At 38.2% G+C, this 288358-nt stretch overlaps 4 protein-coding genes across 5 annotated transcripts in view; 3 read left to right on the top strand and 1 right to left on the bottom strand.

Moving 5' to 3' along the window:
- LOC127644045 (protocadherin-7-like) overlaps window positions 1-15416 on the top strand; it is a 51645-nt gene extending 36229 nt beyond the window's left edge. The window contains exons 3-4 of the mRNA XM_052127053.1: window positions 11957-12155; window positions 12293-15416. Coding sequence (XP_051983013.1) covers window positions 11957-12155; window positions 12293-12795 — 702 coding nt within the window. The 3' untranslated portion in view covers window positions 12796-15416. The remainder of the gene's footprint in view (window positions 1-11956; window positions 12156-12292) is intronic.
- Window positions 15417-45866: 30450 nt separating this feature from the next.
- LOC127644050 (heparan-alpha-glucosaminide N-acetyltransferase-like) lies at window positions 45867-70273 on the top strand. The gene is made up of 18 exons (XM_052127062.1): window positions 45867-46178; window positions 48654-48769; window positions 49001-49137; window positions 49665-49783; window positions 50005-50074; window positions 51862-51931; window positions 56061-56158; window positions 56556-56632; window positions 56958-56988; window positions 60638-60798; window positions 63460-63575; window positions 64044-64165; window positions 65483-65609; window positions 65774-65860; window positions 66047-66124; window positions 67461-67531; window positions 67833-67945; window positions 68286-70273. The coding sequence occupies exons 1-18, from the start codon at window positions 46085-46087 to the stop codon at window positions 68465-68467; spliced, it is 1869 nt and encodes a 622-aa protein (XP_051983022.1). The 5' UTR covers window positions 45867-46084; the 3' UTR covers window positions 68468-70273.
- Window positions 70274-71155: 882 nt separating this feature from the next.
- LOC127644053 (phosphatidylinositol 4-kinase type 2-beta-like) lies at window positions 71156-97936 on the top strand. Its single transcript, XM_052127066.1, has 10 exons — window positions 71156-71647; window positions 86404-86555; window positions 87986-88186; window positions 88336-88467; window positions 88639-88792; window positions 89872-89936; window positions 90273-90372; window positions 91236-91369; window positions 92588-92647; window positions 97165-97936. The coding sequence occupies exons 1-10, from the start codon at window positions 71314-71316 to the stop codon at window positions 97336-97338; spliced, it is 1506 nt and encodes a 501-aa protein (XP_051983026.1). The 5' UTR covers window positions 71156-71313; the 3' UTR covers window positions 97339-97936.
- Window positions 97937-104071: 6135 nt separating this feature from the next.
- dlc1 (DLC1 Rho GTPase activating protein) lies at window positions 104072-260470 on the bottom strand. 2 transcript variants are annotated; one of them, XM_052127050.1, is made up of 18 exons: window positions 260116-260470; window positions 257109-258642; window positions 224651-224806; window positions 224315-224455; window positions 203762-203795; window positions 128400-128471; window positions 126037-126118; window positions 124903-124966; window positions 121484-123042; window positions 120900-121079; window positions 116147-116306; window positions 114019-114226; window positions 111256-111469; window positions 110126-110240; window positions 107926-108138; window positions 107218-107435; window positions 106900-107073; window positions 104072-105953 (listed from the first exon to the last, which is right to left on the bottom strand). In XM_052127050.1, the coding sequence occupies exons 2-18, from the start codon at window positions 258564-258566 to the stop codon at window positions 105857-105859; spliced, it is 5145 nt and encodes a 1714-aa protein (XP_051983010.1). In that variant the 5' UTR covers window positions 258567-258642; window positions 260116-260470; the 3' UTR covers window positions 104072-105856. The 2 variants fall into 2 exon arrangements, with proteins under 2 accessions (XP_051983010.1, XP_051983012.1); XM_052127052.1 differs by lacking the exons at window positions 203762-203795; window positions 224315-224455; window positions 224651-224806; window positions 257109-258642; window positions 260116-260470 and adding an exon at window positions 136029-136345.
- Window positions 260471-288358: the final 27888 nt, after the last annotated feature.

Raw genomic sequence — 288358 nt, 5'->3', positions numbered from 1 at the left:
TCACTGACCGTGGCTGACGAAGGCTCTGGCTCGCAGACCGGGGCAAGCGAGGGCTCTGTCTCGCTGACCGTAGCTGTCGAGGGCTCTGGCTCGCAGACCGGGGCAAGCGAGGGCTCTGGCTGGCTGACCGTAGCTGACGAGGGCTCTGGCTCGCAGACCGGGGCAGGCGAGGGCTCTGGCTCGCTGACCGTAGATGGCGAGGGCTCTGGCTCGCAGACCAGGGCAGGCGAGGGCTCTGGCTCGCAGACCGCGGCTGACGAGGGCTCTGGCTCGCAGACCGGGGCAGGCGAGGGCTCTGGCTCGTTGACCGTAGCTGGCGTGGGCTCTGGCTCGCTGGCCGTGGCAGGTGTGGGCTCTGGCTCGCTGGCCGTGGCAGGCGTGGGGTCTGGCTCGCTGGCCGTGGCAGGCGGAGACTGGGGAGCAGAAGCCTTTCCTCTTCTCCTCCTCCGCCGGGCAGACGAAGTGGACCCCCTTGGTCTGTCTGCCCACCACAAGCTCCCCCCCAGTCAATGGACATTTTTTGTTTTGTTTTATGTTGATCGTCTGGAATCCGATCCTTGAGGGGGGGCTATGTTAGGAATTCCTTGTCTTGTTTCACTGTTGCCCTCTGTCTGCCATTTTTGTCACCTTTGCATTCCATAGTTTTGTCCCTTGTTTAGCTCCACTGTCTCACTTGTCATTGTTTAGAACTACACTTCCCAGAATCCACCTGCCATCATCACTGCCATTTTGTTCATTGTTTTCACCTGTGTCTCATTCTGTCATCACTCACTGTGTATTTAAGCCCTGCTTTTTGTTCACTCCTTGTCGTTCGTTGAATGTTGTTGTTAGCCTGGTATGTGTTCCCTGCCCGTGTTTTCTAGTTTTATGTTTTATTTCCCCATTGAGGGCTTTTCCTTTGTTCCCGTGTTTTGTGTACCCGCCTTGTTTATTTTTCTAATAAAGTTTAAACTGCTTTTGGATCCGCATCTCCTCGTCTGCTTCGCTGCCTCCATTCATAACAGAATGGCAGTGATGATGGCAGGTGGATTCTGGGAAGTGTAGTTCTAAACAATGACAAGTGAGACAGTGGAGCTAAACAAGGGACAAAACTATGGAATGCAAAGGTGACAAAAATGGCAGACAGAGGGCAACAGTGAAACAAGACAAGGAATTCCTAACAGTAAGGCATGTTTTAATTACCACAGAATCACACCAAATCTTAACTGTCACCAAAACCAGAGATTTAAGTCCTTTTTTATTATAGATTCCACCCAGTAGGTTGTGATATGCACAAAGAATGTGGAAGTGAAAGTGGGGATTTAATGTAAACAAATCACTTAAATATTGATCTGTTTCTCACCCACACTTATCATATTGCTTCTGATGATATGGATTAAGCCACTGCAGTTTTATGGATTACTTTTACACTTCCGTAATCTGTTTTTTGGACCGTCAAATTGTTGGTACCCATTCACTTGCATTGTATGGACATAAAGGGCTGAGATATTCTTCTAAAAATCTTAGTTTGTGTTCAGCAGAAGAAAGAAAGTCATACGCATCTTGGTTGGCATGAAGGTGAGAAAATGATCAGAGAATTTTAATTTTTGGGTGTACTATACCTTTAATTGTCTTTCTCATATTCTGCGCATATCTTGGTCTTAGACACATGGACACAATTTCATTTCAACACATAATAGGACTGATTACACTATTTTTCATTCAAAGTAGCCAAGTATTCACCTAAACTAGATTTTGCTGGCCTTGTTTGGAACAAATTATTGCGGCAGTACTCTGTAGTAGAGTGAGTTTGCATGAAACCTCGTAAAAGAGTAGGTGAAACTCAATTCAGTGGGTAATTTGTTGAAATCCTTCAGGCACTTGTGTGCTTCACAGTTGGGTGCATAAAATTATGCTCTAGAATTTTCTGAAATGTTCTCCAAGAGCTTGGATTTAAAGGCTATTGGTCTGAGCACAGATAATGCAAACTAACGGAACACACGCAAGGTACATATAATTTTTTTATTTAATCTATTCATCAAACAATTCAAATGAACCACTTTGTGTACATGTGGGCTTGGGTAATCAGTATACAGTGGAATACATAAGCCAACTGTGCTTGGCAATTTAACATGAAATTCCCTTTAATCTGCTTGGTTCCACTGTGTCGATAAAACAATTCAGCAAACAGGATTATATTCCCACCCATGTTACTGAGCCTCTTATCCCACCCTCATACAGTCAAATGAGTCAACTGTGTACAGTTCTCATATAATGCATCTATAACTGAAAGATACTTCCATCACAAATGCTTTTAATGTAGCAACAGCTGATGTGGGAACTGGCTGTACAAGATCTCTACTTATAATTAAAAGGCAGAACTTCTGAGAAAAGTGAGGACTGCAGTTAGTAAATGATGGTGGGGAATAATTGGTCAATAAAACAGCATACCATTGAGACTTGCTAGATGGGTCAAGGGCACAGCATTGATTGGCTCAACATAAAGCATAGTAGTGTGTGTGCATTTTTATCTGTCTCTTCAGAGACACACTGGGAAAAGGGTAATGGAAGAAGTTTAATGCTACGTTCACACCGGACGCGAATAGCGCGTCAAATTTGCGCCTACCGCGTCTAGTTATACGCTTGACCACTTTGAATCCATTCGCGCGTCAAGAGCGAAATTGACACGCGTAAAACAAAAGTTTGAAGCGGAATTGACCCGCGTGACGCGCGTTGGAGGCGAAATCCGATGACGGCCATCTTTTTACAAGATGGCTGATGTTGATCGAGCATTCGTGGAGAGAGTCACCGCTCTGTATTTGCTCTGGAGAGCAGAACAGCGGCGTATGGGTCGTCGTCGCCGTACTTGGGTCCACCAGCGAGGAGCGGGACATGCTGGAGAGGAGCCACTGCCAGGTCTGGGTCGGGTTGCGGCCAACAACTCCTCCAGAGGGGCACTCGGGTGAGGGATGTCTTCATGGCACACTTCTCGTGGAGGGAGCAGTACCATGGCAGCCCGACGGAGTAGCGTTTGAAGTCCTCCTCATGACTTCCCCACAACGGCTCTTTTAAGAGCCACCCACAAACCTATAAAGAGCTAAATATCTAAAAATAGTCCATTATTATTATATTTTGTATTTATTTTCCCAGGTTGTCAGCCCCAGTTCCAGGATGTCAGGTCCACAACATGCACATTTATTAAGTTGAGACTTTTTAAAAATGTCAGGTTTTCCATGGTAGTATATCAGGTTAAATTATTTATTTATTTTTGTTTTGATGATAAATGGAGCCAGCCTCCAAAAGTAATTAACCTGTCCTGTGTTTTTTCCTTATTCAACACTGTCCAGACACTAATGTTGGTTGTCTTTACATTACAATAATAATGAAAGATTCGAGCGGGAGTTTACGTCACTTTACCTCCTGAGTGACAGCAGGCAGCTAGGCTCCTGATTGGTTAACGCGGCGAATTGGCGCCAAAGTTCAGATTTTTCAACTCGGGCAACAGACGCGAATTCTCGGCAAACGCGTGAATGCACAAAATGCACCATTCGGCGTAGCGTGCCAGACGCTCAATTCGCCATTGCGAACTTGACGCTCGAATGAGGCGTATTCGCGTCTACCGCGCCCTACGCCTCATTCGCGCCGCAGGAATTTTTTACGCGCGTAACGCGTCTTTGCATTGACTTAACATTGAAATCACTCGCGCCTGACGCGCTATTCACGTCCGGTGTGAACGCAGCATAAAAGAGAATATTAAAGATTCCAGGATCTTCCAGGAATTACTGTATGTTTGTGTTGTACCTTAAAAAGGGAAAAAGTAATGGGAGACGGTTGAAGAGACACACACGCAGCTCTCGCCTTCACTCATCTGTATAGTTTTAAACAGTGACCGATTTACTATAAACTCTATTATAACCATTAGCTATTATAAATGAAAATAAATTACATGTCCCAAAAATGGAATACTGTAGTACTGGAATAAACTTCAAAATGAGATTTGCTTTTAAAATAGATTACTTGGTATCAAAATGAGTTATACTTTCACATACCACTTGTCACATACTCCCCCTCAAAACAGATGTTGTCCCTAACATAACCTTTGACCTTTAGTGCAAATAAGGGGTTAAACCATACACTATACATTGACACACAATGCACCATTATTTCAGGTTAACACTTGTGCTACATTTATCTTATTTATATAGTACAATATTACAGACTGGAACTCTTTTCATACATTCCTTCAAGCACAGGTAAATACCCAATGTCCTTCAATGTCTTTGGTTTCTCTTTTGGTCTTTGTTTTGTGTCCATTTAGACACATTACTGCCTTGTTAACAGTTCTGTTTGTGCAACATGTTCAAGTCAAGTACACTCTCCTTTAACAAAGGTCCATGAGTGTGCCGTGATTGACTGCAACAGTGTCATATAAATGTGTATGTAGAGAGTAACCACAGTCCATCTTATGTTCAACAGTCCATTTGAATGTGCATCCTGTGCTGAACAGTCCCTTTTGAGTGTAATGTGTATGCATTTACTCAGTTCAGTTTCTACCTTTCATGTTCTTAGTGTTGGAAGTGATGTGGCTGCACAGTGTATGTCCATGGCACCACCCAGTTTTGTTGTTGTAGTGTCCTAATGTTGTGGTAGGTTGGTGAACCAAGCCTATTATATGTGAAGACCTTGGGCCGTCTGTGCTCTCGTCTAGGCCGCTGAAGCTCCTCACCACTGGGGTCACTTGAAACAAGCAAGGGGACAGCTTCCTCCAAAGGCATATCCTCGACAGAACTGTCCTCTCTCTCCAGTGAGTTTTCCATTTGGTTTGTCGCTCCTTGTTCTATATCTGGCTAAGGTGGCATGTTTTCCTCAGACTGTATGCATTCAAGCTCCGGAGGTGTACTACACACAGGGTTCACTGTCTCAGGTGGGCAGGTCTGAGTTCATAAACAGGTATATCTGGACTCACTTGGCGCACAACTGTGTGGATAGTATCCTCCCAGTGGTTTCTCAATTTTCCTGGACCACCACGGGGTGTCATGTTCCTGATTAAGACACGATCTCCAAGCTGTAGCACCGAGCTTTTAACTTTACTGTCATAATGTCTCTTACTTCGGATCGTAGCTTTGTGAGCATTTTCTCTTGTGATCTCATAGGCTTCTTCCATGCCCTGCTTCCACTTTTCCATGTAGTGATGGTGATTACTGTTTCCATGTTCTGCGGTCAAGTTGAATAACATGTCAACTGGCAACCGTGGGGAGCGTCCGTACAGCAAGTAGAAGGGGGAAAACCAGTCACTTCACTGCAAGTACAATTGTACGCGTAGATCAGTTTGTTTAGTGAGTCTTTCCAGTTACTCTTTTGTCTCTCTGTGAGCGTCTTTAACATCTGAAGTAGTGTTCGGTTAAACCGCTCTACCTGTCCATTCCCTTGGGGGTGGTAGGGAGTAGTTCTCGACCCACCAACTCCACAGTACTTTTTCAGTTGTGTGAACAGTTGGTTTTCAAATTCACCACCCTGATCGTGGTGTATCCTTGTTGGGAAGCCAAATCTCAGTGCATAGTCATTAAAGATTTTGTCTGCAGCTGTTTTTCCTGATTTGGAAGTTGTGGCGTACGCCTGGGCAAAACGTGTAAAGTGGTCAATGATTACAAGAATATATTCATAACCACCTTTACATTTGTCAAGGTGCAAGAAATCCATTGAGACAAGTTCGAACGGTTGAGTGGTCAGCGTCAGCGGTGCTCTTGTCTCATGGCTTGGCTTCTTGTGTTTGAGGCACACACACTTCCTTGCGACATAAACTTCTATCTCTCGTTGCATATAGGGCCAGTAAAACCAGTCCTGCATCAGTGACGTAGTCTTGTCTACACATTGGTGGCCCATTTCATCATGAAGCTCCTTTAATGCAGTACTTTTATGTTTTTCTGGAAGCACCAGTTGCTTTCTGCTTGTAGTTTTCCTGTACAATACTCCACTTTCATTCATTTCCAGCTTGTCCCACTCTCTAAGAAGGCATGTGATCTGTGGACTGAGCTGTCTTAGTTCGTGACCTGATGGTTTATTTCCTGCCAGTTTGAACTGAACCCACAGGTCCAACAATGGGATCATTCCTCTGGTCATGTTTAATTTGTCCTGTTGTTAGTGGAATGAGTGGTGTGTCTGTTGCTAGTTCTGCACATTTTACTGAGACACCCATGGACCAAGACATGTTGTACTCATCCTGACTTTCCACTGCTTGTGTCGCTGCTCCAATCACATCATATGACATTTCCTCTGTACACCCTTTCATAAACATCTCCACATCCAAAGGCATTCTGGACAGACTGTCTGCATCAATATTTTCTTTACCAGGGCGGTATTTTATTGTGAAATGGAAATATGCCAGTTCTGCTACCCAACGGCAACCTGTTGCATTCAATTTAGCAGTGGACAGCACGTAGGTAAGTGGGTTATTGTCACTGTAGGTGGTGAAGAATGGTGCATAGTATAGGTAATCACGAAATTTCTCTGTGACTGCCCATTTAAGGGCTAGAAACTCTAACTTGCCTGAGTGCAAATGGTAATTCTTCTCTGCTGCAGTTAAAGTACGTGAGCCATAAGCAATCACATGTAGCTTTCCACTCTGTCTTTGATATAATACCGCACCTAGCCCCTGGTTGGAAGCGTCAGTATGGAGGATGAATGGCTGTGAAAACTCTGGAAAACCTAGAACAGGAGGCTGAATGAGACAGTCTATCAACCGTTCCAATATTGCCTGATGCACATCAGTCCACTTAATGGGTGTGTTGGATGGAACTCCTCTACTGTTTCGTTTTGTTTGCCACTTCCTCTTTTTGTTTTGCAGAGTCTCAGTCTTGACAGGTGCTTTAAACAGGTTATACAAGGGGCTGGCAATACGTGAAAAATCCTTGATATACTGCCGGTAATAACTCAACAGTCCTTTTTGTCCTGCCTCTCTTTTCCATTGGCACATGAAATGTTCAGTTTCTCCAACAGCAGCTCATCTGAAGTGTCCGTCTGCAGGAGGTAGGGAGGCAGTTCACCTTTAATATTGTCACTCTGGAGGCCAGTTAGGACTGTATGCATAAATAAGCTATGGACTAGTACTGGGTCATATTTTAGACTTGAATCAGCTTCCTGAGAAGCAAACAGGATTTTTTTGTCTCAGGTCTATTGCCCTTATCAGAAAGTTTTGAGGGGTCTCTTTACTGTTTTGGACCTCAGAGGTGAGTTGTTTATATAACTCTGTTGCGCCTCTCTCCTGGTAATGACATCTGAGGATCCGACGAAGGGCAGGCAATGTTCCCTTCAAGGTAACTTCGTAACTGCAGGCCTGGTGTGATAGCACGGATTACAGCATCAATAATCTCTGACTCTGGATAGCCTTTGCTGAGCCCACTTTCAATTTGTTTGGCCAGACTAGAAAGTGTTAGCCTATCTTTTTGCCCTGGCACGCCTGTCTGGCCAGATATCTTAAAATCTTTGTGCTACATGGAGCCATTAGGGGGTGCTGGGGCCATATTCTTTTCTGGCCTGCTGGGACTGGCAGGGGGGTTCATGCTTGTTTTCATAAGGTCATACATTGTGTTCTCTTTTTCTTTCAATGACAGCCTTAGCGCCTCTACCTCTTTCTGGAGGTTTTCCTGCGACTCAGTTTGACTGGAGATTTCACATTCAATTAAGTTTGTTGCTGTATCGATTTTGTCTATTATGTCATGTACACTGAGGAGGTCTGACATACCCTCATCCTCTAGGTCGGCCAATTCTTCCCATTCAAGATACTTTATTACATGTGAAATCACTTGACTGCGAGTTTTACCAGTTACATGTTCTTTTCCTGGTGCTGAAATCTGCAGTGCATTGCATACTTTAATCAGCTGTTCGACAGTCATTTTGTAAAACGCTCCTTTAATCTCCAGTTGCAGCTTCTCTAATTCAGACTCCATTTTATCAGAGGAGAGGGCATAAGCAGTAAAATGGGGGTAAATCTGACTTAATTGGCTTTTTGCTGCGACCTAGTGGTCAGTTTTCTCACTTCAGGATAAAAGTTGCCAGGGTCGTCTGAAGACCACTTCCACCACCTTGCTGAACTCTTTTCTCTGATACCTGGGTTGTTTGAAGGGATGATTGACTCGAAAATGATTGATGGATGATCGACTCGAAAATGACCTGGCAATTATATATACCAGGTTGAATACAGATAAAATGACTTGTCATTGAGATGAATGGCAAAAAGTGTCCCACTTTATCAGTAAAATTATATATATAGCACGGTACAAACGTTTTAGGCACTTGTGAAAAACGTTGCATAGTGAGGATATCTTCAAAAATAATGGCATAAATAGTTTTCATTTATCAATTAATGTCATACAAAGTCCAGTAAACTTAAAAAAGCTAAATAAACATTCGGTGTGACCACCTTTGCCTCAGCACCAATTCTCCTAGGTACACCTGGACACAGTTTTTCTTGGTTGTTATCAGATAGGATGTTACAAGCTTCTTGGAGAATTCGCCACAGTTTTTCTATCTATTTAGGCTGACTCAATTGCTTCTGTCTCTATGTAATCTCAGACTGACACGATGTGATGAGTGGGGCTTCGTGGGGGCCATGACAACAGTTGCAGGGCTCCCTGTTCTTCTACTCTAATCTTTTCTATTTGCAAAAGCAATATTTGGGAGTCTAACATTTATATTTCCTATTAACACACTAAAGCTGAAGAAATAAATAACCATCATAAGACAAATGTGTTTGTGAAGCATCTTATGTGCCTAAAACATGTGCACAGTACTCTACGTATATATAGTATATACTGTATACACTCACTAAACACTTTATTTGGAACACCTGTACACCTACTTATACATGCAATTATCTAATCAGCAAATGACAAAAATCCTCCCCCTTGTAAAACTGCCATCCCACCTTAACATCCCTATTAGATCAATTGTGTCATATGTATTACTTAGAACTAATCTTGCAAGAAATCTTAATTCTTTACGTATGAGAATTACATTGATTAGATGAGACTTGTGTAGGTTTAGACTTGTTTGGAGTGGCCAGATATCAAGAGATGCAATACACTAATCAGATCTTTACACTTGCATAGTTTGAAAATGTTCTGCCATTGTTATGCTTTATTTGAGCAATCTGACAAACATGAGAGCGTGACCTCTGTCTCTGTGACCCACACACACACACAAGACGAGACAGTCACAATGAGAATCAAAACTGCTTTATTTGCAAAAAGCAGGCGAAGGTACAGTGGGGAAAATCCAGATGGAGAATGGTCGAGGAAAGCGTAGGGTCGAGAGCCGGGGAATCAAGATATAAACAAGGGAACAAATCCGGGAGAGAGAAGTCAAAGGGAGCGTGAGGTCGAAGCCGGGGAATCAATATACAAACAAGACAAGCGAGAGGAAAACACAGGGGAACAAGGGGGGCTGGCAAGCTAAGGGGTAATCGAGAGGAGTACAAAACTAGACGAGACTAGCGGGGGGCGAAGATGCGGGGTAAACTAGAACAATAACCAACACTGGAGAAACGAATGCGTGTGGAATATATAGTGACGAGTACAGGTGTAAACAATGAACAGGAGTGCAGATGACGCGAGTGCAGGTGTAAACAATGACGTGGTGATTGGGACGAGTGCAGGAGGTCATAATGTTCTGGATGAGGCGGGAAGCGGCGAGTGCAGCTCGCTGAGTGCATGTGTGCCCGGGGAGATAGTCTACGAGCATGTAAGCTCGTAGGAGCAAAAACGAGCGTGCAAGCTCGAACGAGCAAAACGGCCGTGGAAGCCCGAGGGAGGAAAAAGAGCGTACGAGCTCAAGGGGGCGGAGCGAGGGAGCGGGGTTCGTGACAGTCTCTCCTCTGCGAAAACACGGCAGTGTTTTCTGTTGGATTTTAGCAATGAGTTGTCATGTCCTTTCCATGAAACTTATGCCACTGAAGGTAATGTAAGTTTATGTCAGTTTTGCAAACTTTAAAAAATGGCAAGGAGAACAATTCAAGGTAATCTTGACCTTTAACAAGAAGAGATGGTAAGAGACTGCTGTGACTAGTGTTTTGGAAGATTTCCAGTGATTTAAAAACATTAGAAAATACCATGGTTACAACATGTTTCTAACTTTTGAAACATTCAGGTTTTCGTCCTCAATATGTGTGTAGAACTAATTTCAGATGCCACTTTTAAGCATCATGCATAGAAACAACCCAAGCTTCCATTACTAGTTCAGTTACTAGAAAGGATAGTGAGTAACTGTGTGAGCTAATGAGAGAGAGAGAGAGAGAGAGAGAGAATGATTTTTAACTGCCATTAACAGGTGCATATTATGACCACTTAAAAACCACAAATCATTGCCCTGAATGCAGAATATAAACATTATAAATTACACAAAATCTACTGCTTCTAATGTGGATAGAATGAGGCAGAAAGAATATTATTTATAGAATATGCAGTGTGGAGAAAATAACATCAGCCGTGACAGCTACATACTGTAATACTGCATAAATAACAGTGGTTCTCAACTAGTAGGTTGCGACCCAAAAGCAGGTTACAAACTGCTGGGAAAAAGGAATGCTAAATGCAAAAAATTAAATACAACTAACCTTGTGGTGATATGGTGCTTTGTTAGGAAAGCAAAATAAATAACCTTTTTAAAGATAAGAGAAAACACATATACCTTTATCTTTAGTTGTTGATGTCAAAGGCAGTGCATCCAATCAGACGCTACAGGATTATGGCACAAAATTAATGTATCACATAGTAGAATGTATGTATCCACTTTACATTTTGTTTACTTTTGTACGATAAGTAGCAGTGAGTGTGTTTATATGCACACTAATACTTTGATAAATTACAAAATCTGCTTATCAGAAAAATCCTTCAATCCAAATAAAACACATTTACATTAGACTTGAAATCATTGTGTTTTTTTCTCTCCTTTTGACATCAAATTCTAAATCGGCATGCACACAACACTTGCACACATTGGATAAACTGGTAAGAATTTTGGTAACAGCGTTTAAATGCCACGCAAAATTAGGGAAATGGGCAAAAATGTGTGTATGCTGATCGGTTTATGCTTAAAATGTTTATGACCTTACCCAAATAAAAGAAAACAGCTTAAGTTATTTACATGACCTTATACATTGTCAGATTATTCTTTTTTTTTCTTTCTTTTCTCCAACTTTTTTTTAACACATCTATATTTTGGGGCTTGCTGTTGGTTGATTTGAACTAAAACAAGTCAGCAAAAGCCTCTCAAATGTCAGAACCATGTCAGACGTGAGATCGTAGACAAAACTGATGATTTGTTTTATTAATGTTCATTTGTCACTTGCTGGATTTGACATCTGACACCCATAACGACTGATTCATCACCCTCTCTCATATCTGTTACGATTTCACTTCCCACCAGTGAAAAATGAAACCATCAGTTAATTACTCTGTTCATTTAGCTCCCTCTCTCTCTCTTTTTCTCTCTCTCTCAGTTCACATTGTCTTGATTAAGGCAGACATTGGAGCATATAAATTTGCTTCTCATAAGGCAGTGCTTCTAACTGCTGTCAGTCATCGCTCCAATAGTCACTGAAGAGAAGATGTGCGGTTCCTGTGGTTGGATTTTTTTTTTACTGAAATATGCTAATTTCTCCCTTTGGCTTCAGACAGTCTGAACAGGACTTATGATTTTTTATGAGACTTTGAATGTGCTGATTTGTTGGAGTAAGATGAGGTTGGGTAGATGGAGTCACACAGGCATATAGACGGTGCCATTAAACGCATGCTATAAATAATTCCACACTGTGGTTAACAGGTTCTGCATAGTATATGATACTTATTCTAGGTATATTTTATATATCCACAGAGTGTATATCCATGGAGATCAATGTGAAATCATTGTGAAGTCAGTTCAGTGAATAATCCTCATTAGTCATTAAAATGTTTTAATCCCATGTCTCTGTGTCTCTCCGTAGCCCCTCAGAAGGGTGACATTTTCGGTTGTGAATCAGGCTCCTGATCAAGGCTTCTATGATAGTGGAGTGGAGGACTCAGAGACCCCCAGCAGCAAAAGTTCCTCTGGACCCAGACTGGGATCTTTACCGCTGCCTGAGGATGGATACGAGAGAACAACACCAGAAGGGAGTGTAGGCGAAGAGGAACATGTGGAAAATGGTAACTGTTAACTCACTAAGACAGACAGATAGATAGATAGATAGATAGATAGATAGATAGATAGATATCAACCTACCTACCTCACAGTAGAGAAAGTTCTCAGGCAGGAAATCCTTAAACTGTCTGTCTTTTTCTAGATCCCAGGCAGCTTCCTGATGTGGCTCTGACGGGAAAGTGCACCCAAGAGTGTGATGAGTTTGGTCATTCCGACACCTGCTGGATGCCTGTACAACCATCACCACGGAGACGCATCGAACCACCCCAGCTCTCCACATTCACCTCGCCCGGCGATAACAACAACAACACAGAAGACGACAGTGACCGCGAAGAAGATGGAGATGGAGCCACGGATAAGAGCAGCGGAGGCAGCGAGGAGGTCCGAGATTCACTTGCAAATGGAGATCCACTCGGAACTCTCAGCCGCCGTGACCGCAACAGGAACATGGGCGACCACAACCGCAATCTCCTGAACCGTAAAATGACTTCAGCATCCTATGACACATTCAGCAGCGCTGGCTTCGGATGTCGGCAGGATGAGGAAGACTCACACCCCCCAGAGGTCATACCACTTACGAGGACGGGGGGCGACTATAAGACCACATCGTGCCTCACTCTGTCTCGCAGAGAAGTGTACCTGTGAGCTGCAGTTAACCTCAGCGGAGGGCGAGGGGTACCAGATGACCTCTCCTACCACCATGGAACCCCCTGAGCAACTTCACTGCATTGGTGGATCATTGAGATACTAGCACATACCTGTTCAGTACAGGTTTTTTCTCCTTGCCAAAAATTTATTATTCATTAATTTCTCTGGATGTAAAATATAGAAATCAAAGCTGAGGAGAAAAAGTGCATCGGCTTTTATACTTCCCTAATAATTGAATGACTTTGGTCACATTGTTAACGGCAATCGGTTGCATGTTAGGCCTCTGGCAGACATTAATCTGGCTTTTGGGATTAATGGCTAGTTCTCTGAGAGTTTTCCGCTCAATTTGTTCACATAAGGAAACAATCCAGTAACAGTCAATCTAGATCTGGACAATCTGGACAACGAATCAGACTGTGGCACAGTACGAAATTATAATTTACCATGTAGCATCAAGACATAGGATATCCCAACCAATCATATGGTGATACCTGACTATTAATCTCAGTAGTGTTCTGTTGCTGTGCCGGTACAGTTATTTAATTACAGTCACATGCAGTGTAAATTAATTCTTTAGAGACTTTTAGAGAAAAAGGTGAATAGGTTTCAAGTTGTCAATTTTTTCCCCCTCATTTGTAAAGCTATTTGTTTTCCTTTTATACAAATATGGGAATATACTGCAGCTTCCATTACTGGAATTCATTACTATTTCACTTCCGTAATGGAGTGATTATCACAATGACTGTTAAATTACCATCTCATCAGACCTTAGAGTTTAAATAAGTCAAATTACACAACGCAACACTCTGTACACAGCACAAACACGTACACACTCAAACGCTTACAAACAGACACAAGATACGTGTTCTGTATGTATTCATTTACACGCAGGTGTGTATGTGTACAGGTGTGTATGTATAAAAAGACTGACAATGTTGGCATATCTGAGGTTTCTTTAAGGAAACAGTTTTTGAAAGTAGCTGTAGCATTTTTGCCTGCTTGAACTTCAACTAGTATATAAGACACTGACATGTATTTGAATAACTAATCATCTGTGTAAAGTGCATACATAAAGGTATTAAACAATGTTATATACATCTATACTATACTATAAACAATGAATATACTGTATCTCATCCCTTTTAAGTAGAGCTCATATGTAAACCAAATTTCTTTAAAGGCAACACTGCATGACAATAAGCTAATGCTTATTTTGTTAAATAAGAATCAGATTTTTTGTTTGTTTTCTTAGGATATAATAACCTTTTTAGGAGTGGAGCGTGTGTGAGTGCACATGTGTATGAATGTGAAGTAAGAATGTCTTTTCATGAATCGATGGAAGACAGCAGTCTTTCATTTAGTTGGATATGTCCCTCAAAAAGCTAAAAATTAGTGTTCAAAACAAGTCATACAATTCAAATACAGGCAAATACCTGGTATTATTACAGTTAAATGAATCAAGGCAGTTTAATGAGTCTTTATTAATCTTGTATCACAGCCATGACCTGTTCCTGGCATTGAGTGAGTTTTATCAAACCTCTTGAAGTTTAACATTGAATTGTGAAATGGCTTTTTTGATCTCTTCTTATGCATTGTAAGTACAATCTGATTGATAAAAACAAACTGACATGTATTTCACCTCAGGAAACTTGAGATTCAGTGTGTGTCCTCAGCCCATTTTCAACACTGAGCTTTAGTTTGCTCTCTGTCTCTGATCAATTTGTCCTCACAAGGCCATAGTTTGGGGGGCCTGTTTTCTTGCTCTCTCTTTTTTTTTCACACACAGATCTTTCTCTCTCTCAACTGTGTCGGAAGTGTGTTTTCTGGTTTTCCATAGTGAGAATCACAGACTCATCCCTCTCACTTCACGGAACAGCTTGGGTCTGGAGCACGACTGGTGGACTTCAGTCCATCTATGCCAAAATCCAGTTTTACTGGAAGCGCTGGTGCACAAACTTAGGCCTACCTGAAAAAGACTAGCCAAGAACCTGCAGATCAGTGCCTGGATGTGGGGAAATTGTCGAACTGGACAGAGCTCCATTGAACAGGGTTTGTAAAACCAGGCCAGGAGGACTCGAAAGAGGGAATCTGTTTCTAAAAATGGGTCCTTTGCCAGGTTTATAGGCTAAAAATGCTGTTATACAGCAGTTTGTAAGTAGTGTACAGAACGGGGTGCATAATGTTAATAAAATGGTGTGTCTTCTTTTTTAACTGCACGTTTACCTAACAGTTCTCACTTCCTGCAAAATGGGGATGGGAGGGCAAAATAACATTGCGTAACATTCACTTGAACTTTTTTATGCGTTAAATACTGAACTCATGTACTCGCCCAACATCTGCCATTTTACTGCTACCCTGTAAAGAAATGACCACTGAACTTTGAACCTGAAAGGCATGTTGACGGTCTTTAATCTTGCACCTGTGAGGAAAAAAAATGTTTTTTATTTCTCTGTTTTTATGCTATGTGAAAGATGAGTTTTTGAAGCTCTCTCTCATGTAATTAATGAGTTCATTGCATTTGTTATGACAAATAACAAATCAAAAGGGGTTTGCAATGGTTAGAAATATTTGGTAATGTGACATGTAAAAGTTTGATTTTGACATTAAAAAACCTTTAAACCGTGTTATGTTGTGTTTTTTTTTTTTTTTTTTTTTTGCATTCGTCAACATATCCATGCATACATGTTTTTGCACATGAACTGATCGCCATTACTGAATTCGTTATAACAGTCATGAAGTGGTTTATTTTGAAAAGCCTGCCCCCTACTGGTAAACGAGAAAATTGGTATTCCTTTGACACAGCAAAATCTACTGAGGCTGCTCTCAATGTCTTCTCATAAAAAAATTAAAAAAATATATATTTAAAAAGTGATAATAATAACGCATACACAATTTTGGTCTGTCTATGTGCTTTTCACACTTAATGTTTTTCAACAAGGTACGGGTTAATCTAATTCTGGGTTATCTTGTTCTGTGTACAAAACACATGAATACAATGGGGCAAGCTAATAATATAATGAGGCATGCATTGTTTACTTTATATCTGTTGCTAAACAACTTGCTGTGATATTCTGTTATAGTCACTTATTACGTTTCACACCGAATTCATTCGGCACCACAATTCGGGTATTCAATTTCTTCGGCGCTGACCCATTTGACATCTAACTTTCTGTTTGTATTGAAGCTACTCAGAAGTAGGGCTGTTCGCTTCCAGAAATTGGGGAATCGAATCCGTTTCCCCAAAAGTCATTTCCAGACTAAGTTTTTACTAAAGTAAGTTAAGTTAATGTTAAATGTGGTAAAGTTAAATCTCATTATAAACGGCTCACTTCAAAGTGTTTTTGCACTATTTATAATAGCATGAACAACACTGTATTAATAGGTCCATTCTAAAATTAAATCAGATTTCAGATTCAGGCCCTGATTTAATTTTAGAATGGACCTATTAATAGTAAATACAAACAAACAATTATAATAATCTTAAAAGCACCATTATACCAACACTAAAATTGTCTGTTACCATTCATGAGTTCTTGTTTATAAAGAGGTTTAAATTTTAATGTACAGTAATTGTCGACTACCTTTTATTATTATAATGTACCTATAATTGTCGTATACACACACACACACACACACACAATAACATGTATTAAAAATTGTGGTTTATTAATTTGCCATCACAAAATAATTTGAAAGTAAATGGTGTAAAATGTAGGCTAGTCTTATATATATATATATATATATATATATATATATATATATATATATATATATATATATTCAAAATGTTTTAAAATTCTGTAAAAATGTTGAGAACGAACAGAGAAGCAATAGATTCTCACTTTTATAAGTGCAGCACTTTGATCATTTAAACTTTAATATACTGATTTATTGATGTAAACTATGATGCTAACTGAACTCTGCCATCTCCTTGTTCTAGACTTGTGTTATAACCAGAGGTGTTTAGAGTAGCCAAAAACTGTACTTAAGTAAAAGTACACTTCTAAAAAAAATTACTCAAGTTGAAGTAAAAGTGCTAATATAAATAAATACTTGAGTAAGAGTAAAGTATCCAATTAAAATAGTACTCAAGAAATGAGTACATAATACAAATTTAACATGTATTACAGAATAATAATTATTATTATTAATTGAAAATGAATGGTGACCGAGACTGTCAGTCCTTAACATTCTGTCTAACATATTGTTGTGTTTTGAACAACATAAGGGTAGGTTAATGATGAGAGATTAAATTATGGCGGAGTTATCATTTTAAAAGGATAGTTCACCCAGAAATGTAAATTTTCTCATCATTGCCATCCCAGATATGTATGACTTCCTCCTCAGAACACAAATTATTATTTTTAGAAGAATATTTCAGCTCTGTAGATCCATACAATGCAAGTGAATGGATGCCAAAATGTTTATGCTCCAAAAAGAACATAAAGGAATCATAAAAGTAATCCATATGACTTCTATAGTTAAATCCATATCTTCAGAAGTGATATGAAAGGAGTGGGTGAGAAACAGATCGATATTTAAGTCATTTTTTGCTAGAAATTCTCCCAGCCCAGCAGGGGGTGATATGCAGAGAAGAATGTGAATCCCCAAAAACTCAAGAAGATGAATGTGAAAGTGATCCGTTTCTCATCTATGATTTCACACCTATCACATCAGTGGAGTCTTATGGATTATGTTTATTCTGACATTTGTGATTTTGAGCTTTAATATTTTGGCACCCATTCAATTGCATTGACCTAGAGAGCTGAAATATTTTTCTAAAATAACTAATCTTCATTTGAGTTCAGCAGATGAAAGAAAGTCATCCACACCTGGCATGAGAGTGAATAATTAATGAGAGAATAAAAATTTTAGGGTGAATTATCCCTTTAAGGGCTCATGTGAGATCTGGATGAATTTGTCAACAAGACGATGTTTGGAAAAACTTCTAGTAATTATAACTGTGAAAACGTGAACAATGCCCCACAGGGACATTCTATATAATGCTGAAATATAAACTAAAGCAAGATCATGCTTTATTAATGCCTACTTTTGCTTTTAGTTCTTAGTTCAGTGTAGTTACAGTTTTCTGTGTAGAAAGAATTTATATCTTTAGCTCTGTGCACAGTACCACCGCTCCCTAAATACAGAGTACGCAGCCTGCATAGGGCACCAACTCGCGGAACACTCTTCTCCATACAATCACATCACGCCTGCACATCTCTCAAGCGCACACCTCGCAGCACCGTGGCAGTCTTGGGCGCTGGCTCGCTAACCGTGACAGGCGTGGAGTGAGGAGCCGTGGAAGGCGTGGAGCGTGTCCATCTTGGGAGGAGATTCAAAGTCCTCATCCTCCACACCCACAGTGAAAGATAAGCCGCAGAGCCTAGTCACCGATCGTCCAGTGAGGACCTGACGGAGGCATAAGCTCCTTCAATGCTCTATTTAGGCTAGCCCTGAAGGAACTCACCAGCACATGGTCACCATAGTGCACCAAATTCAGAGATGGAGAAACTCACACATGTGAACCTCAACTGGATGATCTCCTTGTTTGAGGATGAGGATTGCTACTGCTGGCGGTATATCCATTTAGCTCGGTCAGTCCTTCTTTAACGTTGGGATCTTGGAGAGAAAGAGAGGAGATGTAGGAGTAGATGCTTTCAATCTTTTAATTATAAATCCTGGAATGGAACAAACGCTGGAGTGGAACAAAACAATAAAGCTAAACATCACAACAAACCATTAAATGTAACTCATCAAGAACTGACAATCGCATGAACAAAACTAAATGAGGGAATGGAATACAGGTGAAGATTATGAGGAGCAGATGGAAGTGATGAGGGCAGTGAACTGTGGGTGATGTAGTCTGTGGGAAAACTTCAAAATAAGAGTCCTGGGGAGACATGAGGGAGAATGACTGTGACAGGGCCCCACAGTGCAAAAATTGTTCTAACTTTAAAACATATAAAACAACTGTAAATGTGATGAGTAGATTTTTTAGAGAAAGCACTGAAACAAACAAGCTATAAAGTGCCCAAACACTTTATAGCTTTATATCTGTATATACAGATGTTAGGTTAAAATGTACATGAAAGTACAAGGGAAAGTGTGTATTTTAGGTGCTGTGACAAGCCAGCTTAAAGATCTTAATCAACTTCTCGGCTTCACTCACTGTCACTGGATCAACCGCTCCTTCCGACTGTCATTTGACCAATTCTGCTCATTCATCCAGGCCCCTTGGACTCTGCTTCATGCCAAGAGGTGCCACACACCTCAGCTTATGTCACTGACAGTGAGGGTATGGAGCTCACCTGCACCTGATAGGATAAATCATCATACCCTCTGTTTAAACTGCACATCCAGAGGGCTCATGCATGCTTTCTTGCCGAGGGGAGCCACCCTCCTCTGCTTCACTCACAGTCATTGTGACCATGGATCAACCACTCCCTCCGACTGCATTGACTTAAGTCATTTTGTCACTGCTTTTGCTCAGCCGTTCATCCAGGACCTTTAGCCTTTCAGACATGGCTCCCCGGGACGGATACTGCCATCATTGGCTCTGGTATCACCAGGACTACCGTCGACCCAAGTGTGGGGCCTATCCAACCTCACTCGACTGAGATGCGCATCTATGAGGGTCCATGTTAGACATTCAGCCACTGTGGTGGGCACTGCTGAGGGTTCCCGGCTGGAAGTGCCTCTATCATCCACGAGGGGATGTGCAGAACTACCATCTGCCCAAATTTGGTGGGGATATGGGCATGCCCGACAGTGCTGTGAGGCTAAACGTGAAGGTTTTACAAACCCTGCCAAAAATGTAGTCCAAAAAAAAAGCATGTTCAGACAGCAAACGACAGCAAAGCAGGGCTTCATAACTGAGTTAAAGGAAGTTGACCCAAAAATGAAAATTATTTCATTATTTACTCACCCTCATGTCATTCTAAACTTGAGTGACTTTCGTCCATGGAACACAAAAGGAATTTTTAATCTTCACACATCTTTAAATGAAAGTGAATTGTACCTCAGGGTTGTCAAGTTTCATAAGGTAAACACACACACACACACACACACACACACACACACACACACACACACGCGCGCAAAACACGCATAAAACCACACACAGAGCCCCTTAGAGGACATGGTGGGAATTTTGTTTTACATTCCCTCACAATAGTTTGCTAAACCTCATAATAGGTTTTGAGTGCCCTATCAATACATTTACCATGGTAGTAACAATGACTGTTATAGTCTACCAAGTGTCGTTTTTTGGCAGAAACCATGGTTTTTCTATAGTAATATTGTTGTAACTGCAAAAAGTACTTTAAGTATACATGTTTTTTGGTGGAAACCACATTTTTATAAAGTATACTGTATCCATAAAGTAACCATGTTTTTACTACAGATTAACTATGGTAATTCTTGTGTATACAAATACCATGGTATTTGTAGTAAAACCAAATAAAAACATCATTATTATTTTTATCACCATAGCTGTCACTTTACCTGAGACTCGTAGTGACGGATTAATTGACAGCTGCTGTCAGACTCTATGTTATTATTATTCCTCACACGGTCGCAAGACAACATGTACATGAATCTGGCGTGGTGAGCTGGAACCTGCTTACGTCAGCTGTCACCGCTTACGTCACGAAGTACCGCAACAGCCAATAGGAAAATTCAACTGCAGTAGCCACAGTTCAACCTGAAGAGGGCAGCACTCAGACGTTTTTACACCATATATTGTAGAATTAAAACACTTCATACACAAATGTCAAAAAAATTACTTGAATCAATGACCAGTACTAATAAAGCCCCATGCTTACAGATCATTAACTAAAAAAAGTTGGTTTAGGGTTTAGTTACCCTTTAAATATTTGTGAGGTAACCCAGTAAACACAGAACGTTCCCCTAACGTTCCCATATGGTTCTCATTTGGTTATTTTTTGGGGAACCAAATAAGAACGTTCTAGGAACGTGCTCTGTAGGTTTTCTTTTTTATAACCTAAAGAGAACGTTCTGGGAACGTTCCCTGCAGGTTGTTATTTTATAACCTAAAGAGAACCTTCCCAGAACGTTCCCTGCAGGTTGTTATTTTATAACCTAAAGAGAACCTTCCCAGAACGTTCCCTGTAGGTTATTTTTAGGTTTAATTTTTATAACTCTATTTCTAATATAAATGTATATACAATGTACGTTACGAGATTATTTAGACTTTAACAGAGATTATTTCATTCTATTTCTAGGAGCAACACAAAAAAACTTCAAAACACTGAAGGCGACTGAGGTGGAAGACCAAATTGGATTGGCCCTGAAATTTGCCCCACACAGGACTTTAAAATGGTAAACACACTGTATCAGAATTTATTATTTATTTATTTATTATATGCGTTCATGTTAAGTGCATTTTTGGGAAACGCACGTGGATTTGCCGCGAGCGTTCGTAACCATGCACGTAGAGAGCGCTCTCAAGAGCTAGATAGCCTACATCGTTATCGGAAAACCCGGCCCAGACTAGATGCGATTGTCACTTCATGACAGAAGATTGTTTCTTTAATTGTTCATCTAATTGTTTCATCTAATGTCCATGTAATGCGTTGTCTTTTCATTTTCTTGTTAAATTTGCAGATAACGGTGTTGGGAGTAGGCTATACACGTTTTGAGCGGATCGTGAAGATCAGCACATTGTATATTGTATATAAATTAATTGTATATGAATCAATTTTGGTGTACGTTATAGGCTACAGTTTGCAAAAAGATAGTTTTAATTAAAATGTTTGTGCAATTTTATTTATTGAAATATTTTCATGTTAAATATTCCTGTTCCTTAATAAAGTTTGTTAACGCTGTGTTAGTGACTTATTTTAGGTTGATAATTAAACAATGAATCAACAAAAACATGGATTGTGTGCTGATTTAATTATTTAATACAAACTGATTTAGGCCTACTTATTTTCTGTAATATATTGTAGGCTAATAATAATATATTCATAGGATTCTTAATTGTTTGAGAATAAAAATGTAGAATATGTTGTTTGTAGACCTATAATTTGTGTACAGGCATATCAGGATGTAGAGGTTAGGAAAACGTTCGAGGAACGTTCCGGGAACCTTCTGAGAACCTTCCGGGAACCTTTCGGGAACGTTCCGAGAACGTTCCCCTAACCTATAGGAAACGTTCTATTAACGTTAAGAAAACTTTCCTAGCTAACCAACAGGGAACGTTAGAATGTTTGTTCAGGGAACGTTCTGGGAACGTTCTGGGTACCTGAAAGTAACGTTCTGGGAACGTTCTGGGAACCAAAAATTGTTAACTGGGTAAGACCATACGATAGGGTGACCACCTGGCTATTGCTCTGTTGCAGGTCAGCAGACCTGATTTTGCAGGACAATGCAGGACACGAGGGAGAGATAACTTACTATTATTGTACTAGGTGAATAAATATTGATTTTATATTAGATGTATTTTTGCAGTGATGTTAAATGTTAATGACGGCGCTGTGAACGTCACTCAGTTTGGCATAAGGTCTACGATACAAACTCATTAACAGCTCAGACCTACTCAATGTAAATATAATGAAGTGAAAATAATAATCTAATCGTTAAAAAGCACATTTCCAAATAAGCACATCAATTCCATTATTAAAGACTAGAAAGATTAAATGCGTTCTTACCAGATTTAGTGCATCTTGAATTAAATTGTTTTGTCTGATCTGCCTGCTTCGAGTAGGGCCTTCTCATTCATTATGACTGTAGAACTCCTGGCAGGTGTAGGTGTTCACTTTCACCAGGAGTTAATTTTTCATGAGGTCCACAGATGCTCAGTTCCTTGTCTCTGTCCACGCAGCGGTCATCAGTGAAAACACCCTCTCTATGAACGAGTTGGTGACAGGAATGCTCAAAGCCAAAGATATCAGAGCTGTCATGTTTGGGGCACTGAACTGCTTCAGCAGAGCTGTCCATGAAACTTTGGATGCATACCCTGCACTCTCCTTTTTTAGGGTCACCTGTAACTGGTTTTAACCATGTATATATTTTCTCCAATTCTTTATTATACGAACAAAGACACTTTTTCTTCTCGGGAGCTCCGGATAGACCCATTTTTCTGTTGCAGTTTTTTTTCCAGTGTTTTCCCACTCTGGCAAGAAAAAAAGGCTGCGCTGCGCATGTTCAGTGTTTTCTTATTAACTATTTTTTATAGTGATTTTGTAATTAAATGACGATGAAATAAAATGATGCCGAAATAATAATAAAGATAAAAAATTATACAGACAAAATTGAAATGCGGGACAATGCTTATGACTTGCGGGACGCGGAACAAAGCTCCCAATTTCGGGACTGGGTCACCCTACCATACGACCTGCGTCAGACATGCTTGTGTCGCGTCTTGGGTGTGTTGCGTCATAAAAATAAAATGTTTAGGTCACTGTGTCAAGATAAATATAGTTTAATACTCAAACTTTAAACACATATTGAGATCCCTTAGTTCGCATTTGAACCCTTAGTAACGCATATCTCATACCTGTCAAGTATCCCGTTTTGGCCGGGAAAGTCCCGTATTTTACCCTTCTTTCCCACCGTCCTCCCGTATTAGTATTTTCCCGTAAATCTCCCGTATTTTAACCTGCGTTATTATAAAATCATACCCCGGGCCCGGGCAGAGTAAAAAAAACATTCCCAATCTGAGCTCTGTCACTAGCCTCGCGATAACTGCCACCTGCAGTAGCCTACTACAGGTACTGTAGGTGGCAGTTGTCGCGAGGTTAGTGTGTGAGGTCAGATGATGAGTGACAACGCGGGAAAAAAAACAAAAACAGAGACGGAGACGGATGATGGACGCTATGACAGAGACAGAAGGCACTCCTGCCAAAAAAACAAAACCCTCATGTAAATACCACGATCAATGGGACAGCAAATTTACTTTTCTGAAGAGGAGCCGGGTGGGGGACAGTCACTCGTTTTGTAAGTTTTGTAACTGCGACTTTAGCATCTCACACGGGGGAAGGAATGATGTATGTCAGCACGAGAAATCCGAAAGTTATGTGAAATGAAAAGAAAAACTGTAAAAAAAAGCAATATGAAATGAAAAGAATGTGTGGAATGAAAATAAAATGTAAATGTAAAGACAAGCAATGTTAAATGAACAGAAAATATGCAAATAAGCCTTTAAATAAATGCTCTTCATATACACCCTTTTGTGTTTTCATTTAGGCTATAACACCTGTCTTAAAATGTAAGGGATTCTGGAGCTTGGTTGGGGTGGTAGGACTGCTCGCGGTGGGCGCTGGAAAAATTCCCTTATTTTCAAATCCAGAACTTGACATGTATGATATCTGTGTTGTTTTCTTCACTGTATAAACTGTGTTGCTCACACAGCTGAAATTTCACTTACTGCCCTCTGGAGTATACAGGTGGTACTACAAGCATGCGATTAAATGCGTTAATAATTTTAACATGTTATTTTTTGTATAATTAATCGCGAGATATTAACGCATTAACTCGACAGCCCTTATCATAACGCAATGGTGTTTGATGTTCTTTATGCGTTGAGTTGGTTAATGATTTTATTTGATTGTATAGTGAATATTGACTTAAATAATTACTTATTAATATTAATCAGAAAACTTGGAGAATAGTGCACAACTAATAGTGTACAACTTAGTTGCATCAACTAATTTTACTGCAGTTTTATGGTGTCTTTTTGTCCTTTATGGAGCTTTACAGCCCAGAGTCACTATTCACTTTCAGTTTATGGAAAAAAGACGAAAGTGAAGATTTAAAAAATTTCATTTGTGTTCCAAGAAATAAAGTCAAACAGGATTGGAGCGACATTAGTATGCATAATGACAGAATTTTCATTTTGGGGTGAACTATACCTTAAAAGTTAACTATATCTTTCAAAATTACAAGTGTAAAACTTTAACCCAAGGTTAAAATTTTTTGCCTGGGGATAAAAAAATGTGTCGGCCCAGAGTTAAGCATGGCATGAAAAGCAATATTTTGAATGTACAAAACATGCAGGACAAGAAATGTATTACTTTGGGCTAGTGGTTTAGAATTCTGTATGTAGAAAAATACCAGAGAAAGTTGTTATTTTTAACAACCATTTTTATGCTGCACAGTAATCAAACAGTAGTATACTTGAAACGATTCACCTCAGCTACATCCTATGCACAAGTTTCTTTAAATGAGACTGATTGATGAAATGTAGAAATAATATGTAAATCTTTGCTTTAGAATTTGAGTTGATTTTATAAATTACATTCAACTCCAGAATTATTGTTGCCGTTTGAAGCAGCTGTGTCTGTGCTAAAGATGTAGCGAGGTACTGCCTGATGTAATAGAATATCTAAATATTTTGGCAATAGCCTTAGTCAAAATCAAGGAACTTCCCCCTGAAGGCAATTTCAATGAACCGGGGTTCTTTGAAGAACAGAGCTGCTCAGGGAGGATGATGTTTTTCAAGGATTCCACCTTCCCAGTGGAATATCGAAATGCTTCTCTGGAAGTGGAATCAGCTCATTTAACTTTGAAATTTTGATGCACCTCCATTTTGAGTGTGTAGTAGTTTTTCATGCCAATTTTGTGAAAAATCACTCAGCATCTTTGGGGTTTTGATTTCAGAAGAATAGACTTTATTATCACACAATAAAGCAGAGTTGCCTACGGTGAAACCACAGTACCAACAACAACTGAACCATCTCTGGTTTGGTTTTACTTAAATACACCTCCTCAAACAAGGTGGGGTTACACGTATTATCATGCTCTTCATTGACTCTGGTCTTGACCATATTAAGAAGTAACAGAAAGTCCTTTGGAAGAGATTACTTCTCCCCCCTAAGTAATGCTATTTATGTTTCTGCACACACAGTCAAATAGTCAAACATATGTGAGCACATATTCATCACGTCTGTAACGGTTACCCTCTCTTGTCCCTCTGTTGCCCTTTGTTTTCCACCTTGTCACTTTTCACTTCTTAGTTTTCACTTTAGTCCCTTATTTAACTCCGTTCGTGCTCACTGTTCATTGTTTACACCTGCCCTTGTTAATTTGCCTTTGGTTTCTGTTAATCACCTTGTTATCTTGTTTGATGTTTGCCTGATGTTTGCGTCTCTCCCTTGTTCCCTGTCTGTCTCTACCGTGGTTACCTTATCTAGTTTATGTTTCTTTTCCCCATCGTGGGTTGTTCTTTTGTTCATTTAGTGTTTTTGTTATCAAATAAACTCAAACTGCGTTTGGATCCGCATCTCCTCGTCAGCCTCATTATTCAGACGTTACAGAACGATCGACCACACAATGGATCCAGCAGTTTTTCGAGCGAATTACGATCTGCTCAGCCTGAAGCAAGGGGACCGACCTATAGAAGACCACATCCACGACTTTCTGGCTCTGGCAAACGTTTCAGACTTTCCTAATTACTCCCTCGTGGTCTTCTTCCGAGGCAACCTGAATGACGGGCTGAAGGAGCGGCTGCCACCGGCAACGCCGACTGGACACTTCACGCGTTCGTTGAGGAGACCCTACAGATCTGCGGTTCTCATTTAACAGTGGACATCATCGAGGAGAACCCCGTAGCGCCTCCGCAGAATTGACCCTCCATTACGCCCGTGGTTCGTCCTTTCGCGCCGGTCAGCGAGCCAGCGGTCCTCTTCGTCAGCCCGGAGAAGGAGGAGAAGACAAGCTTCCGCCTCCCGGCCCATGCCGGCCCCTGTCAGCGAGCCCGTCCCCACGCCAGTCGCCTTCCACGAGCCAGCGCGGCCCACTGCGTCTGCTCGGAGGAGGGAGAGAAGACGGGCTTCCGCCTCCCGACCCGTGCCTGCCACGGTGAGCGAGCTAGAGCCCACGCATGTCACGGTGAGCGAACTAGAGCCCACGCATGTCACGGTGAGCGAGCTAGAGCCCACGCATGTCACCGTGAGCGAGCCCGAATCCTCGTCAACCATGGTAACCCAGCCAGAGCCTGTAGCCTCAGACGTCAGTGAGCCAGTGCCGCTAGCCTCAACTGTCAATGAGCCAGTGCCGCAAGCCTCAGACGTCAGTGAGCCAGTGCCGCTAGCCTCAACCGTCAATGAGCCAGTGCCGCAAGCCTCAAACGTCAATGAGCCAGTGCCTGTAGCCTCGACCATCCCTGAGCCAGTGCCTGTAGCCTCGACCGTCCCTGAGCCAGCGCCTGTGGCCTCGACCGTCCCTGAGCCAGCGCCTGTGGCCTCGACCGTCCCTGAGCCAGCGCCAGTAGCCATGACCGTCCAAGAGCCAGTGCCCAAAGCCACGACCGTCCAAGAGCCAGTGCCAGAAGCCTTGACCGTCCAAGAGCCAGTGCCAGTAGCCATGACCGTCCAAGAGCCAGTGCCAGAAGCCTTGACCGTCCAAGAGCCAGTGCCAGTAGCCATGACCGTCCAAGAGCCAGTGCCAGTGCCAATGGCCGTGACCGTCCAAGAGCCAGCGCCTCTCGAGCCCCCTAGGGTTCGGCCTCCCAAGTCTCTCGAGCCTTCCAGGGCTCCTCCTCCCGAGCTTTCCAGAGCTCAGCCATCCGAGTTTCCCGAGCTTTCCAGAGCTCAGCCATCCGAGTTTCCCGAGCTTTCCAGAGCTCAGCCATCCGAGTTTCCCGAGCTTTCCAGAGCTCCGCCTCCCGAGCTTTACAGAGCTCCGCCTCTCGAGCCTACCAGGGCTCTGCCTCTCAAGCCTCTCGAGCCTACCAGGGGTCCGCCCCTCAAGCCTCTCGAGCCTCCTAGGGCTCCGCCTCTCAAGCCTCTCGAGTCTTCCAGGGCTCCGTCTCTCAAGCCTCCCGAGCTTTCCAGAGCTCCGCCTCCCGAGCTTTCCAGAGCTCCGCCTCCCGAGCTTTCCAGAGCTCAGCCTCTCGAGCCTTCCAGGGCTCTGCCCCTCAAGCCTCTCGAGCCTACCAGGGGTCCGCCCCTCAAGCCTCTCGAGCCTCCTAGGGCTCCGCCTCTCAAGTCTCTCGAGTTTTCCAGGGCTCCGTCTCTCAAGCCTCCTGAGCTTTCCAGAGCTCCGCCCTCCGAGCTTCCCAGAGCTCCGCCTCTCAAGCCTCTCGAGCCTTCCAGGGCTCCGCCTCTCAGCCCTCTTGAGCCTACCAGGGCTCCGCCCCTCAAGTCCCTCGAGCCTTCCAGGGCTCCGCCCCTCAAGTCTCTCGAGTCTTCCAGGACTCCGTCTCTCGAGCCTCCCAAGCTTTCCAGAACTCCGCCTCTCGAACCTGCCAGGGCTCCGCCCCTCAAGCCTCTCGAGCCTGCCAGGGCTCCACCCCTCAAGCCTCTCGAGCCTACCAGGGCTCCGCCCCTCAAGCCTCTCGAGCCTGCCAGGGCTCCGCCCCTCAAGCCTCTTGAGCCTGCCAGGGATCCGCCCCTCAAGCCTCTCGAGCCTGCCAGGGCTCCGCCCCCGAACCTCTCGAGCCTGCCAGGGCTCCGCCTCCTGAACCTCTCGAGCCTTCCAGGGCTCTGCCCCCCGAGTCTCCTACGGCTCCGCCCCCAGAGCCTCTCGAGCCTCCTGCAGCTCTTCCTACGGGGCCTCCTACGACTCCGCCTCCAGAGCCTCCGATTGCTCCGCCTCTCGATCCACTCAAGCCTTTGACGGCTCCGCCCCCAGAGCCTCTTGAGCCTCCTACTGCTCCGCCTCTCGAGCCACTCAAGCCTTCGACGGCTCCGCCCTCAGAGCCTCCCGAGCCTCCTATGGCTCCGCCTCCTGAGACTCCTCCGGCCGCCTCTCGAGCCACTCAAGCCTTCGATGGCTCCGCCCTCAGAGCCTCCTATGGCTCCGCCTCCCGAGCCTCCTCCGGCACCGCCTCTCAAGCCACTCAAGCCTTTGGCGGCTCCACCCTCAGAGCCTCCTACGTCTCTACCCCCAGAGACTCCAGAGTCTTCCTGGTCTCCGCTCCTAGAGCCTCCCACGGTGCCGCCTACCTCGGCTCCGCATCCTGAGCCTCTTTCAGCTCCACCTCCTGAGCCTCCCGAGCCTCTCCCGGCTCCGCCTCCGAAGCCTCCCTTGGCTCCGTCTTCAGAGCCTTCATCGCCCTCGCCTCCTTCGGCTCCGCCTCCTTCAATTCCTCCTCCAGAGCCTCCCGAGCCTCTCCCGGCTCCGCCTCCGAAGCCTCCATTGGCTCCGTCTTCAGAGCCTTCTTCGCCCACGCCACCTTCGGCTCCACCTCCAGTGGCTCCGCCTTCTGAGCCTTCTACACCATCGCCCCCCTTGGCTCCGCCCAACACTGTTCCGCCTCCTGACCTGCCCAAGGCCTTACCACTTGAGTCTGCCATGGCCCTGCCTAAGTCCTCCTTGGCTCCGCCTCACACGGCTCTGCCAGCCTCTGTCCTGTGGCCTCTCCCCAGACCTCCTGACCTAGTCCCAGTCCCGTGGCCTCTTCCCTGGTCCCCCAAACCTGTCCTTGCCCTGTGGCCAGCTCCCAGACCACTGAAACCTGTCCCCGCCCGGTCGATACCACCCCGGCCTCCCAAACCTGTCCCTTTGTGCCCCCATGGACTGCCTGGTTGTCCCTTGTGCCCCCGTGGACTGTCTCATCTCCCTTTGTGCCCCCGTGGACTGTCGCATCTCCCTTTGCGCCCTCGTGGACTGTCTCATTTCCCCTCGTGGCCCCCGGACTTCCTGCCTGCCCTCTGTGCCCCTCGGACTGCCTCCTTGTTCTTGTGCCCCCCTGGTCTGCCTGTCTGCCCCAGATTTCCTGCCTGCCCAGTGTTCCCCCTGGTCTGCCTGTCTACCTATGTGCCCACTTGTACTGTCCGTTTGCCCCTGGTGCCCTCATGTTGTTCTTATGGACTTTTGTCTTTTGTTGTGTGTTTGTTAGGATCGTCTGGAATCCGATCTTTAAAGGGGGCTATGTAACGGTTACCCTCTCTTGTCCCTCTGTTGCCCTTTGTTTTCCACCTTGTCACTTTTCACTTCTTAGTTTTCACTTTAGTCCCTTATTTAACTCCATAGTCCACCCTGTCTCGTTTCACTGTTGCCCTCTTGTTTACCATTGTTGTCACTTTTGCACTTCTTAGCTTTCACTTTAGTCCCTTATGTAATTCCATAGTCCTTGTTAGCGTTCGTGTTCACTGTTCATTGTTTACACCTGCCCTTGTTAATTTGCCTTTGGTTTCTGTTAATCACCTTGTTATCTTGTTTGATGTTTGCCTGATGTTTGCGTCTCTCCCTTGTTCCCTGTCTGTCTCTACCGTGGTTACCTTATCTAGTTTATGTTTCTTTTCCCCATCGTGGGTTGTTCTTTTGTTCATTTAGTGTTTTTGTTATCAAATAAACTCAAACTGCGTTTGGATCCGCATCTCCTCGTCAGCCTCATTATTCAGACGTTACAACGTCACAGGCCTTTACATACAGTAAACTGCATGTTTGCCCCTCAGACATAACTGTGGTATAAATCAACAATGTTTTCATTGATTATTCCTGATTAACTTGATAAAAATATACTACATATTCCCTCCTCTGTGACTTTCTATATTCACAAATTAACATATTTAAGCATGTACGTGCTCCTGGTTTGGTCTTGTTTTTGGTTGTCAAAGTTATGTAGATTGCATTAAACAAAACATTCATCCTAAATTTAAGAGTTCTTGATTGTAGTGTAGATGTCTTCAACCCAGATGCTTTGCGCATCGTAGAGGATCACCCTTTGGGGAGAGGTTAACCAGCACTTACACCCAGGGCATGGTTCTTCATATCTTCTTATATATTCATTGAAGGAATCAATTTCCTCCCAAGTTGGTCTTTCTGTCCATTCAGGGTAGTTGCCATTGCATTGGGCCATTCACATCAATCAAAGTCATCTGCTTTACTGTTGCTTGAATCCAAAATTATTTTACCAATGATCACATACAACAGAATCTTATTCTTCCCACAATGTTATTATCCAGATATTATATTAATTTTAGTTAATTGTGCACCCCATTCTTTTGGCAATCAGGCCATGTTAATTTTTAGTCACCACCATATATTCTTTTCCATTCTTCATTATTATTAAAATGTACATGAGTTCAATAAAAGCATAAACAAAAATAATTTTCCAATCGTAATTCTTCATCATGCAAACAGTCCCAGGTTTGCTTAATACTTCTTTAATAATTTAGGCACTTCTTTGTATGTAATGGTTCTCAAAGCTTTACCTCCAAAATCAATCTATTGGTCTTCTACACAGGGTGTGATCCCCTGATAACACAGTGATAGAATGCTTGTTATTCATCGCTGTGATATAATATTTTAATAAAGTGGTTATTAAGACACAGTTGGGTTGAGTGGAACTCACAACTTCTGGCAGGTTTCTTCTAGACCTCCCTTTTGATGCTTCTTTCCTAAAAGCATCCATCCACTTCCTTAAACCCAGTTCACCCTTCTTGGGCATGTTTCCAGGGCGGTGGCGCCCTGTCTTAGGCAGCTCTCATTTTGCAATTGGAGAGTCTTTACCCGTCATTGGGTCTTCACCTCTTGCCACTGGAGAATTTTACCCATCATTGGGTTATCATCTCTTGTCTCTGGTCTCGGTACCGCTCAGTCTTATTATCCAATCTTTAATAATCTGGTATCTGTAAACAGACATTTTCCCTTGTTTCAGGGAGTATCACCTGAGAACCGTCACAGCCAATGGAGCCATCTACAACTGCTCAAACATTGAGACAGTCCAAAACATGGTTAAATTCACAAAGCATTATTCAAAGTTCAACAATCTATTGACATTGTCCAAATGAAAAGTAAAATGCAACAATTGAACTCATCTACAGTTCACTAATTTCCATTCAAGTTGTTATGTTTTTTCCTTTAGCAAAGGTCACAAAAGACCTTGTCTCTTGGTGAAGACTAACCATCAGAACAAATCAAAATACAGGGTAATCTCTGTCAAGCTTCTAAGATGCTTAATTTAAATCATCACTTTAATTTAATAATTTCTAAGTAGTTTTAGAACCTACATTTATTTTCCAGAAGTACATTCAACCAAATCTCTTATCTTTAGTATGAACACTTCACTTCAAATTGCCCTCTGAAAATAACAAATCTTTAATCATGATGAGGAAAGCTGTTTGAACCTTTCCTTCATATTACTGTATCTAACATTATTGTCAAATCACATCATTTTCCATATAAACGAAAATAAAATCAAAAGAAAATAAAACAATTTAGAGATATGGTTTTAGCCCACTTAAAAACTTAAACTGAGAGCGAGAGGGATAGAATTTGAGGGAGAGATTGCACTCCTTCACACTGTTGTTACAGTTATTCCTTTTTTTCCCTTAGAAAATCACAATAACACATTTATGTAATTCTACAACAGTGAGAATAGTGATAAATGTAATTTAATAAAATGATATAATCAAATATATTTTATTATATTATCTGCTTTCAACCTTTCCATTTTAAACCATCTTCAAGAAAACTTCTAGAATTTCTACTCCTCTTATCCCTTCCCTCCTCGCGCAATAAAAATAATGCGCATTTGTATTCAGACCATTGAGAAATTTAAGTTTTCGTTTTAAAGCAATAAACTTTCTAATGATTACTTTCTCCCTTTTCTTACGTTTTCTCAGGAGTAGGAACTTTCATTATGTCAAATAAACCAACATAAATTAACTTTTTTTAAATTAACAGAAAATAAGTTAAAGATTTTAAACAAAATAAAATAGTAAAGTGGCACAATGGAAGTTCAGACATATATCTTGTGTTTTGCAATAATTGATCAGTAAAATACATTATGTCCTTTGAATTTCTTACAAGTCTCATTTTTTATATCCTAATGTTATCATCCTTTAATAATATGATTTTTCAGTTATTATCGTTTTATACTTATCAGCATTTCATGATCAATTATTCAGTTAAATAGCAGAGACAGATGTCACTGTGCATAAACTGTATACCTTTATGGTTGTATTTTCATGGATTTAACTTAAAATAAAAAATAGCTTATTAGAAATAGACACTTAATTAACTCCTTGCAGTACTGATTAAGCTTTTTCTTTAAAGTGAGGGTAGTCTTTGGAAATTTTAGGGGAGTAAACAATCCAATACTTTGCCATTAAGTTTTAATATTTAACCTTCACATCAACAAATTCGCAATTAGATGCTGGATTTAAATTTAGACCCTCAGAACAATTTAGTCATGGATATTGCACCCATGGATGGCAGTTGGAGAATCAAACATCCAATTAGTCATATATGACTGAAATCAACTTATCAAGAGAAATTTGAATCCACAATTGAAATGTCAATTCAGTAATATTACCAGCATTCATGATAGTAGGAGGGCCAATCATATAACCGCCCACATACTGTATTTCTCAGTTTTTTTCTTTTCTCCGGACTGTCTCCTGTAATATAAGCTTCTTCAATAAATCATCTGGCTCAGCAATCTGCAATGGAGAGAGACTGGTTCCAGAATGAGTTATTGAAATGACTTACACAATGCTGACAACAGAAAGAGTAAAACATAGTTAGCATCAATTTCACACTGAATAGACACATGAACATCAAATTATTTATGGTATTCAATTTAATCTTAATGTTTCTCTATGGGTTTCACCTAATACCAATCTCCAATTTTTCCTTAGCATTATCAATATTTTTTCAATCAAATACACCAAATATTGGGAATTATTTCAATTCTATCTGGCATGACTGGTCTAGAACAAACCTTAGAAAAACTTCTCTAAGCAAATTTGAACAGTAGAGAACATGAAATGATTTAAATTATTATTTAATTCTAGTCTCAGTGACAACTTTCAGTGTACCCATGATCAACCAATGCCTACACTATATATAAAACACAAAATAAAAGAAAAATGTCTAATCTTAAAAGAATCTGCTATCTCTTTTTTCTAAATTCGGGGGCCCCCTGTGTTTGACTAGAGACATTATGAGAGACACCGGGTTTAACCTCTCTGTTCACTACCAGGTTTCGCTCAATTTCTCCAGTCAGACATTTTCTAACAAAAATAATAAACACTATCTGTCTTATTTTTGTTGGTTGATCAAGTTTACACTAATAAAGTTGCACACACGTACATTGTTCTCCAGACATATTTAAACACATGAAAAATAAAACGTATAATCCTGGTTAAATGTATATATCAAGACATTATAGTTTAATTTAATATTGTTATAAATGTTATTCTCTCATATTGGACTAGACAGAACATAAAACAGACACATGAATGTGACATTTTCACATTTAAGATTTACTTTTCATATTCCAATTTCAAAATCTTTCTTTTTAATTTCCTTTCCCATTTTCTGTGGCTTTGATAACTACTGGCCTCACTAAGAGAAATACCATCCACATTCTATCTAAAATATTTGGAGCTGACCTTTGGGGTCACATAGGGAGGTATTTTTAAAAAGGATCCTGTCATTTTACCCTTCTCTGCATGCTCAGGTTTCTCATTGAACTGGTCATAGCTCTTGATTCTTTTTACTTTTCCTGTTTTTAGTTTTTACTCTTATCTTTTTATTTATTGATTTTTTAACCTTTTAATCTAAATGTGTTTCTAAATAATTGTCCTTATCTTCTTCTAATATATGAATTATTATACCCCATTTTGAATACATTTCCTATATGTTTGTCAATTTACCTTTAGGATCAGTCTTCATCTAGATCTTAGTTTTTATTTCTTCACTGGTTAGTTCTTCATTTTTACTTGGCATATAAAAATGAAAAATTATTTTAGCAGCATTAATTTAGATAAATCAATACATTTAGAGAATAAATGAATCTCTTATTTCTTTATGTATTTCCTTCTACACTAATCTTCAACAGCAATATTTTGAATTTTTTTTTCCAATTTCTTGCACCTTTACTTTTTAATACACAAAGTTAATTCACATCACTTTATTATTTATTTATTTATTTTGCTTTCTCATTTCTTTGAGATTTTACACAGTGGACTTCTAGATTTTACTCTTTCCACTGGAGTTTTACCTTATGTAATATAACAACACTTATCTTATATACAACCTTTGTTTAAATTCCAATTTCTTAGTTGACTTCAGTTTAATGCAATACACTGGACCCAAAGCTTTAATTCTTATTCTTATTATTTATTATTTTATTTTTCTCCTAGCTATTTTTGATTTTTCAAACTGATTTTAATTACTTTACAGTTGTTTAATTTTTTATTTCAATTTCAATTTTTTTATTGTTACTTGTCCCTGTGCTTTAAAGGTTAAACTTTAAGCACAGATATCTCTTTTGACTTCACAAATTCTCCATATGAAGTTCACTTGTCTTCTGTGACTGACTAGTTCAGAGGTCTGGCATATTTTTCAGCTGCTAGTCTAAAAAAAAAAACCTCAGAAGCTAAGAGTTAACTTTCTGTCTACGCAGCAAAGCTAAGTCTCTCTATCTTGTTCACACACCCAACAATATCTCTTGAATGTATAGATTCTCTGTATGAAGTCAAATACATTTCTATGCTACAGTCTAGTTTAGGAGTTATGCTCTAGCCCATTCCAATCAACAGCTGCTAGACTAAGAACAGCCAAGACTAAATGTTTTCCAGCCAGTTGTGAGTTAACTTTTTATTTCTTTTTTCCTAATTTCGTTTTACATCTATATTATCTCACTGTTTTTATTATTTTCCTTATTGTTTGTTTATACTCTATTAATTGTATTTTTCTATCTATATCTTTATCATTGGTTTTATCTCCACTTTGCAATATTTAGAATATTTATTAGGTGCCTTTTCTGCCTGTAATTATCAGCTCTCTTCTGCCTCCATATATTGATGGAAGGTTGAAAATAGCCCAAATATATTTTCTCTGCTGTAAATTGCATATATACACCTTACTATTTATGTAGCACAGGCTGATATTTTGGAACATTTTTAGTTTTCTATATTTTAAAAAAGTTAATTATTCCAAAGTTTCTCAAGACAGGCTTTCATTCCAATCTTTGTACTGGGCTTATGTCTGTACTCAGTCATACACGTCCATACACACTTGCTCATTACACACTTTCAAACACAAATACAGATACTCTCACAAACCACAGAAATGACCACACTTTTTACAAACACAAGGCCTTTATAAACACAGAGCTCACAATAACACAAAATAATTCTAGAACGCAACTATTCTACCACTCCTCTTGAGTGACCCGTTCCTACAGGATTTATACACACACACACACACACACTCCTCTTGAGTGACCCGTTCCTACAGGATTTATACACACACACACTCCTCTTGAGTGACCCGTTCCTACAGGTTTTATACACACAAACACACACTCCTCTTGAGTGACCCGTTCCAACAGGATTTATACACACACACACACACTCCTCTTGAGTGACCCGTTCCTACAGGTTTTATACACACAAACACACACTCCTCTTGAGTGACCCGTTCCTACAGGTTTTATACACACAAACACACACTCCTCTTGTGTGACCCGTTCCTACAGGATTTATACACACACACACACACACACACACACACACACACCCCTCTTGAGTGACCCGTTCCTACAGGATTTATAAACATACACTCTTTTTGAGTGACCCGTTCCTACAGGATTTATACACATAAAACAATTAACAAAAATTTACTGTTATCCATCAAGGCCCACATAACAGTAGAAAACAATTTACAACAATTTTACTGTTATCCATCAAGGCCCACTTAACAGTAGAAAACAATTAAGAACAATTTTACTGTTATCCATCAAGGCCCACTTAACAGTAGAAAACAATTAATTACATGCAATTATTTCTTCTGGAATCAAAACCCGTTATTTTTTCTTATTTTCCTATTTTTATTAGTTTAGAAGAGCTTTTTGAGCGTTCTTACCACCACAGGCAAACTGGCAAGTAACACAAACGTTTATAAGCAAAATATGCTTACCTCTTAATGGTGGCCACTGTGTTTGTGTTCGCCTTCCCAGCCAGCCCGCGATGTAACAACTCTGCTCTCTACTGTCGCTGTTCGGGCGCCAATTGTAGTAGTTTTTCATGCCAATTTTGTGAAAAATCACTCAGCATCTTTGGGGTTTTGATTTCAGAAGAATAGACTTTATTATCACACAATAAAGCCGAGTTGCCTACGGTGAAACCACAGTACCAACAACAACTGAACCATCTCTGGTTTGGTTTTACTTAAATACACCTCCTCAAACAAGGTGGGGTTACACGCATTATCATGCTCTTCATTGACTCTGGTCTTGACCATATTAAGAAGTAACAGAAAGTCCTTTGGAAGAGATCACTTCCCCTAAGTAATGCTATTTATGTTTCTGCACACACAGTCAAATAGTCAAACATATGTGAGCACATATTCATCACGTCACAGGCCTTTACATACAGTAAACTGCATGTTTGCCCCTCAGACATAACTGTGGTATAAATCAACAATGTTTTCATTGATTATTCCTGATTAACTTGATAAAAATATACTTCAAGTGTCACCTTTATTGCCTGTAGTTGTTGGCCATCATTGGTTTCCTATAATATCTGCAATAAAGACTGTTAGCATTTTGAGCTTTGATTTGTAATGGAATCAAATAAAACATGCAAATACTCAAACAGTACCTGCGCTCCCTATAAGCAGACTACGCAGTTTGCGTAGGGCACCTATTCCCTAGGGTTGGCACCATCTTACCCTAGGAGGACACCAGAAAGTCCACCGGTTGCGCTTACTCGCAAGTTATACATTATTCAAGGACCCGAAAGCAGTTTCGGAACACAGATGATCGATTCGTGCTCATATCACGCAATGTTAACTAATGTTAATTACATGTTTAATAGTCATGAACGCATGTCATATTTACTTTTGTAAATGATTGATTGCTTACGTAGATAATGTTGATGACAACGAATGTCATGTCTCTTGCACCGTTTTCAATATATAAAGGTTCATGATTAAACATTCACTAGTATGAGCGGGAAGTTTGTAAGAATCTTCCACACAAAGGATTGTAAATCAACCTTGAAAAGGACAAAAAAGTTGACCATGTGACTCTGAAAAGCCACTTCTGATTGGCTCAGGACACCTTTGGAGTGCAGCCAATATCAGCTCAAAAGATTCCTACCAATGAAGAATTAGCTCTCGGTCTCCTCTTCTCTCTTGGTCTCCTCTTCTCTCTTGGTCTCACTCTCTGCTCTACGGTTCACACTCCCAACAGGAGTTGCAAGTCTTCCTTGTGCAAGGCCTCACTTCAAAGCCCACCTCATGATCCATCGAGACAACGACTATCAATGATCATTACAGAGTCCAAGACATCAACGGAACAAACTTTCTACAAAGGGCCAAAGAACCAAGCCATGCAAGGAAAAGCAACGCAAGAAAAATGCAATGACACGCAAATAAATCTCCTGGCTTTTGTTCAAAGTAATGGTGTATTAGTTAAATACTTTGGGTAATCCGATTGAAAATCAGTTTAGACTCAAAGAAGGATAAATATTTCTTAAGGCATTGTCTACAGACTCCATAAAGTTAATTTTCTCTGTATTGATCATTTATTTCACATTCTTTCACTTTACACACCAACCTGTTTCATGTTGTATGTTTTAGATTAGTTTATGTTTAGAATAGCAATAAAGTTTGTCTATATTCAAAGGTAGTTTGACTGTGGTATATTCTGATAAATAATCTCATCCTTGTTTTAAAAAGATTTTGCTTCAAAGCTATACCTAAATATGTGTAATATTATTTTCAATAAGCCATGAGGATAATATTACTCCAGTAAGTGAATTAATGATAATTCCCTCATTAAAGCTAATTCCTTACAATAGAAATTGTGAACGGATACAACAAGACATTGTATAATGATTTTAATGGTTGAGAATTTTTTCAGACAAATAATCTAGTTATTTGTCATTTATCTTCATTTATAATTGTTGTCGAACGCAACTAATTTCATGATACATTTCCTTACATAATAATGTTGTAGAATAAGGACAGTTTAAATTTAATTCATAGCTCATATACTGTTCCTACACCAATTCCCACTACTTAGTAGTTCCTCGTGGTGGCACAGTTACTCACCTCAATCCAGGGGGCGGAGGACAAGTCTCAGTTGCCTCCTCTTCTGAGACTGTCAATCCATGTAATTTAGCACTTGGCTGACACCGCAGAGACTCCAAATGTGGACGCTCATGCTACTCATGCTCAAATTGAGAGCAAGAACCACTAATCGCGACCACGAGGAGGTTACACCATGTGACTCTACCCTCCCTGGCAAACAGGCCAATTTGTTTGCTAAGGAGACCTGGCTGGAGTCACTTGGCCTGCCCTAGATTCAAACTCGCGACTCCAGTGGTGGTAGTCAGCGTCAATACTCGCTGAGATACCCAGTCCTCTGTAATAATACATTTGTTTACTGCTTGTGCAATTAATCTACACTAAATTTCAGTATTCATTTCTTACAGCATTTAGATTTACCCATGCTATCATGATGTGTTGCCACTTTGAAGGTTTAGACTTGTATATTATGGCTAACTCATACAAGACAGAAGCTTGGCGCAACTATTCTCTATTTCTGTTTCCCATTTGTTTTATGTAAATGTATCGCATTGCCATGGCAACAACGTTCTATATATCAAAACTCTGTTAGCAATTTAGTGTCTTGGCATGATGTTGCCCACATTTGGTACTTGTAACATAAAAATCCCTAGGAGAAGTATTTAAAATTCCAGAGCATGCATTTTTCAAACAATCCAAAATGGCCGACTTCCTGATGGGCAGAGCTTATGACTGTCAGCATGAAAGTTGTCCGGCATGATGAGGTCTATATGAGTTCAACTTTTTGTTTTTCCATACCCATATGATGTATGTAACGAGGATGCAGATGAGGTGCAAAGTTTTAATAGACAAACTCGTAGTCAGATGCAAGCAGGGGTCACTCCAGAGCAAGAGAACAGGTGAACAGAATCCAATACAAAAGGCAAAGGGAGAGTCAAGAAACAGGCAGGGTCATCAACAATGTAGCAAAAAAGAAACAGAGGAAAACGATTGGAATTGCAGACTATAGAAGAACTGATGAGACTTTGCAGATAACTGTAGGGAGAGACTGGTATATATATAGAGAGAGCTATAATGAACAGATGAACAGGTGTGTGTGATCATGAAGAGAGTGATGCTGGGATTTTGTAGTTCAGTAAGTTGGAGAAGTGGATCTTGTAACATACGGAGCAAAAGGAACTGGAACAGCTGATGGTGTGACTGTACTTTATTCTGAACACAAAGATGGATATTGGGCAGAATGTTATGAGGATAAGTCATACTGTTTCTTTATTTAAAAAAATAACAATTCTTCTCAATGACCTATGAAAGATATTGAGTGTTTCAACGTGAATATGCTGATCACAAAATTCTATTGTAAATTAGAGTTCATTTTTGTGATATTTACAAGTACTATAGAGGTTTACCCATAGTGGATTCTGCCAATACCTATAACTATGGTGCAGTGGCGGCTGCTGGTCTTTCAAAGAGGGGAAGCTCATTTTCGGCCTACATTATAAACTTATTTACCCTATTTTTTGCACTAAATCAATCTTAGGTGTTGATCTGCCCTGCTGTTTAATTCAAATTTTTTCCTCGTAAGGAAGACTTTCAAATGGCTTCGCCAAAATCAGGTCGACAATATTAGCACCGTCTGCCATCGTGCGCAGTTTCACCTGTACGACGCTAGCCTAGCCTACTGTATGAATGAATGAATGAATGAACGAACGAGCTAACGAACGAGCGAACGAGCAACGCTCTAAAACAAAATATATTAAACTTGGTAAAACTGAAACAAGGAATGTGGTGTATAATTGTGTGAAATGTATTATGCAAATTGACTAGCAATTTCAGCCAAACAAATATAAAGAAATAGGTTGCAGCAGTTTGTCTTTCGACTACACTTGAGAAATCACGATGGGACTGAGTGTGAAATAGCTTCAGTGACTTCTTATAGTACAGATTCGCTGTCAGTCAAAAGGAGATGCAGTCTTTCGACAGATCCTCCAATCATCACGCTGAAGCCCGAGTCCGGGCCAGCCCACTCCTCATTCACCCCCAGAGACGCTGAGCGTCTGTGGGCGGGACATAATCGCAGCATTTATCCAATGACCATCTATTTTCGGAGCACTGAAAAAAACTGTTCAGAGCAGCCCCATTGAAGTCAATGGACGCTCGGCTTCAACAGGGAAATGCACTGGCGCTTACGGGAATGTATGAGAAGTAAATCGAGTCAGCCGACCTGCTATATGTAATGTAGCTGATTCTGAACGAACTCGTCTTCGAGATGAACGTGTTCTAACGCATTTTTAGTCAATAAATTGTTTACACAATAGTACATATTTGACCATTATTTTTTTGACATTATAGGGGAAGCTGAGCTTCCCTTGCAGTCTTAAAGAAATCCCCACTGCTATGGTGGTGGAAAAGGCTGATAACCACTAAATTGTCGATAGTTGTTAAAAAATATTTGTTAGTCTTTCCTTACTGTGACAGGCACAGATATTGAGGCTAAAAGAGTGCAAAATAAATACAATCCCAAATGCAGAACTACAATTAACTTTATTTGTTCAACCAAAATCCCAATAATAAACATGCATAACATGAGACTCTTACTATAAACAAGCCCCAAACACACTGGGGTCCTCTTATGCCAAGTTTACATTACACGATTTTAAGCCTGATTTTCGCTCATTGACAGTTTTGTGGAGATTGCTGACAAAAGCATGAAATCGTGGGCAAATCGGAGCTCGCTCCTGTAAGCGACGATCGCAATGTATGAACTATCAAAGACGCGATTTGAGAGAATTGCAGATGTCAGCGAGATATCTAAAATGTTAAATATCTGTCTGCGATTCCAAATCGTGCAGTGTGAAATATGTTTTGACTGAATACAACAGCAACGTTGACCTACAGCCAATGAGAGAGCAAGAAACGGGGCACGGGAAGTTTCAGTGGGAGGAGTCCTGATGTACCTGCAACAGAACATCAACTAACATGGCTGCAGTATCAAGAAAGTCTTATTGGACCGAAGAAAAATTTGTGGAACATTGGTAGGAGAATTTGATGTTTCCTCTGAACTGTACCACAACCAGGTGGAGAAAGAGAAGTGTTGGAGAGAAACTGCCAATTCTCTTGGACAGTCAGGTAAGCAAATAGGTAGATTTTACAGTAGGATGTAGTTTTTCATATTGTAACCAATAAAATATATGATGCCTTGAAGTGATTAAAAACATAAACATCATATTCTGAAATGCATAACATATGATCATGCATTTGTTTTCATATCTCGTATCACTTCTTGCATGTCTGCTGTGAAAAGTTATTTGGAGTTCAGGGAGTGTCGTCTGGGATTCATCAATAGTAAAATTGTTTTCTTTTTTTGTAACGTGTTCACCCCTGTTGCAGATTCGTCGTGTAATTTGAAAACGCCACGACTTCAGTGACAAGACAGACAGTTGTGTAATATGAATGGTACCATGATCCGGCATCTTTGAAAGTCATGTAGTGTGTAGGAGCCATTAGAATAGTGCCTGTAGATACAAACAGGCACAAAAAGCTGCCAGGTCAGCATATTTTAGCAAACTTAGAAAATAACCACAACAATCCTAGGTGTTTATTTACTGTGGCTAAATTGGTTAGGAATAAAGGCTCAACTGAACTGTCGCAGCACAATAGTAATGACATCATGAATTTCTTTACTGATAAAATTTCAATAATCAGAAATAAAATTGGAATTAAAAGTGAAAAAATTGTCTTACAATTTTCCTCATGTGCAACTTCAATCCTTCGCTGTCATAGGTCATGAAGAGCTAGCAAAACGTATCGAAACCAAAAGCCAAAACATGTATCTTAGATCCTCTTTTTAGAGCTTGAAATCCTCTTCTTAATATTATTAACTATAATCCTTAGGACTATCCTTAGGACATGTCCCAAGAAACTTTAAAATGGCAGTTATGAAACCGCTTAAGAAGTCACAATTTGATCCTGGAGAACTGGCTAATTAAATAGTATATATAAACCATTTCAGTCAGGATTAAGGCCCTATCACAGTACAGAGTCTGCACTTATCAGAGTTACAAATTACTTGCTCTTATCATCTGATCGCAGCTGCATTTCAATTCTAGTGCTTTTATATCTTAGTGCTGCCTTTGACACAATAGATCATGACATTCTCTTGAATAGGCTAGAGAATTATGTTGGCATTTGTGGAGTTGCATTAGCATGGTTTAGGTCCTATTTAGCAGACTGCTACCTCTCTGTCTATGTCTATAAGGAATTGTCCTCAGCTGACAGCTTCATTGAATTCGACCCACTCAACACCAGTTTCATGTACAACAGTAAAGAGAACAATTGCGGTGAAAGCTTAATGGGAAGAATTGCAAATAAAAGCAACTTTTGAAACAGAAAAACTAAAATAAAAGGTTAGAGTGGGCAAAAAACACAGACATTGGACAACAGATAATTGGAAAAGAGTGTCATGGATTTGAACCCCATTGAGCTTTTGTGGGATCAGCTAGACTGTAAGGTGCATAAGAAGTGTCCGACAAGACAGCCACATCTATGGCAAGTGCTACTGGAAGTGTGGGGTGAAATGTCACCCAAGTATCTTGACAAACTGACAGCTAGAATGCCAAGAATCTGCAAAGTACCAATTTCTTTCTAGAAGAGCAAAATCTATACATTATTCCAATCTTTTGGCTGCCAGGGTATATATAGAGCATTCAGAAATTATTCAGACCCCTTCATTTTTTCACATTATGTTATGCTGCAGCCTTATACTAAAATGCTTTCAATTATTATTTTTTCACATCAATCTATACAACATACCCCATAATGACAAATCAAAAAACAGATTTTTGATAACTTTGCAAATGTATTAAAAATAAAACACTAAAATATCACATTGACATATGTATTCAGACCCTTTGTTTTGACACTTGAAATTTAGGTGAATCCCATTTCTCTGAACCATCTTTGAGATGTTTCTACACTTTGATTGTAGTCCACCTGTGGCAAATTTAATTGATTAGACATGATTTGGAAAGGCACACACCTGTCTATATGTTTCACAGCTAAAAATGCATATCAGTGCAAAAACCAAGCCATGAGGTAAAAAAAACTGCCTGCAGAGCTCAGAGACAAATGTGAAAGAAATTATAATAGTTAGGCATATAACATTATTATTTATGTTTAAAATAATTTAAGCTAGAAAATGCAGTGTTGGAGCAGCCCTGTGTTTTGCATATGAGTTGAAATGGATGACCCGTCTGTTTTTTTAAGGCAGAAGACAATATCTCTTTGTTCATACTGCTAAGTGTCCGATCATGTGACAACTTGTTTGTTCAATGATATACAATACATCCCTAACAAATATTTTGCTGAGTTCTTATCACATGAGAAATCTGCTGAGTTCAAATCACATATAACTTGTTAACAACCTATATATATGCCTGCCATGTATGTGTGTTCGAGAGAAGCCGCAGGAGCTTCTCTGCCGGGACGAGTGGGATGAATAAAGCGCTGAGAAAAAGACTGCACTGTGTCCTGTAATGTGTTTGGAACACTCTCACTCGTGTGAATTCCAGGTGGAGAATTTCCATGACACAGGATTGTGTCACGGCTCAGATCTGGGGAAGGCTACAAAAAATGTTGGATGCATCGAAGTTTCCCAAGTGCACAGTGGCCTCCATAATTCTTAAATGTAAGATGTTTGGAACAACCAGGACTCCTAGAGCTGGCCACCCGGTCAAACTGAGAAATCGGGGAGAAGGGCCTTATGAGAAGTGACTAAGAACCCAATGGTCACTCTAGTTGAGCTCCAGAGATCATGTGTGGAGATGGGAGAAACTTGCAGGAGGACAACCATCACTGCAACACTCCACTGATCTGGGCTTTATGGCAGAGTGGTCAGATGAAAGCCTCTCCTCAGTGCAAGACACATGAAAGCCGTGGCGGCGGCCAGTCGCGGCATCCTCCACCATATTCTCCCCAGTCGACGTTCTAAGAAGGTGCACATGAAAACACATTCAGCAGGAGATGCTGATGTAAACACAGAGAAGGTGCACAATAATTAAATCTGTCCGTGTAGTGCATGGTGATTGAGTGTGAACGAGTGTGAACGTCTCTAATGACCCTAAGCACACAGCCAAGACAACACAAGACTGGCTTAGCGACAAATATGAATGTCCCTGAGTGGCCCAGCCAGAGCCTGGAATTGAACCCAATCAACAACTCTGGAGAGACCTGAATATGGCTGTCAACCAATGGTCTCCATCCAACCTGACAGAGTTTGAGAGGATCTGCAGAGAAGAATGGCAGAAAACACCCAAATCCAGGTGTGCAAAGCTTGTCACATCATACCCAAAAGTACTTGAGGCTGGAATCGCTGCCAAGGTGCTTCAACAAAGTACTGAGTTAAGGGTTGAATACTTGTGATATTTCAGTTTTTTTCTTTTAAATACATTTGCAAAGTTGTCAAAAATCTGTTTTTTGCTGTGTCATTATGGGTTATGTGAAATAATAATTTAAAGCATTTTAGCATAAGGTGGTCTGAATACTTTCTGAATGCACTGTATATAATATATAAACAGGCACAATTCCAATTTAATTTTAAGGCCTATCAATTAATATACATTGCTTATCTTTGTACGATTTTGAATCTATAAATAATATGTTTAATTTCTGAGCAGTGTACAAGGTCACATGTGATTTAGAAATAAATGAATGACAGTATGGCTGTTTTTCAACACCTAAGATTTATATTTATATTTAATGTTGGATTTTATATTTAACATTTATTTAACATGTATATATACCATTTATATTTAGATAAATAATTCAGATTTATATTTGAGTTTTACATTTTGATTTACATTAGATTTAAAATTGCAGATTTAGATTTAACATTTAGATGTGATATTTGTTTTTTAAGTATTTGTTACACAATAAATTGATTGAAAAAGAGAGAGGAAAAAATATCAATATCAAACGCTTTACGTAAATCCGGCTAAATTGAGCAGATTTTGTTGTTAAATTTAAACAGTTTTTGTAACGCTTTTTTATTTTACAAACGGCGCCCCATACATAGTTTGTTCCGCTTTTATGGAATTTCGGAACTTCCCAAACGCGTCTACGATGCAGAAATGCAGTCTAGGCACTGTAGGCAGCTCATTTGATTTTGAGAGTCAGCCCATGAGTCTGTACTTTGACCTTCTTCTCCTCCAATACTTGCTCTGATAGGAGGGAGGAGGGATCGGACTCGGACTCGGAAGTATGTTGTGACGAAAAAAGGAGAAATCTTTAGATCTAAAGAGCATCGAAAGCCGGAGGCAGTGAATCTAATGTTATGGCATCTGATGGGGAATATAGGTGGACGGTTTGGGCTATGATTGTACTCATGTTAGCTGCATGTGCAGCTCATATGACAGACCGACCAGCCTGTGAGTGTCATTTTCCGCAACACCAACGTTGTTCTGATCTCATATATATTAAATATTAAACATTTCTTAATGAGGTGGTTCGTTTTGTTTGTTGCTTTTGTTATGTTAGCCAGCCAGCCAGCCAGTCAGCTAGCATCACTGTTAGCTGTTTTTAGCATATGCTATCTATCCTATATATATATATATATATATATATATATACACACACACAGTTGATGTCAGTTTACATGCACTTATCGACAGTTGAAGTAATGAACACTCCTTTTTTTTTAATCACTCCACAGATTTAATTTTAGCGAACTCTAGTTTTGGCAAGTAGTTTAGGACAACTACTTTGTGTATGACAAGTATTTTTTCCAACAATTGTTTACAGACAGATTGTTTCACTATTAATCGACTATATCACAATTTTAGTGGGTCAGACGTTTACATACACTAAGTTAACTGTGCCTTTAAGCAGCTTGGAAAATTCCAGAAAATTATATCAAGCCTTTAAATGTTTAATTAATTTCTGATAGAAGGTGTACTGAATTGAAGGTGTACCTGTTGGTGTATTTTAAGGCCTACCTTCAAACTCAGTGCCTCTTTGCTTGACATCATGGGAAAATCAAAAGAAATCAGCCGATACCTCAGAAAAAAAAGATGTGGACCTCCATTAGTCTTGTTCATCCTTGGTAGCAATTTTCAAGTGCCTGAAGGTACCAAGTTCATCTGTACAAACAATATTATGCAAGCATGAACACCATGGGACCACGCAGCCATCATACCGCTCAGGAAGGAGATGCTTTCTGTCTCCTAGTGATTAACTTAATTTGGTTTGAAAAGTCCAAATCAATCCTAGAACAACAGCAAATGATCTTGTGAAGATGCTGGAGGAAACAGATAGACAAGTATCTATATCCACATAACCCTATATTGACATATACTGAAAGGCTGCTCACCAAGGAAGAAGCCACTGTTCCAAAACCACTATAAAAAAGCAAGACTACAGTTTGCAAGTGCACATCGGGACAAAAATATTTTTGGAGAAATGTCCTCTGGTCTGATGAAACAAAAATCAAACTGTTTGTCCATAATGACCATTGTTATGTTTGGAGGAAAACAAACTTACAAGCCAAAGAACACCATGTCAACTGTGAAGCATGGGAGTGGCAGCATCATGTTGTCGAGGTGTTTTTCTGCAGGTGGGACTCGTGCACGTCACAAAATAGATGGCATCATGAGGAAGGAAATTTATGTGGATATATTGAAGTAACATCTCAAGACATCAGCCAGGAAGTTAAAGCTCTGTTGCAAATGGGTCTTCCAAATGGACAATGACCCCAAGCATACCTCCAAAGTTTGGCAAAATGGCACAAGGACAACAAAGTCAAGTTATTGGAGTGGCCATCACAAAGCCCTGACCTCAGTCCGATAGAAAATGTGTGGGCAGAACTGAAAAGCATGTGCAAGCAGTTCTGTCTGGAGGAACAGGCCAAAATTCAAGCAACTTATTGTGAGAAGCTTGTGGAAGGCTACCCAAAAGGTTTGACCCAAGTTAAACAATTTAAAAGCAATGCTACCATATACTAACAATGTGTATGTAAACTTCTGACCTACTGGGTATGTGATGACAGAAATAAAAGCTGAAATATCTAATTCTCCCTACTATTATTCTGACATTTCTCATTCTTAAAATAGTGATCCTAACTGACCTAAGACAAGGAAAGTTTTTATACTATTAAATGTCAGGAATTGTTAAAACTGAGTTTAAATATATTTGGCCAAGGTGTGCTCAAATGTTTGTTTGTGTGTGTGTGTGTGTGTGTGTAATATATATATTGAACTTCACCCTAGCATTTTTTTTAGATAGTTTGTTTTGACTTGTTTGCTTTTATTCTTTGTCAACTAGATACTTGGTTTTACTCAGTATGATTCTCCAACAGTATTTGCACACAAAAAGCCACAACAACAGCATTTTACAAAATTCTAAATGTTTCATGGTTTCAAATGTCCCTCCTGAGACAGATCTGGGCAGTTTTGTGATGTTTCTTGTGAGGCAGATTAGTGAAGGCATGTGACTGCAGGAGAGACAAAGTCACTATTGTAATGTTGTAGAGAGCACTAAAGCAGCTGACCCTTTAGTTTCATTTAGGAAACCTGCAGTTAGGTTGAATTGAATTAGAGGTAGACACTGAAGTGTACAGAGTGGTGAGTATATTTGGAAATTGATTCTTACTGTTTTTCATAGAGAGACATAGTGAGCTGCATAGCTAGACAGCATTTGTTGGGCACTAAATGTGCATGTGATTTTTAAAATGTTGTCTAGGTAGACAGCTTTTGAGGGCTTGTCGTTGTAGTCTCTGATCATATGGGAATATATATACAGTAAATAAATTGCACTAGATCTTGCTGCAAGGTTAAATGTGATGTATTTGTGTGCATTGCAAATGCTTCATAATGGTGAAAATCTATTTGTTTTTTCTTTTCTTTTAGCATCTCACCCTCACCGCAAGTCTTACGTGCTAAAAATGGACGAGGCAGCCCTTTCAGTCATAAATGAAATCGAGAATGAGATAATGCTCTTCGTGCTGTCTGATCACTGCTATCAGGTATCAGATATGTGTGTTCTATAGATAAATGTACAGTTTACTCACCTATGTCATGCATCCACATTATATGCCTGATCTTGAAGTTAATACATAATACAGTAAGGATACTGTAATGATACAATGTAATTTGCTAATACCAAAATCCTAATGCCATAGTATTTTTTCTCTCTCTTTCTCTCTCTCTCTCTCTCTCTCTCTCTTTCTTTCTCTCTTTCTCTGTGTGTGTGGTAGTGTTTGCCCCAGCCATTAGGGATAGTACCTGCTGGCCCAGGTCCTGGGACTCCGACTACAGTGGGGTTTGTTGTAGGCACACAACATCCTTTGACATTGCAGTTAAACAGCACCCCTGCCAACCTAGAGCTGTGCAAGTGAGTCATGCATTTATACATTTAGTTCGCCCAAAACACAATTCTCTCATCATTTACTCACCCTCATGCCATCCCAAACTCGTATGACTTTCTTTCTTCTGCTGAACTGAAACGAAGATATTTTTAAGAGTGTATTAGGTGTGTTTGTCTATACAATGCCAATGGGGTCCAAAACTATTGTTTATAGTTCTCACCCAAAGCGATCATAACGCTTCAGAAGACATGGATAAAATGTATTACTTTTATGCTGCCTTTTTGGAGTTGTATGGGCAAAAACACCTCATACATTCTTCATAATATCATTCTTTGTGTTCCGCAGAGGATTGTCATATGAGTTTGGGATGTCATGAGGTTGAGTAAATGATGAGTGAATTTTCCTTTTTGGGTGAATTATCCCTTTTAATACAGAACAATGCCAACTGGTGTACATACTGCTGTATTACTTTTATGCATGCATGTATTTGAGAAAGATGTATTTTGTTTTTAAGCTTTTTGTTTTTTGGCCTTGATGGATTTGTTTTTTTCAGAATTCACTTCCACTTTGGGGAGCAGGGCAACTATTCTTTGTGGGTGAAGAACCTGAATAAGCCGTCACAGGTCAGCTGCACTATGGTGACTGATTCAGAGCCTGTCAACAACTACCTGCGTGAGTCTGATTTATATCTTCCTCATTCCGTAACTCAAAGGTGCAATTTTTTTGTTTGTTTTTTGGTGTTGTAACAGAAGGTGCATTTGTACACAATATTGACCATTGACAGTGCTAGATACAATTGCTGTGGAAATGTATCAATTTTTTTATTCTACTAAAATGATCTAATAATTTGTTAAAGATCTGACTGAGTGGTTTTCTCTCTTTGTTTTTTTCAGCCATTTTGTTTGCGTTTCTGGTATTAGCTGGATTGGCTGCCTTAGCTATGATTTGGAACACCGTTAAAAGGTACACACATCTTGCTATATCTGCATTTTCTTTTCTCTTAAAGACCCCATGAAATTGCTTCATGAGCCCAGATTTCTTTCTTTTTTTTTTTTTTTTACATCCTAATCAAACATAAAATTGGTTTGTGACACATTGAAGGGTTTGTGCTCTTTTTAAAGAGCACACACTGATAAAACGATAATTTGCTATTGCTAATCAGAAGTTGGTTGTATTAGAGGGAGGTGACAGGAGGAGAGCATTTTATTGGACCTAAATTAAATATAGATTTTTGGTCCATTTTTCCAGAAGTGAAAGACTGTAAATTTTAAATGTGCTAAAATGTAATTTTGTTAACGAAGATACTCACTAACATAAAGATAATCACAGAAGATGGACTAAAAACACCAAAACTCCCATTTGGATTTGCTTTTAAGGTGGAATAATTTTTGGGAGAACTATTCCTTTAAAGAGCAACATGCAGGTTGAATTTATAACTGAATTAATACTTTATATTGTCTGCAGAGGTCTTTTAAAAACACATATGTAGAAATTACTAATGAAATCTCATTTGATGTAGAGATTTTGATGAAAATGTGCTAGGCTCTGGAATACGCCTTTCCCGCTATCAACGCGTCATATGACGTAGGGCGAGGCAAACAAAAGAGCTCGCGGTCAGCTCTCTGTGACACCCTCACAGGAAGGAGGACAAGAAACGGAGGATACAACGTAAGGTAAGGAATTTTTATTCGTCTGTCTGACAGCCACTTTATATATACACACACACACAAGCGCACTCAGTTGGCTTGCTCTGTTCCCCTCTGTCTCTGCTCTCCGGCTGTTGGCCTTTTAACCGCTCTCCTCACTCTACTGAAATTAGAGACAGGTGTTAGTCATAATTTGGCCCAGGTGTGAGCGCCCTTACCGCTTCTCTCTCCCGGACGGGCGCTCGACCACGCCCCCGCTGCCACACTCTCATTGTGGGTGTTGATGTAGTTAGAGCAGTACAGAAAGTTTTAGAGAAGCCATAATGGTAAATTATTGTGTTTGTGCTGGTTGCACGAATTCCAGCCTGTCAGGACATCGTGTCCATCATTTTCCTTCTAGAAAAAACAAGGCTTTTCGGTCTTGAGTGCGTTTTGTGCAGGTGAAGAGAGCAGACTTCACTGCCGCGTCTGTTACCACACACTCGGTCGTTTGTGGCGCACATTTCACTCCGGAGAATTATCGACCTGGAGATTTGTTGGAGTCTCGGATGGGATTTCGGAGTAAGGACCACGTGAGGCTGATTACTGATGCTGTTCCCTCGGTGCACTCGATGGAATCAAGTCCACCGTCAAAGTGTACACCGGATTTTGGCGCGGGCTGGACTGGAGGACAAAGTGCTAACGTTAGCAGACATTCTGTGCAATCTAAAACGAGGACTTAGCAGAGTAAGTCTTACTTTTAATTATTTTAACTCTTAATTTGCTCATAATTATAGGCCTGTGGGCCATCATAGGCATGTTCGTCCACACCGGAGAACTCGGTTTCTTCATTCGCATCCATTGTAACCTGAGCTTGAACTTGACCAGACTCCCTCGCCCATTGTCACTTCCGGTTAGTGCTTTATAGACGCGGAAGTTATTTTATCACAATTTATCTCAAAATATCGTTAATGGCTAAATAGATATTACTCCAGTTCAGAAAATCTAGTTGTTTTATCATCAACATACACTATGCTATATAGGGGTGTCCAACCTGCATGTTGCTCTTTAAGCATTTCAGTAGTGTGATGTGATGAACATTTTTACATTTATAACACTTTTAAGGCTGGATGTTGTGAGAAATCTTCTACTTCACTTGGGGAGCACAGTGGAGACTGAGAGACTGATAAACTCGGTAAGAGCTTGTCACTAACACCTTTTGTTTGCTCTCTTGATATTGTGAGATGTCTCTGCATGCTTTTCACATAATTTAAAGCAGATCCTCAAAGCAACAAATATAGCATTTTTGTAGCAGTTGAAATACAGCATCATCACTCTTTAATGGAATAGTTCACCCAAAAATGAAAATTCTTTCATCATTTACTCGCCCACATGCCATCCCAGATGTGTGACTTTTTCTTCTGCAGAACACAAAAACAGATTTTTAGAAGATTATCTCAGCTCTGTAGGTCCATACAATGCAAGTAAATGGTGACCAAAAATGTTATAAGGCAGAATAAAAGTTCTGTTTCATTCCTACTGACCGCCAGAGGCAGTATTAAACACTACTGGATTATCGCAGCGCCAGCCAGATAGGTCGAGAGAATATACCAACAAAGTCACATAGTGACGTATGCTGAGCCCTGGGGGTTATAAACCACAGCCGCTCAGCACTCTGCCTCTTTCGCTTTCTCGCCTGGTTGAGATAGGTTGTTTTTACATAAGTGATTGCGCTGTCAAGTGCAGCTTACAAGAGCAGCGAGATATCATCCTCACAAGCTGTGTCAGCGCGCATCTATGCCACTTCAACGGATTTGAAGTGTTTTTAGCCGCATTTTGGTGAGTTTTCATTCTTTTTCGTCGGTAACACTCTGTGCCTCTCGGTGCTATCCGGTGGCTGGTGTTTTCCGCGCTATAAGTTAACGGTCTCCCGTTGACATTTTCATTATTCACGGTTGTTCTGAACTTTTTTCCTCGAACTTATGTGATACTCTGCGCCCCTTGGTTTAATCCATCGGCCATTTTAGACATTTATTAATTTTTTCGTGAGATATTCTGGACATTACCTGTCTGTTCACCCGCAGGAATTATATAATATTTTTTTTTTTCCTGTATTCTGCTTCGTTACGATCATTCTGCTTGAATTAAACCTTACGGTTCTATCCGAAGGTGTTATTAGCGAGTAACTATGGCTCACAGCTCGATTGCCACTGGTTTCCCACTGACTTGTAAGCTGTGCCCTAATAATCTCCTCCCGGACGACGGTCATGACATCTGCCCGTCGTGTTTGGGTGTTCAACATCTGAGAGAGGCTCTCACGGACCCGTGTCTGCACTGCAGTCTTTTACCTATGTCGGAACGGCGGCTCCGTCTTGCTGAGTTAGACCCCAATTCAACGGTGAAACTCGGGCAGTTGGATGTAGCCCCTTCTCGCACTCAGAAGCGTAGGGCGTCTGCGGCAGCCAGCGCTCCCCTCCCATGTAAGAGGAGGGCCACATCGCGAAGTGATGAACATTCGCGTGTCGAGGAAAATTCACTCTCTAAGACGGTTTCTGTACTTTCTTCAGAGATGGCGGAGCTGAAACGCCTGCTGCACTCGCTTCAGCCTGTATCATCTGCTACACCTGTGAAGATGACACAGGAGGATGAGAATGTTCTGAATCGTGGAACCAGGGAAGAGTCGCTTGATTCCCCTCGTTTTTCACATCAATCTGACTTGGATGTGCTTTCTACGATTGCTTCTGACTCTTTTTTTCATGATCATGGGAATGCTGTGAATGCTGTGAACCATCACCTCAGGATGTTTTCGCTGGTTTTCCAGCAACGGAGGGGTCGAGTGGGGGGTCAGTCCAGTCATCTGGACAGGCCCAGCCCTCTTCTGATGATACTTTGGCTGTGCTTCGAATGGCTCTTGCTCGTCTAGGACTTGATGAGTCACCTGTCCAATCTGCCCAAACCAGTGTCTTTTTCAGGCAGGCCACAGCTGCGACTTCTTTTGCCATGCCACCATGTAAAGATTTTTTGGCCGAGTTTTCAAATGCCCTCACTGGTTCTGGTCTGCCTAAACGGCGCTCAAAGATTGCTCGGACGTTAGCGTCTATGGCTGAAGCAGATTCCATCGGGGTCAGTCGTGCCCCAGAAATAGAGCAGCCTGTTGCAGCTTTGGTGGTGTCTCCTGACGAGGCTCTACGAGGGAATGTGCGATGTCCCAGTGCGCAATGTGGTCGCACAGATTCATTACTGAAAAAGGCATACGAGTCTGTTGCTTACGTAACTCGTGCATAAAACACAATCTGTCAGTTACTACTTGCTGCTACCAGTATGCTAGAACCAGCAAATGTTGATCCCTCAATTTCACAGTTTCTGCAAACGGCTCTTTTGGCAACGGGCCACGTAACCCGCGAGCTGGGTAGTCTTGCAGCCACGCTTCTGGCAGCCCGCCGCCAAGTGTGGCTTGCCCAAGCACGGCTACCTGAGGACTGCAAGAAAACCTTGAGAGATCTTCCATTCGTTCCCGGGCATCTTTTTGGTCCTAATGTTCCGGAACTTTTGGAAAAGAGGGTAAAGCTGTCTGAGGCCACTCATCAACTGACGCAGGTACAGCGCAACCCTACCTTTAGGATGCCAGCAGGTCAGACCCGACATCGCTATGCCACACCGGAGCCATATTTCCGCCAGCACGCTATACCTCAGTCGCAGCCCCCTCAAAGGCCTCGGGCTACTGATAATGCTAGAGTTTTTCGGCCACCTCATCGGCATTTGCCAGGAGGACCCCGTCAGCGCCCCACCGCGACCACTAAAAGTCGCACACATAAAGCCTGAGACACACAGGCCGGCGGTCAATCGTTTTTCAGTAGAACAGATAGAGTACTGGAGGACCAACACCGCAGACCCTTGGTTTTTGACGACTCTGAGCAGGGGATATACTCTACAGTTCCGACGCCGGCCTCCCAGATTTTCAAGAATCGTTCCTACGGTTGTCAAAAATGCAGTTTGTTCAATGGCCCTCTCTCTGGAAATTCGTTCACTGTTACAGAAGGGAGCCATAGAAAAAGTTCATTCCCTAGTTCAGGAAGAGGGGTTTTATTCAACATATTTTCTTGTTCCGAAGTAGGACGGTGGTTTCCGCCCAATTCTCGATTTGAGGCATCTGAATTTGTTCCTGAATGTCCTTCCTTTTCGAATGCTGCGCACAGCTGACGTTCTTCGGTCTGTGGCAGCAGACGATTGGTTTGTAAGTGTCGACCTGAAATTCACATCCCAATTGCTGTTCATCACAGAAAGTTTCTGCGTTTCAGTTTCCTTAATCAAGCCTACCAGTTCAAGGTTCTACCTTTCGGTCTTTCCCTTGCTCCTCGTGTCTTCACAAGGTGTGTGAGCGCAGCTCTGTCTCCTCTTTGGATGAGAGGTATGCGTATTATGCCTTATCTGGACGACTGGCTTCTTTGTGCCCCCACAAAACAGCAGACTGTGCAAGACTCCAGACTGCTTTTGAGACATGTGCAGAAGTTGGGGTTTTCTGTGAACAAGAAAAAGAGCTGTCTGAATCCAACACAGACCACTACGTTCATAGGAATAACCCTGAATTCTCGCCTAATGTCTGCCTCCCTGTCTCAAGAACTAAGGCAGAAAAAAAGTTATCCATAAGACTCTGAAGCTATCCAATTGGTTTTAAGTGAGAACAAACCAAGATGTAACACATTTTTTACTCTACATCTTGCCGTTGCAGTCTCTAGGCACAATCATGATTTCAAGCTCAATTACACTAGTGCTTTACAAATGCACAGAGCGTTTGATGGTGCTAGGAAATGTAATCAAGCTTGAAATCATGATCACCAAGGAGACTGCAGATGTCAAGATTTATATTGAAAAATAAGTTGCATATTGGTCTGTTCTCACCCAAAACCAATTGGATGGCTTCACAATTCATGGATTAAACCACTGGATTACTTGTATGCTGCCTTTTTATATGCCTTTCAGAGGCTTTTAAGTTTTGGTCACCATTCACTTGCATTGTGTGGACCTACAGAGCTGAGATATTCATCTAATAATCTTTGTTTGTGTTCTGCTGAAGAAAGTAAGTCATAACACATCTGGGATGGCATGAGGGTGAGTAAATGATGAGAGAATTTTCATTTTTGGGTGAACTAATCCTTTAATTTACTGTGTCTGTGCTGAGTGTTTTTGCAAGGAAGAGCTGTGATTTCCAAGTGGTTAAAAAAATCATTGCCATGGAAAGGAATCTTAATGATCTCATCTCTTCACTCTCATTAATTTGCCCTCTCTCTCTCTCTCTCTCTCTCTCTCTCTTTCATTGTCTTTAGGAGCTTGGCACTCCAAACATATTGGTAGATGCCTCCACTGAATCAATAATTCCATCCACCACTGGACGGAGGCTTCGCTCTTTGGACACATTCCGTGGGTATGTTGCTCTTTCACTAATTATCTTAAGGATTGAGATGAATATTATTATACACAGAAAGGAAACTGCATTACTCAAAGTGTGAAGCTGGTAGTCCACAGGTAATTAGCATTTTAGTATGTGCGCTATACTGAAACAGACTAATTAAACTGACTGACATTGAGGCAAATATTATACATTTTAGTTTTTTTATGTTGTTTAACAAAGTTGAAAGGTTTGCCAGTTAATCTTATTTAACAATTGGTGCTTGACTGCAGTTGGCCTAATTATTCTGAGGATAGTTCTGATGGTGAATATTTGTTTGTGAAAGAGTTTATATTTCCTTAAATAAAATATGTGTACTGTAATGATTACATTTTTAATCCAATGACACAAATTCCCTCTGTTGTCTCCACAGCCTGGCTCTTGTCATTATGGTGTTTGTGAACTATGGAGGTGGACATTACTGGTTCTTCAGGCATGAGAGTTGGAATGGTAAACTCCTATCCAAAATCATCATTATGAATGATTTGACTTCTACCTTGTTTGTTACTTTAACCAATCTCGGAACCTCTATTTATAACATTGAAGATCATTTACAAAGCCTTTACATTTAATGTATGCATTTTAGGAAGTGATCTTTTATTTATTTATTGTATTTTTTATTTATTGTATCTTCAACTCAAATTTAGTTGAATATGTCTAACAAGTACTGCCAAATTAATAAATGTAAATGTAAGTACTTCACATGAAGTTGAGATAAATTTAATAGATAGTAATATGACAACAGGAAGTTAAATATGTGTTCTTCCTCTTGCAGGTCTCACAGTGGCTGATCTCGTGTTTCCTTGGTAAGCAATGCAAAAGACTGATTCTTCTCAACAATGCATAAAGCTGCTCCCCTACTGTCTGCTAAATTTGAGTTGTTATATTATACGGTGGCATATTGGGCTGCAACAACTAATTGATCAAATCAATAATGAAAATAATTGACAACAAATTTCATTATCAGTTAGATTAATATATGCTGTGTGCATGGAGAAACTAATTCAGTGACCTCACTTTACAGCTGTGAAAAATATGTTTGCATGATAACTCGCACAGGAGTACTTTATACATTTCAAATACGAGCAGAAACATACATTTTAATGTGGACCGCTTGCTGCATCAGGTGCGTTGACAGAGTGCTTGTGTTGTTTCATGCAGTTCTTTCTTTCCACATAACTAACATTTTAATATTTACATTCAAACTTTTTGTATTTACCACAAGTGAGTATCTGTTCACTTAGCGAGCTAGCGTGTAATTCTGCATCAATTCAAGTGTTCGCAACAGAGAAAGTGTGCACAATCATTTTGATTAAAATGCGCTTTGCAGTTTAGTAGTCCTGCAACATCATATTGTTGCATTAGTTTCAATGTTATAAATTGCTATCATATCGATGTCTCAGAGGTCAAAGTCTGCAGGGTTTTTGTTTTTGTGATTTTTATTTTTTTTCTCCCCAATTTGGAATGGCCAATTCCCAATGCGCTTTAAGTCCTTGTTGTGACGTAGTGGCTCGCCTCAATCCGAGTGACGGAGGACAAATCTCAGTTGCCTCCACATCGGAGACTGTCAGACCATGCATCTTATCATGTGGCTTGCTGAGCGTGTTACCGCAGCTTCCACTCACAACTCACCATGCGGCTCACCAAGAGTGAAAACAGGGTTTCCGCGGGTCTTAAACATTTTTAATTTACCCTTCCGCAAAATAAGGCCTTAAAAGGTCTTAATTCGGAGCAACAAGTCTTTAATTCATATGGTCATGGCATTAAATGTTGTATGAGGGATTGTTATCTCATTGCATTTAAGTAGGGTGACCAGACGTCCCGTTTTGAAGAGGTGTGTCCAGATGTCCCGACAATTTTCTAAACATTATAATTATGTCCTGGTTTCTGTTGGTAGGCTCACTGATTTTTTTCGAATTATATTTGATGTATTAATTTTCCTCTCGCTAGTGTCTTTGGTATCGTTTGCAGAGAAGAGAAGCAATTTTGATGCGTTGCACGTTGATTTGACGATACTTTCATTTTAGTCTTTCTGCGAATCTGCTGAAATGTATCTGGATACCATGGTAATGACATCATATGCTTGGCGCATGCTCTTTGTAATCTTGTCAGTTAGCACAAATAGAAACGCACCAATAAAAAATTTGTTTTCAACAACAAGTTGAAAGAAGCCGATCCATTTCTTCATGCAGCACGTGAATATTTAAGCAAGTATTTACCTGTAATGTTCATTTCCCCACGAGCACGGAAGTAAATCAGACAATGTCACATTTAAAGAGCTACACTGCACTTTTTATGTAGTACAAGCACTTATATTGAGATGTGGGGGTTGTATTTTGAATTTTTGGTTACAATTCTGTGGATTTTTGTGAAGTGATTACACATGCAATATGACATCATTTGGATAGGATAGGCTATAAGGTTAAACTTTGAAAAAGCTAAATAAAAAAAATTTAAAATAAAAAAAAAATTAATTTTCTCAAACTATATAGCCTATACAGTTAAGTGCAGAAGTTTGCATAACACTATTATTTTTATAAGTTTACACACCCCTTTCAGAATGTATACAAATAGCCTATAAGAGATTATATTGTTTATGTAGCATTTCCCTTCAAAAACTTCATAACACAAAATGTACTCTTATTTACACATCATACTGTTTAAAAGTTTGCACCACTTGGTTCTTCTTATGTTGCCTTCTTGAGCATCAATAATTGTTTGCACCTTTTGTAATAGTTTTGTATTAGTCCCTCAATTGTCAAAATCTGGACCTCATATATAGCCGCTGTTGTGAAGAACTCCAATGTGCAGAAGATGCTGAGAAACCAAATAGTTTTACTGTAGTTGGATATTTATTTTAAGAAAAGTGGACACCTTCACTGGTCTACAAAGCAGGGATTCATGAACAATTATTACACAAACAGTCATTGATCCTCGAGAAAGCAACACACCATATTAGAAACCAAGGGAATGTAAACTTCGTAGCAGGATCATGTGTGTAAATTCAGTTATTTTTTTGTCTTTTGGAATATATGTTATGTCAAATAGCTTCTTTGGGGCAGTACTAAATAAAAACAAAATGCAATTTTTATGATCCCTTGTTTAAAAAATGAGGGATACCCCCCTCCCCCACACACACGCACATTGATTCCTTACATTTTCTTTAGAAGGTCTTAAAAAGGTCTGGAGAACCACACATTATAGCGACCATGAGGAGGTTACCCCATGTGAATCTACCCTGGCAACCGGGCCAGTTTGGTTGCTTAGGAATCCTGGCTGGAGTCACTCAGCACACCCTGGATTCAAACTTGCAACTCCAGGGGTGGTAGTCAGTGTCAATACTCACTGAGCTACCCAGGCCCCAAGTCTGGAGGTTTTAAAGTGTTTTAGATGGTTTCTCCTCAAGCGCATTTTGTCAGTGCGAGAGAACCAATGCCTGAGTTGAAATTTGAGAGTTTATGGAAGTTTACAGATTAATAAACTATAGTAAACTACTGTACATATACAGTAGTATATTCATCTGCAAACTTTCATTTTCTCTCTCGCTTTCAACAAAGGCAATGATGAGTATAATGTATAATAATGCTATGGGGAAATATTTCATGGTCCTGATAATGTCAAATGTCTGATTTCACCAGTAAAGTTATATTATGGCAAAAAAATATTTTACTGGATAAGCATATACTGCCATTGGCATTGAAACACTTATTCTTTATATGTATATTTTTTTTTCTTCACATTTTAGAATAATAGTAACGTCATCAAAACTATGGAATAACATAAATGGAACTATGGGAATTATATTGTGACTATAATATAATAAAATAGAGAACATTCAATTTTTTTAATCTGATTAATTGATTAGCAAATAATTGTTAGTTGCTCCCCTAGTGGTATAGTTGTGAAACATTTTATGAGACTTTCAATGTTTTTATTTGATCTGCAAGGCACATCAGCGCTGGCATAAGTGATGGTGTAACTGAGCCAGTTGAGTTTAAATGGGTGGTTATTACTGCGGCTAAAAGGAAGTGGCATAGTAAAAGCTAAAGGGTATAAGGTGATGTTTTACATCAACAGCAAACCCAATAACCTTTATTTCTGCTGCGCAGCTGAAGCAAGCATCTACTGCAGTAATAATCAGTTTAACTTAAGTCATGAGGCCTTTAAACTCATTTCATCAAAATTCCTCAATTGTTTTATCATTTACTCACACTTACGTCGTTCCAACCCTGGATGATCTTCTTTCTTGCATGGAACAAAAAGGAGATATTTAGCAGAATGTCCAGGCTGCACCCCCATTAAATAAAGGTTAATGGTGACTACCCACTTTCATTGTGTTGATATAGCATCATGAGGGTGCGTAAAGGATGAACAAATCTATTGGAAATCACCACAGAAAATGCAGCATCTTAAAACAGGAAACTGAATTTCTGTCTCCCTTTCTCTTTCTCACAGGTTTGTGTTCATTATGGGAACATCCATTGGTCTGTCCTTGAGTGGGTCGTTGCGTAGAGGCATCAAACACACTCATCTTCTGTGGAAGGTTTTCTGGAGGAGCTTACAACTCTTCCTCATCGGCGTCATCATCATTAATCCTAACTACTGCCAAGGACCCTGTAAGCAGTAACACATTTTTCCACTTTTTCTTCTTCTCCTTTGAGCTCAAAAATGGTATACATGTACTAATTTATGAATTGTGTAAACTGCAGTAAGCCACATCATTAGTTGAAACATGAAAGAAATTAAGTTCCTGTTCATTAGATTACATGCATGTAATCAGTGGAATGTCCCATGTACACTGAAACGTCCCCATTAAATCAGAATGTGAGTTTTGTGGCTTTTTGTGTTGAGGTCATCTATATGTTATTGTTCTCTTATAAGTTGACATACAGATTTACAATTTACAGTCTTTGGCAGGCTGTGACATAAACTAAAGGCTTTTGGCGTTCTATAAAAGCACAAGCCCTTTCAAATGTCCCACTACAACTTTCAGAAGGAAAGACATCCACACAGGAAAGAAAATTGTGTTTTCTAAGAAATGTCATGTGGTCCTTAATATTGTCATTTCATTATACACTCACTTAGCACTTATTGTTCTAATAAAGTGCCTTACGTGGTCTTCTGCTGTTGTATCCCATCCATCTTAACCCTCTGGGGTCTGAGGGTGTTTTGGGCCCTGGAGAAGTTTTGACATGCCTTGACATTTGTGATTTTTTTCAGTTGCAAAAGACATATTAATGGCTAAAGTCTGATGAATATGGATGTATTTCACTCCTGTGGAGACAAAAGACCTCTCCCCTGGGCCTATCAATGAGGAATGTGACAGAAAGAGAATGACTGTGAGGAGACTTAATGATCAAAATCAAGTTTTAAGTTAAAAGAATTAATATGACTATAAATTTTCTTTACATAAAGACTTTTTTTTTTTTTTTAATTTTAGACCTACACTACCATTTAAAAGAAGTCTCTTCTGCTCACCAAGACTGCATTTATTTGACCCAAAATACAGTAAAAACAGTGATATTGTGAACCCTTTTTACAATTAAAAAAAACAGTTTTCTATTTTAATATATTGTAAAATGCTATTTGTGATCAAAGCTGAATTTTCAGCATTATTACTGCAGTCTTCAGTGTCACATTATCCTTCAGAAATCCTTATAAGATGGTGATTTTGTAATATGGGCATATTTAAAGTGCATTTTAACATCACACCCAAACACATATTTGCAAGCACAAGCTTTGATGATGATAATTAGGCAGCATAAACACTAGATAAAATATAATCTAAACATTCATATTATTTTTATATCATATTACATACCATATTTTTATCATACATCATACAATTTAAATACCTGCTTTAGCCGAAACAACATTTAAATGTAACTAAAACTTGCTTATTAGGACATATTTAAAATTTCAATACTCTTAATCCTGGCTGGCAAGTCTGGAAACAGCCCCACTAGTAAAATATGTACATGTTTATATAAAATAGCATGTCAACTAATGAAAACTAAATGACATACTCTTGAATTGTATCCTCAGCTGGATCAAGACTCTTTTCAAAATACAAACGTTCATTGGGGTCCCACTCTTCTTCTGAGAAAAATGTTAACTCTTCGTCATTATCCAGGGATTTCCTCGCCTGTGTATCGTGCTGTCTTTCAAACATGCATAAAAGTGAATAAACTGCACAGTCGGGGGCTTTCACCATTTGCATTGATCGTCTCAGCACATTACCGTATGAATAGCGCCCTCTGTATGTAGGTGTGATCACATTAGAGATAATTAGCTGAGCCAGTAAAAACTGTATATCGCTTCGTTTCAAACAGATTACATTGCAGGAGAATATTTGTTTTGAATATTTTTATTTAAAAGTAGACATTTTAAGCTTTCTTTTAGACATATGTTTCATGTTTGTGTGATAAGTATTCGCAGAGTTTCAGTTCATTTTTGTAACGTGTTTCAGATATATGCTCTTGAACATAGAGACTGCTGTAAGCTCACCCTTTTTATTTTACAAAAGCACAAGGTTTTGTTGTTATTGAGTGTACACAAATAAAAGTAGACCCTTTATTAGTCCCTAATGATCTCTTACACTTATCTGTATGCCCCAAAATGCCGAAGTATTTTATGTTGTTTCTGCTGTAATGACGAAAAAATCCAGCAGGATGCACCGACGCGTCCGTCGACCCCATAGGGTTAAGGGTCGACGTGTTGTGCATTCCGAGATGCTATTCTGCTTACTACAATTTGTGGTTATCTGAGTTACCGTAGCCCTTGTGTCAGCTCGAGCCTGTCTGGCCATTCTCCGTTGACCTCTCTAATCAACAAGGCGTTTCTGTTCACAGAAGTGCAACTATCTTTTTGTTTTTGGCACCATTCTGAGTAAAGTCTAGAGAATGTTGTACATGTAAATCCCAGAAGAGCAGAAGTTACAGAAATACTCAAACCAGCCTATCTGGCACCAACAATCATGCCACAGTCGAAATGACTGAGATAAAAAAAATTCCCTATTCTGATGGTTGATGTGAACATTAACTGGAGCTCCTGACCCATATCTGCATGATTTTATGCAATGCAATGCTGTTTAGATAATCACATTAATAATTAGGTGTACAGGTGTTCCTAATGACGTTCTCAGTGAGTTTATGTTAAAGTTTAAGCAATGTAGACAATATGAAGGTGGATTATGTTATGAAATGAAATATTACAATGAAACCATGTATTTAGGTGCTGAAGTGGTGTTTTATGCATGCGTACATGTGTCTGTGCAGTGTCTTGGGATTCCCTGCGTATTCCTGGTGTATTACAGCGTCTGGGCTTCACCTACCTTGTTGTGGCTGTTTTGGACCTTGCTGTGGCCCAGGACCGAGTCCACAACCTGTCAAGTGTGAGTGAAGTTATCTTCTCCAGTCCAAACATACTGTATACACACACACACAGACACACACACACATACACACTCACAAATAATCTTTTTACACACATGCATATTTATACAAACTCTATAAGTCTTTGACTCTTAACAGGGTTCCCATAGTCATTTTTATTTAAAATAAAAAATGCATTGTAGAATTTATAAATATTTCAAATAGTACTCAGCTAGTTATGCTCAGAATATTTTTTCGGCTACAAATTGATCTTTTTGAGAACAATCATTATAAATATATTTTGAAAGATTCTTATCCAGTATTCTTGAATGACTGGAAAGGTCATGGAAATTCCATACTCATATAGTGTGGGAACCCTAACTTAATCATTAAACATGTTTGATGTCAATTTGTAAAGTATAATCATTTGTTATTTTATTTGTTATAATAGTCATAATTTCAAATGTCTATCATCTTTTTGTTCCTAGGAGACATGCTGGTACTCCGTACATGAAGTCTGCCTCTACTGGCCTGCATGGCTGTGTGTGATTGCTTTGGAGACAGTGTGGTTATGTTTGACCTTTCTTCTCCCAGTGCCAGGCTGCCCAACGTTAGTAAAATATTTCTCATAATCTTGAATGTATTATATACCAAATGTCAGTCTCCACATCCCTTGCCATCTTTCACAGTCACAAAGAGATAATATAACAATTCTTGGCAGAATCTACTGTTTTGTGCCTTGCTAAATTTACAGGGCACTTGTATATGAGTGTGTATTTGAGATTTGAGTGGTATTTATAAATGGAAAAACTGAAGCTTAGCTTTGAAACAAATCCTAGTAAATCAGAAATAAAAATACATTTCCTTTTTTATCCTGTAATATATATTGATTTAAAAATAAAACATTGCTAGTCACTTGTAATTGTTTACATTTGATGCATGAGTTACACTGTACAATAAGGTGCTATATTAATTTTGGATAATGTTAATTTATAAATATATAATTGTTAGTTCATAATACGTTAAATGTATATTTCAACCAAAAATGAACATTCTCATAATTTCTTTAACCTTATGCCATTCCAGATGTGTATGACTTTTTCTTCTGCAGAACAGAAATTAAGATTTTTAGAAAAATATCTCAGCTCTGTAGGTCCGTTCCTTACAATGCACGTGAATGGTGACCAGAGATTTGAAGCTCCAAAAATCACATGAAGGCACCATAAATGTAATCCATATGACTCCAGTGGTTTAATCAATGTCTTCAGAAGCTAAATGATAGGTGTGGGTGAGAAACAGTTTAATATTGAAGTTATTTTTTACTATACATCTCTACCTTCACTTTCAGAAAGTGGGGATTTATAGTAAAAAGGACTTAAATATTGATCAGTTTCTCACCCAAATTATATCGGCTGAAAACATTGATTAAACCACCTTATTATTTTATGCTGCCTTTGTGATATTTGGAGCTTCAAAGTTCTGGCCACCATTTTTTTGCATTGTAAGGAGCTGAGATTTTCTTCTAAAAATCTTTGTTAGTGTTCTGCAGAAGAAAGTCATACACATCTGGGATGGCATGAGGGTGAGTAAATGAGATCATTTTCATTTTTGGGTGGACTATCCCTTTAATGTTTATGTACATGACTTCTAATATACACAATCTATTAGTATATGTAGAAATCAACATTAACCAAAATTAATAAATGCTTTAATGTATTGTACATTGTTAATTGCGAATTTGCGAACTAATGTTAATGTAAATATATAATTGTAAAGTGTCACCAGTGCATGGCTGCTGCATACATCAAAATGAAATGCAACTGAATTGCATGGTTTATGCCCATCTATTGTACAGAAATGTATCTTGCTTATTAAATTCATGATGCAAACAATGCTATTTTGTTCTCTTGATGTGTCTCTCCTGCAGTGGTTATTTGGGTCCAGGGGGCATTGGTGACTTTGGCCAGTTCCTAAACTGCACTGGGGGGGCTGCGGGTCATATTGACCGCTGGCTGCTCGGAGACACTCATATTTACCAGACGCCTTCATCACGGGTAAACAGACACAACACAATAACTGAGAAACACTTTGTAACCAGACAGGAGCAAGTATCTGCAAGTCAGGCCTATTTAGTCAAAACTGGCAAAAAACACACACTCGTTGTGCCTGTACTGTACTAGCTGATGCAAGTTATTGTGTGTGCATGCATGCATCGCAGGTTGTGTACAAGTCCATTGCACCATTTGACCCTGAGGGTGTTTTGGGAAGCATTAACTCCATATTGATGGCATTTTTGGGACTTCAGGTGAGTTCAGTTGAAAGACACTTCTTTTCTTACACCTCATTATAGATGACATGCTTTTTTTTGTTATGCACACAGCAACAAACTGTTTTCGTTTTTAGTGCTCTGAAATCACATTATTAGAAATCACATGATTAGAGATCACCTCCATTGCATTCAATAATTGTCCAGCTCTAATGTGTGTTCCAGGCAGGAAAAATTCTGCTGCATTACAGGGACCAACACAGACAAATAATCACACGATTTCTCATTTGGGGATCCATTTTGGTATGTAAACCATTTTGATATTGTTTTTGTAACTTTTTTAACATTTTAAAGGTGCACTCAGTAATTTTTCCTCATTAAAAAAGTTTAACTCCTAAAGCCATGAATTGTCATTTTGCAATATATGTAGGAAAGCATGACCACTCACATTAAAATGAAGACTCCAGTCATATCAGTGACCTTATAAAAGCTGTTTTATTCTACATGGAAAGGTTGCGCACATGGGAACTGCCATTTCAGAATCACATGACCAGCCGAATACTAATCTCAGTAACTGTCTTGTTATTTGACACTTTCACTAATTGATTGACGTAATTATGACTGTCTCTGAATATAACATTTCTACAAATGCATCTGAAACTGAAAACTATTGATTTTAAATGATGCTGCATCCAAGCCGCTAGGTGCCAGTGTGCATACAATATGACACAAAGACAAAAGTTACTGAATGCACGTTTAAAAGAATAGTTTTGAAAACGTTATGATAATTCACTCACCCTCATGCCGTTTTTATTACATACTGTATGATTTACGTTCTTCTGCATGACACAAAAGATGACATTTTAAAGTATGTTGCTGTCAGTTATTTCCATAAAATATCAGATAATAGTGACTCACTTGAAAGCTTAAAAAAGGACTCTTACATCATATTCCAAGTCTTCTTAAGGCACACAATAGGTTTTGGTAAGAAACAACCCAACATTTTAGTTATTTTATAGTGCAAATTTGACGTCCGCATTAGCTCTCCATTGTGGGTTCATGGGTCCATGAAAGAAGCTTACATTAAGAATATAAATATGATGCTTCATGGCGTTTCTATGTATTATATTATGTAATGTACTATTACAAGCCTATCATCTAAAAATTACAAGTAAGGGATAATGCACAGTCAGCTGGTCATTATCGCAAAATAAACCAAGAAAGGGTGATTGCCCTGAGGCGAAATGGACCGGATGACTGTACATTTTCCCGCTTATTACGCATCTTCTTTCCAAGCATATAAATAAATGTACATGAATTATTGAATTGAGTAGAAATTATGTGAGAAGAGACTACAGATTGATATGAGAGACATGAATATAGCACAGCTAGTTACTGACTGCAGAATGCCATGATTGACCAATAACAATGCAGTATTCCAGAAAGCCATGGAATAGTGTTTGTTAATGTTATTAGTGAAAGTTAAGTGTTTTATGTGTTTTTTTTTTAATTTTTTTTTATTCAAATTGAATTTGAACTCCTGCATGTCAGTAGATTAGATTAGTAAAATCTTTTATTTAGAAGCTTTGTTTGAAATTTAGAAGTGTGAAAACTTCATGCTGTCTGTCTTAACATTAAGGGGATCATCTCAGCTGTGCTGACCAAGTGCTCCAGAAACAATGGCTTCATTCCTGTTAACAAAAACTTGTGGTAAACCCGGTCTCCCTATAGATATAGCACTGTATTTTTTTATATTTTTATTTCACCATTAGATATGATGAATATTACCATTGACGTTGTTACCTTTTTTGGTTAAAACTGTTCAAGGTTAGTGCTTAAGAATGAAGCATTTCAGGTTTTGTTCATGCATGTAAGAATGTAGCTCATTTATGAGTAGGAAGTAGGATACCAAATTTGCTTTCCTATTAGAACAGGAATGTGTAGCTTGAGCTGTGACATGTTTGCTGTGCTGATTGTAGGACTCTTTCCTGTGACTTTTGTTTGATTTCAGGTCATTGTCCTATGTGACGACTCTCAGCAGTTTTGCTTTTGTGGTTTTGGTGTTTTTTTACTATATGGTGGATGTGAAGAAGTGGTGGTCTGGCGCACCCTTCTTTTACCCTGGTAAGAATTTTAAAGCTCACATTTCACAAGCAGAATGAATGTACCTTAACCAAAGAATACACCCTCTTCCAGCATCAGTTCATTGGATACTTGCATTCACAATTTGACTTTTACAGCTGATTGTAGTACTAAAATTGTAATCTATCCAAAAGGATATGCAAGTCACAGTCCCATTGTACATAATGTGTGTTCATCATTCCACATCGCTGGAGTAGCTAGAAGCCTTTGTGTTCACATTCTTGCAGAAAACATGTTTTGGGCCTTAATATTTATGTGAACATAACAGAAGTATAAATAAAACCGTAATGTGACTGGATTGTATTTTACTTTAATTTGTCAGGTATGAATTCCATCTTGGTGTATGTGGGCCATGAGGTGTTTGAGGAATACTTCCCCTTCCGTTGGAAGATGGCAAACAGCCAATCACATGCTGAGCATCTGGCACAGAACCTCCTGGCCACTTCTATATGGATGTTTATAGCCTTCCTGCTCTACAGAAAGAAGATCTTCTGGAAGATTTAAGGGTGTATCTCTCTTCTGCAGATTTTCATGGGACCTGCACTACATTGTGAATTCAATCATTGGGATTATTTTGAACATCTCATAACATTAGTACCTCGTTTGCAAATCGCAAACAGAAACTCATGGTCTAGGACTTGATCTTGGATAAAGAGCAGAAGTAAGAAGAGCACATGTGGCAGTGCCAAGACCCCTCTGTGGACTCAGTCATGTTCTCAGTGGAAGATAGTGAATGCCAGGAAGGAAGATTCTGATTTCACATTGGATTAATGTTTATCCTTATGCACAAAGAGACATTGTTATTGAATAATGACATTTCTAAATTGTTCCTTATATTGGAGAATTCCAAGAGTCTGAGATGAAACTCTGATTATGTACTAGTTTATGAAATTTAGGTTTGTTAAAGGGTTAATTCACCCAAAAATGAAAATTCTCATAATTTTCTCGCACTCATGCCATCCCAAATTTGTATGACTTTCTTTTGCTGGACACAAATGAAGAATATTTCAGCTCTGTAGGTCCATACAATGCAAGTGAATGGTGACCAGAACTCCAAAAGCTCCAAAAATTCATCATAAAATAATCCATAAGACTCCAGTGGTTTAATCCATGTCTTTTGAAGCGATCCAGTTGATTTTAGGTTAGAACATACCAAAATGTAACTCCTCTTTTACCTGTACATCTTGACATCAGCAGTCTCCTTGGCGATCATGATTTCAAGCTTGATTACACTTCTTATAGTGCCATCTTGCACTTGCTGTCAAGAAGTAGGAAGTGTAATTGAGCTTGAAATCATGATGGTGCCTAGAGACTGCAATGACAAGTTAAAAAAGGAGTCACATTTGAGTCTATTATCACACAAAACCAATTAGATTGCTTCAGAAGACATGGACTAAACCACTGGATATTTATGGATTACTTTTATGTTGCATTTATGTGCTTTTTGGTCACCATTCACTTGTATTGTATGGACCTACATAGCTGAGATATTCTTTTAAAAATCTTCATTTGTTTTTGGAGAAAGAAAATCATGCACATCTGGGATGGCATGAGGGTGAGTAAATTATGAGAGAACTTTCATTTTTTGGTGAACTATTGCACTAAGGTACTCATGTATACCATTGTGAAACAGAGCAAATGAGAATGAGAGAAAACCTCACAATGACAAAACATGCGAAAAGGTCCTTAAAACCTGCAGAAATGATGCACCCTTGAAGTAAATTAAAATTACAGTTTTAATTTAGATGTCATTAAAACCCTGAGGCTGCTTTTATAGGTTTGTCTTTTCTTTTTTACTCTGTGGACTTTTTGTTTTTCTTTGGATACTGTTGTTTTATTCTTCATACAGTAGGAAGAATGTATTATGATTATAAGGATGTGTGTTTGTGAGAGAGGAAAAGATAGAGTGCCCTACCTTCTCAAAAACTCAGGAGATTTGCACAACTTGGAGTGCCAAATATAGTATGCTTTACAAATGCATGGTTATATATGTTTACTACAGTTCATTACAATTTACCAATAACATGTTACACCTCTACCATAGAAATCAAATTACAGGAAAAAAAAAATAACACTTATTACTGACATTATTTCCTTACACATTGCTGCTTGTACAAATTATTGTTCCAAGAGAAGGGAAAATATTGTTGCCAATTCACAAAATCAATTCCATCTGTATTCCATTGTTTTTTTTCTGATTAATTTTAATTGATATATTAAAGATTTATTCAATTTGTATTGCACGTCCACATGTATAACTTTGTTTTATACTTTACAACATGGGACATGGTGGGAATAAAACAATTTTTTACCACAAGATCTTTTTATCTTATTTCTCCCTGCTTCAATAGATCTTGTTCACAGCAGCGCCAGCTTGAATTTTTCACAGGACTGACAGAGGCTGTAAGGGATAAAAACAACATGCAGTCTTTTCAGTGGGTTGTACTGTTTTGTGTGTGTGTGGATAGTTTTGCTGAGGAAACATTGAAATAAATATAATTCCAAGAAATTTCAGTTAGACAAAAAACTATTTTTGATAGCTTTATACTGTGCAGATCTATCCCTCACAGCCTCATTTACATTCATATCAAAGATGGCGTTAGAGTGAATATGGTATATTGCTGTTTACTGACAAATCAGGTTGTGGTGGCTAAAAACAATTCACAGAGGCTAGAAAAAGAGATTGAGAAGTGTCAATGGACGTCAATAATTTCAGTGAAAAATTACGTAAAGATGTTGTTCCTCACCATCACCTGTCTTTAGAAGACTTGGAATATGAAGCATGAGCTGCATGGTCTATTTTAATGATTGTGTGCTCTTAAGCTTTAAAGTGAGTCAATATCAGCTTCGATTGTATTAAATAGACAGACTGCGATATTCATGACTTTCTGAAACGACAGGAGGGTGAGTAAATGATAAGTATGAAAATCAATAGTATTAAAGGAAAATGTATTTTGATAATTACATTTAACTAATATAAGAATAATAAAACGTTTTTATTATCAAGGGGAGTGAAATTATATGTGACGCAATCTTGTAACAAGAATTTTGTGAGCTAAAATGACATCACTAAAATTCCATCACCTCTTCGTTGATTATTTAAAAGTCAAGCGTTACTGTACCTTTAAGAAAGCTGCCCGACGGCGTGGATAGGAAGTGCGCATGCGTGAGACTAGAGGAAGTCGATAATGATGACGAAAGATGTAGACGTGAAACGACTCAGAGCTCGTCTTTACGGGAAAAATACTCTCTTAAAGACTGACAGCCGGCTATGAAGCGGGGTTCATAAGAGCTCTATCCGAGATTTTTGAGTTTCTCTGGACAGAGACAGAATCAAGCCACTGCCCAAGATGATGGCAGAGTGCGATCCCACCGACGGCGTGCCGGAGAAAGGCGGCGGAGATTTAACTAAGGAGAAGAACTTTCCCCCTTCAGAGCTGCCCGCGGTGCTGTTTGAAAAGACCCGGGCCACACCGTCACTGGGGCTGTCGCTGAACCCCGGGGCAGCGGTCCGGATCTCGGACTCGACGGAAAGCGTTCTGACGGAGCTGGAAGCGGACGGTTGTGGGGAAGAGGCGCTTCTTTTACCGGGACCGGCCGGAAATCTCTCACCCCGAGCAGGTAGAGAAAAGAGGACGCGAAGAAACAGACACAGCTCGTCATCAGAAAACCTGGCGTCTCCAGGTGAGATAATGTGTCACCATATATAATCTGAACTTCATGTTTTCAAATTAAACCGAGGTCTCTTAACCCAGAGGTCTCGCAATTCACATCTCACACACTATACATCTTTCCTAACAAAGTTAGGTTTTGGTTCTATTGTAGAATATCTTATATGTACATGGAATTTTATTTTTTAAATTCAATTTTTGAAGATAAAAAACTTTATTGCATTTGCTCTTACAACATGATTAACATAATATTTCAGTCAACCTTAAAATCAAAGGAAGAAATCAAAGTTCAAAGTAGTGATAAATTAAACAATGACTGACCACGCCTTTATTTGGAGGAAACCACGCCCCCTACGTAATGGCAGATACACTTTTCGTAATTTTGTTGTATAATTCAGTGTGGAAAAGAACGCACTAAAGACCCGGCTGCATTAGTTTCCATAGCAACCGCGAGTGTTCTGATTATGTTGCACGCTGCATTCCAAAAAGATCAGCTAATATACCTTGGGGATCTTTCAAAGGAGTTAAAATACAGAGAGGGGAGCTTTTGTGTGTGTGGTCTCCTCTCCTACACACTGGACACATTTGCATGTAAAAGAGTATCCTCTAAATTCACTCCCACACGTCTTGCATCCTGTGCTGTTACCCCATCTGCTTATCTATTGATTTTGAAAAAAGAACTTTGTCTGTTATGCAACCATTTCCACAGTTCAGTTTACATGCTCTTTGAACTCTGGGCACACATGTGCAGGTGACACCAGAGCAGCTCTTGATATGCATGCGTGGTTGTTTCTTATGTGCATGTGTGTGTGCGCGTGTGTGTGTGTGTGCGTGCGTGTGTTTTTAAATTTAATAATAGAAATCATTATCTCCACAAAGCATGCAAACACTAGATTGTAGTTTGTCAAGAAATAGTAAAATCAAACCTTTTATCTACATGTGATATATTGATCTTTGTTTATTGATATTGATTCAGTATATATTGGTATAACCCTATCTATTTTATAATATCCAAATGAAGGCTACAGTCATGTGAAAAAGTACACCCTCCTTGAATTCTATGGTTTAATGTAAAGCCTCCTCTGCTGGCCTAACATGCCAAATAAATATTTTTCATTATCAATTACCTTTTTGCCTATGTATTTTTAATTTGCTTTCTATAACCTACAAATAAATAGAGGAAAAACAAGGAATTTATCCAGTCAGATTTGATTCCTTTATGCTTACAAGCAACGTGTGATGACCGTTTCGCAAATCGCATGCCCAAAGCAGCAAGTGAGTCTAATCTCCACCCCTTCAGGCCTTCAGATTTTCCACAGAATCCCTCAACAGTGCAAATTAATGTGCAACTAATGTCAGATTGTCAGACTCATCAGCCAATCTGATTGATTTTGGGTGTGATCTTTAGGATATTTCCCAGTCAAGGCCTTCAAGCTGGCCTTGAGTGTATGTAATTCAATAGCGAAAAGCACAAGCTCTTAATGACCAGTTGGCTGTCACTGCCACATCACCACTGAGAAAGATCTTTATGGATTTTAAAACACAAGATGTTCTGCATGAACGTGTGATTGCTTTATTTATTAAACAGGAAAGGAGGGCTGATTTTCACTTCAAGTACATTTTTAAATTTATAGCAACATCAGGAGTTTAAGTGTAAATAAGGCTGCTTGAGCATTCAGTGTCTGATCAAGTTTTGAAAAGTAGTGCTGCGTCCATTCAACACGGAAAGTCAAATTTTACAACTTCCTACTAGGAAAAGTGCAATGGAATGCATCTTTAAGTCAGAATTACAACTTGTAGGCTCGTGCAGAAATTCTCAACTCCGATTTCACGAGATGCAGGGGCATGATGTCACACAAACATGTCGACACTTGGGGAGATCTACAAAGTAAGTCATAAAAATTTACTTTTAAGTAATATCGATAAATGAGTTGGCTTCCACAATGTATGTTCCCCAAAGACATGGGATGTCTTATTCATTGTGTAACTGTGCTTTCTTAATGGCATGAATCACACTGAAGGCCTAGACTTTAACACGGCCCGCCACTGGTATAAGGACATGATCAAAATCATCTGGTCTTTAGCAGGTCTTAAAATTGGGTAAATATAACCTAAGATGAAAAACAACACATGACATATTACACCGTGTCATCAAAATCAGAATATGTGTCATGATTTAACAAAAATAAAGCCAAAATGTAGAAGACGTGTGAAGAATAAAGTACACCCTTTCTGCTTCCAAAGGAATTAAAAGGCTACGTAGAAGCCAGGTGCTGCTAATCAAATGCCCTTGATTAATTGATCATCAGCAAGTGTGACCACCTCTATAAAAGCTGAAGTTTTTAGCATTCAGCTGTGTGTTAACACCATGCCAAGGAGGAAAGACATCAGCAATGATCTTGGAGAAGAAATTGTTGCTGCCCATCAATTTGGGAAGGGTTATGAGGCCATTTCCAAACAATTTAAAGTCCATCATTCTACAGTGAGCAAGATTATTCACAAGTGGGAAACATTCAAGACCCAGCAAATTCACCCCCCGTGCAATGCTCAGAGAAATTGCAAAACAACCGAGTTACATCTCAGACTCTACAGTCCTCAGTTAGCTTATTAAAGTTCATGACAGTACAATTAGAAAAAGACTGGACTGGACAAGTATGGTTTGTTTGGAAGGGTTGCCAGGAGAAAGCCTCTTCTCTCTAAAAAGAACATGGCAGCACAGCTTAGGTTTGCAAAGTTGCATCTGGACAAACCACAAGACTTCTGGAACAATGTCCTTTGGACAGACGAGACCAAAGTGGAGATGTTTGGCCATAATGCACAGTGCCACGTTTGGTGAAAACCAAACACTGCATATCAGCACAAACACCTCATACCAACTGTCAAGCACTGTGGTGGAGTGGTGATGATTTGGGCTTGTTTTGCAGCCAAAGGACCTGGGCACCTTGCAGTCATCGAGTCGACCATGAACTCCTTTTGTATACCAAAGTATTCTAGAGTCAAATGTTAGGCCATCTGTCCAACAGCTAAAGCTAGGCCTAAATTGGGTCATTCAACAGGACCATTATACCGAGCACACCAGCAAATCTACATTGGAGTGGCTGAAAAAGAAAAGCATTAAGGTGTTTCAATGGCCCAGTCCAAGTCCAGACCTCAGCCCGATTGAAATGCTGTGGTGGGACCTTAAGAGAACAGTGCATGCCCGCAAACCTCAATGAACTGAAGCAACGTTGTAAAGAGGAGTGGGCCAAAATTTCTCATTAAGAAAATTATTACTTTTTAAGTTATTGCTGCAAAAGGTGGTTCTACAAGCTATTGAATCATAAGGTGTACTTAATTTTTCACATATGGCGTCTCCATTTTTGCTTTACACAGCGTCATGATTTAACAAAAATAATGTCATGTGGTGTTCATATTATTAACTAATTTTACGAACTGATATGGACCGGATGATTTTTATGTCTTGATCAGTAAAACCATAGTATTCAAGGAGGGTGTACTTTATTTTTCACATGACTGTACATGATCATAGGGCTGGGTATCCATACAGGAGGTTCCGATTTGTTTCCAATTCGTAAGCTCTAGATTTGTATTCTGATTTCATTAATTTTATTGTGGTCTGATTCATCCTTTTGGGTGTATTTCAATTATAATGTCTTTTTCTTGCATATGAAAGACATTTTCTCTCAGCTAATGCTGTAAATTATACAGGGAAACTTCTAATTTCATGCATTATGAAACAGTGCCCAAACTATTCAGTTCAACTGCTATTTATTTAACCAATATAATTATCAACACAAGCAAACTTTCAAGTAAAAGTTTGTTCTTTCAGATTTTAAGAATCGACATCGGGATCATTCAAATGAAGATCAGAAAATGTATTTTTTTACAGTAGTCCGATTCACGTTATAGGAACTGCCTAGTTCACCCAAAAATGAAAATTCTCAATCACTTACCCTGATGGCATCCCATATGTCTTTGACTGTCTTCAGCAGAACACAAATGAAGACTTTTTTTATTTTATTTATTTTTTTAGAATATGGAGCTCTTTCAGGTCCTTATAATGGCTGTACATAGGTGCCAGCACTTTGATGGTCCCAAAGTCACATTTAGGCAGCATAAAAGTAATCCATGCGACTCCAGTCAATCAATGAGTGTCTTCTGAAGCAAATTGATGAGATTTAAATAAGAAACCAGTTGATAATTAAAAAGTTTTTAACTTTAAATTGGTGCTTCTATCCAGGTCTCTGATGCTGTTTGAAATGGCCAAATTCTCACGTGTAAATAAGCACCGCTTCCGAATTCTCGCTCAAACCTGTCGCACTTCGTGTCAGCTGCTGGCAGGAAGCGCTTTTTAAAAGTTTTAATTATTGTTTTTTTTTTTTTATACAAACCTGTCGATTTGCTTCAGAAGACATTCATTGATCGGCTGGAGTCGCATGGATTACTTATTTGTTGCCTAAATGTGACTTTTAGGCATTCAAAGTGCTGGCACCAGTGTACATCCATTATAAGGACCTGACAGAGCTCTATCTTCTAAAAATCTTCTTTTGTGTTCTGCTGAAGAAAGACTGATTGGCATGGCATCAGGGTAAGTGAATGATAATTAAAAGTTTTGGGTTAACTACACTGAATGTGGCCAAAAGTTTGGAATAATGTATAGATTTTGCTGTTTCTGAAGGAAATTGGTACTTTAATTCACTAAAGTGGCATTCAACTGATCACAAAGTGTAGTCCGGACTTTACTGATGTAAATAAATAAAAATAAAAAAATGGCACCATCACTATTTGAAAACCGTTATTTGCAATCAAATCTAGACAGCCCCCATTTCCAGCAGCCATCACTCCAATACATTATTCTCGGGTAATCATGCTAAACCGCTAATTTGCTTCTAGAAAATCACTTGCCATTGTATCAAACGCTGCTGAAAGATTATTAAATGAAGCTTAACGATGTTTTTGAGATTTGTTTTTGAGTTGCCACAGTATGCAATAGACTGGCATGTCTTGATGTCAATATTAGGTCAAAAATGGCACAAAAAAAATCTCTAGAAACTCTTCTGTTAATCATTGTTTTGAGGACTGAAAGCTATACAAAGCTTGAAATTGTAAAAAAACAGAAGATTTCTTACAAGGGTGTACATAACAGTCTTCAAAGACAAAGGACGATATGCTCTAACAAGGACCGAAAGGGATGCGGAAGACCAGATGCGCAACTAAACAAGAGGATCTGTACATCAGAGTCTCTAATTTTAGAAATGGACACCTCACATGTCCTCCGCCGTCAGCTTCATTGAATTCTTCCCGCTCAACACCAGTTCCATGTACGACAGTAAAGGGAAGACTCTGGTGCAGGCCTTATGGGATGTATTGCAAAGAAAAAGCCACTTTTGAAATGGAAAAGCATGAAGAAAAGTTTAGAGTTGGCAAAGAAACAGATATTGGAAAGACTATTTGAAAAGAGCATTATGGATCTTAACCCCATTGAGGTTTTGTAGGATCAGTTAGACTTTAAGGTGCGTGAGAAGTGCCTGATAAGACAGCCACATCTATGGCAAGTGCTACAGGAAGTGTGGGGTGAAATGTCACTTGAGTATCTGGACAATCTGACAGCTAGAATGACAAGGATCTGCAAAGCTGTCATTGCTGCACGTAGAGTGTTTTTTTTTATTTTTTTAACAAATAACTCTTTGTAGTGGTTTAAGAAGTTCTGAACAAAATGTTCAGATTGTAGTAATTCTTCACGTTATTAATGTCCTGACTATACATTGTGATCAGTTGAATGCCACTTTGGTGAATAAAAGTACCAATTTCTTTCCATAAGAGCAAAATCTGCACATTATTCCAAACTAAGCTGCCAGTGTATATCTTTAAGAAACCAGATATTTGTTCTAATTATATATGTACCATACTTTCAACACTCAGGGATTTTGAGGCACAAAAATAATTTTTAAATATTTATATGTACACATTCATTACACTTCCTATATTTTGTTACATGTTTGTTTATATGAACTTCTACAAAATAACAATGGATTTTAAAAGAGACTTTAAATGAAAATGTAGTGTGTGGATCTCATCTTTGGACACAAAATACATTGAAGGAGCCGAAAGTGAACTTTTACTTGCATAAAGTGTACTGACCTGCAAGTACAATATATGTTTGAGCACACGTAAGTCATTTGAAGTTCTCAAATCTAAAAGCTCGAATTTTGCAACACTTTTACCCTGTAACACACATCAAACAGGTGTGTTACTGGTCTGTAGAAATTCTGTAAAATAGAGAATGTTGTGAAAACAGTCTGTTGAAAAGTTTAAGCAAAATCAGTGTTTATGTCAGTAAATGTAACAATGGCATATCATAGCTCAACTTAAGCGATGGTGACTGTGCGATCAGGACCCCCTGCAGCCAAATAAGGTCAATTTCCTTCAGAGTGCGTGCTCACGAGACACAACAATCAGTAAAAATCGAGGCTGATTCTAACTTCAACACCAGCTTTTTATTCAGTAAATTAATCTCTCTGCATAAGTTCTTCATTTCTACACATCTCAATCACTGGTTCGTGAAATCAGAACAGTTACTTGCATGTGGCTAATGACAGACATATTGTAATTTGGTCACACTGCATAGCATTTGGTCTCCTATGTGAGTGATTTAAACTCAATGAAGAGGACTTCCAGCTCCCAGTAAGTTCTAATTCCAGAATTTGACACTATTTATAGCTAGTCATTTTATTTTAATGTGGAAGCAGTTTGGATGTATTAATATACCAGCTGTTCAAAGAAAACTATAGTATTTTCATTGTCAAATGTCTTCTTAGTAAGCCTAAAATAGCATGAGGAACACGAGTATTTGTGAACATTTGTGCGAATCTGGCAGTATGAGCTAAATTCATTAGCTCTTAGTTGTTCATTTATCAGACTATTTCAGGTCTACTTATACTGTTCAGATTGCCTCATTGGTAAAGCACACATGTCTGTATTAAAGAGTTATAAAGACTAGCATTAATGTGTTTTTATCAGACACTCACCTCACAGGGCCTTCTCAAGATCAGCTACAGAAATATTAAGATATGGGATGAATTTAAGATTTCCGCATGCCATGTCTCATGATAAATGACATTGGCTCAGCAGGACATGCTTTCTGAGATGTGTTCTTATGGGTGTGTATGTGTATACTTGTCTTCTAAATGTTTAGTGGGCATCAGAGAGCCTAATGGACTCCCGTTCACCCAGGGAAAGCTGCCCAGGCCATCAGCTGAGTGTATACTTGTTTTACCTTTTAGACCCTATGTTGGCAACTTCATTTGTTTTACTAATGTGTACATTCAGTGTAGATAATTGTGCACCACAAAATAGTGGACTCTGAAAAATGAATGTGAATATTGGGGAAATCCTTGATGAAATACTTAACTCCATGGATGTGATACACTGATTTAGGAGTGAGCAAGTGTGCGTGGTTTGAGCAAGTTGTGATTTTAGTGATGGGTGTTAAAAAGTGACCTACAGATTCTAGCTACTTGAGTTCGGATAGTCTGATCGGAGTGCATGTGCTTGCACTCCCATAATCGGGGCCCAGAGGGAATCTGCACACTCACGTTGGCAACATCTGTCTTTCATACAAGGTCTATCCCTAATCCTAATATGTTGTTCAGTAAATATTTATGCTTATTTTTAATTTTTTTCCCTACCAGTAAGAATTTAGTTCTCTAATCTCCATTTAGGCTAATGCATTTTACTGTTCAAATGTCTCAGATTTTCGTATAAAGTCAGTGCAGAAAATGGTCTGCAGATTCCATCTGTATCTATCCACAACTTGGCTACATATGAAACACTGATACGATTGAGCATTAGAAATTAGTCATTAAAGAGGTTGTATCATTAGAAAATTCTAAAATCGCTGCCTCCTTCCCCTTATAACCCCCCTTTTACATTATTGCTAAAACCTGTGAGGGTGTAGGGAGGCCCGTCGCATAGTCCTCAACACTGCTGTCCACCCAGGGGAGTGCTGCTGCCATCCGCCGGGGGAATGAGTAGCCAACCGCCCGGATGCGGGGAATGGCAGCTGTCCGCGTGTCGAGTGGGAACTGGACTTCCCGACTACCTGGAGTGATGGAGCCGCTGCCAGGGGCGGAGGAGTGCCTGCAGTCCACTAGAAACTTGGGAGGGGGTGGATGGATTACTGGCGTCTGCGAGGGGAGGATGGAATCGACTTCCTGGAGCAGTAAGTCTACTGCCAGGGGCGGACTAGTTTTTTTTTTTTTTTAAGGGGTGCGTATGCGTGTCTCATTCATTGATGCTTCTAGCCCCATCTGTGACCGTTCCACTGTATAATTTATGTGATTATGGACCGCGTTAGAAATGTGTCAACTCGTAAAATACAAGTAGATTGTTTCACTCAAACCAAAGTTTATCCATTTCAACTCACCCAGTGAAACTTCAATATCTTTGAACAGTGTTGGGTTGTTTTGGGTCTTTACTAAATAAATTACTTTTATACCAAAAAAAAAATAAAAAATGTCTGTGTACATAATGTTTTAAATGAAAACTAAATGCAAAATACTAGGAGAAAAGCTTCAATGTGCTTTTTTGGAACCCTAACATATAGCCCAATTCTATAAAATTATTGTTTAGCTTTTAAAAAGTGCCAGCACAATTCCTTGTATTGTATTAAATTAAATTTAGCCTTCAAATGTATAAAGCATTAAATTAAAAAAATAACTAAGGGAGGGAGGGAGGGGGAGGGGGGGAAATAACATTTTTAGATTTTAGGCCTTTTCTTTACACAAACTTCAATTAGCCTGACCCTGTTCTTTAGACAAAAGTCTGCTGAATGACATTTTCAGAATGTTCTACACTTTCTTTCAAGACCATAAACCTAACAGTTCACCTTCAGAAAATGAGCTTTTGAACATTTTATAACTTTAATATTTTAAATCTAACCCTCTTAACCTTGGATCACATTTGCTGAGCTTCTTCAGAATATTTAAATTGCATTATAAATTGATTTTAGATTACAATGTGGTTCAGTTGGTCATTTAAAAGTTGCTAGACAAATATGCGGGACATAATGCAGTTGTGATTGCAATGCTTTAGATGACCGTTCAAAGTAGCCTATTGAATGTCAGGAATGTATCGCATGTAAACCCTGATATTACGTGGCATAAATGTTTTCTTTAATCGCTGTGCACACAGCATGTACACATCGATGGATGGTCCTTTTACTAAGACCGAAAGTTTCCCCACTTCTTGGTGCAGGTTGCCAGCTTGAAAGGGGCCATGGTGATTCATTTTTGGGTCTGAACCGGTGGCAACCTGCGATAGGCGCAACATCAGGACCAATATTACAGTCCTATCAGAAGGGCAACAGCTACCTTTTGAAATTCCGTTTTCTGATTGCAGTTATTTGGCTAATTTCAATGAATTGTCTCAATACTCCCCATTTTGCCAACTTCGATGGAAAAAAAATTAGACATCTGGGAGGCGAAAGGTACACAATTGGCGATAGGGCTGGGTATTGTTCAAAAAAAATTTGATACAGCCTCGTGTGAGCTGCGTCTCTGGGCATAACGGGCATTAAATAGTGTTTTTCTATGATTCCTAAACACAGCCAATCACCGGCACTTCGCTTTGGGCACATCTTGCATTTACATGCTTCTCACTGATGTTGATGAGATTTAACCCCTTAGGTATTGAAATTTGGTACCGAACAATAAGACATTTTTTGATACTCTATGGAAATGGCTTAAGGGCAGTTTTCTTTTACGATAAACCAAAAACTTATGCGACATTGTTTTGTTTATTTTTTTTTAGGCATGACGTCATGCGCACCATTTTTATCGATTTAAAATCAATTTGAATGGAAACTGGCAAAAGACTGCAAATTTCCCAAAAGTTTAAGCATTTTCATTTTATCTATAATAAAACTGCATGAAAAGTGGGTGGAAACTAGCTGAATGACACTGTGTGCATGTGCACTTACGCTTGAGACTGCCCTGTCTGAAGGAAAGATGCCACAGGCAGTCAGAGATTGTCAGCCGCAAGTAAATGAACCGTAACAAATTATTGGTGAAAATATCACCGGTAATTCGATTATCAGCGCAATAATGATATTTTGCTTTTCCCGGTTATAGGCCAATAATATATCGGCTGCCGATCGTGTATCGTGCCCGATTGGCTGAAGTTTATTTGCTTTCAAATGAAGGTACATGCAAGGTAGTCGGATGCATAGAGCATTAGATAATCCACAAGAAGCACAATGTTACTTATTGCCACCAGATGTTTGCGGCAAGTATGCTGACTCAATGTGTCAAAAGGCACTCATCCTGTGAAATCTCATGACTACAATCATCTCTGCATGCTATGCAAACTTTAAGTCAATGTTGTGTTTGCATGTGTAATTAGTTCTTATGTACAATTGTTTTATTTGTTTGGAGAGGTTTTTGGATACTGATACATTTATTTTTGTGATGATATAACATTTTAAAGGGTCCCAATTATCATGAGGAATGTGCAAAACTACCAATTTTCATAATGGACTAGTTGGTAGTTTGAACAATTAGGCTGTATTAAGGATGATGAACCGACATGGCCAAAAGTATTGGCAGTGACATTTTGTGTTTCGCAAATTTTGCTGCTTCAGTTGTTGTGGTGTTTATCCACATCGTTTCTAGATTAATGTGCAGAGTGATCAGATACATTTTAAATAATTGCAACAAGCTTCATTGGCCTCATTGGATAATTTGGGAATTTTTTTTTTTTTTTTTTACCGCACACCCAATTTTCACAGTTTTTTTGGCCCTGACATAAAATAACCAGCTAACACTTCACTAATAATATCAGCAGCCTTGGGGAAAGTGTGAACGAATACTAGTCAGGTGAAATCATTCTATCATTCTGATTGGATTATAAGAGCAGACTGATTGCAATAAAAGGAGGGAAGAAGTGCTTCCAATCATTGTGTTTTTGTTAGAAATGGTTGCCTCCTAATGAAAGACGTGCAGCCCTCATCGCGTTGCATCAAAATGGCCTCACATGCAAGGAAATTGCTGCAAAGAATATTACACCTGAAAGAACCATTTAACGGATCATCAAGAACTTCAAAGGGAGAGGTTCAGCTGCAGTGAAGGCTTCTGGACGTCTCTGAGTGTCCAAGTGCCAGGACCATCTCCTGCTGAGGAGTCTGCTATGGATTTGTGTCACCACCAGTGCAAAGCTTACTCTATATTGGCAGCAGGTGGGTGTGAGTGCATCTGCATGCACAGTGAGGCGAAGACTTTTGGACAACAACCTGCTGTCAAGAAGGGCAGCAAAGAAGCCACCTCTCCAAGAAAAACCTCCAAGGACTGAAATTCTGCAGGAAGTACAAGGATTGTTTGGAAAATCGATTGCCCAGAGAAGAAAAGATGAACGATACCATGAGTTCTGTTTTATGCCAACAATAAGCATCCGGAGACCATCCATGTTTGGGTTGCTTTTCATCCAAGGGAGTGGACTCTCTCACAATTCTGCCCAAAACACTGCCATGAATAAAGAATGGTATCAAAACGTCCTGTGAGAGCAACTTCTCCCAATGACCAAGGAGCAATTTGGTGATGATCCTTGCATTTTCCAGCATGATGGAGCATCATGTCACAAGGCAAGAGTGATAATTATGTGGCTCGGAGATCATTACATTTGAAATTTTGGATCCGTAGCCAGGCAACTCCCCGGATCTTAATCCCATAGAGAACCTGTGGTCAATCCTCAAAAGGACAAGCAGAAGCCCACAAATTGTGATAAACTTTGAGCACGAATAAGGCATGAATGGATCGCCATCAGTCAGGATTTCGCCCAGAAGCGGATATCTAGCATGCCAGAGCGAATAGAAGAGGTTATGAAGAACAAGAGACCACACCGTACATATTGACTCTTTGCATATATTTGTTTTTGCCAATAAAAGCCTTTAAAACTTATGAAATGCTTATCATTGTTTTCCAGTATACCATAGAAACATGTGAAAAAAGAATCAAATAAAACATTTTCAAATGCTGAAATACTTTTGGCCATGGCTGTACAGTACTGTGAAATGTCTTAAGCACATAAGATGTTTCACAAAAGCGTTTGTCTTTTAGTTGCTCATTTTTATCTTCAGCTTTAGTATGTCATTAGGAAATATAAATGTTAGACTCCCAAACATTACTTTTGCAAATAGAAAAGATTATAATAGAAGAACAGGGAGTCCTGCAACAGATGGCATTGCCCCCTAGTGTTGTCACGGTACCAAAATTTCAGTAGTCGGTACCAATACCAGTGAAATTTCACTGTACTCGATACCATTTTCGGTACCAAAGCAAAATACAAAAACGGGTTACTAAACAACATTAGCAGCAGAACTAAGAACAAAAATATGCAATTTAGCAACACTTTAATTTAAATGTATTTTTGAATTATAACAAACCTGAATATATGCCTAAAATATTTTTGAACACTTATATAAGATTTGCTTCAACTTTTAATTACAATTAAAAAAACAAGTACTAAAAAACTAAACCTAAATAAACAAGCATACAATAGAATGAATAAAAAATAATTTCCAAACTAATGTGCGAAGTGCTCTTATTAATAAAGCTGCTTTTGCCATTTTTTTTTTCTTAAGAAATGCGCATATGAGAGAGGGATTAAATAATGCAGCTCTATTAGATCTTAAGCTTCCGTGCTCGAGGGACATGTGTCCCCGAGGCAGAGTCCCTCTCAGCCGGGAGCATTTTCAATCTCTCCCCCTTAGATTGGGACATTCGCGCAACTTATAGAAGAGGCATCGACCACTCGGAGAAATGCCAGTTTCTGAGTTTATAGTTATTAGCATGATCTGCTTCTGTATTATTTGAACTTTAATAACGCATTAAATTTTACTGCATTTAAGATGTAATGCGGGGATGTTTCATTTAAAGAGCTCCGCCTCCGCTTATTCCACAATGGTACATGCTTCTGAATGGTTTTATTTTTATAATTCCCTAATACTTTGGGATCTACATAAAATAAACTGTGAAAGTTTAGAGTGCATCTGGACTGATCTGTGTAATTCTTCCTCAAAGCGTGAACTGCTGCTCTCACGCGTCATCGTTACAGTTTATTGTGATTTTCATGTTACTTTAAATGAGATCAAACGACTATTCAACAACAAACATTTTCCTTTCAGTTTTGTATTTGACGTTTCAGCCCTAATGCAAATGATAATATGCTTTTAAACTCACCTGCTTTAGTTGCTTGAATAAATCTGGGTGTCTTGTCTATTCAGGTGCTTTAAGTTTGTGTTTCCTCCTCTCGTCTGAAAATTGCGAGCAGCGTTTACAAATGGGTTTTTGCTGATTCTATGAGGTTTCACTAACATATGAGTTTCCAAATCTGGCTTTCCACTTTTCGACAAGATTCAGTTGAGACTCCGCAGCAGCTTTGCTTGTCGTCATCTTTTTTCTTATTGTGAGCGTTCGAAAGTTCCCGACTCTGATTGGGAACCAGGTAGACTCGGTACCCCGGTACCTCCAGAAATTCTGGTATCGTAATTAATTCTTGGTTTGGTTTACCAGTATTTTTTACATCACTATTGCCAACCACAAAGCCCCCCACTTAACATTGTGTTGGCTATATAATTTCAACATTTAATAGGCTAAATGGCTATAACATAATTTTGCACAAAACTATTAAAGTATGAAAAAAAGAGCGGTTCCGACCCAGTGGCACGAAACCACTCAAGTACATCCTGATCGTAGAATGACACACTTAAACATAACCAGAGTGCTTTAAGGCGATCCTCATTGCCCATTCAAAAGCGCAGAACTGTGCCGGACAGAATCTCAAACAAAAACGGTAACATTACTCCCAGCAGAGGGTTTGATGTCTGACAGTGACCATCTTGTAATGTATTGTTGATGTGGCACTTTGATTGCTGTAACGGTAGCTCTTAAAAGGGCTAAACCTAAATCATTAAGGAGACAAAACGTCTTGCTGAGGGTTTTGCTGTGCGGACTGTTATTCCCTGTTAAGCGTAGCAAGTTATCATGCAAAAACACTCCAAGAAGTTGTCTTTTTAATGTATTTTAAAATTGTGTCTCCCATTAAAACCACCACTAAAAATATTAATGTTAGTAGCCGACCACACTAATCCACTACTGTCAATTAGTTCACCACCCTGGCACATCCCTAGTAGCTTTTTTTGTTTAGCTTGCATGTATCTTTGCAGTGGGTTACAATATAAACTAAACGGTGGTCAGAGCCCATTTGTAAGCTGTCAGTACCAAGTAAAGAAAATTAAGCTACTACATTTGTTGGTCTTTTAGATCATTTGCTTTGATATCAAACCTTTCATCTGAGGCCTATGCATTTGTAGCTTTTTGCACCCTGTGATCACAAATGCCCAGTGCACTTTTAATTTGTATCTTTTTGAACAGATGAAACGGGCAAGTAAATACCACTGAGAGTTCCAGCACAGATTCTCCTGTTTTTATTTATTAATTTTTTTAGTGTTTGAATAAATTGCATGGTCAATAGTGATTCAGCTTTGAAGCTACTGTTTCTAAGAGTATGTTTAATTTTTGTTCCAGAAATTTGGCCTTGAGCATGAATTTCATTCAGTGATGGAAATTGTTAAAAGAAAAGCAGTCCCCAGTATGTTTGCTGTTTCACTGTGTGACCTTTTGGAGATGAGGGGACTCATAGGAATACAGATTTACAGTAGTCCAATGAATTCACGGTGCCATATGCTTAAATCACTCTGTGTGTTTGTGTATATAGGTAATAGCACTGGAGAATTCAACCATTTCCCAGAAGACCCAGAGTTTGGAGAGATTATTCAAAGGGCGGAGCAGGCGATTGAAAACTGTGTCTTTCCTGAACGTATCTCACAAGGATCAAGCGGAAGCTACTTTGTGAAGGATCCCAAAGGGGTGAGTCTTTTTGCTTTCTTAGTGTTGAAGGTATGCCTAATAGTAACTGTATAAACGAGTTGCAATGCAGTGAATGAATTAGTCGCTTAAAAAAAAACAAATACAAAATAAACCATCAGAGCTGAAGATCCCATTTTGTGTTACTGTTAACAAAAACTAAATTAAAACTTTTTTTTGATTGCCCATCAAGCCTGCAGTAGTTTATATGGATCTTTTGCTCTATTAGAATGATTAAACATAAGTGCCACTATATTTGAAACTGTGAAAAACACAAACTACAACTAGAATTATTCGGCAATACAGTAGATCACTGTAATTATAATTTACTTTAAAATACCGTAAATAATTCTAAACCTTTTCGATTTTTATGGCAAAGTAGATTTTTCATCAATTAATTAAAATTCACAACACTGCTGGCATAATGACACATGCGCAGTCTGATGTAACCAAAGTGGATAAAGCGTGGATGGAGGAATGCAGCTGACCATTTACCTGCCTTCAACACTTCCAACTTAACCATTTTTGAAGTATTTGGGCTCAATAAAAATGCAGAGGGATTGTTGAATGAAGATTGTTTCCCTTTGAGCAAAACATGTGGCAGTGAAATGTGCACTCATCTGCGGGAGAATCACCCCGTGCAGTTCAACGAGATAAATGTAAGTTGTGACTGTTTTTGCAAACTGAAAGCGAACACACTTAAGAGACAACTAGCTAAGTGACCACTAAGATGACATGGTGAACTGTTGTTGCCATTGGCAGGTAATTTGTAAGAGTAATTTGCTAAAACTCCGCTAGCTATACAGTAATGTTTTTATCTTGTGGCACAGTGATGTGTTGAGTTTAAGTTGGCCATACAGTGCAAGTGAATTTGCGGATGTTAAATTGGTAGCTAGTGCCTAGCTATATATTAGCAACTGGCTTGCTATCAAGGAAAAAAAAAACATGCATATTATTGTAGTCAATTAGCTTTTTAATGTTCTAAGTTCTTTTGTTAATTTTTAAAATGTCACTTTGTTATTGAAAAAATCGAATTAAACGAAGATTCTTTCATCCAGGTTTTTAATGTAGTTCAATACCGTGACACTATACCTTGATAAAAAGCTTAAATTATTGTGATGTGAAAATTTGACACTGTCACATGCCTATGTAATATATAGGTGGAGGAAATACCTGCTTTTGTTTTCTTAAAACACTACAGTGATGTACGCAGTTTATGCCATTGTGCAGTGTGCATACGATGTCCTGCTGCAGTCTTTAGCATAGGGTTATGCATGCGTGATCACCTCTCTCCTGTGAGCTCATAAAAGATGCATTATGAATGTTAATTTAAAAAAGAATTAACAGTAATGATCTGCAGTAGCTGTATCCAAAACTATAATTCAAGTTTGTGTTGCAGTCGAATTATTTTTCTTGTATCTTCTTTCCTGCAGAAAATCATTGGTGTGTTTAAACCAAAATCAGAGGAGCCTTATGGTCACTTAAACCCTAAATGGACCAAATACTTCCATAAACTCTGCTGCCCCTGCTGTTTTGGCCGTGGCTGCCTCATTCCTAACCAGGGCTACCTCTCTGAGGCAGCTGCCTCGCTTGTGGACCAAAAACTGGGATTGGGGATTGTACCCAAAACGAAGGTGAGAATGGCAAGGCAACTTGCAAACTATAAGCTTTGGTATAACTAGAACTTAATTTCACTAATGCTCAAGTTTTGCTGTAAATAGACTAGAAGAATGGAATTTATAAATGCATTTAAAAAAAAAAAAAATCTGCTTTGCCTCAACAGGTTGTATATTTGGCCAGCGAGACATTTCATTACAATGCGATTGACCGTGCTAAATCACGTGGTAAGAAATATGCACTGGAGAAAGTACCCAAAGTCGGTCGTCGGTTTCACAGAGTTGGCCTTCCCCCAAAGGTAACAATTTACGTCATTGTAATTATATCCCAATGTCAAAACCACCAATATCATCTACAATTTTAGTGTGTGTTAGAGAAAGCAATGAAAAAATTTAACAAACTGCTCAATGGTTTTTGTCTAGAATCAATATGGTGTCTTCAAAATGTGTCTGGTTTTTCTGTCATCTAGGTGGGCTCATTTCAGTTGTTTGTGGAGAGCTATCATGAAGCAGACTACTGGCTGAGGAAGTTCGAGGCAGAGTCTCTTCCAGAGAACATGAGAAAACGGCTTCAGTTTCAGTTTGAGAGGCTAGTGGTGCTGGATTATGTCATCAGAAACACCGGTATTGGATGTTCATGATCTTCATTAACCTCCTGAGACAAGAGCATGACTGTTGTGTGCATTTTCCATTTCCCTTTTGGATTTGTAACTAGTAGCACCTAATAAACATGCAAAAAAAAAAAAAACGCAATTCTACAGCAAATAGTTTTCCTAAAAATGTATGTCAAATATATGTGGACAGCAGGACTAAGTTCTAGAATTTTAAATAATACCAAGCTGTAGAAAAACAGATTATTTTAGTCAAATTGTTTGTTTCCAGGAGTGGAAACATCATCTGCAGAATGAAACCTGAACTTTTTGTCAGATTTTAGGAGTGAATGCACTTATCCACTCAACAGGGAGCATCCTATAGCTCTCCATGCAGCTGAGTTTAACCTCCAGTGTGCTTTTTGGACTGCACTGGTCTCAGAACAGTTTGAAATGCATCCTAACTCCATATAAAGCCTCTGAAAGCCAAACTTTTTCAGTTGATTCTCATTGTGATAATTCACAGTAAATATAGGATTTGTAAGGAAAAAATGCACATTAGTGTACAATCGCAAATATATATATATATATTTTTTTTATTTAAAATGTAAATAATGTATACTTCATATAGTAGTATTCTCTTGTTCTGCCTACCTTTTTTTTGTAAAAAACAAAAACAAAACAATCATATTACAACCGCATCTTTTTTTTTTTTTTTTTTTTGACTGTAATCACAATCCTCATTGAAAACAGTAGGAATAGTAAAAGTACGTGACATGTACAAGGAGATTCGGGAGGTAAAATGTGTTTAAGTGTTTAATACCCATATGATTTTTTGCATAGGGATATTATATTCAGAGTATAATTTTATATATTTATCCATCGATGTTGGCTTAAATTAGATCAGGAAAGTTTCTTGACTGCTTTCTGGAGAATTTTTGTTTTTATTTATTTTTTTGTGACAATGTTGTTTCCTTGTAGTTTCCAGACTTTCAGTTATCTGACTTACCTCCCTTTTCTCTTCTTTCTCCCATTATGCCTGTATGAGGAAAAAATGCTCATTGTTTTCTGTGCCTTTTGAAAAGGTAATCTGATCTCTCTTGGCTTCTTCAGACAGGGGGAATGATAACTGGTTGATCAAGTATGAGAAGCCAGGCGATGGAGATTTGGCAGACAAGGTGAGCTGGAGGATATTTATAGAGCTGCTCTGTTTGCAGTGCTGGCCGGCGTAAAGATAAATGCCGTGACAGAGAGCCATGTGCCTGCGGTAATGGAGTTATAATTTTAGTAAACATATACAGGCAATTGGTATCTTCCTACATGTACAGTAAATCTCGAAGCATTACACCATGCCAAACACAAGACTGCTTCAGGATTCAGGATACGACTGTGTACTGGTTCCTTCCACATGCTGGTGCTTGATCAGATTGCTGCAGGGTATATTATATTGGTGTAATGAAGATTGCTTCCCTGTCACAAGCAAATGCTGAGTTTAGCTTTCTTTATGTTCTTAGGAATCGGAATGGACTGACCCGAAAGACTCCGCCATAAAGATTGCAGCCATAGATAATGGTTTGGCCTTCCCTTTTAAACACCCTGATGAGTGGAGAGCATGTAAGGACTTTTATTTATTTTTTATGAAGGACATCTACATTGTCTCATAACCAGAGTTATAGTTTTGAAAATTTCAATGGTTTCATAAATCATTTTAATTGTTTAGGTCTTTGTTTAGGTGAGTTGTTCATTTTAGTTTTCATTTACACCTTGCAGTCAAATGCATCTACACTGATCGGAGAGAGATCTGATAAGTTACTCGTGCAAAATGGAAAACGCTACTTGCATATTACATCAGAGGCTGTGTTAACTGAAAATCCTCCGTCTTTTAGCAAATGTAAAAGAAATTGGATAATTCAAATACTTTGCATCACTTTGACAGTCAGGGTTTTTCCTTCCTTGATAATTTTTCTCTGTCAGCCAAAGCTAAATAATGCCTGGTTTCACTTGATTTTTGCACACTTTTGAGGAGAGATGAGATCTTGTGCATTCTAATGGAATAATTCATGGAATATTGTTAATTATTCAGGTGACTATTTCACAACGGCAATGTCTTTTGTACCAGAAAAAGGCAAGAAACCACATTGCAGCACTTTAACGTTGGATTACTGTAGTGTAACCCTCACATAATTACTTGCATACAGTAGTTGTATCCAGATAATATAAATGCATTTGCACCATTTTTGAATGTGGTCAGAATCTGCCATGAAACCACTTCTGAATGTGGTTTTAGTGAGCCAATCACAATGCTTCTGGGGTGCGTTTACACCTGTCATTTAATGTGGTTAGGTGTAGCCCGATAGTGATCCGATTACCGAAAATGCATGTTATTGCAAGGTGTAAATTGGGCCTTAGATCACCATTTGTTTTAAATATTTGTGATCGTAGTCTGTTAAGAACCTAGTGTGACTTTGTTTGTGTAGATCCGTTCCACTGGGCGTGGTTGCCTCAGGCTAAAGTGCCATTCTCCCAGGAGACAAGAGACCTTGTGCTCTCACGCATCTCTGACATGAACTTTATACAGGACCTCTGTGAGGACCTTTATGAGATGTTTATGGTAGGAGATCTTGCCTTCAAATATAATTTATCTCTAACCAGAGCTGTGCTGAATGCATTCTTACCATTATGCTTTTAAACTTGTCCAATTGTAATAAGGAATGTGCAAAACTAAAATTCGCCAACAGATATTCAACAAATAAATAGGCTAAATCACTTTAACCTTTATTGCACCAAACTACCATAGTCCTCAAAAACAAGTAGAGATGTATAGAATATGCACAATAATGGAAACATTACTCAAGCGGCTGATTTGAAATCCAAGATTTGATGTGAAAATAATTCTCTTGAAATATATTGTTGAATTTGTTACATAAGCATTGGTTTGATGGCTGTAGCTGTGATGTTTTAAAGGGATGAATTTAGAGATTAAACTTCTCAGACAGGGTTTTAACATGCTGCTGACAGTCATGTTACTCTTCTGACTCTTAGCATCCTGTCAGTATGATAAAACGCTCTGAGAAGTTGCATCTCTTAATCCCTGTTAAAGGGATAGTTCACCCAAAAATGAAAATTCTCATTTATCCCAGATGTACTTGACTTCAGCATAACACAAATATAAGGGAATATCTCCAGTCTGTCGGTACATATTATGCAAGTGAGTGGTCACCTGACCTTTTTTGTAGCTCCAAAAATCACAAAAGCAATCCATATGACTTCAGTGGTTAAATCTATATCTTCTAATCTATGATAGGTGTGGATGAGAAACAGAATGATATTCTTTTTTTTTTACTCCATATCTCCACTTTGAGATGTGAACGTGAAATTAAACATGCACCACACGTGACTTTTAGATGTAAATTGGAAGTGGAGATTTAGAGTAAAGTACTTCCATTTTAATGTTTCTCACCCACACTTATCATATCACTTAAGATATATAGTTAACCACTGGAGTCCTATGGGTTACTTTTTTGTTTCCTTTGTGATTTTTGGAGCTACAAACGTCTGGGTACCAACCACTTGTGGACCTGCAGAGCTGAGATACTAGTCTCTAGCCAACTAGTTGGTTGTTGGATGACTAGAGGACAATCCTGACCCATTCCTAATTGTAATTAATCAATCAACACTGTTTTCAATTAAATCTGTGTGACCTTGACCATTTGTTTGCAGTGCAATATGTTGATCAATCATTGAGCTAGAATGCTAAATATGGCCAACGGATGGATATCCTTATTAAATATAAATCAGTTGTTACATTAACCACTGTATGCGTTTTCAGGCTGATAAAGGATTTGACAAAACCATGTTTGAGAAACAGATGTCCGTAATGAGAGGACAGGTAAGTTTGAATGCCTTGAGATTATTTTGCCCTCTGCTTTATCTGTGTGGTCCAGATATAGCAATGTGTAATCAAGTTTTTCATTCTCACTAAATTATGGAGTCCCTATAAATAATTCACAGCTAACGTAGATTAATACTCCCAGGCAGACGGCTATTTTCAGCCTATCACAGCCGAGACATGGACCCGGATTCAGACCACACATTTTGCCGCGTCAACAAGTAAATTATCTTGTCTTGTAGCATTATGAGGCAAATAATGTGTGCGATTTTTGTATTTATTTTTTTGGTATGAAACTAATTGTAACATCGTAATAAATCAATAAGCCACTCGAGGCAGTGTGTCCCAGTTCCATGGGTAAACGTGGTAAAATGGCTTCGAAGGCGGCTCATCTAATCATAAATGAGGCGAAACTATCGTTTTCTAATGATGTTTACCACTGTCTTGCTTGAAACAGAAAGGTTTACACCAGGTCAAAGTTCTTTTTAAACAAAATGATTTGCCCCTCTCCTGGAGAAACATTTATTAATATTGCAACCATATTTGTACCTTTTTTAGAACTGCGAAATCTCATTAAGCTAGTATTGGCTCAGTGCATTTACTGTAGGTATGACTTGACATTTGGGCCTGGTTTCAGCTAGAGACGTGGCATTAATTTGTCAAGTTCTTGTTTACCTAGTGTGTTAACTGTTCCTGCTATGTGGTTATTGTTAAATCCAATCCCTTCTAAGCTCTCCAACGTAAACAGTGCTTCTAGCTCTCTTTTTCTTGCAGTTTTGGATTCAGTTTGTGCAAACATTTGAACGTTGGTCACGCTGAATACCATGGCCAACTAATAATGATCTAAACTTTAAATGCATACAGTTTTACAAGCAAACTGACTGAATGGAATGAATGACACTAGGACAATCATAATTTTATGCTGTGTTGTAGAACTGTGGTTCTTACCTAGTTTTGCTTCAGGACCCATGTTTTACATTGGGCATTATGTGGTGACACCAACATTGATCTGTATTTATTGTTGCCTGGAATGTATTTCGTTTACCTCATGTAGTGTATATTTTAGCATCAGTGTTATTTGGCTAGCGTTGACTTGAGGGACAGATTTGCTTTTGACATGAACAACAAAACATTTAGAAAAGCGCTGTCTCCTCCCTTAGAAGTTGTTAACCTTTTATGGTATGCATTGTTCTAATGATGGAATTATTTATTTTTATTGTGAGACATACATTAATACATGACATACAAGAAGAAGAAAAAAGAGAGGGAAACATTGCCAGATGGCAACTCTGTACCAAAATGAAAATGGCCCAATGATTTGTGATATTAGAATAGCCACCATTTATAAAAATTCCCAATGGAAAAATGCATTGGTGCAGTTCCACAGTATAGAGTTGCCATATGGCAACATTCATATTCTAATTTGTTTTTGTAAAACTGTATTGGATGAAGTTGATCAGTTAACATCTAAAATAATCTAACTTATCAAAGATGCAGCAAAAATAAAATAAGTTACCAAAAATCATTGTGTAGAACAAATGCACCAAAATGTGTTAGAGCAATTTGTAGAGCACCTCAGCATGTGTGTGCAGTAAAAAAGTCTTCAAGACAAAATCAGATGTCCTGTGGCTTAAAAACATTATATTATTTGTTACATTAAAGACTGCCCTTTCATTTCCAACAATGCATCTTTTCAGCTGTTTCTAAAAGTGAGAAAGTGATAGTAAATTGTTGATGTATGGTTACACCGTACCATACAGGGTTATGGTTACACCGTACCAATAAGGCTGTCAATTTAACGTGGTGAATAATTTTAAATTAATAATGTGTCAAAAATGAGCACAGTTAATCATGCCACTTGACTACGTACATTTCTTAATAATGTATACTCCTACCAACAGAGTAATTCAATCTTGAAGAACCACCTTCGTGTTTTTGGGAGTCACAGTCAGCAGGGGGGGATTAGGGGTGGAGGTAGAGGTGGGGTTAGAGCCTCAGTAGCCTGCTAAGAACAGTTCCTAGCGCACCTCTGCAGTGGGCGAGCACAATTCTAAATTACATGTCTTGATGACCAATGAATTAGAAGTTTCAAACTGCATTTAACTTGGCTTTGCATCCTAAAAGTGAAGCATTTATACACAAGACACTTAAAAACCAATGAAATTCAGTGATATCACAGTTAGGCTCTCCAAAAGCATCTGTCTGACACGTGTACTTGGACCAACTAGAATAATACAGATGGACAGTCAGACACCAGATTGCTTGGGTTAATGATGGGCGTAGTCTGCTTCCACGTGACTCATTCGGTCCTCAATACTCATGCTCATATTATTTATTATTATTCCATAATTATACTGTATTTTGAATTCTTTATTTGGGGGTATTCTCAGCAAAATATTGATATGCCACTAATTTAGTTTTATTGTATTAATCAGCTTCTTATTTGATTCGATTAACTGCCCCGTATGTTAAAGGGATAGTTCATCAAAAAATGGAAAAAATTCTCATTTACTCACCCTCGTGACATTTCAGATGTGTTAACTAACTTCTGCTGAATACAAACGAAGATTTTTAGAATATCTCCACTATGTATGTCCATGTAATGCAAATGAATGGTGACCAAACCCTTGATGCTCCAAAAAATAAAATCACAAAGGCTGCATACAATTAATCGAAGTCTCCAGTGGTTAAATCTATATCTTCAGAAGCGATATGATATGTGTGGGTGAGAAACCGATAAATATCAAAGTCCTTTTTTACTATAAATTTTCACTTTCTGGAAGGATTGAAATATTGACCTTCTTTCACCCAAAGTGAAATAATAATATTAATAATAAACTATAGTTTTGGTAGTTATTTAGGACATTTACATGACATGAGTAATTTTTCCAACAGGTGTTTACAGATAGATTGGTTCACATTTAATTTACTATATCACAAGTCAAGGTGTACCTTTGGATGCATTTTAAGGCCTGTCTTCAAACTCAATGCCTCTGCTTGACATCATGGAAAAATGAAAAGAAATCTGCCAAGAAACCTCAGAAAAAAAAAATTGTGGACCTCTACAAGTCTGGTTCATCCTTGGGAGCAATTTCCAAGTGCCTAAAGGTACCACGTTTATCTGTACAAACAATAGTATGCAAGTATAAACGCCATGGGATCACGCTGCAATAATACCTTTCAGGGAGGAGACGCATTCTGATGAATGTAGTTTGGTGCGAAAAGTGCAAATCAATCCCAGAACAACAGCAAAGGACCTTGTGAAGATGCTGGAGGAAACCGGTAGACCAGTATCTATATCCACAGTAAAACGTGTCCTATATCAACATAACCTGAAAGACTGTTCTGCAAGGAAGAAGCCACTGCTCCAAAACCACAGATTTTGGTGATATGTCCTTTTTGGCCTGATGAAACCAAACATAAAAGATGGTCATTATGACCAAACAGTTAAATTTGAGGAAAAAGTATGAGGCTTGCAAGCTGAAGAACACCATCCCAACCATGACGCAGGGGGTGGCAGTATCATGTTGTGATGGTGCTTTGCTGCAGGAGGGACGTCATGAGGGTGGAAAATTGTGCGGATATATTGAAGCAAAATTTCAAGACATCAGCCAGGGAGTTAAAGCTTTGGATGAATGTCCATTTGGAAGACCCATTTTAACCAAGCATACCTCAAGTTGTGGCAAAATGGCTTAAGCACAACAAAGTCAAAATATATTTGAGTGGCCATCACGTAGCCCTGACCTCAATTCAATAGAACATTTGTGGGCAGAACTGAAAAAGCCTGTGCAAGCAAGGAGGCCTTCAAACATGACTCCTTTACACCAGTTCTGTCTGGAGGAACGGACCAATATTCCAGCCACTTAGTGTGAGAAGCTTGTTGAGGAGTACCTAAAAGTTTGACCCAAGTTAAACAATTTTAAGTCAATGGTACAAATACTAACGAAGTGTATGCAAACATCTGACCCACTGGGAATGTGATGAAAGAAGTAAAAGCTGAAAAAATTATTCTCTACTATAATTCTGAAATGTCACATTCTTAATATGTAGTAATCCTAACTGACCTAAGACTGGGAATGTTTTCTACAATTAAATATCAGGAATTGTGACAAACGGAGTTTAAATGTGTTTGGCTAAGGTGTATGTAAACTTCAGACCCATGAAAAAATAATAAAATTAAAATAGAAATCAGGTCACCTATACATAGCTGAGATATTCTAAAAATCTTTGTTCCGAAGAAAGGGTCCTACACATCTGGGAGGGCATGGAAAGTTTTTTTGTTTTGGAAGTATCCCTTTATTTATTTTTGCTATACCATTTATGTACATTTATATAATTGGTTGCATTTTAGCATTGTTTTTTGCAATGTTGTCTGCAACCCAATTAGAATAGGCTTGCGACACATTTTTGGGATGTGACTTGCCAGATGAGAACCACTGTAGGATCTACATAAAACATACAAAACACCCATGTGTCCTGTATATCTAAAATCGGTCTCATCTGTTCTTGCCATATAGATCCTGAATCTGACTCAGGCTTTGAAGGACGTGAAGAGCCCCATCCAACTAGTGCAGATGCCTCGTGTGGTGGTGGAGAGGAGCCGCGGGGGAGGACAGGGTCGTGTGGTCCAACTGGGCAATGCTTTTACCCAGACCTTTCACTGCAAGCGACCTTTCTTCACCTCTTGGTAATGGGGCCACACTAAGAGGAGCAGGACTGGATTTACGATGGACAGAGGTCCTTCAAGGGGGATTAAGATGCACTGGATGGAGGACTTTTTGATAAAGACTTCCAGGGTGAATGTAGCAATGGAAATGACTTAAGAGGCCTTTTTTTTCTGAGCCTTTTCCCAGAATTCTCCTCCTTAGCTCATTATGGGTAGAGCAGCACCAAGTGGGAATGTCAAAAGGGAATTTTTGTGTGGCAGCAGCCTTGCTAAACTGCCAATTATTTTATAAATATACTGTATATAGAGATAATTTAAAGTAATGATTCATATAAACTTGATATGCTTGAATGTAACTTGCAAGTTTACATTTTACACTTCTCTTAAAGACATTTCATCACCAAGGATTACTGGTGACTGTGGTATTTAATATGATGAATGTATTTGCTGATTATGTAACTGGATGCTGGCAACAATATACATTGTTAAAGGTAGGTACTTTTGTAGACCTGGTTAAAGGTATAAATTCCAAAAATGTGTTTTTCTTCCCTCTCCAGTGTATGCTTTTTGGATTCTTATTCCAGCTGGATGGTAAAAGTAGAGCTGTATATTTAAAATAAAGTGGGGGGCTTTGGGATTGGTATAAATTGATTTAGTAATATTTGGCTTTTTTTAAACCAAGTTTGACACCTTTTTGTTTACACTGTAGGATTGGATGTCTTCTAGTTAATAATAAAAAGTCTGGCTAAGTGACTACATAGAAGTCTACCTATTGCCATAGATGTATCAAATGCTCAGTACACTTCTATACATTAAATTATACAGGCAGAGAAAATTACATACTGCTGTACTTTTACTATTTCTAATGTATACTGCAGAGATGGAGTAGTGTAGTATAATGCTATTCCTAATTTAGCAACCTTTTCTAGGACATGGTAATCAATGCTTTATTACTGCAGAAGAAAATTCCATATATGCATGCATGCATTTATTACTAACTGATTTGGCAAATTTCTTGTTAGCTGTTTTTATACATTTTGTTCAAACGGGTTATATATAACGACTGCATCTTGCAGCCGTTTATCAGCCTGATTCAGTCATTCATGCAAATCTGTCAGATGTTTTAGGTCATTTGAAGTGAGTTTGGGAAGCCAACGTCTAGTCTGATATTAAAGTTGGTAAGTCTACTGTTAGATCAGGCTGGCCCGATTTAGACTCGCATGCTTTTACCTTTCTGAAATGTAAACTGCTCTGATTTGGTCTTGCCACGACGTTCCCTTCAGCAATAGCATGAAGTACGTGTCGATGTATTTTTCTTCTGTCATTGTGCTGCCACCCTGTGGACACTTTTAGTATTGACACTTCAGAGTTATAATCGAGAGGGCATAAAAAAAAACAACAGTACCGTGCTTTGCATTCGTCGGGCACAATTCATGTTTAAAATGTAAGATGTTTTGTTTCTATCAGTGAATTTGGCAAAGTAGGCTACATAGTTGTACTAAAGGCCAATTATCTGTTGAAAAAGCATGGCCATTATTTTAAATTATTATCATAGTAAAATTAAAAATATAGCAAAATTGCATGAGGTGAATGAACATAAAATTCCGCTGAAAGTTCTTATAATGACCGTTAGGTGTCACTGTTCACCCACATTAGAGATCGACCTCAGTGCCTGAGGCGGAAAGTTTTTCCACTGCTGTCAAGACAAAACAAGTCTGAGAAATGTATTAATCACCATTTGCAGCTGGATTTGCTTGTCTACCATGTTCTGTCAAACACATTCAGTAATAAGGGCCACTTGTTCATTTTTAGATCTGTATATGTATAATTATGCTGGGGAATTAACTGAAATAAAATCTCTTGTAAACTTTAGGGGGGGGGCATCAAATTGAAAACAAAGTTTAGTTACTTTTGGCTAGATTATATCAGGCAATTAATGAAGACCTCCATAGACTCGAGCTGACTTTAAGGGATAATTCACCCAAAATGAAAATTCAGTCATTGTTAACACCCCTGTTGTCATTCTAGAGGTGTATGACTCTCTTCTGCTTTACACAAACAGACATTTTTAGAAGAATATCTCCTATGTTGGTCCATTAAATGCAAGGGAATTGTGGCCAGAACTTTGAAGGTCCAAAAAGCACAAAGGCAGCTTAAAAGCAATCCACAAGACTCCAGTAGTTAAATCCATATCTTCAGAGACGATATCATAGGTCTGGGTGAGAAACAAGATCATATTTATGTAATTTCTTTCTATGCATTATCCGCCTTGCCTAGTAGGTCAAGTCAATTTTATTTGTATAGCGCCTTTCACAACACACATCGTTTCAAAGCCGCTTTACAGAAGATCAGCATTAACAGAAGGTAAAAATGGAATGTCTATAATGTCGATGAATCATCATTGTGTAATTAGATAAAATACGATTGTTAATCGTGTTTAAAAATAAGTAATTAAATAATAATTGTATTAATAACCCCAGTGAGCAAGCTGTAGGCGACTGTGGCAAGGAACACAAAACTCCATAAAATGTTGATTAATGGAGAAAAATAACCTTGGGAGAAACCAGACTCACTGTGGGGGCCAGTTCCCCTCTGGCTAACCTCATGAATAATATGTCGATATTAATTATGTATAGTTAAAGTCATGGTTTAAAATGAGTAAACTAAGTATTAAGGGTCTGTGTTTTTAAAACATCGATTTAGTTTGAACTGTAAGATTAATGACCAATGTCTTTGAAGTCCATCCTGGATTAACTGCAGAAGTTCACATAGAAGCAATTGTCCTTGTTAATTGGCTGATGAAGGCTTTTGTTGGCAATTGTTAGTCTATGAATTCCATTTCAAGATCGTAGTCCATAAATAGACCGAGGTGATGCAGGCAGAGATCAGGGATGTGAAACGCAGTTCAACCTGGCCGGTAGGTGGCGATAGCCTATATACAAAGAATGCAAATCACCAAAAACAAGAGGAAAGCTGAGATTTCTAGTAAAATAGAACTTCAGTTTCGATCTGTTTCTCAACCACACTTATATTGCTTCTGTAGATATGGATTTAACCACTGGAGTCATATGGATTACTTTTATGCTGCCAATAAATGTTCAAAGTTTTGGCCACTATTCACTCGCATCGTGAGGACCTACAGAGCTGAGACATTTTTCTAAAAATCGTCCTTTGTTTTCAGCAGAAGAAAGTCATACACATCTGGGATGGCATGAGGTGTGAGTAATGAGAGATTTTTAATTTTGGGGTGAACTATCCCTTTAAAAATGATGTCCCTACCTTTTAATTAGAAGAGCATGGATACGGTTTACTCACAAAACATTTATTTTCAAGATGCTTCTTTGGAAATTACAATTTTGATATGAATCTTTGGATACACTTTCTATAAAGTCTGTATAAAACTTTTATAAATGTATTCTTGATACATTATAATGTATTCATAATGCCTAATGCATGTTGTAACACTCCGAGAAGAATTTTGCTTAGGGCCCCCATATGCTTAGAAACAGCCCTGTACCAGAGCCTAGGAAAAATAGGTTTAATGAAATAAGTAAATGACATATTCAATCATATATTAATTTTTCATTAGCCATTTTAGCTATTTAATTGAATGATTTCATCCATGACACTCTGATTTTCCCCTACTCTCTCTTTGGTGCATAGTTATTTTCTTGTCAGACCATTTGCATTAAGTGCCAAACCGTGCACACGCACATCGGTGTAACACAATCTTGAGGAATCTGTTTTCCCTTTTACACATTAAAGCACTAACATTTATCAATGTGGGAACTCTCATCCTGTTCATTCTCAGAAGCGAAAGGGAAAACTTTGGAATGTTCTTCCTCTTTCTATCTCTCTCTCTTATACTTCCACCCCAACTCTCTGTCTCACACATATATCTTATCTATCCTTTCCTGGCTTGTTTTTCAGTTCCCAGAAGACTGATTTCTTGAATCTGACAGATTTCAACTGTATTTGTATATAGGTGTGTTTTCTGTTGGAATGGTTCTTAAATGTGACCACATAAGGGGGTTATTTATACTTCATGGAAAACAGATTGCAGGAAAAGCATGTATGTGTGTGCGTGTGCGAGAGAGAGCATTTGGGATGGATTGGTATGGTTATGTGTCTATGTGTGGCCTCAGCTTGCAAGCTTTGTAATCACAATTCCCTTTTTGTTTGAGTGCTATGGATGCATTATGCAAGCAGATAGTGAGATCACCAGCTACACAGCTGTTTCACTCCCTGGAGACAAATATGTAATTTGCCTTTTTTTTTTTTTTTTCAATTTAGAAACATTTTTGCTTTTTGTAATAATCTATTGCTACAAAGCATTTGGTGAAGCATAAAATGCATTTATTTTATTAAGATGAAGTTGATAGTAGTAACAGTATCAATGTAAAGTTTTAGGGATTTCTATAATCAAATTGTCATTTTAACAAATGATCAATTAATCGTAAAAGTTAATAGGACTCCAAATACTATAGAACATTTTTAACTACAATTTATATAAATGCCTAGACATCCTCACAAATGGACATGTTGGCATTTGTATCTATTTATACATTTTCAGATCACTTTATTTTAATGCATTTATTTTTAGTATCATTAATAATTTACCATTAATAATGTACACGAAAAAACAAAAAATATTTATTGTAAAAGATTTAAACAAATGCTTTAAATTGTTGCATTAAATTTACTATCTATAACCATTAGTTTATTAAATGCAAAAGCAAATGTAGTTGCTTTTCCAAGTTATATTGTTTAAAATAATGATTAGAAATCAAATTTATTCTGAATTCATGATGTTCACTTTTTAAAGATGACTCAGTTCAGTTTGATGGAAATTCGTCATATAGTTGAAATGTGTACATATTAAGTATAGACTGAAATATATATTTGTGAACCCTTTGGAATTACCTGCCTTTGTGTATAAATTTGTCTTTATTGGTTTGATCTTCATCTAAGTTACAATAATGAACAAACAAAATATGTCTTAACTAATAACACACAAATTATTGTATTGTTCTTGTACATATTGAAAACATCATTCCAACATTAACAGTGTAAGTTGGAAAAAGTATGTAAACTCCAAGGCTAATGATGTCAACAAAAGTTAATTAGCGTCTGGAGAAGGCAAACCGGGCATCCAGTTAATGAAACGATATTGGATGTGTGGGTTAGAGCTACTTTGACTTGTAAAAAGCACTCAAATATTTTTATTTAGCTTTTTACAAGAAGCATCTGCTGACGTGGACCATGCCTCGCAAAAAAGAGATCTCAGAAGACCTACAATCAAGAATTGTTGCTTTGCATAAAGCTGGAAAGGGTTACAAAGTTATATCGAAGAGTTTAAATATTTATCTGTCCACAGTTAGACAAATTGTCTATAAATGGAGACAATTTAGTACTGTGGCTACTCTCCCTAGAAGTGGCTCAATGCTCAATATAATTTTTTAATTCTTAAAAAAGAACCATAGAGTGACCACTAAAGACTTTAAGGAATCATTGGAACTGGTTAACATCTCTGTTCACGAGTCTCCTGTACAGAAAGCATGTCAGGACACCATGGAGGAAGCAGCTGCTTTCCAACAAAAACATTGCTGCATGCTTAACGTTTGCCAAAGACCACCTTGACACTCCACAATGTTACTGGGAAAATGTTTTGTGGACTGATGAAACTACGGTTGAACTGTTTGGGAAGAACACGCAGCACTACATAGGGTGTAGGCACTGCATACCGACATGAAAACATAATCACAACTGTAAAGTACTGTGGAGGGATCATCATGATTTGGGGCTGCTTCGGGGCCTGGACCGCTTGCCATCATCAAGGGAAAAACACATTTCCAAGTTTATCAAGATATCCTACATGATACTATCAGGGTGGATATGCACCAGCAGAAGCTCAGTAGAAGTTGGTTGATGCAGCAGGACAATAACCCTAAACATCAAAGTAAATCCACTACAGAATGGCTTCAAAAAAAGAAAATCCATCTTTTGGTGTGGCCCAGTCAGAGACCAGCCCTTAACCCAAAAGAGATGCTTTGGAATGACCTAGAGAGCCGTTACCACCAGACATCCTAAAATTTGGCTGAGCTGAAGCAGTTCTGTAAGGAAGAATGGTCCAAAATTCCTTCTGAACGTTGTGCAGATCTAATCCGCAGCTACCGGAAATGCTTGGTTGAGGAGGATCGACCACAAGGGTTCAGTTACTTTTTCCACAACACTGTGAAAGATTAATGGTATGTGTTCAGTAATTATATTAAATATTATAATTCTTTGTGTTGTTAGCTTATGCACATTGTGTTTGTCTGTGTTTGCAGTGGGCTAAAGCACTTAACTGTTAATCAGAAGGTCGCTGGTTCGATCCCCAAAGCCACCACCATTGTGTCCTTGAGCAAGGCACTTAACTCCAGGTTGCTCTGGGGGGTTTGTCCCTGTAATAAGGGCTCTGTAAGTCGCTTTGGGTAAAAGCATCTGCCAAATGAATAAATGTAAATGTCTATACTTGTGATGTTGATGAAGATGAGAACACATTTTACGACCAATTAATGCAGAAAACCAAGTTATTCTAAAGTGTTCACATACTTTTTCTTGCCACTGTAATACTAAACACATTTGTGCAGAAATTGATTAACAAACAGTTGATAGTATAATTAATACAATTATTTATGACAAAGAATCAATTGTTGATTAATCAATAACACCCCTAGTTGTAAAACTCAAAGTAACTATAAACAAAGAGCCATTAATATTTTTTAATACATTTAATAGTGCATTTTGACCATGATTAATCTGTACAGATATAGCATTAATAAAAAAGATAAACAGCTTTCTCAATTCTGTAACTTAGTGTAACATTTACAATAAAATAAGATACATACAAAACACAATATGAGTGATATAAATACAGGGAATTTTAAATTAACTGTCATTGTCATGCGTTATTCTCCATTTGGCAGCATACACTTAACTTACACACGTTTATGATACAGACCGCTGTGTACAGGCACGGTAAGTAGTAGTAAATCTAGTATGGACATCAAACCCAGGGCCCAGTCAAGCAGCATGTCATAATAGGAGTGCTGGGCTCAAATAAACCATCATGTTTGTCAACATGATTAAATCTGGTCTGTCTCTTTCTTCTACACTAGCTTCTATACTATTCCAGCCACTTTGAGAACTTGGCAGTGTAATACTGCAGATATTGCTGACTTTTATTTGACAAATTGCTTGCTATGTTCCTCATTTGTAAGTCAAGGAAATCTGTTTGATGATCACAGCATTCCTACTCTGTTCTGCTGTGTGGCTATAACCCTGGGTGTAGTTATGTGTATATGCTAACTTTGTTATTATTTTAGACTTTTACTTCATTTCTGGTTAACACTGACATACAAACACAAACTCATTACTCATACATTCTCAACCATCTTCTGATCAGACAAAATTGCTGCCAATGGTAGCCTTTTTTCACTTCGATTTCCTAAAGTCAAACATGTTACATTCAACCTAAACAAAACGCTCCTGAATTCTTTTCCTGTCCTTTGAGTTTTTCAGAACTCACACCTTTCACAGATTGAGATATAAAAATGGATGAGCTCCTTGGATGAGCTCCTTGACTAGTCCTTAAGTTCTAAAGAATTTGATTGGTCGACATTTCATCCAATCACAGGCCTCTGTGAGAAAATCACATTTACATTATGTTTTGGAGTCTTGGAGCTGACTCTTCTATTTTACTCTAAATATTGAAGAATTGGTCCATTGTTGTATTGGTCTCTGCTTTGGTTTAGGTGCTGTTGCCTACATGCACTAGTCTTTTCCTCTATCAAACACTTCCTGTCATTCTTTCATAGGTGTTCCAGCCACCACCACCTGTTCTTAGTGTAGACAAACATCTGTTTGTCCATCCATCCATCTGGCCATTCACTCAGACATAACATAACTAAAGCACTGTACACAGCTTTGCAGACACTTATATAACTGTGTAAAAGTAACACACACACACACACACAAACAGAATAGGTAACACTATATTGCAGCAGGATGCCAGTGCATGGAATATGTCTCAATTGTCAATAATTCATGCATACGTCACGAATCATACATACTGTGCGCACAAAACGTGTCATACTTACTACATGTAACTTATAATATCAAACACATGTTCCCGTTCACATAGTCATTCACAAATACACATATAAGCTTCTCAGAAGCAATAGCACCTCCGGTGTCATGTTGTCACACTACGACATAATCAGTAACAAGGTCAAACATTGCAATGTCAATGATGATGTCATAGCAGCAGGCATGCCCTTTCTAGTTTTTCAGGCTTGTCATTTGATGTATTGCCATGCCAATAAAAATGGCAAGACCTTTGACTTTTGTAGCTTGTAGGTTTAGGTAGTCACTTTCTGTCCATATCATTAAAAGCGCTCAGACCGTATGTTGATGCGAGAGTATAAAATCTTCCGCTTAACCATAAAAGTTTGTTGAGAAGAAAAATTAACGGTCAAAGCACACTCTAGGTGTGTGCGTGTTTATTTTTCCAGGCAGGTAAAGGAGTCTCGTATCCGCACCACCTCAGAAGCACACAGGTGTCCATACAGCTTATTGTACCATTCAGGGCATCGACCCCTAAAACAAAAACAAAAATTATGAGTTATATAATTTATATTTAAATGTATTATATGTAAATATTTAAAATATTGAATTGAATTACAAATAAAAAAATAAACATTTAAACATTACACCATATATACTTCTTTTCCTGTCAAAATGCATTTATGTCCATCTTAAGAAAACAAAACAATATGTAACAATATAATGCTATTTTTTACATTTTCCAAACATAGCCTTCCACAGTATAAAAATAGCACCACTTTAGGTAACATTAAACGTTTCCCAAAGTCTAAGTGGGAGTGCAACTTATTGAAAGAACTAGTCTCCCCATAGGTTGCATATTCATTGCAATGGTCATTAAATCTCGTAAACTTTCATCCTACACAATATTAATCTGCCAGTAGTCCGTGGCTATGCACTTTTTTCGACAGCAATTATGAAGCTGCATTCATGATTTGTATCAGATCGTAAAACTTAAAAACGCAGCTTTGATCGCAACGCTTGCAGACAAAAACATCTCATTATGCATTTCAGTGGTAGTTAAGACTTGACGTGCTTCTATGGTAGTTAAAATGTGCCTTACATAGGTCCCATCTGGGGTTTTTTTGTATATCAAATAGAGCTTTAAGGTCATTTTTCCATTTTATCACTGACAGTGAAGCGCTCTTGTGTCACATTTCAAAGGTTCCGCCCTCACAACAAGTGTTAATAGTGGTTTATATTATATTAACAGCAATCTTGATTAGAGTAAAAATTAACATGTTAAACTTTTAAATTAATAGCATGCATTAATGTGTTATTTCTGAGAGCTCTAGTTATTTATATTTAATGAAAATAAAAATAATTGCATTTATTTTTACACAAATATATATTTGTCATCGAGTAATACATAAATTACATACAAAGTGCAATAAAAAAAATACATCTGTGGCAGATCCTGAGATTAATGTGCAGCTCTTACCTGCAGTCTATTCTTGAGCTGTGCGTGAGTCGACTCTTGTTAGGTCCACAAGGTTCAACGTAATAGCGAGAGGTCAGAACATTAGCACGAATGCCCAACACTGCTGCACTCTCATGATCCACCGACATGCACACCAAAGCACACACTCCTTTAGGCAAGTCCGTTACCCATGATCTAAAGCACAACACAAGAACACACTCTTAGGATTTTGACATTTAAGGCCCATGAACACAAAAGGAAGCTTCTGAAATTAAAGTTGTGGCTTAAGAACCTGCATAATTCATCAGTATGAAGACGGGCATGTGTGTTTCTATTCACCTGAGCACTACATGGTCTCTGGGTGGATGGGGTGCCATAGAGTTCCTGACGTACTGATAGACTTCCACATTATGCTCCAGTGTCTCCACAACCCTGCAATCTATCAGGTCCTCATCCCAGCGTTCCTGCTCTCGAAGGATACGCTGCAAGACTTCCTCTGCCGACGCAGGCACCTCTACACACACTTTCCACTGCCGTAGAGATGATCCGTCCTGAACCTACCATGAGAGGAGATGATGCTACAATCATTATCATTTCTAGCACAATAATCTCAGTACTTATGTGCATTATTGTCAACATGATACTACTGCAGTTGTAAACATGATTTCAAGCAAAGATCTGTGAAGTTCTCCATGGGTAGCTCAGAAGTATTTGTTTCCAAGTACAAGGAAATGGGGCGTAGTGTATTATGCTATGTACAAGTGTAGTTGTGGGTGGGCATTGCTAGAACAGCCGACAAACTGCTGTCATGGTGGTCTGTAGGACAAAGCAGAGCTGGGAAAGACATGTAACTGGCCACTTTCACACAAAACAACTCGAGAGGAAAGAAAAAGTAATGTAGTGACAAAAAGACATGACTTTTCCAGTACAAGTGAGAGAGAAAGAACAAATCATCACAGGAAGGAAGAGAGAATGAACATGAAATGGAAAAAATGGGAAGTGTCTGAGTTACTGGAGAAGAGTGGTGTACATGTACAAATACCTCACCTTCTTATATGCAAGTTCAGCATTTTCAGGAGTCGAGCAGCTGTCGTAACCCTTGAACTTGTCCTTGGCATCTTTCAGCAGGGCATCTAGACTATCTTTGAGCAGATTCTGGTAGCTACGAGAACCGCAGTCTTTCGTCAACCCTTCCATCCGCATTGGACTCAAGCCCTGCTCCATGTAAGAGTTTCTACAGCTTGACATCTCCTCCGGAATCTGAAAGAAAAAAGATAGCAATAAATAAAATAAATTATCCCCAAAAGTATTACAGAACAATTTTCAATGGCAGCTCAGCAGAAATGGCATCAGCTAGGATCAGTATGAATTTCCATTGGTTATTGCTGGGCAGGCTTGTAGACCAACAGAACTTGGACAGGGAGACCAGAGCACAATGGTAGCCCCACAGAAAAAAACAGCTTAGACCAGTGTAAATTCCTTGTCTAGACAGGTTTATAATGGTTTGATGGTGGTCTGGCTGGTAGACCAGCATCTCACATTGGGACCCAACATTGAAAACACAACATATGCTGTTTTGTCAGCAGGGAGCTATTACAAATTAATTAAGGAGCAAACAGTTATTAAAGAGACTAGTTCATAACATGTATATAAGCACATTAACATTAGCATAAATAAGCTCAACTCATCCTAAGGGAACAGCCAGCAATGAGTGCACATTATAGGAGCTCCACATTACATTACCCATGACAAATCATGGTAATTTGGTTCTGGTGCACTAGATTTGTCAAGCTCTTACAATAGAAAAGACTGCAATAAATAGTGGATGATTTACACTAATTATACTAAATCAGAACAAATGGTGAAACTGCTCTCGGCTTAAGTATAAGTGAAATTACTAGTAAGGGAAGGGACAAGGGTGATTCATTCCCAACTGGAAGTGGCTCATCCTGTGTGTGCGTGTATATGAGTGTGTGTGTGTGTGTGTGTGTGTGTGTGTCTGTGTGTGTGACCTGTCCTTATCCACTGTTAGTGTTTTTGTACATGTCCTGTTCTGCTCTCTCTCCTTTTCCTGCCTGACTGACGATGTTTATCATGTCATGGTGCTTGTCTCTTTCCAGTGTTAGACCAGATAAATTTGTTATCTGTGTTCAGCAAATAGCATTAGTCTGATGGATACAGTGGGACCAGACCTTCCTCATCAGATCTGGGATGGAAGACCTTTATCCGTTCCTCATTGTGAATTATTCACTCTCTATAAATAGTCTATTAAGAAGAAATAATTGTTGCTAACAGCAAGAGATTGAGTTATTATTTAAGGTAATGGCTCCACATAATTAGCTAAATCTAATAAAGGATCCGCTCAGGAAAAGCTGGGGCATATGATATAACACTAAGAGTGAGTTTGTGTGCATGTGTGTAGGTGAACATTTTTACAACACAATGCTGCTTTGTCAACCTTCCTTTGAGTAAGATGAATAATTTAATTTATGTTGACTTTCAATATTTTATTCTTATCCAGTTAAGAATTTCCATTCATACCCCAGAAGAGGTACTAGAACAGTATGTGTGTTCCTATGTGTGTTTACACCCTAAAAAACAGTTTATTTGTGGCAAACGTGCAGTTTGCAGCACACAATGGAATTAGAATGCAGTCCTGCTCACCAAAGGTTTATTACAAATGCGAATTTGCATGTGAAAATATGAGCTTGCAGTTCATTTATGACAATATTTGCCACATGTTTACCACAGGAGTTTGCTATAACATTCCTTCCTAGCTCAAACATGACTTTGCCACTCAAAAATTGTATGGAGCACATATAGCACCAAACTGCATGACAAGGCATCTGTAAAACCCATGAACTAATCCTGGTCCTGTGTATGCATGTTTATGTTTGTTTGCATGGGCAATTAGGATGGTGACAGAACGCATAATGTAACCTTTGTCCAGACACGCTGATGTGTTGGAGTGAAAGTGTATGCACATGTGAAACCGACGTGCGTTTGTCTTTGTACCTGAGCTGAGAGCCTATGCTCCTGTGCATATGATAGAGCGAGACATCTGGTGTGGAGTGATAAGACCGCAGCTTTAAACTCTTACTGTCTCGGTTTTGATAACGTTGATGTGCGTGAGAGATTTAGGTATGGTCTGTTTTGTTAAATAGAAGTGAAATGTTTGTGTGTTTACATTGGGAGTTATATAAATGCACAAACAGCGTCAAGTGAAGACATGTTGTGGTCTACTCACCAGGAAGAGTTTTCGGCACTCCTGTATCATGTGCGCCAGGCCATGTGTGGCTGCCAGGTTCTCGTTTAAGTCCCTTTGGTCTGGTTTCCCCAGGGTGTTCTTTCTGTTCATAACCCTGCGATAAGGTAAACACATGAAAGAATGTTCATTAGAGAGAAAAAATAGAGAGTAAAATATTATGTTTGATGCAAGGACTAAAGTACTGAGCACAAAAACTGTTTTCAGTAGTAAAAAAAAAAACATCTAAACATCTTTAAAACACAATTGTAAAGAATTGCTTTCAGAAAATATATATTGAATTAACCCTATTGTTCTTAAAATAATGGCATTTTGGTATTATGTTGTTTTTTAGTTTTTTTTAAGCATAAACCTCATTAAATTGTGTGTATAGTTAAATCAAACAAAAAATATTCTGAAAGATAAAGATATATTTTCAGAAAACTAGTCTTAAACGGATAATTTACCCCAAAATATCATCATTTGTCATCATTTAGCATCATATTGTTCCTAAACCATATTAACTTTTTCTTCCGTGGAACACACCAGGATATGTTAGGCAGAATAACAGCTACCATGAACTGAGGATGTCAGTCACTAACATTCTGCCTAACGTTTCCTTTTGTGTTCCACGGAGGAAAGAAAGTCATACAGGTTTGGAACAACATAATGCTGAGTAAACAATGACATCATTTTTATTTTTGGGTGAACTATCCCTTTATGTAGTTTTTATTCTCATGTAAATGTATCTGATTTAAAGGTTGTTTAAAACTTGACAAAGTAACTGATTAAGAAATGTGTGTGTGTTTTTTTTTTGCAGTATAAACTAATCTTGATGTGACGATTTAAATCTAAAGAATTTTCAATTGCAGCTGGATTTCAAAGCCTTATGTAAGTCAGTCCTCTCCCTTTCTCTATTCTTTCACCTACCCTTTCCTTTTGCCCTTACGCCTGCCTGCTTTCCTGTTTTGATAGGGTTGTTATTCAACCGTGATAGAGTATAATTGCATGGTTTAAGGTTTTGAAGTAGTTGCATTCCAATTATGATAGCACCCCAAGCAGTTTGCAATTAAGTAGATGAGAGGATCTATGTGAAGTGTGTTAACAGATGATTCAATAGCGTGCACACACACCTGGGTGAGGAGCTCTCTCTCCGCACTGTGTTGAGGTGGAAGAGAGATGGAGCCAGACACACAGCCAGGTTGGTACAGGTCATCTGGTTCTCATCCACACTGGCCGTTACATCGCTAAGGAAGCACAGCAGAGTCTGCAGGGCCTCACGGTTCTCATCGGGTAACAGCAAAATAGCGGCCCTCACCGCCTGCAGACGCTGCTCTTTGGGAACATCTGAGAAAGACAGTGATGTTTCAGTTGTTCGCTCAAAATAGTCTGTATGCAGAAAGAGGATCCATACAGAAACTGTGGTGGTACAGCGGCATTGATAAATAGGGCAATGATGCTATTAGATGGAAATACTATAGTACTTTGCAATATACCTGAATGATAATCCATCTACTATAAAGAATACAATGGTACATGTCCAAAAACCCATTATATTACCTACAGTAGTTTGTAAGTGACAAGGGTGTATTAAGTAATAATAATAATAATAATAATAATAATAACTTTATTTGTAAAGCATATTTTAGCAATTTAGCATAAAGTGCTTCACAAAACATAAAATCAAAACACACTAAGTAAAATGTTAATTCACAAAGTAGTAAAAGCAAGTCTATTGAAATTAGTTTTTAAACTGACACAGATTCAGCAGATAGTCAGCTAATATCCCAGGGCAGGCTGTTCCATAATTGTGGGGCCTTCTTTACAAAATCTCTAACACCTTTAGTTTTGTATCTGGATCTCGGAACAGCCAGCAGTTCACAACAAGAAGATCTAACTGTTTTTGTAAGGTCTTAAAAGTTTAAACCATGTAATGCAATTCAAAATCAACCCAAAAATGAATTGGTAATCAATGCAAAGAAGGGAAAACAGGAGTAATATGATTAAAAGTCCTCATTTGTGTCAAAAGTCTAGCTGCGACATTCTGCACTGAATGTATAGCCGTGCTAAAGTGCATTGATTTAAAGATGAAAAAAGGGCAATACATTAATCAAGGCAAGACGAAATACAAGCATGTATAAGCTTATCTGTATCCCTAAAACTCAAAACATATCTCACCTTGGAAATGTTCCATAACTGATAAAAACAAGTCTCTTTGTGATTCACTAACATATATAACTGTAGGTCATCTGCATAGCATTGAAAATGTATGTTGTATTTTCGAATCACAAAACCAAGCGGCAAAATACAGTATATAAAGAAAACTAAATTGGGATTACCACAATGTATTGTTGAAGAGGAGGACATCTCATCACCAACATACACTTAAAATGTCCAACTATTCGACAAATAGGAAACATATTCCCACCATCTCTTCAATGAATCATGATCAACTGTATCAAACGCTGCAGTTATATCAAGCAACAATAAAATGGAGCACTTTTCAGCATCTTCCACTATCATTAAGCCAAACCTAAGCAGTTTCTCTACTGTGTTTTCTCTAAAACCTGACTGAAATTTCTCAAAAATATTGCTATCCTTCAATATTTCCAACAGTTGCTTAGCTACTGCTTTCTCTAATATTTACGAGATGAAAGATAAGTACATTCACAACACTATTTATATGAAGTCATGTTTTTAGAGAAGAAAGGAAGGGGCAAGCAAATGTAGGAATTACTCATATAAACCACTATGATCTCACCAAGCCTCTTTTAAACGGTAAAGAATGTATTGATTTGAATTAAATGTCATGTATGCAAGTATGTGTGTATGGATGATATGATGAATATGAAAGACCCTGAATGAACACATACACATACACACACACACAAAACAGGCACACACAGACCCTATTTGTCTGTGTGGAATGCCGGGACCTCCTATGCAGTTGAGGTCAGCTATAGTCCATGGGAGGACATACTTGTTGTTTTCTTCGTAATTTTGGTTGTGGTAACAGACTTTTAGTCAGGCAATATGTTCCTCAGAGACAGGAGATATAATGATGCTTTGAGTTTTAGTCAATAAATTCACATTATATATAAATTAATGTGCAGTACAAGAAATCTAATTTTTAGCTCTAAAATATATGTTGGCATGTCCGAGTAATAACAATTTATTACAATGTTACAATATTAATATAACATCACGTTCTGTTGGAATAATGAAAGAATTACTGTGAATTTCCGTCACATGGCCAAAAAACCTCAGGAATCACATTACAGTTGTCTGTTAAATCATATTCTACTTCATTTTCTTTTCAAATCCTAAATGACTGCATGGAACATTGATAAATTGAAAACACTTTCGATTTAAATAAATTAAATTCTTCCAAAACAGAAGAAATCTCATGAGCATAAATTTTATTTTGATACTGATTTCCAAGATACTGATGATTTAGATTGAGGTGAACACACACACACACACACACACACACAGTGTTTATGCACTATATGTTTGTGTGGTGTGAAATAGCTGTGGTACCTACACACAAAGCTGCTTTTGAGTTACAGCTTGTTGCTGGCTCTGATTCACATACTGATTTATTGGTGCCAAAATGTCATTTGACAGCTATTTCTTGAATTTGTTTAGATTTCTTTGCCCTTTCAAAATGATTCATGCATCCAAGAACAAGCATTTACAGCTTTTTGTGTAGTTGCCCTCTGGAAAAAGCCTTGTTCTTTTTAGATGTGAGCTGAATCTGTGTGTTCTTGTTTCAAAAGTCAAGATATCAGTGTTTGCGTGCACAGTTTGTGCTGGCATCTGTCAGTGCAAGTGTGTGGTCTTCAACAAAGCATATAAAAAGTGCATGCGTGTAAAAATTGTGTGCATGTTCTTACATTGATATATCTGCAGAAAGGTATCAGACAGCTTGCTGGTAAGCAGAGGTTCTGGAAGATCTCGGAAATACTGCTTTAGCATGTCAGCCACGTCATAAGCTGATTGGACCTCGTAGTTAACACCACCCCCACCAGCGCCGCATGATTCATTCATTTGGCGAAGGGCTTGGATGCGTGATTTCACTCCAGATTTCCTGAAGAGCCCAACCTATAAAAAAAAAAAGTTGGTTAGCCACTTACGTATTTAAGCAATATCACAGGTATCAGCACTGCAGTGATGCGGCCTTTGGTAATCACAGCAGTGCTGATTTAGAGCCATATAGCACAATTGCGAGTGTGATATTGCTTATATAAAACAGTTAAATTAAGTACATTTTAACGTAAGGTCATAAAATATGCATTTGTGCATGGAACTACGGATCAGAATCTGCCGTTGCTAGTTCAAACCAAATGATGCATCTAAGCCTAGTAATTAAAAATGTCACTTTAGAACTAATATCATTGCTTGGGCTCTTTCTAACAAGTTATTGGAGAAGAAAGGATGTGTGTGAGTGAGTGAGTGAGTGAGTGAGTGTGTGTGTGTGTGTGTGTGTGTGTGTGTGTGTGTGTGTGTGTGTGAGAGAGAGAGAGAGAGAGAGAGAGAGAGAGATGGAGCATGTGAGTAATACGAGCGATCATGTAGTGTTGATGAATGAAAACACTGACTGACGCTGACTCGCTTCACGTCACCTAACTGCCTTTTGCCACCACCTGCTGGCTAAAATATGTAATGTCAAAAAAATTTAATGTAAATCATATAGCTCTTAACACATATGCACTGCTCTTACACTTTAGTTTAGAACGGCACAAACAGAAGCGGTGTGATACACACAGTGAAGCTTCGGAGTGCTGATGTTGTGAAACCATCAGTTCTCATAGAATGTCTCTCATCCAATCAGATTCGAGGACTGGAACAAACTTTTGTATATATTAAACTATGATGGAAATTAACTCCTACATTACAAATAGTAAAACCACTCATTACATTTAAGTTGCAGGTCAACCGCACAATGTACCAATGTCTTAAATTGTTCCATTTCTTTTTTTGGAAATATTTCCCGTCATTTCAGGAAGTGATTTATTCCTTTGCACTCTCTCTTTTTCAAACTGACAGCTAAATAGATGGATCACCTATGTGACCGTGAGTTTTCCAAACACAGGAAAAGATGTCTAAAAGGCATCTCTAGGAAAACTCCCTACCACTCTTTACATAACATAGTCACAAAATAGTAACTGTTATGTCTAAAATTGTAGCCATTACGTAATTTGTCAAGTAGTATTTCCATTTGACAACCGAGAGAGAGTATTCATCTATAGTCCATAGATCATTTGCTCTCTCATAAACACTCTTGGAATGGAATGTCAACCATGTGTGTAAGTGTGGTAATATGTAACTAGAGGACACATACAAACAGGAAAGACATTCAGGCCTTTTGCGGTTATTTTGCTACATGTAAATTGCAATGTGCATGCACAGGGAATGTTGAACTCAGGTATGCATGTGGTGATAAAACAACAGATGTTCTGTGTTTGAATTTGGGTCCTGCTACTAATAATGACACAATAGGTAATGTGCAACTAAACAGCTGTTCAAATAGGGATATTTTTACTAGGTTATGTTTTCCCTCTAAAGAACAGTTTTTCCACTAACTAATAACCAGTCTTTTACTTTTCTATGCAGATCTGACTGTATCACACAATACTCCAAAGTTAAAAAGTTTAGTTCATCATTTACTCACCCTCATATGGTTCCAAACCCATATGACTTTCTTCCACAGTACACAAAAGGCAGAATGTTAGAGACTGAAAGCCTCCATCACCAATTACTTTCATGGTTTGGAAAAAAGATGCAATGAAAGTGAACGTTGACTGAGGCTCCCAAACATTCTGCTTAACATCGGCTTTTGTGTTCTACGGAAGAAAGAAAGTCATGAGTAAATCATGACAAAATCATGATATTTTCATTATTGGGTGAACAATCCATTTAAGTACATTAAGACATGTTTGTGCATATTTCTATAAGCTTTGAAGTACATGTTTTGACATGTGGGTACTTGCAGGTATTTTCTGTGTGTTCATCATCTCTCACCTGGTCGAGGCATTGGCTCCGTAGGTAACGCATGGCTTGCTGTATACTCTGAGGCAGAGGCTGCCCACTCCTCTGAACTATGACCTGCAGTGGAACTCCAAACACGCTCCTTTCCTTGTAGTCTCGTACCTTGATCCGCTTCATGAACTTGGGAACAACCCTATCATACACACAAACAAAAACATATTTTTATAAATACCCTTGTTTGAATAACAGAACAATTAATTATCTCTTATCAGTCCCTCTGATACACAGAATAAAGAGCCTCATGTGGATTGGTAATGTGGCAGTTTTCTTACGCAAAAACAATGCAGCAATGTGGGTTTTCGTGTCAGATCCAATGTAGACAATTTCACTGAATCCTAAGTGTATTAAGAACATCCAAATCCACAGAGCTCTACTCACAGAATACATTCAGTGTATTCAAACCACTAATTTAATGCTTTTCCATTCTCAATTCTATTCACTCAAGTCATAGGGAGCAAAGAGTCCGAAAATAAATAGCAACGATAGCTCTGGTTATTTCCAAGGTCTTGCAGCGTGAGCTGTTCAATATTAAATAGGTATTGAGAGGCAGAAATGGGTACTTTTGAGAACCATGTGTTGACAGGATGCTTGTCTACAAGTGTATATGTGTGTAGGTCATTGGGTACTAAACAGGAAAGCTGATGGGCCACTAAAAGCTGTTTCCACCTTTATAGGAAAAGATAGATAAACACACAGACAGTGGGCAATAGCTTGAAGTAGGGCTGGTTGATATGACGATATATATCGTGGAAACGATATAAAGTGTCATTCGACAGAGGTTTTGCTATATTGTGTATATCACGATATGTAAATATCCATGTGTGCAGCGTGACCGTATCTATCAGAGGGCACATTTCACGTGAAACTGAGAAAGAATTCGTCAGTTAAGTGCACGCGCTGATTTAACGGCAGATTCACTAAAGGAATTATGCAGATTCGGGCAAAGTCTGTACGTCTCCATCATTTGATACATTTTTGCTGATGTGATCAAAAGAAAGGATAAGAAAATGAAGGGGAGCTTGTTATTAAAACAGGTGCGACATCTGGTTCACAAAAGCTTTGAGGTAAAATCTGTTTTAACACTTTAAAATGTATATATTGAAATCCAAAAGATGCGCTCTGCATTAATTCTGTCTTTTTCATTTATTTATTTTTTGCCAGCAGTGTTTATAAATACATTTACATTTTATTTTCTGCAAGACGTGTTATTTTCGTTGTGTATTTTGTTTTACTAAAATTACTTAATATTTTGTTACTTTGCTTTGAAAAGATCTTCAGTTTCTTGAGGAAAGTTTATAGGAATACTGGTCAACAACATATCAGACTGAAATGTGGCATAATGTGTAGTTGAGTATTATGGTAAGGTTTGTTTGCCAAGTTCTAAATAAAGAGATAATTATATAAGAGGAAATAGCTTTCATTTAAAAAGTATTTATTTCACTGACTAGAGCGAGGGTCGGGAACCAGTTGCTCACGAGCCACAAGTGGCTTTGTTAAAAATCAAGCGGCTCGCCGGTTGTCTCAACATTCACCAACACATGATCATTTAAAACTTTCTAGAGATCATTTTCCAGCCGTGTGTGGTGCGATTGCAATGACACTGTTTTGATTTCCGTTCATCCGAATTTTTCGAACAGCCTACTCCTGGTGAACAAGGTTTGAAATGAACACCCACCAAATGCAAATTTTTCATGTGGTTTATTTTGCTGATGTACCAGCCACTGTGGAAGGTGACCAGTAAGACTTCTTGGAGAGACACAAAAATGTGTTTGATGAAACGTGATTATATTTTGAAGAACAGATGAAAGAAAAGCTGCCAATGCCCATCTGATTTTATGTGTGCACAGTGAGCTCTTCTATTCACGGGTGCAATGAAAGCACTTCTGAGCCTCCTTTCCCAATAATTATTGATCTTAGCGGTTAAGAGCATTTTCTAGGAGGGATTTTATGAATGTTCTTTATTTTTTATGTGCACCTAGTGTGTGAAATAGCACCCGACACACCAAATGCGATGAGACACAATCCAGTTTGCGAGCTCCTCTCCAAATTTATTTCAGGTGGGTGACCTTTAAGACGTCTCGGAGTGACACATGACAAGAAATACTGTTAGTCAAAAAGACGCGCTTGAAGAAACACACTTTATTATATTTTTAAGAACAGACAAAAGAAAAGCCATCAGTGCTCGTGTCGGATCCGCTGTTTGTTCAGAGGCATGCAACGGGACCCTGTCTCGTGGAACCAGTGCATGTAAAGGTTATCACTCCTTTTTCTCTATTTCATTCAACTGAAAACTGTTTGGAAGAATAATATAATCAATGAGAATGCTGCAAATGATCTCCAATCATCTCATGAGGTGCTGTGAGTTTCACTTTATTTTCACGGAGCAGTTCGCTCTAACACATTGTGAATGCAACTCTGCAGGTTCAGTAATATATAAAGGTATCTTTGTATTAAAGAAACAAAGACGGAAGTGATTAAATCATAAAGATATACAAGACACGTTCACCTTGAACCTAAAATTTTGTTCTATTTTCTTTTTTTTAAGCAGCGTTAACTGTATTACAACAAAGAACACACATTTGGCAACATTATTTGGGAACGCAAGATAATTTTATTAGGCTTATTTTTTAATGATGATTATTATAATTATATTGGTTTCATAAGCACACATATTAAAATCTCTGGTCTACATGTGGGGATGTGCAGATGCGTGAAAACACACACACACACACACACACACACACACACATACACACACGCACACATACTTACGCATGCACGCACGCATGCACACACACACACACACACACACACACACACACACACACACACACACAAAACAAGGAAATTCATTGGACTGCAAAGTCACACAACAGCTTTGTGTTGTAAAGGTCTGACATACAGTGCATTCATAAAGTATTCAGACTCATTCATTTTTTTTACATTTAGTTGTTGCAGCCTTATGCTAACAATTTTCACATCAATGTACACTTCATACCCCATAATGACAAAGCAAAAACTGATTTTTGATAACTTTGCAAATTTAAAAAAAATAAAATAAATAAAATAATAATAATAATATATATATATATATATATATATATATATATATATATATATATATATATATATATATATATATATATCATTGACATAAGTATTCAGACCCTTTGTTATGACACTTGAAATTTAGCTCAGGTGCATCCGATTTCTCTGGATCATCTTTCAGATGTTTCTACACATTGATTGGAGTCCGCCTGTGGCAAATTACATTGATTAGACATGATATCGAAAGACACACACCTCTCTATATAAGTTTTCACAGCTGCAAATTTATATCAGAGCAAAAACCAAGCCATGAGGTCAAAGGAACTGCCTGCAGAGCTCAGAGACAGAATTGGGTGGAGGCACAGATCTGGGGAAGAATACAAAAACATTTGGCTGCATTAAAGTTTCCCAAGAGCACAGTGGCCTCCATAATTCTTAAATGGAAGACATTTGGAACAACCAGGCCTCTTCCTAGAGCTGTCTGCCTAGCCAAACTGAGCAATTGGGGGAGAAGTTCCTTGGTAAGAGAGGTGACCAAGAACTCGATTGAGCTCCAAAGATCATGTGTGGAGATGGGAGAAACTTGCAGAAGTGCAACCATCACTGCAACACTCCACCGATCTGGGCTTTATGGCAGAGTGGCCAGACGGAAGACTCTACTCAGAGCAAGACACATAAAAAAGCACCTAAAGGACTCTCAGACTGGGAGAAACAAGATTCTCTGTTTTGATTAAACGAAGATTGAACTGTTTGGCCTCAATTCCAAGCGTCATGTCTAGAGTAAACCAGGCACCACTCATCACTTGCACATTACCATCCAAACGGTGAAGCATGGTGGTGGTAGCATCATGCTGTGGGGGTGTTTTTCAGCAGCAGGTACTGGGGGAAAGGTCAGGGTTGAAGGAAAGCTGAACACAGCAAAATACAAAGATATCCTTAATTGAAACCTGGTCCAGCTCGCTAAGGACCTCAGACTGAGCCAAAGGTTCACTTTCCAACAGGACAATGACCCTAAGCACACAGCCAAGCACACAACCAATGGAACCCATCCAACTTGACAGAGCTTGAGAGGATCTTCAGAGAAGAATGGCAGAAAATCCCCAAATCCAGGTGTGCAAAGCTTGTCACATCATACCAAAAGGACTTGAGGCTTTAATAGCTGCCAAAGGTGCTTTAACTAAGTACTGAGTTAAGGGTTGATCACTTATACCAATGTGATATTACAGTTTTTCCTTTTAAATTAATATGCGAAGTTGTCAAAAATCAGTTTTTTGCTTTGTCATTACACACATAGATTGACGTGAAAAAAAAATTATTTAAAGCATTTTAGCATAAGACTGCAACAAAAACATGAAGGGGACTGGATAAATTATGAACGCACTGTAGCCAGCCCCCAAGGGAGAGAAGGGGAGAGGGGAAAAAGGGGCAAGTGGAAAAATGCACCACAGAAAAGGCTCTGTGTGAAAGAGGTCTGCCTGTATTTGAATAGCCTAGACCCTGAAACGTATTGAAAACTAGATAGATAGATAGATAGATAGATAGATAGATAGATAGATAGATAGATAGATAGATAGATAGATAGATAGATAGATAGATAATCAAGATGTGCCTATTTACAGTTGTTCAGAAGGTTGGTATAACTGTAAGTTTAATTGTGCATGTTTTCATGTGTCCTCACCAGCTGAAGCCATGCTTGTTGGTGGGTGTGTATCTCTCCAGTAGAGCGGTAAGTTTGAGCAGGCTGTACTTCTGAAGGAGGTTCATCTGCAGAACTGACTGACATCCAACTTGTAACACTGTTGACGACAGACTTGGCCTGTGGGATCTCTGAAAACTTGGCCAGCGCAGCTTTTGAGGTCTATAACATACACATTTTTACAAACATTACACATTATACAAACACACACAATATAAACATACATACAAGCACACAATCTAAACAATCAGCTGCAGATAACTGGGATTAATAAAAAGACCTATATCACCAGGTGGGGGCAGTTTGAATTCTTGTGCTACATTCCACTGGGATTCCGTATCCTACACGTATCTCAGATTATGTAAGGAGAGTTGTTCTGACATGCTCTCATTCTCTCTCTTAATTTACTGTGTCTTATTGGCATGACTGTTTTTCATACAACATTGCCAAAGCTCTTAATCACAACTGGAACAGTTTTGGCAGGACGGGTAATAAGAAAACATTGGGCATATCTCTATCTCTCTCTCAGTGTCTTATTAGAGTTTGTGTGTGTGCCACAGTTTTACCTGTTGGCTTGTGTAAGTGATGCTCCCACACCAGAGTCACTTCTCTCACGTCCACTGAGTGTTTCGTCCCTTTCTATTAGCGGGTTTCCAGTGCTGTCCTGATCACTGCCATTCTCTGTCTCTTCTAAGCGATTCTGCAGTGGGGATGATGGACAGGGAGATGCAGAATCAAGGGCTGAATCTGAATCCCCTTCCATTTCATCTTCATCCTCTTCCCCAGTTCCTGTTTCTGACCAGGCATTGACCAATTGCTGCAGGCCACTTATTCGCACATCCTCCAGTTTTGGCTCTTGCTCTCCTTCTGCTTCATCCTCTTCATCTCCTATTTCTAAGAAAGGAACATTATCATAGATACTCATTCGACTGTCTATTGAGGTAGCAGAGCCTCTCCGTGGTGGGCGCTGACTTATGTTATCACCACTACGGTAGGATCCCCCATCAGCAAGTGCTTTCGGAAAAGTGCCAGGCTTGTGGCCTTCTGGCAAATAGAAGAAAATTACACCTCCTTCCTCTTCCCTATTCTCCTCTTCATCCATTCGTCTAGTATCTGACCTCTGACGGTTGCGCCGGTTATTCTCAGCAGTTTTACTGGGCTTATTCTGGTTCTGGTGGTTCTGTTTTTCCTCCTGGTCTTCTGAAGGTTTCAGAACAACAAAATTAAATGGGTCAAAGCCTTCCAGGTACATCCCACCCCTCTTGGTGGACCCAGCTGCCGTGCTGTGACTACGTGCTCTTGAGACCGGACTGGGTGTACTTACAGTACTCCCACTGCTGGCCTCTGATTGGCTACTCCCGGCACTCCCACTGCTTGTCTGTGTTGAATATGAGATGCTTCGGTTTTGGTTTGAATTGCGATCCAGAGTTGTGATGTCCACACAGTTGAGGCGCCGAAGTTTGTCTTCATCAAGACCCTCCTTCAGCACTGGCCCGCTGATCTCCAGTCTCCCTTGCCCGACTGCAACCTTCTGCTTGCGCTTGGAGGCCGCATTGCTACTAGTGCGTAGCCGCAAGCTTTCCATGCGCTTCAAGAAGCTCTTTGCTCTTGAACGTGTGCTTTTTTCAGCGCCACTACTTATCAAGCTGGGTATTATATCAAAAGCAAAGGTACCACGTTCTAGTGGTGATGGAAGTCCATCAGACATGGAGTCTTCATTGGCGCCTGAAGTTCCAGAGGAACAAACGCTAGCAACTGAGCTTGCCCTGGTTGTGGTGGCTGTGTTAGCATTGGGGATGGTTATAGCAGGACTGGATGGTACAGTTGTACTCAGGGATATGCTTCGACCTCCACTACCAGCGCTGTGCAGAGAGCCCACCTCTGGCTGCTCACTTAGATCTGTTAATACACTCTCAGCACTGGCATTAACTCCCTCTTTTAGAAGGGGGCCTCTGATAAAACAGTCATCTTGGGGAAGAAAAGGAGGGAAGGAGCCAGTATCTCCAGCTGGGGGAGAGAACACATCTATGTCCAGTTGGTCCAGCCGAGACCAACGCTTGCTGTCCCGCTGGAAAGTCCAACGGCCACTTATAGCACATGGCTCATCCTCATCAGAGTCCTCACTCTGAAAAAAGAGATAAGAGAATCAGAGATGCACAGAGAAGACTGTACAGCCAAGCACACTAATGACTCAAGTGTCATCGTCACAAAAGTAAAAAAAAAGTTAGAAAGGCTAACTCAAGTCAGCAACCTTTGTTTTCCTTGCAGGATACTGATCAAAGGTGATTTAGTATCACAAGTGATTTGAGGTATTTAATTAATTCCATTCATTTAGCATTGAGTGCTATTAGTGCAGCCAGTTATTTAATCTTACAAGCCTTTTGGCTTGATAAGGTGTTAAATGTATTCAAGACCAGTGTCCACTTAAGGAAAAAAGCTGTTATTGTGTTTGGCTTAGCCATGTCACCAAACAGTCACATGTTCACCAGTCCCTCTCTCTCTGCTTTACTCGGGTTAATCTGTCTCCTCCCTTAGGGTGGTAGTGATGGCAGGAAGGGGGGTGGTGGACAGAAAATTCCAGGCCAGATCTCAAGGTTCACACCCCAGCCTGAGAGGGCAGGTCTGGCCCCATCCCCCCACAATGTAATGACCTCAAGCAGGCCTGAAGAACCATGTATTCTGTGATGACTCTACTGAACAAAGGGATTTGAAGGACAGGTGAAAATATTTATGAGCTGCACGATTGTCCTGCAACACAAGATCTCTATCATCAAATGCAGCTATAGATTTATCTCTAGTTAAATTGGTCTTAAATAATTTCCTGAGTAGATTGGGCAGTTGAGAATTTTTTTAAATTCTAAGAATTGGAACAGAATTCTACAACCCTTAGATGAGTTGCGTGTTGACTGCAGTTTAGCTGTAGAGCAGACTGTGTTCTTAAAGGCTTGACTAATCAGCAAAAGCAAAACTAGCTGGCTGGTTAACAGGGGGTCGCAGGATCCAGACGTGTCTCTTTCATGGTTCATAATAATGATGACGACGAAAGTCCGTAAAACTGGGGTCATTATTTTATAGCCCCTCAGGGCAAGCCTTTGATCAGCAAGAACGATACCTAGGGTGCAACGTTCTTTCACAACGTTCTTTTTCTAGAGTGCGAGCGCAGCTATTAATTTTTCACTTATTAATAAACTTCACGGACAGGAAAATGAGGAACAGAGAAAAACCCTAAAGAGGCCACCTGAACAGATCAATGCATTCCAGGGATGGTTAAGGCTTGTATGGCTGAAAAGGGCAGATCACTTCCTAAAGTAATCTTGTGACCTCTACCTTTGACTCCATCAACACAAGATGACTCTAAAGGGTCATCAGCTTTCTTAGCAGAATGTGCACTTGACAAGGTGTCCATTGTTTGGAGCAACAAGTTTTAGGAGCACAAAAAGAAGCTGTGATCAGACATGACGGTTACCTTCTTAAGCTCCCTGTAGTGATTACATAGTTAGATTGTTTGTTGTTGCATTCTCGACCCACATGTACTTTGAGTCATAGCTTTGGGGCAGACTTAGACTATACACGCCTGCTCTAAAAACACTCTGATAGAGTGACCAACAACCGACTGGTGTAGTGTGGATTCTCTTCCTTTTATGGTATGGAGGGGGGTTTTAGGAAGTGTATGGTGAGAAAAAAGTGACAAACAGGAGTGAAGGAGAGCAGGAGGAGGAGAGAAGCTAACAAAAACCCTTCATTTAGACATAAAACCACTCTGCACTTGGGACCTTAAAAATGATAAAAAACAACACATTCCTTCTAATTAATCTACACGCAGACACATTAGCAAACACAAGTTACACACACTAAAAAGAACAAGCAAGTGGAGAGAAATTAGAAGAAAGAATAAAAGAGAGGGTGAAAGAAACACTAAGTGAGAGTAAGCATATGAAATGACAAAGCAAGATAAAGAGAAAGGGATATTTGAGCAGACACTTACTCTTTTTCTTTGAGGAGTGATCTCTAATCTCATAAGAGCGCACTTGTTTAGGGTGTTCAGTCTCCTGCAATACATACACACACACACACACACACACACACACACATATATATATGAGTTATATGAAACAGTTACAGGCATTGTCAAGCAGACACCTTGAAAAGAACCATGGGGCTTCAAACAAATGCTAAATCCAGTCATTAGCCAACAAACAGACTTCTGCAGAGTCAGAAAGAGAGGAGGGGGCAAAGAGGGGGTAAGCAAGAGATAGAGGCTGAGATAGATCGAGAGAGAAAGAAAAAGACAAGAAAAGGATGAGAGGTGGGAGCCAAGCACGATAATGAGCTGCTGAGGGATAAACTTCAGATTAAGGAGGAAGACAGATGGACAGAGACAAAAAAAAAAACAGAAAAGAAAAAAGGAGGCAGAAATTTAGAGTGGCGACAACAATACAACAAAAGAGATGGAAAGCTTATCCCAGAAGCCACCTGGTTGGTGTCATGTGACCCTGAGTGTGGGGGGTGGGGGGCTGCACTGGGGGCTGGCACCAGAAAATGGCTTCCAGATGTCTGTGACCTCCAGCTGGGTTCTGATGGACCTTTCTCTTAGTGAGGACACTGAATCTTCACTTTCTATCTTGGTTGCAAAGCTAAATCCTATTTTGTTTTAACCCTTAATGACCTTGCTCTGATCAAATAATTGGTGCATTGGCATAATCGGTATGATATTATGTATGCCAATGCACTCATTGACTTCACAACAACCATATTTTGGAGAAAGTTTTATTTCCGCATTATGTATACCTAATGTGAGCATAATTATCAAAATAGTGGTTCACCAACAATCTTCCTTATGGGTTGTTGAGCTATCATCTCTCTATTGCTTTGTTGTTTCACCTTATCTTTTCTGTCTGAATTGCCGCATTTACCACCAGTAAATGTAGCATGTGTCTGAAATAATCAAGAAGAAAGGCAATGGGAACTATGCCGTGATGACAAAAGACAGAGAAAGAGACCTAGATATGAAACTTATCCACCTGGGTTAAGAAAGAGAGGGAAAATAAGAATCAAGCAGAGATGATGTTTTTACCAGGTCTAATTACATTTTTATTTTTCTATTGTGTTTGCATCTCACCTGCACAATGCCTCAATGGCATCCTGATCCAGGAAGTCATGATCTCTGGTAACTGAGGAAATATCAATTGGGAACTGACCATCTGTGAAACAGATAGAAGGAGCAAAGATAGAAGAATTAATGGAAAAGAAATGCAATATAAAAAATGGAGACCCAATAAACTTGTTAGAGTGTATGTGTGTGTGTGTGTGTGTGTTGAAAGGGGGTGTTGGCAGCAAGTGCAATGTGTGTCTGCCCTCTATCCTACATACAAACACACACATACAGAGAGTCTTCCCCCTCCTCCGTTGTTGAAAAGGTAGAGGAAGTACGTCTTAGCCAACCAAATAAACACAGCTGCAATACTGCAAAGCTCACCAGTGGGAGGTGTGCATGGGAAGGGGTGTTGGAATCACAATGGGCACTCGGCATCCCTCAGAGAGCCCAGGCTGTCTTTATTAACTGAGACTTTTAATAACTCACACACTCATTAATTAGAATTTGGGAAAGACTCATCTCTACTACTTCTAAGGCCAAATTACTTTCCAAGTTGCCAACGTGTGTGTACGTGAGTCTGTGAGAGTGTGACAGCGATAACAGATGGTTTTATTGTTTTCCTGAGGATGCAAGACCTTTCCCATAGTGTACTTGATCTCTGTTATCTATAGAGGGGCAATCAAGACAGCTTGGTCACATAATTCAGATTCCTGTAACCGATAACACACCTCGAATGAGCAGGTAATGTCACAACAGCCAGATGACTACTGACGTAGGTCAAAAGTGTGCGGTGTCAGAGACCTGAGGTGGTGGTGTTATCTGATTCTTACTCCTGTAGAACAAACGTTGCATGTGTATGAGCTGGATTTAACACAATCTCAAGTGTTTTTACTTATAAAAACGGAAAAATAATTCAAGTGCACAATTAGGCAGGTGGAAGTACGGTGGGCTTCCACTTAGGGAGAGAGAATAAGAGAGATAAAGCTGAATTAGAGGTAATGATAATGATAACATAGTCAAAAAATACAGTTCAAGCTAGAGGTATACCATGTAAAATTATATTTTCTATTTACATTGTAAAGTGCAGGAACAATTGGGACTTTTCAGTGTTGAAGTGCAAGGTAAAACACTACCAAAACTGATCAGTTTAGTCTCTATATAGACATTTTCAAAAGAAGGATGAGTATTATTGTCAAGATTAATATATTGATAAAAACTGGACTAGTTTAGCTATGTAAATAACAAAGTGTAATACTATCCAGATCTGATCCTTAATAACCTACTATAATTGATTTCACCCTTAAAGGAATGGGAATTTCATCAAACACTCTTATATATTTGGGTATTTAGAGACCTGGCACGTATATCTCTCATAAAAGGATCAACAAAATGCCCAGAGAGTGTACAATTTTCACAATATTTTCAAGACAATTAGAAACTAATAAAATAAAATATATTTTTTAATATTTTTGATGTTTTACTTTTTGTATGTAAAAGAGATAATGCAACAAATCAGGACAAATCAAGAGCAGGATTCATTGTGAGCAGTACATTCACACTGAAATTTCATGAAACACAACTGGTTGTCAAAAACATATTGAGATACAAATAACACATAAGCTACACATAAGTTTTTTCTCAGGCACTTATTGAATCTAAATATATGCACACCAAATGACAATAGATATATCATACTGTTCATTTGTTCTATTTGCTATAGTTTACTTTGATGCTGTTTCTTCATCAAAAAGAGATCTCAAATGTAAATCAAGTCAAGCACTGAAACAACGGCACCACCATTCTCTTACTAAACAAAGAAATAGATAGTGAACCTGTGATAGTAAACTTATATAGATATGAAATAACCATAAAAAATTGAATTTATGGAGGAAAAAAAATGACTATTACATACCTAGGGTCTCTAATGACCCTATACACTTTTGGTACTTAAACCAGTATAAACATTTGATTTATATATTTCTGTGTTACACTATTTATGAGAGATAAATCCAGAAATACTAAAGAGGTGTGGGCACAACTCCAAAATAATGGATGAGGTACAGGGAGTGAAATGAGGTCTCTGAAGACCTGAGAAATGCATTTAAGGGTTAATAGAGCTCAGATGTGTTAAGACGTAAGAGACATAAAGCTCAGTACTCAGTAACTCAGTCATGGTCTACTGTTATTCATAGATTACCAGGACAAATCTCCTCAGTGGCATTTTAGGGAAAGCAACTAAACCAATGCAAACAATGTATTTCCTAAGGAATTTCTAGGCCCACAGAATCTGGACACATACATTTTTTTTAATAATTTTTTGCCTATGTGGAATGAACAAAAAGTATTTTGGTCACGGATCGATGAGGGTGGAGCGAGAAGGGACCTACCTTCATAGAGATGGGCGTACTGTGGAAATCCTGCAGCCCTCAGCCATGTACATGCCTCCTTTGCCTCAATCTCTGCAAGAGAGAAATAAAGAGTTTGTCTTTTACTGAAAAAGTGCATAATTGAAAAATAGTATAAAAAAATCATATTGTCTCAATGACAATACTAAACAGAATTTTATCAGATATTATCTTGTGAGTTATTCAATACATCTTTAGAATGTCCACAACCACTGTGTCACTGTGCCACTTTTTGCCCCATTCTGTTGTAATGAGCTCGCTACACTACACGCTCCCAAGTCATTTTATTTATTCTGGAGCCCTGAGTGCTATGTGGCCGGCCACAGATGTCAGAGTTGTTGTTATGGTGGTGGAGAGCCACCACAACCCTCACTATTAGCTGTGAATGGCCATTTAGATGCTATATGCCAAATGGCAAACACCATTCAAAGCAACTTGCCTCTTTCTGGAGACCAGTTTCACACGGTTTGGTGTCAGAATTTGGAGTTTAACTGCAATTCTGTCACCAGAGATGCTTTTCATACTAGTAACACTGGCTCAGTGTAAATACTTGCATAGAAATTTTCATATGAAACCAAAGTATACTTTAATGTTTCAAAATCAGAGACTATTATTGAAAGCACTCAACCAAGCTAATATACCAACCTAATGGTTGAATGTTTTTGGTGTTTATTGCACCATGTCATAGTGAATGGGCAGATAAGGATCTTCGTGCAAACTCCCAGATTGCAGAACAGAACTCAAGCAGGCATGACACAGGAAATGGTGAACTACTGAGATCCCAATCTTTTCTGATAACAATTGTGCCTTTGAGCGAGGCATTTAACCTCAGGTTGCTCCAGGGAGATTGTCCAATGTGGTTAATGTCAGCTAAGTTGCTTTGGATAAAAGCTTCAACTCCTTGGGATTGACATTAAAGTGCTACCGAGTCCCTTCTAGTGCCCTCTATGTGTTGAACATACAGAAAGCGACTGCTTTCTTGGCCTATCTACAAAATCTCCACAATTACAGCTCACAATGGGTTGTAATCAGCAGAGGGGGACCTCTCAGCTAATTCTGCAAATCCCTGACTCTTTAAATCCTAATTATTCTAACCGCAATGATTGCAATGATGCAGTGCACAATTGACAGACCACCTGAGATAGGTTGCACATCATTTCAACGAAAGAAAGAGAAAAAGAAGCCCTCTCTTCCATTAGGATGGGCATTAGGAGGGGCAAAGGGAAAGAGACGTGAGAGAGAGAAGTGTGTAAAAGATACGGCTGACTTTGCCCAGAGGAAAGGACACAGACTCTGTCTCTACTAGCAGGGATACGTGACACCCCACTCAAATGAGTGTGAGAGCGACGGCACGTGTGAAAACAACAAAGGCACATAATAAGGGAGGCCCTCTGCCAGTGGAGAGAGAAGAAAGTGGGAGATGAAGAGTGAATGAGGGAGAGGGAGTATTTCAAAACATGCTTTGACACCAATGCGAAAATAACAGAAACAATCGGACTCAACCACACATGTACAAGAGTATCTCTATTCCATCTCAGATATGCCTATACACATGACACATGGGTTCCTTTCAAGCGATGGACACAATTTTGCCCGCAAGCACTTATTAGGAGTTGTGAACTTTGAAGAATGTGCTACACTTAAAATAATGACACACTTTTCTAGAATGGGCTATAATGAGTGCTGTTGCTTCCTGTGTGTGTGTGTGTTGGTTTAATTAGCCTAGCTATACTTTTGGGACAAACTGTCCCCAGAAGTTGGCAAATCTGAAAAAAAAAAAAAAAAACTCCTTTTGGGGAGGTCCAGGGAAGTCCTCAAAACATTTTTGTATTTTATTCAAAAATTAAAATGTTTTCTTTCAGGAGTAGGTTTAGTCTGTAGTCATTATAATTAGCTTAGAGTTGTAAGGTTTGTAATGATGTGTGTGTGGGTGTTTGCAGTGGCTAGAAAACCATACAACTGGTAGACAGAATGCATTTAAATGTTAATGATGGACACACTCAGGCTCCACGGCAGTGTCTAACAGACTGGGCTTTTCTTTCATCGCCAAGGTGTTCCCCCGCCTGGTCACAATGGGCCACTATTCAACAGGTGCCTGTCTGACACCAACAGTAAATAGAGACAGCATACCAAACACTCCAAATCTCACCATCATTCATGGAAATCCAGCCAAAGAATCTTGCCATTCAAAAAACAGGTAACAAACCCAAGACAATAGGCAAAAAAGATATTGCTCAGAACTTGAAGGTTTTTTTGTTTTTAGTATCAAATTAATGTTTTGAATGTTTATTCTAAAATAACCTCCAAAACATAGACGTAAGCTAGACAATTGTTGACATAGTGTAAGAGTATAGAGCTGTAAATTAATGGGGATAGCAAGCATAGCTCAGAAAATCTCTAGCTTTTGATTACATATTTTGGTATCTGAACACTGTGACCTTGTTGATATCTCTTCTGAAACGATAGAAGAGACACATGTGGAATTTCACAGGTTTTTTTTCTAAGGGGAAAATCTGAGAAACCGGGAACTTCAACAAGTCTCTATTTGATCTCCATTTAATCTCATTGCTGTCCAGGAGAAAAAACTGAGATCTCATTTATGATTTTTCTTTCCTTCAGGCAAATTACTCACAGCTGATACATCTATTACAGCAATAAAACGACAACCCACTTAAATATACTGTCTTTATGAAGATATATTAAACACACTTGAGAAGTTGTTTCATACTCTCTCTGTCTCACACATATACACATACTGCTGGATATCACGCAGATGAGCGCAGGCTGTTGACATACTCTTTTCAGCAGCATGCCATTTCAGCACTTAAAGCAGTAAACAAATCCAAGCTTTATGTTCAGATATGGGCCTTAAGCATAGAGTTTGTTTGTGTGCACACTTCGCATCCTGTGTTATCCCCACAAGTCTGTCCGGATCCCTGCGCCAGGCGGCGACCTCACTTCCTCTGCTTTTCCTAGGCCGACAGGAAGCCAATAATGGTTACCATGGTCACTTTGGAGGACACACCTCCTTTTGTTCAAGGAGAGATAATGGAGGCCTTCAGTGCCAACACAAACACAGAGAACGCCTTACATCCTGTAACACACACACGGAATGTCGAAAATTCTACCTCAGAGAAAGAGAAATAGATTGAACTGCCTCTGTATAGTGAACAACCTCATATTTTCAACAATTGTACAGTACATGCATTTACATTTAATGGAGACTGTAAATTCAAGTTACAGAAACATTACATCGTGTTAAAAGACAAAATTACTATTATTTCACCGAGTTGGAAACACTAACAGTTTTCCATCTTGAATATTATGTTAAGTATATTCTCCACATCCAACCATATCCCAAAAGGCCTACATATGTCATCATTTCATATACGCAATGTTTCCAACATGTGACCTATTACGCAAGGGTTTGTGAAATAACGGTTGACTAAAAAAGTGATGATATACAACAACATATCAGACTGAAATGTGGGATAATGTGAAATTTAGTATTATGGTAAGGTTGATTTAAAACTCTCTGTTTTTAACTTAATTTTATTTGTAATTTTGTTTGTCAATTTCTAAATAAATTTCACTGTCTAGATTTGTATTGGTTTTCCATAAAATAATTACTATATCACGATATATATCATTAGCGTTATATAAAATTATTCATATCGTGATATAAGATTTTGGTCTTACTGGCCACCTCTACTGTAAAGCTCTGTTTTGCATCTATTTAGTGCTTTAACAAAAATATTTCAATTGATCAAAGCTGTACAGTATTTATTTGATTAAACACAATCTGATCATAACATTTAATTAAAACATTTAACATGGAATCCAGAAAAATTTAAACAGAAAAGGCATAATTGTTATCTATAAGACTTGATGCAGTTGTTTTTGTCAATAATTTTCTGTGAAATTTCATCAAAAATCTGACTTTTTCTTTTTTTATTTGTGGCCTAAGTATCGAGTTAGTATCGATACCGAGGTAACAGGGCTGGTATTGTACCGAAGCCAAAATGCTGATATCGGAGCAACCCTATACTGTACACAATAAAACACAAACACACTGCAATAGCGTTACAGATGCGCAAGTGATAAAGGATACTCAATTTGTCCGAGCACAAGCAGGGAGGTAGAAATAACCCACTAGCTATAAAGTTCTGTAAACACACATATGCTGCACATGTACACACACAAACAGACATACTGAACATGCACACATACACATGCATGATGCAACACAAAAGTAGACCTGTATATGTACACCGAAAAGAAATAACAAGCATTCAAATACACAATGGTTTTAATCAGTTCATTAGTATTCTTTTTCTGTCACATCAACACAAACACAGATAAACAAGCATACTGTACACATATATGCCACACACAGCTTAGAAGTTGGTAAGTAGCGGACACACACACTCACACACACAAACAAACACACACTTGAAGATACTACTACAGTATAATTTGAGATAAAAAATGTAAGTTGCATTTTTAGAAATGCATTGGATCTCTTTAGCCAAGTTGTTGTCTTTGTCATGTTGCCGTAATTTTGTTATTGTTTTCAGTCAATATTTAAGTACTAAAAGAGCTATTAGGGTCACGTTTGTATTTTTCGCAGGTTTGATTGGTATTAGAAAGTAACTTCAAAATAAAATAATTAGTATTCTGATTACTTTCCCACAAAGTAATCAGTAAAGTAATCAGATTACACATTTATAGACGTAATCAGTAGTTGATTACTTTTTTGAACACTGCTGACTAGGCTGTTGGTAGATTTTGTCAGTGACATGAGGGAAATATAAATGTAGCTAATTATAAGTGCACTCCGCTCTCATAATGAATTTACCAAAAAGAGGCTGATTAATCAACTTCTTTAAATAGTTTTCATGTTTTTAACAAATTATATTTTGTAAAACACAGTACAAATTAAACAATTTGAAAATGTTAGCATTGGTATCCTTTCCTTTCTTTTCCCTTTGGAAATTATATTCTTTCATCAAATTATTTGATTCAGTTGGTCTTGGAACAGCACTAATAAAATGGGAACCAATAGCCACCAACGCACCCTCCTGTCTCTCTTCCTCTTTCTTAATCTACAATCCATCTGCTTCATATATTGTATGGTGCCAGTCTCCTAGTGGATGTATGACCTGTGACCTCTGCCACAGTGACCTGAGTCAAGCACACAGGATGTCTGGGTGGCATCCGTCACAGAGATGTGTTAGACATATATGTGTCTTTGTCTCATCATTCATCTAAGCATACGATATTCACTCCACCTTATATTTCCATTTCTATCAAAGACAACAGCCTGCAGACCCACTGAAAGACTGACAGATGCAATCTCTTGGGAGAACATCCTATAAACTCTACCAAAGTTGAATTCCTGTTGGGACCTTTTTGCCACTTCTAAAATTACAATGTATTCTTCCTCTTGTCCTCTCTCTTCCTCTTCCTCCTTTTCCTGTCACAGGAAGTTCTCACAATCACTGGCCGATGGTCCCTCAGCATGAGAGAATGGAGGTGGAACCAACTTAGTGTGCATGAATGTGTGTTTAGGCGACCTCTCTGCTATGAAAGCAAAAATCCAGCCCACTAACTGAATTTCAAAGCCCTGTTTTCAAGGTGCATAATCAAGGGAAATCAAGGGGTGTGCAAGTATGTTTGTATTCATTTTAATAATAAGGTCTTTTGAAGCTTAAAATGTGGTTATTTTAGTTACATAGACGTTGTTTGAAATGAACAGAGCACTAACATCAAAATCTGTCTTTCAGCGAAACTAGATGTTCATAGTTAGCGATTCATGTGAAAATGTCATATTTGATAAATCACATCAAAGACACTGAGCTCTTTATCTGTGCAGTGTCTCTCCTTTAAATTAGCAAATCATGAAAAGTCATACATAATTTGCTGGGCATCATGCATATCATATTTTTGGCATGGTTTTTACAGACATACAGAGTGAGAGTGTGAGAATGACACAATTTTGAAAATTAGATTATTCCCTCCATCTGGCCCTACATGCAAACACATGGGATGATGGCGTTACCCCATGGTTCACTACAGTTACCCAACACTGCAATGCTAGCCACACAAACATGCACTCTCTTTGGCCAGATGGGTCCATTAAAGTGGGTCTCTGACTTTCTGACAGATTTAAACATTCGCTATCGCTGACCTGGAGCCAGCTTGGCCAAGTCTGGTGACTGGCCACTTTGTGTAACGCAAGACTGATCTCAGGTCAGATGATTAGATACGCTCCCTGATATGCCATTCTATCCATTCCATATGATCAAAAGGTTACTTAGAGGGGGAAAGAAGTGAAGAAAGACAGACTCTCCTCTATTATCACAGCAAGCTTCTTATTACAGTGTTGACTGATCCTAAAGCAACCGTAATCATTGTAGTCAAATGTTTACCCTTTAAATCTACTTAAAGACAGAAATACTGTTTTCAGATGGCAATGATGAAGATTCACTATTGTAGACTAAAATCTGCAAAAACTTCTAAATGAGTTTGAAAGTGTGTGTGTGTGTGTGTGTGTGTGTGTGTGTGTGTGTGTGTGTGTGTGTGTGTGTGTGTGTGTGTGTGTGTGTGTGTGTGTGTGTGTGTGTGTGTGTGATCCTGTCTCAAGGCTTCGTGCTTATGAGTCTATCACACTCAAAACCATGACCTTAGATTATCAGGTGGGGCTTGTATTATATCAACATCAAAGTGACGTGATTTAAGTATGGCATTCTTTCGTTTGACTCCTTACTGACCTGCTTATCACCTGGAGTTAACATGACCCTGAGTTTATCAACCTGTACTTAGAAAAAGAGGGGGGAAGTCTGATCGCACAAGCAACATCAGCATACATACGTTCTTTGAAACACTGCAGTCTTTTTCGCGTGCAAGAAAATAAAGAGATCTCTATTCTGAACATGTCAAAAGGTCCGTGTTTGAAGCAAAAGGTTGCAGAGACCTAACACGTACTTTACACGACCGGTTTCACGACAAGGCATAATACAAAATAGAAAACATAAAAAGAGACAACTGTTCAGAACAATTTCACGACTGACTGAAATTCTCTTGTAGCGCCGAACTATATAGTTATAGGGCGCGAGACGTGGAAAGATAAACGAACTCTCCTTCATCGTCAAAAGCGGGCTCTCATCGCTCTCTTTGGTAATGCCAGGATATCGCAAAAACCTCAATCAACTCTCTGCTTTTAGAGAACAGGAGAGAACAGCAGACCATCACTGACGAAGCCCACAATCGCGGAATTGAGTGAAATATGACTTGAAAAACCGATGGAGACGAGACACGACTTGGAGAGCGCGAGAGGAGATTACGTTTCTGACAGCCTGGAGCGCCGGTAGAGCGTGAGATCTCACGCGCCACCAAAATAATTTCAATCAATCTTAAACATTAAACATGAGATAGATATATATACATTTGTTTCAAAGGTATAAATAAAATAGCGGTATTAAGATGGGAACATTATAATCATTACATATAACATTCCATGTTCACTTTACAACATTACAAAACATCATAACATAAAAACAAGAGTCAAAATCATTTCGACGAAAAGTAAACATAGATAGGCTTACTTACGAGTAAGGATCATGTTTGTGTTTTTGGTCAAGATAGTCCTGCTGCCCTATGCTTCACGTGTCCTCTTCGTCTTATTCCAACATTACAGCGAAACTCGTTTAGTATTCCAACACGATTAAAGTTGAATTCGCATATTACATTTAAAGTCAATCCGTACTAAAATAATATTAATGATAAAAAAAAATATTATTATTATTATTATAGCAGCTCCAAAGACCAACACGCAATATATACATCCATGACTGATTTATTTTCCTGTCTGCTCAGGGAACAGAAATTCCTCACTCCGGAAAGAGCTGTGTTTGAAACTCCCGTGAACGGACTGGCCCGTGTGTGAATGAACACTGATTCACTCTTTAGGAATGGCCGGCAAAGGGAAGACTCCACCTCTCCGCCTAGGGCAGCCTCAGGTGGGCTTTCGTTCGCTGCTCTAGACGGGGAGGTGGAGCTACCACGAACTACGCTAACTGGAGCTAGAGAATGTCAGGTAAAAAAGAACAAAAAAACATTATTAACAACTTAACAACTCCAGATGCTCCTGAATGAATTTATATCTGACATGATACAATAACCTGCGAGTGTAGTGGCTGCAATTTTGCGTTTTGCAACATTTAAATTAGCCTGTGAATTTTTAATTAAATTCGAAAAATCACGTGAATAAATTAACGACAAATGTATAGGCCTACTTCTTAAAGTATAATAATAAAAAATATATCGGTCAAACTCCTTGCCTATTTTAATTTACTGTCTTTGGTCATTTAGTTCAATCTGAAGCCTGTTCTTTCTGTTTTTCATGTCAAGTCCAAATCATCGTGATCCAAAAGTAAGAGTGATTTACTCGAATATACTACTGCTCATTTTAGCGCATTACATTGTATGGGACTTAGCCACTTTAAACCGTAATTAAAAGGGCGCGACGTTAGCATATCATTAGATGTCTTCATTAAGTAGACTGGCTGTTTGAAAGCAGCTATTGTTGAACATGATGTTGTGAAAACGGAAGACAATGGGACCGTTCTGCTATGGTAATTCCAACAAGCCGCGTGAACAGGCGTCCCTGATCCTCGCCTTTTGCGCGCGCGCACACACACACACACACACACACACACGTACATCAGTGCAACTAGCGTTTCACACAGGGCAGGACTTTCTATTGTGTAGGGAGTTCTTATTGAGATCAAACAAGCTTATGGTCCTCTCTGAAGCTTCCTGCTTTATAAGTCAAAAGAAAGTCACATTCACCTCCTTCAGGTCAATTAAATGATGCCAAAGCCTAAATGGAAACCACTAGAAAATATGCATGTATTCCAGAGGTCAGTAGATGTTTTATGACTGTAATTAGGTTGTGATCAGAATGGAATAGCTGACTGCTGTATACTGCAAAGTATATACTTTATACTTTTTTAATATAAAAATTAAATAGTATGTGAAACAAAAGGCATGGTGCAATAAAACTTTAAAACTGTGGAATGCTACTTTGTTGTTACATGATACATTATATTCACACATAATAAATGCATAACATGCTCTGTATATTGCTGTAAAATAAAAATAGTATGGAAGTATGATATTCTGAACACAACCTAAGTTTGTAATCAGTCTTGTCTGGCTCTGTAAAATAGTGTAGTGTCTGACTCACAAGGGAAAATTTTAACAGGAAAAAAATTCATCATTGGGGAAAATTGCCTTTACTTGTGGAATTTCTCTGCCCTTTTTCCTCACTCTCCATAAACCCAGCAACTCAGCATGTCTCATATTTGGTGAAGCATTGCTATGGTAACATCCAGATGATGCATGTGTGAGAGTGAGAAAGTTGATGTTCTACATGAAAGTAAGAAGAGTAATGAGGGTGAAATCCTGATTTATAGGAGCTTTTGTTTCCATCGCTTCTAAATTTGGACATTGACTCAGAGATTTTTCATCACTCTTTTCTCGTGTCATTTTTTATGTTAGCCCATCCTATTATTTTTCTCCTAAACACAATTTATATCACCCAATATATAGTCTGCTTTTGTGTACAAACTTTCTTGTTAGTATATTATAGTAATTAGGCTATTATTTGTATTATTAACTTCAAATCTCAAACATTTTCTATATACTTCATTAATTGCATTTTAATCTTAACTTTTTCACATATAATTTTTTACCCTCCTATTCGTAAATTAAGCTAATGGGTGTGTATTTGTGTTTATGTATGCGGATGTGGGCATGCAAGACCATACTAAAGTTGATGAAGTTTACCCTCTTAAACACACACCCCTAAACCACACCAGCCCTGTCACAGCTCATCGACTTTGTATGTGTGTTGGAGTAGAGTTTTAAAGTGTATGCACTGTTCATTGAGTATTGGTTTGCACAGATAGCCATTAACTTCTCTAGCAATGCATGATGAGTGCCAGCAATGCATGATGAGTGTTTTGACTTTTAAGTGCTTTGACTGCATTCATGGTCTTTCATTTAAGAAAACTTTATTTTTTAAAACACTTCTGTTTAAATTTGTAATTGAAGCATTCAAAAGTGCAAACGTGTTTACACCCAAGCTTGAGTCTGCATCACTTACCAGAAAGTTTAAAATTAGAGAGAATTATTTCTATAGTTTGCATTGGCAAACTCGTTGACTGAATACTGTACTGTCAGGAGATGTTATGCATGGGCCAATACTCATGGTCTGAGAAAATGGAGCTAATACGTTCTGTGAACTCCAATGTTGGTTGCAAGGGTTGTTTTGTGTGCGCATTTGCCAGGACAATGCATCACTAAGCTAAAATTTCACTCATGGTTTTAGCAAAAATTCAGACTGTTAAAAAACATGGCGCACGATAAAGGACAGTGGATATGGCCTGAACCGAAATTATATTTTTAGACATTATTTTTAGCAGGTTGACATTGCAAATTAAAGGAGCATATAAGAGACGCCACCCTAGCACTGTCTAAAGTTCACTTGATCCTGAAAGTTGTATATTCCCAAAATGCAGCAAAAGAAAGTGCCAAAAGAGTCTGGGTTTATGTGTGTGTACAACTGGCATACCTTTATTACTATATTAATTATGTCTGGGCGTCCATTTTTATTTGATTTTGTGGTAACAGGTTTATGAATATGAATGTGTGTCTTTGATTTGCAATAGGCCACTAAATCCCAAAGTAAGACAAAGGGGGAACAACAGAAGAATAGAACTGTTATTATCAGCTATTTATAACCCAGAACAATCTCCAAACAATCAGAAATAGAACTAAGCAAGAGAGGATTGGTGTATTTCTACATGCCACATTTTTAAGCTGTGTAAGTAAGCTGATGTACTTCTGTTTGTGATGTACTTCTATTTGTGATCCATATATAAGTCCGTTTCTGCCATAAACTCTCATCCCTGACCAGTAGGTTGTGCAATGCAGGAAGAATGCAAACTGGTAAAACCAAAACCTAGAAGAATGTGAAAGTGAGATTTATAGTTAAAAAGGACTTAAATATTGATCTGTTTTTCACCAACACCCATCATATCACTTCTGAAGATATGGATTTAACCACTGGAGTTGTATGGATTACTTTAACGCTGCCTTTATATACTTCTGCAGAAGAAAGAAAGTCTTACACATCTGGGATGGCATTGGAGTGAGTAAATGATGAGTTAATTTTCATTTTTGCCACCTGCCAAGGCACCATGCATGAATGTTATCTCAAATTGTGTGGGTTATTGAGGAGAGGTGTGTTAGTATTTTTTCAAGACAACTGAATTAATTAATTCATTTATTTATTTATTTATTTTTTTTTTGCCTGGCTGGTTATTGACAGCAGCTGAAAAATCCCATAGATTTACATAAGGAGGGACCAAGCCAAATCTATTGATGAGAATATCAAAGAGACTTATGGTTGAGCTCCAGTTAGCAGCCACCTGGCAACCACCCAGAACACTCTATTAGCATCCTAGCAACCACATATAGAACCTTGGTAAGCACTCATAACACCCTTGCATGGTGGTGGCAATTTTTGCACAGGCAAACATTACTGTAAAATGTAAAAATCTAGATTATTATTTATGTAACATTTATTCATTTCTATATTCTACTCTCATTTATTTATAAGGGCAGACAGAAACAGATATTTGAAAATGTAATCAAAGCAATAAGGCCAATTTTTATCATAAACATTTCCTGCCCATCATTTTGTACAGCTGCTTGATGATAGAATTGCTGACTTTGCAGAATTTCTACACATTTTCAAAAGGTAATGCAATTTATAACTGGCTTGTTTGAAATGCTTAGGCAGTTCCCCAGCCCATTCCTGATTTTTCCATTAGCTAAAGTCTTACGAGTATCAGAGGCATTAGTGTACACAGCTGTTATGGAGATATATACACAGAGTGGAGATGGAGGACTTCTGGCTCTCCTCAGATGCTGTCCAGAATCTGAGAGGCCCTGAGGGAAATGATTGAGATAGACTCTCCCTGAAACATGGACTCGAGAAGTCTGAGATTTGGAATATTTGCCCATGATGAGGTTGAAAAGGTGACAGTACATGCTAGTGTGCATGTGAAAGATGATTTATGTATATGTATTGCAATCACACATCCACATCTAGAAAAAAGCCAACATATGTTTAGCGGTAACAGTGGCTGAATCTTGTGTGTGAAAAAAGTTATTTTAGGTCACTCACAGATTACTTACTATTTCAATGAAGTTAATATCTGGATGGAAGAAAATGCATGTGAAAATGTATGTGTGTTTGTTTTTCTGTTTTTAGGCTTGTAGGAGAAACACATTATTCAGATTAACAATTCATATAGTTGAATTTGTGTTTGAACAATATATCTTGGCACATGAGTATACATACACCAAAAAAAAAAAACTCTGGTTTCCTTTTCAGTTTGCTAGTGCAATGCTTTTAATGCTTTTTACCATTCTGCTGGTAGTTTTAGTTGATCTGATGCAGATCTGTTTTAAGAACATGTGACAGACTCTATAGGGAGAGTAGGTCAGAGAGAAAGATACATTCATGCTACTCATTCAATGACATGCTGGCATACAACAAGAATGTCGCATTTTATGGCAAGGCTCAAAATGATCAAAACAAGGATTAATGTAATTTTCCAAAGTTGGACATATTATGGTTAGGGTTATGGTATCCTTAGCTTTACCTTCGAGAAAACAAGTGTTGCTGGTGCATCAAGGTGACTATGCTAGTCTAAAAGCTAGACCAGTACCAAACCAGCACCAACCAGCATAGACCAGCATGGAACTTTGCAGGGTATTAGGGCTAGTGTTAGGAACATGAACCACCTCTGATTTTAGGGGTACGTTGGTGGTTAAAATTTGGATTAGGGATATGGCTGGGCGATAAAAAAAATAAAAAAAAATTATCGAAAAATAAAAGTCAGATATTGACGATAAATATATTTTTCTATATTTATTCTATGTTCTACATCTAGACGATTGGATCAGGTGCATCTCGCTAAAAATGCAAGCATTCTGGCAAAGTTATACACTAGCTAAATGAATCACAGTCAAGAAATTGGCTACATAGACTTGCGGTTATGGTATTGAGGCTCGGTAGCCGCTAGCTAGCTATTCGGCTAATATAATATAATTGTGTTCTGAACAAGACAGATCTGTTGATGCAATACAGCTATCGACTGAACACAACAGCAACTCTGACATCAACACCATCGCTGTTTATTTATGTACTACAGTGTTTAGTTAAATGTTGTTTCATGATCAATAGCGCTGTCACAGGCAAGAAAGTGTTTCTTGTTGTGAGGTTTATTGGCGGTTGGTAATCCATTTTATGGTGCATTACCGCCACCTACTGAGCTGGAGTGTGGAGCATCACTAGAAGTTTCAGTGGAGTCAAAGGTCAGCTGAAGATGATGAAACAGGTCACACACCTATTGGTAGCTTACCCTCTGGGGTTTACTTAACAAACAAGTTATGTTTACATTCATTCTTGAGGTCTCATAAACAAGTGGAATGCATTTCATCCCCCATTAATGGTATGAAATGTACTGTAGATTGTGATAAATATCGATATCGAATGATATTAAAAAAATATTGTGATTTTTGGCCATAATGCCCAGCCATAATTAGGGATAGGTATAGGTCCAACATGATTACACAAGAAATCAACATGTTTCTTCCAAATCTTCATGTAAGATAAACTAAACTAAATACACTACTTAGTTTACTTGATCTCACTCATGCCTACATCATTTCCAGCTTCAGCCAATGGGGGCATTGGTTCGAACTTCAGTAAGCCGAAGTAGACCAATTTCAGAAGCAGATTGAATTGCCAATTTCAACAACTTCTGCCGCATTCACTTTAAGACCAGTCAATGTAGAATGTTGATCCAAGCACCATCTTGATCTATGTCCTGCTTGTTTAAATTACATTTTGTGTTAAAGCAGTGCTTTGTAGAATAATCCCTCTACATAAAGACAGACCTACATAGACAAAAACATCTCTTGAACCCTGAAGCCATACATAAGAAAGCCCTCAATTAGCAGGAAATCAGGAAATGTCTGACACATTCTCCCCTTGGCCAACTTGATTGAAGCTCATCTATACCTCTCTGACAGATCTGTAGATCCCTTATTTTGTTTTCTTCTTTGACTGGGAGAGTCAAAATTAAGCTCCAACATCCCTGAACATGCACATTTACACGTTCCATCTGTGACACACTTTGGTTCTCTTTTTTATCTCTTGTTCTCGCATTCCTTGGGATATAAGGCTGGGACTTGAGCAGTATCAGCTGGCCCAACGGCATAGTTTTCCCACAATGAGACTGACAGGGCTCTTTGAGACTACAATAAATGTGCTGCTTTATGGATGGAATGGATGTGAGGTGCTGAAGATAACAAACGTCTCATTATCCCCTAAAGACAAACATAGGTCTGCCAGATGACCTTCAGTCTAAAAAGAGGAACCTAATGTTAAACCAAACCACTTGAGTGTCACAAATGCAGAGGGAGGACCTAATAGCAGAGTTAAAAAAAGGAATTTATTGAATTCAAAAAATATAGGGAAAAAAAATCAAACTCCCACAATGAGGAAAAAAATAAACATAAACTACCCCGAAGGGGAAAAAAGCGTTTCCAGGCTGGGATAGGGAAAACAGGGCATAGGATACATGACCAACAGACTGGGTAGGGATGGGGTGATAAACAGGACCGACACGAGACAGGAACCAAGACTGATTAACAAGACCAACGAACAAGACCGATTGGAATACACACAAGATGAACTGGCACTGGACATACGAGGAGGCTAAAACAGGGAGAGAAATCAAATTGGTAAACAAGGAACAGGTGAGGCAAATTAACTAATAATAAGCAAACAAGAAGTCGGGATAAGACAGAGAGGCACACGGCTATACAGAAAAAAAAACAAGACAACAAAACACCCGAATGGCATTAGCGCACATCGCCAAGACAATAGTGCAATATATGCCCATACCAACTGACAAACAAGATGAGAGAATGCTTAGCAACGGCAAAGATGCCACACATTCTCACACTAAATGAAACCTGTGCGGACATCGTGAGGCAAAGCCACGCAACAGGCGATAAAAGCAAGACAGGACACCTGTGCGAGAGTTTGGACACACACACACCCTACACCTGAGATCGAAGTGACCGAACCTCAGCACAACATGAAGACAGCTCGCGACCCAGGTACGCAACGCAACGCGATGCACACCTGTGTTTGCGAGAGACAGACAAACAATTGACGTGAGTGCATGCTGCCAAGATGTCATAAATGCAATGCACCCATGTCAATAACAGACAGACATGGAGCATGAGTGTCCGGATCCCGACACAGAACGAAACCGTACCAGACAGGAAGTCAGGATCCAGACACCAAGCTCCCAACATGAAATAAGACAGGCCGAAGAGCGCACGGCAGGGAATACAACCAAAACCGTGCACTCACAATCAAAGACAGACAACGAAACACCAGACATGGGACAACGATGCCACGGTCCTGTCAGACAAAAAGCCAGACTGACGGAGTGATAGGACCGTGACACTGAGTGCATTTTGTGCTCATCAAAAAAGTCTAAAATTCATTTGAAGTTTTTAAATACCCAAGGGTAGAAGTATATATGGCATGTACTGTATGTTGTGGCCGGAATTGAGTATCAGGGTAGTTCATGGATAATATGTCCATGCACATAGACTCTAACATCAAGATTTTAAGTTAAAATTTAAATGATTTTTTAAGGGACAGTGTATATCAGGTTAACATTTATTTTAAAAGGAAAGTTCACCCAAAAATGAAAATTCTGTCATGATTTACTTGCCTTCATATTGTTCCAAACATGGATGACTTTCATATATAAAGGAATATATCTAGTGCTTAAGTTCAGATGTTTCGCTTGTGTTGCTGTTTTTCTATGAATAATGCTGTGGTAACATAATTTACAAACCTAAAAATAAATGAACAAATGTGCAGACATTTGTGTGTGCAGAAACAAACACTTTCAAACACATGCACACCCTTGCACTAACACACACACACACACACACACACATACAGAAACACATGCACACAGTGTGTTCAAATCATTGCTCATATTTTTTCAATTAGTCACACATGAAGAGAGGAGGTTACAGATGGTTTGCTTTAGACGGCAGACAGAGACAATCATGTATTTTGTGTGTGTGTGTGTGTGTGTGTGTGTGTGTGTGTGTGTGTTTGGGCAAGAGTGCATGGAAGAGGCTGAAAAGAGATCAAGAATAGAGTTCAACAAGAGAACAAGTGATGAAGTAGCCACAGCAATGTTTACTTTTCCTCCGTTTAATTGACTTAGTCTCCTTTTATTTAACTCATATTACCGTGGGCAGTTTTTGGATCTCTCTCTTGCTAGGCTTTTGTTACAAATCCAAAACTTGTCATCAATCTTTCTCACTGTAGATGTGTGGTTCTGCCCTCATATAGATTCTCATCAACACTTTCAGCTGCTTGAGTTACCTTCCAGTCATCAGCATGGCATGTTTTTTTTTTTCAGATAATTGATGTTTAATGAAGAAATTTGGCTTTGGAGAGTTGAAACAGGAGAGCCTGGTATACCTTTCCAACCCCTGCTCGCCTCCCCAAGCTAAATCATGATAAATATGATTTTACATTTCCTAATGATTCTGAACATATCCTCTAACCCGTAGATCGTAAGCCACGGTCAATTTATAGTCGGTGTTCAAAAAACAAACTCCAGCGTGAACTATAATGGTTTTTAAAAGAGGACTTCTCTGAAAAGAGAGCTTCTCTGTTTCAAAGCCATGGTTAAAAATACTACACAGAAGTCTAGTCAGGAAACCACTGGCATACTTCTGCATGACTAATAAAATAAATAAATAAAATGACTTCGAAGTTAACAAAAAGGAATATTTCGGGCTCTAGTGTAATCCTTGGAAAATTCCAAAGGCCTGCGGTCTCATGTCTACGGCCAATTCAAAGCTGTACTGATATTCAGTAAAACAGCATGATTGTAAGTGTGATTTTTTTGTAAGATGATTGTAAGAAGTTAATATCGAGTAACTTATGTTTCAGATTAAATTTGGCCAGTTGGTTTGTATATTTGTTCTCCATTGACAGAAATACTTTCACATGAAGCCATAGCATAAAGCTTTGAAGGTCACCAAGCAACACCCAGGCTGGAACAGAGTATGTGATTGGACTGAGGCAACAGCAGTTTAGATATTTTAACTGGAAAGAAGGATAAAATACTATCAGTGCATGGCTCTTGGAACACAGCTAGTCCAATGATTTGTTTTAATTTGTATTTTTTTTATTAAAAAACATAAATAAACTATTGTACAACTACAAATATGCAGGGTTGGGGAGCAACAAAATTAAGGTAATGGGAATATGTATTTAAAATACAAAATATAAGTAACGGTATTGCACTACAGTTCCAATTTAAATCATTGGTAATTAGAATACCAATTGAATACTGAAGAGATTACTTTGCATTTTAATGTCATTTGTTTAATTTAATATTTAATCCTTTAAGATGGAAAACATTTATACATATACATGATGTGATCCAAAGTGCATTTGAACAGCGGTGAAACACTTTCTTAAGATGTTACATTCATACAAGCAGACAGAGGAGTAAGTTTGAAGTAAGTCTGAAGCAGAAGAAATAGAAATAAACCTTGTGTAAATTGTCAGCTTTACGCCAAACTAAAATGCTATTTCTAGCCATTTTACATGCATATGTTACCAGTTACTTATGATCATGATTTCTTTTTTTTCTAGTAAGACCTTTGATATTAGGGCAAAAATCGTAATCTTGATAATTTTTGTATTGTTTTCCTTTAACAATGTCTACAAATCCTTAAAACAAGATCAATTTGATTGATCTTGTTTTAGAAACAACTCTGCATAAGATATTTAGTTTTATCAGTGAATGTATTTTAAACGTGTAAACCTACTTTAAAAAGTAACCCTCCCAACCCTGCAAATATGGCATCACTTTTTCATTTGCACAGAGTATATGGGGCAAATGAATGACAATCTCACCCTAATGATGCAGCTAACAAGCAGAGATCTGGATATCCTGTTGTTTACTCAAGACTGCAACAATCTATCAGATAAAATTCAGCAGTATACTGCCTTTGTAAATTTTGTTAATGTCAGTGAGCCAATAAAACATAGATTCACAATCACAACATTAACAATCTCCAGTTTGTTTGGTCTACATAAGCCAAAATGGAGTCAGTTGTAAGTTGTATAAAGGAATGTATCATCCAATTTATCTTTGTCTAGATTTTGTGTGACTAATGCTCTTTTGTGAGATAGTGTTCAAAGCAGATGCCATGCTTTAGGTGTTATATGGCAGACTATCACCAAGACAGATGGTACGCCCATATGGGATGGCTGGGATTTGACTGGATTTTGGAATTATTGTGCAGATTCCTATCACTGGCACAATAATATATTGCTCCAGTTCTGTGTAAACTTGGCACAGGTATGAACGAGTCTGCCAAGCATGTTCCAGTCAGCTTACTACAATCATCAATTAGTCTATTTTGCCTCAGGTGCAGAAATCTTCGAATATTGCTTAAGCAAATATCCACAAAGTAGTATGCACATGCTGGTACAAATTTTCAGACTTGGCTCAAAAGGGCAGCTGTAAGTACACAGTGAAAATTAGGCAGTGTAGAATGCTCAACTGTAAATGTCAAACCTCTCTAGTGTTTTCAGAGTATGAGTCACTTCCACTAATATTACATATTTATACAAATAAAATTCTGAGACCAACCTAGGATGGTTTGCTGCAGGGCTCCTAGCCTAGTCAAGCTGGTTCTCTGCTGGTCTAGCTGGTTAGCCCAAAGTGCACAAATTAAGGATCCTAAAGTGTCCAAAAACCCTTTAAAAACAGCCAATAAACCAGCCTGACCTAGCTGGGAGACTAGCCAAGACCAGCAAACCATCTTAGGTGGGCTTAAGCAGGGAAATTAACCAAGTGGTCAGAGAATTGTGAAATACAAGCTGAATTCCACTTTCTGGGAATTCTGGGAACTTTTGGTACAGCAGATGGCTAAAGCTCTTACAGGTGAGGCAGCATATGGTCTGAGTCTCTGCACTAAAAGTCAATGGATTACACTGCACCAGCAGCTAACCGTAGCTTACCTTTGACCCTGCTCTCAACTCTCTCCTCAGGTGAAACATATTGCGACACCAGCAGCCATGTCCAAACCATGTGGACACAAGAAAAGTGCATTTCCTGACCAGTTTAGACCGGTATGAATGTTCATGCTGACCCAAGCTGGTTTATGCTGCTCTGGTTCATGGACCAGCATAGTCATGATGTTCATCAGCAAAAAATGCTGGTAAGCCAGCATAGTCTTGGTGATGAAGCTGGTTGACCAAGGGAGGCTTCAACTTAGAACGAATCTTCTGAGCTGTGAAAGAGCAATCTCTGAGCAATATAATTTCGCTCAGGATGGTGTGTCCAAGTTGAGTATGAGACAAAATTACTAAAGGTCTTTGAACATAAAACAACCAAGACCACAGAAAGGAAGAAAAACCAGTTGTGATACAAGAAATATTTGGAAACTCAACTTGACATCATGCAAGTTGAATATTGATTGATTGTTTTAGAAACATGAACAGCACCTGATAATGCCTTGGATGTTAGTCTGGTGTGTCAGACTTCACTGGTTTCCTGTGTCTTTTCTGTAGTGGTTAATAGATAACAAAATGTGGGGCTTCAGGCAGGAGCTGACAAATTGTACGAGGTTGGGTGATAAAACATGTCTTGTGCTGCCAACAGAATCAGCTAATATATTTTCCAACACCCCTGACCTAGTTCACTCCAAAATGCTCAAAAAGAGAGAGTGAGGGCACAGGAACTCATTTAGGGTTATCAATAGTACATAGACAAGCAAGTGATTTTCCTTAAAGTCTGTGTGTGTGTGTGCACGTGGGTATGTGTGTTTATGTGTGTTGGGGGTTTTAGGTTCCTTGAGGGCATATGAATGGTCCTCTTTAACTAGAAGTGAGAGTTGGGTGGGACCCTTGAGTTTTGGTATTTTTTGGATTTTCTTAAGGGGTGGGGCTGCCAAGGGGCACAGAGGGAATCATTGAAGATTGACTTTTAGCACCGTGCCAAACATATTTGTCCTGGCTCCTTTTAAAAATCGGACAATTCCTCTTTGGTTCGTTTTATGAGCCGCTGTTCCTCTCTCTCTCTCTCTCTCTCTCTCTCTCTCTCTCTCTCTCTCTCTCTGCGGGAGGTGTATGTGGATCTTAATATTTTGTGGCCCACGCCAGGCTGAGGACTCTTGAGGAATCTATGGAATCCTATTGACTAAGAAGAATAAACAAACACATTATGTGCAAGAGGATTTTATTAAAGAAGAATGACGCAAGTTGACGCAGGTGCTTCGGCCCACTCTTTGTATTCTCTGAAAATGTTTTCCTAAACCCACTAGTTTGAAACTTTCTCTTTCTCTCACTTTGCCAATTAGAAGGTTACTATATATGCCTGAAATAGCATGTATTTCCTGTAACTGTTGCTTTTGTATGAGTTTTTTTTTGGTCTGGATATGTTAATGTCTAATATTTGCTTAGCCACATGAGCAGCTAAATAGTGCTGAACATAGCTGAACAGTAATGCTCAGTTATTTGTTCATATGAAAAACTAAAATTCTATCTTGATCCACTTACCTTAATGACGAACCAAACCCCCATCAAATTTTTTCTTCCATTGAAACAAAATGTTAAGGAATGTTCACTATGCTCTTTTCCATATAATGAAAGGATATTGTGAACAGGGACTGTAAAACTCCAGTAAGGACAAAAATGGCCATAGAAGCATCATAAAAGTAGTCTATATCAGTGGTTCCCAAACTGGGATGCAGTGCCGAGGAATCATTGCTGAGTTAATTTCTTTATTAGTCACTGATTTTAAAAGTACTGGCAGTACCGAGAACTGACTCAGTCTATAGTGCTATTTGACGACACTATTACGTGAGTGGAAGCAGACATACAATCTTAGATCTCAAATGATCAGATCTCTGCGATGTGCAGTTGCAGCCTCACATACCTGCTGCTGTTTGTTATTGGCCTATCATTAATATTATTCAAACAACAATATTGACAAGAAAAATAGAAGCAGTCAATGTCCATAGCTGGATAACATTTGTAGTTTTATGCCCAATATATTTCAATGACTTATCAGTCAAACTCTGAATGCATTGAATCAGTATTAATGTACAGTATAATAATCACAGAATAATAATTTTGGTAGTTTAGTTTTGCATTAAATTACTTTTTCAAGTTTGTTAGACTGCTTTTTTAATGCTTAATTGCTGCTGCTAAAACTTAAACGGTTCTCGGTTCTGTATTTAATTACTCTATTTCATTACAGGCTTTTTATTAATTACTTTGAAAACTTTAAGCAATGGTTACTTAAACACTCGAAGGCTACATTTTTATTTAATTTGTTAATATTGGTAATAATCAATCTTTCAGTATTTAACATGCTGTGAAAAAAGGGGGGTCTTGTCTCATACCTTCGACAGTCTTGTCAGATTTTAAAATATTTTGTTGCTTCGAATCAAAGTTTGTAATGATCATGTGATTCACCTCAGAGCTGACTGGTTTGGTTAATGGCTTAGAACTCTTTTGTGAAGGATTAATGGTATCTACTCACAACACTTCAAGCAGAGCTGAATTTCTTAAAACAGTTGGATTATGATTAATATTATTAATTCTTAGGCTAACACACCAGTGGGTGGACAGCCCTAAGGTACACCGGCTTATTGTGGTATTTTTCCGCCTCTCCAGACTAGCTTTAAAAATGTTATCTCACAGAGTGCTGACACATTTTACATCATGGTCTGAGAGACACTGGGGTTTTATAAAACAATTAGCTGTGTCTTATACAGAAAAATGGCCTGTCCAAATGCTATGTCTCACACTTAGAGAAGATAAAGATGTAACTTGATTTGTTACTAGCTCAGAAATGTCTCCAGAGCAAAACAATAAAATATCAGTGAGTGAAATGTCGTTTTCATAATTCCAAAATGTCAGAAAACCTACCAAAGCAGTTCTGAAGCAGTCAAATCAATATCACCCCCATAGGCCATCTCAAAGACATGGTGTGGATAAACATTTGAGGGTCTTGGCTCCCCTGACCTCTTGTATTAGTGGGGGAGTTGGTGAGCAGTTGTTGTTTGACGTGGACTGGGAGATGAGAAGCGAAACCATCGGATGGCTTCTGAAAATGTAAGCTAGTTGAGGACTGTGGGCTTAAAGTTCAAAAACTGCAGTTTTATGGAGCCATAGAAGACCAATTGAATGCGTGGAGATCTAAAAGTTCCTCCATTTAGTTGAATTCTAGACCTCTGAGTTAGACTTAGTGCTAATACCATGCATATGCAGTCTTGAAGCTATGACAACATCTTTTAGTGATCTAGACCCCCACTTAAAAGATTGAATTCCAGGAACATCTGGAGTGACTGACCCCAAGCTAAGACATTAGAGCTGTGCAGTAACCACCGCAAAGCATGATCAGCCACTCCCAAATAGAGAAAAAGAGCCACAGAGAAAGAGAGAAACATTGAGATAATTTTCTCCATCTTTTCAATAGAGAGTAGATCAATGATATTGTCACTGATGCATCACAAAAAATGACACATGCTGGAAATTTTGAATTGGAGGATTTTTTTTATTTTTTAATTATAGTTTTTTACTAGGACTTTTCTTTTTCAATTAAAGGTTCACTTTTTAAATATTTCTTTATTATGTTTCACAGTGGACTTTATATTGATTCCTATCCCATAAGTGTCACCAATGATAAATTGGTTCAGAAACCAAAAGTGTCTGATAATAGTTGGGTTAACAAGATACATTGTGAATTATTTGGCTGGTCATGTGAACTCAATGTAGACAAAATCAGCCTTTTCTAGGCCACTGATTTGACTGTCTTTAGCTCATTTGAGTGTATATCATTTTAAAGGAATAGTTGACACAAAAAATTAAATTCTGTCAAATTTCCTTTCCCTCACTTGTTCCAAACTCTATTGATTGGCTCATTTGGAGCATTTAATTCAGAATTTGGTTAATTTTCTCCCTCAGTTCAGTTAGTTTAGGCATATATAAACACAGCAATTGCACTCGTATCCTCAGCAAAACAATCTGTCTGAGACCACTTGGACGAGGTAGTCTCGATCCGATTGCAAATGAACTCTGGAGCGGTTCACTTGTGGTAAGAACAGACCATCTGACCAAACAGGCCAACAATATTTCTATAAAAACTATGATCATACCTGATGGATCTGTGGAGAGGAATCTGCAGGTCAGAATGTCAATGTAATTCATAATCAAAATGTGAATATAGCTTTTAGCGATTGTATTAAATTTGATTGCACGTTTAAAGTAGGAGTGGCTGAATAATTCCTGAGGCAATTTTAATATGATCGCTTCTGTCTTTTGGAAAGTGGCAGAACAAACACAGACAGGATGGTGTTAGAATCTTTTTGTCAGATAAAATCTTTCATCTTATCTTTATGTGGCTTCACTCTTTCTGCACTTTGTATGTATGTGTGTGCATGCAAAAGAAAGAGAAAGAGTGCTCTGTGACCTTGAAATATGCACTAATGATGGGTAATGTTTATTTGCAGGACAACCTCTGAGTTGAATGCACATTCTGTACCATGCGGGTGACGTTTTGCATAAGCATGGCATAAACAATGTTCGAAAAATGTTACAACTTTCTCATAGGTTTGAACTGGTGTATTGATGTATGATCTAAATCCCAGAACAAAGCACAAACATTCTGACCAATAAGGGGACAATTAGTGCACATTTAACATTTATTAACAGTTTTGGTCTGTTCTGAAATGTTGCCTTGTGAAAGCGAACCGAACAAAGAAGAAAATGCAACATTGTAACAATTTTATCTTCCCCCTTTAAAAACAAAAAAAAAACTAATCAAATTAGCTACGTGTCTGAAAACACCCTTTTTTCACAACCCACAGAGAACAAATACTAATTTGCCATTTGCAATGTCATATTTTCTCGGCCTAAAACTATGCTTGATTCCAAATGGACATCACATGATTTTCACAATGCAGTCTTGGAATTAAGTTTCTGTAGTATAGGTCTGTTTTTCTTTTCTTTTCCAAAACACAACAGAGGCCTTATAAGTCGGGTTGTAACAAGCCCTAAGCCGGAAGAGCCATCTTCAGGCGACATAAAACAAGAGCATTGTTTTATCATCCAGGTGGATTCTGCACACTGTTGGTGGTTGAGGAGAGTCCTCTTTTCACTGTGTAAAGCGCTTTGAGTGTAGTGTCAGAAAAGCGCAATATAAATGTAATGTTCATTCATTCATTCATTGTATTCCCAGCACAAGGGCAAGAGTTGTATGACTGGCCTGAACAAAGGAAGAAAAATGGCTCTGCAACATTTATGTCTTTGTAGAGTAATTCAAGATGTTCTAATGATTATGATGTAGAAACACAGGCACCCATGGTGAACATAAACAAATAATAAAATAAGTAAAAAACAACATGCGAAAATTTTATTAATAACGTTTGACTTGTATGCATCCAGCATTTAAACCGCTGCTACTCACTGTCAGTTCATCTCATGTTAGTTCCAAAATTACCTTTTGAGGTACATCAATTCTAAAGGAAAATCAAGAGAAATATATAGAAAAAAATTCACAATATAGCAATTGTTATCATAAAAGTTGCCAGCAAATTAGGGTATTTTTTTAAAGGAATATTTCACCCCGAAAATTAAAATTCTTCCTCATTTAGAATCACCCTCACCCTCACCCTCATGTCATTCCAAACCTATGTCACTTTTTTCTACTTCTGTGGAACACAAAAGGTGCATTTTTGAATATCCTGGTCAATCTTTGGTATGAGCTTCACACAAAGCTATCGTATGGCTCCAGAAGACTTGGAATATACAGTTTGAGTTTGAAGGGATAGATTTTAGGATCATTTTATGATGCTTTTTTCATTTTGGAGCTTGACAACCTCGCCACTATATTGATCTGTTTCTCACCCACACTTATCACATTCCTTCTGAAGACAAAAAATATAACCACTGGAATCTTATGGATTACTTTTATGCTGCCTTTATGTGCTTTTGGAGCTTCAAAATATTGGTACCCTTTCACTAGCATTGTGAGGACCTAAAGAGCTAAGATATTCTTCAAAAATCTTCGATATACTTTGTGTTCTGCAGAACAAAAAAAGTCATACACTTCTGGGATGACATGAGTCGATGAGAGAATTAACATTTTTGGGTGAACTATCCTATTAAGTCATCTGAAATTTTGGTAAAATTGTAAAAAGAACTATGTGTGTGTTAAGATAGACAAAGTGTTTGGTTTATGAGCAAGATGCATTCTATAAATGGCTGAGATAAGATTGCACCTCATTGGCAGTGCCTGTTCTTCAGTAATGCTTTAGAAACCTCCTGTCTTTCCCCAACTTACACATGACCATTATTGGCTGACAACATTCACACACGCACGCACACACACACACACACACACACACAAACTAGTGTATTAAATAGTGTCAGCACTACATTCGGTTGCTCCATCGCCCCTATTATTAACCCATCATTACAGCACCGTTGAGGTCACATGTCAAAGTTCACCTGATAGGGTTCACGTCTTGGGGGTGACATTGCACTGCGGTGGCCCTCTGAGCTGCTTGTCAGGACAACACTTAGTCTGTGACCTCAAGGTCAAAGGTTAAAGGTGATGGTGACACCGCCCTTATCAGAAAGCTTCAGATGCCGAGAGTCCACCCTGAGGAGCAGAGTAACTGCGCTCGGACAGTAAGCATGTGTGTTGAGAGAGAGAGAGGGAGAGATATAGAGAGAGTAAGCTATACACAAGAGATCAGGCAAATGGAGGCCTTAGGCTACAAAGAGCTTTGCATTGGCCACATAAATCTAAATCTTTTATTTTAATTTTTCTTCAATCCTTTCTTCCCTCTGCCTCTTTCTTTGAAAATAACAAGTCAAGGCATGGCCAGTTTGTCTCTATTTAATCTATTTCTGCTTACCAACCCTGACTTCCTGTTTGCTCTCTTTCTAGTACCACTTAAAGGAATAGTTCACCCAAAAATGAAAATTCTATCTTCATTTACCCTCTCCATGTCGCTTCAAACCTTTTATGATAGGAGAAATTTATCAGAATGTTGAGGCTGCTCTTTACCATACACTGAAAGTGAATGTTGACCAGGGGCTGCCAAGCTCACAAAATGACATAAAGCACCATACGAGTGATCCATACTTAGTCCATACCAAGCCATTTGTCAATTTTGTGTGAGAAAAGGCCACAATTTATGTTGTTATTCACTGATAATCTTTTTCTCCACTGTAGTTCTCAAATGTCATGCATGTTCACGTCTATTCAAATATGGCAGATCATGACATGTCATGCCCAGTTTTACATCAATGATTTTCATTTTTGGGTGACCTATTCCTTTAATATATTATATATATTTAGGCTGTGCTTTTATATCCCCTTCTCATTCTCTCTCTGTCTTTCTAATATTTGAATAAAAAATATACCCTTTGCCTCTTACCCAGAAATCTGTCTTCTCTTTCAGTCTTTCTGAGAATAGTTGGCCTCTGACTGTATCTACTTCCTCTATGCAGCTCATGATGGAGTAGGTCAGTACCATCTGAGAAAATTACAAATTATTCACTGACAGGTTATATGAGAGTGTGCAAATGCAGTATGAGTAGTGCGTTCCAGCACTGGAATTGAAGGTATTTCATACATCTTTGCTTTGACAAAAATTCTGGAACTCCCATAAAGCAAATACAGATTTCCTTTTTACTCACTATTCTTTAAGTTACATCTGTCATCAAACTCTCAGTATTTTCAACAAGTTTGAAGAAACGTCTGACCCAGAAAGCATTCCTGTGGCATACCAAGTCAAAAAGATAATCATATCAATTTTTTACTGCCTTGTAAATATGTTTTGGCACATATTTACATATTTTGGCCAAATTAATGGTAGGGGATTTGAGGAGATGGGTTGGGTGTGGCATTAATTTAAGGAACATATTTCAAACTTACATAAAATGATCATTAACTCATGATTTCTACATTGGATTGGGAGGCATTTGACAAAGTAAATCTGGTATAGATGGGCGTCTGTTTAGCCATAGCATAAAATATAATTTATCTTGTTTACAGATAACACAAACAACTGCCACATCTGAACTATTTGAAATATATTAAGAGGTTTTGGAGGCTAAAAATTCTCCACAACCATTGAACACTCAAAATCTCTGTGGAATTCTAGTTAATTAGAATATGTGTAAATATGCTTAAAGTGCAACAAAACAAAAATAAACATTAATTGCATTTGTTTCAAGTGGCAAGCTTTGTCCAGCCCCTAATTTACTGTAGGCAATGTTTTAGGCTAATATTTTAGAGCATTTTATTTTTTAATCAGGAGCTCAAGGATGGGTTGTATTTAACATTATGGGTTTATTTCACTAACAGTGCATATTCACATATTTGTGCATTGCACGTGCAAATGTTTTTATGCACAAATGTTGATTCATCAATAATTTCACATCTACATTTTTACTACATTTAGGATAAATTTTAGAACCAACTCAAAGCATGTTATATTGAAGTGTTTTTTATATACATTATCATTAAACAGAATAACTATGTAACCTTACAATAAATCATAATTATTTTAGAGTAACTAAAATGATACATTCTGGATAAAAATGTGGATCAAGTGTAATATAGGCCCATATAAAAAAGTGTCAATATCTGGTTGGCTATGATTATCTGGTGAAAGCCAAAAAATCATTAACATCTAAGTCAACTTTAATACAAGAAACAATGCAAGAAAACACATTTCAGAGCTACGAAGGGGAAATATTGAAATATATTTGTTGCCAAATAGCTTTTCTTTTGACTGAATGCCAGCAATACAAGTTATCCCTACAACGCTACTGGCGCTGTTATAATTTTGACAGGTGTCACTGATAACATCTTAAACCTCTGACAGCTGTAACATTAGCCAAATATGCTAATTGTCTGGTGTCTGATGCAAAGGCCAATAGAAAAGTATTTCTGCATTTTCCCAGAAATGTGCTCGAAATTACCTTCCATTGACTGTCATTTAGAGAGTAAAAATCTAATGTTGAAGTATGCCAGGTCATCACATGAGCAGTAGGGTTCATGAACCATAACCAGATACAGGATCAGATATAGCATCAGATCACACTCACATATATACCAACAAATACACAAATGATTAAACAAAACATAATTTCCTCTATTAGTCTATCTGATGTCATTCTCTCTGCTGCATCCATGAATAGCGATGCTAGATCATTGTGGAGACTGGGTTGGACCACTTTCAGAACCATGAGTGTGGTATGCATTATGAGAAACAATCTAGTAAAGGTCCTCCAGGATAGCTCATATGCCTGTGACCTGTTGAAACATGGAGATCATGCAGGTGACACGCATTTGATTCTGGCCTGCAATGTTTCCTGATTCTATTTCCCCTTTCTTTCCATTTGCACTATCTACAATAAAAAATCCCAAAAAAGAAAAACTAAAGAAAAAAGAAATTCAAAATACATAATTAGAAAAACCTATTGTGGTGGTAACATGATACAGTGATAGTATTATATGGCATTACCAAGGTACTTTGATATATGCAAAGGGTACTGAATGATTACCATTTTCTTATACTATAGTATTTGCAGGGTATTCGAAGGTACTTCAGATAATCCCATGTTATTATTACCATGGTACATAAAAAAAAACAAAAAAACATGGCATATCCATGGTAAATATTAAAAAATATAATAATAATAATAATAATAATAATAATAATATAACTAGGTAATACCTAGCTACAACAACCACCCTAAAAGGAAATAAAGCATGAACATCTTTAACCAAAACAGCAAAGCACTCGATTATGATGTCTTTGATGAACAACAGAACAATAATAGAATTAAAAAAACTATGTGTTTATTAAAATCCTCTCATTATTTATAATAAGCCTTAAAAAAACCTCCTACATTATGTTCCTCCTAGGAACTTGAGCCAAATATTAAACTCTTCTTAATCGAAATGGTGCAACACCACATCACATTGTGTGCATTCCAGAGAAGAAGTTATGACTCTTTTGGTGAAATGCATGAGCAGATTCCAAAGATAATTAATTTGGGTTAAGAGAGACTTGGGGAATGCACGCTCAAATGCCACTAAATAAATCAACAGTGTTTCGTTCTGTTCATGAGTGATTGTAATAAAGGATGAAGGGAATGTGGCTCTCTTACATAGCCAGGGACCCCTAACCAGGCAGGGGCCATTGAGTCAGCAAGATAGAGCCCCTGATAACTGACTATGGAGCTCCCACAGCTCCAGCCATCACCACAGGCAAACAAACACACCAGAACAGATGAAGGACTAAAGATAAGAGTGGGGCATGTAGCGTGGGCTCAAATCTACACAAACACACTCAATATTTCACAGATATAAGAAAGCCTAAAGACTTTATTTGTTCATTCTGAAATGGCTAGCACATGTGTGTGCTATACTGTGACCACTGACTGTTTATTACTAACTATTACTTGTGAAAATATACACAAAGAGGGTCTTAATCTATTATTATTATTATTATTATTTTGTCATTTCTGTTGAAATCTGTGCTTTGGTATTGATAAAAAATAAGGCTGTCTGATATTATAAAAATAAGAAATCTTAAAATAATAATAATAATAATAAATGCTAGCGTAAAACACAAGTATCAATAGATAGAAGAAATATCTATCAGTAGTAATTGGTAGCACTTTACAATAAGGTTCCATTTGTTAACAACATTACTTAACATGAACTAACAATGTACAAATGAGCATTGTTTTATATTGGTTAATGTTAATTTCAACTTCTAATAATACATTTTTTGCAGATGAGCAAACAACATAAAGCACATAAAATATGTCTTCCAGATGTAAACACACACATTAGATGGACATCTGGGGGATGTACATGAGCTCTCTGTCAGCTAACATGAACTAACAATGAACAATTTAATTTTTATTAACTGTTATTAGTTAGCAAAAATTAATACATACTGTATGTATATATATATATATATATATATGTACACACACAGTACAATGCAAAAGTCTCAGGCACATAAGATGTTTCACAAAAGCATTTGTCTTAAGATGGTTATTTATATCTTCAACTTTAGTGTGTCAATAGGAAATATAAATATTAGACTCCCAAAAATTATTTTGCAAATAGAAATGATCAGAACAGAAGAACAGGGAGCCCTGCAACAGATGTCATGGCCCCCAAAAGCCTCCCACTGAACATCGTGTCAGTCTGAGATTACATAAATTGACAATTGAGTCAGCCTAAATAGATAGAAAAACTGTGCTGAATTCTCCAAGAAGCTTGTAACATCCTATCTGCCAACAACCAAGAAAATCTGTGTCCAGGTGTACCTAGGAGAATTGGTGCTGTTTTAAAGGCAAATGTAGTCACACCAACTATTGATTTAGCTTTTTTAAGTGATAAATGAAAACTAATTAAGTCATTATTTTTTAAATATATATGTATATATACACACACACACAACAGTTAGTTCCCATCCTCGAATCTGATTGGACGAGAGACGTTCCATTAGCACTGATGGTCTGACACCATCAGCACTCGGACGCTTCACTGTGTGTATCACTCCACTTGTGTTCGTGCCTTTCTAAACTAAAGAGCAGTGCAGATCAATTAAGAGCTTCTGTAGGCTGTCTTTTTTTTAATCTAATTTGTTTTGACATTACATCTGTTAGTCAGCAGGTGATGGCAAATGATAATTTTTGTTTGTAATACTGTATGAGCAGTTGGTGACGTGAAGTGAATCCGTTAGTCATTGTTTACATAGAACATCGCTCCGTGATGGCTCTTATTACTACTAAATTACTAAAGCTAGGAAATAGCTTTAAAAAGCTTTAAACAAACAACTTCAGCATTAAGGCTCATCACAGCTGAGAGGACACAACAGACTGATTGATTACATAACTCAAGGTCCTTACCTCTTACTGGAGTTTCCACATTGGATAAATACTGTTTAAAATGGCGGAGGACACTGCGGTTTCTATAGGGAATGACTCTTGTGCACCAGCTACCGTGAAAGAGAAAGGAATTCCCCAGCTTGGATATGGTATATATTTTGTTCTTTACTAGTTCATGGTACTTAATGCATTAACTAATGTTATCATGTTAAATGTTGTTGTAATGTGTTAATTTGTGTTAGTAATGTTAGTTTTATATATTAAAAAAATTAATTCAGAGCACTTTCTACACAAAAAAACTATATTAAATTATTTAATTTTTTTTATTTTGATATAACCTTTAAATGAAAGTTATTAAAACACTATCCTTGCTATTTGAATACACAAGTGTACACAACTTAATCATTCATTTAAAAAAAGTTTTCAAACATATTATAATATATAGATTAGAAATATATTATGATTTTTAATTGATTAATATCAAAAAGATTTTTTAGGGTTACTTCATTTGACCTGAAATGTCAAAATATTTGATATTTTAAAAAATCACGAGGGTCCTCTCTGTTAAACGTGCAATATGTAACAATTTTATATAATATTCATCTTTTTTTTTTTTGCCAATGTGTGAACGGCTTGTAACGCAACTTAAAAATGAGCCCTTCCTAGACTTCCTAGATTGCCTATTAAAGCCTGTAGACTGATTTTCATGCGAAGGGAGCGGGTCGCTTTTGCCAGGAAAATCTAAAGGATGTGACGTTTATGCGCGCTCCCAAGAACCTTGACTCAGTGCTTCTCTTCCGCTATTCACAGCAAGAACAAACTGCAACACTAGTTAATGTTATCTTAGAGATGGAATTCATCATACGGCCAGCTCTCAGCACAACACCAACTCCTACACAAACTCTGAGTAAGCTAAAAAAACACCCCAAAAAACAAACAAACATGTATCTACTGAATCATGTCTGGCTAAGCGGTTGGTGATCTTCTTATTGGACAGGTAAGCTTACAAAACTGCAAAGCATGTGAGATATAGTGCCATAAGGATTGATCTGTGTGCATTTTAGATAACTTGATCTTGCCTGCTAATGCTGACTAATTGCAAGCTACCTTGCTTCGTAACTTTCAAATAATTTAAACAATCTTCTCTTTATCCTAAAAGTCAGGTATACAGGATAAATTTAAGCAAATACGCTGGTTTCTAATTCGTAGTACTACATATGACGTACAAAACATACAATAGTGCAACATAACTGCAGTGCAACAGTAAACTGTCTCGTAGAGTTCGGTAGTCTGTAGCTGTATGTGTACATCAGTATGCTATGTTAGCTGATGAGTAGTTTTAGTGTAGTCTCAAAGTTTGTAGTAAAGCAATCATAACGTCTAGGTTATGTATGTAACCTCCGTTCCCTGATGGAGGGAACGAGACGTTGTGTCAGAGAAGCGACACTAGGGGTCTCTCTTGAGCGCCGATATTCACCTCTGGACTATGAAAAAAGGCCAATGAGAGTTGGCAACCAGTATTTGCATGTCCCGCCCCCGGACATACGGGTATTTAAGCGGCGCAAATACGGGAGTTCATTCAGGATTTTTCTGAGGAGCCGGAAATGGTCCGGCCACAACAGTGGCTCGGCTCAGCGATGTGGCAGGGGAGACGGAACGAGACACAACGTCTCGTTCCCACCATCAGGGAACGGAGGTTACATACGTAACCTAGACGTTCCCCTTCTGTCGCTCTCTCCATGTTGTGTCAGAAAAGCGACACTAGGGGTCCACTTATAAAAATGCCATTTGCTGAGCCGTAGTACGTGAACTGCTGATACAGGAGCGAGCAGGTATTCTTACGTGCAGGATGACCAACTGTATCAGGCTGCACGTACCCTTCCCCAATGCCCCATTTAAGCCATCAGGATTCCTTATCGTTACCCTGGAGGGGAACATGGTGCTGGCCGCCAACCTGGGAACGGGCCAAGCCTGGCCGGGCCTCTTTTCTCTCTTTTCTCTCTAATGGTTCTCGCATAGAGCAACTAAGGCCGGGGCCCTTACACGCATTGAGGGAAGGGGGTCTTAGCCCTTATCCAGGGCGGAGAAGACCCTGCGGAGGCCACGCCTACCCGAGAGGGGAGGCAAGTTTAGGTGGCAAAACCATCAGAGGCCTGCTTAGGGCCTATGTGGAAAAGTCGGTGCGGTGGTGGATCCAGCCTCATAGAGGGGGGAACATACAGCATGGCAGCCGAGGCAGCCATGACTGCCTAAGGGAAACACGGGAGTCAGCTCGCCAGAGGGGACAGAACCATGGTGTTACACACAGGGGGAGTCCGAAGGAGGCCTTACATGTGGAGAACCTATACCAGTACAGGGTAGCTTGCGGTACCCGCAGTGGCTTGGGTCAGCGAGTTCCTCCGCTGAACTGCGACCCACGAGGGCTAGGGAGGAATCGACCAGTGTCCCAAACCTGAAAGTCTCTGCTTGGATGGAAGCGAGCACGATCAGCAGGGCAGTCTTGAGAGAGAGGGCCCTGAGTCCAGCTGAGTCAAGCGGCTCGAAGGGGGGTCTCTGGAGTCCCGTAAGGATGACCGAGAGATCCCAGGAGGGGAACAGGTTAGGCCTGGAGGGAGTTATCCTCCGGGCACCTTTTAGGAACCTGACGATTAAGTCGTGCTTACCAAGAGACTTGCCGTCTACCGTAGTCGTGGTGGGCAGCGATAGCGGCGACATACACCTTGAGGGTGGAGGGGACAGCCTCCTCTCCAGCCTCTCCTGAAGAAACACGAAGCACTGACCTAACTGTGCACTTCTGCGGTCTTCGGCTCGGAAGAACACCAGTCCGCTGAACAGACGCCACTTTAGAGCATAGAGATGCCTGGTAGAGGGGCTCTGGCTTGATTGATTGTATCTATGACGGTCGGTGGTAGGTCGGCTAGATCTTCCACATCCCGGCCCAAGGGCCAGACGTGGAGGTTCCAGAGGTCTGGGTGCGGGTGCCAGAGCGTGCCCCGTCCCTGAGAAAGAAGGTCCTTCCTCAGGGAATTCGCCAGGGAGGGGCTGTCGTGAGGAGCGTGAGGTCCGAAAACCAAGTCCGGGTAGGCCAGTAAGGGGCTACCAGAATGACTTGCTCCTCGTCCTCCCTGACCTTGCATAGCTCCTGTGCAAGAAGGCTCACTGGGGGAATGCGTACTTAGCGAGCCCTCAAGAGGCCAGCTGTGTGCCAACGCATCTGTCCTGAGGGGAGCCTCTGTCTGGGCATACCAGAGCGGGCAGTGGGAGGTTTCTTGGGAGGCAAACAGGTCTACCTGAGCCTTGCCGAACCGGTCCCAAATCAGCTGGACTGACTGGGGTGGAGCCTCCACTCTCCGCCAGGCAAGCGTTGTCTTGACAGCGGTCCACTATCACATTGAGGTTGCCGGGATGTGAGTGGCGCGCAGTGACTCCAGTCACTGCTGACTCCAAAGGAGGAGACGACGGGCGAGCTGTGACATGTGGAGGGAGCGTACTCCGCCTTGGCGGTTTATGTAGGCTACGACCGTGGTGCTGTCTGTCCTGACTAGGACGTGTTTGTTCCGAATTAACGGAAGAAACTTCTGCAGGGCCAGAAAAACAGCCAGCAGCTCTAGGCAGTTGATGTGCCAGTGCAGCGGGCCTCGGTTCCACCGGCCTGCGGCTGCGCGCCCATTGCATACGGCGCCCCAACCCAATTTGGAGGCATCGGTTGTGACCAGAACGCGTCGGGACACCTGCTGCAAGGGTAATCTTGCCCTTAGAAAGCAGAGGTCTGTCCAGGGTTTGAAGGTTTGGCGGCAGGCAGAGGTAACTTTTATGTTGTGCCATGCTCGTCTCGGGACTCGAGTCTGGAGCCAGAGCTGAAGTGGTCTCATATGCATCAACCCCAGCGGCGCGGCCGCCGCGGAGGATGCCATATGCCCCAGGAGCTGTTGGAAACGTTATAGCAGGACCATGGCGCCTGGCTTGAAGGAAGCGAGGCATTTCAGCACTGACTGAGCATGCTCGTTGGAGAGACGTGCTGTCATTGGGACTGAGTCTAACTCCAGACCGAGAAAAGAGATGCTCTGGACCAGGGAGAGCTTGCTCTTTTCCCAGTTGACCTGAAACTCCAAACGGCTGAGGTGGCTGAGCACCTGGTCTCTGTGTGCGCATAGTAACTCTCGGGAGTGGGCCAGTATGAGCCAGTCGTTGAGGTAATTGAGTATGCGTATGCCGACTTCTCGGAGCGGGGCAAGAGCTGCCTCTGCGACTTTCGTGAAGACGTGAGGGGACAGAGACAGGCCAAAGGGGAGGACTTTGTACTGATATGCCTGGCCATCGAACGCGAACCTTAGGAAGGGGCGGTGTCGAGGGCGAATTGAGACGTGGAAGTACGCGTCCTTCAGGTCTACCGCTGCGAACCAATCTAGATGCCGGACGCCAGATAGAATTTGTTTCTGGGTGAGCATTTTGAACGGGAGTTTGGACAGGGTCCGATTGAAAACTCGCAGGTCCAAGATTGGTCGTAAGCCGCCGCCTTTCTTGGGTACAACGAAGTAAGGGCTGTAGAAACCCTTCTTCTTTCCGTTGGAGGGACAGGCTCTATCACGTCCTTTAATAGAAGGGAGGCAATTTCTTCGCGCAGGGAGAGGGCATGTTGGCCGTGTACTGCGGAAAAATGCACGCCCACGATGGGGGGGCGGAGACCTGGCAAACTGAATTGCGTAACCGAGTCGAATGGTCCGGTGCAGCCAGCGTGACGGGTTGGGCAGTGAAAGCCACGCCTCTGAACTCCGTGCTAGGGGCACCAAGGGAACAGGTAACGCGGCGTCGGGAGGCAACGTGGCGTCCCGAGGCTCTGGTGCTGAGAATAAACTCAAAGCACTTACCTTGCTCCGCGCACCCGGCGGGGGCCGGGTACGTGACTGAGGAGGAGGTCTGGTGTTGGCGTCCTCTGGACTCGTCTGAACCGGCCGGCCGGGGAACAGTCGTGGCGCTGAAGGCGGGGATGCCGCGTCCATGGAGCCGGGACTGTTGAGGCCTGAAAGCAGAGTGCCGTGAGAACGGCATTTGCGGGCCATGTGCCCCAGAGACAAAGGAAATAGCTCTTTTATTGAGAATTTGGGTACGGCAGCCCATGTTAGGGGGTGCGGCAAATGAAAAAACAAAGGATTCTCCTCCCGCCCTCCACCGGGGACGGAGCGGTCTTACCACCTCGGAGCTAACGCCTTGGGCTCTGGGTGCGTTGTCTCAGGAGCGCCTTCCGGTCCTCGAGGGGTCCGTGGAGACAGGGGCGTGCGCTTCCGCGGTTTGCTCGATGCTGGGGCTGAGAGCTGGGCCCGGGTTGAGGCGGAGCAGGGGCTTGCCTTCTGGCCGCGGGAGGACGCCCTCGGCGAGCAGACGGAGCATGGGCCGTGGCGGCAGGCTTGCGGCGAGGCATGATGTGAGAGATGGCCTCCGTCTGCTTCTTCACCATGGAGAACTGCTGGGCAAAGTCCTCGACGGTGTCGCCGAAGAGGCCGAACTGGGAGACAGGGGCATTGAGGAAGCGAGTCTTGTCTGCTTCACGCATCTCGACCATGTTCACCCACAGTTGACATTCCTGGACCACTAGCGTGGCCATCACCTGCCCGAGCGCTTGCACTGTAACCTTCGTCGCTCTCAGGGCGAGGTCGGCCGCTGAGCGCAGTTCCTGCAGCGTGTCGGGATCAGGGCCATCCCCGTGCATGTCGCGTATTGCCTTGGCTTGGTGGACCTGCAGGAGAGCCATGACATGCAGGGCGGAAGCGGCGCGTCCGGTGGCGCTGTAGGCCTTCGCTGTCAGCGAGGAGGTTGCTCTACAGGTCCGGGAAGGGAGTACAGGGTGACCTCGCCAGGTGGTAGGGGTACCGGGGCATAGATGGATTGCAACCGCCCTATCCACCTGGGGAATCGCCCCGTACCCATGGCGCGCTCCGCCATCGAGGGTGGCGAGGGCGGACGAGCCTCATGTGACGAGTGGAGAGGGGTGCTCTCCACGAAGACGTCAGCTCGTCATGCACTTCCGGGAAAAACGGGACGGGGGGGCGAGGCTGTGAGCGGTGCCCAGACCCCAGGAGGGATGGAGGGTTCCAATCCAAGCCCACACTGTCGGCTGCCCGGGAAAGCATGTCCGTCATCTGTGCATCAGCCTCAGCCTGGGCGTGCAGGCTCAAAAGCGGCAGCCCAGGGGAGTCCTCAGCATCAGATAACCCGCCCTCCGATGCCGCGGCGAGCTCATCTGCTTCCATCGCAAGAGGGTCGGCCGACTGGCTGTGAGGCGAGTCACCGCTACCTCGAGCACAGACGGGACTCAACGAGCGTGTCGGGGCACGGGTGGTCCGAGGGGCGTACCCGGCGGAGCTGCACCCGCTGCCATCCCCAAATCGCCTCCATCGCCAGCCGCGATCGCCCTCAATCCCGTGGGAAGAAGGAGCGACACGGGGCGGCTGGAGTGGCTTGCTCACGGTTGTTCAAGCAAGCCAGCGATCGCGCAATGTTGTCATGGTCATGTTCTCGCAGTGAGAACATGAACCATCCACAAATGCAGCCTCGGTGTGATCGCTACCCAGACACACGAGACAGTGCCTGTGGCCGCCGGAAGCGGAGAGCACTCTATCGCGATCCAGGAACCACACAGGGGCGGAAGGGCATCTTTATAAAGACGCGTCCTTAAAAGGACGCTCAACGCCGCTGTGTTTTGCTCCTTTAGAGGAAATTACTCTTTTAAATAAAATCACTCTTTTAGGGAAAAACTCATGAGAGTTTTTAAATCTGCACTGTCGATGCCTCAGGGCAGGAATGCACAGCCGTGCAAATAGGAGAAAGCTGCTGTTGTGCGCCGTAGAATCCAACAGCATGCAGCAGAGGGATAACAGGAACTCGGTGTGTACACGCAGCAGTTGCAGACACGCACCATCGGCTCGAAGAAATTTTCTGAATGAACTCCCGTATTTGCGCCGCTTAAATACCCGTATGTCCGGGGGCGGGACATGCAAATACTGGTTGCCAACTCTCATTGGCCTTTTTTCATAGTCCAGAGGTGAAGATCGGCGCTCAAGAGAGACCCCTAGTGTCGCTTCTCTGACACAACGTGGAGAGAGCGACAGAAGGGGAACTGTAATTTTAATAATGCTACCTCATCTGTCAGCATGATGCCGGTGAAACACTTTCAGCGTCTTTGTAGATTACGTAATTGTTTTGGTCATTGTCTGGCTGCAGTTCACTTAACGGCCACATGTGTCATTAATAACAAGGGTTTCTGAATCTTACATACTGCACCTATATACTGCTTCACTGCTTATTTAAAAAAAAAAAAGTATAATACAAATATTATTATACACTCTTTATATATTTTCCAAATTTTTTTTCAAGATTTTCAGCTTTTTAAATATTATTTTTATTACTTTAACCCCCAAAATAAAAATATCAAAATGACTTTAAACTCTTTAAATTCTAGACATTTTGATCTTAGTAATGGTGTATTCAAGTAATTGTTTTGTGTGAACTGCATTTTCTTAAACTCTGAAGCATTTTTGTAAGCATGCAATTTTGGTTCTGTTCACCCCCTCTCCCTCCAAATAGTCTTATTTTTTTCCACTAGATGGCAGGAAGTGCTAGAATTCATAGGTGGCGCTATAACGCATTTTAGCCATCACAGATGTGTTTGCCCATAGACATTCAGTCTACTTTTAAGTTCTTGCACCACCCCCATTGAGAGACTTCCCTTTGTGATGATGTATAGCATTTTATCATAATAATACATCCTATAACATATATTTCTGATGATTTTAGCATGCTTTTTTGTTCTGGACATACAAGATATAATATTGGATTATTCACTAAATGCAAGCTCAAAGACAAGTAAACAATGGCTAATGTTTTTAGAGAACTTCCTAAGGTAAAAGCAGATGTAAATTTTTAGCTCTTTGGGGCTTACAGCAGCAGTTATCGGTGCATAAATTACACGTATTTTATATCCTACAAATATCATATTTCACTTTGTGATTCTTTTGAAAATCTTTTAAACCCTGGTATTAGTGCAACAAAATAAGATTTTGATATTTATATCAATAATTCTACCACATAACAACTAGGTGGGGCTTATATGGGACATGGATATTTTCAGGTCTTATTTTGTTATTTTAAGCAACATAAATGCAGAAGTGATGGTTATCTATGAAAAGTTCAGATTCTAAGCTTTCAAACGTTACCACATGTGCCTGACTTATGTATACGGGAGCTATGGGAGCATTTCAAGCATAAACTTTTTTCACGATAAAGCGCAAATAAAACTCCACAGAGTTTAAGAGGTTAATAGATCTGGACAAAAAATAAGCACCATGACATTGACCCAAATATGTACAATTTAGCAAAATTTAAGAACTACACAATATCTTGAAAACGATTTACAAAGAAAATCCTTCAGCATAGTTCTGGTAACAATGCCAACACATTCTAGAAATCTATAAAATTACATTGCCATCATAATTTAGAAAACATGTCAATATTTATTGAGGCTGTTTACATTAAAAGATGCTTATACCCCTGGAAATTTCCCCTTAGATTTGTTTGGTTGATCCAGCTCTATAAAAGGGTGGCATCCTGCTGAGTTGGACTTTTTAGACAGGATGTAAAATCAGACATTGTTCAACGAAAGCACCCAGTACAGTTTCCAAATATTTGTGCATACCACGAACACCTTTTCTGCTTGAAAACACACATATTGGTTCCTTTCAGACAGGACTGGTTTTGAGAGGCTCTGATTGGAGTATTTGCGATGGCTCACTGCTGTCTAAATGGTCTGAGTATGTCTGGCTTTGTCTGTTGACAGAGCTCATCACTGACCACTGATGTCACCTTACGACTTGCTGTATGGGGCTATTAATAGACTGTAGCGTATTGTTATTTCAGATTTCAGTCACACATTTAGGGACAAAATCTACGGTCAATTATAGTCAGAAAGTAGAAGTCAGAAATAACGTTCACTTGTAAACTAGGTCTCTCAATCTATAACAAAGAAATCGAAGTGTGTGCAGGCATTTTTGAGAATGAGAAGAGAAAAGCCATGCAAAAAGCAACAATCGAAGAAAATTATATGTAAAAACTAGTAAAAATTATAACATTATTATTTCCAGGGCGGTGCAGTGTGGTTGCTAGGATGTTTTGGGTGGGTATTAACTGGCCCAAGTCAAAAGAAAGTAATAGCACACCCCTTCGCGGCAAGCCACATTATTTGAGCTATCATAGTTATAATGGTTTTGGTAAGGGGTCTGTTCAACTCCCAAACCACAAGTATGTTTCATAAATAAAATGGATTTTAAACGGAATTTCAGATTCACTGAGTCTAATTGAGGACTCTTTTAAGAAACATCACTCTAGACATTAAACATATATATATATATATATATATATATATATATATATATATATATATATATATATATTACATACCAAATACACTAATGTAAATACAGAAACTTGTAGGACTCACTACAACTGTGGAAGAATATTATTCAGTGATTTAGTTGTTACAAATCTCTATAGAAACATGACAGTAATGACCAAGTGTCAAAAGGTTTCCAAACTCAGAGTAAGTGAAAGAGAGAAATGGAAAAGTAAAAAAAGGAATGAAAGAAAAGCAAATAACTTTTGGTGTAAGTTTCAAGGAGTCACTGGGTTTAGGAAAACATTCCTCTCACTCATCTCTAAAGTGTGTGTGTGTGTGTGTGTTTGTGAGAGAGAGAGAGAGAGAGAGAGAGAGAAAGAGAGAGAGACTAAATGCATTAGTGTAAAATTAGAGTAACACACTCACAGTACTCCCTCACATACCTCACTCTTGTTTGCTCACACATAAAACACTACAATGTTGTTTAAAAATGTGCTACCTAACTTAACAGCAACTTTATTTGGACAACTTATGAGGCGGTCAAGCTTTACTAGTTTAAAACCAGTTATAGCATGTCAGGTAGGCAAATTTGCTAAAAAATAAAATTTTAAAAAGTAAGATATTTAAAGAATGTGAAAGGGTCTTCAAAGAAAAAATGTTTATTTGAAAACTGAAAATGCCACAATGGATATTTACACCAATCAGCCACAGCATTAAAACCACCTGCCTAATATTGTGTAGGGCCCCCTCATGCCTCCAAAACAAGGCGTATCTGTCCACAGAACTGCTGCTCACTAGATGTTTTTTGTTTTTGGCAACATTTGGAGTAAATGACAGAGACTGTTGTGCGTGAAAATCCCAGGAGATCAGCGGTTACAGAAATACTCAAATCAGCCTGTCTGACACATTTACATTTATGCATTTGGCAGACGCTTTTATCCAAAGCAGTGCACTTATTACAGGGACTTATTACTTAATCCCCCGGAGCGACCTGGAGTTAAGTGCCTTGCTCAAGGACACAATGGTGGTGGCTGTGGGGATCAAACCTACAACCTTCTGCTTACCAGGTCAGTGCTTTAGCGCACTACGCCACCACCACGCCAACATTACAAATAATTTAAAATCATTTAGATTCAGGTAAGGAGATTCAGTTACATATATGATTCAAGAGAGCTTTATTGTCACACCAGCCATCTACAAATATACAGAGTGGGTGAAATACCATTTCTCTAAGACTCTGTGGAGCTATATGCAAATTAGGACAACATGAGAAGACAGGGTGCAACATTTAAAGCACAAGTGCCACAAGGTGCTAAAAAAAAAGAAATACATAAGTAAAATACAATGTGCAAGAGAGCATGTAGATATTCTGTTTCATGTAAACTGGCCCATGTGTATAATGTACATTTTGTAAACATGGCAGTAGATGTTTAAAGTTAATGTTCACATCAACCATCAGAATGGGGAAAATGTGATCTCAGGGATTTTCATGCTCAACATTCTCTCGAATTTACTCCAAATGGTGCCAAAAACGAACAAACAAACAAAAACATCCAGTGAGTGGCAGTTCTGTGGATGGAAAGTGTCTACGGTAACTCATATAACTGCTCTGTACAATTGTGGTGAGAAGAATATTATCCCAGAATGCTATTGTGAGATGCGCATTGTATCTGTTTTGGCATCACAAGGGGACCTACACAATAGATGACAACAAAAAAGGGGAAGGAAACTAATAGTAATATCTTACCTTTCAGACACGATAAAACCGTTTGATATACTAGTGAGGGTATTTTGCAAAGTCAGTGTTTTGCAAAGTAGCAGCTGCAAATTTCTTACCACAGTTGACAGGGAACACAGAAAACAGGAAGGAATGTTTTAAACCAAGGGTAAGATAAGAGAACTGTGAATATCAGCACTGGTGAGGAGGTGTAAAGATAGTCAAACACATAAAATACACGCAAACACATAGGCACACATTGCATTCCTAGACACACTCGTGCACACACTAAAACTCCTTTGAGATTGTGGTCTAAACTTTATCTTCTCTCTCTCTCTCCACAGTTTTATGAGATGGGTGTGCAGAATGTGTTTGAAGATGCTACATTGCTCAAGGCTGAGGACATTCTGAACACAGTGTGCCACAAACACAAACATATAGGGTTCTATTGAAGGTTTATCCCTTCAATATGACACATATGAAGATATTAATACTTTCCAAATTGTCATACAAACATGTACATACAGTACAGTATATAGGAACTCCATGATGAATCTATGAAGACCTGGTCATAGTCTAAAAGCGATAGTTCACCCAAAAAGGAAAATTCTGTCTTTATTTACACACCCAATGTTGATTAAAACTAGCTTGAATTTATTTCTTGTGCGCAACACAAAATAAGAGAATGACTGCCTCAGTCCCCATTTACTTGCATTTTATGGAAAAAAGATGCAATGAATGTGAATGGTGACTGGGGCTAAAATTCTGCATGACATTTGATGTGTTCTACGAATAAAGAAAGTCAAAGAGTTTGGAACAGTATGAGGGTGAGTACATTTCTTTATTTATTAACTATAAACTTAACTATAACTATTTCTTTAAAGCTAAGTATGAACAATAGTTATACTGATGCTTGCATTAGCAAAATAAATTAATTCAATTCAATACAGTTCAATCACAAACAGAAAAAAAGAGAAAGAAATGGGGAATTTTTTTGTGACTGTATGTATGTGTGTGTGTGAATGCTGGTATTTGTAATTGTATAATGATGTGTGAAACATATCTTGAGGCATAACCAATGCCAAACACTCAAAAACAAGTTCAATTGAAGTTGATTAGGCACAAACTCTTTTCAGTTGAAGAAGGCTTCACAGATGTGGTTGTTATTGTCTAGGAACAGGGAAATTACTGTGTTTTAAAATGGAACACTCATCTGGTTCTATTATATTACTTTACCCAGCATTAATCAGAGGGTTCTCAACCTAATCCACTTGGACCCCAAACAATTCCTTGAAGGTTTCAGAACCATCATCACTCATAGCTGGAACCGTATTTAGCTGCTGTATTACTGGATACTCAGGGTCGGTATGGGTTGCAAGCCAGATGGAGAGCAGGTGGAAATGAAAGAAGAAGACCTTGAAGATCAGGCCTTCAAATTGGATCTCTACAGCCACAGCCAGCTGTAGGAATCAACCACATGCCATGGGAATATGCAGAAAGAAGCTCTGTTCCAAAACCTAGTTAGCTGCCTGCCTAGAAAGCATTTTAAGGCAGCATAGACACATTCCAGACCTAAAGGCTGTCCCAAAAGCTAGGTTTAATGTTTAAAATTTGGCCAAATTCTAAGGCAACGTTACATATATAATTCACAAAAAGGTAAAATGCACTGCTACACGCACAACTAAAAAGTTCAGATGGCTTTTTCTAAATATTAGAAATATTAAAATATAACCTTATAAAAGAGTTTAAGCTAAAGAGTGTAATTTCTGCAACATTATGTCAAATTGCAAAAATAAACATCGTTTCAAAAAGATTTCTAAATACACCCTTCCCTGTGGTGTGAATAACTGAAGTTCAGTCATGTAGCTCTATGTGGTGCAAGCTGGTAGATTCTTTGAACTTGTTATCTGTTAGCCAATCGTCTCACTTACATACCGAATGGCTTGCAAGGTGTAAGTTGATTGGTCCTTTGGCATATAATTGGGTAGTTAATCAACTCGTGTCTCTCTCATTGTCTATCATTTAAATAGCTCAGTTTCGCAGATAAGATGGTTTACTGCAACTCTCTGTGAGAGTTTTTCTCTGAAAATACTCAGGTGGTTGCTGTGGATTTTTTCCATAAGCTTGCACATCAAGGTCTGCTTTTGGCCATGACAAATAGACAAGTGTTTTTAACAACGTAAGCCTTAGCCAGATCTGGCCTGGCACATATTGCTGTCTAAGGTCATTAGTTTAAACAAATCCATACATAGCTAGCCTAAGTCACTAGTTAAATAAGCTCTGGGCTTTCCAGGTCCAGGTACACATTATGAGTATGGTCACTAGCAATTTAAGCCTTTGGGCAAAGCAGGCCAAGGCACACCTAGAAATTAAGTTAATTACCATTACGCCATTCGGCCAGTGGCCAAGACACACATAGCTAGCATACACTCTCTGTGCATGGCTCTTCAAAGCAGCAGCAGTACACAAGCCTTGGCGATAGATCTGCTTGGCTGTGGGGTTGTGTTTCGTGTTGATGTGTCTGTGCAGCTTCCCTGCTTTGTCGGGGATTGTATATATGTCTATTTGTGCAGCAGCATGTCCTACATACTTGATGCAGCATATTTTCCATTTTTGTCTACTGTCATGTCCACATGCTTAACTCATTATGTCTGTGTATGTTCTAGCATTAGCAAGTCTACAGACTTGCTCTTTTATCCTACATGTTGATTGCATGTATGTTTGTTTGTGCAGCAGCATGTTTACAGTACATGCTCGATGCAGCATGTCTTGTGTCTTGTCTAATGGTGCAGCAGCAGCATGTCCTCATGCTTAATTCAGTATATTTGTTTATGTTCTAGCCAACATGACTGAGTTGACTGATGTTCAGCCATGTAACTATGTGGTGAAAGCTGATTGGTCCTTTGACATATAATTGGGTAGTTAATCAACTTGTGTCTCTCTCACTGTCTAACATTTAAATAGCTCAGTTTTGCAGATAAGCTGGTTTCACTGCCTTATGCAGTGAGAGTTTTTCTCTGAAACCCACCTCCACCCCAGCTGCACTGCTACATGGGGATTGCTTGTATGTTTGTTTGTGCAGCAGCATGTCTTACAGTACATGCTTGATGCAGCATTGTGTCTTGTGTCTTGTCTAAATGTGCAGCAGCAGCAGCATGTCCACATGCTTAATTCAGTATGTCTGTGTATTTTCTAGCAGTAGCAAGCCTCCATACTTGCTCTGCTGAAGCAGCAGTAGCAGTGTAGCAGATCTAATACACCAAAACCAATATACTATCAACATGTCAAATTAACATGCTAAATCTTTCCGAGAGTTGACATGACTAAACTACTGGCAGTGCAGGGTGTGTAGCCCGAAGTGATGTCCAACATGTCCAAACTGTTGCACCCATAAAATACGCCAATGCTTACAAAGCGTATCCACAGTTTCCCTGACTCATTCCTGGGCAGCGCCTTGATGACTAACTGGACTGTTTTCTGGTTTAGAAACTACGAGAGTTACAGATGGAGAACAACAACCATTTTAAGTGTTAGTTGGAGCAAAATTTGTTAAGATTTGTAAAAATTTGTGCTATTATTGGCTTTCATAACAATTTGATGTAGTTAATGATAAAAACATAGCTAACCTTTGTTCATGGCTTCACATCATCCACCCAATCTTTAAACTTTGTCGAGTGAAGCACTGTCAAAAGATTATAAACACTGCTTTCTAAAATATCAGCACTATGGAGTCACTTGCTTTTTTCAAACATTTTTTACCAATGTAATAAGCTTAAAATCACATTATTACGCTGATACAGGTGTAAATACTGGAGACAGGAAAATAAAAACAGGCATCCATTATGAATTGTTGAACACTTCTGCATTTAGGAAAAAGGCTGATTAGCAGTAGAGAGCGTGTCAGCTAACAATGTTTTGGAACAGCACTAGTGTGTATATTCATGTGGGAGAGTGTGTCTTTGTGTGAATGAATGTGAGAGAAAGAGAAAGAGCGAGGAGGGAAATGTAAAGATCAACCCAAAACGACTAATTTGACACTTCCGTGTGGCTTTGTTATTCTTAGCACTTAACAACTTAAAGGTACAATACCACACCCCAAGTCTTCATCCTCCAGTGACTTGCAGGCATGAACACACTTTCTGGGCCTTAGCAGGCATGTACTCAGGAGGCGGAGGGAGGCTTTGGTCTGAGGGTAAAAAGCATGGCAAGGACTCTTTAACTGGACAAACCAACAAGGCTCCCCATTAGTGATTAGTGACTTTTCACTTGGAAATCAAAAGACTGACACCCACAAGCAAAAGCAAAGTCACACTGCATGACAGCATATGTACTAATGAAGCTGTTGAACCTGAATGAGACTACTAGAGACTTTGTGAAGCGAACAGCTCTGTATTCTTCTTTCATATTAATAGAGATGATGTTTGTTGAGATTTTACCTTTTTTCACGCTAAAATCTCTTGCTAATTAAATTAGTGCTACAACTACCAATTAAGTTGATAAATGATTAATATTTTAATTATTTCTTAAATTGGAAAGACACATTTTATTTCCTGTATTTTATAAAAAAATAAAAGAAAATATTTTAAAAGTATACATTTGTGATTGTATGCTACTAAGTGTGTAGAAAAAAGGCTTAAAATATTTATATTACACTATATATATATATATATATATATATATATATATATATATATATATATATATATATTACAATAATATGTGCACAAATATACAGTACTGCATACGGTATATACACTATATGTTTATAATCTTCTTTGAAGGTGTCTAACATAAAGTACTCCTGGGCTTTGGACAACTTCAGTTTCTTTCATCCATTTTTCAAATAAGTGTTATCATGGAAACGCATTTATCACTACTGTAAAGTGACATCACTGATGGAGATTTCCGATACATGGCACACATACGTATATGACAAAAGATAATGAAATTCATTATCAATTATTTTCATTCTCAATTAATATCGAATTTCGAGTTATTGCGGCTCTGAATTTAACAGTCATCATATTTCTTTAATTAGTTTGAAATTATAGTAAAAATTTGACCAAATTAATGCATTTATATAAAGCATTCAAATATTTACAGTACTTCTATTCAGCTGATATTCAGGTTTTCAATGTGATTTTATCCAATAAAAATCTGAACACAAGATCAAAATGTAAGAATAAAGGGTCTTTTTTTCTAATGGTTTCATTCAGTCTTGTTCTTTCTTATAATGGAAAGTATTTTTTTACTCTAATGATTAATGTAGACAAAGCCAATTATACAATTAGGTTATGTAATCCCATTAGTGGGTAAGCGCTAAGACCCTTGATTGCAGATTTTGTCCTCTGGTCGCCTGGAAGCAAGAGAGGCAGACGTTCAGTTAACGGAACTCTGCAGCTGCGCAGGTGACCTTTGACCTTAAAGCAATCTAAGATTTCATCAGCTGTTAGCCTGCTGGGTTATGACGCTAAATGCTTCTGCTAATCCAGTTAAAATCTATCAGAGGAGAAAAAAAGAAGAGTAAATGTAACTAAAGTAATGATTAGTCTGTGCAGATGTGCACACATTTTTGTAATGAAAAAGCAGCAGGAACTATGGGACCAGCTATGTGAGACATTTTGCTGTCCTCGCTCGAGTGTCTCGGTGCTTAAATATGAAACAACATGTTGAGGTGTGGCATTTCATGATATGTTTGTTTAAAAATGCCTTTAAGTATAAACAAATTTGAAAATTGCTTGTTAAAAATCTGTTCGAATTTTGTCCTCACAGTGTTTTGTAGTGTGGTTATCAGGACTTTTTGCATGCAGTTTGTAGGAAATAATATGACATTTTTATGCAATGCGTCAGGGATTTTGAGGATTTGACTAAAGGAATAGTTCTCTAAAAAATTAGATTCTTTCATAATTTATTCACCTATGTGTCATTCCAAACCCGTATGACTTTCTTTCTTAAATGGATCACAACATACAATGTTTTAATGAATGCACCAATGAACGATGGACGTCTAGATTTTGACTTAATAATTACTTAAATGACAGGTTGCATATGCCTTTAGAAGACTTGGAATAGAGACACATTGACTACATTAATGACACTTTTAAGACACATTTTAAAGGGTAAATAATGACAGAATATTTTTCTACTATTCATTTAAGTGTTTAAGAATCCTCTAGCTCATTTTTAATGTGATGGACACGATGGAGTCTATGCCATCCTCTTTATACATTATGATCTCCTCAACTTGTTTACACACATATACACTTATAAATGCATACAAACAGCTCATCTACGAAGTCTACACCCACACTCTGTAATCCAGTCATTTCCGTTACATTTGTATTTAATTACAAACATCCTGCTTATTAAAGCCACAATATACTTCACGTTGCTTGGAAAGAGGGAAGAGTGTAATGGGTGTGATGTGGAGACAAGAACATTTTGAAAAACCTTTCAGTTTGGAAAGAACGTTTGAAAAACCTTTCATGGGCCGCTGTGACCCACCTCTCAACCTCGCTTTCATCTCTAGATTCTGAGGCCAGGGGAAGATACGTTCACACTCTGCGGAAAAAGGGCACAGGAAGGCTAACATCCATCACCCCAGACCTGTCCACTTTTCCTGGGGGAAGGAGAGGAGATAGTAGGCCTCTGACCTGGAATCCTCACCCTAAGGCCCTACGAAGCTGGAGAAAGAGGACTTCAAGAGAAGGCAAAGAAGTCCATGGCTGGTTTATGGCTAATGTGAGGAGATTTGCTAAGAGAGGAAGGTCAGTTGGTGTGATTTATGAGCAGACAGTGAGGTAATGGAAAATAATGCACTTTGAACTATAAAGTGAGAGATGGAACAGAAGAGAAGAGAGCACGGCACGAAAAAAGATGAGTAAGTGTTAGACTGTTCAGAAACAGGTGATCGTGCTAAAGTGGGAATCTCTAATTACCAACAAAATTAAAGTCAAATGAAGTTGCTCAAACTGTAAATAGATCAGAACACCAGAACAGCATACCAGATCATTTATCATCACTGAAAGTGTGCTTTAGTGGAAAAAGATCTAGTCTAGTAACCAATATGTTTCATGTTTAAATCATGCAATGAAAAATCCAGCATGATGCCTTTGAAAGAATAACTTCAATCAAATCTACTGAATGGCATTTGAAGACTGTAACTATAATCCATGATTAAAACAGACCACTTCTATGGTACCTTTTTGTACTTTTTAGAGCTTAACAGCCAGGAGCAGCTTGGAAATTCTCTTAAAACTTCTCTTTTCACTTCCACAGAAGAAACAGGTTAGTTATTTCCGGAAGATACACAGGTTTGCAACTGTATTATGCAACCTATTCCTTTATAGCCTAGTGTGAACCTACGTACACATGCATTTATTTTGGCTTCACAATAAGCAATGCATAATTTAAATAAATTTAAAGGTTAAACTTCTGCTGCACAGAGTCACGTAACACAACAGATTTCCGTGATGTAGTTCTAGGGGCGTATAGACATCAAAAGTTCTGGTTAGAAACCTTTTTAAGTTTTTTGGGGTGTAAAGAGTAGCATCTCTAGTTCCCCTTCTGTCACTCATTCGACGGTGTGTCGATATAGTGACCCTTGACAGCCTTGGTTACCTCTTCTCTATGAGAAAATACCAATGAGAATTGGCGAACAGAATTTGCATGCCCCTCCGCCGGAAATACGGGTATAAAAGGAGGGAAGCATGCGTTTGTTCAGACAGATTTTTCTTTGGAGCCGAGCAGTTGTGTTTCAGCGAGCTGAATAAATCCACTGCTGTTCCACTCACCTCTATAACAGCGTATGTTGTTGAAGATACAGCGCAAATCAGCTGCTTTTCTCTTCTCTGCACCCCAGTGCAGACTACGCACCTGGGCTCTTCGACAGCCAGTTTTTATTCTCTAAAAGAGTTTATTTTCTCTAAAAGAAAGTATGTCAGGGGGAGGGGCATGCAAATTCTGCACAAAGATAAACATGATGTACACATACGTGTATTGTGGGACATTATTCCCACAAAAGTTCAACATTTTTGTTATTTTGAGTAACATTTCATATGAACAAATGCTGAAAACATTTTGCTTTCAGAGGCATGTAGTTAGGATGAAAATAAAATGCATTTCAAACTGTTTGGAGACCAGTGCAGACAGATAGCACCCAGAGGTTAACCCATTCACTAAATACAAAGCAAGGGAGCAAGGGGTCATCTTATAGCTTTCTAAGCAGCTAAGTCCATTCACTCCTAAAAATCCAACCAAAAGTTAAGTTTTAGGCTGGAGATGATGTTTGGACCACTAAACACGTTTGGCAGACATGGGTCAATGGTAATCAGTACATAGATTCAGAATGTATAATGCTTTATTTTAACATGGTTGACAGTGACTGGAAGATGCTGGTCATTTGAATCAGAATTATTTATTCAGCTTTACAGAATATGAGCTGTGATGTCTGTAAAGCCTCAAACACATGAATAAGCAACACTCCTGGAAATATAATTTGATGAAAAAAAATCAGACTTTCTAATGCTTGGTATTCTTTGAAATTTCACAACTTAGTCCCACTGTCTACATATGTGGACATCAGTTTTTAGGGAAACAAATTGCTCTAGAATTAGGAGGATGCCAGCCATAGTGAATGAGTTTCTCCCGTAGCGCTGTTGAACACACAACTGATGTCAAAATTTCCTCTGAAATTTGACTTAAACTTTGGTTTGTTTCTCCCCATAATCATCACATATCTTCGAAAGTCTTGGTTGGAATGTAACCCAGGAGTTGCTTGGACAATTTTAATGATTATTTTAATATCTTTTTTATAAGTGAAGCACTATCCATTGCCATTGTATTGAAAAGATGAGATATTCATTAAAAGATCTCCTTTTGTGTTCCACATAAGAAAGAAAGTCAGATGGGTCTGGAACGACATGAGTGTAAAATATGACAGAATTTGTATTTGGTTATTCTAAGTCGCTTTGTCTATCTTACAGATGATTCTAGGCCTCCAGTTGTTATAGCAGCTATCATATTCTGCCAACCTAAAACGTTACTAACTATACATTGTCTATATGAGTGATTTATCGCCTCAACAGCTTTTGAATGCAAATACCAAGGGTGATTATCAATTTTGTTTGATGCCAGCTAGCTTGTTTGGGTATGTTTGTATTCCTCAACAGAGACGGCTTGTACCTAGCTGGGCAGAACCTACACTGAACGTTCTGTACACAGATGCTCCAGATCCTCTTATCACTCTCAAATGCACCAGAAAACAAGGGGAGCAACTACTTAAAATTATTTTCATGAGATGCAAACACTTTGATGTCAAACACACAGAGAACACTGAACAGCATCTGACATTGGAAGAAATTGAGGACTATTTGGCTGTAGTTAGTTTTAGTTGCTGTTCCACCAGGCTTTGTTGTTCAGCTACTGTATGTGAACTGAGGTTAAGTGAGTTTTACAACAACAACAACAACACATAGAATGGATTAGGCAGAGAGAGAATGTGCTACCTGAATTGAAAGAAAGGAAGCTTTTGTCGTCAGTCATTGCCCTACCGAATAAGCTAAGATTGCAAGCAAACTGCTTTTTAGCATGGATTTCAGACTGGTTTATTCTGGTGAGTGCGGTTTTGCTCTAGCTGTTAAACAAGCAGCAGTTCCCACTCTTTTCAAGGCACAATTTTTCAGGACATTTTATTATCCAAATGCATATAATTATTTAAGCAAAAAACTCTTGATGTATATTGTGGTTATTGAATGGTTAATTTTTCTGAATTCATTACACACATTAATTTTGAAACGCACAGCACATGCAGATTATATATCGATTAAATTATATTGCAGCCTTTTGCAGTTTAATATCACACTAGGACATATAATCATTTCAATTTGATTATTTGTGCATTCAAACATTCTTTTTCATCCCAAATATGTTAAATTCTGAGACATCCACATTTTATAGCTAATGGCATTTGGATTCAGTGAAAGGACCCTACATGTGGTGACCATAGTATAAGCAATCTCAGATCGTTAATTTATTATTGAAAATTAATTCACATACCGAGGTGTAAAGGACGCATCAGCATGCTACCACCTGGATTTGTGAACTAATTTTCAAAACAATTATGACCGTCGGTTTATGACTCAAATGTATTTATAGTTAACACAACAGAAATGAAAAGATAAAAGAAAATCATATTTCGCACTATATCAAAACTTAAACTATTTTATTGGAGCAAAGCTGAGATAACAGCAGATGAGCAGAGAATGTACGTGACGGGACTTAATTCATGACAGTCAGCCATTGATGTTGTTTCACAATGTGCAGCTGCAGGCAGTGATATTCGTGTCCCACATGAAAAGCATATTTAGTGCTCATAAAGTCAAATGAATATAACAAGTTTGATTAATCACCTGACTGAAATGCATACAGATATGGCTGACAAGAGAGTATTAAAATAAAGTTAAATCTTAAAAGCAATTAAATATCGATATATTCACATTGTATCGATAACATTGGATCTTTGGTTATTGGACCAATTCATCAATTCAGATCGATGGATCATTACACCCCTATTCGTTACAGAATCACGTTACACTGGTCGCTCTGTCTATTTTGTGCTGTAGATTTAAAAGAACTGTATCATAAGCGTAATTCGTTCGAGAGCTGGACTATTTGATTGTGCTGTATATTTTGCACTGTAGAGTGAAAAGAAAAAATCTTATAAGAGTAATTCGTTCAGGAATTGCATTACACTGGATGCACTTTATGTTTTAAGCTGCTAATTCAGTAGGGAGATAGTGCTTCCGTTGAGTAGCACAGGAAAGACTGTCAAGAGAATTTAAACACAGTGTCCCGTCTGCATCGGCAAAATAATGCACATTCAAGAACCATTAATGGACCTGAAAGTCATGAATGGCATTCTTAAATTGGGTTCCAAGCCTATTTCTGATAGTCCAAACCCATATTCCTAACCATAAACAGCCCCTGAAATGACATAGAAATTGTAGGTTATTATGCTACTTTTGACCAGGGTAGTTCTTAACATTCTGTATATTGTACATAAAAAAAAATTATTGAATAGCTCTTAGAAAACAAAGATTGTGTCTTCTGCTGTTTGTGTGACAATGAAGTTGAGAGTGTTTGCTTGTGCAGACCTGTCCATCTATAAATAAACCCATATCCATGTAGCTATAGGTTGCAATGTGTAGTGTAAGCCTTCACTACAGAATAAACCATTAGGCCACCCTGGAGTTGGTCATGAAAATGTAAGTGTTTACTACATCCAAGGTGGGTCTCCTGATTTGCAGCTTCTTCAGATTGTAAAACTGTAAGAATAATTCCCATTTTATAAGCTGATGGCTCACTGTCCCACATATTTAATTCATGAGAAAAGAGCAGTGGGTGCATTCTAGCAAAGTCTTGGGTTAGTATTATAGAGCGGACTTTTGAGACACACTACGTCTAAAACCACATGGCTATCTCTCTATATATTTCTCCTTCCATCCCTCTATTTCTCTCTCACACACACTAACAAACACGCTTAACTCAAAATAAAATGCTTATGGTAAATGATTCCCAGCACTGATTTTCAGACTTCTTTGATAGAAAGGGGACATAACACTGCACTTGCTTCACTATAGCAAGGTATTCACCTAACCACAGACACACACACACACACACACACACCGAACATTCAAAAGTAATGACATTTGTAAGATAATTTGAACACTGCTTGGATTCATAGCAGAGGTCAAGAGATTGATATGTTAAAGGCTTGCTATACTTACAAAAAGTACCATGGTATTGTCATAATTATTTTTACATGGTACTATGGTAACGACATGTTTTTCAACATTTACCACAGTAATGCCATGGTGTCCTTTAAGTACATACTTTGGACAGTAATTGAAAGACCATGGTAAATGAATATGATAATCATTCAGTACTATGGTTTACATCTAAGTGCCACTGTAGTACAGCGGACTGTGGTACCACCATGTTTTTCAGTGTAAATGCATTGAAGGGTTAAAGGGTTAAAATTTGATAACAGTTGTATATACAGTATGAAATAATTTTCCCTCTCGATTGCAAGTGCAAGCACCGTTTCTAGCATCAATATTGAACAGAGACCATATTCTCTCTCAGAAACACTTTCAGATATTTGATATAATTAAACGCAGTACAGCCACTACCTATACGCATATTCGCAGTCTGCGAAGGGCACCAACTCTCTAGGGGGGCACCAGAAACTTTACCGGCTGCCCTTCCTCACACATTATAAGTTATTGAAGAACCCGATAGCAGTCGCAGAACACAGACAATCGCCTCATGCTCTCACGGCTTGCAACACCAGCGCTGGCCCTGAATAAAGGGATTGTTCACCCTAAAATGAAATTCTGTCATCATTCAGTAATCCTCATGTTGTTCGAAACCTGTATCACTACCTGTATGTTCTGTGGAACACAAATTGAGCTGCAAGGCAGAATGTTAGCCACATTAGCCTTATTCACCATTCATTTTACATTGAATAAACATTAAAAGTCAATTGTGACTGAGGACACCATTCTGTCTGACATCTCCTTTTGTGTTCCACAGAACATACAGAAAGTCCTACAGGTTTGAAACAACTTGAATTTGCCTGAATGATGAAATAATTGACCTAATTTTTATTTTTGGGTGAACTATCCTTTAAAGAAGCTGCCAAAAACGTTACACCACATGCTCATATCCACACTCATGCTCAGTCACACACTCACCTGTCAGCCCCTCATCTTGTGTGTTTTTGTTAAACAGATCCAGAGCCCGGCAGGTAGAGTCTCTAATTTGTTCACTCAAAGATCTCTGCAGAAGCAGCAGACGCATGTACCGTGACATCTCCTCTATAGCCGCTCCTCTGCCGTTTCGGTTCTGCTCGGTTCTAGATTATCGCCTAGATTCTCAGTAGTTTTTCTACCATCACATCTCTCATGGGTCTGTCATTCTCTATTTAGTGCATTTTCTACATCCAGTTCTGCAAGCACTGGTGCAGTGTGCATTAGGGAGTTCCCACTGCAATGCTCTCACGTTCAAACCTGCGCTAGTGTGTGTGTATGTGTGTGTGTAAGAGAGAGTGCTTTCAGAATCAGGCCTCAGCGCCTAAGCAATGTGAATATTTGAAAAAGCTACATTTGTGCTATTTAAGTGCAATCTCTGTCTTTTCTCTCTTTGTGCATCCTTTGAGCTGCTACTTGTCTTCGTGTAGTCAATTTACATTTGGAACATCTAAGTGGCTGTCCTGATGGAGCTAATGCATACGTCATCTGAATTCATCTCTGCACATTTATTAATTCTGCTTGAGCGAGCATGTACTTCTACATGAGAGGAAGTCTTCCACAAACAACCATACGGTGGATAAAGTATGAGACCAAAGCATGAAAATGCAGCAACTACTCCAACACTGAATCTGATAAAAATGGCTTTAAATGTCTTGTCAAATGTAGATTATAAACAGACTTTCTGTTTTGTATGAATCTCAATAAAATTTAACCAAACCCATCTGTCATATGACAGATCATAGTCTAAGACATCAAATTTTGGTCATACTTCAATTCAGTTTTGCATAGACAGCATAGATTTCTATAGTTTTTATATAAAGCAAATTATAATGATCATAGTCTAACCCTAACATTAGCCCTAAAACAAAATGTTTTTATTTTTAGAATAAAAATAAATAAATAAAATATATTGTTTTATTTATGAATCTTTTTCTTTTATATCCTGAAAAGTATTTAACTCTGGAGAAAATTTTGTTCGCAAAGTGTACATTTAACACACACATGTTGGTCCGGCTATCATTATGAAGACTCTCCATAGACATATTGATTTTTATACTGTAAAAACTATAGATTCTATCCCCTAAACCTAACACAACCCCTCAACCTAACCCTCACAAAAAAAAAAATTCTGCATTTTTTAAATTTTCAATAAAACATTGTTTAGTAAGTTTTTTATGATTTGAATTATGGGGATACTAGAAATGCCCTCATAAACCACATTTATAGCATAATACCCTTGTAATTACCAGTTTGTAACCTAAAAAAAAGTCCTCATAAACCTGCCCATACACACACACCTCTAAGCTTCGGTGCACTACCAGGTGCCAAATAGAAGGTTTTAGTGTTATGCAACGAGTAATGCGTAAAGTAACCGGATTTGGCCATCAAACAATAGATGTCGTTCCGCACAGCTGAGCTGTTAACACACACACGTGGCCTTTGGAAAGGAAAAGTCTTTCTGTTAATTAAAAATTAAACACAATAAAACAAACATTAAAAGAAAATAATGTGCGAGCTAAATTGATGTTTAGATTTAGCTATTACATCACACCTCATTTTTAGAAGCAACTTTTAATCATTAGCATTCTCATTTACACACACACACACACACATTCTCTCCTTTTGTTTACGCATTTAGAACAACAAAACTGTCACTGGGATTTCTTCCTCATGAAATACTTCTGATTTAAAATAACTCTTTTACAGCTGTAAAACAATAAAACACAACATCTACTTCATACCTATTTTTCATTAAATATTAGCACCCTGTCTTATAAAGAGGGGAAAAAAAAGCAACTGTTGAAAAACAAACATGAACTAGACTAGAATTAAATCTAATTCACACCATGTAACTTTCACTATTGTTTCACAAAATCCAATTTAAAAACTGTATATGCTATCATCACAAAATAATACATACACATATAAACACAAACATAATATAATACATATTCACAATTTGAATACATTGTTGATAAAACGTTAGTCTTTGAAAAGTAATGTGTAGGTAAGTGCTCTCCCTGACGTAAAGGCTACAGCCCTGTCTGTGCGTGTGTGTAAAGGTGTGTGTTAGGGTGTGAAACGAGCTTGTTTATGAGCATTCAGTGATGGGCAAAGATAAAAGTAGCAACTGTGTGTTTAGAATACTTTGCCAAGAGGATGTCAATTTGGGATTAGTGCTTTTGCATTCCCAGTAATGCACCACTGAAGCGAGCAATCAGGGCTAATTAGAGAGCTAAAGGATACACTACAATGGACACTCAAGAATAGCATAGAAACACATAAGCAAATGCAAACAGAGCTGCTAATTTACATCGTGACCGCTGAGATAAAGCTAAAGAAGATAGGCTTCATTTCTCCCTGCCTTAACCTCTTAAACGTCCAGACCGAAAAACAAACATGTTTAGTCTTTGAGACCTTAAAATTGTCCTATGATAAAAATAAATGAAAGCATTTCTAAATGACTGTTATTGCTGAAATTGATTTTTAAGAAGCAGGAATTTTTTTCCTCATCAAAATAAAATGTATGCTGTTATTTATTGTTATATGTGTTGTTAACACCATAATCTAAGAACTGAACTATGCAATGACAAAATAAGTTTACAAAATGAACACAACTTTCTTAGGACTTGCATGATAGTGCATGGTTAAATTGTAATCTAAAGGCACTTTCACACAAAACATGAAATAATAGCAAGACAAATAGCCCAAATATGAATTGTTAGCACATTCATAGTAATACAATAGTTGCTGCTAAATGACAATCAATTTTACTCCAGTACAGGTTCATCTGATACACTCTCTGCCTATCACAGAGGAGAAGAACTCCTTAAAAGATTGCAAAACAAGCTTAGAATCACATAATGGAGTGCAATTGAGCAAGCAAGTTCTACACTAGTGATCATGGATCTCTTTATAAGCAGCTGCAGCAGCAGTTTGGATGATTTAAAGAAAAAGAAGAAGACTTGAACATGAGGTTTCCATAAATTGATTCTGGAGTTGAAGTTGCATCATGAGAAATTTTATCAAAACTTCAGATTGTATGTGGGTGAATTAGAGTGTTTGCATCAGCTGGTGGCACCCTCGTTGATGCGATCTGAAGCAAAATTTTGCAAACCAATCAACCCTGAGCAGCGGTTGGTAGGTCATGGTAGATGGTCTAACAATGTGCATTTGTTTTATTGTTTTTTACAGTTTCGTTAGTACTGGAGACTTGTACACTACAATTGCTTCCAGCTTTTTACTAGGCATCACGACTGTGGCAGGGCTAGTTGGTGAGACTTGTGATGCAATTTGGCAGTGTTTCAAGAATGCACACATGCCAGAGCCCACACAAAGTTTGTGGAGAAGCACTGCCATAAGGTTTCAAGAAAAATTGGACTTCTCAAATTGTTCGGGAGCTTTGAATGTAAACATTCTCATTCAAGCCCCTTCAAATTCTGGTTCCTATAAAGGGAAGTATTCTATGGTTTTACTGGCGCTAGTAGATGCAGATTGTCACTTCTTAGCGGTTGATGTGGAATGCTATGGGAGCGACAGTGATGGGGACGTCTTCTCCCATTCAGCAATTGGAAAAGCACTCAAAGATGAAATTTTTAATGTTCCTCCACCAACTGAGCCTCCGGGTGCTCCTGTGCTAGAAAAAGTATTTTTTTTAACTATCGCTTGTCTCGATCACGTCTCATTTCTGAAAATTGCATTGGCACTCTAAGTCAGGACAAGTCGACTGGCAATATGAACATGGACATCACGGTCTAGAGGGTGAATAGAACTGAATGTGAAAATATTGACTGACAAAACAAATGTTGTCACCTACTTGTGTAATTTAAATTTGTTAAAAAGCATTTATATTTCTTTTGTGCAAACTCTGCATGAAGACGCAATAAAATACATAAAACCCATCCTCATTCTGACTAATGATTCAATATTCTTTAAATGTTGTATGAAACTCAACTGCAGCAATAATGATTTGCAGCACTCTACAAAGGCGCTTTGGTGAAAAGAAAAATATGCAAGTGCAAAAATAGGTCACAGCACTAGTAAATACATATGAATATATTTGGTAATGAGAAGGAACATCCAATCTCACAAGATGTGTTTTTGTGATGCAAAAGCAAAAAATGCCACAGTATCAATAATTTTGTGAAGAGAAGCCATGGATATTAACATTAACTAAAAATTAACTATATTTTTACAGCATTTATTAATCATATGTGTTAATTTTTAACTTGTACATTTTTAACATCAAAAGATGTATATGTTGTTAACATTAGTTAATGCACTATGAGCTACCAATGAACAATTGTATTTTTATTAACAAGCATTAACAAAGAATAATAAATGCCATAAAATATATTGTTTATTATTAGTTCATGATACCTAATGCATAAACTAATATTAAGGAATGGAAACATTGTAAATTGTTACCGGGATGCAGAGGCTAACGTTATGATATTACAAGGTGAATAATGATAATTACATGATAAAGAAATCCCAGAGATGATCAGATAAACTTGTCAAATGGTGATGCAATGTGTCACTGTATTGATTACATAATAAAGAGAATCAGTGTAAGATCAGAAATGTTTTTTTTGGTCGAAAAAAAGCCATGCAAGATGCAATATATATATATATATTTATTTTTTTATTTTTTTATTACGCAAAGACAAATTTGCTTCAATATAATTTACATTTGAAGAGAAAAGCATACAAATTATTATTATTTTTTTTAATTGATGTAAATGCGGTGAAGGAATGTTGATGGGTGGAAATTGGTGTACTTAAGATGGGGCAGGAGTGTAAATGACAGAACAGAGACAAAGGAATATTGATGATAAAATATATTATTGTATGTCTCAGAAAGGACAGGAGTGTGAATGTTTGTTGATTGGAAAGAAAAACACATGTCTAGCATAGAGCAATGTGAGATTATGTGCGAAAGTATTGTCGAGCCAATTGACTTTTTAGCTTGAAATTAAAAATTTCACCAGAGATAATGTAAAAAAATATTTTTTTGTATTTGCATTTTGTATTCTTAAACTTGCAAGCAAAATAATTGTGTTGTTACAAACAGATACATTACTTGAGAACCCAAGAACAATTGCACTCGGATTTGCAGCAAACGTACCCATATGAAAACCACCTATACAAGAAACCACCTACAAGAAAATAATCCAAATTTGACTAATTACTTTTACAGAAGAGGAATTACATTTCTCGCACATTTTTATTTTATTTTGCTTTTTGAACATAAACAAAACCTATACATAACATATATAACTAAAATAAATAAATACATAAATTATATAACAGTAAGAGATACAATAAGAAGGATGCAATTTGAAGGGAGAGATACAATAAGTAGCAGCTATAATATATATATATATATATATATAATTAAACATACACATATGCATGTACATATTCACTCAGACTCGGCACCTACTGTATTATTTAACTACTTAAATATGGTCAAGTGATAGTCTTCATAAAATCAATAAAAGGTGTCTACATTTTATAGAACATTCCAGTTTTATTTCTTAGTCGATATGTTATTTTTTCTAGGGGTATACAACAATTTATTTCTGATATCCATCTTTCGAAGGGTATGTCTGTGTCTGACTTCCATGTTAATGCTATACACTTTTTGGCAATTATTAATAATATTTCTGTAAGCTTTATAGCTTGAGTATGTCTTAAGTTAGAATTTGTAAAATTCCCCAGTAATCAAATCTCTGGATCCATTTGGAAATCAATTACATGCATCTCAGGTATAAAACCACACACCCATTTCCAAATTGTATTTACTTTAGGGCACAACCAAGTAGCATGTATAAACGTTCCCTACTCTGCTCCACATCTAAAACAAAGGGATGAAATACTATTGTTAAATTTGTGCATCTTGATGGCGTGTAATAGAGCTAGTGCAGGAAATTAAACTGATTTAATCTATACCTACAGTTCAGAGTGGATGTGACCCTATCTCTACACAGCTCCCCCCACACTTCCCCATCCAAATCCTTCTCCCATCTATTTTTGTACTTATCTGGGTTGACTAAAGTTTGATTTAATATAAGAGCTTTATATATTCTTGAGATGTTCTTTTACAGAGGTTGAATTGAGTAACAGAGTTGTTCCAAGAATATCAGTTTAGGTAACCTCATCTGAGCCTTGGTCTTGACTCTTAGATAATTCTGTAATTGGAGATAACCAAAGAATTCCTTATTACTTAAGTTATATTTTCAAAAGACATTAATACCCCATCTTCGAAGCAATGCTCTAAATGTGAGTTTCCTTTTTCATTCCATGTTTTGAAGTTACTATTTTGAAGACACATTGTGGGGTTACCCCATTATGGGGTCCAAGGGGAAAGAAGCTCCCCCTGTCCAAACATCGAATGCAATTTACCCCAAGTCTTGATTGAGTGGATAATCATGGGGTTATTAGTTTATGATTTCATTAATTTCTCATCCCAGTTATATACTATATTTGGAGGACATCATCAGCAAACAATTATATTTTATGTGATTCAGGACCAATCTTAAAGCACTTAATATCTGTATTGCATCTGATACTGCTAATGGCTTGATGGCAAGCACAAAGAGGGCTGGGCAAACAGGGCACCCTTGTCTACATCCTCTATACAAGCAGAACATAACTGATGAAGTCCATTAGTGATAATCTTTGCTTTGGGGGATTTATAATGCGATTGAATCAAGTTGATAAATGCTACTCCAAAACCACCTTTTCAGCACTGATTCAGAGATTGCTACACCAGGTATATGTTTCTCTTTGGTCATATACAGTAGATGATATTGAAAAATCAAAAATTTTTTGATTCCAGTCTATTTATTACCAAACTGGTTTGATCAGGGTTGACAAGCAGAGGAAAACAAGTCTCTAATCTCTTGGCTCTCATGTTGGTTACAAGCGGAACAAAACTGATGTAAGTCCATTAGTGATAATCTTTGCTTTGGGGGATTTATAAAGCGATTGAATCAAGTCGATAAATGCTACACCAAAACCACCTTTTCAGCACTGATTCAGAGATTGCTACACCAGGTATATGTTTCTCTTTGGCCATATACAGTAGATGATATTGAAAAATCTCAAATTTTTTGATTCCAGTCTATTTATTACCAATCAGGTTTGATCAGGGTTGACAAGCAGAGGAAAACAAGTCTCTAATCTCTCATTTTGGTTACTAATTTATAATCCACATTAAGAAGTGAAATTGGCGTATAAGAGGCACACTTCAGTGGGTCTTTTCCTTTCTTATATATAACTGTAATGGTTGCATTAGAGAAGGATTCTGGAAAACATTTGTCAGCCCTAGCTTGATATAGTACATCCATCAAGTATGGAACTAGCAAATCTTTAAATTCTTTATAAAATTAAAATGGGAAGCCATCTTCACCCGGAGATTTATTATTTGGTAGTAGATGGATGGCTTCAACCAACTCAGAGGCAGATAAAGTCTGGTCCAAACTGAGTCTGTCTTCCTCCAAAAGACACAGAGATAAATGTGTATATAGTATATAGTTTGGTGTAGTACTGCCTAAACGCATCGTTAATTTCAGTAGGATTATACGTTTCAGCAAGACCATTGTCTATGACATTTATAATTTGTTTGTGTTGGTCCCTTTTCAATTGCCAAGCCAATACTTGGTATTTAACACAAGGTATTTAATATCTAGCACACGATACAAGATTTGTGTGGATAACAAAAAATAATCCATGCGAGTGTGTGTACCATGTGGGTGTGAGTAAAATGAATAATCTCTGTCCTGTGGGTGTTCCTGCCTCCAGACCTCAGTTTGATTTAAATCTTTCACGAAGGCAGTGATAAGTTTAGCTGCTTTAGAAAGCGGGGCTGGTTTAGTGGAGGATCTGTCCAGTACTGTACCCAGACAAAAATTTAAATCCCCGCCAATCAAAAGCCAGCCTGCAAATTTAGCAATTTTAAGGAAAATATCTTTCAAGCACAGTTTTGGTAATGCTAAAGGGAATAGTTTTACTAATCAAAATAGCTGTGCCCCTTGACTTAAAATTAAACGAGGATGCATCAACTTAAATTACCCACTCTCTTTTTAATTTCTTATACTCTGAGTCGGTTAAATGCATTTCTTGCAGTGAAACTATTTCAGATTGTATTTTCTTAAGATAGGTATAGACTCTTTTTCTTTTGATTTCTTCAGAGGGAGAAATCAATGTTGGTGATTGGAAAACCCTCCCTATAACTATCCCAAGAAAGACATAACAAAATGCTTTAGATCAATGCAAAGTCCCAGAAATCCACAATTTATCTCTATAAGCCAGTGAGTCTGATATGTGACCGGCAAGTGCACACGCCTATCTGTACATCACTGTGAACATCTCTCATTCAGAAGTTACAAATGTTTGTGCTGTTTTTTGATCTGATTTGTTCAAAATATTACAAAACATCTGTGATGATCCTGTTTGTATGAATGTAAGTACCGATAATGTTTTTAACTCATGATGAAAACACAGAAAACAACCGTGGCATATTAGTGATTTACATTATGATCTGGGGAGTGAAAACAGTCTGTGCTTCATGATCTTATGATATGTTGTTTACTGACTGGCATTAGTATATACAGTACACATTAAATATATATATACTATATATATTCACATTATAGTGCTTTTTATTTATTACAATTTGTTACAATTATGACATACCGTTTATACCGTCTGGGTGTTATGAATAGCATCATCCTATGTGCATTTCCAGTTCAATTGTATACAACTCGATTATGTTATAAAATATTGTGTACATGTGTATAGGTAAAGTCAAATAGACCATACTCTCCACCTTCATCGTTGCTTAACTTTGGAGAAATGAGGTTGTGTCACTTAAAAGATAAAACTTTATTGAAAGGAAAATTACATTTTTGCTCTGGTAATTAAAAGAGCAGTACCACCTTTTCAATATTTATAAATAGAAACAAAATTTTCACTAGCTTTTGCCGCACCCCATAGAGAGAGAGAGAGAGAGAGAGAGAGAGAGAGAGAGATCCATAAAAGGAAAAAGAAGCTGGTGGATAATGATGATATTGTTTAACTGCCAAGCCAAGAAACTTGTCAGACTCATCCTGATGAACTTTACAGAGGGTTACATGGGTATGCACAATGACCTACAAACACGAAACAATGGGGGAAGATTTATGAGAGATAAAGAAAAAACATTAAATTATCAACCCAAGCACACAGATAACTACACAAAAGCAAACAAGCCAACATTACGGTATTTCCTGTTAAAATTGTGGTCATGTATCATAAGAATTCTACATAGTCTTGTGTTGTTGAGTCATGGGACAGCCCAAAGGCCCATATATGGATCTAAAAGGGTTCTAAATAGAAGTTCCTGTTCCAAAAAACAAACAAACAAAAAACCTAAAGTTTCTCATCCATTTACTCAACAGATAATAAGCAGTTTCCTGTCCAGTATATATTAGCAAATCTTGGGAATGACCTTAGGCATCTGCAATGGACATAACCAGTGAAATCAGCTTTCAAACCAATGACATTTGACAGAGTGATTTCAACCAAAACTTGTTTTACCATAGGATTTGTTTAACCTTTGTAGATTTAATTCTCCAAATAACGGCATATTCTCTCATGATTTTTAGAAAACCATTAATGTATTGATGCTTTAAAGAACCTAGAAACCAATACAACGATCTGAAGAACCTGTAATCTAACATCAATAAATGTTTAATCTACAGAGGAACTATTCAGAAAATACAACTCAAGAACAGCATAAAGTGCAAATCTTGTTCTGTGTTGTGAATGTTGCAAAGAAATATACAATCAAGAAAAAATGCCTTTACATTTAGACATCTGCAAACAATCTGCAAACACACATTAATTAAGTGCCCACTCTCCATATCTGAACAGCTCATTCAGTAAAAGTTGGTTTTTGCTCTTTATACCAAGAAGTAAAAGTGAAAAGTTTGCATGTCATAGGACACAGTAGGACGTTGAGAGAGAGAATAAAAGTTTGGTGTAAGTGCTGGAAAAAGTGCTATACAGATTTAAAGTGATGAAGGGGCCAAGAATGTACCCTTGTACAAACCCTATGTCTCCTCACCAATAAGTCAAAGGCAATAAAATTGTGTGGGAAATAAAAGGGTGGAATTGAAGGGAAATTAAACACTTAGAATGAAATACGCATGACAGACAAGCCTAAGAGCACATTAGCTCTGAAACACAGACTGTCATTAATGCCATGCTGCTATGGCCTCTGGGAACAAAGAAGACAAACATGACATCAGGACAGGATCTGGTTAGAGAGGAAGGTTGCTTTGGGTCAGTTGGGTCATTCCATTTGAAACCTAACCAATGTGGGCATGACCGTCTCGGAGAATTGGCAAGGAAATGTAGTCTGAGGCAGAACTACTGGATAGATAGTGACTCTAAGAACTCTAAGGACTCTTAGGGTCTTTGAGGTGATTCAGGGAATTAGAGTATGAAAAGATCTTGTCATGTGAATGCAGGGGCGAAAATTTCATCAAAATGTTGGGAGGGACAATAAACATAACAATTCTCAAGAGCAATTTTTGAAGAGGACACCAAGTGTTTTTTTTGTTGTTGCCCCGTTTGCATTTGTATTATTTAATTTCTTAAACAATTATTTTAAGAATATATCATTATATTATTTACAATACACATATTTTAATGATATTTTGTGTGAATGTGCATTCATTGGGTTTACTGCTGTGGCACACATGTCTTTCACAACACTGTGAACTATATGCCTCAGATAACTATTTCTGCTTCAAAGACCAGCTTAGACCAGCATGGATTTTCAGTATAGCCATGCTGTGTAGAGGCCAGTAGTATCCATCTGCAGAGCCGCAGAGCCATACCTCACAGCAGTTTCTGGACAGCAGCGTCAGGCCAGCAGTCTCAGGCAAATTTAATTACAACAAAAAATTAATGGCAGAGAGCATGTTGAGTTGCTGTCTTTTTAATGTTTAGTGAACAATTTATTTATATATTAAGCTAAGTGTTTATCTTCTAAATACTGATTCTGTAGATGTGTTTCTCATTATTCTTATAGAAAGGTAAGCAAATGTACAGTAATTCCTAGATTCAACAATCCTTGTGGCCTAATGAATGATATGTGAAAGTTTTCAGATTGCACAAACAAATATAGATTCAAGGTTCGCTGTTCAGTGCTCACTGTTCAAGGTTTGCTGTTTGAGGCTTGCCATTCAGAGTGAGCCGTTCAAGGTTTAAGAAGCTTGCTTAAAGGCTATTTGCATGTTCCGATTTTGAGTGTGACAGTTATTTTATGCTCTGAAATATAATTTTTTAAAAACCCAGTTACTGGGGGATACTGTGTTTTAGCACTGATTCAGAGTTTCATGGTTTTTGTTTGGCACAGTGGAACTTGTTATGTTAACAAAATCTGTATTCATTATCTGTATGTTTTTGTTACAGCAAGCTGTCACGTGGAAGCTACTGTAAAATAATTTGGCTATAAAGGGGCCAAATCAGTCTTTAAGTCAACTTAAACTTTCACATTCACTCACACTTTGAAAGTAAAAGTGGAGATTTATTGTAAAAAATGACTTAAATATTGATCTATTTCTCACCCACACCTATAATATGACTCCTGAAAATATGGATTTAACCACTGGAGTCATATGGATTACTTTAATGTGGGCTTTATGTGATTTTGTGGGTATCATATGTCTTGCCATTATTCACTTGCATTGTATGGACCTACAGAGATGAGGTCTTCTAGTAAACATTTTTGTTTGTGTTCAGCAGAAGAAAGAAAGTAAATGAGAGAATTTGTATGTTTGGGTGAACTATCACTAAGTATTCTGCCAAACCCTGTAACATAAGTTCATGCAATATGAACTAACAAAGAACAATTGTGTTTTATCTAATACATTAACCAATATAAATGAATGCTAATTATACCAATATAAATGAATGCTAATAACATTGTTCATTGTTAGTTCATGATACTGTAGCATCTGGACCACAATTATTAATTATTTATTGAATAAGCCAACAGATGTCTCAAGACTGTAATAAGCAAAGGTCCAAGTAGGCCCAAGCAGACTCCGTTATGTCTGCTCCCCCACTGATCATTATCAAGCCTTTACACTGTCTTTGTTGACACTGGACCAGCAAACAGTGGACCCCCAGTGACATGCCAGAGCAATCTTTCCCCCATAAGAAATGGACTCAAAGCCCAGAACAACAGACTTTTCTTCACTAAATTATAGACAAACTGTCTATAATTTCACATGTATATCCCTAGGATATTGTGTATAGGATCATTACTGTCTTATAAAGTGTTTTTTGTACTGTATACACTTTTATGCAAGACTTATGACATGACTTATGACTTTCCTACCAAATGAATCCTTGTGTGACATCCTGCACAATGGTATATATACAGTATATAATTCTGACAGCAGGCATTGTATGCTTGCTATATTAATCAGAGCATAAAGGGGCTTAAACTAACCCCAGTAATGCAAATGAGTCAGTTTCAAACAAATGAACATTTCCCTCTTGGAAATTGCACCTTTCTCATTGGTCAAGCCAGACTCGAGAGGAGGGACCTCCAGCAGAAGTTAAGACACGTCCCACTCTTTCTCTTTTCCCCTGGCTCTTTCCCCTGACTCTCTGCTGCTGTTCGTGTGGGACCCTGGTCTGACCATGATGCCGGCAGGCCTCAACACATCAAGCCATGTGCAAATTCAACACCACTGACTCAAGTAACCACACTATACCTATATGTGTAATATTATTGTCAATAAGACATGAGAATAATATTACTCCAATAAGAGAGTTAATCATAATTCTCTTATTAAAGCTAATCTCCTACAGTAGAAGTTGTGAGCTGATGCAACGAGATGTTGTATAACGATTTTAATGGTGGAGAAATTATTCAGACAAATTATCGAGTTATTTGTCATTTATCTAAATTATAACGGTTGTCAAATGTGACTGATTCCATTATAAATTTCCTTAGATAGTAATGTAGAAATAAGACCATTTAATTTAATTCCTAGCTCACACATACTGTTTCCCTTACAAACAATGGTAACGTACACAACACTTTAACCCATACAGTGTACATTTATCATATCAAATTCGCTACATATATTGGTGTGAGTAGCTGGGCACTTTAACTGATTACTGTTTATTTGTGCATTTTGGAACACGTTGACTTTCATATGCATCGATGAAATGGTTTTCATTAGTGTTAACCCAGATCACAAATCACTGGTGTTGGTTGCTATGGTGACGAAACTTCACGGGAAGTCCTATGAGACTCTTCTGGGGCAATCTACCGTGTATGCGCAACCTGCCAACGCCATATTGTAAACACAGTACAGCTAAGCTAATAGCATATCACAACACCGCCAAACTAACCAGTTAGCAAACTTTCATGGAAACCCCTAAATATGCTACAATTCATATTGCATTAAGTAATGTTAACAAATGAAACCAAATTCAAAAGTGTTACCATTAAATGTTTTGCATAGTAATCAAACAGATAGTAAGAAATCATGCTCCAAATCTCTAGGTGGCACAAGTCTAGCAAGACAGCACCGGCTAGACCCAACATTTTACCCGGAGACTGCTGGCCTGGCACTGCTGTCCGGAAACTGCTGTGGCTCTGCTGCTCTCCAGATGGACATAACTCATAGGCTGGTCAACAAGGAACGTCTGTCTGATGAAGCTGGTTAATCAATGGAGGCTTGTTGGTTAAGCCCATTAAAGGAATAGTTCACCCAAAAATTTAAACCACCTACCATAAAAGGTAATAAAGGACCAAAAGTATTACTAAAGTAGCCCATGTGACTTGTGGGGTCATATTCCTAGACTTATGCATACATTTGGTCAGAAACAATCTAAAATTAAAATAATTTTTTAGTGAAAATCTTGATGTTGCACATTCATGAGTGCTATAAGCTTGGTTTAAAAATGGAAAACAATCAGCACTAACACAGTAAGATAACAAAGTACCAAGTAACAAGTTCCAGCTTGGTGAGAGGAAATGCAGGCATCTAATCAATGCATCTATACTGAGAAAGAAAACCATATCCAAGGGATTTCTTTTTCAGTAACAATTAACATAAATAAATTGTTCTTCTCAAAATGTGACTCAACTATTTCCTTTTTCCAGACACAGTTATAGCCTCTCAAAATTGATGACAACACAGTAATATATCTTAATCACCCAGACTTTATTTTCAATACTTGTTGTCATGAGTATGCTTAAAACTTGATGACCAAAGTGGAGTTTCCCAGGGTCATATTCTGGGATCAGACAATGGTAAAACCCCAGGATCAATGGTCCAGTAAATGCACTTTTGTCTTGGGAATTATTTAGGGAATACAACTAATAATGAGACATACTTTGATCAAACATACTAACCAATGGAACAGCAAAATTAACTTGAGATTCTTGTACCCCCAAATATATTTTATTCTCATTGTTTTAGCGAGTGAAACAGATTAAAATATCCTCCATTTACTGTGAACAGCTCTACTGAACTGGTCAAGTTAAGGTTCAACCAGTATCAATTCTAATGGATGGATGCCAGGACTGAGTGCTGTTGATATTTTCCCCTTATAATATTAATAGACAAAGCAGACATCCTGCTCTGATGACCCTCCACCATTCAGGGCAATTTATGAAAATTACATTCCTTCTTCCTGAAGGGTTAGACTTGAAATTAAAGGTGGCTCTAATGTTATGAAGGACCCACCACGATTATATCACCAGTCATTATTTTAATAAAAGAATGTATAAGTAAATATAATATAAACTTATGATTATCTGTCAAGAGTGAAAATGGCTGAACTACTAAAGCTCTTTTCCATCCATGTTGAAAAGATCAGCTTAGCTTCAGGGAAGGGTAGCTTCAACTATGGTCGCACGTTCCATTGTAACTAACATACACTCATCAAGCACTTTATAAGGAACACTATTGTCCTAATAAAGTGCCTGAAGTGGCTGCTGTAGCCCATCCGCCTCAATGTTCGACCTGTTGTGCATTCTGAGGTGCTATTATGCTCACCGCAATTGTACAGAGTGGTTATCTGAGTTACCGTAACGTTTCTGTCAGTTAGAATGAGTCTGGCCATTCTCTGTTGACCTCTCTCATCAACAAGGCACTTCCGTCCACAGAACTGCTGTTCACTGGATATTTTTTTGTTTCGGGCACCATTCTGAGTAAATTCGAGAGACTGTTGTGCATGAAAATCCCAGGAGATCAGCAGTTACAGAAATACTCGAACCAGCCTGTCTGGCACCATCAATCATGCCACAGTCGAAATCACTGCAATCACATTTTTTCCCCTCATTCTGATAGTTGATAACTGATAGAAACTAAAGTTGCTGACCTGTACCTGCATGATTTTATGCATTGCACTGATGCCACATGATTAGACAATCACATGAATAAGTAGGTGAACAGGTCTTCCTAATATAGTGCTTGATTAGTGTATTTTGGTGTTACCTGAAACCATAGTTCCAACTAATATTAGCAAACAGCATCACAAAATGTTGTGCCATAAACTACAGCTCTCTGCCGGTGGTTAGAAGCAACGTTTCTTGCTGGTTTCTGGTGTCTGTGTTTTTTGAGTGATATCTGCCCAGATTTTTCTTGTCAACATTTGTGACAGTATTTTTAAACATTAAGAATAGCTGTTTTTTATGAATTTATATCTGCTCCATAAGCACTTGGTTTCAAAAGATCAGACTTTGTAAATTGTGTCATTTCTACTCACGTGTCTTTAGCAAGAATTGTATTTCAAGTGGACATAACAGATAATGATCTTGAGGAGAAAAAAAAAACTAAACAAAACATGTGCACAACAATAAATAAATCCCATTCTCTGCCTTTTTATTTAAATTATTTTTAAACCAAAACCTTTTTTTTATCATTTGTTTTGAAACAGTCATGACTAGTTTCTATAGTTAGTCTCTCCAACAATGCATTGTACTGTGGAAGTTAAGCAGTGAGAAACTTAATTGTATAGAGAAATGGGAAAGGAATTTAATCTATTCTCCATATTTGAACAGTTATGTCTAAAATGTAATGTAATTTAGTTTTTTTGTATAAAGAGTTTTTTTTACAATACATATTGTTTAAAGCAGCCTTACAAAACATAAAAAATAAGAAAAAATAAAGCATTAAAGAGAGTTTGTTCTAGTTCTGAATGCCAAGAAAGGATAAAAGCAGTAAAATGGAAAAGGCTGCAGGTCAGGAGGTGTACTTGGATTAAAAAAAGATACAAACAGATACAAATTTGACAAAATAAACTGCTGTCAGTTCAACCATCCAGGCCTGTATGTGCATGTGTTTGGTGCTTGTATGGCCATGGATCTGAGGAAGCCATTTGCAGGAAGTAGCTAGCATGTGTGGCCAATCCCAGTTTTGACAATTCCTCAAGACACTCCAATAATGTTTCATCCCTTTCCTCTCCTCCCTTCCCAGAGTCTCTGTACCTGGACTGACCCCTAATCAGCCGAGTCACAATCCCAGATGCAGGTGAGCGAGAGACATCAAAAGGGAGCAATAAGCCCATTGTTCTGCACCCAAAGTCTGAGCTATGACAGGAGGAATGGGTGCGATAGGGTCAGGAATGCTCTAGGATGAACGAACATCAAAGAACTACAGGCAAAAGACTGGGAGAGGGAGGAGTTTTTCAGGCATGATTATAGGTGCCGAACTCAGTGGACATAAGAAAGCATGAAAGGTTATTGTTACAGGAGCAGGCCCAAGATCAGTTTTGTAGCCTTACTTAATAATGGATGATGTTAGTCTGTGAGTGAGGAGGCCAGGTCCCAGGTCAGCATTCAGGGGATTTCAATCAAGAGAATGTGAGGGAGGGCATGCTATGAAACCACCTACTGTGTCTTTAATTTCCTCTGTTGCATTTCTCTCGCCTTCTGTGTACTAACGTCTTCCTTGTCCAATCTCTTTTATTTCACTCTTTCAGAGAAAATCAATTCTTGTCTGTTTTCTGAAGAAGAACATCCTGTGTGTAACAATCAGGCTTGACAGGAAGAGGAAGTGGGGGTATGTACTAGCTAAAAGTAGCATGAGTGACAATATAAAAGTCATACATTTAATGTGATTGCATTTTCATTTACATTTCAAAATGCAATGACATGTGGGGAGGAACAGTTCAAAAGATTTATTTACAACATATATGAGCAGTCACTGGGTTGTGGAATGTCGAAGATCCCGGCACCGGCTACAGCAGCGGGAAGTGATCTCTGACAGCTTCTGCACCATGGCCGTGCAAGGGGCACTCCATGAGTGTAGGATGAGTATGTGTGCTGTGGAAGTTAGGAACAGATTCGTACAATCCTCCATTGAAGCTTAGTGAGATGCAGAACAATGCCCAGATGAGATGGGCAATCTTACTCCCAACACGCAGGCAGTGACGAGGTGTCCTCCGTGGAAGACCAGCTGACACGTAGCAAAACTGGAAGGCAACCACGCACCCGACATGCGGGCAACCAAGAGATACACGAGACAGGACAAACTAGGGTTTGAAAAAAATCAGTGTTCCCATGGAAACGCTGATTCCGCATGCCAGTGGTACCTGAAACACATGAGGAAGAATGCCCACACAGAGGTAACTGTCAAACCAAGCAACTTCCTAAGTTTATCAAACTAGAACTCCACTCGAAATCCATGAGGGGAAATTATCCACCATTGGAAGTCCACAGTTCAAATTTCATGATCAGTCAGATTCCCATTGAGATGACTGTATTTTGTCTGCAGAATTTTGCCACTAGAAGGTAAAAGTGGCCACAACTTTGATAAACATTTCATCGTGGTTGAGGCCAGCACTAAGATACAGAGATAATGCATGTAAACATAACAATTACAAAGTTAGATGAGCCTAATACACAGTCAACTCCCAAAATGTTTTTTGTGTTTTATCTACACATTAACAGCAGTATGACTGCATCATCTCATGAGTCCAGCAATAAATGAGAATACTGCTGTCTGGACCTCCTCTGTATCTGTAGTAAGTACACAAGCTCAGTAGAACAGACCTTTCAGGTTCTGACTAGACTGCATCTTCTTTAAAATAAACATTATTTTCTACAGTCCTCATAACATGTCCAGTCTTACAGCTGTGAAGGCACTGATAGGCTTCACAGGTTTTCAGGTTAGCTTACTCATGCGTTCTCCATTGCTAGCCAAAGAATGAACAAAGTAACTAAAATGCTTCTAGGCTTCTATATTTGGCCACCCATCATCCATAACAGATGGGCGGCAAATAAAAATGTTGCCTTGCTATAATTCTGTTTTTGTTTGTTCTCAGGTTTTTGTCATTTTCAGTATCGTTTAGTACATAACATTATGCTTGTTTATGCTTAACAGGTCCAGAAAAACCTCTACGGTGCCCAGTCTGGGATGGCATGCAACAGTAATGGTTTCTAGATGGGCGTCAATCTTCTTCTACAACTTTAATGTGGTTTGCTCGGTCCTGTCACATAGCAGTCATGGCAAACTTTCAAGGTATAACCAGAACATGGGATGGGAACATTAACAGAGAGGGAAATAGGGGTAAGCATCTGGTGATGCGACCCCAAAGTACATTGCCATAACAATCAGAAAATTAACTATGCATGCTCTAAGTCTTGGGGCATGGGGTTTGCGTGATGTAACCTGACTGTGCACCCCACATTCCTGGCTTGACACAGAGAAGATTTGATGTGCCTAGGAACAGGGGGCTCTTGTGCTGCCATAAGGCCTGTGTTTTATCATCATCACACACCAGCATACCAAGCCACAGAGCCACAGGGTTTCATTACATAACGCAAGTAGCCCACACACTCATCCTGAACTCAACAGGATACAAAACATATCAAAATTCCGTGGGCTTGCAAGGGATGTCAAGAAGATCAACACAACTGAAATGTAACCAACAGACAAATATGAAACAATGCTTGGAAAATGTGTAATTGATCATGTCATCCCTTTTTCTCATTAACACTCACACACTGCTTGCTCAGACCATAATAGAGAATCTCCAAGTAGGTGATGGAGACAGACACACACTTGTGCTTTGTCTCCTAGATCCTGTTACTTTCTGGTTTGAATTCTGATTCCAGGGAGAAGAAATGGGTCAATATTATATGATATCCCATTGTTTACCTGATATCCGGTCAACATGGACACACAACAGAGGTGATCAGACATCTACATTTCATATTGATTTTAGGGTATTTTATAATGTTTAGGTTGCTAGGGTGGTGGTAGCCCAATAATTAAGCATCTAGGCTGCCATCAGAATGGTTGCAGGTTATATCACAAACAAGAGGACCCAGATCTATTGGATAAAAATGTCTGCTAAATAATCATAATTTGACTTAATACTTGGAAGCTGCTCTTAGATTAGTGTATTGTATTCAGGGTCATTCTCAGGAGAACTGAACCATGAAATATTTTACTGACGTAGAGGGGACAACCCTTCTGAATTTCCAGGTTAGTTTATGGTAGTTAGCACTTGTATTTCTCTTAGAATATCACAGAATGCTAAAATAGTATTAATTTACTTCCAGATGACAAGTTCAAATTTCATTGGGTGATGTCTCATCACCATAGCATCTTAACATTTACTTGTGGGCCTTTCTTGCAGGCTACCATAAGTTCAGAGAATTGAAGCGGACAAATTACAAAAAGGCCAACAATATGTATCTGATAGTTGATAGTCAGGGGTTAGCAAACAACAACAGAATAATAATAATAATAGTTGCTATGCTAAGTTTGTCCTTACCCTGAGGGTAAGACTGACAGCAGGGTAAGACTATGCTGAAGAGCATTGCTATGCCCCAACAAAGAATGCCTTTCAGTCTACAACATATATCCATAAGGAAATGAATAGGTTTGTTATAGATGTAAATCACACTAATAATAATCTTCCATTTCCAGTTACCTCTACAGTTCTCTGTTATAATATCAGCAGCCTGATCGTCCAACTGGCAACATCTGCTATAGTTTAAAATAGATTCAGTGCCAGCAGTTGACTTACTTTGGCAGAAAACCAAGGTTGTATGTATGGTTTGACTAGATATTAGGTTGGATTTGCAAAACCTCATAAACGTCTTTCCTTTTCAGGGCGCCTTATAGGTCATAAGATATTGCAGTTTTGCTTTCTATACGGTATAAAGCCTCCAACTATTTATCGCTTAGTTATATGTATTTAATGACAATACAACTTTGGAACATGTGAACCTACCTGCTCTGTTATTCTCAGAAAGTACAGCAGAGGCCTGAAAAAATAGAAAGACAATAAAAAAGATTAATATTTAGCAAACTATCAGGAAAACACAGTAAAGTAATAAAACTAAAAATAGCTAAATAAATGGCATATTTTGATATCCCTATAATAGTTATAATATTTGAAAATAAACTTAGATTTCACAAAGATATTTTTATGTTCTAGAACATAATTCCGAATATGCTTTATGAGTTCATTATTTAACTTTTATTCAGCATTCATGGAGGACAGTAAAATAATTGAGTTTCTCAATGTAACTCTATAAACATAGTTTACATTTCAAACCAAGCCAGTACAAACTAGTCTACCACCTGTCCCTGTGACTTAAACAGTGTGTGTGTGTGTGTGTGTGTGTGTGTGTGTGTGTGTGTGTGTGTGTGTGTGTGTTTAGGTATATATGGTTTACAGGGACTATGCACTAGCACTATAAACATCCAAAAGGCTTAAAAAACAGGCTTTTTTTTATGTAAAAATGCAGAATGTTTTCTGTGAGGGTTAGGTCTAGGGGTAGGGTTAGGGGATAGCAAATATATTTTGTACTGTATAAAATACATTATAGCTATGGAGAGTCCTCGTACACCACAAATATCAACATGTGTGTGTGTCCACCAAGTGCAGCTGTACAAGAAATAAAGCCATTTGTGTAGTCTCTGCAACCTTAATACCCTACATAACATACCACACAGACACCCACACACATACAAAATTCACATATATGGGTAAAAAGTTATAATAACTACATGGTATAAAGTACATTAATAAGCTACATACAAATAGTTTATTATTTGTTTATATTCACAGTAGCAAATTATTTATTATTGTTTAATAAGTTCATTTATAAGCAGTTTTGATAATGTTTTTTTTTAACATGAACAATGCATAAATTCATAGTTAATAAATAAATTACATATGTAATTAATTGGATTTACATTTAAACAAAATTAATTTATTTGTTACTGTTTTAGTAACACTTACTATTAAAGCAATTATTACTTAATATATGTCATAATAAATACTAATTGCTAACTAAGCATTTTGCATGACCTAATCTAAAGTAAGCACTGCATATGCCCATTTAAACGTATATTAATGATCCATTACTCTGAAAACTTTTCAATCACAAAGGCTCAAAACAGACACTAAATCTTAAAACCAAAAAAAAAAAACAGACACAACACAAAGTACAGGAATAATAGTGAGAGAGGTAAACCCAGATTATTAAAAGAAATCCTCTTATTGCTCAAATGCCACTTTAGCATGATGCATCCTATTAAAGTTTATGAGCAGACTTGTTCTCATTATTGTCAATTAAAATGACTGTTTAATTCAGTCTCAAAAGTGGACCAACTATAAATATTTCATTAAATGTAATCCTATTCCAGAAGGAAAGTCCAAAAATGCTGCTACATTCTATGTGCGCGGTCTGGAAACAGCAGCACGCCACCATGGTCACATGATAGTGATGAAATGGCAAAAAGAAAAGAAAAAAACAAAATGGAACAAGCATGTAACGTTATATTATTGTCTTTAAATTATATTTTGCCAATTCAGTGCCTATTAAACTTAATTAGTGAATACTTCCTTACTACCAATCATTGTAGTAAAATGATACAAGCACAGTATTTCATGTACCAATGTCTTCAGTATGACAAAAACATCCTAAAATGTGAATGCTGATTAACGAGCAATTCAGCTTTCAGGATTCAGGCTTGGAGGTGCCCAAGACATATTTGTCTCTCGTAGATTTTTTATTTTTTTGCCAAATCACCACTTTGATGACAAGTTTAAATGAGCAAAACTAGATATTCAATACATCAACAACTTTTATTTCTTCAAAGAAAATACAAATGTTAAAGTTTGCAAGGCATAATAAATATGACTATGAATATTTTTCCACAGTTCTGCTTTGTTTTCCCAAATTCTGTTTTCCGTTTGATTTGTCTGAATACAATGTTTAAAATATATTTATAATAATAATAATAATACAAATAATGAAAATAATTATTATTATTCAAATGAATATAAAATGTGTACTATGCAGTAGTAATATATTTGTTATGTCATAATTTCTTTAATTTTGCGCATCCATTTAAACCAAACTTTTATTTTGATGGATCACTGTGTCAGTTTCTATGTCCTTTTGACTGAAGTTTCACACTTCTGGATAAGCACTTCGCTATGTGTTCGTTTGATTGTTACACCATAAGGGGCTACAATTTCATTAAATAAATAGTCTGGAATGTGCTGCATGCTTCACATTAAATGAGTGTTTCACTTTTTATAATCTATTACACAGATTACAGAAGTCATAATGTTATGTTTTTAGCGGGTCAACGCACACGTCACTTTGAAGTGAGCAACACAAGAGAACTGGATATTTCTTAAATGAAATCACAGGCTGCTGTGGTTTAATAATCAAACTACGACATATGTACAACACATTTACAAGATCAATGGAAGATTTGGTGACAAATGAAACTCTCACACTGTCCCGAGCCAGCTGGCCATACTTACTGTTGCACCATGTTAATAAAAGCTTAATTAGGCATATATAGATTTCAATTTAGGTTAGGTCACACGAAAGCCATTAGTAAGTGCTTTATTACCACCTTTATTAAGCATTAACTGAGTTAATAATAAGTGTACCTAAAACATCAATATACACATATATGAAGCAGAAATGTGTTCCCCATTCATTACATATTTAATATCTTTATTAACTATGAATTTATGCTTTCTTAATGTTCTCATAAACACTTCTTTACCACTGGTTTCAACTAAATCCATCAGTTAGGTATGATTAACAAGTTGTTTACTAAGGATAACAAAATAATAATAAAAAAACATTATCAAACTGCCTTATTAAACAATAATAAATAATTTCCTAAAGTGAATAGAAACAAATAACACACTATCTATATGTAGCTTATTAATGTATTAATAATGTAGGACCAATCATTTATTAATGATCAGTTAACTATTAACTAATGCTTTACAAATACTTTATACCATGTAGTTATTATAAAGTGTTACCATATATGCTTACATACACTTTAAATATTGTGCTTTTTAATGTAAGTGTGTGATTATACACACATTGTTAGATCTTGTGTGCTATTGCTGATAAGTGTCATAAAAATTATTTTCAATGTGAAGGAGGGTGTGCAACCAAAAGAACTCACTGCATATTTTTAAACATGTTGACATGTCTCAAACTTCACTGGGCAGTTCATTTAGGAAAATACAAAATTGAAAAATACCAAAAATTGGAATCTTTTAGCTACTTGGCAAAGGCATTAATTATGCTCCCATATTTAGCACAATGGGGCTTGTTTCCTGAAGCAGATAGATTACTATTAATAACTTTGGCTTTGTTCGCAATTGTTTATCATTTGCTTGGGTTGATTTTTTTAAACAGGAATTTCTGTGGTTCTCTGTTTGTCACGCCTAAGGAATGTCGGGGTCTATGTCTGCGGATGGCCTTCATCCACAGAACTCCTGGTCTGTCCACTGATCTTTGACCTTGTGTAATCCAGAGGTCGCTGGAACAGCTCACTCTGACAGAAACACCTCAATCGTCTGCCTCTTAAACAAACAATGCATCCTATGATATGAAGAGTATGTCTTTCTCTCATGCCAGAGTCTTCTTTAAAACATCAGAGTGGATTTGTTCCTCTTTTGTTCTTGTTTTTTATCATGTTCTATCTCTCAACCCCAATTCCTTTTATTACCCACTGTTATTGCATTTTCTCATTTTATCTACCCCTGTTTTTTGTTTCCACATTCTTTTGCTTTTGTTAACAAACACCTTATCCTTGTGTCCACCCATCCTCCCCTCATGAAGCCAGTGCATGCTAGGGAGAATATTCATGTATGTGAGGGGTAAGAATGGCTTATCAAAGAAGCGTGACGTGACAAGAGGTTTGAATATTTTAGAAGTTTGCATGTTTTGCACAAATGTGTGTAGATCATGGATAATTGGAGTATGCCTATGGCGTTTTGGGCATTTAAAACAAGATAGCTGAATTATGGTAATCTTAATGGACAAAGCGTACCTCAGATGCTCTAAGAACAGAAAGCACGAAAATACCTCCCTTTGGTTTTGTGTTAGTATCTAAGGCCTGTTTCATATTGCATTCATACCCATGTGTAAGCGAAACGGCGGCATAATTGCAACAGCTGGCTCACATTGTGCTTTTATACTGACAGCTTTTCTGCCGCATAACAGAGCTGCGGCTCTACACACACACATACACACACACAAATGTTACGTAAAAAAATATGCGGTAACATCTAAAGAATCTGGTTCAATTGTTTGTTTGTTTGTTTGATTTTCACTTTATATTTTTTTACAGAAAATAAAGTGATAAAGTGATTCTAAGTTACTTCATTGATAATTTCCTCCAATAAAGGCTATAAATAAATCAATAAAAATGGATATCGTAGTGGGTGAATCATTACAAACTTTATTGTAAATTTTAAATGGGTTGAATCAGATTTGCAGAATAAAAAGTGTGTGGAACTTGCCCAACAGACAAGTTGTTTTTTTTAAACAATGGGCGATTAGTTCATTCCATTATTTTATTTTACTTTATAAAAGTATATACCGTAAAAGTCTGGGTCGATAAAAGGGTTTATAGGGCATTGAGTTCATCATGCTATGCTGCAAAAATAGGCCCAGTGCCAAAACTCTTGTAGTTGTTAATAGAACAATCTATAGCATTTGTGGCATAAAGTTGATTAACACAAAAAAATTATTTCGACGAGTTTCTTCTTTTCTTAAAAAACAATTCTTCCATTGTAAGCACCTCACTGTAACCCGTATTTTTCCTTTTATTTAAAAAAAAATAAAGAAAGAAAAGGAGAGACAAATTGAAATGACCTTTTAACATTATGCCACAAATACTTTTGATTGAGCTTAACTTGTATTGAACCCGGAATACACTCACCTAAAGGATTATTAGGAACACCATACTAATACTGTGTTTGACCCGCTTTCGCCTTCAGAACTGCCTTAATTCTACGTGGCATTGATTCAACAAGGTGCTGAAAGCATTCTTTAGAAATGTTGGCCCATATTGATAGAATAGCATCTTGCAGTTGATGGAGATTTGTGGGATGCACATCCAGGGTACGAAGCTCCCGTTCCACCACATCCCAAAGATGCTCTATTGGGTTGAGATCTGGTGACTGTGGGGGCCATTTTAGTACAGTGAACTCATTGTCATGTTCAAGAAACCAATTTGAAATGATTCGAGCTTTGTGACATGATGCATTATCCTGCTGGAAGTAGCCATCAGAGGATGGGTACATGGTGGCCATAAAGGGATGGACATGGTCAGAAACAATGCTCAGGTAGGCCGTGGCATTTAAACGATGCCCAATTGGCACTAAGGGGCCTAAAGTGTGCCAAGAAAACATCCCCCATGCCATTACACCACCACCACCAGCCTGCACAGTGGTAACAAGGCATGATGGATCCATGTTCTCATTCTGTTTACGCCAAATTCTGACTCACCAACTGAATGTCTCAACAGAAATCGAGACTCATCAGACCAGGCAACATTTTTCCAGTCTTCAACTGTCCAATTTTGGTGAGCTCTTGCAAATTGTAGCCTCTTTTTCCTATTTGTAGTGGAGATGAGTGGTACCCGGTGGGGTCTTCTGCTGTTGTAGCCCATCCGCCTCAAGGTTGTGCATGTTGTGGCTTCACAAATGCTTTGCTGCATACCTCGGTTGTAATGAGTGGTTATTTCAGGCAAAGTTGCTCTTGTATCAGCTTGAATCAGTCGGCCCATTCTCCTCTGACCTCTAGCATCAACAAGGCATTTTCGCCCACAGGACTGCTGCATACTGGATGTTTTTCCCTTTTCACACCATTCTTTGTAAACCCTAGAAATGGTTGTGCGTGAAAATCCCAGTAACTGAGCAGATTGTGAAATACTCAGACCGGCCCGTCTGGCACCAACAACCATGCCACGCTCAAAATTGCTTAAATCACCTTTCTTTCCCATTCTGACATTCAGTTTGGAGTTCAGGAGATTGTCTTGACCAGGACCACACCCCTAAATTCATTGAAGCAACTGCCATGTGATTGGTTGATTAGATAATTGCATTAATGAGAAATTGAACAGGTGTTCCTAATAATCCTTTAGGTGAGTGTATTTCTTTAATAGCATCAGAAAGACTGAATTCAGACTGAATATTTTTTGCCTTCTTAAAACATAATCTTCCCTACAGCTCCATATCTCCATAGCTGAGGACAAATTCACCCATAATATACCACTCCTTGTTGATGGTGCTGCCACTTATGTCTGAAAATGTTGTCTTGCACCCAATCTGTCTATGCAAGGGAAAACACACCAACAACACATGCACACATACTTATGTCCACATCCTAAATGAGGTACCAACATATGAGAGATTTGCATATTCACACATACCTTCATACATATCTGATTAACATATTCACAGTTGTAGATAGGTTACTTTATCAGTAAAACATATGTGAACCCCCCACCCTCAACAACAATGGTGGTTCTCAGATTTACAGCTAAATAATTACCGTAGCAAAGTCAGATAACAGCAAAAAGAAAAAAAAGGCCCATGTTGGAATACTACCAGGTATCAACAGTAAATCTTCCGCACACACTCTCACTCACACATATATGCATGCCAACTCCAACATGATTCTAAACTATTGCTCAAAATATACCTCAACGGACATTAAAAAATCAAAATCAAGACAAAGGCCCCTTGACTCAGATTACAGGGCAGCAGTTATCCAGAATTCTAAATTAGCAGTCCACAAATACTATGAAATTTGATGCAGTAGCGAGTTAGCCATATTACTGAAGCGTGACTGTGTCCACCACAATAACACACTCTGCATTCCTTTGTGTGTAGGTCTGTTGTTTTCTTAAATTCACAGAAACATTTCAAGGCCACCGACAGTGAAGTACTATTAATACTTGCATACTCAAAATAACTACATTTGAGTCACAGCACTGTTATCATGTGCTATTCCAAACACACCACCCACCACTATACAAGTGGGAAGAAGTAAAAAATGGGCTCAAAACAAAAGAAGAGAAAATAAGAAAGAAGAAATTGACAACAATTTAGTGTTAGAAAAAGAAAAGGACTGAGAATGAATGGAGAAATAGAAAGGAAAACAAGAGGATCATATGGTGCTTGCTAAGGCAAGTATCACTATTACTATTGTTCATACTTATGGTTAGGGATTTCAACAACCCTCTGACCTGAAGTATTACACTTAGTAGGTCCTGCATTAATGTTAAGGACATGAGTGATGCCTTAAATCACATGGGATCATGTGAGGATAGGTGTGCTATTACATTTTAAGCAGTTTGTCTTTGCTAGCAGACAATTTGTTTTTGGGATTTATACTGAAGGAGGGACCTGAGCCATATCTAGGGACCAGTGTATAATAGAGACTTCAGTTCTTTGGACTTTGACCAGTAAGCAACCACCAGCAACACCGTATAACACCTTAGCAACCAAATAGCAACATGTTAAAATCCATTCAGAACACCAAGCAACTGCACAGTAATGCCCTGGCCATAATCCTACCACACCTTATCATCATAGTGGGGAGTTTTGCACGGGCAAGTATTCTCATATTCTTCAGAAAATGTATTTAAAATTCCACCATCTTAAAACTGAGTGTGGACTGAGAGGAATTGATTATAATTTGGAATTCTTAGCAATGGTAAATCCATCACACTTGCTGGGCATCAGTGGACCACCCAAGAACACGTCATATGTTACATTTCAGTAATGAGAGTGAGAGGTTTTTTAGTGTGTGTGTGTGTGTGTGTGTGTGTGTGTGTGTGTGTGTGTGTGTGTGTTTAAGTATGTGAGTATGTGAGTGTGTGTGCAAGTGTGTGTCTCCAGTCATTTTAGGGCAGGATTGGGTCACATTGTTGGACCTGTAAGGTCCCTGGGCACAGGTTGTCACGGCATTTGGGATCAGAGGTCGTATCAGGTGTCCAACAAAAAACAATGGGGTAGAGCACTTAATTACTCATTTAGTGTGTCTGAGTGTGTGTAAGCTTGAGTGAGTGAGTGAGTGAGTGAGTAAGTGAAAAAGACTGGATAAACAGCAAGCCGAAACACTTTAAACCAGTTAGTGCAGGACAGCCTTACGCAGATACTCACTGATAATCAGTGTCCGCTTAAAATACTGGGAATATCTGTGGTCAAAAATGTGATTCATGTATTATAAATTAAAAATACAATACCTAAATCTGTCCAACTCACTAACTCCGTGCCAACTAACACTAAACACTGGCAAAAGGACAGAATGCGAGAGAAGTTCATACATAATGATGCCAAAATGTACCAAAACATCCTTTTTTATTGATGTTTGTTATGCATTCTGGCCTGGAAAATTTATTGTTCATAATTAGTGGTGCTGCTAAGGCAAGGATCACTTTTACTAGTGCTGTTTTACTATTTTTCAAAACCCCAAAGCAAAGTGTTTGTGTGTGTGTGTGTGTGTGTGTGTGTGTGTGTGTGTGTGTGTGTGTGTGTGTGTGTGTGTGTGTGTAAGCTGAGCAGGTTGAAGTGCAGAATTTACCCCTAGTCTGGTTAAGAATGTGCAGCTGGTAGTGGTCAGACTGGCCCACCCAAAGTCTGAGTGGGCAAGGTGTGTGTGAGTATGCTTCTGTGAGTGTCTGTGTCACCTTCAACGAAGAACCATTCTTACTACACCTTCTTTTGGCAGAAAATGTGTTTCTAAAATATAAATGTTGCAATAAAGAGGCGTGTATGAATATTATGGGCTTGTACACACAAATCAGATGCTTTTAGTGTCCATTTCAGATCTCGGAGAGCGACCTTATGTATTTAATGTGATTATAGCAAACATACTATATATATGCAGTTTGTAGATTGTGTAGACACACACACAGATGCTATATACGCCCCCCCGAACCTCAAACATTTTCCACAACTAATGAAGATATTCCGGCACATGTGCCTGAGAAATGTGGGAAAAAAATTGACCCTTCTCTCTTTTTTCTTTCTTTCAAGAACGTTCTGCGCCACTGAGAGAAAACTTCTTTTCACCCCATAATAACATCCATGTGTTTTATGTGAGCCCTTTTGGCAGGATAAGATGTAAGTGGTCCCCCAAGGCATGTACCATGCTGTAAACTGTATCCCTGACTCAGTGATCACTGTTGACATTGCAAGCTACATTTCCAGAGACATCCCAATCTAATAACAACCAGTTGCATAAGGAAATGGGCCAGTCATTTTAATGAATATCTGAACATGCACACAGAAAGCCTGACAGTCAAATGGACCATAGTCAGAGTAGCATACAATTCAGTATGGTGTACTAACATCCATATATCCAGTCCACTAACCCAGGAGTTTCAAACTTTTTACTGCCATGGACCCACAAATATAATGGTAACCTCACGAGGGACCCAATGACATGGTATTACCATCACGGTAGTGGTCAAAAACGGTCGTGTACCATGGTAAAATGTTAAGGAAAAATAATATTACCATTGTACTATTACCAAGCTCCTGTGTCTAAAACAAAAATGGTAACACAATGGTATGTGTCTGAACAATGTGATGGTTAGGACCCACAGGATATAAAAGTAATGAAATGAACAGTGAGGGTTTTAAAATTGCTAATTACAACAACACAGTGTTTCAATTCGAAGGAGGAAGGATGCAAGGAGGACAATGAAGGACAGACTTCTCTTGGTTATGTCATTATCAGTTGGTCTAGGCCAGTGTTTCTTAAACTATGGGTCATGACCCAAATTGGGTTATGACATATGTTTAATTATTTCCTTAGTAAAAGTAACGGAAATTGTTAAGAGCAAATGTGCTCTGTTCAGTGCAATCTTTCATGCTGTTACGCTGGCCATTACTGTTTTCCATAATAATTTGATAGAATTGGTCTCTCACCACGATATCAAGTGAAGAGGAGGTGTGATCAGGTGTGGAGATGATGTCGCCAACAGGTCACTCCACTTGACATCTCGACACACCGCTGTTACCGTGCACTCTTGCCAAACAGAAAGATGACAAAGTATCAGAAAGAGCGAGGAGTGCCAACAAAGCATTATGTAGGCAAGTTCAAAGTTTTGAGTCGCTCTTAATAAGATGACATCTTCTCACGCTCTTGAGAGAGACCTGCAAAAAGTATTTCAGAACAAGATGAAAATGTCTAATTTTAACAATACCTGTATAAACAATGGTTCCCTATCTGTAACTCACTCGATGTTGTGCCGATCTTTGAGAAAAGGGCAATGGGAATTGGTGAGTGAAATTTCCATGCCACTTCCCCGGACATACGGGTATAAAAGGAGCTGGCTCGCAACCACTCATTCAGATTCTTTCTTCGGAGCCAAGAGGTTGTGTTCAGCAAGCTGAATTCCTCTGCCGATCTATTCACCTCTCAAGAAAGCTGTTGGATACGGCGCATTACAGCAGTTTCTCCCCCTCATGCACCGGTGGGGTGCAGAGAACAACAAGTCTAAAAGAGTAAATATTCTTGCAATAAAAGAGTATATTTTCCAATTAGAAAAGTGCCACTGATGGAGAGCATCTTTTCAAAGATGCCTTTCCGTCTGTGTTTAATTCCTGGTTGCGGTCGTTATCTCTCCACTTCCGATGACCACGATAACGGCCTCACGTGCTTGGGCTCTGCTCACGCGGAGACAGCGTTCGTAGAGACATCTCCCAAGGACAACCCCTAGTGTGACTAAATCGGCACAATGTCCTGTTCCCTCCATCAGGGAACTAAGGTTACCAAAGTAACCAGGACATATTTTTTGGCAGAACTATGGTTGTCATGGTACATGTTTGTAGGATTTACAAAATGCTTTCCAGCTCAAAATGGATGCAATTGATTTGATCAATATCAACATAATTTGTTCTTTATTTATAGTTTCAGGGTGCATGTTTGTGTGCATGCTTATTTGTGAGTCTGTGAAAGAATAAGAATGATTTCTGTAAGAGTCTGTCTATATCAGAGGATGAAATGATGCCAACTCCAACCTGCATCACCTCGGTCTATTTATGGACTACGATCTTGAAATGAAATGCTTAGACTAACTATTGCCAACAAAAGCCTTCATCAGCCAATTAACAAGGACAATTGCATCTATGTGAACTTCTGCAATTAATCAAGATGGACTTCAAAGACTTTGGTCATTAATCTTACAGTTCAAACACAATCGATGTTTAATCACTGACCCTTAACACTTAGTTTAATAATTTTAAACCATGATTTTACCTATACATAATTAATATTTACATTATATTCATGATGTTAGCCAGAGGGGAACTGGCCTCCACAGTGAGTCTGGTTTCTCCCAATGTTATTTTTCTCCATTAATCTACATCTTATGGAGTTTTGTGTTCCTTGCCACAGTCGCCTAAAGCTTGCTCACTGGGGTTATTAATACAATTATCATTTAATTATTTTTAAACACTATTAAAAATTGTATTTTATCTAAATTACACAATGATGATTCATCGACATTATAGACATTACAGTTTTATCGTCTGTTAATGCTGATCTTCTGTAAAGCTGCTTTGAAACGATGTGTGTTGTGAAAGGCGCTATACAAATAAAATTGACTTGACTTGACTTGACTATATCAGAATAGTTTAAGTTATAAGAGTGGGTCCCAGGTAAACACAAAATTTCTCATTTGGGTCCTGGGCTGAAAAAGTTTAAGAAACCCTGGTCTAGGGGTTATAGGAGTCTAGGGTATATTTAGGCAAAATGAGGTACTACCTCTCATTTCTGGAGAGTATCTTACACATTCCCATCAGAAGTCACATACCCTCACAATGGCTGGTATTTTCCCCTTTTGCAGGCCCTAATTGACTCTGTGTATTAGAGAAAGAGAGTCAGGATGCTAACCCCTGTAATCCAGCATAATCCAGGCTCCAATAACAATGGGGGACACTGAATTAAGTAGATAGCACTTTTGGGAAACAAGAAATGAGGCTAACCTATCAAGCCGGATTAGAGTGCCATGCAGATGGACAAGAGGAGAGGGCCAATTACTCTGCTGGGCACAGTGGTGTGTGTGTGTGTGTGTGTGTGTGTGTGTGTGTGTGTGTGTGTGTGTGTGTGTGTGTGTGTGTGTGTGTGTGTGTGAGAGAAAGAGACACAAAAAAAAGATTAAAATCTATTATATATTTTCATGTGAAACTGGTAGAGCATTTAATCTGAAAATAACAAAAGTATGGAGTTATATATGTGCCACAATTCTGCACATGCAAATTTATATTTTGAGCATGCAAGATTTCATTTTGAGCACACAAAAATGTTCTGTGCATGCAACACTTGAACTTAGTTTTCTAAAGCGATGTATCTTCTTGCAAAGATGAATTAATTTTGAGCAAACTATAATCTATTTTGTGGTTGAATAAATTTTCTTTGAATGTGAATTTCCACAGATTTCTGAAATTTATGTAACCACTGTTTTTTGCATGTGCAAAATATCACTTGCTCTCACCTACTACCCACTATGCATGTGTTTAAAGCTTTCACTGCTTGCTTGCTCAATAATTTTACAGCATTATAATGTGCCAGAATTTCAGCATATCAGAGATTAGGTGGTACATTTTGATTGGCTGGCTAGACCACAGATCAAACTGCTAATAAATGAAAGAGAAAGAGGAGAAGGGAACAGTTTTTTTTTTAAAGAGAGGAAATAACACACTATGACCACATGAAAGCAGCTCTTTTGCTGACTTAACTGTTTTTATTTAACCTTAATAAAATATATTTTAGTCTGTACACTGGCAATAGGCTTACTAGCTAGCTAACTATCTGGCTAGCTCTCTTAGTTTGGTCTATATTATTTTTTTATTCTTCTAGTATATGGTTATCTAGGTTACCAAGTTGCACTTATGTAGCAACTAGTTTGGCCATGTTATCTACCACTTTTATCTGAAATTATATAAAATGTAATCTCTCCCATGTGTAAAGCTACATTGTAAAACGTAATAGTGTAGTTTTGGGGGAACTTAATTTGACTTCTGTCTATCCCAATGGATATTCAGAGACCATTTTTCATCAGCCTTTTGTATTCTAAATATTATGAATATTCTAAGTATTAACTAAATTAACATTCTGTTCTTGATAATAAAATAGAAAATATCTTTATGTTTGCTTTCAGCTTTAAATGTTCAGTATTCTATATATAGGACGTATATGCTTTCTACCACAAATGATTAATGAGAAAAAATCCCAATTTTTTGGAAAAGAAGCCAATTATGTCATTATAATACAATTTAATTTTAGAGCAAAAATGCAACTCTAAATCATGCTCACCATTGTTTATATGAACATGATTACTTCTTGGTTTCCATGGGACCATAACCTGTGTCTCGGAGGTTGCTTGAGCAACATGACATTAGCGCTGAGGGAAATGTAAGTACTTCTGAGGTAATTCAAAAATGCCTGATGCAGATGCGGCATCTCTATAATTTTCAAAAGGAGATAAATTTCAAAGGAACCTACATAAACTTTTGGAAACAACTTGTCGATTTCCTCTGTGACCATGTTGTAATAACACCAAATATAGGACATTAATAGCTTATCAATAAGGCATCATAAAATCAAAATACATAATTCTGTAACAGGGTTTAAAAATGGGCTGAACATTCAAAATAATAAGTTATGTAAACAAAAACAAAAAGACACAAAACACAAATGCACACACGGCAGCTGTGTGTGGCTCTCTCTCTTCCGAACTGACGCATCCGGCTTGGCTTTATTCCTCTCCTCAGCTGATTAGCCTGATTGGGGGTTGGCCATGTACACTCATCACACTCTCTTAACTTATTTACAAGTACAACAATGTATTGGGTATAAGACTTTATAGTACTTTCATTGGGCTTGGGATATTTGGTCAAATTTTCTCATTTTGACATCCATTCAGTGCCACAAAGCTCGCATAGAGCTGGAGCTGAGTAGTTACAAAGGTTTACATTAATCAGAGTATGTCTTTCTATAATGAAGTAATGTAATTACTTTTTTTTTCAATAACCCTGTTACTGTTACTGTTGCTTCTTGCATTACATAAACATTCATATAAACCAATTCAAAATGAATCAAACTTGTGAGAGAGGACATTATAGGAAAGGGTGGCTAGTGTGTTTTGAAAAAAAAAAATAAAAAAAAAATTAAAAAAAAATATATATATATATATATATATTCTCTGATGACATACAGTGGGAGTGAATGGTGACCACATCTTCAAGCTATAAATGGAAAAAAAGTATCATTCAGAAGTTTAATACATTATTCCATCTCTCATGCCTGGTTCTAAAAGAATATGGAAAGGTTTGGTGGGAAACAAATTGAAATATAATTTATCATTAGTGAAAGTAAAATTGGTTCACTTTACTGACCATTGATCTCCTGTGCGTGTTCAAGAGAGTGCATGCGAGCAGGACTTCAAGCAGCCCCCACTCGTGAAATGGGGCGTTCAAGTTAAAACTCGATTGTTTGGTACAATGGGAATACCACAGAGATATTTACAACAGAAAACACAACTTATCTGCACACAAACCAAAGAACCGGAGAGGAGATGCATTTCTATGCCCAGCCTTATTTTGTATGAACCAGAGTACTTATATACAAAGAAGCCACAGTCAGACAGAGAGTACCAGAGACCAAGTATTTTGAAGGTTTGGGTATTTCGCTTACAAAAGGTGAACTGGAAGAATCCAAGAGAAAGACAGTAGTGTCTTCTCCATCCTGAACAGGTGTATGTGTGACAGCACATGAGTGAACAGAGCGAGACCTCAGCAAAACTGTCGATAGGTGTGACACCCTCTGCCAAAATCAAGTTGTTTTTAGCTTCCGCAAATAGAAACCAAGTGATGAAGAGATTGTCAAGTCCCTCGTCACGGCTGGTTAGGACAAAAACTCTCATTAACATAGAAAGCATACCTTTTATCATCTGGTTCAGATGCTGTTTGTGTGGCTGCCTCAGCCTCCTCCATCTTTCTCAGTTCATTTTCCAAGAACTGCAGTTCATACAAATCTGGCTGAGCATAGAAATGCATCTTCTCTTTGACTTTAAAAAAAAAAAGAATTTTCAAATTCTTTAGACATAGTTTGTTCTCTGGTATGTGTGCAGCTACCTTGTGTTCATTTTTGGGTGAAATATCCCTTTAATGAGTATGAGTACTTGAGCACAGTATCAGATCCAGTGCTGATACAAATATCGTTATTAGTGCATTCCTTGTTATTTGGACAGAGAATGTCATGTTCTATTTGAACAAATACAAACTGTACCCAGAATCACTTCAGACATTTCAGATGTACATAACACCTGTTTCCACTTCTCTTTTGACTGTGCATTTTTACATATTTATTAATGATTTACATGATTTATAGTTATCGATGCATTCATACACAGAAGACCCTGACATGTACTTCAATGCATGGCATTTTGCACCTTTAAATTTATAGTCAACAAATGACTGTGCTTCACTTTGGCTGCCGTTCTCTGTTTGATATAAAAATATGATGGCAGTTCTGAAGGATGAAACCCCCTTTAGACAGATTCTAGTTTCTTAAATGGAGACATCATGGGCCTCAGACAAATGTATTTAGCTTTGCCGATGCTGGTTCCATGAGCTATCAACACCACGCTGCTAGCCAAATACACTAAAACTCTTGTGCTCCTGACAGGCTTGAGTTAAGAGATGAAAGTGGGCCGAAGCATTGAGGTATTTGGCTCATGTGAGGGGAGAGAGACACCACTAACACACACACACACACACACACACACACACACACACACACACACACACACACACACACACACACGTAGTGTTTCCATGTTTTATGGGGACTTTCCATAGACATTATGGTTTTTATACTGTACAAACTTTATATTCTATCCCCTAAACTTAACCCTACCCCTAAACCTAACCATCACAGAAAACTTTCTGCATTTTTACATTTTCAAAAAACATAATTTAGTATGATTTATAAGCTGTTTTCCTCATGGGGACCGGCAAAATGTCCCCACAAGGTCAAAAATTTCGGGTTTTACTATCCTTATGGGGATATTTGGTCCCCACAAAGTGATAAATACACGCTCACACACACACACACACACACACACACACACACACACACACACACACACACACACACACACACACACACACACACACACACACACTCAACACACTCAACACACCACAGATGTACTGTATAAATCAAGTTTAGACTGGTGATGGGAGCTCCATTGAGATAAATGAATGTTATTAGTCACTGACTGCTGTGAATACTCATCAGACTGTGGAAAATAATTAGAAAGGTGTGTTTTTCATGAGGGCACATTCATGAGGCAGCTCAGAAGTTTTCCATGACTGTTGGCGTCCCCAAAACACAACTATGTCTTTCTTTTCAATCCTTTTACATAAACCAAAAGGCCACACAGGCCTTTGTGATGAGTCAAATCAATGATATCATTCCAATTATGGATCAAGTCTGCTTTCTTTCCTTTCCAAGTTTTTTTCTCTGAAAAGGAGAGATATAGTGACAGAAGTCCTTGTTTTGGGCTCTTAGAAATCTGATACAGCACCCCCGATTTCCTGCTGAAGGTAAAAAAAAATTTCCACATCCTTTCTGAATACATTCAGTTTTGGTCTTTTGTCATTCAATCTCTTTCGCTTTCAAGGCTAATTTCACTCATTAACAGGCATGAAAAAAAAAAAACATTCAGCTTAAATGAAGAGCATACTGTCATATGCCATCTAAAACCAAAAACTTTTATTTCAGCTCCAATAAGAGCGACTGAAGTTAATTAGTCATAAACTCGTATGCAAGGTGGTTACATAAATTAGATATGAAAGAGTATTGAATTATTAAATATGGGGTGAATATTAAACTTAGAGCAACAAATGAATGTTGTTCACATAAGTGAGGAGTACAGAAAGAGTTTAAGAGTCAAAAAACATAGTTCCATAGGTGCAGTGTTGGGAAGGCTACTTAAACGTGTGTGGCTTGACAAGCTACAAGAAAGTATAATATAAATGTGACCTGTGACATTTCTGCAAAAACTAGCCCAAACCTTTAAAGTCCCTACTAGACAACAATAAAATAACAGAGAAGTATTTATCTGACACAAAGACAATGATGATCTAATTTGGGCGACAGCATCAAAATTGAGTGCATAAATACAACTAAATACAGTACAAGAAAATAGATTTCACAAAAAAAGTGCGCTTACAACATGCACTACTTCTTGGAACACTCACTTTAAAAGTTTGATTTAAGACAGACTAAAACAATAATTTCTCTGTTTAAAATGTCATGTAAATGCTTTAGTTTTACTAATACTTGAGAGTGAGGACATTGATTATTGCCTCACTTTTTGTAAGCCTGTATACAACACATAATCCATGCAGTCTCATGACAACTATTAAAAAGAGTTCATGTGATATTGTGAAATCGCAAGATATTGTACGACTTGGCCCATAATAAAAGGTGCGACTTTTGTTCACAGTTATATAGCCTTCTATACAACACTTTATTTTAAGAAAGGAAACGTCAGTGAAAACATTTATTTACTCATGCCATAATTTTTTATGCAATACACCTGACAGATATTTATTAATAACCTGTAATACACATCAGAACCCTGGTGTTTTCTTTCTTCCATGGTTAACAATTCCAATTAAAGATATTTTCCAATTAAAATGATGGTTAGCTTTAGGGTTTGGGTAAGGGGTTAGACTTAGGCTGTTCATTGGTAGTTAATTTTTATCTGTGTGAGTAAAAGATGTACGTTTTTATACAAACCAACTCGTAATTGTTTTTACAATGTCGCCATCTTATACTAATTATTACTACTTGTCATGAAAAACAGTGATGAAGAATTTGTTTATGCCACACTGCTACTTGAAACAATTGTGCATACACTACTTAGAAAACAGAATGGTTTCTGTAACTACTGTCACACTATTGATTAATTCAGCTTAGTAGCATCACATGGAATGGAAGGTGACTAACACAATGTTTTCAGAGGCAATCCACTTCAAACGAGCCCCTATGAGTCTAATGTCCTTATACACTTGTGATTAACACAGCTTCTCTGTCTTTCTCTCCACATCTATTTAACTTTCTGACATTAACATTCTGTCACTGTCTCTCTGGTCTTGAAAAATGATGAATGGCTGGCACGTACATAGTGAATACCATCAAGTTTACAAAGTATGCCTTTACTTTCATACTTTTGATGTGTTAAACTATTATTTCAACATATATAAGGAAAGAAAAATACATAGTATGAATATACATTGCAACTTCATTTTGGTCATTTACTATCACTGTTGGCGATCTAAATGACATACATTAGCAGCGAAGGGTAGCCGCGGACTATTAGATGGCAGTTTTCCATCAGTGTATAACATACCTTAGCAACATCAGAGGGGTTTGTGTGCAAATGCTGCATACGTGCTAGTAAGCTTTTTGTATCTCAGTGAGTGTATGCAAGTGTGTGTGTGTATCAAAAGGCCTAATCTTTCCATGTTTAGCTGGTACACTTATGTAATACTGTGAGGAATGGCATGAACAAACAGAAAGGTGTGCGATTGGGCACTTGCTTACACACACACACACGCACGCCGCACACACACACACACACGGTTGTAGACATTCAATAAGTGTCAGTGTAAACAGTGGTTACTTCTGTAAACAGAATTGACTATATCCATGCTTCTGTTTGATGTCACACATGCTCCATGCTATGATGTCTGTGGGTACTTGCTTAAACATGTAAACTTGCATTCCATTTGCCATACATTATAGTGTTTTAATGATCCTCTATCTCTCTGTCTCTCTACCTAACTGTCTCCAACTCTCGTCTCCTTGATCTCTCTCTAAGCACTCTGAATTGTTGACCCATTTATCAAGATTAAATGGATACAACCATTGACTGAGCTTAATTTTTTTCCCCATTACCTCAGTCAAGATGGTTACATACTGAAAGATAAAACAAAAAGGATCAAAATAAGATAATAAATATATCTGTATTAAATTTATCAACTTCAAAGTGTCTGATTTTAGACTCATCAATATATTATCTTTTATACACACACACACACACACACACACACACACACACACATATATACACATACATATATACACATACATATATATATTTCTGATTCTTATTAATATTTTGTATATTTTTTATTATTATTATTTACAGAAGTAATGAGGATTTAATTTGTTTTGATTTTAATAATAAAAAATTATAATAAATTAATAATACATTTGTGATACTAAGTAAATAGTATTAGTTTAAAGTCATGGTAGAATGTTAGCTTTGTATTGGTCTTAGGAGCACTGTTGCATACCAATAATGCTTTCCTGTAACCATGGAATTGGTTATATATGTCAATCATCTCTTATGCACTTTGAAGTTCTTCATTTAGTTAGACTGCAGATGAATCAGATTTTGAAAATGCATGTACTGTATGCTGAAAGACAACGTAAACACTAAATTAAGGGGAAGTCGTAGTGGCAGCAACCACTTTAAATTTGACTGAAGAGTCTCTATCTCTCTCTCTCTCTCTCTCTCTCTCTCTCTCTCTCTGAGTGGATAAAGCTACTGGAACATTGTAATGACAGCCTATACTATCTGCTAACTTCCACAAGCTAAAACACACTGTGGAACATTCCACGTGATTGTATATCCGGATACATGCACATGTCTTGGTGTGTGTGAGAGAGGCATTATGTGTGAGTTTGTGTTCTGAGGTGAGTATAAGGATCTTGTAAAATAACAATGAAAAAACAATAGCAAAACATTTGAGCATACTCCTCTGTGTGCTAATAAATTCAAATGCATGCTTATGATTTTTTTTTGTTTACTAACACCAGTGCGAACACCTAAAGTAAGAGTACAGCACTGATTATTTGCTCGCTTATCATTGCTCTTGAGTCACTTAAATTGTTATCAATATGTTACTGGTATGTGACTGAATATGCACATTAATAATAATAATAATAATAATAATAAAAATATTATGGAATGTTTTACATGAGGAACATTTCATGTATTAATTTTCCACTCGTATGACCTTTAACTTAAAGATCAGTATGGAATGTATGGCTCCTCATTGCAGGAATCAATTTGAATGTTTTCAGAAAAAAATAAGATATTTACGTTATGAACGCGAACCACCTTTCAGACTTCGTAGCTTCACCCACCATGCCATTGTTTGTCGATGTTAGAAATCATGATTACTCCAATGGATCAATTATAAAAATAAGAACTCTAAGTGGTGACTTAAAGATGTAATAGCATATGTCTGAATAAACCCCATGTAGCTAACATGTATAACATTACTCAAACTATATGAATCCAGAATAAATGGAAATGAATGGAGAGCCATTTGCTAACATGTTAATTCCAGTCTTTGGTTAAACTATAAATGTTAATGATTCAGAGGTTGGCTAACCTCATTTTTTGGTCTAGCCCCAGAGGTTCCTGAGGGTCCTGATGAAGACAGTGACGATGAGGAGGGATAAAGTGGGATGTTTAATGACTGGGAGGAGGCTGAAAGACTTCCTGCTGAATCCATCATTTCCAAACCCATATCCTGTTGAAAAAAAGTTAAACTTCCCTTAAAAACAATCACATATCAACCTTTTATGTCACATTTTACATATCCAATAAGTTTAATGGAGGTCTAAAATAGTTGGCATTCATTATTTAATTGCAAGTCATAGCAATTTTATTTAGAATTGAATTATATTTTTGTTGTCATTTGAATTGAAGCTGCTGGGCCACTCACAGAAATGATGCGCCTTTTTAGGTTGGGAGTGCCATTGAGGGAGGAGGTGGAGCTTAGAGCGTTCTCAATCTCCTGGTCCAACTGATCCAGTTTCATTATTAACAGAACCATTGAGTCCAAACGTGACCTCTCTTTTTCTCTGTCCTCTCGTGAGCTCTGGGAAGAGAAAAACTGTTTAATTAGACTTCATAATGACAATTCTTAAAACATATGCCACTATGGACCAGGCACCGACTCTGATGAAGTCAGAACTTCTCCATACAAACTGAGGCAAAACTTCATTAGTCTCTTATTTCCTACTGTTAGTATTAGTTATATTAAACAAGTAGTAAAATAAAAAACTCTGCATCATTTACTCATCCGCATGTCATTTCAAACCCACATGCCTTTCTTTCTTCCATGGTAATCAAAATAAGTTATTTTTCAGAATGTTTAAGCTACTCTTTTCAAATCAAGTAATGTGACCACTAGTTGACAAACCAAGAAAAGGGCAAAACTTTACCATAAAAATAGTCCATATGACTTGTGAGCTATATTTCAAGTCTTCTAAAGGCATACGATAGCTTTGTGGGAGAAGCAGACCAGAAATGTTGTTAACTGCTGAAAATGTTCCCTCTTAAATCCCATTTGTATTTACACACTTGGCACTTCAAGATGCATCGCTCCATCTTTGCCATCTTTATTTACTAAGATGTTACATACTGATGCGAAAGGAAAGACTTTCAACAAATAGCAATTTGGTTGCGGTCTGTTCCTCACACAGACTATGAAATATAGTGCATAAGTCATATGGACCACTTTAATGGGGCTTTTATGTACTTTTTGGATCTTGTCAGCCACTGTTCACTGTTTACTTTTAATTGTATGGAAAGGAAGCGTTTGGACATTCCACAAAATGTCCATGAGGATAAGCAAATGATGGTTGATTTGGGTGAACTATCCCTTAAAGGTCTAACATAGAAAGCAAATAAGAAAAATTCAAGTTTAGAATGGTATTCTTTTATTATCGTCATTATTTTACTTAACGCCTTTCATATGTTGGCTTGTAAAATCACTTTCTATACACAATAGTGCACAATGGCAGAATGAGTAAAGGACTAAACCAGAGCTACACAACCAGAGAAAGAGAATGAGATTGAGTGGGAGACAGAAGTTGTAATGTTACTCAAGCATAGAGGAATGATGCTGGCTGGCACTTGCCCTGTGTCTGAACCAGGCCTGTGCAAACAGCCCCACACAAAGCAGCGCAGTGTGTAGCGGGCTTGCATAGCTTGTTCTGGTATTTACCCTTAATACACGCTTGTCTATCACATGCAAACAGCACACAGAGCAAGCAACAGTGAGAAAGACTCTGTTAATAATGAGCTCACCAGAATACAATCCATTGTCCAAAGCACACATTTTCAGACACCTTGAAGGCCTTTTTTTAAGAGTTTGTTTTAGTTACACCACAGTATTTCAAGAGAGCGCACAGGTCATGAACAGAAGTCATTTGGCCAACAGGCTTCTGTCATGATAGAGGGTCTAACCTGGAAAGCACACAGGCTATAGTTTGTACTTTGAGAGCATCATTACGGTACTTCTAGGATCATTTTGGTAAATATCAATGTCCTACTTTAATGAAACCACTTATATCCACAAATAGGTATACATTCCTGTAAGATAGGCCTATGGTTAATTAGAGGACACAAATATTTAGTTAATTTATGTTAAATACATTCAGCATGGCATTATTCATTACTTTGAAGTGATTACTTTTAAACCTAGGCTAAATATAACACATGTGAAAAGTTATGAAAAGAACCATCCAACACACTCTCATGGTGAAATCGTCAGGATCCATATGACTTTTCTAAATTTGACTAATTCATATGATATAGTGCAGTATTGTTTGAATTCCTTCGACTTTCTCTACAGCTAATGATGTCGCTGGACATCATTTCCATCTAATTACTTCTGTCACACACAACAGCTTCCTATCATGTTTACACACTCTACTGATTGGTTAAGTTTAGATAAGGGGTTAGAGCATAATATTAATAAGTATGTCGTTAACGCCTCGTGAGTGAAACTCGTGCTTACTTACGCATTAGACATCCGTGAATTTACGCGTGATGAAGTTGTATGTGTTTATGCGAACAACATCATGCGAGACCATAGGAAATAGCCTAAATTATATATGACTTTTCATGAGATCGGGCTGGAACATCTCTGTTGATTCTACAGTTAACTGAAGAGTTATTTGGTAAGCAGAAGGTCGGGTCAGGTCATAATGCTCAGGGGAAAAAAAAGACATAATTAAATTTACTAAATGGGAAAGGGACATGATTCCCTGAAGGGATAGCAAGACTGTTAACACAAGACAGCTGTGAACAAACTAAATATGGACAAAAAACACATTCTCTATTGGCTGTCAGTATGATGAGAGCACATGTCTGAGTGGAGACTATCCACACTTGGTAGTCAGTCCAAAACTTAGCTCCAAATAATTGCAGAAAGCTCCATAAAATTAGTGCACATGAATCATGCTGTATCCCAAGTCTTCTAAAGAACATGCTAGATTTGTGTCAAAAACAGACCAAAATTTAAGTCGCTATACACTGAACATTTTCTCCTCTGCAACGGCTCTCAAATCTCATTTGCACTTCCACATATTTAAACTACTACATTTGCTTCCAATGCATGAAAAAGAGCAGCATGAACAATCTCCTTTTGTATTCCATAGAACAAAGAAAGTCATACAGGTTTGGAATGACATGATGGTGAGAAAATGACATATGACAGAATTTGTATTTTTAGGTGAAGTATTCTTTCATTTTCATTTGGCTGCCTCATACATATTAATTACAGGCACAAGGCCATTGAGTGCTGCAGATTAGATGTGACTGGAACAGGTGTTGATAAATTTAGCAATCCATCCCAAGGCATAGTTTTTTGTGTGTGTTTGTGTGTGTGTTTGTTGTTGTTTCAGCTTTCTTAAATCTAATTTGTCTAGATTGGTTTATAATCGGTGTGAAGTGTTGTTTTCATGCACAAACAAGTTACCACTTCCATAAGTTACACATTTCAACCTACAGTCATACAGACATGCTGTGCTTTCACATGTAAACTTAGGTCAGAAGCTCGCACAATCCTGTGATTCATGTCACATCAGTTTACATCAGGGCCAGAGAACAGGAAAAAGTCACACATTAAATCGGCACATTGTGTTGCAAATGCATGGATGTGTGTCTCTTGTGCTAATTTAGAGTACCTATTAGCTAAAGAGAATATACTCTATGTTTTGGCCTGTAGCAGTCAGGCAGAGCTGATTCAGCTACAGTATTTGTCATTTCTTATTTACTTTTGGAAATACATCCACTCTAATAAATGGTAAAAAAAAAAAAAAAAAAAAAAGTTGGTCACAAAAATAAACGTTTAACTCAAATCCAATCAAAATATGAACAAAATATTGCAATTTCCCTATATAACGTTTTGGGTTACACCAGGTTTTTTCAACCTTTTGCCCACTGTGACCCACTTTTTTTAAATGCCAGTCATCCTTGACCCACTGGGATTCACTTTGGTTCTGTTGGCTGAAGTTTTCAGATGGTCCCTTACCACATCCTCCACAGTTTTAGCACGTTTTAGCACAATGTGAGGACTTTTCAGACAGTCCCTTACTCATCGTAGGCGCAATTTCCAACGAATATCAAGGTTAAATTAATTACCTTGAACGCCATCGGACCAGTTTAAATATGGGACAAATCATTTAATCTTTAAATACTGGACGATCCCATATTTTACAGGAGGGGTGACCCTACTTGGGACTGCCGCTCTAAAATTATGATGTCCAGAGATTGGATTACAGTCAGACTAGCACAGTAATGCATGGAGCTAGTGCATGCCATGCAATGCTAAATAAAGAGACCTTGTCCAAAAAAAACTATTCCTAGCATTGATGGATTATTGTGATAGGACAGCTAACAATTAACGTCAGAGAAATGCAGACTCTTACGTCGTTTACGTAAACCTGGAGATATTAACACAATTCACTGTAGCCCCAAACATTGCAAATGTACTGTTCTATCCTTCTCATTGGTAATTTGTACTCATGATAGAAAAGATCTAGCGACCCAGCAGACAATGATCCATGACCCAGTGGTTGAGAATCCCTGGGTTACACTTTATTTTACAGTGTCCTTGTTACAGTGTAATTACACAAGTAATTAGTGGTCAAGTCCTGAAAGGACGAAGACCCCTATTGTGTTTGTTAGTGTTCTTTGTATTATTCTACAGTACAAGTCTATCACATTATAGTGATGAAATTTTGCACACAAATAGAGGACAGTCTAAAATGATAACACAACAAATTTGGATTGTCAAACCCTTTAGCGCCACCAAGTTTCACTCATGTTTACGCTAATAACTTTTGAACCGTAAGTCCTAGAGACTAAATTATTTTTCTCTGATTCCTGTGCTTATGCCAAGTCGAAAGCATAGCATGGTTTCGATTTCCACCTGACTAGATTTTCAGCCATTTATAATTTTCTGAAAAACATACTTTTTCGAACTCGTCCTAGGCCGGTCATCTGATTTTAACAAAATTTTGCACAGATGCTCAATTGACAGTGCTTACAAAAATTTTAGGAATTCAAGTTGATAGACCAAACCATTTTCTAAAGGCGCTTCAACAAATTTGACAAGGAACATGCAAAATTGGACTTGAGGAAGTATCTTTGCAATGCTTTAACAGAATTGACGGAAGTTGGTACGTGCCATGGCCATCATGCCCTGAGGTCATGTGCAGCATTTTAGTGCAGTGCCCCTTACTGGTCAAAAGATGGCGTATAACTCTTGAACACGTCAAAAATCACAAACCTGGTCTCTTTAGATTCAGTGCGACATAATGAGTAAAACAATAACCAATTTTCCCATGTCGGCCATTTTTGGCGTCGGCCATTTTGAATTAGGTCATAAAATGCTGTATTTTATGAACGCATTCACATATAATTATGAAACTTTGTATGTGTTATCAGGACATCCTGAAGGTGTCTGTGTTGGTCTGGTGCCACCTAGCAGCCAAAAAATAAAATTATATAACTTTGTGAGCTTATTACTTTTGATGGCATGGGTCTTTTTTCACGAGACTGGTCTCGATATGTTCTTGAGGACTTTCCGAGTGCAATGATACCACATTTGCAATGGTTCGCCTTATGGCCTGTTGCCATTTTTAAAAATGTCAGTGAATCAAGTGAATTTGATTGCGACCACGCCAAACAGGTTTCAAGGTTGTATCTTGGCAACGCTTTGGTCTATTAAAACAAAACTTGTTACATGTGATAGCCATCATGCCCTGATGGTATCTGAGCCTGATGGTATCTGAGCAGTTTCGGAACAGTGCCACTTACTGTAAGAAACTGGAAGTGTGGCCTCAAATCATGAATTATTTGGCCTATTATCAAATTATTTAGCATATGTTCATGAGACTGGTCTTGTTTTGTTTCTTGGGTTATGGCGATGGCATATTTTCCATGGTCTGCCCTATTGCTTGTCCACCATTTTTTATTTAATATAAAGCATTCTCTTTTTAACTCCTCCTACAGCGTTCATCGGATTATGACTTGGAACTTATCATGCTTCTTTGTACGGTTTTCTCATGAATCCTTTTTGGAAATTGTTTACACTCATTAAGGACAAAATTAAATACATTTGACCACTCTGTTGTGTGCAAAAAATATATTGCAAATTCTCATCACATAGCAAACACTAACATAAATCGCACGTCTTCCTTCAATCAGACACAAGACTAATTTGATCTCTCTTTTGCAGCTTAATGCTTTCTTAATAACTCTCCAACATCAACCACAATCTGCTCTGTATTTCCATAGTTATTCATTGCTCCCAGATGTTACAGACTTCAGGAGGTCTAGCCCACTGAAAGGGACACTGATATGTCTGCAAATTTATAACATTGGCATTTATCATCATATCGCCTAAAACTGCTCAATGTAAATTATAAGTCATTAAAACATGTAATGATGTTGCTTTGGCTGTTCATGTTGCCGATAATTGGCTTGACCCCGGTATTGCGGCTTGCAGCTATATTTTCTGATTATTACTAATTAACAACATGTACTTTCTATAGGTTTTGGGTTATGGTAAGGGTTTGGTTCAGAGTTAGTTGCTTGTAATTATGCAAAATTGACTGTTATTACTATAGCCAATAGATGTAATATGTGTAACAAAGGACACTGTAAAATAAAGTGTTACCAAGTTTTGTCAAGATTTAGTACTCTAAATGGAATGATTTTTCAAATGTATTTCTAATACAGGTAATTAGTGTGGATTTATGTGTGAAAGAACAAACACAAAATATATTTATTTAATATCTAAATTGTTTCTCCAAGACAGCAATGAGACTAAATGAAACAAATGGAGACTTTTGCTTAAGTCTCCAACAACAACAGACAAGTATTCTCCCATGTATTGCTTATAGACTTTCAGAAAAGATCTAAACAAACAAAAACTGTACTAATTTGCCAAGATAACAAAATCTGCAATGAAATGTCAGATATTTCAATACAAATTCAAACATTTCTTATTAAATACTTCCTAGACCAAATAATCATAACTATTCTCAAGTATCCTACTGTATGCAATTATATTATGGGAGAAATAAGTGAGACGAAATTTAATCTTAACAAAAAGACAACTGAAATCCCATTAAGTCTCCTTTACACAATAAAAATGTTCATCTGTATATGTTGGAATGTTTGCTCTTTAGAAAAAAAAAAAGAAGAAGAAGAAAATAAGCTGTCATTGCAAAATTCTTCAGATATTCTAACATTTATTGTAAACACAGAGGTCAGTGTAACACATGATATCACATACTGATATCAAAATCCTGTGCTTTTTGAGAGTTTCAAAATGATTTGGCTGCAGAACAATTTATCTCCATCATTCTTGCCTCTTCTCTGTCTTGTGTGTTAAATCAGTTGTTGGACTGACCTCAGGTGGTGTGCTGTGAGTAAGACACATTACAGCTGTGGATACCCTTCAAGAAACACACTAATACTTGGAAGGTTGTACATTTACAGTTTTAGGGGTTTCCCTTTCACACATTTTCTTTGTAAAACAAGCCACTACTAATTACTATGGACTAACTCTAAACCTAAAGCAGTGTTTTCCAATTGGTTTCAGTTTTAGACCCAATTTCACTTTGGACATCAAGTGGCGACCCAACAAATTACATATGTATAGCAATAGTAAACAAAACGAAACAAAAATGTCCTTGATAACATACAATTCATTCATATTTATTTTAACTTGCATTGTTCTGTTTGCTTTTGAGTGTTTCTACTGAGAATTATGTCATGTCATGCAACCCTTTAATGTTGGCATATAGCACATTTTCTGTAGAGTTTGATTGGACGCACAGCCTTTGAGGACAACAACAATATATATGGGAGCATTTACTCATCTCTTTAAAAGCTAATTACAGTAGTTAAATTTTTATTATTTGCATTTAGCATTGTTTATCCTTGACCTCCACAACCCCAACAAAACAGACATGTAATCCACCAGTTGAGAACCACTGGTCTAAAGCACACCTGTGGCATTTTTATATATGTATTTAGCAGTGGCGAGCCATGCATTAAAAGTCTAGGACTTCAGTGAGATTCATGCCATTAAGATAAAAACACTTTCACAATTAATAATACACCCTATGCCTTTGGGCATCATACATTATGTCGCAGCTAACTAATACTACCAATTGACGTTTTAAAAACATGTCCACGTTCAAAAGCCAGAGTTGAAATGACACTTAATGCTCAAGCAAGCCTAATTTTAATTGCAGCATGACTCTTTTGTGAAATAAAGTTCTCCCGAACAGACATTCAAAAATCATTGCTTGCAATAGGTTTTGTTTCGTCAGTGTACACAGTTATGCTGCGTTCCATGCAACTTGGATGAGGGATATTTCTACCTGATATCTCCGACCATAAATGCATTCCATTCCCCGATATACCGATGCAATGCTCCCGTTAGTTTTGCAGGGATTTTACTCTCATTAGAGATGTCTCTGTAAACGTACATAATGGAAAGGAGGCGAGAACCGGCTTGATGGTATAAATAATAGTTTAATGGTAAACTTAAAAGACAACATAAACACACATGACGGACATGTCCGCTAACGATCTCTCTCTCCCGCACGGCCCTCTGCAGTCAGCCTTTAAACCTCACGGAGGCATAATTAGCCTAATATGAGACCGGGTGTGTAGGATCACGACCCGGCCCCGCCCTCCGCCCTGCCACAGTCTCCTAGCAACCCAACTGATAAACAATGCTGCAGCATTAGCATTTGTGCTTCAGGTGTACAATAATCAAAAGAGATTATAATGTTTTATACACCTGTTTTTGCAGGAGTTTGTTAAACAAGCTTTAATATCATGTAATGTAGAAACAAACTGATTTATCGATATTACTTAATAAAGTGAATGTTTATCACTTTGTAAACTCTGCAAAAAAAGAAACATCCCTTTTTTAGGACACTGTATTTTAAAGATAATTTTGTAAAAATCCAAATAACTTTACAGATCTTTATTGTAAAGGCTTTAAATAATTTTTTCTATGATTATTCAATGAACCATAAACAATTTATGAACATGCACCTGTTAAATGGTTGTTAAGAAACTAACAGCTTATAGACAGTAGGCAATTAAGGTCACAGTTACAAAAACGAAGGACACTTTCTGCTGACTCTGAAAAACACCAATAGAAAGATGCCCAGGGTTCCTGCTCATCTGCTTGAACGTGCCTTAGACATGCTGCATGGAGGCATGATAACTGCAGATGTGGCCAGGGCAATAACTTGCAATGTCCGTACTGTGAGATGACTAAGACAGCTTTACAGGGAGACAGGAAGGACATCTGATCGGCCTTGCAGTGGCAGACCACATGTAACAACACCTGCACAAGATTGGTACAAACAAATATCACACCTGTGGGACAAGTACAGGATGGCAACAACAACTGCCCGAGTTACACCAGGAACGCACCATCCCTCCATCAGTGCACAGACTGTCTGCAATAGGCTGAGAGAGGCAGGGCTGAGGGCTTGTAGGCCTGTTGTATAGCAGGTCCTTACCAGACATCACTGGCAACAATGTCGCCTATGTGCACAAACCCACCTTTGCTGGACCAGACAGGACTGGCAAAAAGTGCTCTTCACTGACAAGTCTCGGTTTTGTCTCACCAGGGATGATGGTCAGATTTCCATTTATCGTTGAAGGAATGAGCATTACACCGAGGCCTGTACTCTGGAGCGAGACCGATTTGGAGGTGGAGGGTCCGTCATGGTCTGGGGTGGTGTGTCAGAGCATCATCGGACTGAGCTTGTTGTCATTGCAGGCAATCTGAATGCTGTGCGTTACAGGGAAGACATCCTCCTCCCTTATGTGGTACCCTTCCTGCCGGCTCATCCTGACATGACCCTCCAGTATGACAATGCCACCAGCCATACTGCTCATTCTGTGCATGATTTCATGCAAGACAGGAATGCCAGTGTTCTGCCATGGCCAGCGAAGAGCCCGGATCTCGATCCCATTGAGCACATCTGGGTCCTGTTGGATCGGAGGGTTTGGGCTGGGGCCATAACCCCAGAAATTTCCAGGAACTTGCAAGTGCCTTGGTGGAAGAGTGGGGTAAGGTCTCACAGCAAGAACTGGCAAATCTGGTGCAGTCCATGATGAGGAGATCCACTGCAGTACTTAATGCAGCTGGTGGCCACACCAGATACTGATTGTTACTTTTTATTTTGACCCCCCCCTTCTTCAGGGACACATTATACCACTTCTGTTAAACACATGACTGTGAAACTTGTTCAGTTCATGTCTTCGTTGTTGAATCTTTTTATGTTAATTCAAATATTTACACGTTAAGTTTGCTGAAAATAAAAGCAGTTGAAAGTGAGAAGACGTTCTTCTACGTGTTGACATGTTTGTGTGACAGCATACCCCTGCATCTCGGCGAAATCGGAGTTGAGAATTTCTGCAGAAGCCTACAAGTTAGAATTCTGACTTAATGATGCATTCCATTGCACTTTTCCTAGTAGGAAGTTGTAAAATACGACTTTCCGAGTTGAACGGAAAGCAACACAACTTTTCAAAACTTGATCTGACACTGAAGTCTCCAGCAGCCTGATTTACACTTACAAATATACTTACCAATTTGCTTGGAGTGAAAATCAGTCTTCCTTTCCTGATTAATAAATTGAGCATTCACACATTCAAGCAAAACATCTTGTGTTTTTAAATCCATAAATATCTTTTTCCCAAAAGGCGATTTGTCAGTAAGATCTCGCGCTCTTCGTTTTCAAATGACATCACTTAAAGCGTGATTGCATCAAACAAGGCCTCGACCGGGACATATCCTAAAGATCACACCCACCAAGAATAAATCAATCAATCTGATTGGCTGATGAATCTGACAATCTGACTTTAGTTGCCCATTCATTTGCACTGTTGAGGGATTCTGTAGAAATTCTGGAGGCCTAATGGGGTGGTGCTCAGACTCACTGTGAAACAGTTTTCATGCTTCGCTTGTAAGCATCAAGGAATACATTTTGACTGGATAAAACCTGAGCCTGAGAATTCGGCACTGGAATTTAGACAATTTTAACCATTTGGGTTACCAATAAGGAGGCTTTGTCAGGTTTTTCTATTCTCTTGGCAACATTTTCAGGAAAATAGTTCCCAAAAGGACAGCAAGACATTTACAAAAACACATTTCACATTCACATGGCCTAACTACAGTGACCTTTCCTTGACATTTCCACTGAGCATCTGCTTGTGTCTTAACTGAATAAAAGTGATTGCCAATTTTACCATTTGCTATTTCATGCTATTGTATGCAATTTTACATGCACCCCAAAGACAGACCTAAAAAATTTATTTGGGGTGAAATATGGTTCAGTGTAGACTTAACAAAAAAATTATAATAATTTGAAGAATCACAAGTTTTGCATCTAAGGTGTGTAAAGTGGACCCCCAAAACACACACACACACACACACACACACACACACACACACACACACACACACACACACACACAAGAGAATGGTTTTGCATCATGTAACAAAATGTCAAACCTAGAGGTATTTATTTTTAAAAATTTATAAATAAATTATGTTTCAAATGATAAAACAATATTAGATTTTACAAGATTTAACAGTAATTTCTTACAATAAAATACTATTTTACTGTAAAATGTAAAAATGACCATAATACTGCCTAGTTTAGCAAACATACCTTCCTCATAATTAATTTAGAATAATACAATTTCTTTACTTCTAAATGCATCGAATGGTGTAGTTTATACATTTAGGGCTGACATAAAATGTAAAAATGTTACCATACAATACAGTAAAATACATAAAGATCTTAAACACAGTTGCACCAACTGAGAGAAATTTAACTAGAAACAAATAAGATAAGGTCCAAGAGAACACTAAACACCACAATGATGACTTCAAATGAAACACCATTTTCCCACAATGAAGAGGGATCCTCAAATTACATTTTTCATATCCTATCCTGCATTGAAAATTAAATTGTTTTTACTGGGGCCAATTATTCAGCAATAATGCTAAAATTATTTCAGGAGGGGAAAAGGGGTATGAGTCGTTAAATTTATTCTCAGTAGTCCTTGGACAGCTGTTGTCTTCTATGTATATCAGCATCTCTCTGTACTTTTTCATGAAGACCAGCTAATTAATAATTACTCATATTTATAATTTGGCCTCCACCACTCTCTTTCTCTTTCCCTTATATTGCAGTCTGGAAGGCAAGGCATTTGAATACTCGGCTTGTTCTGTTTGTAGTCATTTTATGAGTCTGTTATATAATTCAAAACCTCGGTCTGTGTACATTGAACAAAAGAATGAATATACAGTACAATAAATGTGCCTGTAGCAAAGAGTTTTCACAGTGGAAAAAAATGCATGAAAGTGGGTCATAACTTAGCAGTTTTGGACAAAAAATAAATAAAAATGCTTACATGTTTGTTTAACAAGGCCTTATAGTATATTGACCAGAATAAAAAGAACAATAAAAAGATGTATGTGTGAGTATGTGTGTGTGTGTGTGTACAAACACATACCTTGTTGTCTCTCTATTATTACTAATGTCTTGTGACTGCCTACCCATTAATTTTACATTTAGCACTGAATTAGCCTGTCAGAGTCAGTACTTTGCTGTTGGATTTGCTGAGGTGAGCCAGAACTCTGTGAGCGTGTGTTTGTGACAACCACTTGCATGAATTCCTAAGCTTTTCCATGACACACACTGACTCAGAAACACACATAAACACATCATGTGCACACAAAGGCCTCTGTTTTTACTTGTTTGTGCTCAGTATTGATCCTTTTCTAACACAAGGGATGTCTGTGCACATGTCTGTGCACTAAATTCTTGTTTTAAAAAGTCTTTTTGTGTCTTGTGTCAGATTCCTACAACCCTCTTCCTGTTTTGAGATGACAGAATTCCCACACTGTGTAATCTCCAAGTATCCTCCTCTCTTCCTCTTTCCCAGATATCTCTAGGGAATGCGCTTATGACCAATTCAAATCCGTCCTCAGTGATCCTACCGACCTTTTCTGAAGGCTTCAACACACATCTGAAATGTGTTCAGCCGAGTGACACTTTACTGGTAAGCCAAGCAGCTGCCAATATTAAACAGAAAATGTCAGTATCCAACTACACTCTGTAATCCTTCAGTAGCTAGACAGGATTAAAGAGACAGCAGGGCATTAAGACACATGGTAAGAAAGGTCTAGGTGCTATACTACAGTTTTAGACCTCTTTTACACTGTACTTAATTTGCAGATTTGGATTGCACAATTTCAGGAAGATTAGACTGTGTTTTCTGTACAACTCCCTGTCCAGGCTCTTGTCATCTCTAAACTGGACTACTGTAATGCTCTTCAAGCATGCACAATAAAACTTCAGCAAATGGTCCAGAATGTGTTGCATTTAGTTTTCAATGAGCCCAAAAGACGTAAATTAAGACTCTCGTTTTCTCACTTCATCAAGTTCAAAGCAGTTACACTTGCATATACACAGTTTTCCTGACCAAACACCGGGCGCTGTCATGATGATTCTAACTTCCACTGGACTGGATTCTGGTTCTGAACTCCATAAGAAGCAATGTAAAAACTACACAAGTCTGTGACTGGTGAATGGGCGCAGTTTGTATAATACCATTGCAAAGAGGAGCAAAATCACTTTCACTTGGAATGATCCGCCCAACTCACAGTGGCAGGGGAACAGCCTCCAAAGCGTTCTTCACTATTTTCAATAAATGTCTAAATGACACAACTTTTCCATTTGCACAACTGTTAATGCACTTCAGCCCATACAATATGGAAACATCACACACTGACCTCTTTTTTGTTATTTTTTATTTACTGTATTATTAATTAAATCCGTTTTTAACATTTAGAATGCTCAAAGCCTAATGTGACCACCCCTTAACCTGTTGATACCCCCTTTTTGAGCACAAACCATGAAAATTACATACCTGAACTTAAATGGTTGTATTTACTGGACTCTTTGGAGTATGGACACAGTTGTAGTATCTTTTGAAATAATTCATATATGTTGTTATTTTTTTTAAAGTTAGAGAAGCTGAAGTTTAGAGTAATGGAAATATTTTGTACTGAATATGTTTTTATAATCTAAAACAATAATAAAAGTGCCAATATAACTCAGCTAAAGAAGTTATGTTTCAAATTTGAAGATGATGTAACAAAAAATGAGGTTCCTTTTTTCTCTGTAAAATCGCTGAAAGTGTACAGTGTAAAATTAAGGCTCCGCCTTTCAAGACAGCACAAAATCGGACTGCACTACTTGGATATTATGAATAAAACTGCACCGCATTTTTCAAAATAGACTTTGGAGACAGGCTCATTTTGTTTGCGAGACTCTAATATATAAGATAATATACAGTTTTACAACATGAATGCTGTTAGATTGCATAGATTTCTCACTTGTATGGACAAAAAGTGTAATTGGATGTTTTTCAATGAACCCTTGTCATGAACAATTGACCCAAGTGTGGCAAACTGGATTCATCTGGCAATCGTGTTTTCATAACAATGGTGTGAAGTCCCGTTTTGATATTGCATGTTTTCATTTGTACTCCTGGCACAAATAATAAAATTGCTGTATCTGTAGCATTGCTATCGTGAAACAGAGATCAATGTTGAACCCTTAGACCTTTGAAAAGATGTACAATTTGTTAACATAAATTACATTTATAGATGTTAAATTATATATAAAATGTAAGCAGAGTGACATCACCACCGCATGCGTGGGAATTGTGTATCAACAGGTTAATTTTTAAAACTAGGGCTTTCGATATAACACGTTAATTCTGTGCAATTAATTAAACAAAAATTATGCCAATAAACTTGTCCCCGGACCGAACAATTCAAGCTTGTAATTCCTCCTGTTTTCTCAAGGGGATAGTTAGCAAAACTCCTGCTGGCAAAATGCAGCTTGCACAGAAGGAGGCTTTGTTCACTTCACTTTAAACATCCACTCGCTAACTTCCCTAGGCAATTCCCCTCGGAGGAATCCCAGACACCATTTTTGAAGTCTGTTCAACTTAATTAAGTGGGCGAGGGAAGTTTCTGTTGACAGACTTTATTTTATTACTTAATAAAAGTGAATGTTTATTCTTTATTTTGTATATCTTCCTGGGTGCTGATGTCATGCAGCTGCATCTCGGAGAAATCAGAATAGAGAGATAGAAGGATATACAATTTTGCTGGGGAATGTAGCAACAGAACAAACCGCACTTACCGAGGGCAGACAACACAAGATGAGAAAACGTTCTTGTGTACAAACAGCATAATGGAGCACAAATCCGAATGCAGAGATATCAAGACGTGTTTTTCTAAGTATCAAACTTAATTTAGACCATGAAATGGGTGGAGTTTGTTTCAGCCTGCACCCCAGAGGTGGACACCTTGGCCAAGCCCACTGCTGCTGACTGCCAGGAGGTGGAGGCTGTCACTGCAGCAGCAGTACTTCCCTCTGCCTGGAAGAGGAGGAGGGCTCCCACTCCTCAGACGCTGGCCAGGGATACAGAGGCCATTACCCTGCCTCTGTCAGTGCTCACAGCCATGGAGGCCATTCCCCTGCTGTACCCACGCCTGCCACAATCAACGAACCAGCACCCACGCCTGCCATAGTCAATGAGCTAACATTCATGTCTACCACGGAATATGAGCCAGCACCTACGCCTGCCATGGTCAACGAGCCAGTTCCTTCCTGAAGCCTCGTCCATCCCCGAGCCATTGTCTGAAGCCTTGTCTGTCCCAAAGCCTGTGTCCTCAGTCATGATGGCCATTCCCACAGCAGTGCTCTGGTTGCCCAGAAGAGGAGGAGAAGGGCTCCTGTTCCACAGTCGCTGACTGCGCTCCAAGCCTGTTTTGTCTGTCTTGTGTATTGTTTGATGTTCCCATTTGGTTAGGGAAGGGGGGTAATGTCACGGTCCCGCCACTCTGTCATTCTGGGGTTTTGTCTGACAGGGCCATGGCATCATCGTCCCATATCTGTCTAGTGTTTTGTTGTCTGTCTTTGTTTGAGCATGTGGTTTCGGTTGTATTCCCTACTATGTGCTCTTCGGTCTGTCTTGTTTCATGTCTGGAGAATGGTGTCTGGGTTCTGACTTCCTGTCTGGTTAGGGTTCAGTCAGTGTTGGATCCGGACACTCATGCTCCACATCTGTCTGTTGTAAGTGGGTGCATCCCTGTTATGTCATCTTGGAAGCATGCATCAAGAGTTTCTCTTCTCTCACGAACATGGGTGTGCCTCACGTCACGCTCGTGTTCCGCTGCATGCCCGGGTCGCAAGCTATCTTCTTGTTGCGCTGAGGTTCGGTCAGTTTGGTCTAAGGTGGCGGGTGTGTTTTTGTTGTCTGTTGTGTGCATTGCATGGTGTTTGCCTATGTCAGGTTTTGTTTTGTGTGAGAATGCGTGGCATCGTTTTGTTTTCCATTGCTATGCATTCTCTCATCTTGTTTGTTGGTTGGCATGGTCATATATTGCCTTATTGTCTTGGCAATGTGCACTCTTGTTGTCTTGTGAGAGCACGTGGCTTTGTTTTGTTTCTGTGTTGCCGTGTGTGTGTCTCTGTGTTACGTCATACCCTGCCTCCTTGTTTGCTTATTTGTTTATTTGCCTCACCGGTCCCCTGTTAACCTGTTTAATTTCTCTCCCTATTTTAGTCTCCTCGTGTGTGCTGTCCGGTACCAGTTCTTCTTGTTTCCAGTATTGTGTGTATTCCAGTCGGTCCTGTTTGTTGGTCTTGTTAATCTGTCTTGTTTCCAATCTTGTGTTTTCAGTCTTCCCTATCGGTCCTGTTTCCCCACCTGTTTCCTACCCAGTCCGGTCGGTCCTGTTCCTCGCTGCATTCTGCCCCAGCCCTGGATTACCTTTTTCTCCTATGGGGTAGTTTGTTTTTTCCACCTTGTGTGTGTTTTGCCCATATTGTTAGTAAATAAATTACCTTTATTTTTCAACTCTGCGTGTGGGTCCTGCATCTAACATTTTATGAAAATAACAATATATTTCACTCTAAAGCCTTTTTGTATTGTCTTTTTAATACTTTAATTGTGTGCCAAAATAATGTAGTAATGGCATAATGTTCTAATCATTAAATATTGAATTTTTGTTACTTGAGGGTCTTTCAAATATTTATGGATGAGGTTAATTGCGATTAAGTAGATTAATTAATTGGCACTATATTATGCCTCATTTAGTATCCAAAACAAGACTACTTAGGAATAGTTTGCTTGCAGAGTAACAATTTTCCCTATGATGAAACTTCAAAAACAGAAACCCAACCAATTAAACACAGATGAAAATTAATGTATGCACTATCAATGCAGTTAATATGACAACTTTTTATTTTCCCCTCAATTAAATCACAATAGCCCAGAACCAACAACAGATTAAAAACAATACAACTAAAGTCCTTTCCTCAGGTAAATTAATTTACTTCAGTATCTGAACTATTTTGCTATGTATTTGGCCCAGGTCTTGGACATGACATTACTGCATCATGTGCCTGGAGCAGAGAGACTGAGTGCATTGAGTGCATTATGGGAAAGAGCCTCAGCATTTCCTTCCCAATTATTAAGTAGGATATTATAGAATAAGGTCAGTCAGAGATGGACTGTTGTGAGGTACACAGAGGAATCCTTCAATCTGCTTTACCTCACTTCAGCTCTGTAGACACACCAGAGGAAAAAAAATAAAAGTATAGTGATCCAGGGATTGCAAGTTTTTTTCCCACATCAATCTCACTCCATAGCCCATAATGACAAAGCAAAAAACTTTTTTGGAAAAAGATTTTTGATAGCTTTGCACATTCATTAAAAAGAAAAAACTGAAAATCACATTGACATAAGTATTCAGACCCTTTGCTATGACAATTAAAATTTAGCTAAGGTGAATCTAATTTCTCTGAATCATTTTGATATTTTTCTACAATTTGATTGGTGTCCACCTGTGGTATTGGACATGATTTAATGATTAGAACACTCAGAAAGGCACACACCTGTCTATATAAGGTCTGATGTATCAGATCATACACCAAGCCATGAGGTCAAAGGAACTGCCTGCAGAGCTCAGAAACAGGATTGTGTCGAAGTACAGATCTGGAGAAGGCTACTTAAAAAAACAATTTTGCACTGAAGGTTCCTAAGAGCACAGTGGCCTCCATAATTCTTAAATGGAAGTAGTTTGGAACAATGAGGACTCTTCCTAGAGCTGGCCGCCCGGCCAAACTGAGCAACAGGGGGAGAAGGGCCTTGGTAAGAGACCTCCGTGAAGTTGGCAACCCATATCATTAATCACAAAACTATTCCATGCCTTTGTGCTATTTTTGTGCTGATTTGTGCCACAAAAAGGAATGTTTGTGCTGGTTTGAGATATTAAGCATTTTTGGGGGGGGCTTTGTGACATCACTCTCTACCCCATCTCTCTCAAATCGGCACCGTTTGTTTGTGCTCGGTTTGTGCCATTAAAACAAATGCTGTAACTATTTCCCTTCCTTAGATTGTGCAAGAATGTTTTCTGGAGCAGTGATGTCATTCTCCACCCCATGTTGTCTAAATTGCTCCAGACTGGTGTCATTCATTTATGCTCGATTTATGCTGTTGAAAAAAATGATCTAACTAATTCTCTTTCATAGAAATAACTCAACTGGTCTGCTAGCCTTGTCTTTCAACTGGCTTTAAAGGGGTTTGTGCACTTTTCAAGTGGTCAGACTGGGAAACCTGGTTAAACCAGCTAAGACTAGAAAACCAGTAGAGGTTGGTTTCATATGGTTGGTGTTTTTTCATCAAACTTATTATTATTATTATTACTTTTGGCAGGTGACTAAAACAGGTTCCAGACCCATTGCTATAAAACATTTGAAACATAATAAAACATACACCTCACCTGTCCTTGCTTCACTGTTTATGCAGCTTTCTCTGGGAACTGCAAGCAGAGATGACCCAAATTTGAAGATAAAAAGCTTCAACTGTCTCAGTTACTTATGAAAGTGTTTATCCTATCCAATAATTCCAACATCATCGTTGCATAATGCAATAACCATTTTGAACATAAACTGCACTTATATCAAGTTACATACTAACAAATCGAGCAAACGGTTATTATAATGCAGTGGCATTAATGATATATTCACTGAGGTGAATTTAGGCTACTTTTTACATTGAATAAACTCCTAAAACAAAATGGTTATAAACGAGATGTAATACTTGGTTCAGCGATGAACCAGAACACAAACAACATTATATTAAGTACCAATATACAAGAGGTGAATTCAAACAAGTGCTACGCATGCACAAATAGAGGGGATATGTGATTTGGATTTTAAGTTTGAAGTTACTGCCAATGATCAAACTGTCAATACTAAAAGAGAAAAAAAAAAAAAAAAATAAAAAACAATGACAGCAACAGTAACAAACCTGCACCGAGCGAGCACAAACGAACAAGTCAGAAAATGAGTGATTTGAATGCGATGGGGTATGTGCATGAATGACGTCACAGATCTGGAAGATAATTGTATTATTTCTAAGTATAGGGATCCTTAACAATTTGTATTTTATTTTGAATTACAGTGTATTTTATTTCAAATGTAAATTGTCACACTGTGAGTGAAACAGTTGGTTAAGAGTGTTTAAAATGTGTTTTATTCATTATTTGCCAACAGTATTTCATGTTATTTTCTTGTGAAGATTTATGTCATGTGAAATATGTAAACTACATGAACCTAAATGCTTTGTGGTAGTTTTCCGGGATTTTCTTGAGGTTTAGACCAATGTGAAGCATTATTCAACCAAGGTAGTGTTTTCTGACCAATCACTGAGCAGTGTTGTTCATGTGGAAAGTCAGACTTCTCCAGACTTGTCCAGGCATGACGAAGAGTTAACACACGTCTGATACTTCTCTCCGGTTCGCTCGTTTGTGGAGACTGATATATTTCGAATATAAGGCCCAAAACTACAAGAAATTGAGCCTTGATCGTCTACAGAATTGTATCCAGTTTGAACGAGGATGAACAGTTTGATAGGAGTGAGATTCCTAGAGACTGGATTCACCTGATGCGCATCACGTTTTCATTCCACGTGAGACAGGAAATGAATCGCCAGAGAAAAAGCGTGAGTCACAGAGTGAATGATTCTTCATTTGATTCTTCATGTTTTCGTTTCTAAAGGAGGATTAATTAAGTGAAGTTTGCCTTACATCCTGTTACTAAATGGAACACAAAGTTACATTTCAACATTTATAGTGCACCAATGAAATGGGCCCCAACATAAGCACATGCTCGGGTATTTTCTTTTGTGTGTAAGACTGAATGTTGAATACGGTACAAATACTGAACTGAAAGTGTAATGTTTCTATGTACATTGTTTTAAACATGGGTTTATATTTTGAGATTTCAGTATATTGAGGTGAAAGACACTTTGGGTAAAGGTACATTTAACAATTGTGAAGTGAAACAAAGTTTAAGAAACTCTGTTACTCTGTTATTCTGTTATGTTTTATTTGATTTGATTTGATTTCTTTACTGTTTAAATTCTAAATTAAAAAAGCGAAAATTGGGTTTAAGGGGAAAATTATTAGTAAAATTAATATTGTTTTTTTCTTTTACTTAAGCACTGTCTATTTTATCTATTTCATATTGTAATTTTTCATATATTTCAAGGGAACTATCAAATGTGATTTAAACTGATCATAAAGTTTCTCTAGTGGAGGCACCGTGCTTAGAAAAATAGAAAATAATAGCAGTTGAATATATTCTTGTTTATATAAATATATCTTTAATTTCATTAATTAGCAATGGGACATTATCATATTTACAACTTATTGGTAAGTAGATACATTTATTCCCGCCAGCTCACCATTCAACTGCTGAGAGCCCAGGTTCTTGTTTATTCATCTATCTTTATATTCACCAAATATCCAATATGGTTAAGAAAGGGTTAAACATGCAAAGGAATTAGTTAAATGTATCTTTTTCTTTTTTTTCAACAGGACAAATCGAGCACAAACGAATGGCATATTTGTTATTTCTATAGAATGATAATAGATAAAGTGTTCATTTTACTGGCACAAACCGGCTGAAACTGAGCACAATTGAATGACACCGGTTTAGAACGATTCGGACGACATGGGGTGGAGAATGACGTCAGCGCTCCAAAAACATTCTTGCTATATCTAAGGAAGGGAAATAGTTACAGCGTTTGTTTTATCAGCACAAAACGAGCACAAATGAACTGTGCCGATTAGGAACGATTTGAGATGGGGTGCAGAGTGACGTCACACAGCCCAAAAAAAAATAATGCTTAATATTGCAAACACCAAACCAGCAAAAACTTTCATTTTTGAGGCACAAATCAGCACAAATGAATTGAATGGATTTGGTGATTATTTCACTATATGGGGTGCCAACTTCACCGAGGTTGGTAAGAGAGGTGACCAAGAACCTGATGGTCACTCTGGTTGAGCTCCAGAGATCATGTGTGGAGATGGGAGAAACTTGCAGAAGAAAACCATCACTGCAACACTCCACCGATCTGGGCTTTATGGCCAGAAGGAAGCACATAAAAAAAGCACCTAAAGGACTCTCAGACTGTGAGAAACAAGATACTCTGGTTTGATGAAACTAAGATTTTACTATTTGGCCTCAATTTCAAGCATCATGTCTGGAGAAAGCACCGCTAATCACCAGCACAATACCATCCCAACAGTGAAGTATAGTGGTGGTAACATAATGCTGTGGGGGTGTTTTTCAGCAGCAGGGACTGGGGGACTGGTCAGGGTTGATGGAAAGCTGAACACAGCAAAATACAGATATATCCTTAATGAAAACATGATCCAGAGCACACAGGACCTCAGACTGGGCCGAAGGTTCACCTTTTAACTGGACAATGACCCTAAGCACACAGTCAAGACAACACAATAGTGGCTTAGGGACAACTCTGTGAATGTTCTTTAGTGGCCTAGCCAAAGCCCAGACTTGAACCCAATTGAACATCTCGAGACCTGAAAATGGCTGTCCACTGACGGTCCACATACAACCTGACAGAGCTTGAGAGGATCTGCAGAGAAGAATGGCAGAAATCCAGGTGTACAAAGCTTGTCACATCATACCCAAAAATACTTGAGGCTGTAATCGCTGCCAAATGTGCTTCACCTGAGTACTGAGTTAAGGTTCTGAATATTTATGTCAATTAATTAAGATTTAATTAAGTTTTTTCTATTTAATAAATTTGCAGTTATAGTTATCAAAAATGTTTTTTTTTTGCTTTGTCATTATGGGGTATGGAGTCGAAATTGTGATGTGAAAAGAAAAATAATTTAAAGCATTTTAGCATGCGGCTGCAACATAACAAAATGTGAAAAGGGGTCTGAATACTTTCTGAATGCACTGTACATCTAAAGCAAAGCATATAAACCCAAATATGTTCACTCTCTCCTCTGGTGGTACTACTGTACCAGATTGGTAATACCAATGCCAAAAGTACAGTATTTATTACAACATACCAACAGGCATTCAATTCAAAGAAATATAGCATAAACATAATTTTCGATCAAAATATAAAAAAGAAGGTTTGCTAGGTTTCAAATAATAAGATAATAGATATATAGTTCTAAGAAAAGGCCTAGCCTCATTTATTTGCAAATGCAACTTGATTTGCTCTACTTTTTTTGTAAGCAACAAAATTAGTATACATTTTAAAGTCTGACTTAAGTGACTAAATATGCTATTTAAATGGCACTCCAGTGTATCTGAAATAATATTACCATGGTACCATGTCCAAAACACATTACAGGTGAAACTCGAAAAATTAGAATATTGTGCAAAAGTTCATTAATTTCAGTAATTCAACTTAAAAGGTGAAACTAATATATTATATAGACTCATTAAAAGCAAAGTAAGACATTTCAAGCCTTTATTTGATATAATTTTGATGATTATGGCTTACAGCTTATGAAAACCCCAAATTCAGAATCTCAGAAAATTAGAATATTACATGAAATCAATAAAAAAAAGGATTTTAAATACAGAAATGTCGGCCCTCTGAAAAGTATAATCATGCATATGTACTCAGTACTTGGTTTGGGCCCCTTTTGCATTAATTACTGCCTCAATGCGGCGTGGCATGGATGCTATCAGCCTGTGGCACTGCTGAGGTGTTATGGAAGACCAAGATGCTTCAATAGCGGCCTTCAGCTCTTCTGGATTGTTTGGTCTCATGTCTCTCATCTTTCTCTTGGCAATGCCCATAGATTCTCTATGGGGTTCAGGTCAGCGGTTGCTGGCCAATCAGCACAGTAATACCATGGTCATTGAACCAGGTTTTGGTACTTTTGGCAGTGTGGGCAGGTGCCAAGTCCTGCTGGAAAATGAAGTCAGCATCTCCATAAAGCTTGTCTGCTGAAGGAAGCATGAAGTGCTCTAAAATGTCCCAGTAGACGGCTGCGTTGACTCTGGACTTAATAAAGCACAGTGGACCAACACCAGCCGATGACATGGCTCCCCAAACCAACACAGACTGTGGAAACTTCACACTGGACTTCAAGCATTTTGGATTGTGTGGCTCTCCGTTCTTCCTCCAGACTCTGGGACCTTGGTTTCCAAATGAGATGCAAAATTTGCTCTCATCAGAAAAGAGGACTTTGGACCACTGAGCAACAGACCAGTTCTTTTTTTCTTTAGCCCAGGTAAGACGTTTGACATTTGAAGCCCATGTCCAGGACCCGTCTGTGTGTGGTGGCTCTTGATGCAGTAACTCCAGCCTCAGTCCACTCCTTGTGAAGCTCCCCCACACATTTGAATGGCCTTTTCCTGACAATCCTCTCCAGGCTACGGTCATCCCTGCTGCTTGTGCACCTTTTTCTTCCACACTTTTCCCTTCCACTTAACTTTCTATTAATGTGCTTTGATACAGCACTTTGAGAACATCCAACATCTTTTGCAATTACCTTTTGAGGCTTTCCCTCCTTGTGGAGGGTGTCAATGATGGTTTTCTGCACAACTGTCAGGTCAGCAGTCTTCCCCATGATTGTGAATTCAACTGAACCAGACTGAGAGACCATTTAAAGGCTCAGGAACCCTTTGCAGGTGTTTAGCTGATTAGAGTGTGACACTTTGAGCCTACAATACTGAACCTTTTCACAATATTCTAATTTTCTGAGATTCTGAATTTGGGGTTTTCATAAGCTGTAAGCCATAATCATCAAAATTATATCAAATAAAGGCTTGAAATATCTTACTTTGCTTGTAATGAGTCTATATAATATAGTGATATATATCACCTTTTAAGTTCCATCCATCCATCCATCCATCGTCAACCGCTTATCCTGTGTACAGGGTCGCGGGGGCTGGAGCCTATCCCAGCTAACATTGGGCTGAAAGGCGGGGACACCCTGGACAGGTCAGCCAGTCCATCGCAGGGCCACACATAGACAGACATACACTCACACTCACATTCACATCCACACCTAGGGCAATTTTTTTTGGAGACACCAATTAACCTAGCCTGCATGTCTTTTGGATGGTGGGAGGAAGCCGGAGTACCCGGAGAGAACCCACGCAGACACGGGGAGAACATGCAAACTCCACACAGAAAGGCCGGGGCAACCAGGGTTTGAACCCACGACCTTCTTGCTGTGAGGCGACAGTGCTACCTTTTAAGTTGAATTACTGAAATTAATGAACTTTTGCACGATATTCTAATTTTTCGGGTTTCACCTGTACAATGCCATGGAACTTGTTGATGTCATATCAGAGAACATATTCAACCAGAATCACTGTCTCTTCTGACTGAAAGCAGCAAGTGAAGAGCACAAAAAGACACTGCTACACACAGAGATAAACACTGGTATGGTCAAATAAGAGAAAGCAGCACTAAAATTAGAAGAATAAATTGCAAAGTTTAAAGTTATTTCTTTACACATGCTGCTCCTGTTTCAAGCCACATGTCCTGTTTTAATAGCTGCCGGCACACATTTCTAAACTTGCATTGGCAGATATTTCTGAAATAAAGCTTTTTATAACAGAACAGAGTTCTGAACTCTTGGCCCAGTTTTGAGTTCCCACTTTAATCATTTATTGAGAGTTGTTGCAATTGAAAATAAAGGGCATAGAGTGAGGTACAAGGGGCATTAGATGCTTTATGTACACAGTCTTTAGTAGACTGTTTGACCTCTTCCACAGATGTTAAAACATAAGGTTGGCTCTGTTTAAGATTACTGAGCTTGAGGGAAATTAATGAGCTGAAATGCACCTAGTACCTTGTTTTACATGCAAGACAAAAATGACACTACATCCACACATTGGTGATATATAAATGAACAGGATTGTTTTATTCATTTGTTGATAAGGAGAGGAACACATGATAGATTACTGCGTCTGCATTTATACATCTTCTGGAAGCAGTACACAAAAGCCTCCCATCTGCCCGACCCCGAAGAGGAGGGGACTTGTTTCACCCTGAAGGGTAATAATTATTTTGCAATAATAACCTGCTGACTGTACATTACCCTGCTTATAACATGGATACTAATAAAATAAATAAATACATGGACATAAAATATTGATTTGAGTTGAAATTATGTAATTTGAGAAGAAATAAAATGCTGTTCTGTTGGTGTTTATTTTGCGAAAATGGCCAACTGCCTTCTCAATATCCAGGCAATTACAAGACTACTTGCCAAATAAACAAATAAATGGACATGAAAAATGTATTTGATTTGAAATATTGTATTACCTTACCTGAAGAGATTGCACAGTGTTCAAAGAAGCAGGAGAGATGGCTCGCTAGGACCCACATGAGCAGTCTGATATGTGGAGCTACGGTTGTTACAGAGCAACAACAGACCACTAGATGGTGCCATTGACCATTTAGAATTGAGAATTCCAGGCCGCCAGGTAAAAATAAGCTCTAACTGGTTTTGTCTCATTTAAGAATACTGCACAATCCAGACACATGCCGTGGACTTTGAGACTGGGCAAGAATAACATTTTTAATACACATTATTAAACGCTGTGCCCAAAACACATAATACGGGTGAGTGTAATGTCGTGGAAATGTCATTGATGTCAATTTAAAATTCAGGACAGTAATTTTGCCATACATTGAGCTGACCATGTTTATGTCCATTAAATCATACAACGAATCATAGTGCCAGAAGAGCTTGTTTTGATATACAACAAAAAGAAAAAGATAAGATTGCCAGTTACTAGCAAGCTGTATGTTTCAACATCACAGTTCCTCACACATCACTCTTCCCACAGTTCAGATACACTGGAATGGACAGTGGCAATTAACTAATCTGATCACCTAAGACAACAATCTAAACATGAATGCACAATGAAAATGTAACAAAGACACTGCAGTCTACATACTTCAATTCATTTCTTCAAACAGACACTGCTCCCTAATGTTAGAACTATAAAACAGACAGAGCTTTTTTTATAAAACAGACAGAGACAAAGGACACGATTGCCAGATCACCACTTCATAGCCTCAGACTAAACAGAAACAGAAACAATGACCTACCCAGTATCTATGACCTAGTAAATAAAACTGATTTTTAATAAATATATTTATTTACATTTAGTTGAACACAAAGTCCACGTGTCTCTCCTTGCGAATGAACATTTGGCACTTTGTTGTAAAAGTCGCCTTGACAGCCTGTTAACTTTGTGAAATCCCCATAGGTTACCGTTGATTACAATATATCAGTTTTAGCGCATAGTAATGCATTAGATACGTGAACTTGAACATGTTGACGCAAAACAAAAATAGCCTATCAGATAGCATGACTAAAGGAAGGAGCTTCTGATTGGCTTGCACATTTTGGTAAGCATGTTTACCTTGGCCATTTGTAGTAGCAGGCGTGTCGTTCAGTGTTGAATGAAAGGGCAGTAAACTATGCTTTGAATCAAAGAAAGCATAACATAAAGTGCTTATACCTGAGGGTGGCGCCAAAGTGAATATATTAATAACTATCTGTGCTGCTCAACTGAGATGGAAGATGACAAATTTTAATGAAAACATTAGTTTAAATTAACAATTATATTTAAATATTTCATAGTGTCATTTTTCTTTTCACCCTTCTGTTAGGTAAGCACTGATTACCTTGCTGATATAGATGGCACATCCCTGACACCATCAGGTCATTAAAGTATTCTGAGATACAAAAATTTCTGCAACTGAAATTGGGCTGTGTTTACTGAAACTTAAACAACTGCCCCAGTAGCCAAAGTTTGAAGTGTTGTTGAATGTATAGGTATGTGTAAGCTTCAGTTTCTGGGTGAAATGTCCTCATAGTGGTGCCAAAATCTAGGCTTATTTTTAATTGTAAATTATGTCATACAGTCAACAATCTACCCCCAACCCAAACTCCAACCATAAACCTAACTGTCAGTGGAGTATAAAAAAATATTTTATAGCAATCATGCAACCTCCAAGAACACCATAGTAACTGAATCACAAGATAGTAAAACCACTTAGAACACATTAGGAAATGCTAAGCCATATCCTGGTAACCATCTCATAGCATTTTTTATGCCACACTTTTGATGATTAACAATAGCATCACTACAGAACACTTATCTTAATGATAATTCAATAAATATGGCAGTCCACATCCATAGTATTTGAGTTAGGTCTTACCAGTGCAGGAATAAATTACTTGGTCACACATAGCTTACTATCAGCTAGGGCTGAGCAATTGGCTATAATGTCTACTCTAATAAATGACCATAGTGCCTGCTTAATTAATCACAATTAACAGCTATACGATTATCTGCTAAGAAGCTTCTCATATAGCAATGGTCCAGGCTGGTTGATCGCTAACACTTTCTTAAAGTTCTAAGTGGCATCCAGCACAAGCTTATAGCTAGTCTCACCAGCAAGACTTGCCTAGTCGACCAGCTTCATCAGCTGGTGAGCATGACATGGTCATCCTATGAGTGACCAAGCCTGGTTAAACACAAGGATAGTCTTAGATCTGCGTTAAGTTAAGATGTGTGGTCAGACTAGCCGATGCTACACCAGCATCTAATACCAGAGAACAGCAGACAAACCACAACATATACTGGTTGCAAAACATTCTTCATTCATATAGTAGATTGTTGGAACAAGTGGACTTTCATTGCTCACTCTATCCTTGAACTCCTAATAGGTCACATTTTGTTTACCAGTAGAATATAGTTGATTAGGCCCTTAAATAGTTTGCATGCACTCAACAAACACAAATCCCCACAAGAACTCCGGCAGCCACCAGCCCTGGATTTTAGCCTCACAAATAAGTGACAATTACACAGCATGGCGTGTTGTGCTTGGGCTAGTTCCTGTCTAATGGATCTTGCTGTATAAATAATGACTGTGGTTTGGATGACGCCTCCAGGGTCTTGTGGAATAGGGCAAGGATGAATAAACAGAGAATGCTATGTAAGACTTTACCTAAGGGACAGAGGGACCGAGGTTGGCAATGCGAGCTGCTGTCAATAATCCATAAACATGTACATAAATAAAGGTGAATGTACATATTAGCACACCCACAACAGGTTACATACATAGATACACCTCTCACACATCAGCAAACATACAATAATATCCCCATAGAAATGGGCACACATTCTCACACTCTATTCATGCCCTTTTGGGTCTTGTGTGACGGCAGTTTCTTGGATTGTGGGACATTCCACAGATGCCTATGGCCAGAGATGCAAGATGGTGTGATGTCACTGTTTTCAAAAGAGTGTGGCAGAAAGCTGGCATTATTATTTAAGACGTGGTGTTTGAAAACCATTGAACTGTGTTTTCAAGCAAGTGAAAACATGGAGCAGAAAGAAAGGTAAGTGTCTGGAGAAAGAATATGCTCGATTTTGTTTCTTTTACCAATCTCATTTATATGGAACAGAGCATGGATGTGTGTGTGTGCGTGCGTGTGTGTGTGTGTATGTGTGTGTGTAAAAAGCCAGCATGTGTACTGACCACTTTTGATGAGTTGTGCTATATTGAATTAGCAGTAAGCATTTGCACAATAATGAGAAAGTACATTTTACATTTTAACCAACAAGTCTCTATAATATTCTAGTCCCCAGATATGATTTTGGTCCTTTGTTCATTGCAGGTCTAATGCCACCTTTTTTACTCTCTCTGACACTCGTATTTCTCCCCCTATTGGCAGTCGTGATAAACTGTCAATTTTCTGGCAAAGGATTGCATTCGTTGCATGGGAGAAGGCATTTGTGAATTGCAATGTCAGAGCACCCAGACCCTAGAGATATATCGAAAGATTTAAAAAAAAAAAGAAAAAAATATTCTTTGAAGAAAGTTAGACTTTTTGTTTAAATATTCACTCAGTATTTTTTATTATTGTTGTGGTTTATATATATATATACAGTATTAAGATGATTAATAATAGCCTAACAACAGAAATAATAATAATAATGATAATTCAACAAATATGGAGTAGAAATTCATATATTTGATTTAGGTTTTGCAAGTGCAGAAATAAATTACTTGAACACATATAATTACTATAACTAGGGCTGTCAATTGTTTAAAATGTTTAATCTAATTAATTACATGGTGTCCCGATTAATTAATCACGATTAATCGCATATACAATTATTTGCTGAGAAAGCCTCTCATATAACAATAATTCAATATACAATGATGAAATAATTATACTTAGTTATCTTTAAATATGAAAAAATAAAATATATATATATATATATATTATATATATATTCAGATAATTAAAATGCATTACATTCTTGTGGTAGAAGAGTTAATCATTGATAAGACAATACACAAAGCGGCTTTAGAATACAATGTATTGTTTACTACCATATTATTGAACAATCATTGGCATACAGTTCACAGCAATCCATTTAGAAAATTAATTTGTCAATCAGTATGAGATTTAGTATGAGGGCTTGTTTAAGGACCTGCGTCAGACATGCTTGTGTGGTGTCTCTGGTGCATTGCGTCATAAACATAAAATCTTTAGGACACTGTGTCAAGTTGAATATAGTTTAATACTTAGAACACATCTTGAGATCCCTTAGTTTGAATTTGCTCTCCATCAAGTGTTTTGAATGCAAGAACGTAACACATGTCTGTGTTGTTCTGTCTGCTGGATGGTTGTTTTCTTCACTGTATAAACTGCACGTTGCCACACAGCTGATATTTAAATTACTGCCCTCTGGAGTAAACAGGTTGTACTACAAGCTTGCATTTCTCAGGAATCTTCCTTATTACGGTCCGGGGGCATTGCGATTAAGTGCGTACATTTTTTTAACACAGTATTTTAAAAAATATGAATCGCGCTGAATTAACGCATTAAATAAACAGCCCTAAATTAAACATAACTTTTCTGATACATTTGCAGCGTGAATGATCATATTTGACATTTACATTCATAACTGTCCAATCTGTCGAAGTAGCTGGCATTTAGAATAAAAAGTTTAGGACAAAAAATCTTTAGAAGGACCAAGAATCATATTTTCCTTGATCTTTTGACAAATAAGAGGTTATTGTACTACGAAGCAACACAACAACCAAGAGTTTCTGACAGAGGGTCAGAATGAGGCTGGAAAATGATCATGTTTACAGATATGTGACTTCATTTTGTACAAAAAACTTTATTAATATTATGAGTAAACCTCAACAATTAAAAAAAGAATGTCACTACCCCGTTAATAGTCCTCACTTTGCACTGACTGTTTTGAATGAATACATTATATCCTATCAGATTATCATATCACATGTCTTGTCGCATGAGTTAAAATACTAAAACACTTCAGAAACTCAAATTGGATCCAAAAATTCTGCACCCACAAATGATTCCAACCCCATGCAGCCCCCGTGAGTCTCTCCATTAGAAATAACTGACTTCAGATGTATCGTCTGTCATTTGTCTGTTGTTTGTCAGATGCAGTGAAAAGGTGGCTTAACTTCCTGAGAAACTGTGTGACTCATGTGTGCATTTTCCATTTCTCTTTTTGATTTTTAACTATTAGCACCTAATAAACATGCAAAACAATTGCTAAAAACAAATACATATGTGGACAGTCAACATATGTGGACAAATTGTGTTGGTTATTCATGTTTTTGAGCCATTACAGACATTACATCATAAATGAGCATTAAAAATTCTGATTCAAAGTAATGGTCAGCATCATCCAATCACTGCCAACCATGTTCAAATAAAATTATACATTACAAATTCTGAATCTACATACTGTTTACCATTGTCCCATGTCTGCTAAACATGTTGAGTTGTCCAAACATCATCTGCAGCCTGAAACTGAACTTTTGGTTGGATTTTAGGAGTGAATGTATAGGCAAGCTATAGTATGCTCCCTTGCTCCATATTTAGTGTACTCCAGTGTGCTGTCTGTCTGCACTGGTCTCAGAACTGTTCGAAATACACCTTATTTTCATCATAACTCCATATAAAGCCTCAGAAAGCAAAGTTTTTAGTTTTTGGATGAACCCATTGATTCTCAAAGTGATAATTACAGTAAATATAGGATTTCTAAGGAAAAAATATGCTAAAGTACACTTTAGTGTACATTGTGTTTAGCAGCATGGCGTTTTGTGATAAATCACTCACATTTTAAAAATGGCATATCAGATGAAACTAGAGACTCTTTTGACTCAATCAGGTTTCAATGCAAAACCTTTTACGTTTTTTTACCAGATGTAGTTTTGTTGCCATTTCTCCCAAAGACAAACTCCGCTGTGATCAGTGCCATGTTTTTTTGTCACATGACTCAGTGTGCCAAAGTTTTATCCCTTTACTGACAGCACTGAGTCTTCTGAACTGAGATCAGTTGGTTTGCATGAACTGAAATTATGTGTTGTGTATGCAAAGCCAAAATATAACGTCTTTTCCCAAGGTTTTATTGATAAAAAAAAAAAAAAAAACATAGGGCCCAGTTAACACCTGGTAATAAGATGCATTTTGGATGATATGATCACAAGTAGACAGGCGGGGCACATAACCTGTCATTCAGTATGCTAGTCTTTTGACCACTCTCAGATTTCTAGGGGAGGGTCTCTGATTCAATATTTGAGGTATCATTCATGTACATATCTTTCCAAAACACAGTGTGAGATTAATTCTGTTTTAAAATTGAATACTAGGTTGAGATGTGTTTAAAATTTTTATTTTTTTTTTAAATATATATATATTCTCAGCATGAACATTACTTACAGTGATTCTTGCCTTAGCAAGCACCAACAATTAAACTCACACATTGGAGATGAGCCAAATGGTTTGCGCACATTCTCCTGACATTGTTGAGCTGTGGTGCTCATGTAGGAGATGCAGGTTTGGTGACTTTAAATCCAGCCTGTGTTCTCTTGATCTCATTCCCCTTCTGCCTATCCCCAAAACGGTCTCCTCTCTATGCTCTCAATAATAAATAATTACCAAAATTAAATAAAACATTTTAACATACTGTAGAGAATATAATATTTAATAAAAAACTAATTGAAAACTTAGAAAAATACAACTATTTTTTGTACATTTCAATTTATGTGCATTCTTAATTGCTTGGTTATGGACAATTTATGTGGAAATCCCCCCAGTATTTCCCAAACTGACTGGTGACCTTAATAGGCACGACAAATGTAATACTGGAGACATTCTCGTGGGGAAAAGGATTTCTTCATATACTGTGTATATGAACCACATTTTTCATCTCTGTTCTCTTTTTTTGAGTACAAAACTGTGGACCAAAAAGTTATTAATTCCTGTCATAACACTTTTTTCAAGATGTTGACTATTATAGGACAGTCAAAACAATACTCATTGATGTTTACTGACAAACTGCCATAGTTCATTGAAATCATCTTACCTTCCTTCTACGAAGTTTGACGAGGGAACCCACAGGTTTTTGGTCAATTTCAGGGTCTTTGGATGTATTTGTATTTTGATATGTTTGATGTTCCTCGTAGAGTCCCTCAGGTTGAGAGCCTCCTCTAGTTGAGCCTTGCTCTGCCCTGATTCCATGATTTGTTGTAGATGTTTCATTGGTCGATAAGTGTTTTATGTGTTTGGACCCATGTTCCTTTCTTCTTGAGCTTTGATCCACAGAATAGGTTGTCATATTCTCACCAAACCTTGGGATTCTTAACTCTGTAGATATTGGACGTTCTGGCATTTCTGCTGTGATCTTAGTAGAAGTATCATCTCTCGACTCAGGTAAAGATCCCTCATGGATGGTTTGGAGTTTTGAGGAGAAATTATGCCATGTTTCCACGGTGCCAGTTTTTTCATGTGTTTCCAAAAGAGAAGTTTCACCAGCAGGTTGACCAAGGCTTCCATCCTTTAACATTTCATGATCAAAACTCTCAAAATAGCCATTAGCCTCTTTGTTTCCATTGTGTTTTAGACATTGTGTGATATCATGAAGCTCCAAGGTTGTTTCTGGAATGTTAGGATCAGTAACTTGAGTAGGTGATGGTAAACCCACAGTTGTACAGTTTTGGACCATAGTTTCATCTGTGTATGAGCATTCAACTTTGCTACTTATTAAACTATTCTGTTCAGATGTTTCACATTTCCTTTGCACAATATTGTTAGGGTCAGCAGGTTTCTGTTGTGAATCAGAGGTGGGAGGTTGATTCGTTATGTCTGTGAACTTCTGACTACCCTCAGTGACTTTCACCATTGCATCAGTGTTTTCAAGTAATTCTACAGAAGTTTCACTTTTGTAAGATAGTTCAGAAGAGTCTTGAACATAGTTATTTATAGATATATTGTCCTTAGTCTTAAACTCATCTGTGTCTTCTATTTGAGCCAATACTCTTAGTTTTGGGGAAGCAGACACATTATTCTTGTGTAGTTCCATATTATCATGATCTTCATGGTGAGTTGGCAAATTTCCCAAATCGGAATGTTGCAATTCATCTTTATCTGCTAAACTATCTAAAGATATCTTGCTATCTTGGCCACTCTTGTGCCTTGCTGCCTCATTTAGACCATCTCCAGTGTTTCTCTCAGGCACCAATGGTCGGTCCTTTTCTCCTTCATTGTTGTGTGGATTTCCATCCATAAAATTATGCACTATTGTCTTAATCCTTCTTGTACCCTCTCCCACATCATCCTTGGGGCAGGATAACATCCAAGGCTGGTAATGACCACACTCAGGCATCGATACACACCTGACCCTACCAGATCGCCCAAAAGGTGCTTCTTTGTTCCCATCATTGGCATGGCAGCAGACCAAGTCTAGGTCATCATAACTGTACTGAAGTCTTGAACGAAGGGTCACATGGTCCTCCCACATTTTCTCACGTATGGCAACAGGCATGGCCAGATCCCTCTTCTAGCCCATAGAGTCTTATTACAACAGCCCACGAAAAGCACAAAACCAGACACAAGTCCTTCTGAAGCAAAGAGAGAAAGAGAGACAGAATATCTTTCTTTTATATCTCTCAGTTGTGAGTAATGATGTGATCTTCACCAGTGACACAAACAGAGAAAATAAACCTCTAAAGGCTAATGAATGCAACTGACATTGAGCCTCAAGTGCTCTTAAACTTGTTTACTCTGAAAAGTCTGGTTTGTGTCATACTTAGTGTATATGATGCACCTTTGACAACTTATGATGCCACTAACCTCCAAAAGATAATACATGTATTTGTAGGTCTTGAAGTACAAAGCAAAAAGTCACCAACATTGAATTGTACATTGTCCATTGGTTTCGACGTCAGCAATACTTAAAGAATTCGTTCACCAAAAAAAAAAAAAAAAAAAAACGATTTCATAATTTAATGATCATATCATGACGTGAACCTGTTTGCCTTTCTTTAATACGTGGAAAACAAAAGGAGATGAATTCATATTTAAGCTTAAAAAAGTACCCAAAATTATAATAAAGGTGACTTGTGCATCATATTTTCCAAGTCTTCTGAAGGCATATGAAAAACTGTTTTGTAAAGAACAGCCGAGATATTCATTAAAACATCTCCTTTTGTGGAGCATGTCATAAAGGTTCGGAATGACATGAAGGTGAGTATAATGTGACAGAAGTGTTAGTTTTGATGTAACTATATTTTTACGGTATTACACTTACTCCCGGTAAGATTATTCCCGCAACTTCAAGAAACATAAGACGCATTATGTAAAAGCAGATTTTAAAGGCAGTGCTTTCAAACACAGTTGTATAAATCAATTCTGCCACACAACATAAATCACATTTAACCTTGTGCCAACCATTGAGTCATCCAAGCATTTCACCAGATCCTCCACCCACTCAAAAGTACATTAAGAGTATCTATTTTTGCCCAATACTATTCTTCAGTGATTAGCCACCAAGGGCTGACTTCTCTTTAATATTAAACCAGAAGGAACATTCCAAAATGGAAAGAAGTGCCATAATAAAAGTTGCACAGTGTGGTGAAATGTCAGAAGCTCTTATAGTCGCTTAGTTCTGATAGATCTACTTGATGTCTATGTGAAGTTAGCGGTTAGTGGCTAGCTTTTAGAGAATGACCTCAACCAGGACATTCCTTACACTTATGGCCAGAAGTTACTCCCTCTGTGGAACATCTGGTCCTGGGGTCCAGAGAGAGAGCCTGGAAAGCTCAGTTTCCTTTGGCAGGCTCTTTTCACGGATTATTTGATTTTGATAAAGACACTTATCTTGTCTTAAAGATTATTCTTAGTTGCTTACATCACTGACATCCTGAACTTGCTTTGTGATTGTTTGGTAATGTTTGAGTCTGTTTATGAACTGATATGAATATGTAGAGCTTATTAGAGTAACTAAATGTTAACTAATGTTAACATGACAGTGTGTCATGCACAGGAAATGAAAAATTATTAGTAGATGGTAAGTCTAAGCATTAGTACTGTACCTGGATGGTTCTCCTAATCTTGTCTTCTAAATCTTCCTATCCTCTCTCCTGGCTTTTTGAGTGTGTCACTTGTGAGCTTGCACTGACGGTCTGTGGCGATGGAGCGACCAGTTACCAGCTTTCCCTGCCGTGCGGTGAGCTCACCCTCTGACACAGCTGGCTCTGTTCTCCAGTCAGCCAGGACATTGAGGTCATGTGTCTCCAGGGGTCAAAAACTTTTCTATGGTCACATGCAATCAAAGTCCAATAAATACAATCCAGGCATCCACAAGAATGGAAATGTTGAAAGACAAGAAAATCTAATAACACTAAGTTCAAAATTATTCTCATAAGTGAGAAATAAGCATGAATTCATGCTTGCACTGTCTTGATTTGCACTTCAGCACTTTTCTGTTGATAGATCAGGCGTTCGACATTCAGAATGGCAGCACTCCAATATAGTTACGATCCCTAATTGGTTTTGCTACTAATTTGCGTTTTTCTTCACTGAAGTAGCTGGACAGAGCTAATGCAAGAGCTCCAGGGTTAAAGAGGAGGAACCCGCGGTCTTCTCCCAATCTCTCCAGGGCAGACGTCTGGGGCGATCACTGATTCTGGTCAGTTCCTGTAGGAGCTTTTTCCCCTTAGTCGAAACAAGGAGGAGGAGAAGGAAACAGAGAGATGAGTAGAGCTTGAAACGTGGAGAGCATATCGCCTGTTGTCATGTTAATGGCATTCAAGGTCTTTCACTGATGCAGAGTGCTCATGCCGAGGGATTACTGTCAATTTTTTTAAATGTCTTGAGTCATTATTTCTCTTCCGCTCTGTTTTTGTTCATTTCTCAAGACTCTGTTTAGAAACCAGGCTCTTCATACCATCTTTAATGTGCAATACTTCTTTAAGCTGACAGCTTGTATACTTTTTTCGCTTCCTAGACACTCTCTTTTTCCTTCTGGTTTTCTTTTTGCTTTCTCTTTTCCTACTGTTTCATTATGGTTAATTCTTCCTATAAAACCGGCATGCCACATTCCCTTTCCTCTCACTGACATTTACTCTCTCTTTCCACGCCTCTGCATGTGTGTGTGTTTGCATGTGTGTATCAGTGTGTGTTAGATGGAAACAGTGCTCTCCAGTTGGTTTTGATTAGAAGCAGACAGAGTGCTGTGTAAAGGTTTAGGTCTGAGGGCCAAGTTAGATTGCAGTAATGCTTTGGCATCCATTTCAGAGTCTTTTTTGTCACCAACACAACAGCTCAAGCATCCTTAAATAAACACTTATATCGATAATAATTATTATTTTAATATTATTTTAAATGATTATTATTTAAGAAATAACTTAAACAATCTTGTTAATAGGAAAAAAAACATATGCCATGGCCAGTGGCCAATATGACTTTAGGGACATTTTTCTACACATCTTGGCAAAGGGCCATATCAGAACACTTTGACAGTGGCTTGCTTGTTCTTGGGCAGCTTCAAAGGAAAACAAGGTATAGAGTAATTTTTGGTGTGTGAGCAGCCTATTCATTGCCTAATATAGACATACTGCTTGACAGCCACCATCTCTCACACTCTTGCTTTCCGTTGTTTAAAGGAAAAGGACCTAGAATCCTTACAGACTAAACAACAGAAAGTAACCAGTAGCAAAATTCTGCAGATGTTATAACCCATTATTGTTGATATTATTATTATTATTATTACATAATTAATGTTATTTATTACTTTTTAACTTGGTCAATCTCCCTAAGACATACAATATATATATATATATATATATATATATATATACCACTTTTTTTTATGTTACAAACTGGTAATTACAAGGGTATAATGCTATAAATGTGGTTTATGAGGACATTTCAAGTGTCCCCATAATTTAAATCACTTAAAAAAACACTAAACAATGTTTTATTGAAAATGTAAAAATACAGACATTTTTGTGAGGGATAAGTTTAGGGGATAGAATCTATAGTTTTTACAGTATAAAAATCATTATGTCTATTGAAAGTCCTCATAATGATTTCTGCACCAACAGTGTGTGTGTGTGTGTGTGTGTGTGTGTGTGTGTGTGTGTGTGTGTGTGTTTCAGGATTACCTACATTATTAGAACAAAATGTAGGAAAACCTGACATAAACTATACATTATGTACAGTGTTTTAGCTTCACAGTGCAATTTTATGATCTTCTCAAAAAGAACTGATGGATTTTCATCTTTACTATAATATGCTCAAACATACCCACATAAGTACGGGCCACCAAAATTGAAACATGACCATTTAGGATCATGATAGCTCCTCTCTCAAATAACAGCATCATGAGTCACATGACTCATGATGCTAAAGAATGAGCCATTCATGAAGTAGACAGAAGACCCATCTGGTTTGCTCTCTGCTCCATGAGCTTTGCTGAGAGAGTCCAGAGGATGTGCTTCTACATTCCTCTGTCATATAGTTTACTATTGGCGGAAGACCAGTTTAAATGGAGAGTGTAACAATAGCACACACATGCAATTTTTGCTCACTTGATAGTGAGTTAAAAAGTATACGTCGACTCCAAATCTGATGCAGATGTTAGACAAGAGCTTATCGAGAGTAAAGACAAACAATTTATTTGCATTTATAAAGTAAGAATAGGTACCTATATCAGGTACAACTGTGCACTAACTTTTTTTGTGCAAAAATGTTGCAGCCTTCAGTTAACTGATTATTGTTTGCCTAGCCAGACAAGAAAAGGAAAACTATGATATATAATGATATTATGCCACTTCCTAATAAAGCGTCCTTGTACATCATTTCAATTCAGTATCAATAAGTTAATTACCTTACAAAAAAGTAATGTGGCAGTAACATGATACAGTGAATGCAACAGAAGGTAATATGTTACGTTGATGTTCACCATGCTACTAAATGATTACCATGTTCATATACTATGGTAAGCATATGGTACTCCAAGATACTTTGAAGAATACTATGGTACTACCATGGTGTGTGTCCACGGTAGCACCAGGGCACCATGTCCAAAAAAAAAAAAGATAGTTCCCAGATATATTTTGGTACCTTTTTTGGTAGTGTTTAAGCAAATAGATGAGACATTAAAGTCTTTTCCATAAAAACTGATATGAAGTGACTTTATCTCATTGGTAGCACTTCACAATAATTGCTAACATTAGATAATGCAATAATTATTATGAACGAACAATGAAAAATAGTTTTTACAACATTTTATAATGTATTCTTCGGCAATGTGGACCCCTATAAGCTTAACATTGATTGAGCCTGAACATCAGGCCCAGAACTATATGCAATAATCACTATTTCCCATTCCCACGGTCTCTAGTTATGGATGCCAAAACACATACATGGGTTTTTGATAAAACATTTGGTTAAGCACTGACATTTTCTCTGCCTGTACTACTGTTATCATAGTGTAAATAGATGACAATCTATGTAAGATGACGTTAAGCATCACTTATATCTGAGTCATGAAAGGTTAATGGTGATTCTGCTTGACTTTTGGATCCTTAGAATTATTCCAGAGTTATACTCTCTTCTGTTCTGCCTGTGTGATAGACTTCAATGCCCTCCCCTTACTGATTATGTGATCTTTTTTGTTCAAAACCATTACCAACTTTGATAAAAATCACTCTGTCCTCTTTGAGTAATTATGTTTTTAATGGAAATTTTAATTGAGTTAAAATTGTTCATCCCCTTGAATGTCTCTCATTATTCAGCTTATATATATATATTTGTACTTTTTCGTACTTTGTTTTTTTGTCTCCACTAATTTGAATGATTATACTTTCATTTGCATTCAAAACACTGTAGCTTTACAACTGCTTTACAAAATATGACAATCTATGTGCATACTGAACTGAATTTTTGGTTGATTTATTCATCTACATTAGTGTATTAGACTATTTGTTTCAATTTGAAAAATAAATAGATTCATTAATACAACTAAAGCCTGTACATAAAAATGTTATATCAAATCATATATGAAATGATTGTTTTGTGTAATGCAAGGTTTTCAGAGTTTGATCTAAAGTTATTGAGAAGGAACAGATTATAGATGCCTCATTAATCATAAACCACAGATTTTGTCATTTGAGATGAACATTTATTGTGGCCTTTTCTGTAAAGTAAAGTAAAAAAAAAAAAGAATACAAAAAAACAGACTAAAACCATGCATAACACCACCCACAACATCCCCTCACATCATGGTGGCGAGTTTTGCACAGGCAAGAACAACTCACATTTCTTCAGAAAATTCAAAAAAAACTTTTCTCTATAAAGTTGCTGATGTTTGAACCTTTTGTTGGTGGAAGAGTCCCTAAAATGTTCTCCAACATTTATCATCATTACTTCTTGAATGTTTGTGCGAAAGAGATAGTGACAGCGTGTGAGTGAGTGACTGATGTTATGGTGAGTGATGGACTGAGAGAGAGGAAGGAACATGTCAGTAAAATGTCAGTGCTTCCCTGCGTTGTGTGGAAAGGGGCATCATTGATCATTAGATGTGGGCAGCTCTCCTCCAGCTCATTAACCACTATAACACCTCTAAAAGGTTTATTTTTTTAAGCAAGTCTGTTTCAATCAGGACTGGTCTTTCAAGTCTCTCTAGACTGCTCTCTCTCTCTCTCATATATATATATATATATATATATATATATATATATATATATATATATATATATAAAAGCAATATCACATGAGCAAGAGTGCAATATGGCCCTACATCACCTCTGCTGTGATTCGTCCACAGGGCGAGTGCGGTAGGTAATCACAGCAGTGCTGATTTAGGGCTACATAGCATGATTGCGAGTGTGATATTGCTTATATACAACAGTTCAATGAACAAGTAAATTTTAAAATCGCATTTGTGCATGGAACTACTTTATTATGTGGTGGATCAGAAGCTGCTGTTGCTGGTTCAAACCAAATGATGCGTCCAAGCCTTCATTAGTAATTCAAAAAGTTCACTTTAGAAATAGTATCACAGCTTGTGTTGTTTCTAACAAGTTATTGGATAAACAAGGATGGATGGATGGATGTGTGTATTTGTGTGTGTGTGTGTGTGTGTGTGTGAGAGAGAGAGAGAGAGAGAGAGAGAGAGTGAGTGACTGAGCGTGTGTTATCACCTCTTGCCAAACCCAAGCAGAGATGCTGTCAGCTTTCTGAAGATCAGCTTACTCAGTGGAAAAATAGCTGTTCAAGCAGGGGTATTTCTCCCTATTTCATGGTAGCAGGCGTGCACAAGTCATTCACTAATATATATAGTATATATACTAATGGTCAAAAGTTTCTCATGATCTTAAAAATCTTTTGATCTGAAGGCATATGCTTAAATGTTTGAAATTAGTATTTTAGACAAAAATATAATTATGCCACCATATTCATTTATTTCATTATAAAAATGAAATGTAATAATAATAATAAAAAAAAAACGTTTTTGAAATTAATGACTTGGAACAAATAATAAAGAAAAGCAGCCAATATATGCCCAACATAGTTGGGAACTGCTTATATACTGTTTAAAATGCATCCCAGGGTGATACCTCAAGAAGTTGGTTGAATGTCAAGAGTACATTTCTACAAAATCTAGGCAAAGGGTGACTACTTTGAAAATGCTAAAACATAACAAGGTTTTGATTTATATTGGATTTTGTTTAGTCACAACATATTGCTCATAGTTCCATTATTTCATAGTTTTCATGACTTTCCTATAATTCTATAATGTGAAAAAAAAAAAAAATAAAGAATAAGTGTTTTAAAACTTTTGACCGGTAGTGTGTAACTAATATATATATATATATATATATATATATATATATATATATATATATATATATGTGTGTGTGTGTGTGTGTGTGTGTGTGCAGAATATCACATCAGAGTCTCTAGTTTGAGAAATAGATGCCTCGTATATCCACAGCTGACAGCTTCATTGAATTCTACCCACTCAACACCAGTTTCATGTACAAATGTAAAGAGAAGACTCAGGGGTGCAGGCCTTATGGGAAAGAAAAACTGCAAAGAAAAAGCCACTTTTGAAACAGAAACACAAAAAGAAAAGGTTTGAGTGGCAAAGAAACAGACATTGGCAACAGATAATTGGAAAAGAGTGTTATGGATCTTAACCCCATTGAGCTTTTGTGGGATCAGTGTAAGGTGCATAAGAAGTGCCCGACAAGACAGCCACATCTATGGCAAGTGCTACAGGAAGCGTGGGGTGAAATGTCACCGAGTATCTGGACAAACTGACAGCTAGAATGTCAAGGATCTGCAAAGCTGTCTTTGCTGCACGTGGAGGATTGTTTGATGAGAAGTATTTTAAGAAGATCTGAACATTTATTTTTTAAATTGCAATAGTAATTGTTAATTTTATTAATGTCCTGACTATACATTGTGAACAGTTGAATGCCACTTTGGTGAAAACAATTCTTTAAAATATGGCTGTGTGAATATTATAGTTTAGAAAAAAAAGTTCTGTCTGTTTGTCTAAATAAATAATGTATATATGTATATGTATATATATATATATATATATATATATATATATATATATACACACACACACACACATATATATATATATAATCCTGGTAGCTTCAAGTGGCCATATTTTATACATATATATATATATAGCCTATATATAAAATATGGCCACTTGAAGCTACCAGGATTAATTGACCCAGAGCAGAAGCAAGTGCCATGTTGTCTTTGCAGAAAAGGCTTTTAGATGCCCACAAACCACATCTGAACAATTGTGAAAGCACTGTGACAAATAGGTGCAGCACATAAATAAATATACATCTGTATTCAGATTACAAAGCCTGACCAGCAAAAGGAAACTTTAATAGTTAAGTCAAAAAGTAACTGTCCTTGCATATTGTGGCAGGGCGCAGGGTGGAGGGCAGGCCGGGTCGTGATTCCAACACCCGGCCCCTAATCAGGCTAATCAAGCCTCAGAGAGGGATAAGGGCCCACTGGAGACTGCAGTGGGACACAGAGAGAGAGAGAGAGAGAGAGAGAGAGAGAGAGAGTTACGGGCAGCTGATCTGCTAACATTCAATTCTGACCTAAAAAGAAGAAGAAAAACAAAAAACAATTCCAGTCTGATAGTAGTATGTTCTGTTTTATTTGATAAAATATGGAATTTCTAGGTCATAGTTTACAACACTTACCATTTGTAGGTTGATTTCCAAGAAACACCCACAACACATTTTCTTTACTTCAAATCACGATGTAATCTTAGCTCAAATACTTAATGTAGAGAGAACCTAATTAAATTAGGTAAACCCAATAAAATTAGACATGCCAAAGTAACACATTAAAATATATATTTTTTTTGTATTTACTAGCTAGTGACAGTCAATGTAAAATACTGCAGTGTGCAGTTTAGTGACTATGCTATGGTTAGCTCAGCAACTGATCAATGAAGAGAGCAATAGGGATGGGCGGATCGATGCTAAAGTATCAATACTTCCGATACTGATGTGTATCAAGAATATTGATCCTCACATAAAAATACTGATTCTGTTAATTTTTTTTTAACTAGTGATCTTATTATTTAGATAACATGAATATTAATGCATCTCATAAGCTTCGAAGTGGAAAATAAAATAATTATATTAGCGAATTGTTGCATGGCACCGGAACAATTTTTTCTTTTTCTCATCTTGATGCGCAGAAATACTAAAATGAACTAGCAGTCACAGACAGCCCTTTCATTCAGCACTCATTCAAAGAGAGAGCAGTGCTTTCCTGAGGTAATGACAGAAAAACTGTATCTGGAGTTATTCACACTAAGTAACCTAATGACAAACCTAGACATGACATGTATTATAATGGGCTTTTGTGACCATTTTTACAGGTTTATTTAAATTTAGAGTTGTTAAAACATTGATAATGATCTGTAATCTTCATTAATATGTTATACCCTCATGAAAACTACCCATGGATTTACTGAAGTAATATTGTTTTAACCATGAATATAGTAATCACTAGTGTATTTTGTATTTATTTTGTATTTTTTTATACAATTAACCATGGTTTTACTACAACATTACTGTAGTATCCTTATAAGTAACTTGATTTTAGTAATTGTAACCATATAATAATATCTATAGTTACTTATGAGGTTTTATGTGTGGCTTACTGTATACTTACTAATTTTTAAAAGGTAAACAAAGCAGCTTAATAATTTCCTGTTTAGGTCTATAAATATATAAAAATTAAGCAATCATTTAAGTTACTCATTTTGTCCAAAGAATTTTTTTCAATTCAGTTTATTAGAGTTATCAGTATTGGTATTGATATCAGCGATACTGGCCTAAAAGTACTTGGTATCGGATCGAAAAGAAAATAAGTGGCATCGCCCATCCCTAGAGAGCAATAAATATAATGTGTCTCATGTACCTGTTCTAATCCTAAACTCAAGCACCACTCTTCATCAGACTGGTGTTCAGGATTTTGAAGCACCAAAAAGCAGATATAGTCAGCATAAACATAATCCGTCAGTACAGTGAAAAATGCATTATATTTTGGTCTATTCTCACCCAAAACCAAACTGGATCGCTTCAGCAGACGTTGATTTAACCACTGGGGTCTTATGCATTACTTTTATGCTGACTTTATCTGCTTTTTGGAGCATCAAAGGCCTGTTCAACATTCACTTGCATTGTATGGACCAACAGAATTTTTGTCTGTTTTAAGCAGAATAAATTAACTCACATCTTGGATGACATGAGGGTAAATAAAGGATGGGAGAATTTAAATCTTTGGGTGAACTATTCCTTCATTTTTGGGTGAACTAAGTTTACTTGCTTTCATGCATTGTTTGAGTAATATGAACAAGGGAAGATTCTGTAAAACCAACAATAATGAAAGTGTGCATGTCAGTCGTGTGCTAATTTGTATTACACACTGTGCTACACCCAAATGTGCGTCTTTAGGAGGTTTCACTCAAAGGACACTAATTTGCTCTAGCTACAACATGAACACAACCTATTCAGGTGGCATGCATAACGCTGCTGTATTTGTGTTCATCCACCTCCATGAACAGCACAGCACACCTGTCCAAGGATATATTCATCTGTCATTCCGTCACTCTATTCAATCATTCTGTGTTCATCTCATTTACTCTTTCCATCCATCGCATTATATGAAACACAATTACCAGACACTCAAGTCTTCCAATGTTCTTCTAAAAAAAGCCAATGAGCTTGTGGTTGGTTATATTCCTCCCCTGATATAGGCATTAAGCTCTAGGATAGCAACTGATAAGCAGAACAAGCCAACCAGATTGCTGAAAATCGTGACTGGCAGGAGTGGGCATTTGTTGCTAGACTGTGGCATATATCTGTAAGGAATCCTGCCTTCTAATAACTTCCTCCACAAAATAAAGACAATAAAAAGAATACAATATGAAAACTGCAAAACAAAAGAAGCAATAATTAAATTAGAATACCAAAAATAAGTTGTTCATGATCTGTACACATGTCAGTAGGAGGCCTGTTTTGCCAGCAGTGTGCCTCATTAACATGCTGTGGGTTTGTCTCTTAGACTGGTTGAACTCATTATATTCAACGGTAAGAGGGCCTTATGCTGTTAAAAACACAAAACAGATGGCTTGATCTGTTTGTGCTCACTGGATGCATATATAGGTTTATATACAGTACATACTGTATACAGGTTCTTTATGGACTGAGACAGCCCGCGGACGGGCCCTTAAATGTACAAAATAAAAGTATGCGATAAACAAAACTGCTGTGTGTACATTGGTACACATGCCACATATCTTTGGAAAGCTACATTTCTTGATTTTCTATTGATATAAACCATTTTAAGATACAATCACAACAGCAGGTACAATCTATATCTTTGTCAGACCACCAACATATAAACAACCAATAACAAAATTTAGGCAACTCACCTATGAAGCCTCATAGTATTCCACTGATCCATAACTTCCCGACAAAAACGGTGTTGTTTCATTGTCAAATGTCCAAACGATCAAATCAAGTAAAATGTTTAGTCCAAATCACATTATTACATCAATAAATATCCACAGACTCTTGTTGCATCAGTTCAAAGCACCTGGCAGCTGTACCTAATCTTTCACATATTATCGGTAATAACTTCAGTTCAGATGTAAACATTTCCTATATCCGGTATCAAAATGGAAGCACGCACTCTGACCTTTCGACTGACACCTCATTTGACCCAATAGGAGCTTCCATGTCCTGTCCAAAGCCTTCAATACCCAACCACCATCTGTGTCGAGTGTAAGGGCATACCCACTTTCCTTTGTTTACTGATCAAACCAATTACATCGAAGAGTGGAAATGACTGACGCATCGTATAGCCAATGAAATTCTGAAAACAGTGATATGCGGCTTTAGTGGGAAGATTAGAGCACGGTTCTGTAATGTGTGTGCGCAAAATTGCCTTGCCATTACCCAGTGTTTTGGGCGTCCGTGTGTAAAACCATTGGAGTGTTGTTTTGGAACTGTTTACACATTTGGTGATTTAAATATGGTGAAACGGACGCGAAAAACAGGATTTTCACCCCAGGATGTGATATAAGAAGGCATTTACTGTGGAAATGATGAGTTTGGAGATGAAATTTCTGAAAACAATACGGATAATTCGGAGGCAGAGGAAATGTTTATGGAGAGATGAGACATTGCTCTGGACAAGTAAGTGTTTTCTTGTGTTTTATAACATATATTACTGTATATTCCGCATAAATAAGCTTTAGTTTGAATAATGAATACACATTTTGTAATTACCCTTTGTCGTGTGTTTCCTCAGTGAGTGTTTGAATCATTTGTGCGTGTTTTTTGTATTTGTTTGTGCGTGTGTGAGGTTTTAGTTCATTGTTTGTTTCAGATCTATTGACATGCTATATAGATGTTTTGTATATTTACTGTAAATATGTATATATATATATATATATATATATATATATATATATATATATATATATATAAATGGACGCTGAAATACATATATAAATAAATCAATAAATATAAGTTGAAAATAAGAATATATGTTGTGTTTGAGAGTCTATTTGTTACAATGCTGAATTCATGGGGGAGATGTAGGCCCATCTATTTGTTCCATAGTACATTGGCAAAGTATACAGTATTTACAGTAAATATACATACAATAATACATATTTACACAGTCGAAAAGAAAAACTATATATATATATATATATATATATATATATATATATATATATATATATATATATATATATATATATATATATATATATATATAGAATACAGAAGAGATGGAAAAGTTGTGTCTAGCTTTGTAAATTACATTTATTTATTCTCACTGAATCAGATAGCGATTGGGAGCCGGATGCGGGCCACATAAAGTGGAGCAGCAGGACAGCACCTCATCAAGAGAGGAGGGCTTTCAGAGAGACCCTTGCTGAGGAGCTGGCAGAGTTGGGGTCTCACTCCACAGCCAGACCCGTATCTCCTGCTCCACAAAGAGCACATCACAGGCCGTTGCACATCACCAAATCTTGCACCGCTGGTCGTCTCAAGTGCAGGCAGTGTCATGCAAAGACACCAGTGAAGTACTCTTCCTGTGATGTGCCTTTGTCCTTTGTACCCAAATGTGACTGCTACAATGACTGGCATGTTGCTAGAAACATGTACAATTTTATAATGGTTTGTAAATACTTTGTGTAAAAATTCATGTAAATAGTTTTGACTCTTTTATATGCACAACATTTAGTTTCAAGAAGGGAAAAGGCACTCTAATGTGTTTATGCATCAGTTACTCTGTGTCAGCAAAACTAATAGTGGATCTGGATATGGAATATGATAGCTCTAAGTGTCATCTTTCATTAGAGCCCAAAATTATGACTGTACGTTGAAGCGTTCAAAAGTAGTAGCCTTTTTGTCCTAGGTTACCAAAGGTCCTTTTGGAGTATCCAAAAGGCACTTTTGTAAAACGCCTGGGTGTACCCTTAGAAAAACATGTGTAAAATATTCATTTTTTATGGTATTGTTATAACATTTGAACTTGGACTAGGTAAGGCTTCATGCTGTGATCCCATTGTGTTCTCAAGCTAATAGCTACAAGTTATAGTCATCTGCAGGCATCTGTATGCAAAAAAAAATAAATTTCAGGCGGAAAAACAAACTTCTATTTCATTGTGTTCAAACTTCTATTACTCAAAATCAGTAGCACTTACAGTAATTCTGACTGCTGGGGAAAAACTTCAGAGTGTCCCCTTTCAAATGTGACCAAAACCATGCATGTACTCCAAACGGTTCAAGAACAGCTTTAAATTTACTTTGGGTATGCCTTGATTAGGCGTTTTAGGCTAATTTTACAGGATTTGGAAGTCTCTTTATTAGATACAGCATATTGAAATCTATACTATTAAAATATCTAGGTAAATACAATATATCATCCTAAGTATATAATGTTGTTATCTCCAACAGTAGAACAATATGATCCAACTGTGCTACACATCACATTTTGTAGTATGCACACAGAAATTGACATTTACAGTGGCTTGTAGATTTAATGATGAGAATTAAATGGGTCTGGCTTCACCTGAGTCATCCATTAGGTGGCAGTGTTGTTTCTTTGTTTTTAGTGCATCCTGCTGAGGGTTAGCTCAGGTCAGTGCTGGCAGTATTGTTACAGTGCTGTTGCCTCAGCATGTGTGTAAGGGTATGTTTAGTGGCGGGGTATATGAGTGTACGGAGACAGAAATAAAATAAGGAATAGATTAGGCCTTTCTAACAGCTTATGACATTTTCTAACACAAATAGGCAAAAAATTACAGACATTAACAGTATAACAGACATTCAAAATAACCCTAATATGTCTTCACAACAAGACATATTACATGACGTTTATTGTTACTATGCATCACGTAATTCAATTAATATAATCTGCATGCCATTGGGAAACTATTTGTATAACTAATGCCACGTATCACATAATCTCTGTACTGTACAAAATCTTGAAAAAACATTTCAGTTCACACTAAATCTGAAGTATTGTTAGACCAATTTCCTTATTCAGAAATGCAAAATATAAAACAAACAGCTTTATCTTTTGAAATATTCCAAATTCAGCACATTAATCAGCACACAGCCAAACATGTTCCACCACAAACACTTTCAGAACACTGTGCTGAAGCTCTGTGGATGCAAACCTACCAAACAAATCAAACTTAGAATAATGGTTCAACAAAACAGATTCTGTCCAGCACATCTCCCTATGGCATGCACAGCTTTCTATTGTTGCCACATTATTGCATCAGTGTTCTGGCCGTCCGGGGTGCAGTCAGCGAAATTAAAGCCATCTGACCCACAGCGCAAATGAAATACGATGAGTATGGGATGCATGAGAACAGCAACAAGGCTGCTGTATGTTAGACAGAGACTGAACTGAATAAAAGCATATGGATCTAAAGCTTTGGCAAAGTGTGGCCTTACTTGCAGTGACTGCCGGTAAAGAAGCTCTCAAGAGTCTTGAAACATATTTATTTTTATAAAGGTCAAACTATCCACAAAAAATATAAAGAAAGAGCTTTATGTGTGTTACAGCTTATATTTCATCTTATTCACTAAAAAAGAAAGACTGAACCATCCCTCATCAAAATGGAGATTATTTCATGGTTGAAAATACTTGTATATTGTCCCCAGACTATAGTCATCCTTGGGAATTGTCAAACTTCAGGCCAGATGGGCTATTGGACAGCCAGAGCATATGTAAGTGAGTGAGTGTGTTCCTGGAAACTGTCAGCTTTGGCACGGTTGCTTCAGAACAGGTCCAAGCAACAGTGCTATCCCTAGATACGGTTGCCACAGCAGCATCAGAAGAAAGTGGCTGAAAGAAAGTCTGTGAACGTGAGGAGTATGCATGAGATATTGAGCAAAATGAGAGCTTGTAAGTAGAGAGCAGTATACATAAGTTCAACGGCCTACACACTGTTTCATTAGCCACAGTGGTAGCAGGTTTAAACAGAGTTTAGCCACAATGGTAGCAGGTTTTTGAAAATCTTGTACAAAGATCTCAATGCTTTATATTCGCTATCCATAATGAAAGCGAAAGTGCTGTAAGAAATTTTTTTATTTTTTATATACACTCATGTGGAATGGGATTTTGGAGCGCTGAGATTTCACAGCAGGCAGAGCTATGTGGCATGACACCATAGAAATAGAAACAAAGAGATCAATAGAATGTCCTGTTGCTCATTGCTTGTCATGGTTAGGACAAAAACACTGATTTACATGGAAGAGATTCATCGCTTGTTCCTGTATCTAGCCTCTGTTTTCATACCTGCATTAGCCACATCTCTTTGTGCTACGCCTGTGCGCTATGTCTTATCCAATTGTCGAGAGAGTCCTAAATCTAAGTACAATTTTACTGCCAGTGCAAAGCTGTGCATGGGTGGGAGTATTTATTCTATCTGTTGCTATATGAATGCAAACAATCAGCCTGATCTCATAAAAATTATGTGACCATCACTTATTTTTTGCCCAGCGGGGGGCACTAAAAGCAAGTATAATGGTGTAATAATCAGACAAGGTTTTTAAGGTGAATATTAGATGGAGGTTTTAATGAGTTAATGTACCTCCCTAACTTAAAACTTTAATCAGAACCAATAGTGATCTAAAAATAAATGAGAGGTAGACACAAAAGATGTATCCTTACCCAAGCCTACACCTAACTGTAAGTGTCGAAAAACAAAATGAGAATGAAAAAGCGCATTTTCTGAAGCAACCACATGTTAACCTAGCTACAACGGAAGATAATCAGTTTGAATTAATTGTGTAAATGTAGGTAAGCCTGTAATACAAACTTGAAAATGTATAATTTTTCAAATGATGCATTATTGAAAAAGTGTTTTGATATCATAACATAGCAGTGTGTGAGTAATAGTGCAAAAAAGAAGCCTGGAAACTGCAGTGAAACGAAGAACACGGCACATGAAAGTCAGTTTGTAAAAATTTTGTTATATTAACATTCATTCTATGAGACTAGGTTGCAAACAATGGGTGCATTTTTATTTTTTAATTGTTGTGAGGTCCATGTAAACAAAGTGGTGCAAAGCTTCATTTGTTATTTTTTTGAGAAATAAGTAATTGGGCTTGAAACATCTGAGAACCATGTCTCATTTCAGTATAAACTCAGGCAGTGCATTTGCAGTTTGGGAATTCTTCCAGCGGGTGTTCTCAAGTGCATGTCTCTGGAATTGCAGTGGAACATAAATGTATATCAGTGAAAATTAAAGTTAATCCTAGCCTTGGCATTGTGTGTCAGTAGAGCAATATGATTAAATTTATGACGAGCACCACATTTTCAATCACGTATAAAGAAAGTGTCATAGATGTATACCTGACATTCAAGAAGGATGTAGTATACTTTATGTTTCTGATTTCAGCAGGACAGAGAGTCACTTTTTCCATAGTCTAATATATATATATATATATATATATATATATATATATATATATATATATATATATATATATATATATATATATATATATATATATATATATATGTCTATGTGTTTGATTGATTGCTGATTTACTTTATATTTACTCTCTCCTTCCTTTATGTTTGCTGAAAACTGAGCTTTTTAATCTTCATTTTAAACTGATCTGATATGAGTAATCTGTTTATTTCAGTCTGAATCCTCCTCCAGTCATAAAAAACTATAACTTCTTGCCACATTAAGTATTATCCTTCACTAGTCATTAGGTATTGGATCCTGGTTCTTCTCAATTGTTTAGGGCATCCAGCTGCAAGATGATAAATCGACTAGCTACCAACATTTCATGAATGGGCTGTCTTCATTTACTGCATAGTGTTGTCCGTGCAATTTCACCAACTCACATACTCCTAAACTTAAGCGCATGCTTGCACGAACAAAACAAAAATGGCCATACCTACTGACGTATCGCATAACTCTGCACATGTAGTGGTCTCAAAATAGTGCTCTCAATGTTAGAAATGGATTCTAACAGGGGTCATTTCAAAATACTGGCTAAAAAGGTATATCTCTTTGAGTTCTCCCACTCAAAATCAATGGTGTGTTTGGTGTAAGAGTGGGAGAAGTAAAAAAGAGCTTTCCTCCTTTTTACAGGAAACAACACAGCACTCCAACCCACACAGGAATTATAGGTCTACAGGAAAGAGACATAAGCTTTGTTCCAGAACATAGAGAGCTTCCCACTTGGAAACAATATTTAGGCATCATATTTGTTCCCAACTTGAAGGCTGTTAAAATAGGCTATAAGTTACCAGTGCTACATGAATAAACATAAATGCAACAGAAAATAGTTTAATGTTCAACAGCCAATGCCCATCAGATCAGACTAAACTAAGGCTGTGGATTTAACACTTGAATTACTCTATAAATCATATAATTAATCATGATATTTAATAACCTATTTTCTTACCAATGAAGCATTTCAAACTTCTTGTACCACCATTATGTCTTTGCGACTTGCAGTCAGCACAACTCCAGCTGTACAGGTAATGTGCAGCTCTATCACTAGCGGATTTAGGTATAGGCGACATGGGCAAGCGCCCGGGGCGGCATCTTGCCGGCAATGCCGGGGGGGCCGCATGGGGCGCCGCACAAAGAAATTTCAGAATGGTGACGTCCAGGGTGCCATACAAGCTAGAACCACCACTGAACTGTATACAGTAGGCAGGGTTGGATAGTAACGAAATACATGTAATGGGAATATGTATTTAAAATACAAAATATAAGTAAATGTATTCCACTACAGTAACAATTTAAATCATTGGTATTTAGAAGTATTTTGATTACTGAAGAGATTACTTTGCATTTTATTTTCATTTGTTTAATTTAATATTTAGTTCTTTCAGATGGAAAAGTGTATACATATAAATTATGCATTCCAAAGTGTATTTGAACAGCGGTGAAACCCTTTCTTATGATGTGTTCCATTGTAGGAGTATCCATGAAGGAAGCAATCAAATGAACACAACACCACATTCCACAGATCAGAGAGATCCCCCACCGAGCCCTTAGAGATCCATGAATGCCTAAATTGCTGAAGGAGCTCCCACGACTGCTTAATCTCAAACTAGGATTTGTAATGACAGAGCTGACTAATTAAGATGACCCTTCTTTGTTCCACAAACTTAAACCCTCGGTAAGACCAAATGGCCAAGTAACACCTTGTGACCTTAATTTATAAATCCGCAGTAATATCGGGAAACGGAGACTCGTGAAGACAGTCCCAAGGCCCGAAACAACATTGACCTAAGACTGTAACATTTGTTTCTCCTCTGGGACACCTCCTCTCCCCATCTGCACATTCCAAAGACATTCTCTCTTAGCTCAGCAGACCGCATGGATTCCACTTTCATGGTTTTAATAGACAACGGTCTCAAAATTGCTAACAATAAACTGTATTAATCACCAGTAGTTGCCTTAGCGATATCTTATGTATCATGTATGTTTTATTTAACCTGAGATTACTTTTAGAACTGACAATTTAATGATTATAACCTGATGTACCTTTTAAATGTGTAGTGATTTGTACTCACTTCTAACTAACACATCGATGATTATAATATTTAATCTTGTATGATTCATCTATTTCTACTAAGAATGATAACTACTCAAGGCTTAACCTGATAATATACCCTGACAATCAGGTTTCACATTGTAATGTTTCATCCATTGTTGTAAAACCAATGAATGAACCAGTATGACTTGTAACCAGGGATTTTCATGTTTTGTTACTTGCATGTACAATATTTATTAAAGTATGTCATATTTAGTATGTCAACACTTGCTTGTTTGTGAAGACATAATACAATACTCAAAGAAGGATAAATGTTTTTTAAGCATTGTCAGCAGACTCCGTAAAGTTAATTTTAGCTGTATTGATCATTTATTTCTCATGCTGTCACTTTACCAACCAACCTGTTTCATGTTTTATGTGTTAGATTAGTTTATGTTTAGAATAGCAATGAAGTTTGTCTATATTCAAAGGTAGTTTGACTGTGGTATATTTTGATAAATAATCTCATCTCTGTTTTTAAAAGATTTAGCTTCAAAGCTATACCTAAATATGTGTAACATTATTTTCAATAAGCCATGAGAATAATATTACTACAAAAAGTTAATTAATCATAATTCCCTTATTAAAGCTAATTCCGTACAATAGAAATTGTGAGCGGATACAACGAGATGTTGTATATCGATTTTAATGGTGGATCATTTTATTCAGACAAATAATCTAATTATTTGTCATTTATCTTGCTTATAATGGTTGTCGAATATGACTAATTCCATAATACATTTCCTTACATAATAATGTTGAATAAGGACAGTGAAAATTAATTACTAGCTCACACATACTGTTTTCCTACATATAATGGTGTGGGTACGCGGGCACTTTAACCCATCCCGTGTACATTTATACAACCAAATTTCCTACAACATTCATACGAGCATACAGAGAAGTAAGTTTGAAGTAAGTTTGGAGCAGAAGAAATAGAAATAAACCTTGTGTAAATTGTCAGCGTTACGCTAAGCTAAAATGCTATTTCTAGCCATTTTACATGCACGTTACTAGGCATGATCATATTTTTTATCAAGAAAATTCACATTCGTTTCTAGTAAGACCTTTGATATTAGGGCAAAAATTGTATTCTTGAAAATATTTTTTGTATTGTTTTCCTGTGAAAATATCTAAAAATCCTTAAAACAAGATCAATTTGATTTATCTTGTTTTAGAAAAAAACACTACAGAAGATATTTAGGTTTTTCAGGGAATGTATTTTGACATGTGTATGTTGTCCTACTGTACTGGCAGAGATTTTCTAGTCAAAACAAGTGAAAAATCTACCAGTGCTGAAGAAGTATTCCAAAGTATTTAGAATATGTAACAGACCTTGAGTAATCTAATGGAATACATTACAAATGACATTTTACAGCATGTATTCTGTAATCTGCTGAATTTGATTGTATGCACCTTTACCCTGCAATTTGTTCACCCACATGTATATAGCCTATAGACAGAGATGCGATGCCATGTCCAGTATTCAATGATATGCTTAGAATATGAAAACATGAGAGGCAGTGAAAATGCATGTTAGATCCAGTGTACACAAGACATCTCTCCATAAGAAGATATCCACATATCCATATAGTTCTGTCTGATATCCAAAACCAGTCATGATCCGCAGTCAGAGAAACTCATAATAGACAGGGGATAGCTTTTTTATAGCTATCAGTTCATCACTTAGAATGACTTAGAATAACCTACAACACCTTTCTCTGAATGCCTATTGAGGGAAGTACAGCAGGATGCAGGAAAAATGGTTGAGTATAGTTTTAAGTATAACATATCTACATCTAATGCCTGTATTGTCCATTTATTGCTTTTAAACAACAGCCTGGCTCATTAATTAGTTAAAAAAAGCAAATTTCAAGACGTTGACTTCATGCGGGTCACGCGCTGTGTAAGACAATCAAAGCACAAGATGTTCGGTTAGGCATTGGGTCAGTCGGACGCTTGGTTTTGGCATGGAGTTCCCACCATACGCCATATTCCTATCTAAATTTCCCACCCGGAGCGTCGGACTGAGTGAAGCAGCTTCTGTAAACCGGCTGCTTTGGCTATAACTGCTCATATGTTCTCTTATCTAAACTTTCCACACCTCTCAAGTTCTATTACAGCTTCATTTGAACACGAGGGAAGCAAAAGATTAACTATTTAATTCAATCATCATTCCATTGCTCCCCAGCATTTTAATTTGGTTCTCCTGCACAGGTGATTCCTGTCAGCCTAAATACCTCGCCACGCATCTCGTTTAGGGTGTGCTCCATTCAGCGATTCTGTTTGTCATCTTCTACCATGACTATCACGATTGATCTCCCTTCAAAGTGCCCTTCAGTGTGTGATTTATTCCATATGGAACACTGGGGCAATCATGCAACTGCAAACTCATTCCAATCGACCGATACTCTAAATTCAACTTCTTTTCAAACCAACGTAGAGATTTTAGTGCGAGCTCGCTGCCATGCAGCACTAACTATGACCATTACATAGCAGACTGCAGTTATACACATCCTCTCTCCGAAAAGACACAAGCCGAATTCGGCTCCGCAAGAGGCGGATCACGCGCCACATCCCAACTCATTCATAATCATTCCGCAAACTCATCTCTTCTCTCATTATTCGAGTTCGCCTCGCCATGTAGCACCAATAACACTTAAGCAAGCACTGCTACAAACTTCCACTCATCTCTACAATATAACATCACGTTCCCTCCTCCCATCAGGACAAAGGCTTCACACAGGTAAAATCAATCTATTATTTTATTTTTACAGAAAGTATTCTCTACTTTTGGCCAAATCATTGGATTACAAACTTTTTATTTACAAGCTTAACCATACAACTTAATTGCAGCATGATTTTTTTAAAGTGTACAATGATCTGTCATAATTTTAAGCTCCACCAAGTTTAAACTAACTGGTTTAAATCGATTCCACACAATTCAGCTCGGCACCTTGTTTTATACTCTGATATTTCAGTTTTCTGTAGAATTTATTACAAGCCATCATTATATATAAGTAGTTTTATTTCACCACACTATTGCAAGTGGTGCTCTTATATTATCTATTAAATCATTTTGAGTTATGAAATGACTCTCATTATGTCGGAAACAATCTACAAGCTCCAAACCATACACTTAAGTTAACAAACATCAGACTACTGTATTCTTCCAGGCACTCAGATTCAGGTGCCTTCTAGATTCATGACAAACAAACTTCAAATGATGTAGTTCATATGCACACGCAAGCATGTTTCTTGACATTGTTTCACATATGTTCCCAACTAATAATAATATAAAGTATGATGGCAGCGGCAGGTAGCAGCTTGGCAGGTGCTGATGCTCTTCATTTTCTAAAGACATCTGGAAAACCGCCTGATCTAACATCTACCTTTAAAATCTGGATATCTTGGCCATCAAAGCCAATTAAAGCCAAGGCGTTAAATGTGCTTATTGTATCACTCTATCTGACGACGATCATCACTATGCAAATGTATGGGAGTTGGACTGCTGCCAGTGAACGATCAATTTTACAAGCAAGTGGCACACCTTATGCTACTTGCCAGTATGTCATCTTCTCCAAGGTTCTTAATGATGGGCGTGTGAACGCTATGGATGAGCAACACAGGCCGAGAGCACGGAGAATGTCTCAAACAACAGTCTACCAATTTCTTCTGCATTATCCTACTCCTATGCGGGGATATTCAAGTGAACCCAGGGCCGATGGATCTACAACAACCACTGCAGGTGGCGGAGACCGCTCTGATCCACACCCCGCATGCTTCCAACACAGTGCGGATGCTATCGGGTAGGCCTACCATTACTAACAGTGAGCATCAATGCGCATCTACGTTTACCAATACATTGAAACAAGGTAACCTCCTGGCACTAAAAGCCAGCAAATGAAAGTGGTAAATTAAACGCTATGCAGACTATAGTTGTTTTAAAACAAAGCCAGATGAAACTATTTCAGACAGTAAACCATGCGTCGGTCCTATGGAACCCATTGACAAAGCAGAAAGGAATATTCAGAGGACATATTAACATACGTAGCATAATGTCTAAAACGGAACAGTTGGAACATCTGTTGGGATCAAATCTACATTACATGTGTCTTTCTGAGACTTGGATTACAGCTACAACTCCTGTATCAGCATTTATGATTCCTGGATATAAAGTATACAGGCGGGACAGAGGAAAGGGAAAAGGGGCGGGGTCTTAATTTACGTAAAAGACAGTATTGACAGTTACCAAATAGACATTCCAGATCAAACTATAGAGTGTGTTGGTGTTACAATTAAACTATCGCCCCAAATGTCATTTATTGTACTTTGTGTATATAGACCACCCAATGCAACAAGCGATTTCTATACTGGTTTAACAAAAACTCTAAAAACATATGAACGAAAGGAAATATTGCTTATGGGCGACCTCAACATAAATTGGCTTGATAAAGGCAAGAGGAAACACCTAAAAGACATCAATACAAGCCAACTCAATACAAATGACACAACTGATTAAAAAGCCTACTCGAATAACAAAAACGTCTCAAACTTTGATAGATTTAATATTCACCAATAAACCAGACAGGGTAATTAAAACATACAACCTAATAACTGGACTATCTGATCATAATTTTGTTCTAATAGCCAGGAAATTTAATAAATCAAGATACATAAATAAAGAACAATCAAACAAACAATGCAAATTTCCTCATATTCCTAAAAGAAATCAAGAGCCCTTAAAAATGATTTAAATGAAATTGATTGGGCCTCCTGAATTGATAGAGAAAGCTGTGTACATACATGTAACAATATTATAACTGTTATAAAGAATAAAATTGATAAATATACACAGCTCAAACATAGAAAATCAAATAAAAAGAGGCTCCCGTGGTTTAATAAATCCCTTTGGGTCATAATGAAACAGAGAGATACAGCTCTCAAGGTTTCACTTAAAACTAAATTAACCACTGATTATTACATTTATAAATCTCTGAGAAATAAAGTTACCATGCTGCTTCGAAAAGTAAAAACAATTTTTTTCCTAAACCTAATCAAAGAGGCAAAAGTAATTGTAAAAATCTGTGGAGGAGCATGGATAAATTATTGGGAAGGGAAAAAATGTATCAGAAGCAATTACAGCTCAAAATAAATGGTGTAGTTCAAAATGAGGGCTCTATTCTGGCTAAATATTACAATGATTATTTCTTGGATTCTAAGTTAGACCTGGAGAATACTTTCCCTGAAGTGAACTGCTGCCAAGATGATCATGGGGATGGCTATGCGTCTTATTGTAGGTTGCAGAATATAGATGAAGACACAATTTCTAAGATAATAGCAAATTTAAAAAATAGTAAAGCAAAGGATATATTTGGACTTGATACATCCCTTCTAAAAGAACACAAAATTACTCTAACTCCTGTACTAACAATAGCTGTGAATCAATCTATAAATGAAAACATCTTTCCTTTGGTGTTGAAAAAGGCAGTAGTCAAGCCGATTTTCAAGTCAGGAGACAAGCTCTGTGTGTCAAACTACCAAACTATTAGTATCCTACCAGCCATCTCCAAGATCTTTGAGAAGGTGGTGGCAGAGCAGATAGGAGAGCATCTCGACCACATTGATGCATTACATCCTTGCCAGTTTGGGTTTAGGAAAAGATACTCCACAGAGTCTGCATGCTGCTACATACTAGAAGACATCAAATCTAGTCTTGATGGTGGAGGTGTGGTAGGGGCGGTCTTTCTGGACTTGAGAAAGTCCTTCGATACAGTTATTCACCAGCTTCTCATCAGCAAATTAACTGATTTTTCTCTAACACAATAGCATGGATTCAATCTTACCTTAATGACAGACAACAATGTGTTGTGGTCGACAGTACAAAATCATCCTTAAGACCTTGCAGCATGGGAGTACCACAAGGTTCCATTCTGGGCCCACTGCTGTTTACATTATACATAAATGACTTACCAACTGTGTGTAAGAGTAAAATTACTATGTATGCTGATGATACGGTGATATATGCACATGGTAAAACTGCGGAAGAAGTCGCTCAAAAACTGACCAAAGAGATGAAGAAAGTTATAAAGTTACAAATCGTTATAAAATACAAAATTGCCCTAAGATCTTAATTGATGGACAAATCATTTCAAATCCAGATCAGGTAAAATATTTAGGTGTCATACTGGAACCGAATTAGGCTTTAAAAAGCACATAAAAAAGTTATCAAATACAATCAAATTTAATATGGTACAATTCAGACATATTTGAAATTCCCTTACAATTGAGGCCTCAGGAGCCTATTTAAATGCAATGATTGCTCCACACTTTCTTTATTGTATAACAAGTTGGTCACAAGCTTGTAAATCTGTCCTCAGGCCACTCGAGTAATTATATAAAAGTTCTCTAAAAATTCATGATAAGAAAGCCAGACGATTCCATCACTGTCATATCCTTGTAAAATACAAATTTCTCAGTTTTGAAAACCTGATAATCTACACAAACCTGTGTTTGATGTATAAGATCCTCCATGACAACGCTGCTCCTCCACTAAAAGAGTTTATAACTTTGGGCTCTGAAACAACAGCTCGAGCCACTAGATCTACAGTGCGAGGCGAATGCAGGATCCAAACGCAGGACAGCATTTGGAAACTATGCTTTTTCTTGTGTGGCTCAGTGGAATATGTTGCCTATAGAGTTGATAAGAAGTACAAACTTTTACACGTTCTCACGTCTGGCAAAGAAATGGCTTTTGTCAAATCAAATCTGCACCCACATGTGACCGATGTTGTGCATGTAATGACTTGAATTTTTTATTATTATTTATTTGGTCAATGTAAATTTCATTATTCATGTATGTATGATGTATTATGTATTTTATTATAACATCAGCCTGCCCAGGGACTACGGGTGGAAATTAGCTCTTGAGTTAAAACCTGGTACTATGCATCTTTCCCCTTGAGGTTAATGTTTATTGTACGCTGTCCCTGTTTCTCAAAATAAAAAAAACATTTAATCTATCAAACAATTACATTCAGGAGTCTGCAGATGGTACGTTTACCACAGTACCATGTTTTCTATTGGATCAACACATCCCTATGCAGCTCAAATGTGCTGTCCAGGTACCGCAACAGCGGCATCTTTTGGGCTAAGCGACCAAACCTCCTACCACACTGCAACAGTGCTAATAAGCTGTTCAAGCTCTGCAACCGTGGTGACTTTAGGGCCATACGAAAACTTCCACTTCAAGGCAAACAGCACTAACTCAAGGACCAGGCACTGCAACCTTTCATGTGCCACAACCGCAGCACGTCTTTCAGACCATGGCTTTGTAACAAATATTTTGCCAGTCATACCAAACAAACCATCACCCACCTAGCAAGAGACAACAGTCGGGCTGTTTCAGGTCTTTCCTAAACAGTTCACCATAAGCCTGCATCTCTGCATCAATCAATTTCTTTTGAACATAGCCTACCATAAACCCTCACGTCGAATGCCATGCTCAACCCATTCGTACAGCAGAGTGAGTTCTTGCTTATTTGCAGCGTAAACTTTTCACACAAAAACATGGACTCTTACTTTTAAATGTCACGTGATTCTGTCTCATTCTCAAGGATTCATCTAATTCATCCTACCATGGAATGCCGTATAGACCCTCACCTGTGGATCCAGCCACTCGCATCTTCGAGCGGACTCTGTAAAATTCAGCATAAACATTCTCACACAAATTGTATGCTCTCCCATTGAGCCCGTTCACATCACAAATGCCACGCAATCCTGATATTGCCTCACGTATGTTCCAGATGCCTTATTTTTAAACTATTCTCTCTGTCAACATCCATCCCTCTACCCCTTCCTATCCATGGGCCACTAGAGAGGATACCCACATGAGGCTGCCTCCGCAGGAGAACCCCGCTCCAGACCATTCCCTTCTTCACTATACCCCCCTCCCTTCTAACATTTTAATCTTTCCTACTTCAGAAACATTCCCTGTGCAAGGCCACCTCTGCTAGTGAACTTGGTCCCAAATCCCTCCTCAGCTAACCATAATTAAACCAGAACACATTACAGGCTCATAAAACCACATTGTTAACTCTTCTAATTTTTTCTTTCAGAGATTCAGAGTCTCGGCCCTTGAAGCAAGCTTGACACCAACCCCAGTTCCTCCCCATTCAAAACTAAAATTCCTAGAAATCCCCCTCTCATACTCCTTCTCCATGCCCCCCAGGACTCCATTCTTTAACCCTCTGGGGTCAACGGACGAGCCGGTCCTGCAGTATATTTTCATCATTACAGCGGAAACAACTTAAAATACTCCGTCATTTTGGGGCATACGGATAAGTTTAAGACATCATTAGAGACTATAAAGGGTCTACTTTTATTTGTGTACACTCACAATAACAACAAACCCTTGTGCTTTTGTAAAATAAATAGAATAAAAAGGGTGAGCTTTCAGCAGTCTCCGTGTTCACGAGCATATTTCTGAAACACGTCACAAAAATGAACTGAAACTCCGCGAATACTTATCACACAAACATGAAACATATGTCTAAAGAAAGCTTAAGACTTCTACTTTTAAATAAAATAATTACAATTTAAAACTAATATTCTCCTGTAATGTATCCTCCTGTATGAATCAAAGCGATGAAAGTTTTTACTGGTTCATCTAATTATCTCTAATGTGATCCCACCCACCAGCAGAGCGCGCCATTCATACGCTAATGTGCTGAGAAGATCAAGGCAAATGGTACACGCCCCCGACAGTGTTCAGAAGTTTGATGTAAACAATTCATTCATTCTACTGCACATTTGTAATGATACTCAGGCGATGAAACTACTGGATAGGAAGAAAGAGTTAACATTTTCCTCAGAAGAAGAGCAGGACTCCGATGAATGTTTGTATTTTGAAGAGAGACTTGATCCAGCCGAGGTAAGTCATTTAGTTTTCATTAGTTGACATGCTATTTTATATAAACATGTACATATTTTACCAGTGGGACTGTTTCCAGACTTGCCAGCCGGATTCAGTGTATTGACATTTGAAATATGTCCTAATAAGCAAGTTTTAGTTACATGTAAATGTTGTTTCGGCTAAAGAAGGTATTTAAATTGTATGTAATATGATATAAAATTATATGAATGTTTAGAATATATTTGATCTAGTGTTTATGCTGCCTCATTATCATCAATGTTTGTGCTTGCAAATATGTGTTCAGGTTAAATGAGTAAAATGCACTTTATATATGCCCATATTAGAAAATCAGCATCTTATAATGATTTCTGAAGTATCAAGTGACAATGGAGACTGCAGTAATGATGCTGAAAATTCAGCTTTGATCACAAATTGCATTTTACAATATATTCAAATAGAAAACTGTTCTTTTAAATTGTAAAATGAGTTCACACAATGTTTTTACTGTATTTTGGATCAAATAAATGCAGTCTTGGTGAGCAGAAGAGACTACTTCTAAAACTTTTAAATGGTAGTGTAGGTATAAAATTAAGTCTTTATGTAAAGAAAATGTACAGTCAGATTACTTCTTTTAACTTTTGATCATTAAGTCTCCTCACATTCATTCTCTTTCTGTCACATTCCTCATTGATAGGCCCAGGGGAGGGGTCTTTTGTGTCCTCAGGTGTGAATTAACTCAATATTCATTATAGTTCACGCCTCCTCGCATATGAGCTTTCAACACTAAAAGTGTCTTACAAAAGTTAAAGTACTATATTGTTTTGTATGAATAAGTGATCAGGATGTTTTTGCATAAACGTTATTTTCTCAAAAATACAAACATGTACACACATGTTGCTCACATATTATTATAGCCCAGTTTGTGCTGAATACAGTGTTATGTGACTTTAGCCATTAATATGTTCTTAAGCAACTGAAAAAAAGCACAAATGTCAAGTCAAGTCAAAAGTTCTCCAGGGCCCAAAACACCCACAGACCCCAGAGGGTTAAGCCATTTCTCCCTGAAAGTGTATTATTAAAGTGTACCTAAGCAGCATCCATTTCTTCCACAAAAACAAAAACAAAAAAACAATTCCCCCACAATAAGCCGTCCCCAGATCTCACGCTTCATCAAGGGCATTCACAATCCCAACCCACCAGAACCGATACTAGGCTACTTCTCACCATCGACCTGCTCATCTGATGTCCAAATACACTCTACCAGGGCTACATATCTCCATACACTTCAAAAACACTAGACGAAATGTTCATCCCTGCTTTTTTCTGCTTCCTCCGATGTTCAGAACTCACTACCATGGCAAATATGTACCCAAGAATCCATCTCACCATTTCGAACTCCATATCATAGACCGCAATAAAATTAGATACCTTATCAAACAGAGTAAAACAAATCACACCAAAATAGGGCATCCATTTTTCATTTTCAATCTGCCCACTCCCATCCAGCCCTTTTTCAATTGCTGGGACTTTACCTCCACTACAGAGGTGCACAATCAAAAAACCCTCTCAACCCACTCTTTGTAGATGACAAATACCAAGCAGTCTCCCGATTCCGATTCCAAAAACTTTATTAAATAAGGCATCTAAGAAAAAAACGTCTAGGTTACGGATGTAACCTCCGTTCCCTGATGGAGGGAACGAGACGTTGTGTCGGAGAAGCGACACCAGGGGTCTCTCTTGAGCGCCGAA

The sequence above is a fragment of the Xyrauchen texanus genome, chromosome 5, assembly GCF_025860055.1.
Source record: "Xyrauchen texanus isolate HMW12.3.18 chromosome 5, RBS_HiC_50CHRs, whole genome shotgun sequence".
In the NCBI taxonomy this organism is placed as follows: Eukaryota; Metazoa; Chordata; class Actinopteri; order Cypriniformes; family Catostomidae; genus Xyrauchen; species Xyrauchen texanus.
This window is presented reverse-complemented; position numbering and strand designations above follow the sequence as displayed.

What these genes read in the sequence shown, in the direction of transcription:
- LOC127644050 (XM_052127062.1), top strand. Translation starts at nt 46,085, where the DNA reads ATGGCATCTGATGGGGAATATAGGTGGACGGTTTGGGCTATGATTGTA. An exon ending in GCCAACCTAGAGCTGTGCAA is followed by an intron (nt 49,138 to 49,664) that starts GTGAGTCATGCA and finishes TGTTTTTTTCAG; the next exon opens with AATTCACTTCCACTTTGGGG. An exon ending in TAACTACTGCCAAGGACCCT is followed by an intron (nt 60,799 to 63,459) that starts GTAAGCAGTAAC and finishes GTGTCTGTGCAG; the next exon opens with TGTCTTGGGATTCCCTGCGT.
- LOC127644053 (XM_052127066.1), top strand. Translation starts at nt 71,314, where the DNA reads ATGATGGCAGAGTGCGATCCCACCGACGGCGTGCCGGAGAAAGGCGGC. An exon ending in GGATTGTACCCAAAACGAAG is followed by an intron (nt 88,187 to 88,335) that starts GTGAGAATGGCA and finishes TTGCCTCAACAG; the next exon opens with GTTGTATATTTGGCCAGCGA. An exon ending in CCCTGATGAGTGGAGAGCAT is followed by an intron (nt 90,373 to 91,235) that starts GTAAGGACTTTT and finishes TTGTTTGTGTAG; the next exon opens with ATCCGTTCCACTGGGCGTGG.
- dlc1 (XM_052127050.1), bottom strand. Translation starts at nt 258,566, where the DNA reads ATGCCTGTTGCCATACGTGAGAAAATGTGGGAGGACCATGTGACCCTT. An exon ending in GGGCTAGACCAAAAAATGAG is followed by an intron (nt 203,796 to 224,314) that starts GTTAGCCAACCT and finishes CTATTTTTTCAG; the next exon opens with GCCTCTGCTGTACTTTCTGA. An exon ending in GCCATTGAGGCATTGTGCAG is followed by an intron (nt 124,967 to 126,036) that starts GTGAGATGCAAA and finishes TATGTATTGCAG; the next exon opens with GAGACTGAACACCCTAAACA.